This window comes from Dermacentor albipictus, chromosome 1, assembly GCF_038994185.2.
Source record: "Dermacentor albipictus isolate Rhodes 1998 colony chromosome 1, USDA_Dalb.pri_finalv2, whole genome shotgun sequence".
NCBI classification, from domain to species: Eukaryota; Metazoa; Arthropoda; class Arachnida; order Ixodida; family Ixodidae; genus Dermacentor; species Dermacentor albipictus.
The window spans coordinates 198789799-199078156 of NC_091821.1; the positions used below are offsets into that span (position 1 = coordinate 198789799).

Sequence of the window (288358 nt, forward strand, 5' to 3'; positions counted from 1 at the left end):
GGCAAGAGATATCGTATATTTGTCGCGCTTTGAGCGTATACGACTGTGTTGTCTCACTCACATATACTACACAGCAGCACAATATCATGGCTGAGCGCTTCGATGCAAATTGGAGGGCAATAATGACCAATGCTGTGGTGAACGCATTTTTGCAGTCATTATATGATGTACAAAAAAAAAGAAAAAGAAAAGAAAAAGAATAGAAATAACACTCAGTCTAAAACCGAACTGCGCAGCAAAACCGCATTTAAAAATTTAAACATTTGTTCTTCAGACAGATCTGCCACCTATCGCTGCGTAAAGTGTAACTGGTTTGTTTTTAGGCTCTATCTGATGGGGCTTATTCACGTATCGTCTGATAAGCCACTTAACATACTGAAATCACTTGGACGTAAGGGTCGGCAGTACGCAATAAATAAATAAATAAATAAATAAATAAATAAATAAATAAATAAATAAATAAATTTGCACATTCAATGCACATATTGGAATATAGCTAAGTGAAGCCAAGCTTTAGTAAAACGGTTCATTATGTGGTTTATAACTAACAGCGATGCGCGCAGTTTTGTGTACTTTCATCCTATCCAGCGTATAATCTCATGGAATTTTTTTCCTCATCCACCACAAAAGTCACAACTTTATTGTCATTCATTTTTTCTGTTTATGCACTACATCGCTCACAAGCTATGCCGAAGTGCAAACTCCAAATCAGGCCATTGGGAGACGTATACGCAGCGATGTCACAAGGCCTGTACGGCGATGTCTGATGACTGTCGAGGGAAGAATGGCGAGGACAGGCGTATGCACGGAAAAGTATACGACACGTATCAAGTGACGTTTAGAGATTCTGTACTTCTTGTGTCAGAGAGGGACACACTAACTCTGGAGGATTGGCCAAGAAGCGGCACACACCCAGTGGCACATATTAAGCGGCTAAATTAAAGAAAACAGTAAAACAAAAGAACCTGATGAGTGTAATTAACCATTCCATTAACCGATCGGCGTCCTTTCGAGTTGCGTGTGAGCCGACATTATGCTGTCAGGTTTCATGTCTGAAGTCATTGTTTTGTCATGCAGAACAGAGGTGCGCCCACTTGGTCAACTTACAAGGGTTACCTAAGCCAATGTGCTGGTACTTACATTCGGAGAATATATATATCCACAAATATATCAGGCCCGACCCAACTTACGCCAGGCACCCATACCAAATCCAAGAAAATAGGCAAAGAAAGCTTTGCTTTAATAAATAAATAAAAAATAAATAAATAAATAAATAAATAAATAAATAAATAAATAAATAAATAAATAAAATGCCCTCGGAGGTGTGCTAGCTCAAGATATCACAACAGCGACTGCATATCATCATCATCATCATCATCATAATCATCATCATCATCATCGTCGTCGTCGTCGTCGTCGTCGTTGTCATCGTCGTCGTCGTCGTCGTCGTCATCGTCGTCGTCGTCGTCGTCGTCGTCGTCAGCCTATTTTGGTACACTGAAGAACGAAGGCCTCTCCCTGCGATCTCCAATTTGCCCTGTCTTGTGCCAACCGATTCCAACAAGCGCCCGCGAATTTCCTAATTTCATCGCTCCAATTAGTCTTCTGCCGTCATCGACGATCTTTCCCTTCTCTTGGTATCCATTCTGTAACCTTAATGGTCCAATGGTTGTCTAACCTGCGCATCACATGACCTGCCCAGCTCCATTTTTTTCTCCTAATGTCAGTTAGATCAGCTACACCCGTATGCTCTCTGATCCAAACCACTCTCTTTCTGACGGTTTGAGCTGTCCAAATAGGGCATTGACTTCGTCCGGGATGTAGCCTTTCTTTAAGTATAGGCCCACAAGCCTTGCTTCTTGTCTTGTCTTGTCTGATTGCCAAGTTGGTGTTATTTATCAGATTCCCCTGACATGCGGCAAAACTGACATAGGCCAGACGGGCCGTTGTTTGAATGTGCGAATTCGTGAACACGAAAGGTCGATTAAAAACCGGGAGCAACGTCATTTACCCATGCATTGCCTAGATCATAAATGCAGGCTTCTGCTCAATCACGTTAAGATCCTGCGGGAGTGCAGTAATGAAAAAGCACGGGAACTTCTAGAGGCATATTATATAAAAAAGAAGGGACAAGCATGCATCAGTGACACATCGATCATACTTTACAATAGGGGCGCACGTTTCCTAGAAAATATGATTAGCTGAGCCACGCCATTGGTTTTTTCTGATTTTGTGTTTTTTCTCCTCTTATCTGCTGCTGATACCTTGATGCGCCTGCGCTAACATGAACTGATATTTAAGTGTTTCCCTCGAATAAACTGCAGTTGTTAGTTTGCACCTGACCCGTCTTCTTCCTTGTGATCGTTTAAAAGGCGCATCCAATCTTTACAAATACAATGAACCAACTTGCCCAACAACGCATTCTGCTAAAATACATTTCTTCTACATCGGGCCTTTTGTGTTCTCCTTTCATCCTGCCAAGCATCAGCGGTCATGTCGGGTATCATCAGTACTTCCTGCCGTGCAAGACTTCTGGGCCTATACCTCAAGAAAGGCTACATCCCGGACTAAGTCAATGCCCTACTCCTCAAACCTTCAGTAGGACATGTGAAACGCATCTGCAAGAACATGCGATCGGAACTGTGGCGTCAAGTCTGCTTGTATCAGGACACGTTTCGAGCCCTGTGCTTTTCCAGGGACCCTCAATGGTTGGCTACAATCGAATGGCAAGGTATAAGGCGACAGACAGCTCAGACTACAGAATTCTACTGGAGGCAAACGCTCAACCTTGTGCTTTCCCGCTTCGAGAAAAAGAGCAAGCCCCTGCGAGGTAACCTGGTGTGTCTGGGCGTAGCTGTGGTCTCAGACAAGGTGTCGTCACTACTCCGGAAAGGCCCGAAATTTTGCTTCGAACCAACTTTGGAACCCCATGAATGGCTAGCCACGAACCGCCAAATATCAAGGAAAGCAACTACGGAAGACGAGGAAAGGTGCCTATTGGACGGCGTCGACCGCTTTGCAAAATCACTGAACAAGACTGGTAACAAGAAAGACCCAACAAGCTTTGTTTACGGCTTCTTTGTAAGGAACAACCTCCAGCTCATCGAATCTGACAAAGAAGGTGGCTTCGTCGTTCTGCCCTCCGGACTTTTCAACGAAAAAGCAATTGCAGCTGCGCTCAAGAACCTAAAAACGTACCCGTGAAACGTACTCGCAAAAAGCAATCCGCAATCTCTTTATGCGATAACCTAGAACTAGCCAAACTGTCTCATGTTGTTAACAACAGTAAGAACGATAGCCTGTCTGTGTTTTTTACCGCAAAAACGCACAAGGTTGATGTGCCATTCAGAGCCATTGTTAGCGAGAAAGGCACATGGAAGTACGAAATTAGTATCTTTCTGCAGAAGCACTCGAACATGTTGCGAATTGATGATCTCTTTGCCACTAAGAATTCTGAAGATGTTATTTCGCTTCTGCAGACAGTTGACTCAATCGGATTTGGTTTCTCCGTTGAGGTAGAAGATTTATTCTATTCGATACCTCACCAGCCACTTTTTGAATCAGTGCGCAGCTGCATTGAAGCGAACGATGTCATAGCTTTCCAAAACTCAGCCGGCATCTCGGTAGACAGTTTCCTGGCTCTTTTGGAATTTTATCTCAGTGCTACTTTTATCACCTTTTGCAGCGACAGGGAGTGTGCATTAGGTCGTGCTTAGCACCAGTTTTATGCAATATCTTTTTATCGAGTATTGACCGCACCTTGTTTGGTGTACTTGACAAAGACAAAGTAGTACTACTTTGTCTTTGTCTATAGGTATGTTGACGATTTTCTTGTGCTGCTGAAGGAACGAAATGATTCTATGTATGACGATGCCATTGCAGACATACTAAATCTCTTTGAGCATGATGCCTTAGGTCTAACCTTTACACGTGAGCTCCCTGTCAATAACATTCTGCTGTTCCTTGACTTCCAACACTCTCTTTCTGTCTCTTAACACTCTGGCCAGCATTCTTCGTTCGATCGCTCTTCGCGTGGTCCTTACCTTGTTGTGAAGCTTCTTTGTCAGTCTTGAAGTCTCTGCCCCATATGTCAGTACCAGTAAAATGCACTGATTGTACACCTTCCTTTTCAATGATAATGGCAAGCTTCCAGTCAAGAGCTGACCAAGTCTGCCGTAAGCGATCCAACCCATTTTTATTCTTCTATAAATTTCTTTCTCATGATCAGGGTTTCCTGCGATTAATTGACCTAAGTAAACGTACTCCTTCACCTACTCTAGAGGCTGACTGGCGATCCTGAATTCTTGTTCTCTTGCCCGGCTATTCATCATTATCTTTGTCTTCCGCATATTAATCTTCAACCCCACTCTTATGCTCTCTCTGCTAAGGTCCTCCATCATTTGTTGCAACTCGTCTGCAGTGTTGCTGAATAGAACAATGTCATCGGCAAATCGAAGGTTGCTGAGGTATTCACCGTAGATCTTTACTCCTGTGCCTTCCCAGTTTAACAGCTTAAATACTTCTTCCAAGTACGCAGTGAATAGCATTGGAGAGATTCTGTCTCCTTGTCTGACCTCTTCCTTTATAGGTATCTTCCTACTTTTCTTCTAGATAATTAAGGTAGCTGTGGAATCTCTGTAGATATTTTCCAGGATACTTACGTAAGCGGTCTGTAGTCCTTGTTTACGTAATGCCTCTATAACTGCTAATCACTAATCTATAATCACTACGCGTTACCCTACCTATCACTTCTACATCCTGCACTGTGCTAGGATCGGCAGAAAGTATGAAATCAATTTCATTTCTTGTTTCACCATTAGGGCTCTTCCAGGTCCATTTCGGATTGCTATGCTTCCTGAAAAAGGTATTCATTATTCGAAGCTCATTTCTTTCTGCGAATTCTATCAACATCTCTCGTCTAGCATTCCTAGAATCGACGCCGTAGTTGCCAATTGCTTGTTCCCCAGCCTACTTTTTCCCCATTGAAGTCGCCCATTACTACAGTATACTGAGTTTGCACTTTTCTCATCGCTAATTTAACATCTTCATAAAACTGATACAATTCATCATCATCGTGACTGGATGTTGGAGGGTAGCCCTGAACTATCTTTAATCTTTACTTCTTTTTAAGTTTAATTACGACTACTGCTGCCCTCTCATTAATGCTGTAGAATTCGTCAATGTTGCCCGCTATGTCCTTATGGATTAGTAATTCTACCCCGTATTGCTTCTCATCTGGGAGACCTCTACAGCAGGGGACATGGCCGTTAGTCAGCACTGTATAAGCCTCACCACTTCTAATCTCGCTAAGGCCGATAATATCCCAAACAATGCCTGATAGTTCCTGAAGGAGTCCTGCTAAGCTAGCCTGACTCGACAGAGTTCGGGCATTAAAGGTTGACAGGATCAGTTTCTATTGGCGGCCTCTCCGGACGCAGAGATTATTAGCACCTTCTGCTGCGTTACTGATCTGACCGCCGTCTTGGTCAGGTGCTCCGCAGCTGCTGAGGGCTCAGGACGATGGTTTAATTTGGGAGAGGGTGTCCGTGCACTGCACCAGGGAGGCCAATTCCTGTTCTGGTGAGGGAGTGTCCTTGTTGAAGCTTGGTGGGCCTTCCTAATTTGATTGTACCTGAATAAGTATAACCCCACTCGCTCTCCGCATCTTTGGCCGGTGTCAGGCGTCACTCCAAGCCTGCAGATGACTGGATATCTATGATATATTTATTTCGGTACAAGTGCGTCAACCTGCTGGCACCATATCATAGAGAAATTGCTTCGCTGACGGAAACATCGAGCGACATTAGGCTAGAGTATTGGTACCTGATAATCGAAACTACAGCGAATAATATTGTTGAACTGCATTATATTTAAGGAATGTCCAGTCTGTTTTGTAGAAACTAAGCATAAAAACCTGCTAAGATAGTCAAGATTCCTACACCGATGGCCTAAGTAAGATGCATATTGGACACGGTCAGGCATTAGGCGAATCATTACAAATTAATGCGAGCTACTTATCAGAAGACTAACTCGGTCCACTTTTCTCGCTTTCCAAGTCATGTCCGGGCCACTTTCTAGCTCGGCCTTCTCCCAAGAGATGTAATTATGGGATATTTACGCCCTCCACCTGCAATCTTTTTCTAGGTTCGCTCAGGAGAATTTGCATGAGCGCAATACGTTTCGATTAATTTAAATTAGAGCGTCGCTTTTCATAAGTAGCATCTCTTTTGATAGCTTCGAATGAAAAGGGACACACACAAAACGTGCAAGCGAAACAGCGGCTCGAGACAGTGCCGCTCATTAGATGCACGCTTCAACGCTTGAACTTAAAACCTCGCCCTTTTTTTTTTCTGTCGATGTGGGTTTCTTCGCGCTCTGCTAGTCCTTTTTTCTTGAGGCTTGTTTTGCGCCGCGAGAGAAGTAAAGTGAACGCGACTCTCCGCATGAATATAGCTAAAGCATTTTAGCCCCAACCGATTCCTAAGTGACCAGCAGCATGTTCCCCTAAACTTTTAAATTGGTCGTTTGAGCTGTGGACGATGCGAAACTAGCCTATAGTGTTCAGAAACGTTGGTAGTTCTAACGTTCGTCAAATGTAGAACAGAGATTTGCGCTGCTGGCACTTTAAATGTCAAATGGCAGAAAAGAACTTGAGCGAGTAATATGGAATAAAATATTGCTAATTACAGCAGACAACTCCACTAAATTAAAGTGTCTGCTATATTTTGTGTATGTACATGTCGTGATATGCATACCAGCGTGTCTATATACGTATACGTCGTCCACCTTTACCTACAAAACACACCTTTTGAGCATAAGTCCACACCAAAAAATAGCGACGCAGTCGGGTCACTATATTCTGTTCAGTTAGATAATAAAACAATCAATATACAATCAAATTTATAACGTTGTTACGTAGATGTTTACCTGAATATGCTACGAATAGCACATAAACTTGCGTTTTATCATTATTTTTTTCTGCCGACAAGTCAGACGGATAATACGTACAGAAAATATAAGATCTTAATAGTCACCTCGCATTAGCCTAATGACTTGTTTCTATCAATAAAAATATCGAAAACATTTTCCATTTTATCGTATTAATGGGAATTTGTAAAAAAAAAAAAATCCGATACCAGGCGTTACTCCATGCTTGACCCTGACAAGTGCTAAAACTTTCACCTCAATTGGAACCGTATCAAAATTACTTGACACCCAAAGCAATAGTAACGGCTAATTAATAAGAAAGTTAGCTTTTATATTGGTATTTCGAGGCACACATTCAGTAATGATCGTCTTCAGGAACGACAATATATTGCTCGACATTGTGTCAGCCTTTCTGTCAGAAAGTGCGTTTGCGAGGGTATGTGTTAAAAATTTTTTAATTAAATTATGGGGCTTTACGTGCCAAAACCAGGATCTGATTATGAGACAGCCGTAGTGGGGGACTCCGGAAATTTGTACCACCTGAGGTTCCTTAACGTGCACATAAACACAAACACACGGGCGCTTTCGCATTTCGCACCCATCGAAATGCAGCCGCCGTGGCCGCGATGCAATCCCGTGAACCTCATGCTTAGCAGCGCAACACCACAGCTACTAAGCAACCACGGCGGGTATGTGTGTGCGCATATGCGTATATGACTCATACATCCTCGTGCTCGTGAAAATAGAAGGACCAGGTTCAACTCACGTGCACCGTAGGCCTGCCATGCAGTTGCATTGTTAGCCTATAGCCGCTTCCTGGTGGTCATTAATAGCACTGGGCCTTTTCTTCGTAGCGCCATGCGAGGAGCTGATTTACTGCGAACTTCACTGAGCGCTCGCAGTGCACCTTATATAATTTCAGGTACAGTGCTACGCAGAAACGCAAACTCACGTCAATTTTGTATAGTTTTGGTAAGGGGACAGAGTTTCATATTGCACTTGATCTAAAGAAATCTGAAGCTAGCATCTGCGTCAGCCGCCAGTATCGGGAAGCACCATCGCGGGAATCATTGATGCTCAACTCCCTTCGGGCCTCGTACGTCCATGTCAGTTCTAATATATTAATCTTCTTAAAGAGAATCACTCTTCAGAAATATGCTAATGACCGGTAAATTGAATCGGTAAATTGCTACGAATAGAGGTCTTTTAAGACTTCGTAAATAAGTACAATCGTTCAGAATATACGAACTAATACACCTATACATGATTATTGCTGTACGAGCATCGTATATAATTCGTGGTCCACGTGCTTGAATGCGAGCTAAATTATTTGCTTACGTGAAAGCATAATAACATAAATTAGTTCAGAAGCTAAAACGCTTAACAGCTCTGAATAGATGTTTCACTGCAAGTCACAACAGAATTTAGCTTCAGAGCAGATTAATGAAGCCATGATACCATTGGACAACGAAGCTGTGCTAAGTGACAGAAATAGGCACCTCTTAATCATGATTCGCGTTGTGACAGAACAATTATAGCACCAGATATCTGTGTTGGCAAAAGAGACCGACATCGTCACTGAGTGACCCGTGAACTCTAACGTAATTGGCGCAGCTATACGACACACTTTACCGGCGCGAATTTCCTTCAGAGACGTTTGTGCTTGGCGAGAAGTTTTGGAAAGTGTTTAAGGTTATTGTGTTCCTTCAACACGGCGGATGGTGAAGACGAAGCGAATAGTATATAGCGCTGTCGTGTTTGCCTGTGCACGCTTGCTATATATCCAGCAAGGCGTTCTTCTATCCAGTGAGTCGCAGTACACATGCACTTTGTTTACAAGCACTGAAGAGGTCTATAGCTCAAGCCACCGACGACACACGACTAACGATGAGGTCACGGCGAATTATGGCTGCCGACGCTTTGAGTTCATCGATAAATCTGCAAACTGCATGCTAAGTCTCACTGAAATTCAATTCAGCCACCTTATTCAGCAACTTCCCTGTGTACGAGTATTTATGAATACCATCGGCTGCGCTTATGTTGTATTTTGACGATCATTTCAGCGCGCACTTCATCTTTCGCGCTGAGTGTAATTCTCTTTGAAATCCAAGGTAATAGCGAGTGACAGCTATAATTAAGCGTACCCTCCGAATGTCGAAACACTGAAGGCCAAACTACACGTACGCTTGCCGGCGCGCGAAAGCTCGCGCCCGCGCGCCTAAAGACGCGCACATGCATGCGGGACAGAGTGTACGCGTCGAAGGGCGGCGCGAGCACGAACATCTTCTCCAGACAAATATCGGCGCTCTGGCTGCCTCACGAAAATGCGAAACGATGTCTACCAAGGCGGAAATAGTGAGCCAAGTTGGCGCGCGCCGGCGCACGCCTTGTAGGTTCAAACCGCCATTCCTCGCAAGGTGCGGCAAACGCGAGGCGCGCGGGCGCGAGCTTTCGCGCGCCAGCAAGCGTACGTGCAGTTTGGCCATGAAGCTACACGCAGGTAGAGGAAGAAGCATGACGTGACTTCTTGGAAGATAGTGGAAACTTTTGATTGCAAATCTTTTGCATGTTTTCTCGGAAGGCTCGGAACATCAGCCCGCGTTCGGCGCGCTTTATACTGAGCGTTATACTGCTATAATTTCCCGTGTTATAACTTCCGTGTTGCTCATTTTGCTGGTATATATTTAGACGGAGCAGACACCCTATCGCGGGCTTTCTCATTTCTGTACTGAAATGTGAAAAATAAAATAAAAATGTGGCTAGTAATGAACCTACCGATTAATTACTAGCCACATTTACAACTTTTCCGCTGAGTTGCTGTGGGACCTCTTTGCGCTGGTCTTCTGTATGCAAGCAGCATGCTTCACTAGGAAGTCGCAGTGCTGTTGTATCGGCAAACAGGGATGTATCGAGAACCGTTGTGACTTCCTGAAATGCACGCAGACACACGTCGCACCTGAGCGAAAAGAGGCGATGGTCGGAGAGGTTCCCGCTGTTCGCATCATCACGGGCATACCGGAAACGAAGTGGAAATGTTCAGCTGCCTCGCAAGCACCTCGCGTAGCATGCAAACCGTGTCGCATGCAGAGCGCGCTGCGACAAGTGTCTCCGATGTGCTTCTGTCTGGTGGCTACCCTTTCTGGAGTCGTGCCATTCAACCAATAACAGAAAATTAGTATATATATATATATATATATATATATATATATATATATATATATATATATATATATATATATATATATATATATATATATATATATATATATATATATACTTATCTTCAGTCAGGCTAAGATACCACGCACAATCGAGGGTGCTCCGGCGCAGGCACTCGGCGTTTGTTTTGGATTGCCGCGGTGAACATCGACATCAGAAACAATTGCGATAGCTCAAGATTACTCAGTCACAACTTATATCACATCGAGCACATTGCCCGCGCCCCTTTCCACCACCTCGCCGCACTAGTGAAAGACCGGCCCAGTGCCTACTTTTGCCAAGAGATATCGGCGTACCGTGACTGCCTCCCTCGAGATTATACACCTACCAAGAGGCTGCTATCCCCTCTTTGGTGTTTGGTTCGCCCACAAGTTCGACTATCGATACCAGGGATTCGAACGAAAGCAGGACACCCGTCGCCAGCTCTCAAGCAGCTATCTCGACTAATGCTGCACGAGACATACAAGCGGAGTTTGCTGCACTTCGCAATGCACTTCACGGGATTCATGAATATATACCATGAAGATGGAGCACATTTACCTATTCGGAGGCAGCCCTGCATTGTCTGCTATTCGCTCTACGTCGTGGACCACAACCCCAACTAGCAGAAAAAGGATATGACATCCCTTTTCAGTGGTTCCCAGGCCACTGCGGCATCATGGGCAACGAGCATGCCGATGAAGCTGCTAGGAGGGCTCACGAAAGTGCTGGAAAGCAACCCATCCCACTATTAAGAACCGATAGCAACAAAGCTTCGCACAATCGCGCGTTCGTGTGTGTGTGTGTTTTTTCTCCTTTTTTCTGTAATCCCCCTCTCTTTCTATGTATGTGCATTTTTATTTGCCTTTCTGTCTCCCCTTACCTCTTTCTTGCAGTGCAGCGTAGCAAACTGGATACTGGATATTTATCGTCCAGTTAACAGCCCTGCCTTTCGTATCTCATTCATCTCTCTCTCTCTCTCTCTTTCTCTCTCTTGGGGCAATAGTGCCCAAGATCCCCAAAAGATGTAGACGTTACTTGTCAGTTGAGATTTTCTTTTACAAAATGAACGTAGCGAAACCAAGCTAAAGGTGCCTTGTCCACTTCCATTCTTTTATCCAGTTTTCTGCGGCGCTCCTTTATGCTTCTTCGTCGTCATGGAAAGTATGCGGTAGTTTTTTTCTTTTCTTTTCCTTTTCCTTTTTGTCATCGAAAGATAAATCTAACGTTATGAGATAGAAAGAGGGCGTTATGAATAATAGTATAGCTGAGAGTAAGACGAAGAATTGTAGTTAGGTAATTCTGTCATATGCGAGTTAGAAAATCCGGGCTTTTACATGCCGATACCAGGATAGAGATTATGAGGTACGCCGCAGTAGGGTACTCAGGATTAATTTTGACCTCCTGTGGTTCTGTAACGCGGGCCCAATTTACGTAACACGGTGGTTTTTGCACATATAGCGAGAACAGTTTGATTGCCGGCAGCTTGTGCAAGGCTTGGTCCACCTGCAGCTAACACTCCTCCTCCTGTTAAAGGTGCAGACAGTGTATACACTGTCTGCAGCTTGTTACAGTGCATACACTGTAACATTATAATGTTAGAACAGGTGACTGGGGCTTTACTAGAATAGCGGAGTAGCCGAAATCACTTGCCCTGATGAGTACAAGTCCTCTTGTTGAAACGTTGGAATCTCTTGTTCAGCCACTTCTTATCCCTTCTTCTCTCCGCCTTGCTGTGAACACCTCCTCTAGTTTGGCACTTGATGATGGAAGTGTTTGGCACTTGCAGCTGATTTATTATACAATTGTATTCAAGTAAAGAAATCATGACGCTTTAGAGTCCGTTAGCCACAAAATCAATTTAATGGTGGGGAAGTAATCGCCACATATATAGGTGCATTATTTCGTATATTCTTTGTTAAGCTCTATCAAACTTTCTTCAGATCCAGGCTGTGCTAATCTTGCTAATCGTAGTAATCTTGCTAACCATGATATTCGAATTAACCTTGCCAGCTAGCGAAGCACTCAATACTCAAATTTGGCAATATTAGACATTCCGCGTAGCTCAAGAGGGTGAATGGCGAGGTTAGAGGTTGCAGTGTTGTACGGCTTGTACAGGGCGCTTTTTATGATAAACTTACTGAGGCGCAAGGCGTTGTGTGATCTTTTGTCTCCAGTTATATTCAACATTTCCCTTAGCTTCATTCCATCATGGCATGGCGTCAGCACTTAAGATTACGCAAGTGACATCGCGTTCTTTTCTTCTTGATGATATCCAAGCTCTCTAGTTTTTCAAGAGTATCTAGTTGCCCTTGACTTTGGTTATACGGTATTTGAAATTCTCAAAATTAAAAAAAACTTTCATTCCCATGAATTTATCATTTATTTAATTCAATTAGTAAGTACAAGTAATTTCCCCTATGTTTTCCTTGGTGTCCTTGTTTGTTGGCTTCTCATCGTATGATTAATAAAAATCGGGCCCCTCAGTAAACCCCCTTTCTTCAAGTGAGGTTAAAGAAATAGCAAATAAGGATAAGAAATACCTGCAAAGAAATAGCACAGGAACAGTACAAAAATTATAATGGAGAATCTATCCGACGCAATTAAAAGTAATCGCAGGGATAACATTGACCATTCTGAAATGTAGCCACTGCGTGAGTGCATGGAAGCAATAATGCAGTGTTTTAGAAGATAGTTTTAAAAGCTGATCTGCAACCCCAACAAGCGCTATGGAAAGGGAAAATAGGCAGCGCTGAGGTAAGTGTGTGCACTTGCGACTCGAAGGCTCGCGCGGCACTTATTGGCTCATGTTCTTTACATGCAGCCAGTGGCGTAGCAACAGGGGGGGCCGGGGGGCCGTGGGCGCCGGGTGCACGGGGCCAGTAGGGAGGGGGGGGTGTCATATACGTCTGAAGACACCCGAAAATTGGCGATATCCTCGCCTTTCTCGACTACACCCGGAGGGGGGGGGGGGGGTGACAGAAGAGCAAAGGGCCCCGGGTGCTAGACGACCTAGCTACGCCACTGCATGCAGCTTAATCGACCAGTACGAATCACTGATGAAAGTATATCACGGCTGCTAATAATGTAGAGCGACGCCACGCAGTCGGAGTTTTCGAAGCAGAAACCGCGCCATTCGCTTGAATGCAAATAAAGAACGCCGCCTAGCTTACCTAAGAACTACTAGATATCACCGTTACCGAATTCTGCAAGTCATGCGCGAAACCCATGTAGGTAAGCATCATTATGGTATGAAGGTTTCGGTGACGCGTTTCAAACCAGTCTCCAACAGGAATACAAACCCTATTCTGTCCATCACTAAGCAAACATAACGTTGCAGTCACCGAGATGCACGTGGGTAAAAATAGTAACGTAAAACCGCCGCGCACATTGCATGCTGCAAAGGACAGCTGATGTGATTTCTTAAAATACTGGCATGACGAATTTTTCTCGGTGCTGGAGCAGCAGAGATGTCTGGGGAACTCGTGCGCAGTACTCAACGAGCGGGGACTGCGGTGGTGTGGTTGACCAGTAAACTACAACTGAGAAGGTGGCAGTGCTAATTCCTGAAAACCGGTGCATGCACAGATCGGTTGGTGGGATCGGTCTATTAAGAAGTTATACTACTCTATAGGTCAACGAAAAGAACTGAGGAATATTGAAAAACAAGTGATGCGCCAAAAAACTGCAACCAACAAACCACTGACAATAAAACGTATTCTCAACTGTTTACAAATAATCGGTAACAGCTTTTTCAAAAGCTTGTAAATCAGAACATTCTACTATCTCTTGTGGCAAGTTGTTCCTATCGTCTTGATTCGAACCAAGAATGAATGTTTGAATGATTCTGTTCTACAAGTAAGTGGTTTAATATGTTTTGAATGCATTGTTCTGGGGTTAATATGGTTCCGTAATGGGCTTCCTAAAGGTTTACATTATAGTCCCCGCTTAATACGTGAAAAAAAATGTCAGTTTGTACAGCTGAATTTTCTGCTTGATAGTGATGAGGCCAGCTCTGCTCCTAAGTTCGGTGAGGGACTGGGTTCTAGCATATGTGTTAAAAATAAATCTCAAGGCCTTATTCTATCCGCGCTCACATTTTAGTCTGTTTTGTTGAGTGTACGGCTCCCAAACATGACTTGCATAAATCAGTACAAGAGGTACAGTCATTTTGTAAGCCATCGTTTTTACCTCTGGGGTGGCGTCATGAAGTATCATCGTAATAACCAAAGTTTAACGATGACCTTACTACAGATGTCAACATGTACCGATCAGTTCAAATCATGTATTAGATTAATCCCTAGGTATTTAACTTTCTTAACCTAAGTTAATTCTGCTCCGTTGATGTGATAGGGTGAAATTAAGGGATCTTTCTTACGCGTCATACACATAGAAATAGTTTTTTTATGCGTTCAACTCCATTTGCCATTCGTCACACCAGAGACTAATCCTTTGCAAATGGCTACTAAAGAGAGAGAGAGAGAGAGAGAGAGAGAGAGAGAGAGAGCAAAGAAAGGAAAGGCAGGGAGGTCAACCAGACGAGAGTCCGGTTTGCTACCCTACATTGGGGGTGAGGGAAAGGGGCAAGTGAAAGAACGAAAGAGAAAGGAAGCGGTGACTGTGGGCAGTGAAGCACGACACCAAAATGGAGTTCCATAGGTGGTGATCTGCGTTGATCACATCTGGGAGGACCAAAAGGCCAGTGGTCGTTGCGCGAATAGGAGGCTGCGGGTAAGCTATGGGGATTACTCGAGAGTTGCAAGCACTGGATTAAGAGCATCGAGTACTTGCACTGCACTTCGCGCTGACTGAGTGATCAACTTGCTGAAAAGTACACGAAGGGCATTTATGAGGGACTGAAGCATCACAACCACTTGCTGGACAATTTATCGGGAGTCGGCGCTGTGGACTGTACGGCGGTGCGCTGTATCCTTTGATGTAACTGTGGCTCCGGCTGGGGCTAGGGCTGCGGCACCGATCCTGTTAGTCATTAAAGCTGCATATTTTAGCCTACACAATGGTGTCATCGGCATATGTTCGATCATTATTTGTGGTGAAAAACCTGCGCCAATATCGCTGATATAAACGGAGAAAAGTGAAGTGCCTATAACAGATCCTTGCGGCACACCCGATCGAACTGATTTATTGGCACTGCAAACAGAATTTAATGAAACAAATTATTTCCTTTCTGACAAATATGCTTCTATCCATTTTAATAACTGAGTATTACCTAGGAAATGAGACAGCTTCGTAATCAGCTTTCTGTGGGATGTTCTACCAAATATGCTTTGCGGAAATCGATAAAGATATCTATTTGACCCTTTGCATCAATAAATTCACCAATTTCATGTGCAACCTCAGTGAGAATAGCGACTGTCGAGTAGCCTCGTCGAAGACTACGCTTATTTTTACCCAATATGTCATTTTCTGCGTAATCCATGTTTTTTTTTCTGCTAACTTTCTTCAGTGCTTGAGAACAAATAGGTTTGCTGATTTTAATACCACACTTTTAAACTTCTCCCAAGCATCATTTTATGACGTAGTATTTAGCGAAGTAAAATGGCTGAAATCATCATAATCTTCATTTAAATGGTCCAATACTACAACATTATCTGCTTTCAGGGACTAACAAAGTTTTATTCTTTTCTGTTCAGTTATATGTGGTAGAAACATGCGTAATCACCATTTTGTGGTTAGAAATCCCTTCTAAGACTTCACACTAGTACTAGGATTGTGTGACAGATATGCTCTAAAAGGCCAAGTCAGGTAGTGATTCTCCTGATTCGTAGTTTCGCGTGGGTGTAGTTACAATTTGTGTTAAGTCAAGGTAGAAATCCAGATTCAGAAGAAAACGAGACGCGGCCTGCTCATTTTGACCTTCCCGATAGCATACCAGTAAACATGCGGTAAATTAAAATTTCCGGCTATTATAATCTTACAGCGGCTTTTGCCAAACTTGTCAAATAAGGAATCATTAAGCAATAGCACGTATTCTTCGATGGTTCCGGGGGGGGGGGGGAGGGCAATATACTGCAACAATTACCTATCTCAATGGCAATCACAATTGGAGGGGAAAATTTTAAGAAAAATTTCAAATTGAAGTTTTATAAACAATAGCAACGGCGCCTTATCTGGATCGTTGGTCTTTGTGTCAAGCTGTATAGTTCGGAGGAAGGGAATCATCACTCTGACTTGATGCATCTAACCAAGTTTCAGTCCCGATTACGAGATATGGTTCATGTCTCAAGAGCACAGCTTCCAGTAGTGATGATTTGTTGCATATTCTCAGAGCATTGATGTTTAATACAACTGGCCTGTCAGGGACACTCTTCGCTGCAGTCAGATCTGTTTTCTCACTCGTAGGACTTTCCTCAGCCACCTACGCTGCTGTTTTTGTCATAATGACGAGGCTCCTGACAGGCCCTACGTGTAGCAGTGTCATCATCCCAGTAATACGCATTGCCGTCCACATAAAGCCTGTCATAAACTAGGCACATTCGTTCTCGACTCGACTTCTCATCTTTAGCGCTTTCCCAAAGACACCCGGGAAAGCGCTAAAAATGTTCTTTTAAAAATCATAATCGAAACGCTCATGCCTTTCAACTCGGAACAATTGCGCATAATTTTCTGCTTTTCCTTGAAGTCACGTAACTTTTTTTCCCAAATGGTCCATGCGCTCAATGCTGCGGGGGGAAGTACCGATCCCAGAAAATATTTTTTCCTGCATTGCTCTTGCTAAATCTGCCTGTGTTTCATCGTCTTGTTCAGGCAGACCGAAGATAAGGTTATGACGGCGCTGACGATTTTCCATATCGTCAACTTTTCTAGTTAGCACAGTGACTGTTTCTTTGGGCAAGTCACTGTCCGCTGTGTGTCATCAAGTTCTGAAAAAGAAGACTAGTTAAGCGGTCCTCAATATTTTTTTTATGGTGGTACCATTTTCTTTTATTTCTTTTTTTCCCTCTGATCACGATTAATGTCACCTAACATCTTATGTTCTTTCAACGTTTGCAAAATCTGTTCAAATTTTTCATCTGTATCCAAACTCGGGCCCGCATTCAATTAGACATCACCACTTGTGATAAGCTTGAGACACGCAGACCAACAACCACATACAAGCAAAGCTAGACAACAGGGTCACGCCATGGCGATCACTGGCAAATTATTACTTCTAAGTGAGGAAGTGTCTTGTCAAACCTTCAGACAAGCAAACAAGAACAGGTTGGAAACCATGCTTGCATGCGTGCCCTGCCCGCAACTGAGTGCATGGGGGTCCGGTGGCCAGTTTAAGTAGTGATCAGTCCGTGACTTGACCGTCGATGGTTGGTCGATGCTTCCAAAATAAGCTTCGCAGTCGCACGTTCCGAGTAGCTGCGTCGGCCGTATGTCCAGATAATGTGGTAACGGCAGTGGGCTCACCGGCTTGCAGAATGTGGTGATTGTACTTGAATTCGATGCGATGACGAGAAAAGGGACCTCCATGACAGCCAAATACGAACACGTTGGAAACGGTACTTGCATGCGTGCCGTGCTCACAACTTTATTGCTGCCTCGTTTTCAAAGTATCCTCCCTTGAGAGTTAGGAGGGTTAAATTTATTGTTACATATCACAGCAATATTAAATGGTTCATGAAATCTAAAATTATAATCCACCCGAATGTACCACGAAGCTACAAGGAAAGCCATACGGGTTCTTCAGGAAGGATGCATCGCAGTTGAAGAAACATTTGTCCTGGTCTGCGGATTGAACTCGAAACCAATGCCTTTTGGTGTGGTCGTTTTACCATATGCATGAGCTAACCAGGAGGATAGCAGATCGGAGCGCAAGAGCGAATTAATTGACATCTGGAAGTGCAAGCACACTGAATATGGCGAATCAGTTCTGTGGAAGCTCGCAAGGTGGAGGAATGAAAGAGATAATTGTCATCCACCCGATTGTAGCACGAAGCTACAAAGAAAGCTCTTGACGGGCTTCCGCGGTTGCAAACTTAATGCTGGCCGCACATTGAATACGTCCGTGTAGTTAATATTTTGCATAGGATAATGCATCTCCGCTGAGGCATGCGCTTAGACATTTCGTGCGTGCCTCTTCGGTGTATTGGAATTTCAGTGCGCCCTCATCTCCAGTGCTCCTGCGTTCAAGCTACGGTGCCTCAACTTGAACGCGGAGCGCTTTGTATCTGTCCGGGTTTGCCTGAGTATGAAGATAATGCAATATTATACAATTACACAAGGAAATGCGAGTGCTTTCACTGCTCTCAAAGTTCCGTTACAAAAGTGCAGACGTTCCTAAGGATGTCGGAATCTGCTTTCAGATGATCATAGACTGAATTCATAGGACAGCTTCATTTCTTGGTATTCAGTGGCATCATTTTCGCTCTCCGCCGCTATAGTCTCTCTGCAAGCGCTTGTTCCACCTTTAAACGCACACATATGTGACGTAGTAACAGCCACATGAATTCAATAGGGAATGAAGTCAAAGAAATAAATTTATTCTTTCCTTGGCTTCATTATTTGTTGGCTTAATCCGGTTGTTGCTGTTCAAATCAAACCTCTTACTTCTCCTAATTTTTCTCGCTCATATGTTTTAAACCTACAGTGTACAACAAGGGTAACTTGCAATAATAACTGATGATGTATTCTCATCTTATGCTAAGCCTATTTCTTAAATTATTCTGAATTGCTTATTTCCAGAACATTTAATTCATATCCATACGAGAACAACATGTAGTAGCAACGGATGCCCCACAATACGATGTAAAAAACATGAGTGGGCGTCTTCTCTTTTGCTCTGGTTTAGCCATTTTCAATTCGACTCTCAGACTATACTCTAATATATATTGCACTAGTCTTACCGTTCATTCCACGGTGGCAAAAATGTAATAATTGTCTCACGTCAGCTGCAATTCTCACTGATTCTTTATACATGTGTTCGTCCCCTTACTAGAGCCCGTGATTACCGTATATTGAAGGCCTTTTGCTCATTCGTTCCTCTTCATTTGCGCCTTCTCAGTTTATTGTGGGCCCGTCGGCACAATAGGTGAAAGTCACTGGTGAAAATTTTTGTTACAGGTCCCTTTGTTTTAGTTTATCCTGCTTCAACTGCCATCCTTGCGCTTACGTTTCGAAAATGTATCAAAATAACTTTTAAATGCTGGGCGAACCTCGTCATCCGCTTATTACATCTAATCCCGGTAATCTCCATATACAATTCCTCTAGAGCACTTCTAGGGAATGCAGCCGCTTATTAACGCCACCTTCCCGAAGCGGTGCTGCTGTGTTGTCATCCTAAATATTTAGTGGCACAGATATAGTCTGGCAATCTCCCCTTTATGCTCGTTCGGCAATAAATAAGGTACAATTCATTCCTTTTTATTATTCACCCATTGTTGAAGCGATAGCGATTTGATGAAGCTGCACTACTTATTATAAAGCACTATCACAAGTAGGGCATTGAGCAAATAGAGAGATATTTATTATGATAGAAAAGCTGGGAGGTCGGTCTGAAAGTTGGGACTTTGGCTGGACTTCTGTCGTCGGCATGATATTGTAAAGCCTCCAATAAAATTCTTACATGACAGTGGTCGGGATTTGAGACTCTGAAGAGTCTTCGCTGCTCACTTTCTTTCACCACCATTTTCATGACCATCATCACCAATTCTTTCTTTCATTGGGTGCACGTTAAAAAAAACTTCAGGTGGTCTAAATTAATTAGGAGACCCCCACTACGGTGTGTACCATAATGAAATCGTGATTTTGGCGCATGGAACCCCAAAATTTAAGTTTAAAATTTCGCTCTATTTCTCTCTATTTCCCTCCCCAATGCTGAGTAGCTGGTCGGTCAAAGGTAAATTTTTTTATGTGACGCCAGCGAAGAACTTAAGCATTAAGTATGCGCGGCATGTGTGCTATTTCTCGCACCTTAGTGCAAGCCCTATAGGCATTCCAGGCCTAATGAAAGACTTAAAAAAGTATTCTGAAAAACGACGGAATCGCCTCGACGTGAACCGTTTCTTATAACCGCATGTACCGGGGCCCTCAATTCCCTCATGCTAAACAGGCCAGTATCCTAAGTGAATCACTATTTGGATAACTATTTGGGTAACATGAAATTATAATTTACAGAGCAAATCAGCGCGCGCTAGTAACTGACGAATCAGGAATATTTTCCTGTTTGTTAACGGGTGAAACCAGCCTCAAAGATTTCATTTCTGTAGCGCCTACAATGTAAATAGCGTCTGTAGCGTCTACAACGTAATTAAAATATACACATTGTAATTTGAACTTCGAGACAGCCTTACAGGCTCGCGAAGTACTTAACATTCAGCTGTCATCTTCTGCGTAAGAAACTGAACAGAACTGACATGTTCCGACTCGCACCTGACAAAAGTTTGCAGGATAACCGCTGTCAATCCGATCAAGCTACAAATGCAGCAGTGTGGGAACGCAGCAGGAGGCAGTGACGTACCCCTCCATCCGCGTGGTATATCTAGGTCCCGTTAACACGGCTCTTCCTGAGGTTCTGAGCCATCTGCGAACAGATTGAACTGCGTTTGTCAGTATTGTCCTTGTTTCTCTCAGGCATCGAAAAGTGGTCGTAGCGACACCGATTCATCTATTTATTTCGTTACCGAAAAAGATAAATTTCTACTTAATAATATATACGCACGAGACGAGCGCTTGAACCAAATCGCAGCGCTGAAAAGTAACATTGCACCGCTGGTTTCGTGCTGGCGGACCCGAATTTCTGCACTTCACGAATTCGAGGTTCACGTTGAAATTCACGTTGCAGGTGAATATAGCACAACACTCTATAGATATGTTCCACAATCGATGCCACTTTGCTGCCCGTTTGATTTGTCTGCGAAGAATAAGTGTCTAAGCGTTTGAGACACACACACACAAAAAAATGTGACTTGCGCAGTACACTGCATGACCCTCGCGCGTTTTACCGCGGACGCGTTCGCACGAGCAGACGCCCGACACTCACTCGCGCAACGCTGTTGCATCCGCGTGCGCCAAGGCAGTGCCGTGTTCGCTTCGTCCCATTGACGCGCCAGCGCAGTCAGAGGTTGTGTCGCCGAGCATTGGCCACGACTGACGCACCGCTAACGAAACAAGGGCGGCTGATTCCGCGAGGAGAGAGGAGAGCGGTACCGGCTTGAGTGACAAGGCGGACGCGCGGCAGCGGGCCGTCGTCGGCCACCGACGCGCAGGGTCTTTTTGATCGAGCCCCCGGAGCGGTGGGTCGCGGTGACATGCCGAGCCGGGCGTCAGCCGTCCGTTCAGTGTCGCGCTGCAGTAGGCGCCACTTCACTTTTTGCCTGTAAATACATCCGAGACCACTTCTGGCGGAGAGGCGCTCGTCGTGTATGCCCTGCTCTCACAGGGGCGGCAACCTCACCCAGAGCCGCGACGATGGACCGTTTGCCATTGCAGCCTCCCCCCCCCCCCCGCTTTTTTTCTTTCTTTTTCCCGTCTCCCACCAGGGTCGCTCGCGCAACCAAGAGGCGACTGTGTTTTGGCAGGTGCGTCCCACAGAGAGAAGTTCGCTCAGCTACGAGAAACAGCCGAGCGGTCCGGAGGGAGCGGCTGCATCTTGTTTCTGGTTCAGGTGTTGTCTCTCTCGTCGCTTTAGATAAGCGCGAATACAAAAACAGCACCAAATAGGGTCGAATCAATGGCGCTTTAGTCGGACGTGCGGCTCCCGTGCGTTTGCTGAGGCATTAGACGCCACGTGAGAGAATGTCGCCAGGTGGAGATTGGTCTGGAAAGCAACAGACTGTTCTACTCCAACGAACGGTGAAGTGCTGAAAGAGCACGCGCGCAGTCAGATGCACTGCATAGTATAGTGTCCGTTTTATTGGTGGCTCTGTTTTCTACACGCTTTTCGTACATTTCTTTATTGTTTATTAAGTATTTGAGGATGCGTACAGAGCTGCATAAATGAGCACTGGTGTACCGTAGCTGTTGTCTAACAATGTGATAAATGATGAGAAGGGCTATTACACGAAGGAATAGCATTGAGTAGTACACTGCAGCTATCTGCAGGAACAAATCGCAAGGTAAGGCAATGTTGGCGAGGAAAGTAGCTTTAATTTAGCGCTCGCGTATCGGCACAGTTTTGCGAAACATCTTAGTTGGCACCAGCATCCGTGTTGCAAAGAAAAAAAATAAAAAATAAAATAAGCGGTTGCGTTGCGTGATAAACATCTAAGTCTCGCACCCGCGTGGTAATAAGGATTCATTTCGAGCAGAAAAAAAGATTAATGATCTTTCCTGTTATGCGGCTGTAATTATACCCTGCCGCACACACGCGATATACGGTGGGGTGTCGTTTCGGTTTCAACGAACTCGAAAGGCGTTACGAAAATAAAGTCATCACTTGTGTAACCACGCTAGATACTTCGCACGTCAGCTCATGTATATTTATTATATTCTGCATACGCGCAGGTGGCAATGTCTTATCAGAGCACGGGAATACGTGCTCCAGAATTTGAAAATGGAGTCGTATGTTGCTGTCAACATCGATGCATCTGCAGTGGTGGCTCAGTCACTATGAGGCTCTTGGGGTGAGGACGTTATCACTCGATCGATTTGCTATTTTGCCGGCTACATTCATGCGGAAAGACTGCTGAAATGCTTGTGTAATGACATTATCGCGTGCATTATATGACTGTACGTGGTTGAAATTAACGGGAAGCGCATACAGCGCCTCGCTTAGCCCGTGCATAACTCTGGCACGTAAAACGTCAGCTAAGAACGTGAGGCTTACATCACTCCAGCAAGGAAGTTAGTGGCATAAAAGTACTACGTACACATATAAACTTGACAATGGCAAATTAACGAAGCATGTACTAAAGTGCAGCTCTTTGGAAAAGTACTGAAGCCAATGAGCGCATCATCCGAGCTGTCGCCGTTCCGCGTGCCACACACCGGGAGTCCCTGGGAAACGGCCTTTCCACAAAGCTCCAGACACCAAGCGAGAATTTTGTTGATTTTTTTTGAACTCAGGAGTGCCACAGACGCCCGTCCACAGTGCCTGGCGACAGCCCATATCTGCCGCGCAATGACTTGAAAGTTTCGGCAAGGGTCAAAAACCAAACTAAGGAATTTCAATTCACTGTTAATTCACGGGTAATTAATTATTGATTCATTTCTTTTTAATCTAGTTACAGGCGTTCGTGAATGAACCACGCGGAGCCACAGGCGGCAGAGAAGTGTTGCTTCCACTCGCGGTATCCCTGGTGGTAGACGTGGATCCAATCTGTCGAGGCGTGCGCTGGCGAATGGGTTCGTGTTCCACAGGGTCTGTTTCTTACCAATATAGTCATCGTATGTGCGAACTAGAATAAATAAAGAGAACTTTGATGGTTTAAAGTGTGATTTGGAAATCAACAGTAATTAAAACGTGAGGTTCTCGGTAGATCTGCAGCGAGGGAAACATAATCATGATGTTCTAAAATGAAGATTGCATTGTTTCCGCCGCGTATAGAGAATGTAGATGTATGACTGAAAGTAGCGCATCCGCTACGTAAACATGGAATTCTAAACTGCGGGCGTGAGAGGCTTCTGTTCTCACATGAAAGCTAGAGGCCAACACAGTTTGAAACCATACGTGTAGCTATGAAGTGCGTTTCCACTGAGTCATGATAATACTACAAACTATACATCTCTGCCACAGAAAAAAATTAAGGACCCTGGCAAACATGTATTTGCCTTTGCTTCATAGACAACAACAACAACAACAACAACAACAACAATAATAATAATAATGATAATGATAATGATGATGATGGTGATGATGATGATGATGATGGTGGTGATGGTGGTGGTGGTGATGATGATGATGATGATGATGATGATGATGATGATGATGGTGGTGGTGGTGGTGGTGGTGGTGGTGGTGGTGGTGGTGGTGGTGGTGGTGACGATGACGATAGCTTGTTGCGTTATCGTATATAATGTACTGAAATGGCGTTCCTTGCAACATTTCCCTCAGACATTTACTGTGCTGAAGAAGAAGTAGAAGGAGTTTAATGGTTGGAAAATGTAGAGAGGTAAATAAGGAAGTAAAGTAGGTACATTTGCATCATAACAGGAGCTTTCGCGTTTGCACAATGTGGACATTAAAAAAAGCCGCATCATAGAGAATTACATACAGTCATGTCTCGTCAATATGGATGCGTCCATTTACCATGGAAATAGTCCATGATGTGAGTCGCCCATAATATTGAGTGTAGGTAAAAGAAACAGTAAGTTGAAAACGTGTAAGTAAAACGCAACTACCGTTTATTCAGCCAAAAATGGGGAATTCGGGGTTTCTGCTGATGACCCTACTTTTGTGGCGAGTAAGCACAGCACATAAAGTACTTGAAGCGCTTGTTGAGCATGTGTATCTTGTTCAAGCTAAGCAGTCGCTGCTTCCAAGCCACGGTGAGCAGTCTGCCGTGTGACGCTCTCCTTTTCATCATCTGCTTCCGACGGTGTAGAGTTTTCCTCCCGCAGATGTATTGGCTGAGTGGATCCACCGACAAGCACCAGGATCAGCTCGTCGTCCACAAGCTCCCAAGCGTTGGTATCGCTGTCTGCTGGTAAGAAAGCCATGACCACTGAAATAACGTGTTACTATATATATCAGCAAGTATACGTATTTCGTGCCACGTGGGACTTTCTTGGCGTCGACAGTGCTCCTGCATACGTATCTCTCTTCTCCCTCTTGTCCCCACCTATACGCTGCCTCCAGCACAATGTGAAGCAGTATCCACAGTAACGAGGCAAAAATGCATGCATTTTTGTACACACACATACACGTACAAACGCAAACAAGCACAAGACTACAAATGCGCCTGCAAGCAGAAACGAACACATGTAATCACAGTGGAAAAATAAGTTCATGATGTAACGTATACCTCGCAAAAGTGAAACTTCATTATAGACTTAGTTTGGTTCAAATTCAAAGCACCACCATGCATGCAGCTGGCAAGCACCTATCATGCATAAACGTAAACGTGCATATATATATATATATATATATATATATATAGTATAGGGTGTTTCAGGGAACACTTCCACATTTTTTTAAAGATTGCGTGTGGCAGATAGACAGAATTCTAGTTCATAAGCAGCTCTACTTGAAGAGGCGGACATTACTTGCAAAGAAAAAAAAATTGAAATGCATAATCTACTAACTATCTGAAATTCACTACTTAAATTTTTAAATATTTAACTTATGGCACATATTCCAATTTACAAATTCCAGCGGGTGAAACTGCACGGCATATAAACTTGAAAAGAATTATCAGGATGACACCATCTACGAGATACGCGCCGTCTAACTTGCGGTAAAAATGCACTGTCGTTCTACATAATTTCTTAAGAAAATGTCGTTTTATGCATTGAAACACTGAACGTAACTGGAACGCCTATGCATTTCTCCGCAAAGTTCAGGAATGAATATCTCGAAACTGGTGCCATCCTAAGAATTCTTTCCAAGTCGTTCCGCTTTGCCACCTCCCCGGCTCGAATTTGTAAATTGCCGTATGTACCACAAGGTGATTGCACATATATATATATATATATATATATATATATATATATATATATATATATATATATATATATATATATATATATATATATATATATATTTATATATATATATTTATATATATATATATATATATATATATATATATATATATATATTCACATCAGGAGTCTTCATTTTCTTGTCAGTGAGTTCTCGTTTATTCTTTTCTGTTCATCGACATTTTCTAAAAGATACGTTCACAGGCGTTGGAGCGTGCGTTGGACCCCAGCGCCGGTCTCGACGCCATCAAGATGCATCAAGCTGCCTCACGGCGTCGTCGTCTACAAGCCCCTGCAAACGTTCATTGGACAATCGGCCTCTAAAAATTGAGGAGACAACCTTTATCTATCTTTCCAACTGTGCCCGAATGCAGACAGGCACCGTTTAGTAATATTACATAATGTGAAGTGAAGGAGAACGATTGCTTCCGCTTGTTCTACGCGGAGGTGGGCCATCGATCATGTTTAAACGAAAGCGTCGCCCAACGCCGCCGTGCACACAGGGCAGGATGCAAATGGCCGTGCGGGCAGAGGCGGCCGGAGGAGCCTGTCCAGCGAAACGCCTGCACTGGCGCAGCACCACTCGCTGCGCATGTAACCGGCAGCCGCAGCAGGGCGGACGTCGAGGACGCACGCCGCGCTGTCGGTAGCCTCAGCAGGTGAAAGATGTATTTGCTGAGCAGTAAACACGCACCGAGCCGCCGCCTTACGCGCGCGGAGCGGCGTCTCGTGGCCACTGGCCGCCGCCGCCGCAGGCGCCTGGTTCCCGAGCGTAGCGCATGCGTGGCCAAATATGCGGGTCACGTAGCGGCATTCATTGCGCCCCCCGAGTGCGGCGCGAGACGAGAGCGTCTGCGTTGACGGCGGAGCAGGTTGTTTGTCTTATTCGCCGTTCACGCAGCCGCTAAATTAGGCCGCGCTGGCTCGTATACACCCACTCCCTTCGCAAGCCGTACGCATGCCTTGCAGTACATATATATTTTTGTTTCTACTGCCTGTCCCTTACGGTTTTCTTTTTGTCGTTTTCTCGTGCACCGACTGCATCCGACCAGACAGCGAAGTGAACTCGTCAACGACCCCCAGGCGCTCGTTTTCATCAAGCTAAAATTGGCTGGTATAATCTTGTTCTCCCCATATCGGCTTGGCTGTCCATTCGTGGAACCGAACTCCCTTCGGCCGGAACGGAAAATGGCTCGTTAGTGGCCCGCGCAGACGGAACGCGCACCTTTCTTAAGGGCCGTTTATAGTCCGACGTAACGCGCGCGCGCGCGCACGCTACGTCACGTCGGCGAAAACGACACCTCTATTGGCCTCGAGCTCCACCACTGGAAAAGCTGGCGCCACCGTCGGCGTGACGTGCTAGGAGGGATCACGTGGACATAGCGGCCGCGTCGGCTGCTTCGGGCGCGCCGAAGCGAGCTGAAAACGAGCTTAAATTCCCTCGTACGCTGCGGTTTTCATTTAGTGGCGAAATTTTCCCGCTTCGAGTGTCTCCTTTACAACGCTTGAAAGCACTACAATAGGTAGTGGCTGCCTTTGAAGGCGCGCGACATGGTAGGCTACTGCTCGGTGCCGCAGGGCCGGACGCACGTAACTGAGGCCGGTGTCAGCCTTATTCGCACGTAGCCGCAGGACAAGCTGGGTGAAGCTTGGCTCGCGAAACATAAAACCGGTAAACAGTCATCGGCTACAACTCGGGTATGCAGCAAGCCAAGACGCGAGGAAGATTTCTGCTACGGCGCCCGGTCCGCGACGTTCTGAAAACGCGCACTGAGACGCTCGCGCGGGTCCACTGCCCGACTAATGTCATGACGGTTTAGTCTATGAACTTGTGATATTATAGATACTGGCAAGTTCAGTGGAGTGGAAAGGCAGCGGTAAGAAGCACATTTAAAGAAAGCATGGCATATGGTCATGTTTGTGTTATGAATTATAGCACTGGATTACAAAAAAGGAGCATCGAGAAATTGCGCGCTGAGAACGCCGATAAACATACAGTGCGACGCAACTCGAGAAATAGTATTGAAAGGTCAAAGAATTTAGAAGAAAAAAAAGATTGAATCGTCGCGACGGCACATCACAGTCCCGTAGGCGTCAAGTCTCTACAATGAAATTATTTTTGAACAGCTTTGATAGCGCCCACGCAACAATGGTTGCTTGTATACTGTCAAATGCTCATATTCTGCGGCCTTAAGCTCATGGCACGGTGCGAAAACGCGCGCGCGGAGAAAGCGAAACAGTGCGCGGACAAGCATGCAGACGCGCAGTCGGTCGCGGCGAATCTGCGCGATCGCTGCATTGAGGCTTCATTCTATTCAATCACCTATATATGCAATCACCTATATATATGTTCTTCGTTTCAATAAAAATTTAGTTGAGAGTTAGCGCTCGTCTTGTCTGCTGCTTTCTGTGTCCGTGTTTGACTTCGCGCTAGAAGCCAAAATCATGTTCATTCTATTACGCTCCATTTAGTTATACAAACACTATAATAACATATTTCACATAGTTTGCTCTCAGCGTTTACCTACCTTTCACGCAAGAAGCCGGTTCGGGAGACTCCATCGCGGCGACCGCGCGCAGTGGCGTTCACTGTACGTATTCGGTAAAGAGATCGCGGCTGTAAACGATGGTGTGCTTTCAGTTTGCCAAAGATTATTATTTAGACAGTAAGAAACTTCTCTCGTTTCGGAAGCACTCACAGAAATGTCCGGGAGAGCTCGCACGTGGTGTTTTCAGTGAGCGCTGACAGCAAAACCTATGAGGAGCGCGCCACGTGATCCCTCATACTACGCCAGCGAGGCGCTTCCGATAGAGGGCGACTCCGTAACTCCTCGCCGCCAATAGTCGGGCGCACCGGCGTGGCCAACGTAACCGGCGGCTTCCAACGCGCCCCGACGGTCCCGGCGCCGATATGGCTCCGTACCCATTCGCGCGTCGGAGTCGGCGGAACTCTCGCACCACAATGCATTGCGCGCGAAGAAAAAGGCGCCAACACAACTCCGCAGACGGCTTTTGCGGACGGCGCGCGACTTGGCGAACCTTCTGCGCATGCCCCGAAGATAGCAGCCTACGGCGCGCGCGTTGAAGTATAGAGGGTACGGCATCTCGGCTGACGCAGCGCAACCGACGTAGCGTGACTGACCGCGAACGACGCTCGCCCGCGCGCCGATAACGTCGGACTATAAACGGGCCTTTAGGCTTCAAAAGCTGAGCACACAGAACTGATACGAGTCTAATTATCCTGTCAAGCAGCCTACTTGAAGGCAGGAAGTGAAAGGACCAGACCGCTGTAGGCTGCTTCAACGGACTTCAGTATCGCTACAGTGCAGGAACCAAAAGGAAGGTGATGTGCATAAAGCGCTTGTGGATGCTAGCAATATTGTTGGCTGTTACCAACGTCAATATCGCGGCGTCCCACGCCATCGTTTAAGAAAAACCCTTATTTTTATTCCGGTGCTAGAGTGTCTGGACTGTGTCCGTGTCTTTACAGAGAAGGGGTCAGATGAGGTCAAAACTGTGCTGTTTGGGCAAGGTTTGTGCAATTAATTGCAACTTGGGGCAGTTGCTTCAGACTGGTTGCTTCGCCCCTCATTTACGCGCCTAGTCGTATCCCTTTAGCCCCTACGCCATAGTGGGAAAAGTAACTGTACGTGAAGTGTGCAACACACCGCAGTGTGTATGAATAACCCTGTGCTGCGGGCGTGTGCGACAGCCACGCATATCTACATGTTAGCTCCTGCGTCTTGTTTGTATTGTCCTGTGGTACGGAGGACGACGACGAAGTGTCTCTTGGCGGAGTGTTGTTTTTCTACCTCTGGCTATTTCTGTGAAATCTCCAGCGTATCTAACAATCGTCGCGCCTAGTTCGGTGGCGATGGACGTGGACCGTCCAGGATGTCTGCCGCAACCGGTGGCGTCAGCGACGGCCGCTTCCAGGAAACGGATCGGGCTACAGACGGACAGCGACAGCGAGAGCACGCATGTCTACTTGCTCAGCAGCGACGACCCTTCTGATGACGGCGACTTCGAACTTGTGCGGAGCCGCACGGCGAAGGGAAGGAACACCAGCACCTCTTTGTCCTCCAGTACACAAAGTGTTGGGCCCACGCGGAGCCCCGACACCAACACCATCTTGTTTCTGCCTGTGATACCCAACGGTAACAGGAAGCGGCTTAATAGGCAATCTGTCTCGATTCAGCTGGAGACCGCGGCGCCCAACGAAATCACGGACATTAGAGTGAACACTCGCAAAAAAAGTACTGGCGGTTGATGTTCTGCAGGTGCGTGCTCTTAGCGCACTACGCAAAGTTACAGATCTTGATGGCATGCACGTGCGCTATCACATCCCGCTGGGCCCTGATGTTATCACCGTTGTCATATAGGACGTAGACTTGGCCATCCTCAGCAATGATTTGCCGATTCTGGTTAAACCTACGAGTGATCATGACGTCATTGTTGATACCTTGCGCCTGAGCAACTCACGTTGCGTGAAGATTGTGTTCAAGGGCAACTGCCTGCCGTCGCACGTTAAGGTAGGCCACTCTGGTCATCCTGTCCGGCCTTTCATCCCGAAGCCTATGCAGTGCCGCAACTGCATGAAACTAGGCCATGTGAGCAGCGTCTGTGAGAACGGAACAGTGTGCCCTCGCTGCGCTGAGCGCCACACGCCGCGGATAAATGTGCGGCCACTGCCATGAAATGTCCAAACTGCCACGGATCTCATGAGGATTCATCAAAGGACTGCCAAGAAATTAAGAAAGAATGGCTGTCTTAAAAGAAATGGGAAGAGATCATACCTCTCATCGAGAAGCCACCGATAAAATCAGTAAGCGACACTCCCGTCGCCGACGTTCTTCAAGGAAAGCTGCGTCGGTGACGCGTGTGCACGTCCACTGTCACCTCCTCCACTGCCACCCAGGCCACGCACATCACAAAGGTCTACAAAGGACAAGGAGACTGAGAAGACTTGCACACCAAGCCTGGTCTGCGTTGTCAAAGCGGCAGCCACCTGCAGACTCCCTGCACGCCGACGGAAGTAATCTACCCCGAGCATCTCCTGCCGTTGAATTGACTGAACAGGATCGGCAAGTGGTTGTGATGGTGCGCTCAATAATGAATACGATTCGCATGCTACTGAACCAGCTACAGACACCAACAGCTCAAAGCGCATTGCAAATACTGGACGCACTGAATCCAGTACTTGCAAGCCTAATATAAGCACCATGGCTCACCCAAACCTTTCTTTTCACACTGTAGTTAAAAGTGCGACGATTTTTCAATAGAATGCCAAAGGCTTGAAGTCCCGCATCTCGGATTTGCGCCAATTTGTCTTGAAGAACCGGTTTCCTATACTTGTTATTTGCGAACCGAACGTATCAACTCCTTACAGATTATCTGGTTACGAAGGTTTTGCTTCTTCCACATGCGAGGAACGAAGCAACATTCACATTTACATCCGCACGGACTTTGACCTATGTTGCACATACGGTTCAGCCTCATGACTACAACGAATACGTATGCCCCCATGTCATAAAAAAAACAAAGTGTCTTGCACTTTTATTGGTTGCTACATCTCCCCAGCAAGGCAATCTGACTGTTAAAGATTGAAATATATATTAGAGGAAACTGATGGCCCTGGGTCATCACTGGGGACTTCAATGCGCATCACTTGCTTTGGGGAAGCACCATGATCAACTCAAGGGGAAAGAATGTTGTGTCGCTTGCATCTGATTATGACCTCTGCATTATGAACGATGGTAGCCCGACGTATCTTCCCGGTCCAGTGTATAGCAGTTGCCTCGACTTGACCTTAGTGTCACGGAGCTTCACGTCACGTGTTAAATGGTTTTGCGACATCGAGACTCACGGGAGGGATCACATTCCCAGCTACCTAAAGATTAATGGACTCCCTCGGTGTTTCTCGCATAGTGTCTCGAAGGAGCACTGAGTGGACTATGTTCACGTCGCTTATGGAAGAAGCGTGTCGGGGAGATTTGACCGGCAACGTCGACGACATCATCGCAGAAGCAATGAAAGCTGCCAAGTGCTTATTATCAATGTCGTCAAAGCGTATGGATTTCGACATTGAACTTGAGAGACTTCGTGCGATTCGACGGCATGCAGAGCGACGATACAGACGCACTAAATCAATTTATGATCTCAGAGACGCACGATGCAGTCAGAAGAAAATTAAGCGTCGCAAAGACAAACTAGAGAGTGAGCGATGGAAAATATTCTGTGAGTCACTGGACCCTCGGAAGCCGCTTTCACAAATCCGGAGGACAGTCCACGTCTTCGTTCATCCCCGCAACAACGACACCCATTCGCAGCTTTCGCCCTTTATCTTGGCCAAACTGAGCTTGGTGTGGCGGGGGAAGCCTGTCAACACCAACATTCATGTGAGTGACCTCCCTGCGGCTCGGACACCAGAAATGGACGTGTCCTTTACCATGGAAGAACTCAAAGCTGCCCTGGCTATTTCGAAACGATCACCCTCTCCAGGCTCTGACGGTGTCAGCTATGCTTCCCTGGGACACCTTGGACAAGAGGCAAGAAGAGTGCTTCTGAGAAGTTTTAACAACTCATTGCATAGAGGTACAGTTCCCCGGCAATGGAAGTTAAGTCGGCTGGTACCTTTGCTAAAGCCGGGAAAACCTCCGTTGGATTTGGCGGCATATGGCCTTATCGCTCTGGCCAGCTGCATCAGAAAGGTGATAGAAAGGATGGTCCTTGCACGTCTAGAATGTTATCTCGAGCGTTACAATGCCTACGCAGCTTCCATGGCAGGCTTTCGTCGGGGCCGTTGCTGACTTGATAGCGTCATTGATCTGACAACGTTTGTGTAACAGGAGAAAAGACGTAAGCGCATATCAATTGCGCTCTTTCTCGACGTGAGAGGCGCATATGACCACGTTGCACATGACGCCGTCATCAACTCCGCGGAGACTATTGGAATTGGCGGCCGCATGCTTCGCTAGTTATCCGACTATATCACTCGCCGGTCTTTTTGTGTACAAACAGAATATGGCCCCCCAGCTGAATATTACAATTACTGCGGCGTGCCTCAAGGAGGAGCATCGAGTGCCGCGTTGTTCAATGTGACACTCATTCGACTAGCTGAAGTTTTACCTAAAACCATCTATGTCTCGATATGCGCAGATGAACATCAGCCTATTGGACGTCTGCGGTAACTCGCCTTCAGGTTCGCGCGCGATTGAAGCGGGCAGCAAGTTTGACATCAGCATACCTTCATACACAAGGCCTGACTGTATCGACCAAGAAATATGCGTTGATTGCATTCACACGTAAACCTGTGACACCATACCTATTCACCATTAATAGACACACTATCACCTATGGAAAGACCCCTACATTCTTGGGCGTAATAATCGATCGAAATCTTTTCTGGAGCCCTCATTGCACGTACCTGAAGAAAAAACTGTTGCCGATTGTTCAGGTACTGATATACCTGTGCGGGAAAACATGGGGCACATCTGTACGCTCCATGCTTCAGTTGTACAGAGTTCTATTGCTAGGCTATTTACACTACAGCCTTCCAGTGTTGTCCAGTACGTGCAAGTGAAATATTCGCTCATTGGAGAGCTTACAGGGCCAAGCATGGCGCACGTGTTTAGGAATTCCTGGCTGTGCATCAACAGCTGCAACAATGCTACTCGCCAAACGTCATTCCATCCAAACATTGGTTGCTGTGGATTGTCTCAGGGCGCATATCCGTCATCTTTCCCGCGTCCCTGTTCATCACTCGGCGTTCTTGCCATTGCAGAGACTGCGTGCAACGTTTTCTGAAGTTATATTCACCCATACAGATTGTCTTCCATTAGGATACATACCAGCAGCAAGGCCTTCATTACCCTTGTGGTGTCTCCAACAGCCTCAGCTGCGCTTAAGTATTCTGGGTGTAAAGAAGAAGGCCAATCGCCCAACAATAGCTCTGAAATAGATTACGCTGCTATTAATCAATGAGACATACGGGGACCGAATGCACATCTATACCGATGGTTCAGTCTCACCTACCAGCTCTTCAAGTGCCGTTGTCGTTCCCGCTACGAAAACAGCAATCAAATTCAAACTGTCCCACATGACAAGATCAACGGCGGCAGAGCTTTCTGCCCTGCCTGCTGCTGTCAAATATCTCCTGCAAGAGACATCTCAGAAATGGGTCATTTTTTGGGACTCTAAGGCAGCACTTCAGAGTCTACATTTTGCCATATGAGCAGCTGACATATGAAATAAGAGAAGATCACCATCAAGCTATCGCAAAGGGCATGACACTATATTCCAGTGGCTACCTCGACATACCGGTATTGCTGGTAATGACCTCGCCTTCGAAGCCGCCTGGTCTACCCATCTGGATGCCCGACCAGTTCCAATTCTCTTATCAAGAACCGACGCTGCAATATAGCTTCATATTGTGGCTAAGGGTATGACACACACATACTGGTCTTCTCCCAACCTCCCGAAGTGTCATCTTCATAGGCTAAATCCATCCTTAAAGCTGCAAGTGGCATCAAAAATTTCCTGCTCTGAGGCGACAGTATTGTGCCGCCTCTGGCTCGGAGTTGCATTTACGAAGACCTATAGATAGTCGTTCCGCATTGGAATGGGGGATACGCCCATGTGCCACACTTGCAGAACCAAAGAAACGGTTGACCACATCGTATGTATCTGTCCCCAATTGGGCGCGAAGCTTTCCGGACAATACTGAACCAGCTGGACTCTAGACCATCTTCCGCAATGAAGGTCCTTGGACCCTGGCCGTTCGTGTCGATGGCACAGAAGGCCACGAAAGCGCTCTTGAAATACCTCAAGTCGACAGGCCTTGGGAACCGTGTGTAGACTCGGTGTGAACCTTCCACTGTGCGCGAAACTGGGCTCTCTCTCTCTCCCGTCTCTCTTCATCCCCATACCCCCTTCTTCCAGTGTAAGGTAGGAAACCGGACGTGCGTCTGGTTAACCTCAATGCCTTTTCTGTCTTCTATTTCTCTCTTTCTATCTCCTGAGGTACGAAAATGTTCGTGTTCTCCCAATACGAATATGGTAGCCGGGGACACCATTTAGCGGCATCTTAGTGAAACAGCAAGAAAGGCCGCATCGAGTTTACTTTGTTACCGCAGAATGCACGTTTGTACTGAAATGAGATGAAGGCAGCGACTTTCGGCGCTCATTGCATTCGGTGCTTATTGCACGCTAAAGTCATGGCTGAACGAAGCGACCAAATAAAAACAATGCGCTTCATTACGTTAGAAATGCGATCATCAGCAATAGGGCATGCATTATTATAAGAATAGTCGTATTGTTTAGAAAGTGAACATGCAGCAAGAGGATATGCTTTATTATAGTAGTCGTCTTATTCCATCCGGGTATGAGCTAATTAGAGATTAGACAGTATTTATTGCACTCGTATTTTCAGTTTAGAGCCACCGGTTTCCGCATAAACCCTGCTTTCCTGCACGGCGCAGACTTAATGCCAAAGTGCGCATATCAGGCAAAAGAAAAAAAAAAGATGAAAGAGAAAAGAAAAAAAACTAATTCATTGTGTATGCGGACAAGTTACGTTGCTTCCACATTGTCTCACGAAGAATGATTTCTTTTTTCTTTCTTTTTTGCGCGGAAGGAGATTCCTCCACCGGTGTCTCGGTCGTGTCGGAAGACGAGAAAGAGTAAGTTCTGCATTGTAATGATACGCAAACAAAAGTCGCGCTACAATTCTTTTTCTCACTTACCATCACCGTATAAACCATATCATTTTTTAGTACAACCATCATTGGTAGTAATACAAAGGTCTTCTCACTTTTGCCCGTGGGGACATCAAGATAATGTGCCTGAGAGGCACTGAGCACGTCTGCACAACTGCTTCGATTCCATAACAAGTCGGTCGTATACCATGCGTCAGTCAGAACAAAGAAATCTGTGTTTTGATAGCCAATGTTAATATCACCTCTACGGTTACTGAAAATTGCTTGTTTTCTTAAGATTTGGCATTGCCTAAATACGTTCTCACAGTCATAAGAATACGCTTGTAAATGGGCACGTACTCTTGGTGCCAAAAAACGTGCACTCACCAAGAATAAAAGAAAAATAAAGAACAGTCGTTTCGGGCCCCGTACGGGGCCCTTGATCACAATGAAGATGTAAGCATGGGCGCGCGGTACGTACTCTTTCGCGTAGAGGAATCGTAAGGGCGCCCAAGTGGGCGCAATCCCAGATGGCGCAAGCATGTGTGGAATGTACATAGAAAAGAAGAATGAAGAGGTGAATTAAAATAAATACAAACAAACAAAAGACCGCAATCAACGTAGAAAATATGTCCTTAATGATTGTCTAACACTTCTGCTTCCAATATAATCGCATAATTAACATATTACTTTTTAACTATAACAACTTAAATCCGTGATACATCTAGGAATATACGCATTGCAGTTTCTACGTAACGTCGGAATTTTCTATTCCGGTTTCAGTGCATTCATACGCTTGAATACCACGTTCAATACATCGCTCTCTTGTGCAACTCCCTTCACTCAGGCACAGTGAAGTCAACACGCTTTTAAACGCAAGAAAGCAGATGATGGCACCTATCTCGCGCACAACACCATGCTGAAGAAAAGTTTCATTTGCCGGTGCACTGTTCTTTAGGCTCTGTAATGAACTTATATTTGAAAGGCGGCCTCCCTCAACAGTTGTGAGCTTAATTAAGGCTTTAGAGCTACCTGCCTGTTGTGAAAGCTACTTGCATTCACTCTGGCTAGAAACGGGTGGAATTTGAAGCTTTCTATAAAAGTTGAAGGGGTTTAACATGAAAAAACAAACCAAAGAAACAACTGCATCGTGACGGAGGGCTCCGTGTCAATTTTGATGTGAGTGGGCACTTAACATGCACCTAAATCTGAAAGCAGTTTTTGGCGAGAATTCAATGATGCTGCAACATATTGTGGTTGACTGTGGAAGGAGCCCGTTACGGCAAAGCGTTTAACCCTGCTGGAGAGAAGTACAAAAATATTCACCGACGATTACGATGCTCCCTAATGCGAAATTTGAGCGCAGCTGTATACCTGTTTTCATTTCGCGATATATTGTCCGGCGCGGACAATTGTCTCGTGCGGCAGGTCGCAAACGGAGCTAAGCGTGGCGCGACTGCCTCGCTAATAGGGAGAACGCGAGAAAGCGCGTGGGTGACAGGTGAGCGCGATTCACAGCAGCCGCCGCAGAGGACCTCCGCTCATGCAGCACTTTGTTTCCATGGGGACGACGCGCGCGACTCTGGCGCCATCGCGTAGCTATCGTCGCCGCAGAGCCCTTCTTGCGCGGCAATACGCTTTCCTTCTCCCGCTTTCGCCATACCCTCCTGCTCCGCTTTCCTCCTCGCCCTATCTTCAATCTCGTCGCTTTTTTTTTATCCCCCACTGCACTCCGCGTTGCTCGCATCTTTCGCTGTGCTCGTTCACTAGGTTACGAGCTAGGACGCCGACGCCGGCGTTCGCCGCAGGAACGGGCGCCTAGAACCGGCGCTCTAAAAAAACGAAAAAGAAAGAACACACATACACAGATTTCATCCTATAAACGCTCTGCAATGCCTGCACTACGTTTTATCTGCGCTGGCTACAATGCGTACTACAATTACAACAAGTAATGTTAGACTTACGATGTCGACGACGTACACTAGATACAATGGGCAGTAATGATCATTGCTCGCTCCTGACATTAATAAGAGATCACACACTAACACACACACACGCGCGCATATACACACACCCGCACAACATCTGCGCGCAGCCGACCTTTAGTTTTCTTGATTTTTTTTTTGTTTTTAGTTGAGTCGGTGCCATGACACTTGCTCATGGCCACCGTACTGTGCGGCGTCTTTTGCGCGAATTCTGATGCTGCTATATAGTGTCATCATCGAAGTTTCTCTTGCGTGGCACTTTGTTACGAATTCTGTAGAATGAAAAAATGGGGTTGCCTTGCATCTAATAACTTTCACACAGTGTTTCGTAATGAAAAGATTATACTTCTAGCACGATAAAAACAAAGTTTTTGAGCTGATAACAAAATTTTTATATAAATGAAACAAGGTTGGTCGGAGTTAAAAAAAAATTCAGAGCAATAATTTTTGTGCATACGCGTTTGCTGCTACACTATATAGATTTATAACAAGAAATTTGCGAATGTATCAAAGTATCTTAAGATACAAATGGAAAGTATCGTATCGGATATTGTAATTGCGGTAGTATCGTCTATCTATATCTCAAATACTTGTTGCCCGAGTAACTTGTAACGTATCATGATACAAGTGCAAAGTATCTTAGCCCAGCCTTGACACAGACGCACGTACGCACGAACGCACACACACAAAGAAATACAAACGTGCGCGCGTTCATTTTCCTTTTAAAACGAAGCTTTCTTTGCCTTCTGAAGTGAAGGCGCTAAAAAGACGGAGGACAGAGAAGAAACACACACACACAGGGCGCCCTGTGTGTGTGTGTGTGTTTCTTCTTTGTCCTCCGTCTTTTTAGCGCCTTCAGTTCAGAAATCAAGCTTAACCAACACGCCCAACTATCCATCCTAATTTCTTTGCCTCTTCCTTCGAGGTTCCCACTACTGCCGCAGTGGCTGCTGCTGTCTGCCACATCGCGTCGGGCGGTAATTCACAGCGTGTGTATGCATGACAGGAGCGAGTCAGAAAGGAAACGCGACGCGAGAAACTCGCTTGGATTCCACGGCTTCAAATGGGCACAGTGCCCTTTGCAGCTTCCTGGGATTCGCCACATTAGCCTTTTCCGTGACCCCCCTCAAAAGCATGGCAGAAACTGCAGCGCTTCCCTTTCTACTAAAGTGCGGGTCCAGAGGGGACATAAATATAACTATAGAGAGGAGGGAGGAGAAGGAGCAGTTCCAATGCAAGGGGGGTGGGGGTGGGTAACGTGAGAAGGCAAGGAAACCCTGTTACTATACGACAGTGCCTGCGGGGAAACTGGATAAGCTTAAGTTCAAAGTACGGTACAGTACGCTCCTGCTATTTCTGAAAAATAACACAATGAAATAACATAAAAATAATGCAGATATGTATGAAAATATGTCAAGCGGACAAATTACGCAGGGCGTCCAGAAGCAGAGCCGCACTAATTAAAGCGCACCGCAGGGTACAGGCGACACTACGGAAGCGGTTAACCGTCAAACCAACGCTTCTGAGCCCGCCGCGGTAGCTTTTCTGCAATGGCATTGCTAGAGTTCGCGGATTTGATCCCGACCGCGGCAGCCGCATTTCGACGCGGGCGAAGTAGAAAACACGTACACTTAGATTTTGGGACACGTTAAAGAACGTCACGGCGTCAAAATTAATCCGGAGTCCGCTACTACAGTGTGCCTCATAATCTGATTGTGGTTTTGACATGTACAACCGCATAATCCAATTCGTTTAATACTTCTGCCACGATGCGTTGTGCCATGTGAGGCAAGAACATGCTCGTCCTTCTCAGAGGTTATGAAGTATGGCGCGCAACAACGCCTCAAGCAGACACCTCCCCCTGTGTGCTCTGTGGACTACGCAGACAAACAGCCGTGGTGCACGCAAGGTGACGTTTAACATCAACTCACCACTCTCCTATATTGGACTAAACGCTGAAGGAATTACACATTCGCCGTCAACTTCGCCGCTAATTATCGTCAATCAAAGCCACCAGCACAGAAAGCTTCACTTACATCGATTCTCACAGTGCTTGCGATCTGCATAATTTTTTTTTCTTGTCTTTAGTAAGAGCGAGATGGAAGACAAGAAACGAAAAAAAAGAGAAGAGACATGGATTTACTGGTATAGTCTGTATGTGCGTGCGTGCGTTTGTGTGTGGGGGGGGAACTGGTGAGGGGGGTGCCATTGCGTCTTCCCACCAATAGATACGTATTCTATAGGCCTAATATAAAAAAAGAGTTGTTAGGAATATTTTTATATGTATGGAGGAGGCTATTGATACAGTGCCTAGGAGTTGCCAAGGTATTCAGTGTCATAACTATGGTCATGGAAGCTGCGAAACTTTAGAACATATGCCTTTGAAAAGAACAAAGAATCGGTACACAAACAGTTAAATCTGACGAATTAATTGGGGTAGTCGATATCTGTGCTCAGATATCGTCGATTAGTGCCCATGCGAGAAGCTAGTAATTCAAACTGCGAACTGTAAGATGTTTATGTTGTCTTCTTATTTTCTTTTTACTTATTTGAGCGCCAATAAATGGGAGTTTTAAAGGTTTAGGTGCCGTAAGTCGTCATAAACAGTTCATTTTTTTTGCTAGCACAATTTGCACGTCGCAGCTGCCAATAAGCTCCCCGGAGTCTACACTCACAGTAGAATACCACTTGACAGAATTTCAGGGGGCCCCTTGAATGTGTCCGCTTAAGTTAAAATCCGCTCAAGTAAACTGTGTATACTTGTGGAAGCCGTGTAGGAAACCACCTCAAAGTTCGATTTTTGACACCGCTGCAATCGTTGTTGCCCCTTTCTTTCTTGATCGTGAACAACGTTGACGAGCACCTTAATAGGCAGTTTCTGCTGTGTTAAGAATCCATCCATCGGACGTCATGTTTCATTTCTCTAGTGAGAGGCGTTTTCTTTTCGCGCGGATGATTTACTGAGGACAGCACTCTGCAGTCGCACCGCGCGCTCGGTTAGCTTATGATGGCGGTAAATTGACGTCATCACGGCAGCAAGTGATATCATCGGCTGTGGCTGCGCCACATCAGACACTTGTAACCACACTTAATGATAGTTTGTAACCGCCAGTTGCTGCTGTGGTTACAAACTGTGGTTAAGTATCAATTCGGGCCCAAAGGTCTAACGGCGGCTGCCAACGAAAGCGGTAATGGATTGTACAACACGGCGCTATAATTAAAATAAGTGCAGCACTGAGTGTGAAAATTTCGATTCAATAAATGTAAGACGTCTCAATCCAGTTCAATCTGGTAACTCAACAAGCGCTACCTTGAAAACTTATTTCAATGCATTACAATCGCGTATCGGTTACAGATATTGTAGCAGTTCGTTCAAGTTAGCTGCTCCTTTAAGTCACGTCCACTGAAGTGGCTTTCCGCTGTATGGCACATCAGCTGTTAAAACTCCCATATAGGCAAAATTTTTCTTACAGTTTTGCTTTTTCCTCATCCCCTCCTTGGAGACCAATGGATCGACACTTTCCTACCAGATATTGCGGAGTATCAGCTGAATGCCGAACGCTTATGGGCTGCCAATTAAAATTTTGAAAACATTTTGTAAAGAACACCCCTAGCCACGTCTCCTATATAAGTATACAACGTACCGCAGCTCCGATCGTTCGCGTCGCACGCGTTAGCCAGCGCCGTTGTTCGCCTGTCATTAGGTGTACTCCATTCCCCACGCCCCGAACTGCCCTCGGCGCTCTCTGTATTTATTGCCGCGCGCGAGCCCACAACCAACTGGTCTCATGCTTCGTAGGGTACGCTAATTGTAGCGTATATTTCAGGCGCGGTGCAGACGTCGGTGGAGCAATTTCGTCGCCGTGCCCTGCCGTCGGCGGCGGTCGCATGGCGCGCACGACTGCAGGTGGCCAGCGGAAGATGTTACGGCGCATTTGTTTGATTCGTCGGTGCACACGCGGGTCTCCACGTGCGTGCCGGGGAAAGAGGAGAAGCGTTCCACCGAAATTGGTTCAACGTGATTTCGTGGAGGCCGACCAAGCGAGAGGTGGGGTGCACCGCCGCTGGACATGCGGCCAACTTGGAACCGCTCTTCGCAACGCGCAGGGCCCGTACACATGAGTACATAGGTGTCCTGCACTTGTTCACACACATAACCGCCGCTTCCGGTAACACGCCGATGGGACCCCTGGCTCCGCAATGCTTACGTTTCCAGCACACCTTGACCGCTTTCTTTCTTCGCCCGTGTCTTATCTTTTATATTTCGTGTGTAGTTTTTCCAGAGTGTTATAACGTATTTTATTACAACGTTGCTTTTCGTGTGTGTTCTATGTTATAGCGACTACTGTTAAGGCCAAATGCCTGCACGCGACCAATGAAGTTGTTAGAGCAAGGGGGATTCGTGAAAAAAAAAAGAACAGGAAATAAAAGAAAGATCGTAACAGACAGTGCACCTTCCTCAGATGTGAAAAGTGTAGTATGTGCCTATTGCTGGTGTGGTCGCCCACATTGCAGCCTCAAATTGCAGGCCATGTGGAGAAGCCGAAAAAAAAAATATCGTGATTCTGATGTACGCCCACCATAACTGTTGTGGCTGTGTGGGCTCGTGACGTCTGCAAAGCGACATGTAATGTTGCTATACTTTTTAAGTATTGGCGACGAGGAGTTACGGAGTCGCCACCTGTCGGAAGCGTCTCACTTGCGTAGTATGATGGATCACGCGGAGTGCTCCTCACATGTTTCGCTTACGGCGCTCAATAAAGACACCACGCGGCAGCCCTCCTGGACATTTATGTAGGTACTCTCAAAACGAGGGAAGTTTTTGACTGTTGATATAATAATCTTGGGCAAACTGAAATCACAGAATCGTTTACAGACGCTATCTCTTTACCGAATACGTACAGTACGTGAACGCCACTACGCGCGGTTACCGTGATGGAGTCTCCCGGACCGGCTTCTTGCGTGAAAGGTAGGCAAATGCTGAGAGTAAACTATGTGAAATATATTCTCATAGTGAGCTGTCTGTATAACCAAATGGGGCATAACAGAATGGAGCCTCAATCCAGCGATCACACGGGTTCGGAGCGGCCGACTGCGCGTCTGCATGCACGTCCGCGCACAATGTTTTGCTTTCGCTGTGAGCGCGTTTTCGCACCGTGCCGTGAGCTTTAGGCCACAGCATATGAGCATTTGACAGTACACTAGCAACCATTTTTGCGTGGTCGCTATCAGAACTGTTCAAAAATAATTACGTTATAGAGACTTCGACGCCATATAGCTACGGCGACTGTGATGTGCCGTCGCGATGGTTCAATATTTTTTTTTGTCTTCTAAATTCTTGGAAATTTCAATATTATTTCTCAAGTTGCGTCGCACAGTATGTTTATCGGTCTTCTCAGCGTGCGATTTCCCTCTGCTTGATTTTCGTAATCCAGTGCATCAATTCATAACACAAACATGACCATATGCCGTGCCTTTTTTAAATGTGCGTCTTACCGCTCGCTTTCCGTTCCAGTGAACTTGCCAGTATCTAGCATCAGCAAGTTCATAGGCCAAACCGTCATAACATTAGCCGGGCAGCGGGCGCTGGCGAGCGTCTCAGTGGGCGTTTTCTGCCACTCACCGAACATCGCGCAGTACCGGCGCCGTTGCAGAAATGTTCTTCGCGTCTGTGCTTGCTGCATATCCGAGTTGTAGCCGATGGCTGTCTGCCGATTCTAAGCTTCACCAGCCAAGCTTCACGCAGCTCCTTGCCTTGTAGTTACGTGTGCATAAGGCTGACAACGAGCTCCGTTGCGTGCGTCCGGCACCGAGCAGTAGCCTACCATGCTGCACGCCTCCAAAGGTAGCCACTACCTATTATAGTACTTTCAAATGTTGTCAAGCAGACACCAAAGGCGGTAAAGCCTCACCACTTAATCAGAACCGCGGCGCAGGTGGGACTTTAAACTTTCGTCTTCAGCTCGCTTCGGCGCTTCCGAAGCAACCGACGCGGCCGCTGTGTCCACGTGATCCTTCATGACACGTCACGCCGACGGTGGCGCTAGCTTTTTCAGTGCTCGAGCTCGCCGCCAATACTTCGCTGGTGTTGATAGCCATCGCAATTTTTTTTTCGCGAATCGTTCAGGAGTGTAACACGTAAGAAAGTATTTCCTCTCGGTGCACTTATCTTGAATCACCCCGTCGTCTCCATCGTTGTTATGATCACCGATGGGTAGGTATGTGAATAAATAAATGAATGAAATCAGTCATCTTACGCGTCCTTTTCTTCCCCTTTTCCATTCACCCCTCCTTATTACGAGTTCAAGGCCAGCATAAGATTGACTAACACTGGATTAAGGTAGGGTCATAAAGGCGGACCATCTTCACATCTGCTGTACGTGTATTGGTCCTCATTTAGCTTAAATGGAACAGATAATCGGACGAATGAACTTATCGCATCCTTTGGTTCCATGGCGACGTGTGTTATTTGTCTACAGTCCTTAAACAGCATATGTAACTGTGTAAAGTTTGGATAGCAAATGAAAAAAAAAAAGAACAATGAAAGAACTAAAAGAGCAACAAGAACAAAAGTAGGCTCTGGTAATGTGTTCGTCAGTTACTCCGGGCATGCTTACTTCCTAATCAGAGTCGGACGCCGTCCTCTCGCTATTCCTTTCAACAAGTGCGCTCCCTCGCTATATTTCCATAGCTTGCTATTGCTTTATATTCATGCAATAAAGCTGGCATTCTTCATCTGAAAACGGCAGCTATGAGTTAGCAAGCGCTAAAGTTTCGGTTCCCATGAAACTTTTCCGTGGCCCTCATGCACTCTTATTCCGAAGTCACACTTGGGGGATGAGAGACGCCGTGGTGGACTGCGGGTTACTTGTGACCACCTATAGGGTTGTTTAACGTGCACTTAAATCTAAGTACACTAGCGTTCTCCAATTCTGCTGCCATTGGAACGCGGTCGCCACATCTCATGCACTCACCCCCCTCGCCTTGGTTTGAGTCAGAGCTGTTGAAGGCGAGGCGACTTCCATTAACACTCTTAAATTAACACTTGTCAACTTACAAAGATATTTTAAACAGCTAATTGCTAGCTTGCCGCACCTCCCTCCCACCTTTGCAACGGTTCAAGCAGAAATAGTGAGCAATTGGCTTACGACAACAATCCTAAATTTTTATTCACCCCTGGAAGGAACGTTTCAAAGGTTCTCACGAAAATTCTGCATATTTGTTTCTGTGCTCCGCAAGAAACCTACGCTTCGACATTAGAAATTTCTCTATTGTATTTGTAATAATGAACACACTGTTGTTACACAGTTTTTCTCTTGATATCATTGGTAGTTGGCAAGCAGCAAGTATTTCAGCGCTCAGAGAATCATGAGAAGAGCTTCAATTCAATCGAATTTGATAATTTCCTATGGCGCCCCAAAAGCAGCTACAAATTTGAGAGCGAGAGAGAGAAGAAATGTGGAAAATTTCTCCACAATGTTTCTCCTGAAACGCACTTTATCTTTTCCAAATTTTACGCTCACATGCCCGATAGTTCTGAAACAACGCGCTGGTGAACATTACATAACGCTCTAAAGCACAATTAATAGAATTTTGGTATGTCGCACAACGCGCGTAATCAATCATTTTTCCCGTATGCGAAGGCCCCTTTCGTGAAGTACATGCCGACCTCACGGGGAAAACAAAACCAGAAAAGGATATGTCCGGCATCTCCTATAAACTTGGTTGTGCTATAGCTTAAATTGTGTGTCTTAGCACTTTCCTTCAACATTTGAAGGAACGGTTTTGGAGTGGAGATTTATCACCGCAACAGCTCCACTGAAAAAAAAAAAAAAAACATGCGGGAATTTATATGCGCACCAAGAGGATAGAACACAGATGTTCATAAAAAAACGGAGACTTCAATCGACCAGCATTGCTCGAACAAGAGATCTCGCTAGAAACAACATTTCTACAATGGGACATGTCTTCGACTTGTGCATGTGCTCTGACAAAGACAAGTCCCCATTCCGAAGCGTTGGCTTCATAGACGGCTCTTGTTCGACCAACGTTGATCAAGACCGTAAAAGGTAACACGGCGTCATGAACGCTAGCTTGTAATCCTTCGCTTCCTCGCATTTCAAAGTTAGTCGCCATGTGGACCAAGTTCGAACTCCCTCGCATTTCAAAGTTAGTCGCCATGTGGACCAAGTTCGAACTCTCTAGTTATAGTCTCACTCTCTAACACCTCCCACACCTCTGGAAGCGCGCGAGTTCATGAAGTGAATAACATCTTCGTAGTCTGCACGCACAATGTCAGTCCGTTGGCCTAAGTTTTGTAGTTGACGGCACAAACTTTGCGGGAAAGCTAATAAGCATCCTCTATAGTTACGCTTAACACTCTTCGTTTAGGGCACCATAGCAGAGTGGATTAGAGCATTTTTAGTACCCTTAATCCATGGTGTTGTCTTATTCAGAAGCCGCCTTGTAACTCGACTGGGAGAAATTTAGGATCGTAGATTACAAAGATCTTCTTTTTCTAACTCTCTCTCTCTCTTTGTAAGCAATCAAATTACGAACTTCATTTACTCTCTCATCCTGAAAGCTCCGATGAGTTGGAAACCAATTGTGGGCAAGAGGGGATGCCGTAAATTAAGAACGAAGGTGTGTAGCCGGCTATCTCGAGTGGTGTCCTTTTGTATTTGTTCACTGCATTTATGCTTGCATTGCTCGCTGACAAGCGCCCACGGTGTTGCGTCCAGCTCACCTCGTGCAACACACCGCATTGTTGATGGTGTCTGAAATGTTGGCGCAATTGTACTACTTCGCACCACCTTACTTCGTTTTGAGCTCCACCTTATGTGAGTGAGATTCTCGGATTATTCACGCACGCACGCGCACACACACACATACACACATACGCACACACTAACTTGCTAATCGGGCTGTAGCACGTCTTCCTTGCCAATGAATGGCGCTGCGGGTAATGTGAGTCTGCTCTGTAGCATGGAATGTGTGTGCTTATTCAGATTAGATTTCGGGGGATCCTTTTAGCTCATATCAACAACAACAACAGCAATGACGATGACGACGACGACAATACTCGAATCTTTCGTTTGTACCAAGGTCGGCAGTCGTTTTCGTCGTGTTGTATTGATGTGTACATGTACAGTCGACCAAAAAAGTTTACGGACCACGGGATCTCAGTAAATTCAAAATATACGAGCAGCCTTTAAAAGCAGCCAGTAAAATTGTGCATCACAGTGTTGTTCGCATATGCCACAAAAGGCTAAAAATGGGAATACCAGGTTGTGTTTTGAGACTGAGGAGATATTCAGCTTTGTGTCAGATCTCTTGGTCCGTAAACTTTTTTGGTCGACTGTACCTATATACCCGTACGTGTGGTAGCTGTCTAGTGCACGGTAACAATCTGAACTCCCGTCGTTTCAATCTGATTCTTTTTCATTCCCCCTCCACTCCATATGTGTAGGGTAGCATACTGGACAATCTCTAGTTACGGTCGATGCCTTTCTCTTTGGATATGTTGGTTTCAACCGTGTCCTTGAAGGCTATATTTAACTCGGTACTTAGCGGTTTCAGTTACACCACTACACGTTATCTCAAGGTACTAACTTTGCCACCTTGCCCTTAAAGGAACACTAAAGGCATGTTTGTTCCAAGAAAGAACTTAATTTACGAGAAAATTGCACCTGAAAGGTCTGAGTACCTTTATCAAAATTCAGATCTCCCGCCACCCAACCGGGAGAGTGGTGACGTTGCATACGTCATCAGCACCCTTTGCTGCCGTCGGTGAGTAAAACGGCGCCCTACAGACGGTGGCACAGGGCCAAGACAGTGCCGTGGCTTTGCCGCTACAGCTGCTTTTTGATCAAATGGCGTAGACCGTTTGGGCACCCCGGCACATAACATGGAAGTTGAATACTCTGCTACTTGCAGTACGTGCGAGTTTCGCGAGCCAGCAAAACCAGCGCAGCACTACGCGATAACGAAACGGCTGAAACGCAAAAGCTTGGGGGGCGCAGAGTCAAGCGAAAACGAAACCTTTCGACCACCTGCGTCGTTGTCAATGGTAATTTCAATGAGTGCTTTTTCTAAGAATTAAATAGAACTGGATAAGTAGCATTTTATTTCATCTGATAATGCAATACAGTTATGTTTTTTGCAACAAGTGGTTGAGTACTAGTGATAGAATTTAACTGAGTAGTGTTTTCTTCATCGGACAAGTGCTTGAATGTCCCGGGGGAGACTCTAATCATATCCGGCATTTACCTCAGTTTCTCAATTATTAAGGCCCCGTTCGCGATAATATTGACGCCTTAGAGATTTTCAAGCAGTAACCTGTCAATTTAACTTGACTTAACATTTGCTTTAGTGTGCCTTCAATGCTGCAGCCTGTTTATATACCTTTTGGTAGCGTCATGTGTAACAATGCTTTTTTTTCTTTTTTGGTCGACGAACCATGTCATTTTGTGTTCTCTATTATAGCTCATATTTTATATCTAGGAAAGGAGTCTGACTACGCTCATGTTAAAGCGGAAAACGCACCATTCCTTACGTATTTCTATGTTATTTCAAAACGCGTTCAGGGTTGCTTTATTCGGGCGCTCCCATGGCTCGATCCCTCCGACAGAGCCTGTCACCTTAGCTCAGAAGACAGCAAAGCTGAGCCACCCCTCCCGCCGAGATCATGTCGGTGTCCTTATAGTTCGCAGCCTCATTGTGCGTCACCCACCCAAGCGTGCACGTTGGCACAACAAAGCCTGCAGGCATTCTGCGGAAGCGCTCATTGCGCGCGCGAGCGTACATATAGCAAGCGCTAGAGATACGATCTCTCCTAAGCGATGTCTCCCTGCTGTCCATTCTCCACTCCTTCACGATTTCATGAAGATCCCAATCTCCACTAGTCGCAGCCTTCTTTCTGACACAGTTCGCTGCTGGTAGCGACACAGAGCCGTCGACGTTTGAAAGTTACCAGCCCCGACCTTCACGCCACTGTTCAGTTCTGTCTTCCCGAGCCGGGGCGGAGAGGAGACGATGTGTATGCAACTTGGTGGGGAAGAGGGGGACGCAGTCGTTTCCGTACGGACGCGCGGCCGATCCTGCTCACTGCAGGGTGGCCCGGGCAACAGCGGGCTCCGTTCGACCCCACCTGGCGCCCCCTTCAGATGCCTATCTCCGTCACTCTCAGGCGGCTCTCGATTCCAAAGTGCTTCCATTAACAACTTGACTCCTTTATTTCTTGCCGCTTTCTGGAGCTCCGAATACGGTTAGTCCTCGCCCTTACGGCGCGCCCGAAGGTGAAAGGGTGAAAACAGAGCGTCCTCGCGTGTATTCTCGCATCTGATACCCCCCGCATTGCTCTGCCTTTACCGATTGTCGTTCGAGAACTGCTCAGCGCCTTCGTCGTGTTACTACCGTCGCTTACGCACGCACGCAATAAAACTAGCCGTAAGGGCGCCGCCGCTTCTCCTTGACGCATTGTGCCGGCTCCGACAAGCGCAGAGCTGCGTAAAAGGCGCAACAATGGCCGAAGACTCTGCTCCACGTGGGTGGGGAGGCGCGCTTCTCGGCGCTCGGCGAACCCTGCCATCTCGCGTGTAGGCGGTGCCGTCCTCTCGGCTGGCACGCGGAGAAAAGAAGCGGACCGTTTGACAGGCTCACGTGCTTGGCGGCTTGGCCGGTCGCGCAGGAACCGGTGATTTATCTACGCCAGGTTTAACGGACGCTGCGGACGTGCGCTATATTGGAGCGCGTGATCTCACGTGTTTTGCATCGATGGTTTTATGGCCAACCTATATGAGTTTACTTTTACTCTTTATGCAGTTCTCGATACTTGTATGTGCTTTTTTGGTTTATCTTTTGTTTTGCGGTCATTGCGCATCCAACGACAGGGTTAACATTAATAATGTCAAGAAAAGTTCAGGCCTGTATGAACGTGCGCTACCTCGTACTGCCAATTAGGGGCTAGCTCTTAACTTGTTTGTATTGCTGCCTCTTTTCTGTTTCATTGCTTTCATATTGTAGCGAACAAGAGAGGAAGAAAAGGCTCCTCATGAACTCTGAAGATAAGTATTTCAGACGATAACTTTTTACATGTAGTGTAAGTGCTAGTGGTGCGAGCTTATTAAGCCGAGCGGTTTACAATTGGAAAGCTTTAACTGCACAAAAAAGAAACAAAGAAAGAAAAGACAGAGCCATATAGTGAGTGTACACTGGTAATTCAAAATTTTGACGAGCCTCTAGCGACAAGAACGTTGTTATGTATGCCATATGTTCATGGCTATGTAGATCAAGGACGACTACTTAGACGAGTGAAATCTTTGCATCCGCTGTAATTGGGGCGAGTTGACAATTTTATTGGTTAAACACGCCCTTTTGTACAATACCATGGTATACTTTTTCGTAACAGGACAGTTCTGTGTAAAACAGCGCAATATCTTGTCTTCGCATCCATGGTATAACTTTAATTAACATGCGAATGCTGCGGGTCACCGATCTTAACAAAGGGTGAAAGTACTTCATTAGAATATAACATCGAGCGAGTTGGTAAGCGTTCATCATGTATTTTTGCGAAGCACTCACAATTTGACTACGGGTGAAGCAGGAACACACGGGACTTGCGCTCTTCTCAAGTAACATCTATTTTGAAAAAAAAAACATTAAGAATGAGAGCGATCCGTAATCTTTGAACACGTGACGAACCCTCCGCCCCTCCCCCTCGAAGCGTTTCTGTCTTCTTGGCGCATACTCAAATTTGAAGCACATCATCAGCTCCTAGATGACGCTGCAGCACGTGCCAATCAGATGTTCATATTCCTTGTCCCATAGCCTAATTGTCGGTTGACTGACACATTCATTCCGTTTTCTTCTGATGTGAAACACTTTGATTATTTGACGTGCAGACTGGGCTCGGTGCCTCGATAAGACCGTGGTGTCGCTGAATTGTGGGATACAACAACATTCTCGGCAGTGACCTGCTAGGTTATTGCCAGGACAGCGCCTATCCTGTGGTCTTCTGCTTCGTCCTTCGTCGAATTGTGAGCGCTGCATAAAAAGGGATCATGTAAGTACTTCGTCATCAAAAAAAAAAAAAAGACCGTGATCGCACCAGCTTGCAGTCAGGGTGTTCACCTCAGAGGTAAGAAAAAAAAATGATAGCGGAATGTTCGGAAGATTTATATTTGTGTTTGCGTTCTTTTTCACAGATTGGTGACTATACTAAGCCATTAAGTAATTGCGCCTTGCCGATTTTGATGGGATTGAACCACTCTTTTCTATGCGTGCGCCTGTTGGGGGAGGCGGGTCTAGTCACGCTGAGTGTTAAATTTCTTATGTGCCTCTCTTTGTTCGATTGCTAAAAAGAAAATAACACTCTCGTATTTCGTTAGGTTACCATGTGAATGAAAAAAACAGTGCGCAGCTCATACATTTTTGCTAGCAGCTGAATAATTATTTGCCGTTAAAAAAAAAAAAACAATGTGCAGGTTAGCAGTGGTGTAATCTTCGTGACGTCCATTTATTTTTGACTCTGGCCCGTCAACTGACGGCTGCGCTATGCAGATTTGTGTTGTATATATATATATATATATATATATACATATATATATATATATAGCGCCATAGCTTGTTTATTTGTTTAAGCGTACAAATACATATGCGAATTCCTTTCTTTTCTTTGTGTCGGTTTTTGTTGTCAACACTGTAGCACATGAACACGTTCTCCTTTCTCTTGAAAGTAATAAGAAAAGCGCGTTTCTGCAAGCTGCTTACCTTATTGTTTTCCTGACTTATAATATTTTGTAGGGCCGGTAACGCTTGCCGCCGAGGGATGACTTTCAGTGTGCGTGCCACTGTCCTCAGTGTAATACAAAACAACAGTGAGGGGGGGGGGAGGGGGGGGGGCACACTGCTTCGCTCGCCTCGAACCTTGCACACTGAGCGGATGCTTCGGAACGCAGAGTGATCCGTCTCCAGTTAGGAATCGCGACAGGAATTTTGTCGCTCATACTGTCGTCCTCCCACTAATATGAATAACGCGTTGTTTTCTCACCCCCCACTCCGCTTCCCGAGTGAACTGTGTTGTCTGGGTGTCGCTGTCGGACGTGCCGCGTTGTCAGGGCCCTACGGTCGGAGAGGCGTCCTTTCACCAGGTCGCCAGCGCATAAACGGTTATGGGTGCCGCTGGACGGAGGAGCAGGTCACGTGGCTCATCTATTAAGTGCAATTTTGGTGACGCGGTGATCCATAAGCGAGTGACGGCTGATTGTGGCCAGGTCACGGGCAGGGAAAGGGGATCCTAATGCGGTGGTCACTGCGTGATTTACTGTCCGTCCCGCACGCGTTGATGTATGAGCGCACGGATAAAAGCAATACGCGAGGCCAGCCCCGCAGAATTGCACTTTCCTCATCGGGAGACGCCGGTCCGTGGTCTCGCAGACGACGTGCTTGCAGACCTGCGAGGCTCAACTTGCTCCTTGACGGCTCTATTAACGGCGTCGCCCCCGGCTGCGGCGTGCTTCGCCGCACGCAGTAAGAAGGAGTAATCTCGTGTTGCGCAAGTACCCGGCCCCTGAAAGAGTGCCATGCATGTGTGACGTCACATTACACTGAAAGCCTTTTTTTTTTCTTGCAACGTTTTTGTTCGACTACCTAACTGTAAGAGGCTGCTAGGCTAAATGGCACGCATGTTGACGTCACCCACTTGCCGCTCTTTACATATTTAACTCACGCTCTACCGGTTTCGCTACAAGTGCGCAAGCGGCTTTCCCTGTGGCATTTGAGTAACGTGAAAGGGGTCAGAAGTTAACCATCCAATCGAATGTTGATATTATGTCGCTTTATTAGTCCAATAATTGTCATTATCGTCGACATACTTCTTGAAGTGAATGTATCCTGTCGAGGCATATTTGCTAGATGTTTAAAAGGAGCAGGTGCTTATGCCATGGACAATGGGTGAATAAAAAGGAGTTTCAACAGTACGGTGGACATCTGCCGAAATTGCCGCGGTGTGTTTTGGCATCACGCTAGAGCAAGAAATTTCATTTTAAACGTGCAAGCGTGGTGATTTGGGTTTTGTTGTTAACCCATTCTGGGGGCCCACGGCCCGTGCATTGTGTTTTTGCATGTGCTCACACGAAGCACACGGCGCACACGCTGAGAGGTGAACATCTAGGGCTCAACACGGCCGTGATGAAAGCGCCTACAGCAGCACCCGAGAGCTGGATGGCGCGCATGCGTCGCGTGCTCCTCGTGCGGACGGCTCTCGGCACGCGCGATAGCGTGGCGTTAGCACAGAGAAGCGCGGAGGGAGCGTGGCCCCTGAGGAGGCTGGCCACGTTCATCGTGGGGCTTCGTTACGGGCACTGCTGCCCATATATGCTGCCTCCTGTACATCGTGCTCTCGGCGGCTCAAGAGTGGCGCTGACGAACGTACCGAGGCATGTCGAGAAGAGCCACCCGATTGCAACGAGATTCTCTATTTATACAAATGTCCCCTTTGTAATGATTACGCCTCCCTATAACACACCACATGGTCATGCCCCAACGTGAAGGCGGCCCCGCAAATACCCAACCCCACACCGGAGCAGTGGGAGGCCGTGCTGACTAGTTCGGACCCTCGTAACCAGCAGCAACTGGTGCGGCGGGCCCGGGAGACAGCAAGAGCCGCAGGAGCCCTGGACTAAGGGCGCCTCCCGCACAAGCAGAAAGGCACCTGCTTGTCCTTTGTTTTTTTTTTAAATAAATATTTCTCCTCCTCCTCCTCGTAGAAGCACGTGTACAACTGACCGCGCATCGAAGGATTTCTGAGCACGGTAGCGGTCCCCGACGCTCCGTGCTGTGCAGCTTGCCACTAGGCTGTGTCCACCGCAGGCGTCTGCCCTCGAGTCGTGCCGCGTGACCCCTCCTCTTTTTTTTCACTCTCTCGCGATGCAATGGAACGTTTTGGGCATTGACGAATCAACACGTAGACAGATTACAGCGGAGACCTGCTATCTGTGCCTGTCACTCAAAACATTTTCCTTCATCAAGGACGCCAGAACTAGTTGAACGCCGTGTGACATACTGTAATACTTAAGGCGAAGTGTTACTTATGATCGGTCTCTCGCGTGTAGTGCTCTCTAATTTCATGTCTTATTTACACTGTGATGTTTCTCGCCGCCGAAATACTGAGTCATTCATATTCGCTTCCCGTCGCGCCGCCGTTGGGGCTGCGAAGCCTCGAAATTACTCAAAATCGGTGTTGAGCGACACTTCCTGTTAACGCCATCTCACGAGAATGCGCGTAATCTACCGCTCCAGTGCTTCGATATCACAAACGAAACTAATATGTTCTCGATTGCACGCCTCGTTTGCGCACACGTATGCCGCCATAGGCGGCAAGTTTTCATTTTTCCGGAGGGGGCTTGGGCTTTACCAGCTTTCCGAACCCTGCCCATATATATATGTATATATATACATGTACTGGCGTCTCTCGGATGAGCCATGCAGCAAGCGGATTCAGTGAAACACATTAGGGAGATATACAGGGTGATCAAGTTTAAGTTTGCGGTATGCTTTCAAAATAGACTGTTGCAGAAAGCATAGTTCTAGTCCTTGAGCTGGATTATTCAGAGTGCATGGCGGACATTGCTTGCACGAGAATTCAAAGCACCTGTTCAACTAAGCAACGACAAACCACTAATTAACTTCTGAAATAATTACTTTGCGGCACATATTGTAGTTTACAAATTGTAGCCGACGACCTTGCAAGGAGTATCGACTTGGAATGTCCCAGAACGACGCCATGCAGTTTGGAGATATACGCCATCAAACTCGTCGTAAAAATGCCCTGTCTTTCCACTTATTTTTTAAAGGAAACGCGGTTTTATACATTGAAGCAGAAAATTAACTAGAACGCCCATGTATTTCGTCCCACACTTTGGGAAATAATATCTTGAAACTGGTGTCATCTGGAAAATTGATTTCGTGTGGATACGTCCTGCTATCTCAAGGCTACAATTCGTAAATTGCGATATGGGTGTAAAGCAATGATTAAGAAGTTAATCAGTGAACTTTCGTTAATTAGTTGAATATGTGTTGAAATAATGCCCGTCTCTCTGAATAATCTGTCTCAAGGACTGGAATTATGCTGTCTGCAACAGGCTATCATTAAAAATCCGTAAAAATTAAAATTGATCACCGCCGCCGTGCTTTGTGCATATTAAGTTGCACAAATTGACATCAATGAAAACGTCATGTAAGTTCTTGTGAAAGTTTTAATACACAAAGAGCGCGATTGTTTCTCAGTTTTTTTTTTAATTTTATTTGCCATGTTGGAAGTGCGGCGCTTACACGGGTGCGGCCCTTACACGGATTTATACGGTAAGAATATTACTTAGTATAACTGCCTTAAACTTCGCTATCACTAAGGCGACAGAACTGCAGCCTTTTATTTTATTTTATTTCTTTTTTTATCTGTGAGTCGGACTATAAGCGCCGCATGACTGCTATTGATTCTGATTTCAAGTCAATCTGCTTTGGTCTCATTTCGGCTAGTGAGTGAGTTATACAGATTTGTGATCGCTGCGTGCAAGTAGCGATGTTTCCATCCCTAATGAATGTTGTAAATTATTAGAAGAGTTTATTTTTTCATAAGTCGTTAGCATTGCCTACTGGAAAGAGAAACACCAATGGGACACATATCATTCACGTGCATTTCACACGCCGTTGATGAAAGACACTGCCGAAGGGGTCAATAAAGTCAGCAAGTTCTTGTTTTTTTCAGGGTCAAAGAAAGCGCTCAAAGAAATTTGAAGCGAGGTGAACACACAACAGCTATTTATTCTCCAGGCATAGGCTATCCATAACATGACAAATAATGGTTAGTTGGCTACCTCCTTCTATTTAAAAAATATAGTAAGCTTTGTCCTGTGTATATATTTAAATATATTGTGTCTGTGCATAGTGTTCGCTGTGTTCACAGCGAAGTGAAAAAATACGGGTGTAGAAGCCACCGCTGGTGCATCTAATGCGCTTGTCCTCCTAGTGTCAGGATTTGCAGAAATAAAGTGACAGTAGGAATTAAAATCCGTCCACATCCGCGCCGACAATGATAAGGTAACTTTTTAGCCACAATAAAATTTTAAGTGAAAAGTTAGAGGCAACTCAAACGAAACTTCAAAGGTTGTGCCTAACAGAACTCTGATAATGACATTTAAGGGGGGGGGGGGAAGCTCTGCCCCCCCTTCCGAAATACCTTTTTTTTAAATAATCAGTCGCGGAAGAGATTTGCACGTGCATCGTCCCTGGTCACACATGCAATGTGGAGCAACCTCCCTAACTTCGCTATCTTTATCGTCACTTTAACATGTCAGGCTCCGCCTTTCAACGAACCTGGGCTATTTCTGATCGTATATACCCCCACATGGCACTTGTGCAAGCACTTCATCGAGTACCACGAAGTTGAACCACCGAGTGCAGCTTTCAGCGAACGCCTCGCTGCGCCCAACGTCGGGTCGTGCGGCGTTACCGTCGCCCGACCCCTAATGTGTCCCTAATGCTGAGGGAGGCTGGCGGGAGGCGCGCCCGATGCGCGCGGCACGCACCATAAAGTCCCGTGAAAGAAATGCCCGCAAAGGTGCCGCCATATTGATGGGGGCGGCGTTGGGGCGGGCTGGCACGCCGGCTGCCTTCTTCGTCCATCGGAACGGCACGTGACCCACACGCGACCGCGGCCACAATAGAGAACCTCATTAGGGGCGCATTCTCTTGGAAGCAATTTTTCGTTCCTTTTTTGCTCCCCTTGCGGCAGCCGCCCCATAATTTTTATGGGAAATACGGATACTTTACGATTATCGTGCTGAGCTCTGTGGCGTGCCTTTCTTTCTTTCTATCTTGTTTTTTTTTACTGTAGTTTAATGGCGCCTTTTTACTTTTTTTTTAGTGTACTGAAGTTCATGAAAGCTACTCAGGCTTCCTACCCTTTGTGAAATTCAGTATCGCAGCGTTGGGCCTTCTTTCCAACCCTCGCTTTATACATTTCGCGGGAATTTCCTTTAAATGCTTTTATTTCGTTACCATGGCTACAGGCTGGGAATTGGAAAATGTGGAAACGTCTCGGCGCACCAAAGCAGCCAGCCGATCCCTGCGCCCATGCTATTCGAAATCTATTCAGTGTGCCGAAAGCGTAAAATAAAGCTCCACTACGCATAAATATGACGATGCAGCATTGCCTGCGTGTTACGCATATATACCACATGTAGATGTGCAGTGTTGACAACTCTAACATTTAGCTTAACACGTAGGCCCCAGCTGAAGAAAAGTAATGAAATTCTGGAGTATTAGGTGGCACAGCCACTATCTTACTTTGATGCATCACGTAGTGAGGGACATCAGGATTAATTTTGACCACCGTGGGTTTTTGACGTTGCACCCAATGCACGCGATACACGAGCGTTTTTGCATTCCGCCCTCAATGGAATGCAGCCGCCGCGGTATGGATCGAGCCCGCTACCTCGCGTATTCCAGCATCCCCGAGATCTACGGTGCCCGATATCTTTGAGTGGGGCCCTCTCACGTGTGACTTGGCTCTTCAGCCTCCGCGCGTGCGCTCGCTACGTGAATGCAGCCCGAACTGCCCCACCAGAGTTTTTGAAATGTGAGTCTGCAAGTCTGTAGTACGTACATGTACGGAATGTTCCGGACCACTGCTAAATCGAGCAGAGTCAGCGTGGCGACTACGCTTAGTGTGCATTGCTGGTCTGCTAGCCATCCCTGTGTACACGGGTGTGTACGGCGTAGTTTAGAAGAACTTGTTGTTGGGCGAGTTGGTAGATATTGGCGAACATTGTTTAACTGCGCGAACAAACGAACCGCAAAGACAGCAAGGGACAAGGACGGGCGCAGACTTGCAACTCAATTTTATTCCCCAACGTCCACATATAAGTACACCCCCGACATACACCACTGCGCGTGCGCGAAAAAAGGCAAGATAAAAAAAGTAAAACCTTGTATAAGCAAAACGCTACCTACCTACGCTCGTCAATAAACCTCATCTCACTGTTATGTAAATAAACTGAGGTGTCACTGACACTATCTTGTCCCTTCTTTCTAATATGGTACGCCTCGAGTAGCTCTCTGACTCGGCTATCTCGGCAGCGGCACAAAATCTTTACTTCCTTCATGATCGGCTTGCACGTGCACGCCAGGCAGTGGACAGGCAGGTGCCCATTCGTTTTATTTCTAATAGACAATTCATGTTCACGCAAGCGCACATTCACACACCTTCCTGTTTGGCCTATGTAAACTTTGCCGCATGATAGAGGTATCTGATATACTACTCCAACACTGCAATCTACGTGGGAAATGGAGTGCTTTGTTCCGCACCCTTGGAAGTTATTTTTGCGCGAGCATAGGCCATCGAGCTTGCCGGGAGCCGAGAACGCTATCTCAACTCCATACCGTTTCACAACCTTCTTTAAGTTGTGGGAAGTCTTGTGAACATAAGGCACAACTGTACGTTGTGCCTTATGTGGCTTATGTAGTTTCTTGTCATGATTTTTCCGTGGTTGTGACGCACTCACAACAATTTGTCGACCCTCTTTTTTTTTTTAACATGAACTGCCGCATTTGGCCTCCGGCTACAGTGTCTCAGCTGTAATTCAGTGTTTATATGTGCCAAGCGCGCGCGGGCGTTGTCGATCGCCCGCTCCTTTGAGCATGGAAAGTTCAGTTTTGTTGCTGCCCAGAGCTTTAGACATATCGCAAGAGACGTTTGACGCATTTGCCAAGAAATTAAGTGGTCGCTGCGGTGCGTTAATGAATGCAGTGCTTTAGCCGCATTACAGCAAACATGCGATAGTTTGCTACAATGTGGTCTTTCCGCGAAATGTTGCGTTAGGTATACGTAAGTGATGGAGCAGCAGCTTTAAATTATCCATCAAGATGCAAGCCGAACTTGCTCAGAAAGCACGAAGAAAGTGCGAAAACAGCAATTTTGTGGCTGCGTGTCACATTCAAAATTTGCGTGACATTTCGTGCGACTTTCACTTAGCCTAACAACAGGAAGTTCCTATACGCTTATCGCAAAAAAAAAAGGGGGGTGGGGGCGACGATACAGGTTATCTACTCCCCAGGAGAGTATATAATCAATTCATTGAGCTTAGAGGATTGGTTTCAATATCAGACAATTGACCAAACTCGCATAGCAGCGCTGCCATCTACATTTAAATGTGTAGCGCCGACCGCCCATGGACAGGTTTGCAGTAAAATGTCTATGAAATGTCCGGAACGTCTGGTAGAAGGGCGGATAAAATTAATGGGTAAAACAGGCAAAGTTACGCAGTCTTGTGCTGCATTGCTGACCTGCACAAGATAATTGAAGTGCACACGATAGTTTGGTTACCGTGGAACAGCTCGCTCCTGCATGTACGTTAGTCTGCCCAGCGTAACCCTGCTTTTATTTCTTTACTCTCGCCATGGGTATCGGGCACTGTTCACGGCTAGACTCGATAGCACTGGAATTAGTGCTATCACGAAACAAAAACAGGTGACAACCTTTGCTTAGCTTACAGTTTTCAAGGAATTTTATTCTGGAAGTGCGTCATACGTATTTGAAACTAGAACAAGACAATTGAGAAGTTCCGGACTGCTGGTACTTAACCGAATTAATAGCTGGAGGGCTAAATAGACAAGGAAAAAAAAATTGGAACGCAGACGTGCGAAATAAAATGTTGAAAGGTTTTTCTGCGTTTTTTTAAATAATATTTTTATTCTTACGTTGATAAAGTGTTGTTTTTCGAGTGATTTCTGGTCGTCTAAAAATGCGTTTAACTGAAATAGTCTGATCATGCAAACCTAAACAAACATACGATTTTCGCATTAAAATTGGTAATGGAATTTATTTGTAAGAAAATAGTGCAAAGCATGATTGAAGATAGCGAAACATGGTGGAGCGTGATGCAGCTATATAATGTTCGAGATAAACCCCTTGTCACTGAAATTATGAGATTTTTCTTGCCAGTAAAAGTTTTATATACCCAAGACCAAATGACTAGAACTATGAACCACACGTGAAATTTCATTTTAACTACAATCTCGCTTAGTCGACGCGAAGTTTACATTCATACTAAAGAAAAAAAAAATACATGTAGTAATTGAAGAGCCCCGTGCTACGCCAGTACGCAGTCGGAGCTTGAGCAAATGAATGCAAATGCAGCTATTCTAGCTGGAGCGTAGCAGACGACAAAGGCGAGTCCTCTTGTTGACGTCACTGGGGCGCCGTTCAGTGTCACCGTGGGTCGCGCACGAGGCCGTGTACCGCGTTGGGTGCTACAAGTGCACGACTGAACAAAGCGAGTCTGCGCGAAACCTCAGTGGCGTACAATCTCGATCACGCTTTTCTTTTTCTTTCACCTTCAAGGTAAACTCTGGATTTGTTAAAGGGCGCCTAAACTACCTCTGATGTTTCAAAAAAAGACATTCGCCTGTGATCTTGTTCATCCTTTATGGGTCTTTTCATCACACTTCGTGACGCCAACAGGGTCATACAAGGGACGCCACCGGGGCTGTCGATAGGAGGGATATCAGTTCCCCATCCGTCTGCTTTCCCGCCTTCGCCTTGCTCACCCCTCGCGCCCGTTCTTCGTCGTCAGGCTCGCTTGGCCGTCGTGCGCAGCTCATGGACTATAGAATCGTGCTATCTGCCACAGGCAATTAAAAAAAAAAATGTGAAAGTGTTCGCTGAAACACCCGGCCTGTATATCACTATACCCGAATCCCAAACAAGAAATATTGGTGAATGAGTCAGCCAGACCTGTAACGTGTAAATATTACCCTATCAGGTTCTTCGTACCCACAGTGCAACGAAAAAATTAACAGAAAATGGAGATGCTCCTCCGAGTATGACAGTAGAGTCATTTTTACAAGCCGGAATGATCAGTTGTGCCAAGAAATCATCGAGGCACTTTGCAATTTTTGTTATCCGCATTAATGTGTCGGCCATGCATCTTTCTATCAGTTCAAAAGGACGCATGAGAGCTCTTTTATCCCAGCATCAGCCAGATTGAACCACGTGCCTTGTTATAGTTTCTGTGGTTGTGCTTTTGGCGCCGATTTCTGTTTTGCTGTCTTTTTTCTGTACGGTGTGCACAAAAGCGACATGCCGATCAAAGTGTAGAGGAGGAGCAATGGTGCTTACTGCAGGCAGACCTATAGCCTTGCAAAAGCTGCCGGCGATTGTTCCGCCCGTCCGTGCGCCACTTGTCGATTGCGGTAATATGTCTAAAGCCCGTCACGATACATCGGTTACAATTGTACAAGGGCATCTGGTAACATAACCGAAGGCTAATATCGAGGACGAATTTAAGCCGCGGAGCAACAGGTTGCGTGCCATCCATGCCACGTTGTCCTGCTATCCCACCCACACGGCTCACCATTTATACTACAGCTCTGTATACCACAGAGGAACTCGGGGAGGAATAGAAACACTTCTCATTTGCAAATCCAACGTCCTCGCTGGAACAAAATGCCTCTTCCACTTGTGTGTTCGAAGTGTAGTGATTTAGATATGCGCTGAAGATTACGCGATGGGACGAATTACTTTTGACTGTAACTTTATGAAAGTAAATGTCTCTAAGAAGAACGTTGTGAACCTAGCACGCATCATGATTGAACTACAAAAAACAATAAAATAAGCTGCATTGCGCTTTGTCAACAAATCTATTGCCACAACGTTGAGAAAGCCACGGAGTACTAACCGTGAATCACATGATGGCTTGACGATCGCAATATCGTGTTAGCGTCAATACACTTTTCAGTTGATGCACATTCGAAAAGTTATGCTTTCGTTGCAAGTGCAAAGTACGCTCGTCACTTCAGCGAAACCACTGCGCATGCGCTTCCTTGCTCATGTCTAAGTTGCCTTTGGGAACGCGTAGCTTGTCACAGTACCTGTGCAACGAGGAATTTTTTCTAGCCCTGTAAAGAATATTGACATGATTCGATAACACACATGCCTGTCGGGAAATATAGTACATGTTTCTAAGCTTAAAAGAAAAAGAAAAGCCTAAGTATTGCGCCAACCTTAAGATAATGCAGAGGTTAATCATAGGCGCTCTGTAGAGTCCGCATTTTAGATTAAGCAGTCATGCATGCGGTAACTACGCACTTTCTTCCTCAAATGTTGCATAATTGCTTTTCTTACTTTTTCCGCCATCTTAAAATGAAGTGGATACCATGCAATATAACTTATATGTCAGGGTCACCCAGATTAAGTGCACACCAGTATTAAAGCAACTTTCGCTGATCACTGCTATTAGCGGCGAGAATTTGGAGTGACGCCCTCTTGCGAGTGACGTCACGGCCAGGACGGCACTCGCTCCGGCTCGCTCGGCTGCCGCTCGCGCTCGTTCCCTTCGTGCGTGCTTGGGGTATTGGCGGCTCGAGTCGTACTTAGAGAAGGTTATTTGGGATTATTTCTGCTGCCATGCCTGAACCGCAGTTTCTTCTTCAAAACCGCCTGAGTCATGAAAATTTGCGACTTGGATATCGCAAACTATGTAGCACTGAAGGGGTCTACTGGTCTTGCAATGCATATATGCGCCGTGTCTGTTCATAAATTTTGCTTAAAAAGAATGTCTGCAAGTTCAACACGTGAAGTTATTTGTGATGCTCCTCTAAACACTTAACATTCCCTTATTACTTAAGTATGAGAGCCATAGCATATTACATGGAAAAAATACCTTGATGTTTGGTGTCAACATTATAAATCCGTGTTAGAAGGACACTGCCCAGCGAAGCTTTCATCATGATTATTATTACTCTGGTGAGTTGCTTTAGTCTTATGTGGCAACTGTATTAAGGCCCAAAAGGAAGAGATAGGCGTGCATTTTGTGTGAAAAAGTTTGGTACTATACTTTCACCGTTCTCTGAGATAGGCACCCAGAAACGCATTGGCTTTTAACACGACGGCGCATCGTGTATAGTATATATATATACTTCACGAATACCATAAAAGCAATCACATGAAAGAAAATTTCGTGGTTAAGATCTAGAAACAATCAAATGTAATCGATGAAATGTGTCATAGCGGCCCTCAGTAGCTTTTATCGACGACATGGCACACCCCTCCCGCAACGGAAACAACCGACTGTCGTTATGGCAATTGATCAAGATAGATGTTGTAGAAGTCATATATAGCCAGCGTTTAATTGTGACACGCATATTGCACCATGGTGGGTATGGAATCATAACTGGATTCTTAGGTGCTGTGCTTTTGCGTCTATGTTTTTATAATTCACGTGAGCTACCACTGCAAAGTGTAGATCCGCGCATGAAAAACCCGTAAAGGCCGATCCACACGACGGACCAAGTCCGCGGGCCACTCGGTCACGTGATGCGACGTCACGGCCCGCCGTGGTTCGGTCCGGCGCAGAACACATCCACACGGCGGACCACCATAGCAGACGGCAGAGCAGACCAACCAGCTATTATACTCTCGGCCAGAGTGCTATCGTTGTTATCATTCCGGCTCGAGTCCCACAAAGTCGGGAACTGCTCAACGAGGTATACAAAATGAAGAAACCTCCTCGTCACTCCAAGCGGACACGGTGTTTAAAAATATATGTCTGCTGCACGCACGTGTAGGCGGAACGGCGGACATGAAACGGCTGGCTTGACTGGCTTTTGCTGAGCCGAAAACTAGATTGGATTTGGCTGAAGACACTCTGTTGCCGGACAACATTTGTTGGCTAAGCCGAAATCACTGCGGTTTGCATGCGGTCCGCCGCCAAAACTGAAGCGGGAAAAGCCCCTGTGATTTGTTGGACCGCGAGGACCGCGGTCTTGCGCGGGCCAACGGCGGTACGCACGAATTGGTGACGTCCTATTACGTGATGCGCGGACCGCGGTCCAAAAGAGCAATTTGGTCCATCGTGTGGATCGGCCTTAATGGGCTGGTCTGAGCTCCCTCGTGTGGCATTATAGCGTTGCCTTTGAAAAATATATTGTCGTTTAGGAAATAAGCCCCTTGATTACATTTTCGCGAACGAAGACGTCGTAAAATATATATTTGAGAGGCCCATCATAACTATACGAGCATTGTGAACGAGAGCGAACCAGCGGAAACACTGGAGAATGTGCCCGGTCACCGCCCGAACTGCAGCAGACGACAAGCGCGAGTCCGTGCTCTGACGTCACACGAGCAGCGCTCGCAACGCCCCTCTAGGTCGTTCTCGGAGCTAATAGTAATGGCAAATGCAACCGCTGGTGTGCGGAGCACTCCAGTCCCTATAGTCCGCGATAGCCTGAGAATGCGTTGGCAGGTACATCGCTGTGCAATTCAAAGATAATTTGTGTAGCCACTTACGTTCACTAATTTCCGTGACGTCAGCGCTTAGGCGAATATCGGCGTCTCCTGGTATTCGTTGTTTTGGAGTGCAGAAACACAGAAGAGAGATGGAGTGCGGCTTTGTGGGCGGAGCTTGAATACAGTAGATTGTCACTGTGTTTACATCATTAACACATATCACCTTCCTACTGCACTTCAACCAATTATCGAAAACATGAAGAAAACAACGAACAATGGTCCCATAGCCCAAGTCTATTAGAAAATAAAATGCTGTTGGTTAGTGGCTATGTTGTTGGGCTGCTAAGCACGAGGTCGAGGGATCGAATCGCGGCCACGGCGGCCGCATTTCGATGGGGGAGAAATGTGAAAACAGCCTTGCACTTAGATTTAGGCGCACGTTAAAGAACGCCAGGTGGTCGAAATTTCCGGAGTCCCCCACTACAGCGTGCCTCATAATGAGAAAGTGGTTTTGGCACGTAAAACCCCATAATTTTTTTTTTGCATACTACTTCGGACTATTTCTTGTAGATCAGATTTAAAAAATAATGATGTCAGCTGTTATTGCATCAAACGGTATCGCAGGCTCTGCTACTGTTCAATGGCCTGCGCGATTACAAAGTGGGTGTACACTGCGACTTCTCCAGGAGGTTGGCGTTTCGTGAAGTAAAAAAGCAAACTGCAAACAACACACATGCGCAGACCCGTGTCATCCGCAGATAATGGCCACGAATTGTCCAGTTTATCCTTGTATTTCAAAAAACGAGCCATTTCAAGCCTGAACATTTTTTTTCACATTCATCCCCATTCTGAACTGAAAATGGATAGAGAGCAAGCGATGCTCACTTTTGCGGTTCTCGAAAGGCGCACGCGCAGGAGGCACTTGCCGCGGAGGGAAACCACCCATTGTTCACAATAGCGTCATAATTGCCACTCCGGAAACCGGGAAATCGTTTTCCCGATCCAGTTCCGCTTCCTTCAGTTTTTTTGCTATTATTGTGGTTGTTTTCTTTTTCTTTTCGTGCCACTTCGGTGCCTCATCGGCAGCTCGCACGCGCGTCGCCGCCGTCGTCCCCGTCCGGCGCTGTCCATCGGTTGCGGCCATTTCCCCGTCTTTTGGAGCAAAAATGTCTCCCCGGCATCCGTTGTCATCTCAGCGAGCGAGGGTCTCATTTATCACGCGCCGCGGGGTCTCCGCGGTTGAGGGCTGGAGGGAGGGACGCAGGAGGGGCGGACTCCCACGCGCCGCGATGCTCCGGGAGGGCAAAAACACTGGCGCACTGCTGCTCGACTCCCGTGCAGCTGTGCTCGGCCGCACACCCGTGAAGCGCGGGAGCCCCGGCGCGAGCGCGCGGTCTCCCTCCCAGCACGGCGGCCGCGCTCGTTGCCGGCCGCCCGTGGTAACGCGGGGCAAATCGCTGCTTTCCGGGCGTCGGCGGGGCTGAACGGGGTATTACTCAGAGCCGCCATGGGGACCAGTCGTCGACAAAGCGGCGAGGCCGGCGAGTGCCATATTGCTCCCCCCCTCCTCTCCTTGCTCTGGTCACTGAGTCATTTCAGTTAAGGGTTATGGCCCACGCGAGCTCCTCAGAGCGCTGCGTGTGGATGGCGCCAGTGGACAGCGGAAACGGTTGCTTTACGGGCGGAAAAATGGGATTAGGGCGATGGGAGAACTGTTTTCCTTCGCGTGCCCACGTCGGCAGTGTTCTCGCCGAGGGCTCGGACGCGGGAGTGAGCGCAGGATCAATAACCCCGCAATGGTTCGTCCCTTTTGATGGACATGTCACGTCGTTACTGGACTCGTCTCGTATCCTCCTCCCCGATATTTTTGACCGCGGGAAGCGTCTTCTTCTTGTTCCTTCCCGCACCCCTACTGTTTCCGACTATTTATTATTGTGCGCCTGCCTATGCCCGTGTCCCTTTCATCCACTCGTCCTTTGTTTGGTTCGGGAGAGCTGTCGCCACAGCTTGTAACTAATGAACTGATGAACAGCGCCCTTGCTGTTTTCTTTATCCTTTGTTGCGCCGGTGTTCAGTGGAGCAGGCAAACCGATCAGAACACACGCCTACGGACCAGAAAGCACATTTCACATGTTTTGTACGAACGTATCTTCTAATGACACGATGTGCTGAAATAACGGTACAGTGACTGTGCACTGAAGATTTGTTATGCTTTTTCTTGTTTTTTTCTATGTGCAATTCTTGTTTTGGTACGTTAGTATAGCAATCACGCACTTGTAACTAAACGCCTTAATGGAGTCTAACTGCAGTAACAGAATATTTTCGCGACAGGAATATTTGAGACTGGCCGGAAAAGTAAAGATGATAGCATAACTGCAGAACCAAACGCTGGCAGACAGGGTGCACGCATGATGAACGCTTTACATTGAACAAAAAGCGCTCGCCTTTTGAACCGTAATATCGTTCTGTAAGACACTATTAAGACACTACTTTGGGAGGGCATTTATTTAAAGCGAAGTCTTCCTTGCCTCTTATCCCGACTTTCCGGGCGCTGTGATGGTCTTGCAACGTGTGCCGTTGGGTTTTTTGCAACACCACCAGATGGCGCTCGCCTTCGCACATCCCTTCGGTGCCTTGACGCCAGCGAAGACGCTTTGGGCATGAAGCACCCTACACATCCCGGGATTGCGAAGGGATTCACCCAGTGAGAACTGTAGTTAACGTACACCTTCCCGAAGCGCTTGGCTTTAAAGTGGACGGAAGCGTCAGCCGGTCAGCACTAGAGATAAGCGTTTTAAAGAGAATGCCATTACATCATCATCATGAGAATCCCGGCCGGCCGGCCGGCCGGCCGGCCAGCACCGCCGCGGGCCGGGATGCGTAGTTTGTACGTATGGCATGCGCTGTGCTTGCTCTCCTATGCGACAAAAATGCAGGTGCTGGGTTGTGGAGCTCGCGTGCTGGGCTGTGATAGTCTAAACATTACACTCGTCAGCCTGAAGAGAGCGATTGGAGCTGACATCTTAACAGCGTGCTGGTCACGTACGCAAAACGGCTCCAAAGCGTGCATTCAGCGTCGAGAAAACTCACACGCGAAAGAAGCGTCGCGTGGAACAGGAGCGTCCTTGCTACGCAGCGAACCGTGGTGCAGACCGCGAATGTATGTATCAATGTATACGTACAATTTTATAATAATTAATTGAATTACGCACAGCCCCATAATTCAATTAATATTTTACACTTCTGCCACGATGCGATAAGCCCCGTGAGCCAGTGATAGTGCTCAGCCCTCTCAGAGGTTAGGAAATATGGCGCACAACAACGCCTCAAGCAAACACTTCGCGATGTGTGTTCTGTTGACTAAGCAGACAAACAGCAGTGGTGCACGCAAGGTAACGTTTAACATCAACTCACCACTCTCCTATATTGGACTAAACGCTGAAGGAATTACACATTCTCCGCCAACTTCACCACTAATTATCGTCAATCAAAGCAATCGGTATGCTAAGATTCGCTTGCATTGATTCCCACAGTGCGTGGGATCCACAAATTTTTTCAAAACGCATTTGCAGCTTTTCTTTTTTTCTGTCTCCCCCAACCTGTTGAGAATAACAATAACCTTTGAAATTTTAATTTCAAAAAGGCGCTAGTGCTGAGCGTATGCCACGTACCCCATTGGACTATTTACCTTTCAAAGCGCGCAGGCTTCTTAATTGTATCATCATCATCATCATCATCATCATCATCATCATCATGATGTCCACTGTAGGAGGAAGACCTTTCCCTGCGATCTCCAATTACCCCTGTCCTGTGCTTTAATTATTTTGTAGGCATTCGTGCTATTCGCATGTGGATGCGTGACTTATTATCCTCAGGAAAAACACTGCAAAAATGGGACAGATTTTCCGTGCCATGACAGAGATTTTAATAGATGTGTGCGTCCTAACATGACAAAGGTTGATACCACACCACGACTTATGATTCCTCCGGTGAATAGGAAGAAATTGAAGCTGCCCCTTATACAGGTATTTTTCCAGGTTGTATTCGTTGTGCAACCATGCGTAAAGAATGGCCACCAAGTTTCAGCTAGTAAAAATGGAACTCGATCGGTTTACCCCATTCTTTGTCGTCCATACGGGCATGGGGGAATTTTTAGTGCAGTCATTCAACGCTGTTTTTTATTTTTACGGTATTAATGATAATTAACACCTTTAACAATCCAGGTAGAATTTTTTCTTCAGCAAGCAATTCGCTTTGTTTACCTTTGTCGCACATTGATATTTGCTCACTTCAGGGCAACATAAAGGTGCTAAAAGGCTTCAAGAAAAGAAATATTTATTAAACAGCTTTCCTTACGTTGACTCGAGAGGCCTGTTTAGAGTTCGCTTAGAGCTACGGAGCACGAGCCATCGTCTAGCATGTGTGTGCAGAACACGTATCTTCGTGTACGGTTGCATGTTTGTCGGGGATAGTATATCTAAATTACTTGACCTCAGGGGTACATGATATGAACGTCTCGCACGACGTGAAAACTGGTATCTCAGTAGCAGGAGCAGTGCTTCTTTTCATCGATAAACTCCTCCCCGTCGTTTGAAACTTAATCTGCACTAAAATTTGAAACGGGAGGAATTCGAAATACGTGGCCGTTTTAAATCGCAGTTTCACTGGGCTTGTCCGAAATAGGGCTGCTTGCTTCGAGCTGTCTGTACGTTCAGGCAGCTTTCCCAGCTCAAATGGATTTCTGTGTGACCGTGGTGCAACAGTGATATTAAAAGGCGCACTTGAAGTTTTCCCTTCGCCATGCGCCTCCACAGCAGCCTGTGCTAACGGGGCGGGTTGTCGAGTGAAGAATGATTTCAAGAGACCCGCCTTTCCGATGTATGTAGGAGCGCTGGGCGCTACTGCCGAAATATCGGTTGCCGCACGGACGCGCCGCACCGACAGTGGAGCCTGCTCAGGCCAATGGCACCCCGCGAGTGCGGCAGTGGTCTCTCTGGGGCTGCGGTTGATCAAGTCCCGTGATTGCCCTGACGTGCCTCTCCGCACTGAGCTTCGCTTGAAGCTGCTTTTTTGTTTTCGTGCGCGGTGGCCCGCGTCCGTATTTGCGGGTTCATTTTCCAATCCCCAGCGGGAGAATCATGCAAATGAACGCGTCGCAAGCAATAACAGATGGGTCCGAGTCATCTACAGATAATGCGTGCGGCACGATAGCTACTACAGCTTCGGCTTAGGGCTGCCTCGCTGCGTAAGTTCCAGCTAGAGCTTTTTTAATAGCGTTTCGCCGACAGTATTGCCTTTCTGTGCCAAAAAAGGTTCGACTGAAGAGGCAAACAAACACAAAACGTACAGACACATTTACTGTTCTGCTAAGCGTGCAAGCGGCCCACGCGCTCCCGTGTATACGGCTGGCGGCGGCTGCTGGGTTTGCGATATAGTACGCCCTGTGCATGCGCGGCAAAACAGGGACCGTATTCACAAAGCTCTTCGTTCCTAAGTGAGCTTTGCTATTGGCCGGCCGCCTTCGCTAACTATACGTCCAGCATGGGGATTCGACGGAATTCGCTCTTACGAACAATCCTAGCGTAAGAGCTTTTTCTGAATGCAGGCCCAGTTGTCCAGCACTGCGCACGTTGCCTGGCCATGCCCGCGACATTTTGCTTTCCATATTAACTTTTCTTAATTGCAAGAAATTATTGCTATAAATTTCTACTTCGCTCGAGCAGTGACGCTCGATTAGCGCCTTCGCTTTATGCCGGATCTGCTATTGAGCTGAGGGCGGTGTCTCGCGAATTACTCGACTAGGGTGATAACGTACGCTGCATAATTACGCAAGGAATGAAGAACAAATATTGTGCCCACTCACTTAACTCATATGCGGGATCATCGTTAGCCAGGAATAGCCAAAGTACATGCTCATGTAGGCAAACAGTATATATACACTGAGATCTGCCTTGTTTTTTTTCCCTTTTTTTTTTCGCAAATCAGACGACCGCATACACCCGCCGCTGTGGCTTAGCGGCTATGGTGTTGCGCTGCCGAACACGAGGTCCAGAAAAGCGCACTATTTATAGCATTCCACACGTTATCAGTGCTGGTGACTAATTCTGCAACACAGTGAGGCAGCGCCTTCCAGTAAACAGCAGACCTGCCAAAACGAAGGCTTCGATCAAGCGTCGCAGCTCGCGAAGAGCAATTTGCACAGCTGTGTGGTTGCAACCACACCTGAGCGCACTATTTAAAGCACAGCAGCCGCCACCAGGCGTCACCCAATTAGACAAGAGCTAGCTGCTCGTGTGCTCCACAAGTACTCAGAACGGACGGGCTCATAGTATATATGTGTTGCAGTCTATAAAGGCGCTTAGGGTGGGTTATCGAGTACTCACCCACATATACGAGGCGCTTTGATGGTATGTAAAACTTCAGAACATTTAGTGGCATGAAAAATAAACCACCAAAAAGCGTGTTTTCCCGGAAATTTTGGAACGATTAGAAATATATCCTCAGATATGGCATATAGCGAAGCGCAAGGAACTTCAGACAAGGATCCACGCATGGAGATTTTTTTCTTCGGTTATGGCAAGACGTTGAAATTAATGTTTCATCATTTTCATTTCATCGGCGATTCTAATACTGTCTTTAGGAATACTCAAAAGTAGACTTCGACAGCTGCTCTTATGGTTTTTCAGGTAAGGGAGGCTTTTCGGCGTTCCTGTACGCATGCGTTTCCTCAGTTTATTGCAGCAATTCGTATGGAAGTTTACTATCCTACAGGTGGGGAGGGGACGGGGGAGAGAAAGAAAGAGACAGAGAGAGAGAAGACATGAGTCTTGGTCATTACCTCGCACTAAGCAAGGTGCAGCGTGTCTACTGTCGGGCACCCAAGTCTGTCGCCTTCAGCTACTGTCGAAGAAGAGCCCGTGCGGTTTTCTGGGCTGATGAGCTTTAGGGATATAGTGAACACCCCTGCCCCCCCCTACCCTTCCTTCCCTTTCTCTCTCTCCTTCTCTCTCCTTGTATGGAAGTAATGTATGTTGTAGCGCGGAGCATAGGGAACTTCATGTTACGTGTTAGCCATGGCGCAACCGGGTTTATACATACTGTATGGGTGAATTAAGGTGTTTTGAATGGCGGCAACGGGCCAGCCATAAGTATATTGCATTTTGCCGCCTGCTTGTGGCGCCACATCGTAAAACGTTGAAAGCATCCTTCTAGCGTCAAATCTAGCAAACCAAGCAACTTGTAGAAAGCATATACGCGTAAGCTGCAAAATGTCAAGGTAGGAGTTCGTCGTTTCATGTTGCGCAATCAGAACCCTCAATGGGAAAATGACAGCATGAAAGCTTCCATAGAATTTGAACGCTAAAGGTAGCAAGGAACTTCCTTTATAGCCTTCCCTTGATGGAATGAGACCTAAAGTCAAGCTAAGCCGAGCTGCATGATGTCTTCAGAAGGGCGATCTATAGACTGAAGCGAGCTTTTCATTATTATTATTATTATTATTATTATTATTATTATTATTATTATTATTATTATTATTATTATTGCGTAAAAACTGTAAAAGAAGGTTATATAATTTCCGGTGCTTTGTTTTCGCTCGACTTTCACAACAAGATTGCTTATTTGGTGAGCGATGGTCGCATAAAAATATTTGGACTGTCTGTATGAAGACAATCGCTCGCGAGATGCGGTAGCTCGCAATGACGACAGACTATTGTCTGAACAAATTATTTTGGAATATCGGTCTCACAAACCATCGCAGCAGGGGTCGGGCTACGAATGAATTGTTGCAATTCTTAAGTACAACAAACCCACACAAGCTACTTCACCAATGACACGTATTAACTGTTATCCTGAGCTGTGAACGGCTCTGGCCTGAGTGTCTCTCTCTCTCTCTCTCTTTCTCTCTGTGTGTGTGTTTTCTTCTGTTTCCGCAGTCTCCTGCTAGATAGGGCGTGCCTAATAATCACATGGTCATTTTGGCACGTAAAACCCCAGGATTTATACTAACAAGAAAAGAAAACAGACAAAGAAACATTGTTTTAAAATCTTACGTTTTTTTTTCTTTCTCGAGTATTCGCCTCTCTAGTCCCTTGTATATGTACACAGCATTTTCAACAGCTTGATCTGAATGCTCTGTCGATGTCATTTGATGAATTTCAGTGGATAAAGATCAGACGTCTGCACATAAGGTACAGTGAGCACAAGTTATGGGCTTGGCTCGTAAGTGTGAGTATTACGCTTATAATTAGAAGCTGATATGCTTATTTTCTCTAACAAAGCTAGGTGCAGTTTTATAGTGACACGATCATGTATAGGCGGGCCCTCTGGGTGCATAAGTGCACCTAGTTACAGGATAACTTACCACGCAAGCCGCCACAAGAAAACTGAGTTTTTTTCGCTGCCAGGGTACTCTCCAGGTTTGTACGTAACGGATCGCGTGTAATTAATTACGTGTACTAACTGACTTTCTTTGTGGCTTTTGTAATTATTCGATAAACTTTTTTTTTCTCAGTAGCGCTCCTTGTAATCGATTGCTTTCTTTTTTCAGTAAGCAATTACCTGTAACCAGGTGCTTCATTGACGAGATGGTCTGTAACAGCCGACGCAGCTTTCCATGAGCGCTTGATTTTGGCGCACACTACATTAGAACAACCGCGGTCATGCCACGCAGCAGCCTGTTGAGACAAGCAAACCCGGGCGCCCAGTGTTTGTTGCCTTATCCTAACGCTCCGCCAGATGCTGGCCGGCGAATTGCGCCGGCCCTGCTATGGCTCCACAGCGATGGCCACTTCGGACGACGATGCCAGGAAATAACTATAGACGACGCTTTCCGCTTTCCACTGGCCTTACCAGAAGCACCTTCTCCGAGCCCTGGAAACTCTAAAGCGCTGCGCTTCATAGAGGGCCCAAGCGCGAGCGTCGCGGCATATTGAGCAATGGCGATCTTGTGGGCATGGGTGTCGCTACGTTACAACACCACCCTTCCCACCAGCGCTCACATTTCGAGAGTTGTAGATGTCGCTGCTGATGTCTTCAGAAGAAAACGAGTGAAGATGACCAACGAAAATTCTGAAACGCAGTTGTTAGTGAAGATAACGTGTGAAGTGCTGCAGAGCACGCGCTAAAATAGCCAGGTCAGGTTGGTATAATTGCCGTATTGGCGATATGTTACTAAATGTTGGGAGGAGAGTAATGTAAGTGCACTTGATTACTTTTTAGTCATTGCTCAATTACTTTCGTGGTGTAGTAATTGGTTACTGCAGTCAACTGCATTTTTGAATACAGCAATTGTAATTCAATTGGTTGCATTTTTTTTCTGTAGTGGGTACAAATGCAATATCTTCCAACGCTGCGGTGGAAGAACGCCTGCGCGTACTTCTATATTGGTATCTGCAAGTCTATATAGTTGCCTCGCGGCGGCTCTGATTTGCTAACGTTTTCTCTCTGAATACAAGTTTAAGCTGGAATCGATCGCACGCTATAATGTGATACATTTTGTTAAAAGACGAGATATATTGTGAATCTTAATTTTTAAATGTACCTTAAGGCCACATATATTAGCGAGAGCTAGTGTCAGTGGCTCCCAACAATCAATGATTGCGTATGGTTTAGTCGAGAATAAGGCTTTCCTATTTAGGTACTAAAATAGTTTGAAAACATTCTCTCGATGCGGCGCACCCGTCCGTGGTTTCAACATAAACATAAAGTTGCCTTAAGTTAATGGCGAAGCTGCTGCATGTAAGACAAGAAAAAAATATTAACATAAAAACCGTGAAAAAAGAAAACAAAATAAAATAAATGTGCTTTGAGCAGCAATGTATATCTATAAACGCTAAAGCTGCTATAGCGGAGTAATGGCGGGATCATGTTCTCACAACTTTCAGCCACACCATGTGCTGCACCAAACGTGCACGCGTTACAAAATTCTCCATGCAGTGACATCTTATATACCATGATTTTGAAACAGCGCACTTAAAACTGACACATTCGCGTATACATGAAAAAGGACATACACAGGCGCGGTGTACGTACCACACCAGCGCCTGTGCATGTCCTTTTTCATGCGTGCGTGAACGTGTCAGTATTAAGTGCGCTGCTTGAAAATCATGTCTCACCAACTAGCCCATCAGTACCTATTAATGTTATATACCACTGAGCGTTACCGACTGCTTCGCTACATTGCGTACAGTTCGGTGACAGCCCCTCGTAGTATATGCATGCATATGAAACATACGCCAGAGCCACATGAGGTTACTTAAGAGTAATTTATTTCTGTGTTTATTTACTATCGTAAATTTCACACCGTCTGCCTTCTACAGGTGAGCATCGGCCGATGTTTCGTCATCACTGTCAAACCAGCACTGAGGCTGGTGGTGGTGAAGTCCTAAAATCGAAGCATGGGTCTCTCGTGACTAGGAAACCGCAGAGAAAGCGACAGTTTTACAGGAGGCAAGGCAGTGGTTGAGGAACAGAATAAGGCGAAATCCACATATTTTTTTTTTATGGTTGCAATGGATGCAGTGATTATTCCAGTGAAATAGACTTTCCTTGAGCCTTGATGCTGAGTTTTCCTAGACGCGCATCTTTGAGAAGCCTTTGAAGCCTCGCGATAAATATTTTGCAGAGCTAGCTGTCGTTACGCCTGCAGAGGCCACTTTGCCGCAAGGCGGTGAAGCCGTGCAGAAGGTTACTTCACTGCTGTGGACTTCGAAGTGCCTTTATGCTTTCTGGTGCCTTGTCCTATGCAACCATCTTATGAAAACAGGGACGCCTCATGACCCGGTTTCTTTGAAGGAAAAAAAAAACTAACACCGTAAACGTAGCCACTGTAACACGTATAAGCTTCTTTGCGCAAAAAAGAGACCTGAAGACAGTATTCAACAAATTATACCTCAACTATGTGACTATCTTCTGCTTGCCGTGTTGTACTTCAGGAAGACTAAAACAAAAGAAATTGCACAAAAGTGGCAGTAAAGACAATAACTCTGATACTTCAGCCATCATTCTTAGGTACTACATACAAATCAAAGCCTCAATAACGAAACCTATATGTTAGTGATCTGTCGCAAAGTCTCTTGGTTTTCAGCATCAATACTCTCGAGCAGGAACATCTCTAGTGCTAAGCGTAAACCAATGCACGTTTCGATTATTTCGGTTCACAGCACAAGAAGAAGTTGATTGCATTAGTGTTGAGCTCCAGTAAGCTTCCTTTATGGGGAGTGCATAGGGAGGGGTAAACACAGGCGCGTCTGTCAACAATTCTCAGAGCTGCTTGAAGTTGCCGTCACCGGCGTATAGCCAGGGCTACTGAAAATATGCGGGCAAACATCATTCCCTAATGCCCTTGCCTTCGATAATCTGGTTAGAACAATAAAAAGCAACGCTTAAAGTGAGAGCATTGGTGCAGTACATAGCACGTTTGTTTACAGCAACCATCCCTCAAATACATGTATGTACACAAGCGTATTAGGTTTTAATACAGCCCGCAAGTATGTATATTATGTACAAAACGCTAAACCTACACAAAAACACATCAACTTTGAACTCCAGCAGCAACATGTTATACTTAAAAAGCGGTATTATTATTATATATATATATATATATATATATATATACGTTTCTCAATGATCGCCACATGTCGATTGTTCGCGTGCAGATTGAATGTTATGCATGTATATACTTATGAAACAACTCGGTTCGGAGGGCGGAAAGTAAGCTTAAAAATGAACGAAAAACATTAGCTCTTTTATGGATTCTCGTGCAAATTTCCCGCCGCTGTCACAATAAACCTGCTGAAAGTGACGTGTTGTGAATCATAAGAGTGAAGAAATAAACGTACGAAAAAAAAAAATATAGAGACGCTCACAAGAGCTCGAATGAAATTCAAGCAGGCGTTGTATCACACTTGTCTCAAGTCGGCACTAAACGTTCAAGGACTGTCAGTGCATGTAGAATGCTGAACAGAGCCGCCACTGCTACGTCTCCAGCGCGTTCTTGTATCGAGTTCGTGCACTAGAGGTGTGTTTCACTGTTGCCAGTGGAGCACTTTAGTATTTGCGTGGCATCTCGAGCAGTAGAAAAGCCCCGTTCTTCTGCCTGGATGAACATGATGTGTTGCCGGGACGGGCCCTGTGAAAAGAAAGAAATAAGCAGTTGCCACTTTCGACGATGAGCCGATGGGAAACACTACGACCCACTGGCAGTTTTTGCGCACTGTTCCACAGAACTCCGAGCAAGCAGTGGCGTAAGTTCACAGCACAAGTCCGCCGAAGCTTTTCTATCGGAACACTATCTGCGCAACACCAGCTCTCTTCCACTGCAGACACACAAGGGCCACCAGGAGGAGCGTCTAAAGGATGGTGGGGCTACGTTGCGTACGTTGCTTCTAGAAGCTCTCCTGCGGAACGCTCGCCTTGAACTCATCTTGAAGCCAAAAGGTGCTGCCCGTACCACTTTCTTCTTGTCAGATGGACTTGACGTCACTGCGAAGAAAGAAAACATTTCTTTGAGCACACTGTTTATAGCGGCGAAGCAGATGGAGGTAACCTTTATTTGCAACGATGGAACTATTTTTGAGGCATAACGGGCCAGAAAGCAGAGGCAGGCAGAAAAAAAAGAAGATTATTGTTATTTTTCGCGCTGCTTGCCTCAAAAATGGGATACCAACTCATCCAGCAAGTTCGGGGGAACTAAGTGACCATTACATTCTGATTTGGACGAATGAAGATTCCTGGCCGATCATTTTCTTTGCGTACCACCCTATAAGCGCCCATGACACCTTTTCTAGGATTTCGCTTAGCAGCGAGACTTGCTTTATCATCAATCGAACATGGCCATTTCCTTAGCGGCGAGCGAAGCCTTTTCGTGTTGTTTGTTATCTGTGACAGTATAGGGGGCGTTTGGCTACTGAAGAACCTGTTATCCAGAGCTCGTAGCTTAACACATAAAAAAAGAATCACTACACCAGAGAACAATACAGATAGAAAAAATAGGCATTATCAAAACGTTTCACGAGAAACACACACTACACAGTAAAGGTAAGCTTGAACAAGAGGAGGAGGAGGAAAGAAAGAGAGAAGGCTGGGATATCAACCAGAAATACGCCTGGTTGGCTACACTACACTGGGAAACGGGAAGGGGGAATAAAGAGTTGAGATAGACAGAGGGATGGGGAGGAAGGGGGCGTTGCGAAAGAAAGACGCTGTGAGTTCGCGCACACGCCAGTTTGAACAACAGTTGAATGCACAGCATATCAAGGTATAACCAATCCCTGCCTCGATGATATCCATTCAGTCAATATAAACGTAATAGTTAACCACATCGCTGGGCCTTTGTCTCGCATAAGAAATACGATATCTATAACTAGAATATTCCCGGTGCAACTTAATACAGCTAGAATTATTCAGGTATTTAAAATCAGGGACCGTTTAAAAACAGGGGCCGAATTATCCCATCTTAGCAATATTGACATGGTTATTAAGGTAACAGGAAAGTGCACTGAGAAGCGCCAAAACAAATACCTCTCCAACTTCAACACTTTATCAGCTAATCAATTTGGTTTCTGAAAGGCATACTCTACTGACCTTGCCTTACTTTCTTTTACCAATAACATGAAAAGTGCTATCAACAAATAAAATCAGGCTGAACCCGTTTTCGTCGGCCTTTCTAAATCAATCGACTCGATCAGTCAAATTGTCCTAGCTAAATTCTCTGCAGCAGGAGTTGTTGGCCCTGCCTCATCACTTATCCAAAGCTATTTAGCTAACAGACAACAAGCCGTCTACATTAATTCAACGCTTTCCGAATTTATTACAACTAACAAAGGAGTGCCTCGATGCTCCAATACTTGGCCTTCTTGTTATTCTTGCTTTGTTCATACTCAAACTGAAGCTTTCTTATGCGTAGACGACATCACAACCTTTGCTATCGATTAGTATATCTCTTCTCTGGCCAATAAATTAAACACCGATTTACAGAATATTTTGAACTTGCGCCGGTCTAACTCTATCGACATTAACCCTTCCAAAACGTCATTCATGCTGTCCGTACCAGTAAAAAGTCTCCGCCATCCAGTCCATCAATTAATTTCAAGCCCCATGTCATTTATGCTGTTTCTGATTGCTCATTTCTGGCGGTAACATTTGACTCGAACTTAAAATACGCGAAGCATATTGCTAACTTAAAACGTAAGTTAGTCCTTGGTATAAAAATATTACTCAAGACCCGACTGTATTTCGATACATCAACTTTGCTTTTATCTATTAGGTATTTATCCAAAGCCAGAAAAATTACTGCTAACAACATGAGGCAATGCACGCAAGACGCATTTACCACCGCTAACACATTTGCAAAACCAATTCATTAGAATCTTTACATTTAGCCCCTTCCGCAGTAATGCCTCTGGGTTCATTCATAACGACATACTAGTACCGATGAATAACTTCGTTAAATATAATCTTTCGATAACCTTGTTCAGGGCACTTAAAAATCTTCTTCCTGCAAACATTTATTGTAAACCCAATATCTCAGTAACGCAAATCATACCAAAGTGGCCGCCCAAAAATATGTTCTCTTACCTATCATACGACCCAATTACGGAAAACGCACTGCCCACTTCTTGGCATTATTAGTTTGAAATAACTTCCCCTTAGCTATTAAGTTGCCTTCATCGCTACGTGAATTTAAACAAGAACTATTTTCTTTTCTGCTAAATAGCTAGTCCATGTAGCATGGACGTCAAGTCCATGCTACATGCTGTTGCCCTATCTATGCGTTGGAGTGTTGGATTTTTTTGTGTATCAATGCGAGTTGTCTAATCGATGAGATATTCCTTATTTAGTTTGCATTTGCTTGTTATTATTAAAAACATGGCTTTCTTTGGAGACTTCAGATTGATTTGGCATTCATGGGGTCTGGGTATTTGGCTGTTCACTTTCTGACCCCTTTCGACAAAATAAGGCGATTCGAGGCCTTCTGGTGCACGTATAGGAAAAAGAAAAAGGGTGGAAGTGTAGCTTTACACAACGAAAAATATAGGACGATCCCGGAGATAGAGGAGTCCAAAAATGTGGACCGATCCCGAACGCGGTGCAGCCTAAACAATAAACCACCTGGTACACTAATGCGCCCAAGAAAACCTCGTCATTCTTCGGTGTCCACTATACTGCTGACTCGTCTTCTTAAACGCCGTTCTATTTGTTACTACAACAACATACACTTCCGATGCTAGTATCTACTCAAACCTTGTAGAATTTGTTCTTTGCTGCTTTTAAAAGTGTACTACACCATTCCTTTGCGGATAGGACATTTTACGAGCATCTCTACGCTCGAAGACCTTCTCCTGCATATTCCAGCAAGAATGTACACCACTGAATTACATAAATAAGCTATAACTAACACTGAAGTTGCAAATTACCCGCCCTGGGGGCACAGTGGCTTTGTCACGGGATCAAATCCTGGCCGCGGCGGCCGCATTTCGATGGGGGCTAAATGCAAGAATGCCCGTGTACCGTGCATTGGGTGAACGTTAAAGAACCCCAGGTTCTCAAAATTAATCCGGTATCCCCCATTGCGGTGTGTCTCGTAATCATATTGTGGCTCTGGCACGTTAAACATCACAAATATTTTTGAGTTGCAAATATATACATTCTGCTGCTACACAGCGGGGAAGCAAGAAATTCAAAACATCGTAATCAGCGACTGTGGCTTCAAAACGTAGAAATAAGAAAGCTTCCTTGAGAGCTTAACTCGTTATGCGTTTAAACTTATATCGAAAACAACAATACCATTAAACCACTTAACTGCAATGTACTTCACTGCCATGGGCTACGTTATTGTGCGAAATTTCTGATAGGAAGCAAAAAAAAACTGCAAACAAAATTAGTGAGCTTGCCAGCGCATATTTTGCAAGAAAAGAACAGACATTCCATAAATCAATTTGTTTTCACGCATGCATCCACGATGTTACCACCTTTAATACAGGTGAAGGGTCGAGCTATATTATTGCTGAAGTACAAATTCTGCCGACTTGTTATTACAGGCACTCATTATCATGGTCAACCTCACGTTTATATCTCGACGCGCTTCACTTAACCACCGTAAGGTCTCATTACGTTCCAATTGCTGCTGCTCGATAATTTCAACTTCCCAGGTATTAAACGGACCGATTTGGCCTTAAGCACAGCAAAACAAAATGTGTAATTTGTCATCACTACAGGGACGCGCCAAGTAGATCATACCTCTAACATTTTAGGCTTGTTTATAACTTTCCATCGTTATAGCATTTCTTCGCTCATGAACCTAACTGCATTGAGTGATTACGTGATTATTCTAGCGACTTATGATTGTTAGCTGCCAGAACTACGAAAGAAGTAATGCGAAAACGATAACAATTTGCAATAAAGGTAATTAGAATATTGTTAATGCGAATGGCTGCTTTCTGCGACTAGTTCCCGACTGAAAAGACAGCAATTAAGTTCAGCGCTACGCGCTCGAAAAATCAAACGAAAATTCCAACCGCACACCCAATCCTGCATCCTTACCCTCACGGTTACTAACCGGTCAGGATAACCAAAGTTCAGTGAATGATTCAAGCCCCCCAAACAAAACTAAACATGAAAGCGATAGCTTTGCGGAACCAAAATTACTAAACTACCTATCAGGACGGCAGAGATGTTGCGGCATTGAAAAGTGATTCGCTTGCGACCAGCACGAGGCGTTATTTTTTTCCCGTTCTACCTACACTCTATGGTTGTGTAGTGGCTTTGGTGTTGTGCTGCTAAGCCCGAGGGCGCGGGATTAAACCTAGGCCGCGTTGGCCGCATTTCGATGTGGGTAAATTGCAAAAACGCCCGTGGGGGGGGGGGGGGAGGGGGGTACGGCACGTTGGCTTGTCGTTAAAGAACCCCACCTGGTCAAAATTACTTTGGTGTCCCCCACTACGACGTGCCTCATAATCGTCATGGTTTCAGCACGTAAAACCCATAATTAAATTTTCCGTTCGACCTTACCTGACATGAGGCTACATAACCGAAAACAGTTTTTGAAAACTATTAACCTCTGTCCCGTCAAGCGCTTGGATTTGCGAAATGAATTACTATGTAATACCTGAAATGAATTCGTGATATACCTACAAACTAACCTCATCTGCCGGTGTCAATCATCATCATCATCATCATCATCATTATTTTATGTGTCCACTGCAGGACGAAGGCCTCTCCTTGCGATCTCCAATTACCCCTGTCCTGCGCCAACCGATTCCAACTATAGCGCCGGCGAATTTCTTAATTTCATCGCCCACCTAACCTTCTGCCGTCATCGACTGCGCTTCCCTTCTCTTGGCACCCATTCTGTAACCCTAAAGGTCCACCGGTTATCTAACCTGCACATTACACGGCCTGCCTTTCTTTCTCTTAATGACAGTTATAATATCGGCTATTCCCGTTTGCTCTCTGATCCGCACCGCTCTCTTTCTACCTCTTAACGGTACGCCTAACATTCTTCGTTCCATCGCTTTTTGCGTGGTCCGTAACTTGTTCTCAAGCTTCTGTATGACAGATGGTGACACGCCAACATGATATCAATTCTAAGATAGCGAAGAGTGCGAGACATTTTTCTAGGGCTACATGTCTTTCGGCAGTCCTTATAATCTTGAGTGTAAGAAATTGAATGGAAGATGGGATAGACAATCCCCATTAAGAAACTAAATAAAAAAGTATTTCCTCTTTCTTCTACAGTTACTGACCCGTCTCTCTCGTGGATATGCTCGACAGCGATGCAGCATATAATTTACTAACACCTCATCAAATTCCTTCTTTCCCTGAATTTATTTAACCAAATCAACACGGCTTCGAAAAGGTCTTTCTATCAACGCACAATTAGCTCTGTTTTTTAATGACCTTAGCTCTTTTTTATATACAAGTGTGTCCTGCCTTGCTTTTCAGCTTTACGAAGGCTTTCAACTCCTGGATCGGAACAGGACGTTTAAAGAGTCACATTCTGACTTCACGCGTGGTTGTCGAATAAAAACATGTTATCGTGTCACCATCTGTCATACAGAAACGATTGCCTTGCGTACCACCAAGAAAGATAGAGAGATAAATGAAACGAAAAATGCTAGGCGGGAAACCACTCGTTGTTGTTTAAAAACTGTAAGGTGCATATAGCATGCTTTACGTATATAATAGTATTGCTTAAAGTACTGCTTAAGATAATGGTAATGCAAAGATATCACCAGTCCTTTATTACTTTTTTACTGGTCACGAAACTTCTCCGTCACGCTGAGAGCGTCGTACGCTGCCAACCATGACTGCGCGGCGGCACCGCCATTAGTGAGGGGACACTCAGCAATTAAGCAGCGCAGAAGCTGAGAGGTGGTGTTTCCGACGCGAATTTGCGTGCTTTCTGCATTTTACTGTGTGCGGAGAAGCTCAGCTGGTCCTCAGGAGCTGGATAAACGATGCACAAGACCTGTTGTTTACCAAACTGTCGTTCCGATTACAGAAGGACGGACGAAGCGGAAGCGGCGTCCTTGTTCGCTTTGCCCTGTGACACCGAATCGCGAGAGAAGTGGAAACGGGCTATAACACGGCCAGGAACCTGGAGCTTCTCTATCGACTCTCCAAACGTACGCATGCACAGAAGACATGATTCGTATGACCAAGAAAATCGGCGGCATAGTCATATCTGCCCGTGTCCCACACAGTTACATGAAAAATACGTGCATTGTTAGAGGAGTCCCTAAATGGTACTCGGATGAAGAGCTACTCACCTACCTGAGACCTCAGGGCGTGTACCATGCAAGAAGAATCATCCGTCGGGTCCAAACCTCGTCATGTGAGTGGGAGTCAAGGCGCACTAACACGGTGGTTCTCACATTTGCTCCAAATTCTGAACGCCCGGAGAAGATCAACCTTGGTTTCACAAGACACGAGCTTGTCGACTACGTGGAGACACCACCACGCTGTTTTAAGTGTCAGCGCTTCGGACATATCGCTAAGTACTGTCGTGGGGAACAGAGGTGCAAGCGCTGTGGGGGACCTCATGACTTTAAGACGTGTGCTCGTAAAGACAACTTTGTGTGTGCAAATTGCGGCGGTGATCATCCTGCTAGCTACGGTCGATGCCCTGCGCGGACAGCTGCTCAGCGAAGAAATAAGTTGTTTGTTCTGGGTCCAAAGAGTGCAAGCGCATCATCGAACATGAAGAAGACATCCAGAGCGCCACAACTACCTGGTTTGGAAACAGAATATGCATCCCACTTCCCGCGTCTCACACCGATAAATGAAGTTACTGAGCCAACGCAAACGGTCTCAGCGGCTGAGAAACCTGTTCGAAAAGAGCCCGAAAAAACGCACCTATGCGGCCGCAGTAAACCGACCTCAAGTACCACTTGGCAACAGTCAGCAGGAAAACTGCCAGCATGTGATACGCGCTTTGTTCACGGCACTACGTTCCCACGTTGCGAAGATGCCTGCTAGTTCGACGAAGGATATGCTGGAAGCAGTGCTGGCTCTTGAGTCAGTAATACTCTGCTCTACTTCCACATACACTCAGTAGCATAATGGCAATGTCTCGCCCACTTGGTCCATTCCGTCGTCCAAAAGTGCCCTTAATAATGCAATGGAACTGCGCCGGTATTCTACAGCGTCTTTCTGAACTCAGCCTTGTCCTTCGAGACATACCTATACCAATTCTAGCACTCTCGGAGGCCGGTCTCCCAAATGGAAGGACGATCCCAGGGTACATCAGACATGGAAATCCGAGTATACCATCATTTGCGAATGGAAGTGCGATGATATACATCAGGCGAGAAATACCTCACGTCACCTTACCAGTGCAAGACCTTTGTTCTACCTTCTTGGAAGTCGCCGCTGTGCAAGTGTGCCTAGGAAAACGAAAACTCAGTGTGGTGTCGGTGTACATAAGTCCGCGCAGGAAGGTCTCCATGGAGGCGTTCATAAAGGACCTTTGCATTCGTTGCCCCTCTCCTATAATAATCTGTGGCGACTTTAACGCACATCATTCGCTTTGGGGAGATAAGACTGCAGATTCCCGAGGCAAGGAACTTGTCACAGCCTCGGATGCTGCTGACTTATGTATCGCGAACGATGGCAAACCGACTTTCTTCAGGCCACCAGATTCATGGAGTGCCATAGACCTCGTTATCCATTCTCCAGACCTTGTCGTATCGTCAACAACGGCCCCAGACAGGATGGGCAGTGACCACTTTCCGATCTTCACGAACATCACCGGATTTCACACTGCTGGACGACAATTCTGTGCTGTGACCCGCTGGGACACAAACAGAGAAGCATTGGACGAATCCCCTGGTGAGCTGTTCGCAGATATGCTGCGGAGCAAAAGAGTGGCTACCTCAATGTTGAAACTGCCAGATCATTTCCCTACTCCTGATTTGAAACTAAAGAACCTCTGCGCAGCGCGTAGGAGAGCGGAGCGGAAACTAATGAGAAAAACGGGCAATCCATCTGCGAAAACTGAATTCAACAGGATAAACGCTGTCATCCGTCGTCACACCAAAAGGTTAAGACGAGTTCAATGGGCTGCTTTCTGTGAGAGTTTATCGGCGTTTACTCCCATGACAAGGATATGGGGAGTAATGAATAGCCTATCCGGAAAGATTCGCCTGCCCAGGCCATTCGAAGCACTGGCTTTAAAGCAAGGAAAAGATTTGCAAACCCTTGCAGAAGAATCGGGACCCACGCTGTGCTGTGGGTCCCGATTCGATCAGCAATCAGATGCTGACAAATTTGCCATATGAGCGAAAACAAGCACTTCTGGACATATTTAATCACGTCTGGAGCACAGGAGAGATCCCAGAAGCATGGAAGACAGCATGGGTGGTGCCAGTGCTCAAGTCGGGAAAGGATCCTGCAAACCTCACCTCATACCGGCCAGTATCGCTAACATCATGCGCATCAAAGTTGATGGAAAGACTAATATGTACGAGGTTAACATGGTATCTCGAGCAAGGAAATAGACTGCCATCATGTATGATTGGATTTCGTCCACGGCTGAGTGCCCAGGACAGTGTCTTGGATCTACTGAGCCATATCGAGCACCATCGCGCAGACGGCCTTTCCACACTCGCCATCTTTATGGACGTTGCCAAGGCATACGACTGTGTGCTTCATACAGGCATCATCAACGGACTCCGAGCCATGGGCGTCTCGGGAAATGCTCTTCGATTCGTCCATGAATTTCTCAGGGATCGATGTGTCCAAGTTAAGCTCGGAAGTATAATGAGTGACAAGCGACGAATTTCCCTCGGCGTCCCACAAGGAAGTGTCCTATCCCCCTTGCTTTTTAACGTTGCCATGGCCAGCCTTCCAAATGCCCTGAAAGTAGGTCGAACGGCAGTTAAAATGTCCATCTACGCAGATGACATCTGCATTTGGATCTCGGGGTACCAGCACAAACGTTTGGCCCGAATAGCCCAGGCCGCAATCTCCACTATCGATCGCCACTTATCGACGCTTGGCCTATCTTTATCAGCAGAAAAATCGGCCTTCATGCTTTTCCCGGGAGTGAGACGCAAGTCAACACGTCTGACGCTGAATATCAGAGGGCATTCAATTCTTCGTGCAACTCATGTTCGATTCCTGGGCGTCACCATCGACAACAAGCTGCTATGGCGTGGTGCGGTCGAAAGTGTTGTGGCTGCATCAGTGCAAAGAATCAACGCACTTCGTCGATTGGCAGGTATACGTTGGGGTAACAATCCTACATCCATGCTTAAACTGAACGCTGCACTGATAACAAGCCGCATTCTTTATCAGCTCCCTCTGATATCACCGTCATCGAGTCAATTCGAGCGCTTGGAGGCAGTGCACAGAAAGGGACTTCGCTTGGCGATGGGAGTTCCAACGGCGGCTTCAAACAAGAAAGTCACTAATGAGGCAGAGTCTCTTCCACTCCGCCTCTTGGCATCTCAGGCCTTGCTGACGCAGCTATTAAGGCTGGGCGAGTCACGGGCAGGCACGGCGCTTCTCCGGCGGCTAAGAGCAAGAACTCGCTCACATTTCCATGCGGCGCTGAACACCTTCCGATTTTTAGGATTGGAATGGCCTAAACGAAGTCGCCTTGACCCGCCATGGTCTTTTCCGGACGTTACCTGCAGCCTCAATGTACCCCACCTACCGACGAAACGCACCATTTCAACTGCCGAAGCCAAGTTCATTGTGCTGGACCACTTAAGCACTGTGTTTCAAAGCCATCTACAAGTGTACACAGACGGTTCGGTGTGCGCACAAACAGATAGCTGTGCAGCGGCATTCTGCATACCATCCCTTGATGTGTCATGGTCTGGCCGACTGGATCGCGTAGTTTCCTCTACAACAGTCGAAAGTGCCGCAATCACCGCGGCTTTGCGGAAACTACGGGCCTTTTCTGCACGAGATGTCGTGGTGCTGACGGATTCCAAGTCAGCATTGCAGAGATTACATCGGGGCCTACCTCTAGAGAAATTTACAAGGCAGTCTCTGGCACTGATCGACGACCTAACGAGCAAAGGATTTAACATAAGGTTTCAGTGGATTCCATCACACGTAGGAATTGATGGGAACGAGGAAGCTGACGCTCTGGCACGCCTAGCGCTGACATGTGTCCCAAAAGTGAAAGCTCCAAAAGCTTTTCGAAACCCTAAGGGTGCAATCCGCCTTCACTTTAGAGAGATGTTCAAGAATCCACACGAATCCTGTGTGACTCATGGATTTACACGTGAACAAGCGACGCTTTTATACCGCATCAGGACCGACTCCGCGTACACCTCAGCTTGGTTATTCAAGACTGGGCTTCGCGCTTCCCCACTCTGTGTTTTCTGTGGTGACATTGGCGACATCGAACATTTCATTTGGCTGTGCCCTCAGTTTGACACGGAACGAAAAGTAATGGTCGACAACCTACAAAAAAGCGGTCTCACGCACAGGACCTTTGAAGATGTTGTTTTCCCCGGAGGGCCCGCGGCATTGAGAAAGAGAGCGCAACGACTTCTGATAGCCTTCCTGCGAGACACGGGGCTCATCGACACCTGGTGACACACCACTGATTTGAACTCGAAGGAGGATCAGGCGGAACAATTGCCGGCTATGTATGCCAGGCTAACCCCGCCTGCTTCAACATCACCACCACCACCACCACCACCACCATGATTCGTATAGCAATTAACGTGTCGTACAAGGCACTGTTGTGACGTTGCAGCGCCAAAGAACGAAGCTACGGGCGGACACCATTCAGCGAGTGTTTGAGTGCGCTGAACTGGGCTGGTTGGTGCACGTTGAAAGGGATGGAACAGCACAAAAGACGGGACCAAGTATAGGCGACAGCACTATGTCTTTCGTCTACACTTGGTCCCGTCTTTTGCGCTGCTGCATCCCGCGAGTGTTTGAAGGCCTCCCCGCTTCCTCGTTGAAAAAGACACATCGGCCGTTCTCACAAAAGTAAAGGAAAATCGCAACCTGAGCCCGCCCACCCGGCGCTTTTTGAGCTTAGAATTATTATTATTATTATTATTATTATTATTATTATTATTATTATTATTATTATTATTATTATTATTGTTGTTGTTGTTGTTGTTGTTGTTGTTGTTGTTGTTGTTGTTGTTGTTGTTGTTGTTGTTGTTGTTGTTGTTCAGAAAGGGCGTCGAAACAAACAGAGCACCCGCTGGGCGCCTCATGTGCAGTAATCGTGATTAGGTTGTGCTGCGCTTATCCCATTGAACTGTTCAGCCTTCGTGAACAACGTCAAGCTCTCTGTACGTTCAGGAGTAACCTGGTAAAGATAGTTCTGGGCTGCGCTTCAGAGCTGTATTAATAACATAAACGTCATATGAGAGATAGCGACACTATGGTCAGGTAGGTGCACATGGTCATTTTGTAAAACCCAGATGCCTTTGCCGCCAACATCAGCTAAATGGCTGTCATGCGTCATGTAGCGTCAGGTGTAAATCTATAGCGACACTTCTGTGCAAAGGTAAATGGTGAGGGAATCGCAAGACCAGCGCAGTTGCTTCCAACGGCATCTTCTAGCACGGTGGTTGCAGCTCTGAGCTTAGTTGTGAGTACGTTTAATGCCGTAAGGTATGCCGAAAGTAAACGTTTCATATAACATCGGTCAAAAATATTTAGGTGCCACGCAATAAACGTCTTTAACACGAGGATTCCTTTATGCCGCCGACAGTGGCGTAGCCAGAAATTTTGTTCGGGGGGGGCTACGCCACTGGCCCAATATTATATATATATATATATATATATATATATATATATATATATATATATATATATATATATATATGTAGCTGCCCGTTGCAGCTCAGCCTCCTCCTTAAGAGGTAGCTTTAGCTCGGGTGCTCCTATTTAAGTGCATGTAGAAGGTGAATTCGTTTTTCCCAGCAACCACTTTACCAAATTTGAGGAGGTTTCTTGCATTTAAAAGAAAAAGTTTAATTCTAGTGACTACTGGCTTCGAAGGTTTCATTTAGGTGGTCAATTATATATTAAAAATTGGCCAAAATTGAACATTTTCCGAAAACGAAACTATAAAGTTTAAAACTCCGTGACTCAACAATGAAAAATGATATCACAATTCTGTGAATTGCATCTAATAGTACATCTACAGGGGACAAAATAGATATGTTACACATGAATCTAAAAAAAATTTAGTATTGTGGAAGTACGGCTTTTGCAGAACCCTTGTACACAACGTAACCAATTCACGTAAGATACAAATTGACACAGCAAACTTGTCCGCTTTGACTGTTATAATAAATGCCGTTTACAGAACCACAATATATGTTCTTCATGTATTGCTATTAGTTTGTAAACGTCGTGCTTCTATTTTTTCAAACTTTCGAATTTTCCAAGATATTTTAAACAAAATTCAGGCCCTAAATCGAAGTTCTGTTTCCAACAGACACTAGGATTCAACTGTCTTTCTCAAATGCGACCAATTTCAATAAAAGCGATTAGCAGGATTATCTCAGAAAAGCGTTTCTGCGTTTTATAAGTATTTGAATAGGCCGCGTCCGATTGGGCCCGAGCTAAAGCTTCCTCTTAAACAATTTATCGAGGGATCAAATACATGAATAATAACTGCATTGTCATTGCCAAAGATGCTGCAAATGAATTCTTGAAAGCTACGCACTGTAAATACAAGTAAAATATGTATGTTTTCATAAAATATTATACTCGTATGTGCCAAAAATTGTGCCCAACATAATTGACGTCAATGCTTCCATGTTTTTTGTCTATTTATTAAGTAAAGAAAATATCACACGAACTTTAGAACTATATCAGTTCGAAACCAGGAAAGCAGTGCATGCCGCTGATATGAAAAATTAAAAGGCAATGAACTGAACAAGTTGAGGACAAATATGTTAATGAAACTTTGTCATTCAAGAACCGTGCTTACATTCTTGTATATATGCAATGGCCAGTGAGAAATCTCAATTACGCTGTCGTTTGTTCCAATTTATTACGCAGGAGTAGCTGAAAATCTAAAGCACAACTTTGGAAATGTCAATGCACCTTTCACATCAAGAGCTTATGAGATTTATACCCATAAAATTTCGCAATTGATATCCATGCGCTCCATAGAGTCCGTGGCCTCAGTGAGATGCCGCGGCGAGCCCGCTCACCATCAAAGCGCCCTTGAAACTTTGTGCTCGGATGGGACTGCTTGGCGTTATGTGACTCCCGGTGTATGGGCGTTGCCACGAAATCCAGCCCGAGTTCGCAATCTTCGCGGTTAAATGTCTGTTCGAGCGTCAAAAAGACATTCTAGACAAAATCCAGAGTGATTTCCGGCGCCGGGGGTCGCTTTGGTCGGCGGTGCATGGACAGCACGAAAAAATTTCGGGGGGGGCTGAAGCCCCATAAGCCCCCCCCCTGGCTACGCCCCTGGCCGCCGATACGTAGTCACGAGAGAGCATCCTTTCGTCACTGAAGTACTCCACAAGCTGCAATTTCACCGCTAAGCTTTGTTCATATGTTTGTTCCACGCAAGTGAAGGGAATACCAGAATGCGAAATAACCAAAAGATTACTGCGAGACCATGTGAACGGGTCGATCGCTACAATAGAAACTTCCAGAGCAAGCGGACACCGGCGTTGATCGTAGCACTCTTGTCTGCAGTGGGGCATCCAGCGGCAGCTTAGTTTCCTGATCACTAAAGAAAGCATTAAAAAGTATTGAACGACCCTGATATCACCCAATGCATGGAAAGTCTATCTTTGTTTTGGAATATACGCCTCGTTTTACTTCTATCGTTTTGTTTTTTATATCGTTTTTTTTTATTTGATGCTGCGTTCACAAAAGCAGAACTTGCTCGCTTACCTCTTAGGAACAGGCTTGAACGCTGTGCTGTTGGACATGCAGGAGTTTGAATTTCCGCCACCAATGCCTGAAGTTTGCAAGTGCGCAGATCCAACTTTACCTGTTAGGGCATAAGAACAAGAAACAAAGGTTATATTCTCTCATTTCCTTCCCCACGTCAGAGGAAGAAAGAAGAGTGTGTAAAAACAACTAGCGATACTATAACTTCTTGCCCTCAGTCCCCTACTATGTTTAGCGGAAATCCGTGTGCGCGAGGAAGCGTTAATGTAATACCCGCAATTGCAGGCCATTTGCGAGCTGGCGTACAGCGAAAGCTCGCCCAGAAGGTGAATGCACGTGTCCGCGAAGTTCGTTACCTCAGTTACTAAACACGAGTACACTTTGCGTGGATATATCGCCCACATCACGTCACTTGTGAGCTTGTGACTATGCACTCATGGCACATATTTTGCATGATTTATCAAAGGATGAAGTAATAGGGAAGACATAAGGGCAGAGTGGCGCAACACCGGTGAAGTGTGGTCTGAAATTCTAAATACGTTGGGACCACTGGCCAAGTGCTTTGAGAAGGCAATGGCTTTTTCTTCCACAGTTTCCAGCTACTACATGAGCAGATCACACGAGGTGCCACACAAGATGACCAGTGCATTTGCGGACATGTTTCATGCTTGTGAACGACGCGTAATATGTCCACTTGAGTTGCAACCCGTTAAGTGCTATTTACCTTCGGGCATTGCTTTTGGATATGCTTTCACATGTGTCCTAATGACTGTGGTAGAAGGCTGGAAAGGCTACCTTTGTAAATGTCCAGACAAAGCGTACAGTCATAGCCCCGTATTGAGCACCTCTATTATAACATAAAAAAGTATGCCTTAATGTTTTTCTTTGCCAAAAAAGTTTTGTTTCGTAACTTTTTGATAAAATTTGGAGCCTTATTAAGTTCAGCTTCGACGAACATCGCTATCAGCGAAGCAGCGAAGTTGGAGCCGTTGGTAGCAAAGAGTAAACGCAGCTTTCCATTACAGCTGCGTCTCCCTGTTTTAGCGATTGAAAGCAAGGTAAAAGCTGCCCTAGTATATCGTTCCGCAAAACAGCGGAATAAGCGTTTCGCTAAATTCAAACGTACCACAGTAGATGACGCTTAGTGCGATATAGCTGGAAGCTTTTCGTCGAATGGGAAACAGCGGTGACTGTGAAGTGCGCAACAGCAATATACGAAAGGCACGACGCTAGACCATTCGCATCTTGAATATCACCTACTGATTCCAAACGGTGAGTCTGAAATCTTGCTGAAAGGCACTGCGGCACTATAGCTGCAGTAAGTTCTCGCCGGAAGTATTTAGCCGCTTGACCAGTTTCAATTAAGAAAAACTCAAGGCAGTCTCAACCGCCCCCATGCACAAGCCAAGACAGCCACGAAGGTGTACAAGAAAATATTCGTGTGCCTGCAACGATTATCGCATACGTGGCCCCGAGTCAGTCGCGATCTTGATAGAGCTGCTGGGCCAAGTGACCTGACCAACCCATGAGCACTCGGGACTGCGTCTGCGTCCCGAGTGTAATGAAAGCCCGTTGAAAGAGTTTGAACGCGGCGGGCCGGCAAGGCGACCCTAATTGATGCTTTGGGGTTGGCGCGGCGTAGCGTTTCTCTTCGCTGTCATTAGGCGCATAAAAGCCGTATCCCTCCTTTGATGTCAGTCACGCTTATGAGCAGCCCTCTCCCCAGCGCAGCGGTCTTGAATAGCGGCGCGCCAGTAGGACTCGTCGCGATGCACGCGGTGAGGCACTCCCAGAGAACAGAAAGGGGGGAAGCCAGCCGACGTTAATTTGCAGGCTCCGCCCCCATTAATGGAGCCCCATCAGAGGGCTCCTTCTGAATATTTAAATGAAGCTCTCGCGCCGCCACGCGCTCGCGAAAAAGCCGGTGGCGGCGCATGTTTTTGCCGCCCGCGCTCGGTTGGTCCGCCTTCACGGTCTCGCTTTCCCCCACCGGCGTATGGTTTTCCGGGTAACCTGCTTGACGCCTTAATTGAGTGTGCCGGGGAAAACTGCCTGCCGGAAAAAGGCTGGCCTCGGAGACAAAGTTTGTGTTTGGGTCCCCGAGGAGATCACTCCGCAACCGTGGCTTCCTCAGCGCGTGTCGGCGCACATCCGCCGGTCGATTCTGCCTCTCCAGAGGGCTTCGAAAAGCGCCCTCGCTCAACAGTCGCCAGGCAGGCTTTTAGCCGGAACAGCCAAGCGCTTCGCAAACTTTAGCCTGTCCGCAGATTTGGGTGAAAGCGCAGGTACAAAATGGACTGAAGCCTTCCAGGAGCTTCCGATGAGCGAGCTTTCTAGCTGGGTCTGCTATGTCTCGTCATGAACCCTTGATGGAATGATTTATAAAAAATGCATGAAAGCCAATGTAATATCCAACAAAACACATTCGTTAATGAACGTGTTTTACTTGGTGACATTTGTTAGCTTAAAGTGTGGATATTATTCTCTAATACCGTGTTGTACGAAGAAGCTCGAAAACCATGTTCAGCAACTGAGTAGTATAGCTAAGCTGTTTTAGCGGTAAACATAGTCCGCATGACCGATTTAGACTCAATTTAAAGCGCAGACAACCACTGAGTGATGACCGATATACTGTTATTAGTCTTAGGTTGTATGTAGAAACAAACACAAAGAAAAAAATGAGAAGGAATAGGCTGGCCACTGCCAGGCAGAGGCACAACTTATTGCTGCTCTTCAGGCCGTCCAAAGGCAGATCAAAGACAGAGCTGTAATTGTGAGACTTTTCCTTTATTTCGAGAAGTAGTCAAAATCTCATATAGCTACAGGAAAACTGGTTTGCCAGATAGGTCTTGCCTAAGAGATATCTGGACAAAGTAAACAACTTGGTGCATATTTGACTACTTTGGGTAGAGAAAGTTACGCACCTTTCGCTGTGTCGTGTCTTTATATGTTTACATGGTTGTTATTAATAATGTTTCACGTGTGATGAATTTGTTTCCTGATTGAGAGTACAGTTTAAACTGTTATGTTCACATTTTAAACAGGGCCCTTTCAAATATCGATAGAATGCCATTTCTCTCTTTCTAGAATATTGTCTAAAATTCACTAAGTTAGCTTAAGTAATGAACACTTAAGATCAGCCTTCATATTACCTAATATGTGGCAAGTAAATAGTTCTACAACCAGGCAAATGTTGTGGCCTAATGGCTATGGCGTTCATATGCTGAGCACAAGGATGACAATTTTATTCCTAGTCGCTGCGGCCAAATTCCAATAGCAACGGAATGAAAAATGTCCATGTATCGTGTTTCGGCAGCACATTAAAGAATCTCAAGTGATCACACGTAATCCTCACCTCGTCCCTATAGCGTTCCCCATAACCAAATGTGCGGCTGCGGAACGTCAAGGCACACAGTGTAATTTATTTCCCTCGTGATTCATGATTCGAATTATGTCCCCTATCATGAACACTTACTCACAACATCGATGTAAACAAAGCTCTCCAAGCGCATCCTCGCCTGCCCCCTTTGCCATGCATGATATCACGCACACTTCAAATGGGTGAAGAGAGTACATCGAAGGCAATAGAGTTGTGGAATGCGCCAGGTTTGCTGCCTGATTGGTGACGGCAATCGTGTTGTCTCAACTAGCATGGATTGACGTATAAGTATCGCACTTGTATCCTATGCATACCAGAATGTGCGAGCAAAAATGGAAGTGGGGGAGGAGGGGAATGTTTGCACGCATGACTGTAGAAGGTAGGTAAGAGGCCACGCTTCAGGAAGAAACTCTATATGTACAAAACTTTAGCTAGCACTTATGTGTTCAGAAAACGCTGGTGGTATAGTCGCCAAGCCCTAGTTAGTCCCTAAGGTTTCACAATGTGTCCTGCACTCTTTTAGAGTAAGGGGGCGGCGCGTCCGTATCATCTACAATGCCTCTGAGAGTTGTCTGAGGTTCGAACACATTTTCTATCTTGCGCGAGGTACACTTAACGAGTAAATGCCCCGAAAGGAAATGTTGCGGCGCTGAGGCCGCATCTTACCTTTCTCGATCTTCTCTCCAGCAGTCATGTAGGTCGAGTGGACCGGAAGCCGAGAAGCAGCCAGCGCTGCTGAGGTGGCAGCTTCTGTGAGGCAGCTCCCTTGAAGTGTCATCAGAGCCTGTCTCCGGCAAAAGTTCGCCCCCTCTGCGACGGCCATGTCATGCACGTTTGTCTCGTACACGCTGCCTTCCGGTTTCACCAAGCACTGTTCGTGGCGTGCCGCTGCTGATTCTTTCTCCTCCGCCAGGGCAAACCTCCTTCCAACTGTCGATAACGCTGTCTGCGGTGGCTGGGGAGATATGCAGCCCATGCTCGGGCGGCTCAAGACGTAGGAAGTCGGCGACCCTTCGGGGGTCAGGTTCAGGACGTCAGTGTGGCCGGCTGAAGATGCTGATGATGGAGCCATAGGAGAGTGGCCATTGATCCAGGATGCAGACTGCTTAGAACTTTGGTGGCCCAGCTGCGCATGTAGGGGCTGTGTCGTGGACATGAAGCTCGGATCCGTGTGTAAGTCGCGGTAGTAGCCAGATGTTGCCCCTGCCGTTCCAGCGTTGGCTTCGCTGACTAGTCTTTGCTGAAAACCATAGCGATCGTTGAGTGGCGGAGCCGGTGAGCGGCGCATACCGGGTGGGCTGTCTGACGTGGCAGTTTGCGCCAGTGACCATATCTTTGGTCGAGAACCTTCCAGAGGGTCCACAATGACTAGAGAGTTTCCCGATGAGCGGTCATCGTGATAGGCGCCGTGGTGACGCAGAGAGGAACGTTGAATCCTCGGTGAGATGGGCCCGCTGCCATCGTCCGAAGATGTGTCGTGAACGCTGTGGTTACTGCTATTGTTCGCCACAGGGATGTTCTTGCTTGAGTAGGACGAAAAAGTTGGCGTCGACAGTGACCCATGGCCGCCTCCGTGTGGTGTCAAGCTCTGCAAATCCAGGCAGCCAGCATCACCACGCTCCATGACAGGTTTTCTTGCGTCAAGTTCGGCATCTTGTAATTCTGTTAAAAAATGAACAAAACAAAAATCCTCATAACGAGATCTCTTGATCTGAAAAATACACTACCAATTTCAAGAGTGTGCGTGCTAAGGCTACATTTATTCTTTAAAAATAATATGCCGGAGAATCGCGGAATATCCTTGTGATAGGCTCAGGAATGATGCAGCGAGGAACATTTCAGCCCTCAGTCCTAATGTTGCGTAAGTACAGCGCTACTGTAACAACCAACTTACAGTTAGACGTTCTACTGAACATGACATTATTTAGTGAACCTAAAGTTCAATAATAATATGCCCTTAAATATAGTGTACACAGGCGCGGACAAGCGGATTTTCGTTTCACCTAGCCATATAAAGCTTCGCTTTAGGACAATAACACGGACGCGAAAAAGGCACCAGGGTGTTAAATTGGCATGGAAAACTTCACACCGTCCAAAGCACACGAAATGTCATGATGCGAGAGAGTCATCGTTGAAGTGCGATAAAATATGCTCGGTAAATATTGTATACCAGCCTTATTCACAATGGACTATCAGGTCACTGTCAGCAAGGAAATCATGCAAGGCTTTAACAGCTTCTTTGTGTAAAAGGGCAAAACAAAGGCCCAAGCGTCTTCTTTACAAGTAAAGGGCACCTATTCAAGACGCCAAGACGATGATGAGTGTTCCTCAACGCTGGCCAGATATTGAGCATTCGATGACTATGTACTCTACCGAAGCTCCCGAGGTGCCACAATTAGCGCAGTCATTACTGCTGTTTGACTTTTACTACTCTTTTCTTTCTATTGCCAAGCTTTCCGTCCAGTTTAGAGTAAATTTTAAATTAAACAAGGAAAGCCATTTTCCTAGATGAAGTGAAACGGGATCCGGTACATACGATTATTTGTCCACATATATATATATATATATATATATATATATATATATATATATATATATATATATATATATATATATATATATATAGAGAGAGAGAGAGAGAGAGAGAGAGAGAGAGAAATAGTAATAATAAACTTTATTGATTAGTAGAGGAGGGCATGAAAAACAAGTAACTCGGTCCAGAGCCTCACTGACAACGTTCTCCATAGCTTCACTGATGAAGTCCGCCAGGTGCCGTTGGCCATCCAAAGTGGCTACTTCAGTCAGCCTCTCAGTGTTGGGATCGGCTCGGTGGCTAATGGTAATGGTAGTGGTGGTGGCGTTTTTCTTTCTTCTTTTTTTGCGATTAATTGCGAGGAGTGAACGTAGCACGTTGCAGACAAGGATAAAATAGGGCACAGGACACACTTAAGCGTTAAGCGTGTCCTGTCATTTCTTCGTTTGTCAATGTTTACTGCTTGCGAGAATAAATTGTACATTTATATTAAGCCGCGCTGTTGTAAAAGTGGAGAATATATTATAACACAAGTATGACGTAGTTAGAATGGCTCTAGATCAATGCGGGAAATGCAAAAAATTATTGTGCCACGGGCAAGATTTGTATGAAATCATCACTATAACTCGCTTTCATCACGATGACAGATGGCTCATCGCCGCAATGAGTATAGAACATAAAACATAGCCAAGTTAAAATATTCACTAGGATTTAACTGCGTAATCTTACAAATAATAATTCGAATACGCTCTTTGCACATTATCGTGTTAAATAAGAAGTACCGAACCTAGGCAGGGAGTGTGGGACCTGCAGCTGAGCGAGGAAAAGCGGCCAAGAGAGCATTATTACTTATCTGTCGCTAACTGACGCGTGTTCTTTAGCGAAGACCAGGAACAAGGGACTGATCTTGGATTCACTGGAGGTGTCTGCAAGAGGGGTCAACCATCCCACGCGATCCCCCAAAGAGCTCGCAAAAGGAATCCCTGCAGGAAAGGCAAGGGACTCTCCAGGGCCCTCTAATTAAGTCATATGAGGGTCGGATCCCAGGGCACTCGCTTCACACTGATGGCTCGAATTTCGACTTCTGCTCTGCCCACCGCCCTCGCGGGGCTTCAGTCCGCGTAATGGTTCCCAGGGTCCTCGCCAGTACGCCGAGTTAATGATAATAAACCTGCCATTATGGCTCTCCTGCTAACCTGGCCCGGTTGCACCTGACAGTAGGGAGAGGTTAATGCGGAAGCAAGCGACTAATGAAGCGATCAAGGTAACGGTGTTCGGTTCGAAGTTCGCTCTTCTTATCGCTTTTGCACTCGCTTTTGAAGCCGTCTGCCGTAGGTAAGAGCAGAAAAAAATTGGCACTGTAAGAGCACAGTGAAATTTGGGGCAATGCAGCCCTCAGAGGGCCGGCATTTCGAAGCCTATAGCTTTCTAGGATATGTCACGGATACCATATGCGACGTGCCTAGCTGCGGTTTTCCATAATATGTACATTTTAACTGTGTACATTTTTTCATTGTGCACATTTTGATATCGGAACCGCACTGATTTGCAGCCACTGAACGGTATAGGCTACTATGAGGTCCCATTAAATTTTGTAAAGCGTACAAAACGACAGACACTTAAGGCCATATTGTCTGGTTTGGACGACAAACCGCTTTCGGAGCCGAACGTACTAGCGCTATGGAACAGCATCAAAGTGCACTGCGAGCAACAAGAGCCCTCATGACATTTTTAACGGAGAGCGGCCTTACCTGCGTGCTCTAGAACTACATGACAGACGTCTGCGCATTGCGACGTGGATGAGGTGTAAGCTCAGAATATGTGTGCATATCGCACGTACACAAAGTTCCATGTACAATGCCATCGTCCTCCCCAGTAACTCTCTCTGCTTCTTCTTCGCTCTTTCCCCAACACATATAGCAGGTCAGAGACGAATCTGCTCCCGCCGAACCCTCTGTTTTTCTCAAATTAAAATGTTATCTCTCTCTACCTGTGTCGTCTCCTGAACTCTGGCGATGGACATTTATTTAATAGCATTGGCAAATCTTTATTGGTGTTCACGCGAATGGTCAAATTAAATGGTTTGGGGACCCGCCGTGGTGGCTTAGCGGCCGCGGTATCAAATCCCGGCCACGGCGGCCGCATTTCGATGGGGGCTTAATCCGAAAACACCTGTGTCCCGTGCATTGGGGGGCACGTTAAAGGGCCCCTGGGGATCAAAATTAATCTGGCGTCTCACATTACGGCGCACCTCATAATCATATCGTGGTTCTGGCATGTAAAACCTCAGAATTCATTCATTTAATTGTTCGGGAGCTACATAGTTTATTATTCACTCTGGCCCCTGTTGCCACGAATTTGGCGAAAATCGCATTTGAGAAATTCTTGGCCTTGATGCTGTGAACCGTTGCACAAATTTTCTAGCGTACTGTATGGACTTTTGTAATAGCAACATTTTTTTCACGACCTTGTGGAATGTTCAGGTTGCATCTTTTACAGGCACACAAATGCGAACTTTCTTTTCCTTTTCTAGTTTTGAGCCGCAGCCTTCATGGATTTTAACCTTTTTGTTTTCAAACAATGATGTAGCTAGAGTATGGCTATGATAACACTGGCAAAAGCACAAAAGGCAGTGGCGTACTACACTGGCTGCCACTTGACAAGGACTGTCTGTGTCTACTGCTTTCCTTCCAGGAAGATGAGGGGCCGGGTGTATGCAGGATAGTAGGAGGTCTTCCTGCCGTCTTTCTTTTTCTGATAAGCTGTGCGGCTTGCGCATGCGTAAAATTTAAATATTTGCCTCGTGAGAGAGAGATAGAGGCTACGATAAATGAAAGGCAGGAACGTTAACCAGGGGACTGATGTCGGTTGGCTGCCTATCATTGGGGAAATTGTAAAGTCGTGGAAATTTAGCAAGAGCAGGAGGGAAGCGTTGATGTCTCCAACACAATTAAAATTATCTGCTCTTTATCGCAAACGGTCGCGCATTTCGGCAGCCTTCACAAATCACGGCAGCGCTTTTGTGACCCTTTGCAGCTGTGGTGTGCGAGACAGGAGCACCGACTCTCCTATCTTGCATGGCTTTTGGCGCGGCCAACTAATCTTCCAGCGATAAAAGGCGTCCAGTATTGCACCGCGCTCACAGCCTCCGCACTGTAAAAAAAATTTACACCCTTTGGGGCTTATCTTGTCCCACAACAATAATCGTCATCTGTCTTGCCCCCGTTTCCTTCCTTTAACGCTGCGAGCCCGGTACTTCCCAGTCACGAACGGCATGCGCGTTATCAGTGTGACGCAGCATTCTCGACAGGAAAGTAGCGAACACCTAGTTTTCAAGAAAGGAAACGCAAGCGAGGCAGATGACGATTATTGTTGTGGGACAAATGTACACCCAAAAGGGTGCAACCGTTTTAAGAGTGCGCTCATTCCTTTTCGTCTTCATAGCCTTTCAAAGGCACAATCCCAATTTTATTCCTTCCTTAGTTTTTGGCGCCAAATGTTCCCGTCGTGCGGCGGACACGTCGAGAAGCGAGCGTAACGAAAACCCTTTGATCTGTCAAAATAATAAGTGACCGTATGGCATACTTTCGCTCTTGTCACCGCTTGAAGCAGTATATCATTGCGGCGCGTTTTAAAGCGGTGGCGTTAAGGGCCCCGTGTCGCAGAAAACCCGACGTTGCCGTCCGCCGTCGGCGGTGTTGTCCATCAAAAAAAAAAAAAAAACATTCCGAACCACAACCACGCAGGCACTCCGCGTGGCGCAGAGGCGTTGCTCAACTGATCGAATTTCTCAAAGTAAAATGCGTCAGAAAATTCATAAAGTCCGACTTAACCACAACCTACAGACAAGATAGTGTCGGATTGTAATTTGAATATGCGAGAAAATAATTACAATACATGAGGAAACATAATTCAGTTACGCGTAAACTCAAACATAAACCCCTTTATCCTTGCTTACGGAGGTTTATAAGCCATTGATGAATCACTGCTTGTAGCTTCTGCCTTATGGGGGTATGAGCCATTGCTCATTCCTGCACTGCTGTCGGGATCGGTGCGCCACTGTTTTCTATCAGGCCCCATGTCGCAGAATATTGTGTGTCGGCGTCAATGGGGCCTGATAATGCAGTCGCGTACCACTCTCAAAGGTGAAGCTTAAGCATCCTCCAAGTTTTTTTTTTTTGTATTGCGACTGCAACCGTTAAAGATACGAGGAGTTTATTTACAAGAAGAAGAAGAAGAAACTTTATTAAGGAATGGTCCGGCAGTTTTTGTTGGGGTGGCCTCAGGTAACGGCTCGAAGTCCTTGAGTGAAAAATCTTGTGTCACCGAAGTTAGCCGTCGCTGTTCAACTAGCACATATAAAGACGATGACAGAGTGCTATTTAAGCGGAGCAGCATCGGCATATTGGTCTGCGATACCACTTGTGGACGCTAAGCTAATCTAAGTTGAAAAATATGAAATAGTTTGTGCCCGTGTGTGCCTGTGTGCTACTATATTTGCGACCATCACTTGAATAAAACTGCAGTTGATTTATGTGAGTTTCAGCACAGAAGAAAAGTGGGCTGATGTTCCTGGGGGCCCGCGGTGTGCCGTTACGAATATTAGGGTCGAATTAGTCAGATTTAAGAGGTGTAGTGTGTGGTAAACATACCTGAATGCTTTAATTTTTAACTGGACAAGTTAGCCTTGTCGCAGGACCCATATGATGTATAACATGCCGGCTGAAGCATGCCACGACACAGGCGGAAACGTGCCGTACAGTGAAGCTCGCAGAATGCCTTCGTGCCTTCGCAAAATAATATGTCCAACATCACTATTGGCTGGTACGAATGCTTTTAGCGTAAGAACTCTGCAATAAGCTGTTGGAAATGCAAATGGGCGTTCGCTAAGACACTGTGCTCCATTCATGCTGCAAAATGTGGCGCGGTAGAGGGAAGACGTGTGCTCTAGTTGGCTGCAAAAATAATGACTGGCATATTAACAATGGAATGAATCTGTTACGGACTGGATTCCAAGGGAAGGGAAGCGTAGCAGGGGGCGGCAGAAAGTTGGGTGGGCGGATGAGATTAAGAAGTTTGCAGGGACGGCATGGCCACAATTAGTACATGACCGGGGTTGTTGGAGAAATATGGGAGAGGCCTTTGCCCTGCAGTGGGCGTGACCAGGCTGCTGCTGCTGCTGCTGATGATGATGATGAATCTGTGTGACCAAGATCACGGATCGCTGCTACATTAGGGCTGCCTGTGTTGCCGGCCCTTCGCGATGCACGGATTTCCCCGCGGATAAAAATAAAATCATCGCTGTGCCTGAAGCATTGTATCATTAACCTCCAAAGAAGTGACTTCTACCCTGGAATGTCGGCAAAAGTATCACTCGTCACACAATAACAAAGTGAGTAGCCGCTTCCTGGCAGCGAATGTTTTTCGCACCTTAGTTACAAGCATCTACCCCAACTCACACGCAAACTTACGCCCACTCTATCGCCAACGTGTCAAGAATAAGTGAATGGGCGCGCACTTGAACCATTCGCCGAAGCATGCATGCGTGACGGTCCACAGAGTAAGTCCACAGAGTAACTAAGACGCAATCTGCTATAGATGTACAGATATATATATATATATATATATATATATATATATAAGCACATAAACGAAACGTGTGCGCAACTTTCGAACACTCTGTAGCTCTCTGAAAAGTGGCTGCGCATTCGAGTGGTCGAAATCGAGTGCATCATGAATGTTCGGATGGTTCTCGTAGAGCGTCAGCCTTCGATTTTGAGGCTTCTATGACCGACGGCTGACTCTATGCCGACTTCGAAGTGACAGCCTGACAGCGCAAGCGTGACTCCTGCGGCTGCGTCTGGCGAGCGGGGAGGGGAGCCACCGCGACCGCAGCGAAGTCTAACCACCGGTGTGCCGGGACAGTGTTTTGCAAGACGCAAAACCCTGTCACAGCACCGCAGTGTTATCCCGAGGTGCTGTGAGCTATTTACGTTCTGCAAGTATTCCGTCATAAAAGTCGTATCATGAAGAAACGGAGGCGGCCAATGACACCAAGGGAACCGTCCATATTGCTGCTTTACTTCGGAATCAATGTTCACGGGAGCAGGTCCGACGACGACTGTGACACATGCTATGCTAGCGTTCTCGTCAAGGGGCTTTGTCTACGAACCGAAGCGTCAGAGATTAATGCCGCCATTTGTTGAAGTGAGGTGTGAATGTTTACGTTGCTGGTGCCGTAAGCGCCGCGGCACCATGGACGCACACTTCTTCGAGATCAGGTTTAGGAGTCATTTCTGCGGCTAGGATTTACAAGTGGATTTATTGTTCAAAATTTATTGTGAAAAAAGAAACAAACAGAAAAAGTATGGACATTTTTGTAACGTATATGTTCTTCTCTCTTCTGTTAGCCCGTTTTTTTTTATTTCACCAGAATATTCTGTACATTGTTTTCCTGTAAGCTTACAGAAAAAACTGTTCATAGTTTTTTTAATTAAGGGAGTAACTTTTGCTGCCCTTATTATTGCAGCTTTCATGTAGTACGAGAGAGTCAAGTGCTGGGATGTGGTTGTAGCAGATCATACATGTGCAGAAAAGCACGCTACGTAGAACATGTGAGATATGACCACTGACAAGACAAGTGGCACCAAAACATCTGGCTGTACGCGACACATACAGGCATCCACTCTACGAGTTGATATAGTCATGATCTGACCCGCATAACTCGCCCTGGTTGCAGCTGTATCTATCTGCCTATACTCGCGTGGCTCGTGAAGGTGCACTCGAATGTTAACGAGACGCGTCTCGTTAACATTCGTAAAGAGACGAACAAATATCATTTCGCTCGCAGTACTGATGACAACTTTTTCGCTTTGTTCTATAGGGAAGAATTCTGTTAAAATAAGGAAAATTCTGCCTGACTATAAACAGAACAAAAAATTGTTATGAAAATCAAATAACCTCTGCTTCTTCGACTGAAAGAATTTTTCTTTAGCAAAATAGAGATTTTCGGTTTTTCTTTTTTTTCACATTGATTTTTTACAGTGTACGCATCTGCTAACTCTAAACCTGAGGATCAGAGTAATCGTTTGAATACACAGTTAGAGAACACGGAGTTTCAAACAAGGATCTGCGCGCCAACTCTGGTGCACAAATTACAGCCGTCATCTTTTGAAACCGACTGATTTGCAGGCAGCTACAAGTTGCGACGCGGTTCTCCTTCGAAGTCAGGGAACATGCAATCTGAAAAAGTGAGCATTTAAAGACATTCTTTCGGTTTAAACGATCGTTTCGTTTTATGGAAACGAGCCGTCAAATTTCACTGCGATGCAGCAGACGTAGTGAAACTAATTCTATAGGTCCTGCTCTCATATAGAAGGACGTTTCGCCGCAATTCAAATGTTTTTGCCAGGTAAAAAATTAATGAAATAACAGGTGCAATAACCTCCGTTTTATTACGACTGTAAACGCGTGTGCAAGCACAGGGGCCTATATAGCTTGGGCTGCATGGTAAACTGGCGCAAAGGAGTCACGACATATGACGCACCTTTCGCATCCGTTCCTACGCATTTCCACTGCCTGCAGCAATGACCCTTGAGCTACGACGCACACCATGAAGTAGCTCGCACCATGACAACTCTTCTGAAAAAAGCATTCTCTAAACTGCTTTTATTGGCAGCAACCGTTATTAGTTAGAAAGTAGCTCGATCCGGCTCGTTCGTTCTTTCGTCCAGCTTTGGTTCATGCACGGCACGTGTAAAAGAGACATCTAACTATGCCTACCAAACGGCGATCATTAGTTTTCAAACAAACCGTTAAAATCCCTACGCCACAGCCGCTTCGCACAAGTGAACAGATAATAACCGCATAGGTCCCTGACAAACCCCGTCGGTTTTCCGTGTAGGTCATGTCGTGCTCAATCCACAGCGTTGATCCACACGCGGCGCGTACACAGTATTGGAGCCGAAGCAGGGTGACCAAAAATAGACACCTCGCCTGCTTGAGCACATCGGGTTTTACTATGTGTGTTGCAGTTTAGCACTTTGCTTATCCCTACTTTATCATGTAAGCTTACGTATGCCTTTAACGACCGCGGCCCCGTCTCTGCCCTGCATTTTTTCTTTACCAATACTTTAAGCTTATCTCAACCACTACCCTTTTCATGGTCCCATCAGGTTTCTTTTCTTTTTTTTTTTTAATGCCGCCGCAGCCACAATCGAACCCGCGACCTCGAGCTGAGCAGCGCATCGCCATAGCCACTCGGCTACCGCCGCGGGTAGCTTTGAACACTAGTGGAAGGTGGACATAGCCGACGGTTCCGGCTTGAGATAATATCTTAACATTCTATCACAATGTGCGGAGTCACCTCCGTATTTTTTTCTGCAGCAGACACATGTCTGGCCCAGTTGCTCCTGCGTGCTTCCAGATCAGGCCTCAAATTGTGACACCCGAGCCTTGCTTTTGCAGAAAAAATTTGTCGCAAAAACTCTCTTTCCCGATTTCTTGCCTGGCATCTTTGTAAAACCCTATGGACTTCCTTATTTCGATCCTTTTCGTCCAATTGACCGTCTCTATTTCCCTCACTTTCTGTTTGAGGACTCCAGGTTGTCTACTTGACAAATGAGAACTTTCCAAAGAACTTAGTAAAGGCCTTCTCGCGGAAGTCTCACTAAGTTGGAGTGTCTCGCATGCACTGCTTGCCAATGACGTGTGCTGCGGACAGCGTGCGTCTGATGCTGCATGCAAGCTGCACGCTTCTGCTCATTACGGGGAGCTTTTTTAAGGTTGCCCGAGAGTATGTAGGACCTCTTCAGGCAGCAGTGAAGTGCTGTCATATTTTTTCATGACTAACGGAAGGTTCTCATGATAACACGGGAATCTTTAAACGTACCGAGGAGTATTGGGCTCATAACCGATGTCCACAGCAACTGTGTCGAGGGAATGAAGGTCACTGGACTGCGTGTATCTACATATCGTCACAAGCGGAGGTGACGACATGTAAATATATATTTTTTATATATATTAACTCGACCTAAACCCAATAGCATTAAAACTATAAAGGACTAACGGTAGGGGTCTGGTTGGTTGCAGGGTGAGTTGTCTATGAACGCCACTTGCTAAAAGGTGGTTGCAGCCGTTCACAGACCATCTGTTATTGGAACGTATGCCCTATAGTGCTTATAGATGCAGATCAAGAGGACGATAAATTATTTATTGATCACAATCTTTAGTGTAGTTGTCATGCGCTGTGACTTGCCTCCTAGCTTCTTAACAACCTAAATGAGTTGAGCCTCCTATAGATATTACTTCAATATTCACTTCTAGACCGACTTTCCAAAGAGTATCCGACATGAGAGTCAAGGATTTCCTTCTGGTGCTGATGTCCTCCTCTTGGTACAGGCCACTCCTCCGATCTAGCCTTGAGTTCTCCAATAAACGAAGAAAATAAATGTTCTTGTTGTCTCTGCGTGCCAGCTAGGAATTAACGGGGCCATCCCCAGGTTGCACTTAAATATTCTAAACTTGTTGCCAAGCTCACGAAGTCTGTGTGCGTTTGTGTGTATGTGTGCGTGCGTACGTGCGTGAGGCGCGGGCGCGCAGCGAGAAATGCCATGCAGTAGGCACTTATTTCTAGCAACTTTCAACATGTTTTTAATGTTCATGCATATTGCGACTCCGTTCCGAGAGTAAAAAGATCCTCGTCACGAGCACAAGACAGAAATGTCCCGTAAACGGTATGCGAGTTCGCGTTTCGCATGTAACTATAAAAGAGACAGCTTGTGCACGAGGCATTCTTGGCTGCAGTGCCATTCGCCGAAAGTAGATGTACTGAAGTTCTGAGAAATATATGGTCCTAATTGCTTTCTGAATTTATTAGGAAGCTCGACTGCTTATACTTTCCAAATAAGTTCTGAGCCCGTATCAGAACTGCTGCGATGACAACGAATGGAGTGGGCGCCTGGTTACTGTCTATTCTTGTTATGTCTTGTAATGCTATGCTAGCTAAAAAAAAAATACGCCTTTCACAACCCGACTCTTGATACAGGGGTAACGTAATATTTTGCAATTACTCGGGGCCGGCAGCGTGAACCGTGAAACTCGCAAGCACGCATGTCATCAAGCGTGAAGGCAAAGTGCGCCGGCTAGTTATCTTGCCCTGTAGGCTTTGCTTTTACTCGCTTGTCCGTGCGTGCGTGCCCTGCGGCCCCGCTGCAGCGACCATATTACGCGGACCTGCCTTCTCGCAACGCTCTATGCAACGCCTCATTTTATCTGAGACTGGCCACGCAAAACGTTGCGCTTGTGATCGGTTATTGAGCGTTCGGAATATACAGCTTGAATGTGCGTGGAAGCTCGTACCCTATTGACGTCATCTTTTAAATTTTTTTTTTCCTTTTACCAAGCCACACAGAGAAGTCCGAATGTCCGTTGCGATCGCATCATCCAAGATTGAAAGCTTCATCTGCATTCTATCCTGCATTAAGTCACTCGGTGCAACGCCTCTGTTATGTCAGCTGAGATCTCAGTAATGCTGTGACATATGCACGGATGCGTGCAAGGTATAAAGAGTCGTCTCCTGCTGCACAGACGAGGTCCATGAAGGCGAAGGAAGCTTTGAGGAACTGTTTTGTATGGAAAGGAGGTCGTTGGGTTGAATGGAGCCGCGAACAGAAGAAAGGGAGCCTCGTTTTGAACCGTAGCGGAAGTGGCGCTGTCGGCTGGCCTCCGTAGACGTCCGCGACCGACACGCGGAGGGGACGCTCGTGATAATGGTCTGCTATTTATATGCACGTGATTAAAGTCTCAATACGAGATGCACAGTGCGTACATGAGTCGTCGTCGCATTTGTCGTGTGTGACGAGTCTGACGCTGCAATTGGCACAGTTGCGTCGGAACCCTTGTTAAACGTCTTCGCCATAAGGAAACCGTCGGTCGTTGTCATGCTTCGTCGCGCGGACCAGATAAGAACGCTTTCCTAAGACAGCGGGGCCATTGGAAAACCCCTTGTACGAATCGTGCGGTGCGAAGAGATGAAGGCGTGCGGCAAGTTGTAGAACCATGTGATCATTGTGTTACCTGTAGCGACAATGAAGGGAGGCAGAGCGAGAAGTTCGTGCTTCCTTGTTTTTGTTTGCAAAGTCGCAAAAACTTTCTTTCTTTTTTTTTTCAGGACAGGAAGTTGATCTGTGCGTCCTGTATCAGAGACTGAACCCGTAAACCATTCAGGCTTTTTTCTTGGCTAGAGTTGCTTGCTGCAACCGTTCGCTTTCATCACTGCCCGTTTAGCTCTTGTGATATGGCTATGACGATATGAACGCGTGATGCAAATAAATAAACTAAACTTGTGCAGTGACTTGTTTGGTGTACAGCTTTTTAAAAAAAATTATCAATGCATCCACTGTATACGTTTGTCTGCCCTATTATTTACGTGTATTTTCTTGCGCCTTGTTTCCATCTGTTAGATGCATTAGGTGGTCGTTGGTGATTTAAGTTAGGACGCAAAAGATCACAATTTCAGTTCGCAAAGGTAATTTCCAAAATATTGCGGTATCAGCTTCTTTGATCATTTAAGAATGTGTGCGTAAATTTCGCGTCGCTGCCTTAGAGAAAAAAACCCAGCATCCCTCTTTCACACGATGCCGACATTGCACACCTCAGAAAATGGTTTAGTTTGTCTGAGTCAAAAAGCCGCCTATTTCCCGTGTGAGGCTTCGTCACTCACTTCTGAAATTGCTAAAACACTAACTCTTGCGGCATTTTCTTGTTGTGAGATTTATTTTTAGTAAACTCGAACTATTGGCTCAGTACAAAAAAAAAAGTAGCGGATGAACTTGTGGCTGCAGCAGATACTCTAGAGATATAACGACACCTGTTGCCTTGTCATCTGATGTGAAGCGACTCCTTTGTGCTCTGCAATTCAAATTACCAGGCAGCGGGGTTTGAGGAGCTTGCGATGTCCCCTTTATATTACAGCATTGCCGCTTTGCTTCGGTTTTTCGAAATCCTCTAAGAGACCGTATATTAGACAAGCTCCTACGACGCTTACGCCAGGAGGGGTCGTACACGCCATAATTCCTGCATCGTATAAGGGAAACGACACCATCTTATTTGTTGTTGTGCGCACGTCCTAATTTTTGCTCTGTTTCGCTACCATTACGTCATCTGAGTACACGCAAATCAGGGAAGCTTCTGTGGAGCACTGTCCCATTGAGTACCGAAAATGTGACCACCTGCAAGAGTTCCTCCGTGGTAACTTCAGCGCTGTAGATTTTCACACTGGTCACACGCAATAAAATAGAGATTAACTCTTAAAGCTCTAGGATTTTTTTCGTGGGCAGTGACATTAATTCTTTTCTCAACAATAGCGTATGCGCGCTTTTCTTTCTTCTTCAGTGCCACGACCTGCTCATATATTTTTGTACTCTTTTAATTATTGAGCAGGAGTTCTAGTTAACTATTCGGATTGCATATTGTGTCATATTGCATGTTAGCGTCTTGCACGTTTACGCTTGCAATTTCTCATTCTTTTTCGTTCTGTCCAATTTTCTTCGTAGTCCGTAGACTTAATTGTTTCGGTTGTGTTTTGTTATACAGTTTCTTCTCTGTGTTTTTTCTTTTGTTGTTTTTATTGCTTTAGATTTCAAGATAGCTGCCCTCTCAGCGGTAAAACTTCTAATATTTTACAGTTAATAAGGAAACCCACGTGGTCGTGTGATCATATTTGACCAATGTGCATGTCACCACAACCTAACAACCCCGATTGTACGTGTTGAAATGTTTATCAGAAAGCTTTCACTGAATATTTGGTGTTTTCCCAGCACATTAGACACGGACAACATAATAGACACAGACAGCACTGCACAGGTAGCATCACTTTACGATATCAATAGTTCCCGATTGCAACTTAAGAATTGCCCTCTCCCCCTCTTTATCTACTTATTTATTTTAGCTTGTACAGTGATATATGATATGTACTCATGTAGGTCGGTTTGGGAAATATATGTCAATTGGGCTTGACGATGGGTTCCAGTAAGTCAAGAATCATTATCTTTTGGTCTCTTAAGATGAAGGCTCATTATTCGCAGGTACTGGCGCACCATCCACTTGACGCCAGGGTACGACCACAAGAGTTGCCTAGTGGTAGCTGCCGACGGGTAAGCCGATCAATATGGACACGCATCATGAAACAGTGAGCTCAAGTTCTGTGGCCAGGCGTATGTGATCGATGGAGCCAGTGCTATCTCCACACGGAGCCTCCACAACACCTCCTTCTCCTGGCTGCCGCCACGTAGGTTTCAACCAGTTAGCGGAATAATATCATCTGTGCTGCGGCGGAGATTCTCATTGTGGTCGAGCGAATCCTTTTGGGGAACACTTGGGAAGGGTTGTCGGTAGCAGAGTCAGCTTGTGTATGGGTGGAAATAATGCCACGAGGAATCCACTGTGCCCGGTGCAGGCCGGGCGCCTGCGGAGTCACGAGGCGAACTTCTTCTGCCAAATAGTGGACATTGTATATTGTTCAGGTCCTCTAACGGCCGAGTTGAGGCCTGGCGTATTATCGTAACCACTGTCGGCGACGGTTCGCGGCTGTCACCCAGTGTGTTGCATGTCGGATGGCCAGAAGTTCAGCACCGATAGAAGCGGCGTTGATAGGCGGTGCCGGAGCACCGCACTGTACTTAAAGGGCAACTCCGGCAATTTTTCGATGTCCACTGATGTTAATAAAATTTCGAATATACGTTCTCTTTTGCACTCTGATTACCTGTGCCAAGCAAAATGGCTGCAAGTCATTTAGTTTTCCTGAAAATGAATTTTAAAGATTGGCTGCGTGTTCCCGAATCATTACTTTTTACTGACCACCCTGTGTTTGTGACGTCCGAGACTACACCGCCATTGTTGCTGAAATCGTCACTGAAATTGCCGCTGTCTAGTTCGGAAGATCTGTAAAAGCTCCCCGTGTCGTCAGCAGTCATTACCAGCTTCGCTTCTTTGGCGTTAGCGCCACGTGTACTGCGTGTTTACATTATGGTAGTGTACGATCCGAGGTCATTGACTCATCGTGACGTCACACGACAGCAAGTACCCGTTTCAGTTTCGGTATGTCGTTTATTGGTTATGTAATATTACTGATGAATTTCTAAGCAAATTGAACCCCCCTACCGGTGACAGGACTGTGGATGCCATTTGAAAATAACATTATTTGCGGCCACAGTCTACAAGCGCTAAGTAGCTGTTCTGCTTTGTTATAGGTGGGCGACGCTTTCCTCGTGCGCACCTCGTCGACTTGTCTTACCAGACGCCATCAAGTTACGAAGACAAGCTACATACATCGTGTGAACTGCCAAGCCACGGTCGCGGCCGGTGGCGATGCCTTCGCTCATTGCTGACGTCAGCGTTGATGCCGAGGCCACATCGGTAGAAAAACAGCGGAACGACACGGAATCTCCGGGATTTGCGGCCACAGGCTACAAGCGCTAAGTTGCTGTTCTGTAGTGTGGTTGTACTTGAGTGGCCGTTGATCCCCTTTGGCTGCTTGAAGAGTTTTGTTAATGCGAATGAAACCTGCGCCATGGCCATTGATCTCAGCATGTATCATGCTCGTATTGGCACATTCTCCCCATGCTCAAAACGCCGAAGTTTAGCTACCAGCCCTGTAAATGGTATCAGTGTACTTTTGCCGAGGCCTTCTCTTGCGCTTGCTTCCTTGTGCTTTGCCTTGCTCCTCCTTTGTGCTGGTGATGTCAAGGCCAACCCTAGGCCTAAGACTGAGGACGTTCTTATCCTCCTCAGAGAGTTCATGGATGACAATCAGGGAAAATTTGAGAAAACGACGACTACCCTAACAGAAAAAGAAAGATATCAGATATTTAAGATCGCAACTTAGTAGCATCGAGCAGGACATTGGTGGCATCCGCGAAATTAGGGATGATGCTGGTTCTGTCCATGACACAATAAATGAAGGCAATCCATATCAAATACAAACGAGGAGTTGGGCGACGTTGTAGATGATCTTAATAACAAATCGACACGTAACAACTTGTGGATAAAGGGACTACCAGAGAAAGAAAAAGAGGACTACGCAATCACTGAAAGGAAAATAAGATATTTTATTTCAGCTCACTTAGGTTTGCACTTACAGGATAACGACATTAAACGAGCTCACCGCATTGGTATACGTCGAACCGCACAAAATCGCCCCATTATCATAAAGTTCTTAAACTTCAAGTTGAAGAAAGAAGTACTGCGCAATGCCAGCAAACTAAAGAATGTCGAGCCCAAGGTATTGCTAGACGACGAGTTTAAGGAAAACGAACGTTCAAGGAAAACGGAAACGAACGCATTCTACGTCTAACGAATGCAAGGAAAACGAACGTTTCACACTCAAGTTTAACAAACTTCAGCTACATGGTAAGACGTTCAAAATACAACGCAGTCTTTGGTAGGGTAATCGAGACAGCCGTACAGGAGGCGCGTCTTCTTAAATAACAAAGGTCATTGCGCAAGTCAAAGCCACACGGAAATCGTCCTCTTTCTGTGCTGCTCACAAATTTCCGCAGTATTCTCGCTAAACTAGACGCAGTGATAAGTATGATACGCACATGTACTGCGGAGATTATCCGCACCGAAACATGACTAACCGCTTATATTCCGAACGGTGAACTATTCCTCCCGAGTAACTTGAAAGTTTTTCGCAATGATAGGAGCGATTGCAGGGGAAGAGGTCTAATGATCGCTATGCGGGCCTATTATCAGCCGTCACCTATGCATTGACGCGCCGCTTAAACTACTGTATGTTATGTTTAGACATAAAGGCATCACGTTCGTCCTAGGTGCGTGTTGCCGCCCCCCCAGCAGCCAGTCGGACTTCATTGATCATTTGCATGACTCATTAGAGCACGTGTTCAGCGTGCATCCACAGTGCATTCTAATATGAAGCGGCGATTTTAATTACCCGGTATAAATTGGACAACGTCCTTTATGAACTATTCGACCAATCGTCCCGAGTATTCCCACTTTCTTCACCCAATACGCATGTTCGATTTGGTCCAACTGGTACACGAGCTGGCTAGAGGCGAACGTATTCTTGGTTTGCTATTCATAAACACTCCAGGCAAAGCTCATACAAATGTACTTCAGGGAATTGGCGACCACAGACTCGTTCACTGTACACTTCTACTGTCCCTCGTAGCAAAATCTACTGTCACAAAGAAGATACTAAACTATTCCAGGGCTGACACTACTAAAATGAAACGAATGTTGGATGAGTTCACCCCGTGTTCGAAGTCACGTTCAATACCCAGACAAAAAATGAGAACTGGATCGTCTTCCGTGTTAAAATGGAAGAAATTGAACTTGCTTGTATCCCTAAATTACCCATTAAAACCAGAACAGATGGGCCGTAGTTCACACGAGATGTTAAAAAACTTCTTTATTGGAAAAAGAGAGCATGCCAAACAGCGAACAAAACAAACGCTGACAGTGATTGGCAAAAGTACAAAGAGGCGCACGCTACGGCTGACACAGCAATTAATGGGGCTAAAGACACTTTCTTTAATTATACGTTACCTAAATAATTAAAGCTAACCGTACAAAATTTTGGCGAGTGATCAATCCTAAAGATGAACATGCAGTTCCTTTAATCACCAATGAAAGCGGTAACGCTGTCCCCGCGGAAGCCACAGCCGATGTCTTTAATAATTACTTTTCTGAAAATTTCACTAATGAGTCACCTTTACAGGCTATTCTTGAGGGCACTAATTCAGCTCTTCGTCACCCATGTGCAGAAGTAACCATAAGAGCATCAGGCGTAGCCCATTCTATTGAGCGGTTGCCACTTAATTCAAACCCTGGTCCTAACGGGATCAGCACTAAACTTCTGAAAATGACAGTGCATGTTTCATCCATTTTACTGTCGCTCATCTTTCAACAGTCCTTAGACTGCGGGAGCATTCCCGATGACTGGAAAATTGCTCATGTCATACCCATATTCAAATCCGGTAATAGCACAAGCAAAATAATTACCGACCAATATCACTGACCTGTATTTGCAGAAAACTTTTAGAATACATAATTTTTTCACACATTATGACGAATTTAAATACAAATAGCTTTCAGACAGCCAACATGGCTTCAAGCAAAAAAAATATTGCCAAACACAATCGTTCGAACTAGTTACTGACCTCCACGACTGACCATACACAGACGCAATATTAATTGATTTTAGAAAAGCTTTTGATCGTATTGCGCATAACCGATTGATCAAGTATGTCGATAACCTAGGATTAGATTCTAACGCAACCCGTTAGATTGCCGAATCCTTAACTTATCGACATCAACGAGTTGTTCTTAAGTAACATGCATCTGGAACCATGCATGTCATCTCAGGAGTGCCACAAGGGCCAGTACTGGGACTATTGCTTTTTCTAATTAACATTAACGATATAACTGATAATGTAGGTTCTTCGATTAGACTTTTTGCTGGCGGATGTGTCATTTACAGGCAAACATTAACTACCAAGGATGTCACCAGCTTACAAACAGACTTAGTGCAACTCAGCCAGTGGTGTAAGGTCTGGTATATGGAGATAAACGTAGAAAAAACAAAGCTTGTTACATTTTCTACACTTACTAGTACTCCTCTAAATGTTTACACAATAAACAATACAGGTACATAGAGAGTGCAATGTTTCAAGTACCTGGACGTACAGATCTAACTTGGCACACACACATAGAATATATAACCAAGAAGACATTTAAGAAATTAGGATTAATCAAATATCTTTTTTATCCTGCCAACTCAGAAACGAAGCTTCACCCTTAGACATCTGTCATCCGGTCTTTGTTAGAATACGCATCGATAACATGGCGCCCAAGTACTGTTACATTGCAGAACCGCATCGAGTCAGTACAGAATTAGGTGGTGAGATTCATGCTTTCCTCATATTCACCCTATACGAGCGTATTATTCTTAAAACGAAGCATCAACATTCCCGCTCCGAACACCCAACGCAAGTATTCGCGTTTAACATTCTTTTATTCTTTAAATTATGACGAGTCAACATTTGCAAGCAATCGCATTAAACCGGCACATCACATTTCATCTGGACTCGCTCTTGGCTTTCGCCAAGGACGCGCAGCTCCTAGGACGGCTCTGAATACGCCTCCCCCTCCTCTTCCTATTCTCCTTTATAGGCCATCGAGCCATCCCTTAATAAATATATCTTGTCATCATCATCATCCATGCGGGATCATGAACACAAAGTGCAACCCATATTTGCTCGTACACTATAAAGTAACAACGTTCACCTCTAGTGCAATCCATGAACGACTGGAACGCGTCACCAGAAAATATTGTCACTTGCCCTGATGCAGCTAGTTTTTAAAGGGAACTTCTGGAGCATCTCCCTAAATAACGGCCATTTTGTGTGTATGCGTCTCTTAGAATTATATCATGTCTTTTTTTGTTCTGTTTACTCGTGCACATTTAAATGTGTCACTCAACCTTTATATTATACTACAGTACTTACCAATTTCAGTGTTCCTGCTATTTATGCGCATTTTAAATTGTGTAATATAACACTACCACTCTTTGCGCCTGATTTAGGTATGAATAGCATCCTGAAAGTGTCGTTAAACTTCCTTTATACCACGGTGTTTTCCTTTTACCCAACTCCTATCTTTGTTTTTCTTCTTGTATGTTCAGGTGTTTCTATATCTGACACAATAATTTTGTATTGCACCCCCCCCCCCCCGCCCCTATGTAATGCCCCGCAGGGCCTTTAGGGTACCTAAATAAATAAACTAAATAAATATATATCCTAATATGGCTAAAAAGAAACGCCGGAGTTGCCCTTTAACAACCATTGTCTGTCGGTGCAGGCTCAGCGGATTACATTTATAGTCGCCGTCTTTCTTCTTCTTCTTTATTAATACTGTTAACCCTCGCTTGAGGGTTGTTACAGGGAGGGAAAATAGTACAACACAAGCAAATTTGACATTTCATAGCATCAGGTTGGGTGTTTCCGATACAATATATCAATAAAGCATTCAAATTTGTGCACATCCGTCTGATCGACAACAACATCAGGTAAGGCATTCCACATTTCAATTACACCCGGGAAAAAAGAATAACGAAAAACATCAACACGTGTGTTATAAGGCTTGACGGCTCTGCTGTGGTTTATTCTTTCACTACGATTTGCAGGGAACTGGACATATATTTCCTTTTTTATCTTCAGAACCCTCTTAAGTATCTGAAAACAATTAATCTTAAGTCTGGCTTTCTTCCTTCGGGTTTCCAGCAACTCAAGCCCACACGAACGCAGAATTGTTGTTACCGAATCAGTCCTTCGACTGCCAATAGCATCAGCGATTGAACCACCATTCACGCAGTACATTACTTCTAAAACTCGTGCACCGTGGTCACGTTCACGTCTTCGTCTTTCAGGATGACGATGTCGATGACTAGGCTTTTAGACTCCACGTTAATGTGTCCATTCAACTGGACTCCCTACCACTACCGAGGACTCAGACGGACTTAGATGGACTTAGCACCGCATCGTTGGGTACCACAACCGGGAACCACAACAACGACTCGGATTAGGGCGTCTGTCCTGCTTTGAGTTCCACGTGCAGGTGGTTTGCTTTTGTTGCGCTTGTTCATCGGAATCTTTTTAGAGGAACGGTATGGTGAGAACATTTGTTACACATCTACGATGCGCTGTAAAGCAATACTGATGTCGTCTACAAAAAAGTGCACGTGTTATTAGTCTCCACTCAGTGCTTAAAGTCAGGGAGTGCCCGGGGGGCCCGGCCCCCCTTCCATTTTTTAAGGAGGGGCTCGACACTCATTCGACAAGCGCCGGAAGTTTTATTTATCACCACGAGTGCCTTTTGCGGGGCACTTCAGTTACTTCAATGTTTAGAATAATGATGTAATCGCACGTAATTGGTTGATATATATATATATATATATATATATATATATATATATATATATATATATATATATATATATATATTGAATGTATGAGTGTGGTGCGCGCGCTATATGAGTAGACTTTAGGCCCTGTTTGCATATGTTATTATCTGCACACTGTTCTTGTGCCAATATACCACGTTCTGGCTCCAGTAGGCATTCAGGTTTGTGTTAAAGCCGGCAGGTTCGATCTCGACTGACCCAAGCGGTGGCTATTTTTTGTTATGGACCATTGCTGAAGGAAAATTTTGAGCGGATTCGGTAAGAACTCGGCTAAACGTGGCTGCATCTTCAATATAGTGAGCAGGATAATACGACATGTCAGGCGCAGAGGACAAAAACATAAAATGGAAAAGAAGTAAGCATACTTGCATGCTTATAGAGGGCTCGCCTTTATATACCAAGCTTTACGTGATGTACGAGAGTACAGTACAAGACAGAAATAAGAAAGATGGTGCTCAATATGGGCAGGTGCTACTTATCTATCAAACGAATCGCGTAAGACGAGAGTGCGATCACAAGGTCCTGGACTCCATCAGTACCAGTCCACACATTTTAAGACATGAATGTTTCAGTGCTTTAAATATGGAAGACTTCTGCGATTCCTGACTGAGCATCACTAGTTTCTTTTTGCAGTTCAGTCTCAACTATGGTGCGCCCAGATATACACGTAGGGTGCGTTTTCTTCTCTATATATTTTTTTTTCTGGGAACTAAGATAACTATAAAAAATCTCCAGTGGCATATAGCGCAATTCTGTTTTCCGGTGTGTTACTCTTGGAGGCCGGCATTACGTGCACGAGAAATCGAAATCCATAGTCGATGAAGCATCAAAACATCACTAATTAACACATAAACTAATTGCTTTACGGTACACATTACAATTTACGAATTGTAGCCGATGGGTTCGCAGGACATATTCAATTGGCAAAAAATCCGAGGATGATTCCAAGGTGTTGAGATAATAATTCCCAAAATGTGCGACGAGATACATTAGTTATTTTTGTGCTTCAATAGATAAAATGGTATTTTCTTAAAAAATAAAATGGAAAGACATCGTTTTTTTACCTGAAATTTGACAGTGCTTATTTCGAAAGCGTGTTACTTTGGGCGAGTTGGGCGAGGTTTCTAGCTCAGCTACAGTTGTGTAGCGCAGCTAAAAATTGTGCTGCAGTTTCGAAATTCATTCCAAGTGGCTATACCTTGAGAACTCACTGGGTTGAATTCAGAAATGGCAATATATGCCCTAAAGTAGTCAAAAAATTAGTAAATTTTTTACAGTTGTAAATTATGCGTCTTTATTTCTTGTTCAAGTAATGTCCGCCTCGAGCTTCAAGTAGTCCTGCTTAATGAGTAGACTTATTCTAAATGCCACCGGCTTTTTTTTTTTAATTCTGTCCAACTCTAAAAAAATACACCTGGCATATCCTGCATCGCGGGAGGAAAATGTATTGATAACATATTGTATAGTAACACAATGGCAGGGTAGTTCACAAGAACAGCTTCTTAACTTCATATCTTATCGTCGTTCGAAATATTTGCTGTACTTCGGCACTTAGTCACAATAATGTTTTTCGTACCTTTCTTTTTTTAATTTTCAACGGCTAAAGCAAGCGGGCCTATGCCATGTTTTGCCAGCCATCAACCTTATCGCCGTTACCGGGATGGGCTATTCGCTGGTTTCATTCACGTTTAACACGGCTACAGGATTCTCTGTAGCGTTCCGGTTCATGCAGCCGATGGTTGCACGCTTCGGAAACGAGCGTTCCTGGGCTGCCACTGCATCCACGAGTAATGGGTGGCGTTCGTTACAAATGCTAATTAGTCACGGCACGTCACAACGTACGAAAGGGGCTCGTTTTCGAACCAGCGCACGGAAATGGCGTAGACAGCAGCTAGCTGCTGGGTGGTGCGATGCAACTGGCGAATCACCGCTCCCCCCCCCCCTCTCCTGCGCTTTTTTTTTGTTCTATTACTTTTTTTTTTGTACTTAGGTTCTTCGCCCTCTTCTTTGGCGAAACACAAAGCGGAAAACAGCCATTAGGCATGATAGCCTTCGTGATCGCCTGCAATTGTTCTTCCAAGTAACCGCCACTTGCGATGGTTTTTATTTTTCTCGCGAGACGGGAACAATTACGCGCCGGGAAATTCACGCGTGTTGGGACAGTGACAACCTCCTTGGCGGTGATATATCTCCTGGAATGGGTGGCAAACATTTGCCGAAACCGACGCTCTCGCTTTCACTTCTTTAGGTAGAAGCTGCGATGGAGCCGGGGCAAGATCTATATACTACTTGAGACCAGACGCTGGAAGAAGTGCGCTACTCTTTCTCAGTCACTGGATCCACCAATTTTATTTTGACGTAATGCTGTATAAAGCAAGTAGACTGTTCCGCAATCTTTTTATACGCTAGCTTTGCTAACGACGCTGTGGTTTGAATGTCGCGAGAAATCAATAACCGTTATTTATCGAGATTTTTGTCACGGTATATTTATTACATATTGAAGAACATTTTTTTTTTTACTCGTTAAAGTTCGTCTATGAAGTCTCTCCACCTGTATCCTCGCTGTAATATTTTTATCGTGAGTTAGAAAGCAGCGCTAACGGCGAGTAATTAGAAACAGCGGCCCCAAAGTTAGCCGGTTCCAATCGTCAGGTGTACGTACGTAACAACCGAAAAGGGATCGATTTTTGGGAATGCGCACTTCCACATACGGTATTGCATAAGTGCGCTGAGCCGCTTGCGTCAGCTATTTCTAAATCTTTTGAACGGAAAGCCAAGATCATCAGCATGACAATCGTCGCATTAGGGTGCCAGTTACGGCGGCGTATTGATGATTATTATGATGATTATGTTGTTCGGTCCCCGCCCGCTCCTTTTCCGTTCTTTGCACAGATATCAGTGCGGTTATAAGGAGCAAACCTCGTATTTAGAGCATGACTGTATGAATTGGGAAGAAAGTGCTTAGCACTATAAATTCACATGCTTCACATAACGAAAAAGACGTCAGTCATTCCACTGCATTCTTACAGTACAGTTTTTAAGTTTGGCGCCACCTTTTCTTTGGATATGGTATTTTTGTTTTGTTTTTATTTGGTATATGGCACACCGGTTGCACTTACATTGTGCAACCGAAGGGTGCGGCCCTTGCTTTTACCCGCTAGGCGATGCACCGCTACCAGATTACGATTAACGGCGCAGCCATACCGTACGTAACGCACCACAGATTTCTAGGAGTGATGGTTGACCGAACCTTGTCCTGGTCTAAATAAGTGTCGATGGTTAAGTCCAAATTAAGCAGCTTCATACGCATGCTTAAATATATAGCAGGCATGAAGTGGGGCCCATCAGAGAGATCATTGCTCCATCTATATGAATCACTTTTCCGTGACTACTTACGATACAGTTTACCAATTATTACAAGCAGTCGCCCCTCCTGCCTACGTACACTGGACAGCTTACAAGCTCAGGCCCTGAGAACATGTCTTGGTCTGCCACGCCGCACTTCGACAAAGGGCGTGATTGCAGAAGCACGTGTACCTCCTATAGACGCTTATCTCTCATGCGAACCTTTAAGGGTATATCTTCGACTATTGACCCACCATGAATGTCACCCTTAATCGACCATTCGCATTCTACGTCCAGACAGCCCTGTCTCGCAATCTCTTTCGCGTCATGAGAGCGTCCTTCGCTCAGGCTTTACTGCGGAAAAAGCAGCGTCCGTACCAGCGTGGAGTTTGTCAAGACGTGTGGTGATATATCCATTCCCGGAGTCAGGAAGAAATCACGTATACTTTCATGTGAACTTAAACAACTCACTTTAACCCATATATTTGAAAAATATGCCACTTCTGTACCTATATTTACTGACGGGTCGGTGTCAGCAACCACTTCAACCGCGGCATTCGTAATACCGAATATGCAGAAAGCGCTTCCATCTCGACCACCGAACTACCTCAACGGCCGCAAAGATTGTTGCCATTCGGTAGGCAATTCGTTATATATCGATGTAACCGCATCAGACTTGGACTATATTTTGCGATTCCAAGCCGGCACTTCCGGTGATCGATTGTGCTCTTAGACGAGGACCTTACTATGTATTTGCTCAAGAGGTGATCGAATCACACGATGCCACCCTAAGAGCTGGCCATTGCATAAGTTTCAGTGGATTCCGGGACACTGTGGCTTACATGGAAATGAGCTCGCCGACGCGGAGGCAAAGATGGCCCGCATTAATGCCACGCCGGTGTCCATCCCATTTTCACGACCAGACACTATAATGCCCTGGTATACAGACACCTACGCAATAATACCGCAGTACAGTGGGCCTCGCTAGGTCATCGTCATCACTGCCTTCCCTAACTGTACCCAGAGATGAAAATACGGATACCACCGAACATGAAAAGGTGTAACGCAAGCTTGCTGCACAGATTACGACTAGGTGTGGCCTTCACCTGGCGCTACCTACATCTGATCGGCTGGGCGGACATAAATTATTTAGGGGCTAAAAGAAAAATATAAATGAAAAGTGCAGTCCGAATTGTGAGGAATTCGGTATTCCTGCGACGACAGAACACCTCTTGTGCATCTGCCCGTGATTTGATGTACAGAGGAAATCGCTGACAGACATCTTGTCAAAATTTGTCGTTAGACCATTAACTGAAAAGGTTCTATTGGGACCTTCGCCTGATCCTCGTCATCAGCCTGATAGTCTGAAGGCTCTCAACAAATTTTTCTGTGAGGGCGGACTGGACAAGAGACTTGGAAGAGTCTTGGAGCGTGCAAGATTTTCACCACCATCTTCATCGTCATAATCAACGTCTCCTCTATGCTTTTTTTCTACACCATTTCCCCTTCTCCCAACGCCGAGTAGCACGTCAGAATATTGATTCAGGCCGGCCTCTCAGCTTTTCTATCATAATAAATACCGTTCTATCTCTTATACGTATATGATTCCTTTTTTTTTTCTTCCTGCGGTCCGAACTATAGTTAGCTGGAGCCAGTTGACCACCAATGTGACCATTAGGTTCCCCAGATATACGTCTCCTACATGCATTGGCGCTGTAAAATATATTTAGAAATAAGCTCCCGCTAATATTTCAAGCACCATCTGTGTAAACGTTAAATGCAGATCACCCGCATGTGCTTTACCGTATGAATGCGCCGCTCTGTTAGCTATATAGCGTATATGCTTTTCGTATTCCATAGCTGCGTCACACATGAACGCATGCGCCGTCGGACTTGCTGGAATCTGCCGACGTCGAATAAACCCGCCGCAGCAACCACATATTAAAGAGCTGTCAAGGATTTCTTCACAAGTCAAGCAAGTAAGTCTGTTCAGCAGGGATTCTTTTCTATCTCCATGAACGATCATGGCAAATTTAAAGAAGAAAAAAAGAGAGATAGGTTACAGTGACTGTTGAGACATTGGCATGGAGTCCGATCCTTGTTAGGCGCATTTTACTAGAGTTGTGCTGTAACACTTCGAGGCAAGCAAGAAAGTTCTGAGCTCAACGGGCTGTTATCTGCACTTTCGCTTTCATAGAGTGCTGAACTGACAACAAAGTAGGCCTTTAATGGCGAAACTTCATGTGGCGAGTAGAGAGTATGTGCGCAGTGATATTGTGCACATACTCTATAATGCAACATTATTCCAATATATTATTACTGCAATCTCCTGACATCAAATTTACGTAACCACCGACGCAAATATCGGACGGTAACTCGCGGCGTTGTTTGAAAAGCCCAATCAAACAGGCTCCTCGTTTATAGGAGCTCATTTTTGTTGCTTTCAAAGCGAGTAGCATTGCCTACGTTGAGAAAATTTTCTTATCTGGTCGGCTGACAAGAGGCGAGGAGCATGCTGAAGTGGAGAGGGCTTCGATGGAGCCGAGCCGGCACAGTGAAAGTAGATAACCGGATGAAGAGGGTGCTGCTGGCGTCTGCAATGTGTCCGCTTCCTCTCATTTAACTCGCGGTGACTGGTCGAAAATCGCGACGGCGTGCAACGGAAGGTTAAGAATGCTACTAAAACAGATCCTCAACAAAGAAGAGTTGGCAGAGCGATGTCGTATACGTGTCGAAAGGGGTCGATAACGTTATATTGCCACACAAAATATTTTATTATACGCAAATAAAGATTATGCCATCTGTTTGCGGTTGTAATTTTTTAACACTGAAAGATATGTTTTCTTTAAATCACAGAACTGTCCTTTTCACATTTTTTTGTTAAACTAAGCACAAGGGAAAACAGCATAACGTATAACTCCGGCGCGTTCGTTTTTTGCTATTCTCTTATATGTTGCGTTTCTCCACGCCCTGCACCTTAAATGGCGCATGCTTCTATGGCAACGACTGTGTAATTTACCTGCGTCATACGATGTAGTCCATAATTTATACAACTGTTCAGAAGAAAGGGAAACAGTATACTCTGTCCTATATAAACAGGTGTACATGGACGGATTTGGGAAAATAAATAAATGTCCACGAATAACGTATGAAGAGGCACACGTATACAAACAGCTTCACAATAACAGAATATGTGGCCCTTGAAGCGGCCCCGAGAAGGAAAGTTCGATGTGACTATACTGCCACGTTGTGCTTTCCGAAAACTCTACGAGTGTTTGTTCGCTGGCGGCTGACATCTTTAATACATCTACGCGCAGGAGATATAGGCATCATTGGTGATGTCGGCTGCCTGCTTTCGCTATGCTAAACAAAAATCGACAAACGTGTGCCACCAGCGCGCGCACACACACACACACCAAAAACAAAGAAATTGCAAAATGTCACGAATTCGCGAAAACACAACCTTAACAAGTCATCCCCATTCGCCTTCTATGCGCACTGGGTGCAGGGACATGGTCAGAACAGGTATACTGATCTATAGTGGACATAAATGGCCCGCTATAATTCCGCACCCACAATCCCGTTTGGTACTTTCCCCTCAGATCGGCTTTCTATCCTTGTAGCTCCAAAATTACTTCTCCGTAGGGACACACATGTCTTAATCACCAGTCTGTCCGCTCCCTTCCCTGTGATATTTCTCGAATGAGAAAGTCTCTCTTCGTAGAATATAGGCGGGGGCACCCCTTACACCTCCCATCACCTGGGCCTAGGGACAAGTGGACATTCACTACCTGATGTAGCTCTGCCTAGAAACGAGGGGTACTCGAGAAAGGGTGCTGACAGGTACCAATCTCTGAGCGCATCAGGCTGACAGTTGCAGGAATTGGCTCATGGACGACAACTTGAACAAGAGAGAGAGAGAGATAGCAAAGAGGGGAAAGGCAGGGAGGTCAACCAGACGAGCGTCCGGTTTGCTACCCTACACTGGGGGAAGGGAAAGGGGAACAGAAAGAAAGAAAGCGGGATAGAGGGAACACTGTCTGCGCACGCAGCAAAGTGCTTGGAAATCAGTCGATCAAAGCAAGTGCTCCATCGATACGTTAGGCCACCGTCAATATTGGTGGTTCATAGCTGGTGATGCACGTTGAAGTTACTAGTGAAGACCAAGGATCTGGTGGGCGTCAGCAGTACGTTGCAGTACGTGGCAGTATATTTTTAAGCTAAATCCCAGCCGTTCTGACTTCAGTGCGAATATAATGATGCGGGTGAGCCATGATGACAACTTGAATGAAATGAGCAGTTGTGCCGCAGGGCTAGCTTTAAAAAAAAGTCACGTCGTGAAAGCTTGTTGCCATCAGAAAATATTATATTCTCGTATTCTCACTTTTTGTCCATCACACTTCGGTAAGGATATGGTACATTTATTATTCCCCAGAAGTAATAAAGCCATGTGCTACTTGAGCATGACCAATGAGCATGACATAATACGCACAGGCATGGCGTACACTTGCGCCGGTGTCACCACAACCAACCGCTTGGACCATGCATGCAATTCGTTTTTATCAAATCGCAATATTCACTCGCACGCGCTTGACAGCGCCCTCACTGAAGCAAAACTGTTAGCAATCTTTTTTTTTTTCGAACACACAGATCGACTGAGACATAATCATTTATGGGCGCTTCGTGGTTTATTCAACGTATGATAACCCGCCGTGGTTGCTCAGTGGCTATGGAGTTGGGCTACTGAGCACGAGGTCGCGGGATCGAATCCCGGCCACGGCAGCCGCATTTCGATGGGGGCGAAATGCGAAAACACCCGTGTTAGATTTAGGTGCACGTTAAAGAACCCCAGGTGGTCGAAATTTCCGGAGTCCCCCACTACGACATGCCTCATAATCAGAAAGTGGTTTTGGCACGTAAAACCCCATAATTTAATTTTTTTTCAACGTATGATACTCATTATAAGTAAATGCTTAGCTCGGTTTAATGTGAAACGAGATCACCGACCTGGTTTGATGTCCCTTTGAGCTTCGCTTTCCACCTTGTCACCGCAGTCGTTGTCCGTATCGGACGCCCCACCATCCGCCTTGTCGTCTCCAGATTCATTGTTCTTGTTACGCGGCTCCCACGTCATTTTATTCTCTTTCTTGAGTCGCCGCCGAGCGTTCGCAAACCACGTGGACACCTGCAGCATAAAGTAGCCACACATTTTAGCACCCTGTCTACCGTTTCCGCTTGACAGTGGTTCATGACCAGTGCAATTCATCGCACTCTCAGTAGGCAAGATTCCCGAGCCAAATTCTTACCTGCGTTAGAGTCATCTTTGTGATTATTGCCAGCATAATTTTCTCTCCTTTCGTTGGGTACGGGTTCTTGCGGTGTTCATACAGCCAGGCTTTCAGCGTGTTGGTTGTCTCTCGTGTAGCGTTTTTTCGCCGTGCTGCACTATCCATTGCCCCATACCTAAAAAGTAGAGAAAAATGTTCGCATTTATGCATGATGTGTAGATAGTCAGGACCACGACTAGAGTTCATACGGCTATTCACAGACGTTTAAGCGACACGCAAACCACGAAAAGGCTTTTCCTTTTCTTATTTATTTATTTATTTATTTATTTATTTATTTATTTATTTATTTATTTATTTATTTATTTATTTATTTATTGCGGTAAGGCACATAATGTGAAGAGAAGCGAACGGGTGCACTGTGTATATAACGCACGCGAACGGAATGGATCCTTGGCTGCATAATCAAGGGCCTACTGTATATCCATCTCAGGTCTGCAACCATGTATACGGGCTTGGGAACGGAGCAGCGTCATCTCGTCCATGCGGTCAAGTGCACCACGCTTCACGAATAGTTATGCGTTAGAGGTTGCCAGAAAACTCATGATTACTGTGGCTTCTGGGTTCCCAAAACTTCTGTGAACAGTTGCACAGACGTTTATGTCCTCTGAACTGACGACGCAAGACCCCCTTTTTTGCCCTTTTTCCAATTCAACAATATTGCTTTAATAGTCTGGTATAGATAGTGCAATGTGGTGCAGACCTCTGGTTTATACGGAGAAGTGCACACAACTTTCACGACAAACGACATCATTATCATTATAGCGATGTCGGGCCATTTTACTAGTCTTCACGGGGTGCTTGCAAGGGAAGTCGCAGAGAACGAAATTATTTTTCGTGCCCTACCAATGTTGCAATCGGCGATACAGTGCCGAGTGTTTCAATGAATGAATTCAGAGCATAACAGACCAATACTTCATTTACTTGCGCAGCAATTTTTATCGACCTAAAATAATGGACTGGCAGAGAAAAAGTCGATGCTTTTCAACCACAGCACTAAGTATACGAACTTTCATCTATCTTGAAGTTCTTTTAGAGCACAAGCGGTATTTGACGTTGACTACACTACTGACCTGTCGCCATAGGGGCTGTAGGCAGCCAGAGCAGGGTCATATGGATAGCAAGCAGCCGCCGCTTGAGGAATAGTTCCCCAGGTTGCCCGGTTGTCCTGTTGACAAAAAAGAAGGTCATTATAAGCCGCTTGTTTTGTTAAATAAACTAAAGGAACACTACCTTTATTGTTCTTATTCAAGAACGCTTTCTTCCTTCCCTACTGAACGCTTTTCATATACGCCGTTCACAAATTACGACCTGGCACGCAATCGCTATGCCGCAGAATACGTTGCTGATGATGAACCGTTTCATCGTGTAATTAACCACTCCACAAAATTTTCGCTTGGCATAGATTCCAAAATGTGCCTTTGATCTGCTTTTTTTTATTATTTTTATTGCCAAATTATCATGTGGCGCTCAAGCACATCACTCGGAATGATAAACGGTGGTATAATTCACTTCAATTCGCTCACCACTGATAATGGCGTCTACAGATGCTTTCTAAGATTACACGTCACATACTACTACGTCTAGCTTCATGATGGTTGCGTATACCATGGGTTTTCATCATGCGTAAGATTAATCTCGAATGTTGTTAAAATGAATGCTGTGTGCACATATAGAAGAACACACAAAAAAGCGACTATCCTTGTCACGTTTTCCAGAAAGCTTACATGTATCCTGCATTTAATATATACTTACTTTCAAGAACACGCATTTAAAAACACTGCACTGGCGTGATCGCTAAATATGAGAGCCTTGGAAGCATTTCTGATTTAGACATTGGTAATTTTTCTCTGAAGATAAACGACATACAGAATATTAAAATTTTGCCTCTATAGCAGTTAGCAATTGTTCTAATTATTTCGAATAAGCTAATCCGAAGGCACAGTCTCTGTTTTCTTGCACTGGGGGCGTCGTGTCGTCAGCAGCTGTGCAGGAAAATTGCGACAACGCAAGCCTTTGAGTCATTTGCCTTAAAACAAACGAAAGCTGTCAATTATATTGCAAAGGACTGTGGAAGTGTAGTTCTTCAGTACATCAGCTGGAGCATTCTTCTGTTCCCTGTCATCTTCCTTGAAGGGAGAATGCCCTCACTCTAAAGCGGGACACTATGGCACGATACTAAACCGGTTGTAGGCTATGCAGTGGTTCTTGTGTACCATGGTATTCATGGAGCTTTAGTGGGCCTGTCAGAAGGCACTGCTTTTCTATGTCTAAACGCCTTTGCAGTAATGGAGGTGCCACAGAAAGCTCACAAAACGTTCCAACAACACCTCGGCCTGTACAAAGCTGGCTTTTGAGCTTTCCACATGCGCGGTGTACATTTCACTCATGGAGAACTACAAATTACTAACTATGAGCTGCCTATAGAGCACTGTGCACTTCGCATGATCAGATGGAAAAGGGCCAATAGGCGAATAGCAGCCTCAGAATAAGACCAAATAAGCGGTGAGGCGTGTGCAAAATTTAGCACGAAAGACACGAAAATGTCACGTAAGAAGTTCAAATGGAAATTTAGTTTTCTCCGCATAATAGTGATGTTCGTACCCGAAATATTCATTCATCTGTAAAAATATCGCTCAGCTTAATAAAAACAACGTCGAAAAAGGCTCAGAATCTTCTTGTTCAGTATCATTCTCTACAGCGCGGTACCGTATCCTCGGAGTAAGCAGCGATGCATGGTGATCGCCTCTATAGAGATTCTAACGAGGGTGTACATATATGTCAGCTATAGGTGTGCTGCCCCGCGGGGAACATGAAAAAGCTATTCAACGTAGAGACTTGTGAGGCCAAGAATTGAAATTCGTTTTTAAAAACTAAACAATAGAAATGTGCTAAGGACCTCCCTTTCGCATGAAGAAATATTGCGGCTACACCGAAGAAGATCCTCGTTTCTAATAGCATTGAAAATGATTGTGAGCACACAAGGTGTGCCCTTCGACGAGTGCTCTTGCTCGAAGTAAAGGCGTGCCCTGCTATGTGCCTCATGTGACGAGGCGTGGACCCGTCGAAAACCTCATGTGGCCATCATAATGTTATCTGACCGAAAGACAAAAGCGTCTTGAGACGTTGAGAAATAGAGGTATTAACGCGCGTGTGTGTGATATCGACAGCCAGGGTTTCTAAAAGGAGAAATTCGTAGCTTGTAACGAAACATCGCTACCGCCATAGCACACATTTTGAGAAATAACAGTACAATCCTCCAAAACGCCGGCTCGTCGGCTCGCGGTCACCGCGAACAGCTGCTGTATGAAAAGCTCGAATCGGAGCGCACTTGCGACAGTCACGAACCACCGCCGCTCGGGACGCGTGGATGCGCCGCGAGACGTGCAGGTCACAAGGTTGTTCCATGCGCACCCGAATGTCTCACCGCTCGGCTCGGCCGAGGAGCGTTTCCACGCGTTTGCCAGCATACTTGCGGCGACGAGAAACTCTTGCGCATGGCCTTAAGTACAGGCACGAGAAGTTCGCAAGGAGAGGCGGGGAAGAGAAAAGATTTACGACTTTGTGATGGAGGCTGCGACTGCTAATTGCTCTCCGTCAGTCGCTGCAGATCTTGTTGAAATGGCTACCGCACATGTGCTGCGAGCACGCTGTCATCCCGCACAGAAGGCGGCGGCGTAGCCGAACGGACGCTAATAGCCGAAGGTCTTAAATTGCGCTCCTAGTAGCTCTGTTTTGCCGGTGCTTCCGCTCGCCATCGCGGCTCCGTATAACGACGTCTCACTCAACGGCCTCCGCGGCCGACCGGCTGCTCTCTCCTGACCATCGAAGATTTTCCGAAAGAGCGTGTTTGCTTGGTTGTTTTACGAATTACTCTAACGTTCTTCTTTAGGAACTAGTGTGCGTGCCGGTCGGTGGGCATGTCTCGTGCCCCCGTAATGGGTTTAATGATGGCCCATTTTCCGCTTTCTTCAGCTGCGAGAAGCAATGCAATTAGTGAAGATTAATCTAAATCTTGACGTCACTGTGGGTAACTGTGTACGCAGAAAACGAAAACAACGCGTTTCAAAAAGCACCCAGTGAGTCCAGGCAGCGTTTCGCGCGATTCTTCATCAGCAGACGACCACCGTCAGTTAGGGAACATAACTGCGTTAGTGCAAAATACAAATCGTGATGTCGCCTGAAGTGTACAAGTGGCTCACATCGCTCCTCGCTCTATTGAAGCTCCATTGTTTAGCCTTTTGATGTCTTTGCAAAACTCCTGTCAACACGCTAAGGCGGGCGTCTGTCTTATCTTATTTCAGATAAATATTAAAGAAGACAGAAAAGAGGACGGGTTTTAGTTCTAGGTGAAGAGAACTTTTGAACAGTCTCACCTCCTGTGGCAGTCTAACCTGCTCACGTATACTAGTTGGTTTAGAATAAGCAAGTGGAGAATGCCTGAGATACAACATCTTAAATTGTCTGAAGAAACAAAATATGAAGCTAAAGCCTGAGCCAGCGTTAATAACATGACAGCCCAAAATTTCTTTTGTTCTGTCAGTACCCAGACAAGTTCATCGTGTGAAACATGCCGTGGCCACGAAGATGAGACAATAGGGACTCAGCAGTGGCGTAGCTGATTACACTGAATACCTCCTTTGGGTGCTTTCTTTTTTTCTTGTAATTTTTCTTCACCTTGTTTTCTTTTCTTTTTTTTTCAGCACTCCTTGTTAGTAAGAACAATAGATGCGCAGCTGCAACAAGTGACCAGGGTGACTGAGCTTGCGAAATTATGCGCTTAACTTCCACTCTATCTAGATCACCCAGAAGCTGCTTCAGAATACGTGTTCACAACATGCTGCAGTTTTGAGCAGTGCTCAGTATTTTTGTGCAGGAAAAAGCGAGGCTGTAGGCCTGTCGTGTTTGTTTTTGCCTGCATACTCTTTCTCTGCACCTTAATCATGCAATTTTTCAGCCGTGTGTCATTAGCTAACAATCAACATTTTACGCTGTTTAAGTGCAACAACACTGCAGCATCTTGAAATAACCGAAAATATACTCTTCCGCAATTGACTGGCAAAAATTGTAATGTACAAATCACAAATTCAGGAAGGCTCATGGACTAGAGTACTTGATAAAGGTTGGAACCAGTGTGGTGCCGGCTAATGAACCATGTAATTTCACATGTTCCTTCTCATTCATCTTCTATAGTCAATTTTTCTGTCCACCCTTCTTTGGTATGTATTTCGGTATGTTTACTGGCAATGTAGTCAGTAAGTGAGTCTACTCGACTTCTTGTCGATTACCGTCTAGTAAAAGAAAAAAAAAAGAAAAAAGAAAGAAACTGAGCGCATAGCTGTCGACGTTAGAGTACAAGGGAATGTACTGCCTGCTGGAGTGGCCCTGTGAAGTAACGTTATTTATCGTTGCATAAACCTGCGAAATGACACACACATTACCACGAGGTAATGATTAAAGACGCATTATTCTTGCTGAAATGTGCACATAGAGTTGTTATACATGGTTGAATGAACCAGCAGAATTTCGCCTACTCGTGTAGCGAAAAGGACAGCATGCATGAGCTGAGGCAGAGTTACTAGCGTTAACAAGACTAACGAACAAAAAAAGTTTGGACAGGACAGAGCTGCTAGCGTTCTGTCCTGTCCAAACTTCTTTTTCGTTAGTCTCCTTAGCGCTAGTAACTATGTCTCAGCAAATGCATCTACACCAACTAGCCCAACTTTCTGCCCTCTGACCAGTAGTGAGCGTACCTGTTGTCGTGGACAAGATTTCCAAAGATTAAAAAAGAAAAGAATTGCCATGCGCACAGCGCCTTCGCACTTGGCCGAACACCAGGCTTTTTCGTTCGCGTCAACGATGCGAAAAATATAATAAATTTTTCTCATCGTATTGGCCGGCTCGCCCTGATCAGTTGGCTGTGCGGCGTTCTCTTTTCTAAAAACTACCCGATGAAACTAACAACCGCCTCACAAAACTACAGGACAGTGAAATTCGTGAAAAAGGTAAGAACAGGTAACCGATAGTCGGATCCTCATTCAGAGGAAATGTTGTTCACGCTACAGTGACCTGTGTGCCGCAAGGCTGCGTTTGCCTCGACGAGGCGGCTAGTTTCCTCGCAGAGCGTACAGTAGGGCTCACAGAATAATAACCGAGATTCGGACGGACAGCTTTGCTCCGCGCAGGCCGGGAAGTGCGTGTGTGTGTGGGGGGGGAGTCACTTGTGCAGCAGTCCAGGACTATCCCTTCAGCCTTGCGCAAGAGAAAGCGCGAGCTGTCGGTAAAGTGTAACCTGATTCCACTCCGCGTTCATGTTTAATGTATGCTATCCTGTCAGCGCGCACACGCCGCCTGCTTATCAACGCCGCGGTTCCGTTGCGCTTCGCGGAGGGCGCGTGCCTTATTCAGAGGTAGCGTGGCGTGTCTGCGCTTGCATATCGCTATGTCGGGGAATACACTGGGCCACGGATTGCATTGTGGCCGCATAAATTATGCTTTCGGTGCGCACGCAGGCGCTATCCGCACGTAGCCCTCGAATCCGTGCGCTCCTGTGGCGACCGTCGTCGATGCGTGCGGCGCACGGATCGCGCTGGTGGCTGTTCGGATGAATGTGCACTCCCGATGGCCACGCAGAGCTGTCGTCGTTGGCCGTGGAAATGCTGCGCGAGCGCGCCGCAACCATTTCTCGCATCCAGCTGACACCTCTTGCACTTTGGCTTTTGGAGAAGAGATGGCTTCACAATCGTATTCACAATCGCACTTAAGTGTCATCCATAAAGGCGCGCTTCTTGTCCCTCTCTTCCATTAGGTTTTCACGCCATCGCATGGACCAGTTTCGCGGCAGGCTCGTCGTCGGATGTGCCTTAAGACACGGAAATTCCCACTTTGAAGCCTTGCGGAAGTGGTCTTATCTCGTCTTCAATGGCCATTTTTAGAACCACAAATGCAGTAAAAAATGTCAGAAAAAAAAGAAACACTAGCGCATCGCGTGTTCCACGCCTTCTAATTCGTCACTGTAGTGACACCGTCGCACTTAGTGGTGAGCGAATAGAACATTGCTCCACTAAAGGCGCTATGAAAACGTACCAGGTTGAGTGCGGTTTGCGACAAGAAAGGACGGGCAAAACGGTAGAAAAGTGTCACCAGAACATACTCTTTCACATAATAAATATCAGCTATGGTAGTTAACAACACAAATAATGTAGAGCTTTCCGCACTTAGTGTGGGCGACGATAGTGCGATACTTGGTGCTCCCGTTTGTATCAATTATTGTTCTCATTTCCACAACCGTTTCTGTTTTTGACTTCCGCACGATATTGAAGATATCGGATGCTATCCAAAGGCACCAATAAAGCATTGTCTCAAACAAGAAAGTGTATAATATAGAAGGCTCATCATTAGCTATAGATTGTCTCCCGTAGAGGACGGTAACGTAGCCACGCAAAATAAAAACACTGAGCCTACTCAGTGTTTTTGTTTTCTGTGGCGCAGTTTAATTCTTCTCTAAGAATTTAAAAAACAATCTACTAATACTACTACTACTAATAATAATAATAATAAGAAGAAGAAGAAGAAGAAGAAGAAGAACAAGAACAACAAGAACAAGAAAGACAACAACGAGAAGAAGTAATAAGGCGCCGTGTTTCATACGTACGTAATTGATGATGCGAACAGTACCTATCGTTTTCGTCTACTGGCCGGTACAGCGACTCAAAAAGCAAAATGGGTGAGAGAACGGCATTATTTTCAGCTGTTTGATTATTTCTTGCTATTGTATTTTTCTTCCCAATATCGACATGAAAAGAGTAGCCGTCGTTGTCACCTCGTGCCAGAACCTTATAAAATTCTTTTCACTGCCCTGGGACCACGTGTTTATATCATTGCTTGCATATCTCTAGGAAACTAGTTTTAGTGGCCGTATTTTATGACGATTCTTTTCATTATCTATTGTTTTTGGCCTTCGTCACTCACTCGAACTAAACCACGCCGTCGCTATCAGCGGGATCAGTCACTCAATGTGAAAGATAAACCCGAATGAAAATAATTATTGCACGATACGGGCTGGGACATCCATGCTTAGTAGCCTGACATTATGGGTCATGTTTGAGTTTCATGGTGGTAAATACCACAACTAACATGAGTCTATGCTATAGGCATGTATGTTGTTTATCGTGTGACTAAATATCCTGGGAAAATTATAGTTAAGGATGTCAGGCCGCGCAGGTCGTTGAGATTGTACAACACAGTAAATATACAACCCTACCTACTAGTTAGCCCCCGCTTGTGTATGGCTTCGTAGTGGCACTAAATATTTGGGTGCGTTTCAAAGCAAGAAACTTGGTTATCATTGTAATGAGTAGTCTGATACCCTCACAGGATGTACATGGCCTCATGTTGGTGTATTACTTCGTAGTTAACTTCTGTTTTAAGTTTCAATATCCTCTTTACCTCACATATACCCGCGTTTCAGCGCGCCTGCGTAATAAAACGTGAGAAGGCTATCTGAATATCTTTATTAAGCTCGTAAAATGTGGTATTCCAAGATTCTTCCAACTTTTTCTGAGGCTGTCAAGAATGTGCACATAGATTCAGTGAACAAAATTCATTCGTTATTTTTGCCTAATTTATGAAAAATGAAAAAGCGTTGGTATTTGCGGCATCCTTATTAACGCTGTCATTCGTGTACACGAACACTCGCGAAATCTAGCAAAAGTGATGGCATTCCCAAAAGCTACTCAACGAGAAAATGGCCTATGATCTTGTTCCTTTATGAGCAAAATAAAAATTGACATGTTCGTGGTGATTACAAACCGTTGGGTTCCCACCCTGAGCAGTGCAATTTCGTCAGCATTGCTTGAAAAAAAAAAAGAAAAGAGAACGAACTATGAGGTCCGTATTAATGTCACTGGCGCAATGTGTTGGCTTTGACCGAGATGAAGGCAGCTCTTACAATAATGCTGACACCGCCTTAGTTGACATAGTGTTAAATGACACCATGTCAATTGTGTTTATGTGTTTAACCACCGGGCATCGACTCCACAACTAAGTGATAAAGCGAGAGAAACTGACAGAGGAAAGGCAGGGAGGTTAACTAGGACTGAGCCCGGTTCAGGCGGCACGTCGTTGCAACGATTGCGCTCACCAGGGAAGGGTAGAAAGCTGCTGAGCTGGTGCCCAGTGCTGCCACGTATCCCGACTGGTCGGCGTACGAGGGCGGGTAGAGGCCGTTGACGGCGAGGCCCGTGGCCAGCCGCGGATACAAGAACCGGGATGGTTCGTAGCAAACGGGCTGCTCGGATGCCATGGGGCTTTCGGGCGCGCCGCCGCCAGCGCCGCCGCTCCCGCTTGACGTCGAAGAGGCGCCCGAGGACGGCTCGGCGCAGCTGGGCGAGGACGCGCCGCCGGACACCAGCAACTGCGAACACCACAAGACACATCAGCCGCGGCTTACTACCCCTTGGCCAGTCATTAACTGAAGAGAAGAAATGCCACTGTCAAGAAACGCTTTCCGACGTGCTCGCGAGAGGACATCTCCACGTGATGCATGCGTCCTGATTTCACTGCACGTACAGTAGAATCTGTTCGCAATCTGTCTAGTTCACTTCTAACGAATAAAAGTGTTTTAACTGACTTTTTTGTTAATGGAAACATGGACTGTTACAGCTACAAATGAGCATGATGTCTTGACATCATATGACAGTGGACATATAGAAAGGGTGCGCTTGCAGCTACCCGTGTTCCTTCCGCTCCTGCATGCAGTAGGCTGAGGAACACGCGCCATCGGTGGGCCTACTGGCAATATCAACAAATTGTGACCGAAAGTCGTGTTCTCCTGTTGTTACCCATGTAGGCGGTGAAGGGATAGACAGAGATGACGGGAATAACAGCTGGACGACTGTATTGCTGACATTTACCGTGTGTTTTCCGTGGGGTGCAATCGACACTATAGAGAACTTTGTAATGACATCGTTGACTTATACAGCCAGATATTATACAAGCAGCTGTTCAAATCGGGATTATCTTATTGCTGGGATATAACGATCCCAAAGCTGCATACGGACTATGAGAGAGAAGTTAGAGAGCTGGGCCAGTTGGTCCATGAATGAATTGGAAAAAACCAGTGGTGAACACGGGGCACGCAGAAACAGAAATACGACGATCCAAGCCGGAGTGCGCAACTACACGTTTACTGTGTCAAAATGACCTAAATGCACAAAAGTTTACCTGTATACACCTGTCACTTTGGCAGGTGTATCAACGGTCGCCTCAGAGAACACAAGGATTCATAACTTAGGGCGCACACTTTCCAAGTCACAGTGCGGATTCGCCTGATTGATTAAAAGTATACAAATGTCCTTTCAAACAATATCGCGGTAACACTAGGACAGAGAGGGGCATTTTTGATGATTTTCATGTCATTAGCCAGGGCAACATGTGCGTCAGTGCTCCATCCCAAAGCCCCATTTATAAAGAGATGGCATTTCATAGTGTTGTGTATATGAAGTGCGAGTATGAAAGCGTCGCTTCGTACTTTCTAGCGATACATTTTTTGCACGTATTCCTGGAACCTTGTACCATTGGACATGTTCTATGCATGAAAAATAGAACAAGCGCAGTGAGTGTCTATCTTTTTTTTTTTGCATATAACACAACATTGTATTTCTATCAACCTCGGCTTCGAAGTATTCATCAGCACTTATGATATGAACATATCCTAATCCAAGATTGTAATTATTCGTTTCGTCACTTGACTCGAACTTCAAGAGAGTTTGAAAAAAATTAAATTATGGGATTTTATCTGCCAAAACCACTTTCTGATTGTGAGGCACGCCGTTATGGGGGACTCCGGAAAATTGGACCACCTGGGGTACTTTAACGTGCTCCTAAAGCTAAGACGAGCGTTTTCGCATTTCGCTCCCAACGAAGTGCGGCGGCCGTGGCCAGGATTCAAGAGAGTTTAAGGTTGTGCGAGTTGGTACAATCTATTTAAAATAGCAGCAGGGCAAACTATAGCGAAGTCATCTAGAAATTAAGCACAACAATGAAATGGCGACGTCCAGCGGCATCATGCCACTGCACTTGTCGTGCAGAAACCGTGCGAATGCGATTTCCCTCTTGTTGGATGTGAAGAGCATGAGATAATCTGTCGAAAGCGCACGAACTTTCAATTCTAACGCTGAGACACTGCAGCAGAACCTCAGGCGTGTCTCGAACCTTTCGGATTCAAGCAATTTAGTTGAGTTCTTTGGTGAAGGCAGGTTCGAGTTGGCCGAACGAGACAATTGTAGTGATAAAATGCCGGTTTATTGAACAACCTTATGGTGATAGGCTGAACAATCACGTTCGACCGGCAAGAAACTTAGGCCGGGATTATGTAACGTTTATATTTCGATTCTTTTCTTTTTCGCACTACGTCCTAGGATGTCATAGGATGGGCGAGCCACGAGCGGTGGAGAAGTAAGAAACAGATCAAGCGAGACGACTTTTTACATTAAACGGGAGCTAAGGTACCGAAAGCTCTAAAATACAGGAAGTTTGCGTTCAGTGGCAATGTAAGAATGGCGGACAATCAATTAAAACTGTGAGACGCATTGCGATAGCCACTCACAACACACAGTCGACAGGCTTTATTCGATACTCTATAGTTCACTGCAGTATGGTCACTTGAAGGGGTCAACCCCGCTTACACACCTGCTTATACAAAGCTATTAGCGCAACGCATTATTGTAGTTGCTTGACTTGGAGGAAAAGATGACTTGTCGCCGCCGATGGGAGGTAAGCCCAAGTTCAGGTGTCACGTGACGCTATCGTGAAAAAAAAAAGCATGTTCTTCATCCGCCCGACATGGCCCTGAGTGGCAATGGCAAACACTCACAGGGCTAGATCAAGTACAAATAAATGACCAAGATAGCGCCCGCATTGATAGCCGTCGTAGTAGCACAATTAGTAGTGCAACGCACGCGTATTGCGGAGGTTGTGGGTTCGGCTCCCACCAGCGACGAGCTATCGTTTCTTCCACTTTCATTGCCCTTTCCCCCTCATTATTGTCTACATTCCAATTTCAATCCCAGCGAATGACCCCTATGCCTTCCTTGGATATATATATATATATATATATATATATATATATATATATATATATATTTATATATATATATATCCCTTGATGCAAGCGGTCTACAAACTTCGAATTGCTCTGGCCTGCACAATGTTCTGGCCTGGGAGTACAATGATGATGGTGATGATGATTCATTAGCATCCCCTTTGAAACGGGGCGGGGACAAATCGTCACCTAGCCTACTTGAGTCTTCATTTAATGTAAAGCGGCACCTTATGGCGGCATCATTCAGAATCATGATCGATGTGATCAGAAAATATGGCCGTCAACATTAAGGAACTACAGCAAAGAGCGTATATATAAATATATACCAAATGGAATAGTGTGCAGTTACTCTGCGTAACCTGCCTATGTGTCTTGCAGGTAGTTTGGGTAGACTGTGGTAAACAAATCGACCAATAAATACTTTGCTCGACAGATGGAACGAAGGGCTTAGAATGCATTCGGGTGATACTCAGGCTGTAGATGACATTTCCGAACGTACCGCCGGACCCAAAAGGTTTCAGAGAACAAGATTTGAGAAACGCCACTTGTTTGAGAAGTGGCGTTTGAGAAACGCCACTTCTTTGAGATTTGAGAAATGCCACAATCTTCGCCACTTAACCTAGAATTGAGAGGTGCAGTGTCACAAGTGGAAGTAAGCATTCAAATTTTCATTTCTGCTTAGGATATACTGTCTGTGACGAAATGTTTTTTTCCCGGATACCATGCTCCGAAAACTGTCGCATGCAGGTTCATCCGTTGTTTCTTGCCTGTGTAGCGTAAGCCTTATGGAACGCGATAATAGGACGAATATTTATGATTGTCGGGCAGGGCCGAGTATAGTACTAGGAGCTAACTCAACGGAGCCTGAGGCGCCAAATGGCGGAGTGTTTGTGATTCAGCGTTATCCAGAACTTTCTTGTTCAAAACTTGTCTGAGGACGTCCAATAACATGCAGACACAGTTCCTATGCACTATTTCCTAGCTTACATGCACTGCATCCTAACTTACATGAATGCCCGTGGGTATTCATGTAAGTTAGGATGGAAGTTCATGGAAGTTAACAACTGCATTTAGGCGGGAAGTAAAACTGAACTGCTCCTTTCTACGAGAACTTTCTAACCTTGAGATTAATGACAAATTTTATGTTACCCGTCATAAAGAGATATGGCGGGTGGTCACACCCAGAACAAATTATCTAAGGGAGAAGCTGTCACACACAATGCCAATGCTTCTAAATAAATATAATAATCTAGGCGTTGATATCACCCAAATAACGGCCCAACAACTGAGAGACTTGTATATGCATAATTTTTAAATTACTGGTTGAGTGTACATCCTCTCGGCTAGTATGTATATAAAGTGTGTATATATGCTTCTGTATATATGTGTGTGTGTGTAGGTATGCATACGAGTGTGTATGCATATACGGGTATATGAATGCATGTGTATGTATATATTTGTGTGTATATAATGTTCAGCGGCGTATTCTTGCCTCATTTGTATCACCACGAGAACCACACAAGCTATCCTAAGTATTGTTGGTTTAGTCACCAGTGGCTCTGTATAGATATGGGTGTGCATGTGTAAATGCGAGTATGTGGGTTCATGAGAGTATTTACGAGTATGTGTATATATATGTATGTATACAATGTATGTGTATATATGTATGTATGATGCATATGTGCTTGCATGTATGCTGTTGCCGAATATTCTGTAGAGGGGGCTGCGGGCCTCGTCAAGCTGCCTACTGGAGCAGCTTTTACTTGCAGCCTCCTCCATCAAGTAGATGGAAATAAAGCTATTCTATTCTGATTTCAGTGGGAGTCGATACAGCGTCCGACCCCCCCGCCCCTCTTGTTTTCTCCACCATCTGCACTAGCACTCCCGTAATACTCCCATTCGTTCGTTCGTGAGCGCTGAAGGCAGCCATTTAGGACAGAGTAGCATACACTGGAGCGGCCGCTTCAGTGTATGCCCCGGGTGCAAAAATGGGGAACATTCGACACGATCATCATCACAGTGCTACGTGGTCTGAAGTGTCCCGTTACTGTTGCGTACTCCAGGGTAGCGTATCGTACTGCTGCCGAGAAGTAGCGGCGCCTGCCTATCGAAGCTCGACCGACGTTACTTAATGGGTAGCGTGGCGTTGTCGGCGGGCTGCAGGCATGCGGTAGACCATGGCGACCAAGCAAGGGCGAGACGATTTTCTAGTGCGAAACTTGCACGGTTTATTCAAAGGTAGATGAAAGAAAATGAGAAGAGCATGAAGTATCTCAAAGTACATTTCGGAGCCCCTTAAATAGGCTCTCTACAAGTGTGGGCGGGATCTTGCTTCCGTCGATATCACGTGACAGGCACAGAGAGAGGGCCCCTCCTCCTCTGGCATTACCGAGCAAGGAAAGGAAAAGTCACGCCTCATTTCGACGAAGCCTGGTAGAAGGCCGGGTGGTAGAAGGCCCTTTGTGCGCAAGGTGCGTGACGTTAACCATCGCAGGAGAAGTCAGGCCTCATTTCGACGAATCCTGGTAGAAGGTCGGGTGAAATTCCTGTCGCCACGTGGTGTCAGACGCCAACCCTAACCCCACACCAGTCACTCCCGAACAGAGCGTCGGCAACTGCTCGAGTTCGATTGTATCCCGTAGTTCCGTCCATGAAAGAGCAAGGACAATTTCTCCCTAATAGCAAGGGCCAAGCCCTGACTAGTGGTCTTGGATAGCAAGGGTGTTACGCAGGACACTGCCTGGTATGCAGTGACCCTGATACCGATGTCATCTGTGTAGACAAATGTTTTCACTCCGGTTCTTCTGCCCGAGTTAGTGGGATGCTAGGCATACGTTTAGACAGACTGGAGTTAATACTCTAGATCGTGCTAGATTGCGATCACGAGTACACATATTATCTAGTGCCTCACGTAGGAGCAAGGATGCGTCCATCACTGAGAAACATGTGGGCAAAGTGGAGTACACACTCCGTGACTCCAATTCTATGTATTTGGATTATCAGGACTTCCCATAACACACAACCACTCGCCTAGCAGCCGGTATTCTCGTAGGCAATCTCATTGCTAGGAAGCGAATGTCGATCGAGAGCTGCTGGCGCGAAGAATCGTATTGCTGTGCTAGCTTGTCGCTAACGTTTAGCAATAAATCATCTTTAACATATACACCCCACCTATTTTACTTATTCCGGACAGATTTTTTTTAATTGCCTGTGTCAGATAGCGCTTTTTCGCTTTTCCAGGTTAATTACCCGAAGAGGCGGACATTACTTCCTCGACATATCGCCATGTCATACAGCTAATTAAGAAGATTCAGTAATTAATTTCTTACATATTCACTTGAGTACCGATATTTAAACTATAGGCGGGTAGCAGTCTTCCTAACATAACTATGTCTATCTGCGCAGCTCGAGCTTACGCAGGTAATTGTCGGAACGGGCTGTTGCGGCCAATTAGCTAGAGGCCAGAACTGAGAGCCGAGGATGGCGCGTGCTAATATTTTTGTGGCACGCTTTCATCTGTCATCTCAAAGTGCATTGCGCAGTTTTAGTGCATAATTGCAGTGGGCGTGCGCTGTTGTAGAAGCCAGTAACATTACTGCTGTGCTGCGAACTTCTGCTTGATGTCTGATAGGCTGAGTTTCTCTATGCGAGCAATGGCGTGATTTTTCATACTCGTCATGACACTCTGTTGGGTGGTAGCAGAGAGAAGTGTGGTGTTCGTCTCTGACAACCGTCAAGTTTGTCAGTGATGAGTTTTGAGCACTTCTGTCGCTCTTATTCTTTCCTAGTTTGAGCTTTCTCTCGTTCATGTGGCTGCGGATGATTTTTTTTTCCTATGCTTTTCAGGTTGTAATCTTCGATGCGAGATGAAACAATGCAAAAAAAGATCGCCTAGACCTTTCTAGTTATCAAAGACTGTTCCTGCTGTGCATTTCTTTGTCGTCTTCCGCATTGTTAGCCTCAGAGTTCTATTATATTGCTCATAGTTTCAATTCAGCATCAAGTCAAAGCGACGTAGTGTGTCAGCAAACGATGTTGCTCATCCTGTGGCCCACGGTGTGAGTGAACATATGCGTACGACGGACTGCAATTATGTCTATGATATAAAACGGGACGTCCACACGATTACATATAAAGAAAGCAATGGCGAATAAGATCACGTATCGCCATTGGTACGAAAATCATGCGGACTGCTTGAGCAAGATTGATGCTATGAAATAAAATTCACCTCACGAACGCAACGAATAATCGTAGAAAGAATCCTTATGTGGCCAATCACGTTAAAGGAAAGTGACAAATGCTCTTCTCCGTGTGTAACAACTTTTGGGCGAACAACACCTGTCAGATTGGCCTATGCCTCTGAATTCTAATGAACTACAAAGGTCCATGCCGCCATGAAGATTCATGTATAATAGGTGACCAGGGCGTCGTCTTAAAGCGGCCTGCAATCCAGTATACAGAATGTTACATGACGCCATCCTTCCATTCCTCTAAATGGTTAACGTGCGTTCGTTGTGAAAAAACTACACCCTGATGTGCGCCACCTCATATCAAGGCTCTTATGCGTCTTTGTCAGTGACCTATAATAGCACGATGTGTTTAAATTGCTATTTATTAAGCAATGCACTAAATGTGTGCACTAACGGTATTTAAGAATTTCGAGATACATCCTTGAATTTAGTGAGGGTCTGGTTATGTCGATCGAGTCCAGAGGCTCGAGGAAAACACGCACACACACGCATATATATATATATATATATATATATATATATATATATATATATATATATATATATATATATATATATATATATATATATATATATATATATATATATATATATATATAACCACAGTGACGCGTGTCACTGGAGACATTTCGTTTTTGTTTTGCATACGCAACGCCAGTAACGAGGCATAAGGCCATAGGAAGATCAGGCGACAAAGACAAGTGACAGCAGACGACAGCCATCGTCTTCTTATGATTGGCTGGAATTGCTTATTCTAAACTCCAGGCTAACACTAGTCCTGGGCGAAATGACGTCAGTCACGCGTTTCATTCACTTCGTGCGTTGTTCTTTCTATTTTTTCCTTATCTAACTTAAGAAACATTTCATAGGCGTTTTTTAATTAAGCGCAAGAATTTTATTCCAGCTGGCGGTGGTCTTAAGGTGCTCCGCACCTGCTTCGCAGTAATACAGTCCACATGGCGTCAGAAAGCCGGCCAGCGTGGCTTGGCATCGCGATGTGAACAATTAGAAACGTGCGCAACGCTTAGGGCGGTCACTAAAACGTTTGGATAAGCATTTGAGTCGCTCGAATTATGCTGTCTTTTGTGCTCCCCCGCCGGCGCACAGTTCGATCCCTTAATTCAGTACGTTTGGACGAAGCTACGGCATTTGTGCGTATTCTGTGGTGTAAGTGCATATCGTATGGATTGTGCCAAATGACTTGACGAACTTCACATCAATACCATGCTGCTTGCAGCATACGGCCTGACTACTAAAAAGATTCTTTCATTTGTGTGGAACTGTCATATTTACGTTCAGTCGCAGCGCACGTATCCGCAACTCCTGAGGCTTCGACTCTGCCGCAGTGATAGTTCCGGCTTCACATACTTTAATTATCTGCAGGAAAAGTGGAAAAATACTTATCGAGAAAGCAGTCACGCAAGGCGACACAATCTCTCCATGACATTCACTGCATCTTAGAAGTATTCAAGGTATTAGACGGGGAAGGATTAGGAGCGACCATCAATGGCTAATATCTCAACAAGCTTCAGCTTGTCGATGACATTGTCCTCTTCAGCAAAGCTGGGGACACATTACGACAATTGATTGAGGACCTTAAACGAGAAAGTCTAAGAGTAGGTTGAAGAATAGTATGCGAAAGACAAGGGTAATGTTGAATAACCTCTCACGCAACAAGAATTCATGATCGCCTGTCAGCCTCTAGAGTCTGTACAGGAGTATGTTTATCTAGGTTGATTACCCATAGGTAAACCTGATACCGCGAGGGAAATTTCCAGAAGAAGGAAAATGGGTCGGAGGGCATACGGGCGGCATTACAATATCGTGACCAGGAGCTCACCGCTGTCGCTGAAAAGAAAACCGTATAATCATTCCATTCTTCAAGTACTATCATATGGCACAGAAACTTGGAGGCTAACAATGAAACTTCGGAATAAGTTAAGGAGCGCTCAAACAAGCGATGGAACGAAATCTCTTGTTCCTAACGCTAAGACACAGGTAGAGAGTGGTGTGAATCAGAAAGCTAATGGGGGTAGTGATAGTTGAAATTAAGAGGAAAAACTGGAGCTTGGCTTGCCGCCTAATTCATAGTGCAGGAAACGCTGGGGAAAAGGAAGCGCTGTCGAGGATGGCAGAAAATTAGGTGGGGTAATGAAATAAGGAAATTTGCAGGCTTAACTTGTAATCAGCTAGCGCAGGTCAGGGGTAATTAGAGATCACCGGGAAACGCCTTCGTTCTGCAGTGAACACAAAAATACGCTGAGAACGTCTTACAACATCGCAAATTCGTCCGGAATTTTAAAGGACTGTTGTTCTTCGTACAACTTCGTACAACTTCATACTGCGAGACCGCATTCGCATGTTTGGAAAACAGCGTTGGGTACCACTTAGATGCCATCACTCCTACCTTGGCCTCATCCTATATGTGCAGTGACTGTTTTGAACAAAGTGCGTCAGTGTCGCGAGATTGACGACTTGAACCCATTTGATCCGGAACCAGCTAGAATGTTGAACCTCAATGTGCTTCGTGTATGGTGCTGTACAGTATTCTGACGTGCACTTTAACGTGTGTCCTGTGAGACTGGTAAATTTATGGAAACGGTAGTGCTGATCATTGTGATTATGTTTAATGATTAGCCTTGACTTGTGTGAGGTACCACTTGGGTTATGACCGACAGCGTAGTTATAGGCTCCAGTCCCTGACATCGCCAACCTATGATTTATTATCGGTCTTCAAAGGTGATATGTACAGGCGCCCAAATCTTTAACTGGCGTGCGCGAGCGGCGACTTTTCGGTGTGTCAGCGCCGTGTGACGGGGCGAGGCTGGAAACAGTCTGAAGCTAAGCGCATGCGGACAAAGCCCGCTCAGCTGGGCCAATCGTCTGCTAGGCTGTTTCCAGCCTCGCCCCGTCATACGGCGCTGATGCCCGGAAAAGTCCCCGCTCGCGCACGCCAGTTAAAGATTTGGGCGCCTGTACGTGCCTTTGTGCAATTCGCCTATGTCAGAATGCGGCTGTGCGGACTTGCAAAACAAACTCGACCTGCTGCGAGGGATCATCGGGTTTTATCAGTTGAGGAGAAGCCAAGAAGAAACGATGAACGCTGATACGATGCCAAAGTGTGATAGGCAGCGAAACTTGCACGTGTGTATGTTCTGTAGTGACGTTTTCTGTCATAATTCGTGAGTATCGGTAGCCACGAATTCTTTCCGCACTATTTAGGGCCGCATTCATAGCTTTCCGTGCCCTTGACAGAGATCCTAGGTGAATGAAGCGTGCGTTTCATCGTTGGTTGGCGGTCGACTGCTTCGTCGGTCGACCAGCATATTATAGACGGTACCGGCAGCCGAGGGAGCTGATACTGAGCGTATGCAAGGCATTAGAATTGCACCTGCAACCGTGTGCAGCGCGACCACATATCATACCGATGAAAGTACGAATGCAGGGCACTTTGTCTTGAGGCATATGAGCTATATATTATGGAGCTTTATTTTACAGTGAAGCTGTATATAGCTAGGGTTCCATGTATTTTTCGTGTTTGTGCGTCAACAATAAAAAAAGTGAGCGTCGGCCGATAGATGGTGCAATGCCGGGCCGACCCGTGGTGGAGGTGAAGTCGGCTTCAAGCCCTCCGCCAATAATAATAATAATAATAATAATAATAATAATAATAATAATAATAATAATAATAATAATAATAATAATAATAATAATAATAATAATACATGAAATAAATCAATGATAGTGTATTGATTCAAGTCGATGGGTAAACTGGAATAGTGAACAGCACATGGACATGGCAGAAGGCATTGCCATATACACCGAGGGCAAAATGTAAGTACAACCATACACCCTTGACTGCCCGCCGTGGTTGCGCAGTGGCTATGCTGTTAGGCTGCTGAGCACGAGGTCGCGGGATCAAATCCCGGCCACGGCGGCCACGTTTCGATGGGGGCGAAATGCGAAAACACCCGTGTACTTAGATTTAGGTGCACGTTAAAGAACCCCAGGTGGTCGAAATTTCCGGAGTCCTCCACTACGGCGTGCCTCATAATCAGAAAGTGGTTTTGGCACGTAAAACCCCATAATTTAATTTTTAATTTATTTTTAACACCCTTGACTCGCGAGAGGACAATGCCACCGACTGTGGGGATGTCTGTGCCCTACAAACGAAAGACAAAATTGTGTTTTCCACTGTGTATGTCCAGGCACACCCAAGTGTGATGTCGAGAAGTTCATGATCGCGGACTTTGCATGGATTAGCCCTGATGACACTAGCCCTGTGATCATCGTTGGAGACGTTCAAAACCAGACAAGAAATGGTTCACGGGATGTGTGCTAGAAGAGTTTAGTTTGAAGTGCCACACCAATCCAAGTAACTCAACGACGGCCGTGTGTAGATTTAACTTTGGCCAAGAATCTGCCTAAGGTTGTAACCTAATCAATCAGTGTATATCACAGTAATCACAAAGCTATCGTTAATACCACTACCGTATGATAATATAATAATACCCATACCTGTGGACTGTGGTTCCGCACAGGGTCAGCACGAATCTAGCTTGGCGGTGCAACGCAGCACTTAGGGCGCCATTGTCGTGTGAGCATTGTCAAGCTCCCGGTGACATCGACCATAATTTATCAGAGGGTCCCGAGTTTGACGCAGAACGTCAATTATTAATACATGGCCCGAAGCGCGAGATGGCCGCCCACTAAAGCGCAACTGACATTTTGTTCCCGTGAGCATACTGGATATTTAACAGAGGTGTGCTTTGGCTCCTCCTTATGTTTCTCCGCGTTGCACAGTTGGAGATTATCGGTGAGCCGTGTGGTTCGACGTGGAATGGATGGAGCGTAGCCTGTTGCGCTCTGTTTTAGGTTCCTTGTGCTATCAGGTGCTGTTATGTTGCCAGATAGAATGCGACGGGCCTCAAGCACTACCGAGCTTGAGAGGTTACAACTTTCTCCGCCTGCAGCAAGCAACCCTCCTCCTTCTCTTACTACACGGCTGTGTGTGTGTGTTCTCTTTATTCAAATGCCTGTAGAACCTTCAACTTTTATGCTTGTTGTAGTGAATTACTCTTTTATTTTGCATACATGTTTTGAATATTGATTTCCTAGTCGTGGTTGAAGATTAGGTAATAATGACTTTCTGCTATGCATTGAGCGGGATTTAGAGCTATTATGGTCCTGTGACCTGTTTTGATGAATTCGTTGCTGTGTTTTCTATCAATGTAGGATAAAGAAACCCCATGAGTATTTATATCACTTAATAGCAAAACCCCTGGGTTTTCTGCCATGCTTTAGTTTTAGTTTCCGTTCATGTACAGAATGTACGGGTTGGTGCGGCTCGAGATGCGAGGCCTAATCAGGTGCCGTACGACGCCTTATGTTCACGGTCATCTATTTTCCTCGATGTAAGCAAATAAGAATGATAAAGAAAACTGCGAAAAGCCTATCAACTTTAGTAAAAGAGAATGAATGTGAAAAAAAGTGAAGGAAAATACAATATGCCACCGCTGAGAGTCGAACGCACGACCTCTGCATGACGCATGATGCTGTGATTCTGGGTTTATTTGCAAAATAGACACACCCTTTCTATGTCCGCTCTTTATTTTTTATTTTATTTATTTATTTTGTAATCGCGGGCGTTTTAAAGCATATAATTCGGCCCAGGAACTTACAGTATGCATCTGCTTTTATGAACAAAAAGTGAAGTGCCGTAAATTTCATTATACGAAATGACCTTCCGAGTAGCATTACTAACAGTTGTCACGTAAGCCAACGTTCTGTCACGTTTGGTCAACACAAGTGAGCGTCTATGACTGAATGAATTAGGCTATTATGTGCGCTCCCAAAATACACTAACACGGATTGGAAAAGTAATTACAAATACTCTGCGCTACTGCTACCTTGAGCTTCAGATGTTCAAGAGAAAAACTCAGCACATACTGTGACAACAAATGTCTCATTAGCACGCTTCATTGTACCAGAGAAAATGCTCAAAATACAACGAAGTCAAAACAAAATTGGACCAAAAGAAACAAACAGCGATGAGGCTGCGAGTAGTGTGCAATAGCCTACTTTATGCCCACATATATGCGCATGTCCTCATTCTGTTTCCGTGCTCGTGTAAAAGGCACAGAAGACAAAAGCTGAAGTGATGACACCCACTAGGCGGTGCCATCAGCTTCCCGTACATCTGCTCTTTCTGAATGGAATGGTGTAACGGACCGTGACAATGGGACACGACACAAGTTAATCAGCCATGTCACGTTTGTCTGTGCCGTACTGTGTAATTTTTCCTTTTATGTTTCTGCATAGGGCTTTCAGATAATAAAACTATGAGAAGAGCCCTGTAACGACACGTAATGTGTCTGTGTAATCACTTAAGCAGCAAACCCCTACGTGGGTTTTCTAATGCTCAAAACTGAACTAAGCATTCATAGTTCTTCACATGCAAAAGAGCTTTGGAATACGAATAATCCTATCTTTAAACAAGAAATAGTACTTCTGAGTTTGTGCTATCACTCCATCTATGTTGTCGGTGTTTTGCTACCTATTTAATTGCGTTAGCGCTTTGCGATGTCGATCGGCTTGGGATGATTTCTCCATTATAGTAAAAGTGAACAGCCCATGAGCGTTTGTTTCCCAGCACTTTCGATAACGCGGTCAGCTGTAACTTTTTGCTGTTAGTACTCACTCATTCACGTTTTATTGTGCTACAGCTGTCAGTAAACATCACAAATCACAGAAATAATCTAAATGTTACATTATTAGAATAACATTTCAGCCTAGATCACAAGTTTCACAGAAATGAATGAATCAGTACAGTCAGCTTCAGTACACATGAACTGCAGATATTACTAAACGACCAATTGATTATGTCAGATACCTCTGTAATCACATCTTACCTATTATTCTTGTTTGTTTTTCTAACGTTTACTTAGCCCTCCCACCTGCCACGGTGAGGCAGTGGCTAAGGCGTTACTCTAGAATAGCAGCTTGGGCTTGTTGGTTTTTCACCCTGGTGTTAACAACGCAAAACAGCGTTTGTGGTGTCATGTTCTCGTCTCGTGTGTCGTCTACGTTTTGCGCTGTTAACACCAGGTAAGGCGTTACGCTGCTGAGCAAGAGTCCGGGCGTTGGATCCCGGCCGTGGCGGCCGCATTGCGATGGGGGCGCAATGCAAAAACGCTCGTGTACCGGTGCTTCGGATGGTGCCATGTGGTCAACATTATTTCCAAGCACTACCCCTCCACCGCCTGGTTTCACATAACCCACTGACCAGTTTCGGGGTGTTAATCCCAACACTTCAATTTAAATTTACTCCGCCCTCCCACCCTTTCTACTTCCTTTTATTTTTGATGCAATATAAGTCGATAGTCATTCATGTACGGACTGTTGGCATTCCTCGAAAAATCCCACTTGGATTTCTGTTTTCCAATCGTATTCCAACTACGTATTTAGTTTATTGTCATGATTCCAACTAAATTATTTACTTATGCGCACTTTGATGAGCGTCGGTTCAATGTATAAGTAAAGGAAACTATAGATCCATGTTCCCAGCTGATCACGAGAACAAAATTTTCCCAGGCAGTTTTTTATGCTCTAATGAACCGTGTTAGTGAAAAAGCGCATGTAATGGCTAGTAACAAGGAGTATTGATACCATTAGGTCAAAACTAAAAGCGCATGCTAACACTGAAAAGCCGTATAGTGTTTCTTCACTCAAATGCCAGCAGTATAAAGACATCATAATTCTGTACGGATTATGTCCGCGTCAGTGGCACTGAGTGGCCTTAAAGCGGAGTCATCCATTCTTGAGCCTGTGGCATCCTATTTTTCTCGCATCAGCGCGCACTCCACTCTCCGTGAGAGGCGCGACACATTGCCTCAATTTCCGCACTTAGTCAGCCCCTCCCTACGGTTACTCCGCCCACATTCTGCTTGCTTATCCTTTAGTTCTGGCTAAGCCGAGCGTAACTGAATTATAAGTGACGAGGTTTTAACGACGCAGCTTTACTATAAAAGGCCAGCACCCCTCCCCACTCGGTGGGCGCCCTCCAGCTTCCAGCACGCTCGCCTGCACGCGAGCGCACCGACCACGCCGGGGTCAACCAGGCATCGCGAGTTTAAAATACTATACAAGCGTTCGGGATTAAAACGAAATAAGGTGCCAGAGCTCTGACAGACTAGCGCTGCTGTGTTCGCCCAGAACGTGGCGGCGTGTGTTGTCGTTTCGTTGAGAGAACAGTCTCTTGGTTCACAAGTATAAGACGACCTGCAGGGTTGGCTCGCCATATTCATAGCGCTATTTTGTTCGCAGCCGCGAACTTTCTCGTGTGCTTAGCTGGAGAAGGAAACTACGCATATTATGTGTAAAAGGGACCGGACCTTTGAGATTTTAGCTGTGTGCGCTAAAACGGGTGTCGTCAATAATGTGCATGTGTTGTCACTGGGGTGTAATCAAACCGCCATTTTTGCATATTCACAGTTCGGAAGCTGTCGTTCCTTTTGTGCCAGAAACACCGCACGATGTGATGACTATATGCAAGAAGACCATGTGTAGCCGACTATGGCCCATTAATTTTGTACTGACAGTCTCGTAATGTATATCAACACGTCCGCGATGTTATAAACACATCGTCCACAATTTCCGCACGTCGTGTGCGATGCTCTACGAATAGAGCTGACCACTTCCCCCTTGTCTTTGACGCTGAGTGTTAACCTTTTAAATATTATATACCGCACGGTTGAAACCTACACACATACACACGTCGCCGCAATCACAATAAAGACGAAAAAAAAGCAATACCGTACAAGACATTATCAAAGCTGCAACAATAATATTAGTGTTGAGCATTTCAAGCGACTTGCTAACGGGCCGTAATGTGTATACAAAGAATGTATATACATAGAATGGCTATGCTTCGGTCCACTTTCTTGTGTAACAGTGTACATATGTACGAAATCTAGCCCTGGGAGTGAGCAGCCCCAACTTGTCTTTTCTTTCACTTTTATTTCCCTTTTCTTTTGTTGAAAATATAAAGTTTAATATTATGGCACATTTAACCAACATTTAAATAAACTCTACTTTAAAGAATACCGTCAATTTCCTCTATGTTTGTTTCGCTGTACGAGGGAGATTCCGAAAGTAAGTTTTGTCATTTTTTTGGAAAAGAAGAAAAGACATAAAAGAAAGTGGGGGCAAGCCCGCTCCTACTTGAATCAATAACGGGCATGAAAGCCAATCAAAAATAAATGAAAAGGGGTGTGAAACAACCCAAAGCAATAATTTAAGAGAAAAAGTCAATCGGAAAAATAACAGTTGGAGACAGTAACTCAAGGTGTCCTAATGGTCTGGTCAGCGAGCGCAGAAAGCACCGGGTGAAACAAACAATCACCATAAGAATCCATGGCCATTGCTGGTTCAACGACGGAAGGTGCGTCATCGGAGAAGGAATGACGCATGCGCAAAGCGCCGAAGAAGAGAGAGTAGCAGCAGACCGGCGTGCCCGAGGTTATTCGAGAACAAATCACAATGGCAGACAGTTGTGTGCTGACAACATGGTCGGCAATGGAAGTACCGGCTGTTATCCGGTATGAATGGGCACGTGGGACTAGTGTGTCCGTCATCCATGAACGCCTACAGATCGTGCATGGTGAAGAGGTCATGTCTCAGGCCTTGCATCGCTCGGCACCCAGTTTTACCAGAGCGGTTTCTTCAAACTGATCGCATGCTACGACAAATGTCTTAATGTAGGTGGCGACTATGTGGAAAAATAGTGCAAGGTGTATAGTTGATGATGCCATGGTGTTCTCTTTTTTTTGGAATACAGTTTCCTCGAGGAAATAAATGGCGAAAGTTACTTTTGGAACGCCCTTCGAATGTTAGTTTCGTATTGCTTTTAATAAGCCCCCACTGAATCTCCTCGGTTCTCCAGATTTTTCTCGGTCTAACCACATACTTACACGATATGCGAAGTGAGCTCTTCCTTATGTCAAACACACCCACCGCGATAGCTCAGTTTCTATGGTGTTGCGCTGCTGATTCCGCCCGTGTACCATGTGTTGGGTGCATGTTAAAGAACCCCAGGCGGTCAAAACGAATGCGGAGTGACACTGCGGCGTGACTCATAATCAAATCACCGTTTTGGCACGCAAAACCCTAGAATTTAATTCTTCTTTTTTGTGTACAAACACAAAAGGCAAGGCGTACAAATAGGGGTGGGCGAGCATTTGAAGTTTGGAATATAAATTAAACAGTCTTTGCTATTCGACTTGTACTGCATTCGAGAAACCTCCATTCGAAGTAGTCGAATATTCGCTCCTGATTGAGTACTTTAAATGATATCATCATCGTTATCATTTATTGTACCCTTAATGAACCTTTGCGGTGTAATACGTGAGGAGAGGAGGGGGGGGGCAATGTTCGAAAATATTGACATTCATAGGTACAATGTATGAATACGTAAAATGTTACGTTGGATAACCAAGCTCTGGTGCAGAAAACAATGAAAAAGAATTGATAAGAAAGAAAAAATAACGGGACAGCCGGAAATACGCGTAAGTTCAACCAAATAACATAATGAATGAAAAGTAAGGTATCAGGCGTTAGTACATTACATGTTTCATGAACAAGTTTATAAATTGTTTAGGTTCACGTTCACTGACGACGTTGTCAGCCAAACAATTGTATTATTGCATGATAACAACAATTATTACAGCCTGTGGGGAGAGAGAATGATTCAAGAGGAGCATTTTACGTATGTTTCCGCTGCAGGAAACCCACGGTTGTTGCGCAGACGCACCAGTTCCTGTGAGAACGCATCACTTCTCCCCAATAGTTAAGAGTAGTAAATAATGCCCACCTCGCATTAGGCAGCCTACGAGTTTTTTTCTCGATTTGAGCAAAGCAATTTATTATTTGGCCAATCTCAAAATTTCTGAATTCTTTTCAAATGATGTGCGGTGCTCTAACATTACATTCAGCTATTTCAAAGAAAACAACGCTGCAATGTCTGGTGACGTTCTGTTCCTTTGATTCATTGCCGTCATTGTCATCATGTATCGAGTTATTATCCCTTGCTTCTCATTTACTGTCTTCTGAGTTTACATGATGTGCAGTCATTAAAGCCATTATATGAATCAAATAGCGAGCTTCTTCTTGGCAAATGGACAGCACGCAAGCTTTATATTTAACTTTGTTTAGAAACAACAAGTATTCGGCATTCGTTCTTATATTCGGTCGTCGCTTTTCTCGAATATTTGTATTTGATTCGATTGAAAACGTTCGTTATTTGGACCCCCTTACGTACAAAATATTGCTGATTTCATGCACAAAAGTGTCTAAATATATATCTACAATGTACAGGGGGATATTTTATTATGAAATTTTTAAAAAGCGCCTGTGGCAGATAACATAATTATTGTCCTTGAGCTGGATTGTTCGAAGAGGCGGACATTACTGTAATACAAGAAATATGAATACATATTCAAGTAAGTAACAAAAATCCACTAATTAACGTCTTAATTACTTACCTTACGGCATATATTGCAATTTACTAATTGTAGACGGTGAGCTTGCAAGACGTATCTACTTGAAATGAATTTCCAGGATGACATCAATTTCGAGATATTAGTTCCCAAACTGTGGAACGAAATACATGGGCGTTCCAGTTACTTTTGTGCTTCAATGCGGATGAGATAGTTTCCTTTAAAAATTAAGTGGAACAGTACATTTTTACGACAAGTTTGATGGCGCATATCTTCAAACTGGTGTCATTCTAGAAATTCATTCCAAGTGGATGCGCCTTGCAAGCTCACCGGCTACGATTCGTAAATGGCAATTTGTGCCTTAAAGTAATTAATTATGAAGGTGATTAGTGTTCCTTTTTAATCAGTTGAATATATCTTCTGATTTCTTGTACACGTAATGTCCGCCTCTCTAAATAATCCAGCTCAAAGAGTAGAATGATGTTATCTAGAACAGGCTATTTTTAAAAACTCCATAAAACTTAAAAATGACCACCCTGTATAATACATTAATCAGATTCAAATTTATTGGTTAAAAAAGTGATTACAACATCACAAGTGTACAGTCGAGGGCCCCAAAATGAAAAAACTGTAATGGGACACTCTGTTAATAATAACAACATTGATGTTGATATCTATAGACAACAAATGAACGTTATTATCAAATAACGTCGACAGATCAAATACATTATTATACATTTCATTTAAAATCGAACAAACACAAAAAAGCACGTTATGAAAGAAAGTCGGGTAAAAACATGGATGAAACACAAAAAATGACGTGTGAGACAGAAGTCAAAGAAACACAGCCAGATCGTAGTACAGTTATCCCAGGCAATGATGCTTAAGGTAATTTTTAAAGATTTCAAGAGAAGTACAGGGTTTTATAGTTGATGCTAATTCATTCCAAAGAGAAATTGCAGTGAACTTCGGCAAGATATTGAACGCGCGAAGTAACACAGAGGCATTTGATTGCATGGAGCTAGAAGTGATAATGCGTATTGACTGATTTTGGATATGTTGAATTGATAAGCGACAAGCGTACGTGTTGCCCCATGAAACAACGCCGCAGTTAATGTGACTATGAATGAAAGCATAATACAACGGTAGCAGTGGCTCACGCGAAAAAGAATAAAGGGGGCGAGCTTTGAATGATGCCCGGATATAAAACGCACTCTTCTGCTTGATACGTTGGAAGTGATAGCGAAATGTAATGTCAGGGTTAAGATGAATGCCAAGAAAAGTAGCATCGTTGCAAACGGGAATCACCGCCATTGTTCTCATGTAAAAAGACAGTTTGCAAAAATTGTTAGGATTATTGGCTTGTACGATTACTGCTGAAGTAGCTTCTGCAGTCTGACTGCATCCGGTGTCTTCCGCAAAGACGGAATTTCGCATTACGTGTCGTACCTGCTGCGCCACGGTCTGCAAACAGCCATGTCGTTTCACGCTCACAACGCTTATCAAGTCAAAGAACTCAAAACAAATGTACACGCAGCACCTGCAGAGCATGCGTGTGCGCTTACACATGTGTATGCGTTCCTTTTTGGAAGGAAATGCAGCTGGTTGTGTCAATAAAAAAGCGTCTCCTACACACAGCCAGTGCACATAGTAAGCGAGTGTAGCAAAAGTAAGACCGAAACCTGACTGTATTAGAGGATAGAAAAGATTAACCTGGCTGTGCGGCGTTTCGTTTTTTCTTTCTCATTTTTTTAGTAACGTTAAGACCGCCTTATTTTTATTTCTTTTTTGTGTGTGCAACAAAATTACTGCTCTCATGGCGCTTTTGTGGCATACGGCAACATATATTTTGGTCTCTCTCTCTCTCTCTCTCTCTCTCTCTCTCTCTCTCTCTCTGTCAATATATATATACGCATTACGTTGCCTAAATTGAACGCATAACTATCTCTCCAGCTGAAAGAATGTATCCAGCTTTCAGACAGACTTGATTAAATTCATGCATGATACGTGAATTCACGTGAATCAGCAGCATTTAAGTATGTATACGTCGGTACGCCAGTACAGCCTGACAGGAGTTCATATTCCAGTTGAGTAGGGTGCAGGCGTCAGCAACTTCTTTAAAAAATTATGAGGTTTTACGTGCCACAACCACGATCTGATCATGAGGCACGCCGTAATGGGGGACTCCGGAAGAATATGGACCGCCTGGGGTTCGTTAACGTGCAGCTAAATCTATGTACACGGATGCTTTCGATCAACTTCTTATTTCTCGTTTCTAAATTCTGAAGTTTCAAAGAGTCGGCAGTTGTAAGTGGCAAAAAAAAACGTCCCATTAATCTGCACTGGCCCCATCGCGTATCTTATTTTGTTATAGCGCAAGCTTGACAAAAACAACAACAACGTACCAACAAGCCCCTATTGCTATCCCCATCGCGTAGTCAGTGAAATATGCCTACTTTCTGCAAGGAAAGGGCCAAAAAGCACACTTAGCCGTATGTATAGGGGAGCAGAAAAGAAGTTATCAAGAATTCCGTAAAATACGGCCACCTCTGGTTATATCGGAATTTACCACTTCCCACTTGCCCCAGCGCCAGCTAACAAACCAGAATCTTTTCCAGTTAGTCTCCCCGCCTTCCCGACCCTGTTTTTTTTACCTCTCTGGGCGACGGACGCGAAGACGGTGGAGAGCTGTTGTGTGTACCATTACGCGCATAAGCCTAAGCATAACACATACATGCATAAGCTGTACCAAAATACGTGTTGGAAGCAGCCTCGTCTCTTCTCACAGTATTTAAAGCATGAGAGAGAGACAGAGAGAGATAGTATGTGGATAGGCACTCAGTTTGAGCACAGGTAATTCTGGTCGGCTGCCCTGAACGGTGGAAAGAGAAATGGTATAGAGAAAGAGAGAGGAAAAAAAACACATACGACCTACAGACCCTACACAAACCAGTGGTGGCAGGCTACATTCTCCTAGTCTATTACGTAGTAGCCCTCCGAGATTATTGTTGATTTGAATTTTATTAATCGAGGTAAAGCAAATACAAGAAATACATGGCGACCATGCGGATCCGTAATGTTCTGCTAGTACCGATCCATACATAAGCTACACTAACAGGTACTGCATTTATAGGTACGTCTATGACCAAAAAATATATCACCATTTTCTCATTCATTCAAGCAAGGGAAGTGTTGTATTCTATGTTACTTTTCAGCATAAAAATGCGGCTTTTCAGGATTTAATGACGTTCTGTGTAATAAAATTTGAGCATAACAGGAAAAGCTTCATTTTGTTTGACCTGAACTGAAACAGTTGGGGGTGTGCGAATATTCGAAACTTTCGAATAACAAATCGAATGCTACCCTATTGGTTCGGTCCGCGAATCGAATAGTAGCTATTCGTAAACCCGAAAGTTTTTAATAGTATTCGAATATTTCACGTTGTCGACTGCGCATGATCAGACGTGAAAGTGAAGCACAAATACGATAACTTTTAGTCCTTGCACAGTGGAGATACTGCAGCAGAGAACGCTGTCATTCAAGGCACTGGGCAAATACAGCATGCTTTTTAACTGGCACTCTAATGACAGAAACTACCCAGTGTATTCAATACCATGCACGACGTGAAAATAGTTTGATATTGCTAATGAGGAGGCTGTATGTTATCCGCAAGTTATTCGAAAAATATTCGATATCCGATTGGAATCGCTTCTCGCACCATTCGATTCGTATTTGATCCGGTCTCAAGAAACTACTATTTGCACACCCCTAGAAAGATTGTTAGAGAAAGAGCAACCAACACTATAGATAGCCGCCTTTTCTCGTATACATATTGCCCGCCGTTGTGGTGACAGCGTGTGTGTTCCAGTGCACCAAGACAGTTCTAGTACCAGACTCACAGCCATAGTAGACATCAAAGCTCCTGATCAGAGTTCCCGAGCGGCAAATTCACAAGCAGCAACAACTTCACTGAAAGTCGCCAATCTGATGAACAGAGCAGAAAAAGTAGCCAAGAAGGCGCTGAGACTAATGGCAATTTCAATCACCGACACTTGGCACGACTCAGTGCGTATGTACATGGGTATAATACTCCGGCTTACGATTCACTAGCTGAGTCGCTGCATTCCATACTAGCACTGGAGAACGGAATGCATTGCACGCCTAGGGATAAAGCTACTAACGCTAAATTGAAAACGTGACGGTTTATGCAAATGCTTTTTTTTTACTACCGCAGTGCGTGATAAATGTGTCAAAAGTTGTACCCATGAAAAATGCAGACAGTTTGCAGCTAATATGGGCTTCGAAACTATACCCAGTGTGGCTCGTATTGGTAAAATAGCAGGTGATCATTTTCTTTTTCATGTTTACGGAATTCCTAAATATAGTCTGTGGCAGATGGCATCACTCTAGTCATTGAGCTGGATTATTCAAAGAGGCTGACATTAGTTGCACGAGCAATCGAAGCACATATACAACTAATTATCAAAAGATCACAAATTAACTTCCTAATAACATTACAGTAGATATATTGTAATTTACAAATTGGAGCAGGTAAGCTTCCAAGGCGTATGCACTTAGAAGGAATTTTCAGGGCGACACCGTTCTATACCGACATGGGCGCGGCCCGATACGTGATCACGCGCGTTCCGAAGGACCAGAATAAAGTTTCACCATACCATACCAGTTTCGAAATATGCATTGCCAAAGTGTCCGATGAAATACACATGGGCATTTCATTTATTACGCACAATTTCCCCTATGTTGTCCTTGGTGTCAGTTTTTGTTGGCTTCTTATGATATGACATAGGCATTTCAGTTACTTTTGCGGTTCAATTCATCAACTAGCGTTATAAAAAAAGTACTGGAACAAAAGTGCTTTTCTGCCGCTAATTTGATGGCGAATATTTCATAACCTGTGTCATTCTCAAAGTTCATTCTAAGTAGATATGCCTTCCAAGCTCACCGGCTACCATTCGTAAGTTGAAATAGTGCCGTAGAGTAATTAATTAGAAGGCTAATTAATAAATTTTCGTTAATTAATTGAATATGTGCTTCTACTTATGTTGCAAGTAATGTCTGTCTGTGAATAATACAGCTAAAGGCCTAGAATTATGCTATTGGCCACAGGCAATTTTTCAATTTTCTCTAAAACTTAAGTATTATCACCTCGTGTAGTTAACTCTGCTTTGGGATCACCTCGCAGCAATTGTTTGAATTTTACAGCGTAGTACCGTCATGAATAACCAACGATCATGAGTAACCAACTAGCCCGAATTTCAGCTTTAAATTATGGGGTTTGACGTGCCAAAACCACTTTCTATTTATGAGGCACGCCGTAGTAGGGAACTCCAGAAATTTAGACCCCCTGGGGTTCTTTAACGTGCACCTAAATCTAAGTACGTGGGTGTTCGCACCTAAATCTAAGTACGTGGGTTTCGCCCCCATCTAAATGCGGCCGCCGTGGCCGGGATTCGATCCCGCGACCTCGTGCTCAGTAAAATTTCAACTTTAGTACACCATTCCGTACGCACACTGTTGCCATCTCTTACTACTTCATTTGACGTACTCAAATATCTCAATGAACGAGAAGAACGCAAACCAACGGCTCCATTTTTAATAGACATACCATAATAAGCGAACAAATACACCAAGGAAAGCATAGGGAAATTACGTGTACTTATTGATTGAATTAAAGAAATTATAAATTAATGGAAATAAAAGTTGATGAAGACCAACTGGCCGCAGACGGGGCATGAACCCACGTCTTCGTATTACGCGTGCGATGAGCACTGTTTGTTCCCTCAGAGGACGATCATCTATTTTCCTGAATGCGTTGGACATAGATTGTCTTTGCGCTTCAAATTAAGGACAGTGGCGCAATAAGTGGTCAGTGTTCTCCTCGCATGCGCAGACATCCTATGCACGGCTGTCTGCCATTCCAATTAGTGCTGAATAAGCTTTCGTGAAGGCAACTCCCAGCCACAGCCAACACAGAAGAGACGCTTCGCGTCTGTGCAGTACAGCCGGGGGTCCGAGTTGTAGCGAAGGCTTTAGTCTGTGCATTCTGGTGCGCCTTGTATGTGAGATATTCCACTCAGCTAAGGAGAGCGTGCGTACTAGAATGTGAAGTCTCGCAGCGTCGGTCCTTGAGAGAGGAATGGGGACGCAGCGGTCTCCTTTGTTTGATGTCCGAGCTGCCTTGTCATCGTCCTTTCCAGTGATACCGCAATGACCTGGTATCTGTTGAAAAGAGATATCATGGCCTTTTTCTCTAAAGTGATGGATAAGTTCCACGATTTCACACGTCAGCTGATCGTGAGCTCTGCTGCGGCGCTAGGATATGTCTCGAACCCGGCTCCATATGGTAGCGTGGCGGAGGCTTTGGGTTGAAGAAATCAGAAGCTCGGAAGTTGAGTAAACGAAAACCAACAGGTTTACTGGCACTTAAACAAAACGTGTTTAGATCGTCGAATAGGAAAAGCAGAAAGTCAAGTGTTTAGCAACGAGCGTCTCGATAAGCCTAATTTCCATGGCTCAGAGCAGCCTGTTTTCTTTACGCACCGTGATTATTACTGCGCTGTTCTAACCCTCCCTCCTGATGGTAGCCAGTCACACACAGGTCAAAAGCCACCAGGACAACATCCAATCAAAAAGCACAAACAACACTGCCGCAGACGGAATATCGGACCGGCGACCCCACCAAGTTCTAGCGAGCGCAAAGGCAGAGAGGGGGGTCTGGCCGCGGATATGGGAGAGATCTTTTACTATCAACTGGTCTTCGCTGTTTTTCAGCATAGGGCAAGCACCATTTCGGGGCTGCTTTCTTCCGGGAAAGTCCACGAGCCCTTCTCGTAGCCTCTGCATCCCCCACAGTGGCAACTATTTCTTCCCTTTGTGGCGCTTCTTCTATGACGAGGGTAGCTCATTATGGGAAAGATTAGCAACGGCCAGCATCGCGTGGGAACTGTCCTCCGACTATCTTCCCAGCGTAGTTCTCGCATTCTATTCTTACGCATGACAAACAACATGTTCTCTACTGCAGTCATAACAGCTCCATGTCAGAGAAACGACTGTACACATTGTAAGGCCGGCGTTGAATCGCAGGAGACTGCCCATTTTCGAGGACTTTCTGTATTTATTACATGAAGGGCACCGCGTAGAATCGCGAGCTCTGCAGCTACAGACGTAGTCATATGGGGAGTCCTTAACTGCTGGGTTATTCACATTGTTGTTATAACTACAGCGCCACCGGAACTGGTTGATGCAGTTGAGCCATTAGTATAGACGCCTGTGTAGTCACTGTTGTTCTCGTACAAGAGGAGTAAACTAAGTTGCTTGAGTGCAGATGGTGCTAAGACCGAGTTTTTCTGACTTCGTGGGATCGTTAGGTTTACTTGAGTACGGCTCACACACGATAGAAGAATCGAAGGTCTTCCCCAGGTGCGTAACCTGACCTGAGAGAGGCACGGAAAGACAGTTACACTGAATGTCGTGTGGGGCCTTTTATATGCGCACGCATTGTTTCAATGGTAATGTGCGTTCTAATAATGTAATATTGAGTGACTGCAGCAACTGCTGTCATTGACGTGCTCCGCGGTAGACTAGGCATATCTTGAGGGCTTGACATTGTATGCCTTGGATTGTATTTAGGTTAGTTCTGGAGGTGTTGGGGATGACCGGTAGTCTGTACCGCAGGAATCCAATAAAGAGGACCCTGAAGAGTTGCAGCAGAGATTATATTGACACTCATCAGGTCTTTCCTGCTAGGAACTTGGCTAATTCCCGTCAGAAATTTTCTCACATAGTTCACATGAGGTGTCCAGGAGAGATTTCGGTCAACGACCACCCCGAAAAATCTGTTACTTTTGCTGTACGATTTTAACTGTCCATCGACAGATATCACATATGGAGACACTGGTTTCCTGGTAAATGCCACCACTGCACACTTTTCACATGATATTTGAAGTTCTTGTTCTCGAAGGTAGGATGATGTTGAAGTGCCTGCCTTCTGAAGCTGCGGGCGAAGCTGAAGTTGCGTCACACCGGACGTCCAAATACAATGTCGTCGGCATAGATGGAGAGCCTAACAGTGTATGGAAGGATGTCGGCGCGTCCAATGAGTGTTAGATTGAAGAGCGTAGGGCTCAGTACTCCGCCCTGAGGGACCCCACGGTTACTGTAATGCCGGAAGGTTGGACCATCCATTTCTTTTGTAGGTAGCTACTAATCCCGAAATAGATCTTGCCACTAAGTCCTACTATCTCTAAAGTGCTGAACATCGCTTCGGGTGTTACGTTATCGTACGATCCTTTAGCACCCAGAAATAAGGCAGCAGATAATCATTTGCAAAACTTCTGGTGCTCGACGTACGTCACCAAGTCGATAACGTTGCCTATGGAAGAACGACCATGCCTGAAACCGGCCATTGCGTCTGGATATAACTGGTAATGTTCGAAGTACCATTCTCGCCGTGCTAGAACCATCCTCTCCATTAGTTTTCTGACGCCACTGGCAAACGAATTCGCTCTGTATGATGCAATGTCTGCAGGCGACTTGCCAGGCTTGAGCAGTGGAATTTGACGACTGGTCTTCCATTCCTGGGGAACCGTACATGTCTGCCAGAAGCTGTTGAACAAGAGCAGGAACACTTTCCGAGCCTCATCACCAAGTATACATAGGGCACGGTAAGTTAAACCGTCGGGACCTGGCGATGACAAACGCTTGCACAAGGCAAGTGCAGCTTCGAGTTCATCGATAGTGAAAGGACTTCCCATGTGGGGGTCGCGTGAAATCGGTGCGTGGTCGAGCGTCGATGTTCCAGTTGATCTAGTTTCGCCAGCAATCCTCCTGCAGAAATCGTCAGCGACATCAATCTCTTTGCATTGTTAGTGAAGGGCCAACGACTTGAAAGGGTCGTGCTGCTGAGGGGTTCCACAGAGGCCACTTACAGTTCTCCATTTGTGAGACAAAGGTTTTCTTGGATCCAAAGACTTGCAGAACGACATCCATTTTTGCGATAGAAGTTTGTCCATGCGATGCTGAATTTTACTTTGAGTTCTTGAGGCCAATTTTAAGTCATGTACAGAATTTGTACGCCTGTATCTTCACGGACGAATACGACATGCATAGCTTTCGGAGGTGCCCATATGGGATCCGTCGTTTTTTCTTTCTGTGCGCGGCCTTTTGATACATATGAGCTCAAAAGCACTTCTAAAGTATTTGTGAGTGTCTAAGGACCGGAACCGCTACCAATTTTTGGGACGGAGTGTACTTTTTAGCCCTATTTTTTGGTCTTTTTTGTGCCGAACCCGTCCGAGAAGTCCTAGCAGGCCTACGGCAGCCGTGGGCTGGTCTACCACTTGAATACGCCACAGGCGGGTTGGAGATCCCACTGGAATAGTATCACGACGCCAGCCAATGGATCACTGCCATTCAAACGCAGAAGAAGGCCCGCCGCCGCAGAAAAAAGTGGGTCTTTGTTACTTTCCTCATCAGCCACGTTGATTGCCACGTCGACAGCGAACACTAAGCCACCACCGCCGTCTAAAAAGCCCGCCGTGCGGACCCGCGTGATCCACAGCGGATGCTTTTGCCCTCATTATCTCCCGCCTGCTTCAAAATTGTGTTCAGGCCGAAAGGCGGAATGAATTTGAAGAAATTTACTGTCATCGAACTCCTCCGGTGCAATGGTTAACGTCGCGAATGCGAAGAGAGAAGACAAGGCCCGTGTTAACCATGGAAATAACTCCTACACCGTCGCAACTCCATCAGAACAGAGACCGCAGCAATACGTTGCTATCAGGAACATGCAACTCGTAGGCGAAACCTTCGAATTGAATGCCTACACTGCAACCCCAGACGAGTCTGTGCGTGGTATCTGTTCTAACATATACTCAGGTCACAGCAACGACGAAATTTGGCAGGACCTCGAACAGCGTAACAATGACATGGACTTCGAAATCGCTGGAGCTAGAAGATTGGGACAGACTAAATCTATTCTGATCATCTGCGTCAACACCATAAGAGTGCCGGAGAGCATCAACCTCTTCGGTGGTGTCGTGAGATGCTACGCCTGTGAAGCGTGCTTCAACTGCCGGAAACCAGGACATCTAGCGGATGTGTGCCCGCAAGAGAAGAAAGAGCTCTGCTACCGATGCGGACAAAACCATCCGAAGAAAGAAAAACCCGATTGCACACCGAAATGCATCGTCGGCAAGGAAGATGACGTCACTGGATCCCGAAGATGCAAAGTTCGCTAGGAAAAACCAAAGGAACCTGCTACCCTACTTTCACCCCCGAGTAAGAAGAATGACGGACACGTCTGAAGGAACCAGTCCAGTTCAGCCCCACACGGCCCTGGAGTGGGAAGTCGAAGCAGGTCAAGGTCCCTGCTGCTAGAAGCATCTCCAAAGACCGGTCAAAACAAGTAAACTGTGGTCTGCCTACCTCCATGTCCAAAGCTGATGAGGAAAGAATACAACACCTGCAAAGACAAAATGCACGCCTAATCTGCGTAGTCCCTCAATTACATGAGGAAAATAACAAACTGATAACAGAGAGAGAGAGCAAACTCATAGCTCTGTAATTCAATACTACCCCACGAAAACAGCACCAAAACAAATAGTTAACACCGCCGCTGCATCCGCAGCCTTTTCGCAATCATCCTTCCCACAGTGCCACCCGCAAAAAAGCCACCTCCACTGACTGAAAAAGACCCAGTGGGTGAACTTAAATCTATGCTGGAGCAAAATTTATCGCACAATTTGTCGCACAAATTGCCAGCAGAATCGAAGCACTTGAGGCCAGACAAAGTAAACAAGAAGCAGCCTTTGCTAGCTTCACATCCACCTTCGAGCAGGGTGCAACGACTTCACGTGCCAGGCAGCGTCCAAAAACCCCCCATGTACTTCAGCATGGCGGGACTGCATAATGACATAATAATGCGGCAATGGAACTGTAGAAGCTTCGGAAGAAAACGAAGTAACCTGCAATTCTACATACAAAACCTTAAAAGAAAGCCCCCGACATTATTACTTTGCAGTAGACACTTGGAAATAGTAAACTCCGGAACTATAAAACCTACGAAAACAAAATTTCAAAGAAATACCAAATCGCCTCATTAGTCCAGAGAAATCTAATGGCCATAGAACATGACCTAGAAATGTCTGACTTGGAATGTCTCCTATAGTAGAACTAATTCCACATACGGTAAACATACCCGCCACATTCATACCTAATGTGTACAGCAAACGAGAGGGACGACACCCCACCATTATCGAAGCAATAAATAGGACACTTAAAATTTCTAAACACAATCCACTAGTTATAGTGGGGGAGTATAATGCGCAAACCATGGACTGGGGATACAAAGCAGTAGTAAGAAAGGCATGGACCTCTTGAATTGCATCCAGGATGCTCGCCTTATGCTACACCCAAACCCAGTCCCCCCAACCAGAATTGGCAGGAGCACACAGATTAACACATCTCCGGACCTGACGCTCACAAAGTGTATAGGTCAAGTGACATGGTGGAACACCATGAACCTAGGTAGCAACCAGTACATAGCGGCAACTACTATAACTGCCAAAAGCCTCAGAGGTAGAGGCAGGAAACCTGTCCAAATTACGGACTGGCACAAATTCAAACGACTCAGAGATCAAAACGCAGTGAATGGATAATCAACCTAGAGGAATGGGTCAAAGATCTCATCAATAATGTTAAAACAGTAACCAAATCAAACCCATCCTCAGAGACACCACAGACTGCGGACAGTAGGCTGCTACATATGTGGCAAGCATACGACAGTCTGCAAAGAAGGTGCAAACGCAGAAACTCAATCGGCCATTTCACTTTAAAATTGCAAAGCTATCCAAAGAGATTGAAGACTGTGCACAACAACTTGCCAGGCAACAATGGGGCCAAGTTTGCGACTAAATGAGTGGCAAACTTGGCCTCAAGGATACTTGATACCTCCTCGGGCACTTGCTGGATCCGGAGACCAGCAAAACAGCGCAAAGTAAAAACATCATTAGACTAGTACATAATCAAGCACTCACAGATAAAATAAACTCGTCGAGGAACTCAGCAGAGATAAGTAGACACATCAAACACAGTCTCTTTGTCCGCTACTCAGGAACCCCGAACCACAAACTGGACGAGGAGATCCAAGGATCAGAAGTGCGAGTTGCGCTTCAAAGACTCAGGACCTCCTCGGCTGCAGGCGCGGACGGGGTTACAAACAAATAACTAAGAAAATTTGATAATACCTTGGTAGAAACCATTACTAAATACTTTAACGAATATTGGGAAAGAGGGAAACTCCCCTCATCCTGGAGGCATTCAAAGATCGTCTTCATCCCGAAACCGGGAAAGACGCTTGACTTGCAGAATCTCAGGCCCGTATCTCTTAGTTCCTGCTTAGGCAAAGTGTTAAAGCACGTAATTCTAAGCAGGCTGCAGAGCCACATGGATGAGAGGGATTACTTCCCGCACACTATGATAGGCTTTAGAGCAAATCTATCAACACAAGACATCATGCTAAGACTCTCAGAAGACGTTTTACACCCTATTCACAGGAAAAAAACTAGACCTGTCCTAGCCCTAGATCTAACAAAAGCCTTTGACGACATTAAGCATGAAGCAATACATGCTTGCACTGGAGGAACTCAATATCTGGGACAAAACTTACAACTAAATCAAAGCCTTCCTCTCCGACAGGACTGCCGAACTCCAGTTAGCCTTTATCGCATCTTCTACATTGCAACTTGGCAGCAAAGGAACTCGACAGGGAACTCCACCGCTAGCTACCGCACTTAGCACAATCACTGGTTAAATCTACTCACTATACGCTGACGATATCACGATCTGGGCTAGTACGAGAAGCGATAATGAGACAGAGGAAACACATATCACGTAACACGTATCAAATAGGTATCTCATGTTCCCCCAAAAGCCAGAACTTATTATAAGGGCTCAACCACAAGCAAAAACACCTCACCTGGACATCAAGGTGATGGTAGATGGCACAGATGTACAAGAAGTGCAGATCCTTAGAATCTTGGGGATGCACGTACAAAACAACGGAAAGAATTCAGTCACCCTGAACAAAATCATAGGGTGCGTTAGTCAAACAAACAGGCTAATTAAGAGAGTAGCAAACAAACATAAAATCATGAAGAAAGCGGATCTCAGGCAACTTGTCGAAGCCTTCGTCCTGAGCCAGATGGTAGATTCCCTTCTTTACCTGCACCCCTACCCGGCTGAAAAGAAGAAAATCGACTGCCTAATTAGACAATCATACAAATCAGCCCTTCACCTCCTTAGATACACGGCTTATGAGTAGCTCCTAGAACTGGGAATCCACAATACCATAGAGGAGCTGGCCGAGGCACACAAACTAGCCCAGCTGGAGAGGCTATCCCAAACTGAAGTAGGAAGACACATAGTGGAGGATCTGAGGATCCGATATGGATCCACGCGCACCTCCATATGTAAACTTCCACTAATAGACCACATAATTTAAGGATGGACCCAATACCAAAATACGTGCATCCTGAGCATCGTAGGGACAGAAGGAGAGCAAGAGATGAAGTTCTGCTAAACGCTACTCGGGTCTGCAGGATACCATCCACGTTGACGTTGCGGAATACCTAAGTCAAGATGCCTTCTCTATAAGCATAGTCAACAATCGAGACCAGGACCCCTCTGTAGCAACAGTTAGTTGTCTGCATGCAGAGGAAGCAAAAGAGGCAGCTATAGCTCTCGCTATCAATGGCACCACCGTGAAAATCATTTTTAGCGATTCTAAAACTGCAGTTTGAAACTTTGCCAGTAGCAAACTCCACAAACCGGCCCTGCAAATTCTAAACAAATATCCACCGCCTGATCACCAGATCCAAATCAATGTGGGTCCCTGCACATTCCTCGCACCCCGGAAACGAGGCTGCACACAAATATGCCCGAGGTTTCGTCAGCCGGGCGGCGGGAGGCCTCGACCGGCGTTCAGTGAGGGATCGCATGGTGAGGTTCCACGAAATTACTATGCACTACCATGAATGTAGACGAAAATACCCCTCTACGTAAATCACTGGATAAACTGCAACAGGTTACCTGGAGACAGTTGCAGACTGGCTCATTTGCCAAACCTTACAAGTACTCACTAATATATCCGGCTGCTTCTCACTTAAATGCAAAAACTGTGACGCCCATAAGGCGGACCTGAGCAACTGCCCCGGGCTAAATGTTAGGGCGGAACTTCAACTTAGTAACACTTCGGAATGGGAGGTAGCGGTGTCCAGCTCGGATCCCGCATTTCAACTGCGGACCGTCAACTGGGCTTAGAAGATCGCCGAAAGTCAAGGGCTTACGGCCACCTCATGCCGCCTGGCAGAAAAAAAATAGCACAATAATTCACGTAATTCGAAGCTATGTCGAAATTAAAGCTTTTTCTTTTTCTCGTGTATCTTCGCTGTGCACGGCGACGAACTGCACGCAGCTTCCCCAGCTCAATGTCGTATTCGGTGCTTGTAGAAGTTCTCGGAAGCGAATGCGTAGCAGCTTATAGGGCACCCTTTGTATTGTCATCTAGGCTAGGTCATTAAATCAATCAATCAACTTTATTTCCCTTGGAATAGGAGGAGTACGGGACTAAAAGCTTGAGCAGCTTGACTAGGTCCCGACCCCTTTACAGTTGCAAAACAGCAGGATGGCGGTCAGTCAAGCACGAAGAGTTCAAATAAATCAGCAAATATTACATAACATCGAGCAACAAAAAAAAAGAAGTTTTGTTAATGACAAGCCATCCCGACAGCTGTCTTCGACAATTGATTTGAATATCGGCCAGTCGATACACTGGGTGACGCCGGCTAACTTGGAGCCCCTCAGCTCTTCAATCCTAAGATAAGTGGGGAGGTAGTCGCTTCCCCACGTTTCTATACCCGAAAACCACCTGACCTCTCTAGTGAAGGGGCGTGAAACAAAGGTTCAGGCCCAGGGACCTACTAAAGATAGTTCCACGAAGAAAGGTGGGGCTTCCATCATCTGACAAACACAGTTCTTGTTCGGAGGCAAATGACACTAATCTTCTGCCCCTCGAGTTTATCTTAGAGCTTCCCCAGAGATAGCGGTGGGCATTAGAATCCCCAAGGCTCCAAGGCTGTGGTATCTCCAAGGCTGTGCAGTCGCTGTCGTGGTTCGCCGTAACCGCTCGCAATCCAGCCGACTTGAGCGATATGTAGGCCCCAACTGTTGTGAAAGTGGGCTTGCATTTCTTCACTGTCAGACACACGTACCGGTTTTCATGGTCAGGCGGCACTGGATGATGTACCACGTAAGATCACGTCGTATGAAAACGATGATTTTGCTGCATTCTCCGTGTGTGGCGGACATGGAGCACTCATACCCCGATAGTTTGACGTAAGCTGATAAATCCCGCAGGTTACGATGATTTGTAACTGGTTCATGAACACAAACTGTCGAAAGTTTGACATGCGTGACTTAAGTCCTCTGGCGTTCGAGTGAAATATCGACGTGTTCTGGACCTCGTCAAGAAACGACGGCTTGTGGCGAGCCATGATTTCAGCCAAGGGCTACAAGCACTGCACTCAAATTACCCAGCACCTGTAGTGCGCTTTGGGCAGACAGAGTTTTCATGTTTCTCAGTATACCGGGAATGGCATTTATGAGACACCGCCAATTGTTGATGACCTAGATCAGCCAACGTCCCTTCAAGAGTTGCCGAAGCCATCTAGGTTGGTGCGTTTTGAGGTAGCTCAGCAGTGCGTTGTGCCCTCGTTAACTCGCGCCATTCTTCAGGACGTGCGAATCTGCGCTTTCTTTGTGTTCCTAGTATTCGTCTTGGTGACGCTATGCGTTCATGCGGCAACCCTCCTGACGAAAGGGTTGCCAGCTGCGGTTTTCGTGAGCGTTTTCGGTGTCAATGACGACGTCGCCGAAGAGCAGCAGCAGCCTCTCGATGCATTGAATTGTCCCACACTATTCGTTTGAGGATCGAGAATTCCTTCCGCACCCACGGGCAATCCTTCGATCAGGCCTTGTCAGTACCACTGCAGTTAGGGCACTTTAGAACATCTGTGCTGCAGGTGTCTTCTGAATGGGACTCAGAGCACCGCGGGCACACGACGCTGTTCGCACAGACATATCCTTCACGTGGACAACGTGCGGTTGAAGCACTGGAGGGGCTTCGGCACGAATGGTCGTACTAGATAGCGCACATGTCCTACTATGACGTGGGAAATAAGGCTGTCTCCTTCAACCAAGATCTTCACAAAGAGTGTGTTTCCCAGTATCGAAATCTTCGTAATGAACATGCCTTCTGTCATTGGTTTGATCAGTATTGGCAAGTCGTCATTCGGGATGGCAACGTCGACGTCATAAATGACGCCCCCAGTACCATCACTGCCTATAGGTATCATTGATCGCACCTTTGCATTGCCGATCTCAATTATATAACGCAGGCCTTGCAGAGCGCTTCAGTGTAACACGTCAACTGCCTGGACATTTTTGCGCGAGTTTATTCTAAAGTCTTTCATCTCAGTTGGTGCGATTTTCTCGAGCAACGAAGAGAGGACCTGCCTGCTTAGGAGGCGCAAATTGTTCGTTGGGTCCAGGGCATGAAGAGCACAGTGTGCGGCAAGCGCTGCGGTGCACTCTTCATGATAGAAGCACTTGCCAATGAAGATGCCTGCAGTAGTCTTCTTTTTGATGTTCTACTCATCACGACTTTGGAGTCATCATCCGAGGAGTCGTAGCTGTCCGAGCATAACTCGGTGGCCTCGATGTCTGTATCGCTTGACGTGCTTCCTCGTTTCCTGGACGTTATGTGACCTGACAGCTGCGCACCAGGACGGTCCTCGGAGTTCTCTTCATGCATTGCTCCAAGGAGGGAGTGGCAGCTCCAAAAAGTGCAGAGAAACAAATAGAAAAAGCAGAGATCAAAGTACAAGCGTTCTATCAAAGAATCACTTCGTCTTCCACCCTACAGAGTATGCGCATCTCAGTCCTTACGATCAGCTGGTTTATGAAATTACAGAAACTTATCACCACGCTGTAAAAACTGGTCACACCATTATATTTCACTAGTTGCCGGTTCATTGTAGCATAATCGGCAACCACAGTGCCAACGAAGCAGCGCGATCCACCCATCAAGAAGCTTAGTTGGTGTAAATATGGCGTTCAGGACAAATTCAATTAGTTCCTTATCGCATTGCATTAAACCAGTGAAATTGTGCGCAGTTATCCCGCTGCCATGTCCACTACTTTGACTTTTTGGTGCGTCTTCGACGACCGCATGTCACCAGTCTCATTGCGAAGTGACTTTAGTATGTCGTTTGTGCTGAGGCGTCGCGCCGAATGTTTTCGTATCGGCATGATGAACGGCGCATCGTAGAACGTTTGGGGTTGTGACAAGACTATCCAGCATACTCTCCGCCATTGCCTTACCTTTGGTGACCGACACAGTGCTTGCTACCATAAGCTGATTGGACAACAGACCGCCCACAGAAGATAATGAGACTCTGCTGTCGAGAATCACCCATGCAGAAAGCTACGAAAAATTATGGAGTTTTACGTGCCAAACCCACGATCTAAATATAAGGCACGCCATAGTGGGGGACTCCGGAATGAGTTGCACCATCTGGGCTTGTTTAATGCGCACCTAAATCTAAGTACACGGGTGTCTTCGCATCTCGCTCCCATTGAAATGGGGCCGTCGTCGCCGGCATTTGATCCTATGACCTCGTGCTTAGCAGCCTAACACCATAGCCATTAAGCAACCACGGCGGCTGCAAATTTACTATAGCAATCAGCTGTAAAACCGCCTTTGTATGCGCTCTGAACACTTGCACCTTCTCATCACTTCTTGTCACTTTCTTTTACCCACTGAATTTACCTTTCGCCTTCCCTCACTGTTGAGTACCAAACCAGAACCAACCATGTCAACTTCCCTGCCTCTCCCTGTCTCTCTCTCTGACTCGATTAACAGTCACTAATGAAAATCGTAATAGCAATGCTCTTTCCCTTCGTTCAGGTGAGGTAGAAAAGTCAACCCCTGATTTTATCTACGCACGAGGAAGTATTCCCGAAAGTTCACCTACAGCAGCTTTCTGCTTCGATACAGCTTCAAGAAGAAATACAAAGCCATTATTTGCGGTTTTCTGTTTCGAAAATATGCAGTGAGATATTGTTTGCAGTTCTTTGGTAGTTGTTACTTTCGTGTATTTATCATTTGACTAGAAACATCACTAATAGCGTCTCATTAATTTATTGCAGCGGGTACGGTGTTTCGGAGAGCCCGGATCCATAACATCGCCATTTATTCCCGGGCCCGAACGCCGGCTAACTGGTCCACGACCCGTCCTGTAGTCCACTTATGCTTCTCTTTGCGTCCAGCGTCGCAGTTACTGTTGAATGTGCGGGTTCTCAGAAATGTCATTGTCATGTCGTTGTGGTCGTTACAATCTCGGCTTTCTAGCGCAGTAGCCATTCTCAACGTTGTTCGTGCAAGGGCAGTGCTTCACTGTTTTAGATGTCAGCTAACGTAGTGTGTTCGTCATCGTCGCGGTCGTCGTAATCCTTGTCATGGTTGGGGTCGATGTTAATCGCCATCGTCGTGGCCATCACTGCCGTGCTATATTGGCTGTGTTCCTGCCGTAGACGGCAAATTCGACAGCTAAGCGGACTCCGGACATCTCAAGTCTCGTTCCAACTCTCACGACGACGTCAAAGTAGACAGCCTCGCAAAGACAGTATCAAAGTCAAAAACTATGCAGGCTACTTCCCAGTCCAAACAAAATGGCGGCTGAGCAGGAGGCATGGAAAATCGACGGGAAGGTTGTCTGCGCGTAGACACATTATCCGTAGACACATTATCCTACGCCATTAACGTAAGCTACATCGTCCTTTTCATAGGTTTGCAGGCACAAAGACTTAAAATACAGAAATAATTTATGCTTTTCTCAACTTTTTTTTATAGCCGCAAGGTAGCGTCACGCTGCAGAAGCGTCTTCCATGCGTCTTCCAAACGGCTAGAAACGCGTTCCATTACATGGCCTCGAAGCTGTATCGGCTATCTCCTTAGCTGTATAGGTAGACTGTCTCCGATGCTGACCAGAATTGGAACACACCCATTGTTATCACGCCGCTGCAGTCGTCATTACAGTTGTGGCTGCGCCATCGTCGCCATCATGTCATTATCATTCCACCGTCGTCGTCTCTGCCATCGCGACGTCGTTGTCGTGCCGTTGCGCAATATAATAAAGTGTAATTTTGTTTGCTCCTTTACGGTGACCGTTTCTCACCGGATCGTCACTGATATACGACGTTTGAGTAACAATGTCAAAAGTGTCTGTGTCTTTGTGCCTAATCGCTTCCATTTTGTTTCTTCTGTCCTCAACCGATACAGTTGAGGGCAGAGAGGCTTTCGTGGTATTTTTAATACGAAGCATTCTTTGCCTCTTACCAGGCACTTTGTAGTAGGTAGGCTCCTCTCACGCTTCGTTTGGTGTTTCCTCAATAATACCAGTTTCATGGCGCGTAACAGTTTAGCGTCAGTATACAAGGAAAGAAAGCAGACGTAAGCGCCACAACACGCTTATGCGCTACGCTTATTGTGCTATACGCTTCTATGTGCTATGTTATTGTGAGCTACGCTTTCATGCAGTAGGCTTCTTGTCCTACGCTTTTATACACCACGATTTTATACTGTGCGCTTTTACGCGCTACGCTTTTCGTGCTTGAAGCAAAAATGAGGCAAAAAATCCGCCAGCTTCTCTCAATCATCGAAAAAATATAAAATTGCAGAAGATGGGCCTCCTCCTTACAGAATTTGTCGAGGGATCAAATACATTAATAATAACTGCATTGCCATTGCCAAAGGTGCGGCGAACGAATTCTTGAATGCTACGCACTGTCAAGACAAGTAAAATATGCATTTTTAAATAAAAGAATGTACTCGTATGTCTCAGAAATTGTGCCCGAAATAACTGATATCGATGCTTCCATGTTTTCTGTCGATTTAATAAGTAAAGAAAATATCACACGAACTTTAGAACTATATCAGTTCGAATCCAGCAAAGCAGTGTCTGCCTCTATGAAAAATATGAAGCCCATAAACAAGTTGAGGACAAATATTTTAATGAAACTTTGTCATTCAAGAACCTTGTTTACATTTTTGTACACATTCTGTTTCTTAGAACGACGGGTTTGTGCGACCATCTGTGAATATTAATGCAATTTTTATTAGACCACACGCGTCAGCAAACTCACCGCTAATTTCTTTCTTTCCTACGCTCCTCTCTCTCCCTGTGATCTTTGTTTTCCCCTTTCCCATTCCCCCGGTGTAGGGTAGCCAACCGGACGTTATTCTGGTTAACCTTCCTGCTTTCTACTTATCTCTTTCCTCCTTCAACGGGCAGGGAAAATCTCAATGACGCTGTCCTTTGTTACTATGTATTGCGCAGGAGCAGCTGTCAGCGGTCGTGTATTGTGAGTAATAGCACCAAAATTATAGTCGCAACAGAGAGCACATATAAAAACTAGGAGTTCTGCAAAATATACGAGAGTGAGTCAAATGAAAGTGAGCCAATGCTAATATATGACAAACGGGGCACGTTATTTAGAAGTATACTATATATAGTCTCCATAAGCATTTCAACATTTGTCCCACTGACTCTTTCACTGTAACTGACTCTTTCACGTCATCGTCCGACACGCATCTTGTTCCTTTGAGCTGTTTTTTCATATGCTACAAAATGTGAAAGTCGCCAGGCGACAGAAAAGTCACTGTCAACATGTTGCGCCACCACAGATTAGGCCTACTCCACCCCCCCACCCCCCCCATTCCCTGGCTACGCCCCTGCTCGACATGTGATCGCCATCTCCGTCTTTGTCAAGCCGTCGTTGTCGCCATTGCCGCTGTCGTCACACACATAATTCCTCGCCTTACACGGGCATGTTGCACCATGTGGTAGCACTTTGCGGTAACCCGAGCGACACTAAGTGGTAAGATTGCCGAAAATTTTTTCGCAAAACGTTAATTTCCACAGTGTGTGAAATCAGCATGTCCCACACGTAGGACTTCAGGTATTAGCGCACAGCGGAGCCACGACTTCCTGGGCACGTGAAACTCCGCATAAAAAGTGCAACATCGTTTTCCTCTGCTGTATATATATACGAGACACACTCTCTATTTTAAATATTTGTCCCTGCTCCCTTTACAAAGCGCAGTTTAGAGTGTGTTCATAATTCTTTCTTATACAGAGAAGATTCAATGAAGGAAATCAGAGGGAAAGCGAAAAGTGTAAGCGTGCACACTATGGTGGAGCTCATGCTGTCAGTTCTAAAAGAATAGAAGAAACCTGTCATTCTTTGTTGAGCCAAAAAAAAAAAGAAAACGAGCTGGGTTAAAAGTACAATTTCGCTGCGTCATGACCCTCATTGCTTTTGTAGATTTTGAAGACATCCGCTTGCACTCGCCGTGCTGGCCCAGATGGCCACGGCATTTGGTTTCTGTGAAAGAGGTACCGGGTTCAATTCCCAGTCATGGACGCCGCATTTCTACGGCCAAGAAACGCATTAACCCTGGTGTATTAAAAATTTAGGTGCACATTAAAGAATCCCCGGTTGTCAAATTTATTGTAGAACCCTCCACTCTGGCGTCTTTCATAGCCCCCACGTGTTGCTTTGGGGCGTTAAACACCATGAAGCAGGACATCGGCTATGCTGTGCTACTGAGATAGTTGCAAAGCCAAACTGCAATGTCCGTAGCATAAGCCGGCATCTCTAGCAAAATAAAGCAACATTTTTAATGGAATAAGAATAACACATCAAACTAAATCATAAGACATAGATATTATCTAAAAGCCCTACGGAATTTTCTCGTGCTCAGTTACTCGATGGGCAGTGACGCCTTTCGTTTATATGCATTTCTAAATTTCTCTACGTTGCTACGTGCTGTTCATACTTGTGTTGTTCTTGTAGCGTTATAGTGTCTCTTCTACTTTTTTCAGTGGTCCACGGGCTTGCTCTGTTATTGTTTTTCTATTGCACTGTAGCCTTCCGAGAATGTTCTGAATTTTCGGTATCTTCGTTTTATTTTTGTTGTTTTTCCTAGCTAAGATTTTGGGATACCTGCCTATTCCTGTGGTCAAATTTTCCATGCTTCAGATCTAAAGAAGAAGCACGAGAGATATGCTAAACGGGTCCATCAAGAAGTATTTCGATGGCTAATACCAAACCGACGAACCGTGGCTGGTCGGTTTGCTGTTTCTGTAACTTTTCTTTATACTTCACGCCTGGTCGGGAAAGCGATCGGGAGTCTAATTTATCGAAGCAGCTGCTTTGGGCTACGATCTACAATCTTTAGGCTGTCAATAACGGAGGGGAGAACCCGACGGCTTTTGTACTTCATTCTTGCTTCAAGCGCCAAGAAGGGACGTACACAAAACAAAAAACACTCAGGACAAGCACTGACCGTTCAAAGCGTCTTGTCCTGCGTACTACTCTTCATGCGTTTATGTCCTCTTTCGCTTTTGAGGTGCAAGAGAAATTAATATTAATGAACTCGCGCCATCCACTTCGTGCACAGTGTGCCACCTGTTGCTGTTTTTTTTTAGGTGTGTGCATAGGGAATGTAAACTAACATTGTTTGATTTAGGTTTCAAAATAGTGACCACATTCTGGAGATCTGCGGGCTTTTGTACACTCTTGAGCTTCTTGCTTACAACACGTTCGCCGCCAGTACCTACGAATGACAACAGACGCTCCGTGGTCGGAGCTCACTTTACGAGGTTGTGAACGCTGCATCGGGCCGACAGGTGATACATTTATCCATTGCATGGCTTTGCACAGTCCATTGCACGGTTTACGGAGCGCACAATCGGCCTGTGCAGCCACGCGGCAAGTCTGCTTATAGGCGCGACGCGTGTTATATTTTACACATATGCAGGCTATCATGTCATGTAGCCCTGAGGCATTGAGGTTCAACTCTGGTATTATTCATGTCGGACGAACAGCTACATAACATCAGATGGTTATCGGTGAGAAAGAATAAATGCGCTTCATTAGCGAATGACGTCTCCGAGCTCATTAATGCTCCGTTTAATTGCAAGTCCCTGCTTATCTGGCTACAATCTTCAGCGACCGTGCAAGGATGCAGAGTTAATTACGAGCTGCATAGTGGATCCAGTGCGGCTTTCTTCTCTCTTTCTCGAGACAGCTACCTGCATCGATGGCATATGTTACGTGCGGGGGCATCTAGAAGGAAGAAGTGAGAACGAAAAAGACAGGGATGTTAACCAGGTTGAGCCAGGTCGGCTGTCGTGCACTAGGGAAGATGGACATAGGACTAAAAAATGAGTAAAAGGATGGAAAAAATTCAGTGCCTCACAAGCGGTCATATATAGGCTGTCGCATCTCAAAAAACGTAACATCGCTTTTGTGACTGCAAATCACAGACACAGGAAGCCACGGTGCCAGGATCTTGTCTTCTGCAAAAAGCTTGTCATCCAATTTCCCTAAAGTTGTTCGTGGGCAAGCTCTGATATTCATATGATGGACAATCACACAATATAGCTATAAGTGCTTTAAGGTTTCTTCTACGCCACGGGTGTTAAAATTGTCACTGTCCAATATTTCAATTAGGAATAAACAGGCGTCATTAAAGCAACGCCTAACCGCAGGTGATGTTTCCAAGACATTCTTTAACTTGATCGCGAGCAGGCCCTACCACTCGTGGCACAAGCGTTGAGACTTCCCGACTGCCGACAACAACAGCAACATGTCCGATATTTTCAGCGCCTTCCCATGATAACCATTCGCGCTGTCTGGAGGGCTATAGCGCAGATGCGGTCTCGTGCATTTAACACCGTGCAAGCACTTGACTTAATCAAAAGCACCACCACTTTTCACTTGAATGTGTTGAGTGCAGCTCTTATTGACAGTTGTGACATCTATGCGTATTAATCGCGGACCAGCACGCAACTGTTCCCATTTTCGCAGCGCAGAATTCTTGTCCCTTGTGGGGATTTGGGAATTCGACGCGCCATTGCGCGGGCGCATTCACCTGTTCTGCCATTCCTACGCCTCACCCCCTTCTCACTCCGAACCGGTTGTCAGCGGTGGCGCTCCACTCGCGATGGTTCGCGGTGAGGGCGCTGACGTCACGAAACGCCTGGTGGCGCCACGAAACGCCTAGCTTGGTGGCACAACCCACCGCCCCGTTCCAAAGGGGACGCTCATAACATCCATCCATCCAGCCTTTGGTTCCCCGCCGCCCCGGGACCGGCACTTGTGCAGTGTGGCGTGCCGACAATAAACGGTTTCCGTTAACTCAGGGGGCAATACTGGGTTCTTGCGTGCGTCGCTCCGTAGCCCCTTGCGGCCTGAGCTCGCGTACAGTGGTGCGCCAGAGGCTGACGGCTGACGCGGCCCTGTGACTTGCTAAGCTCGAACCCGCGGTCGTCGGTACTCCTGCGAGACCCAAAGACCCCCCAGCCTCGAAGTATTCAAATGTACTCGGCATTACGTTAAGTTTCAGCCTTCGAACGAGGATTTACACTGAACATCACCAACACAGATATATATATATATATATATATATATATATATATATATATATATATATACAGTAGGTCTGTATATATATATATATATATACAGTAGGTCTTCGTTCTTTAATCCCCTATACCGCGTTAATGCGAACCTAAGTCACCGTGCTATATGTATAATAATATTTGGGGTTTTACGTGCCAAAACCACTTTCTGATTATGAGGCACGCCGTAGTGGAGGACTCCGGAAATTTTGACCACCTGGGGTTCTTTAACGTGCACCTAAATCTAAGCACACGGGTGTTTTCGCATTTCGCCCCCATCGAAATGCGGCCGCCGTGGCCGGGATTCGATCCCGCGACCTCGTGCTCAGCAGCCCAACACCATAGCCACTGAGCAACCACGGCGGGTCGTGCTATATGTATAGCACGGCAACTATAGCACGACTATATATATATATATATATATATATATATATATATATATATATATATATATAGTCGTGCTATAGTTGCCGTGCTATACATATAGCACGACCCGCCGTGGTTGCTCAGTGGCTATGGTGTTGGGCTGCTGAGCACGAGGTCGCGGGATCGAATCCCGGCCACGGCGGCCGCATTTCGATGGGGGCGAAATGCGAAAACACCCGTGTGCTTAGATTTAGGTGCACGTTAAAGAACCCCAGGTGGTCAAAATTTCCGGAGTCCTCCACTACGGCGTGCCTCATAATCAGAAAGTGGTTTTGGCACGTAAAACCCCAAATATTATTATACATATAGCACGGTGACTTAGGTTCGCATTAACGCGGTATAGGGGATTAAAGAACGAAGACCTACTGTCCGGTTTCAATTACACGATTGCAATATGTGCCCCAGCATGAATAACTAGAATAGCTGTCAATGAAATTAGGCTAATTATATGATTAAACATTGATATTTGGTTTGCAAGTAATCCACCTGAATAGGAATAATTGCTGTATCTGCCACATACATATCGTATTGTCGTTCGAAAGCAATAAAAGAAAGATCTATATGGTAAACAGTCACCGCGAACAGCGTTTGTGAACAAGGAAACGAGTGAAATGCATATTACAAGTGTCAGGGCTGCTACGCAGTTTTATGCTAGGGGTGAGTCATAGTGTTTGCTCCTTCCTCTAACTTTAACAAATGGTAGATAGGGCTTTTAGCTGATAGTCGCAGGTATCGTTTTGCGTTCAGAGGAGAAGCACCTTAGCAGATGGCAATCACGCAGGCGTGCTCTCTCAGCCGCACGCGTACGCAATGTTTTCTTTTTTTTCTTTTTTTTTTACTTACAACACTTTAGATAAAAAGGCCTACAAGATGTACTCGAATCACGTCACTATATGCATTGGACTAATAACTTAACATCAATTATTTCGGTTTACATTCCCATAATAAACCGTAGGGACACGGAACTAGACTTTTACGACAATTCTTTTCAACTTCCCAATATAAGCATTTCCAATAAAATTTGTAGTGGAGAACCTAATTGACGCAAATAGTTTAATTAGCAAATTGAAATATTTCGTCTTTTCCTTTAAACAACGTCCGTCTGGGCACATGATTGATTTGTAGTTACGTGATTCCAGTAAATTTTTCTAGTTTTTTTTTTTCTTTTGATGTTTGAAGTAAAAGAAAACACTACATACTAAAGGCGTCTTTGGTACTACACGGTACAGATGCATCCCAAGGCGTTGACTGATCATCTTCAGTGGTTCACTTACTGTCTCTTCAGAGAAGATATCGCTAATATTCTGTACATAATAAAGAATTTTAGGTTAGAGGACGCAATCCGCACCCAAGCGTTTGGGGACGCAACCCGCCTGGCGTACAATATAATCCAAAGCGAGCACAAAAGAGCGCAGAGCCCACAATGGGATTTGCGTCTCCCCAACGCTTGGGTACGGCTTTGCGTCCCCCAACTTAAAGCTCTCGAATAAAAATAAATTGTACATTCGTCACCACGTGCAAACTTTAACAGCGTTGGATAATACTTTTTAAAACAAGGTCTGGGATTTTACGTGCCAAAAACGCCATCTGAGTATGAGGAACGCTGTAGTGGGAACTCTGGCAATAATTTTGACTACCTTGGTTTCTTTAAGGTGCACCTAAATCTAAGTACACGAGCGTTCTTTATTTTTCTTTTTTTTTCAGCCCCTATCAGAATGTGGCCGCCGCGGCCGTGATGGAACACACGACATCTAGCTCAGCAGCGCAACATCATAGCCATTAAGCTATACTGTGACAAGTTGCACAATGCTTGTTGCTGGCTATAAAATAAATGGCTACCTTCAACAGGCGATTCGAGGTAGTCGAACACATCGTCTTATGCAGAATGGGTGGAACACATAACCGATCAGACGGCGGAGCCCACTTAATAAATCAAAGGCAGCCATTCATATATACCTACACTCTGTACAAGTCAGCGTAGTAAACCAGCTTAGAAGAGTGGAAAGCGTACTACCGGATGTCAGAAGACATGCAGTTGGCGAATTTAGTGACGACGATGACGGTCAGAAACAAGCAAATGAACCGTCGCGAGTTACTTTTGTAGAATGTATAAGATACACAAAAGTGGGCACAATCAATGTCGCCGTTAAGCCCATTTTAATTAAGTAAAAACACTGCTAAGTAAGTTCAAATTTAGCAAGACGACCAATGACATGCTGGCTGCTTTATTCTTTAAATGATCGTTATTCCACTGAAAACAGTATGCCGTTCTCTTTGTTCTGCAAGAGCCAAGTAATATACATCTCAAGTAAACTGCAGAATAGATTACTGCCAAAGTGAGGCGCACACAATCGAGGAAACGTACAGCGACTGGAAGCTGACTGATCATTGATCCGGTGGAGCTTTGGCGAGCTATCTCAACCTCAGTGCTTGGGCTGCTGAGCACGAGGTCGCGGGATCGAATCCCGGCCACGGCGGCCGCATTTCGATGGGGGCGAAATGCGAAAACACCCGTGTGCTTAGATTTAGATGCACGTTAAAGAACCCCAGGTGGTCTAAATTTCCGGAGTCCTCCACTACGGTGTTTCTCATAATCCGAAAGTGGTTTCGGCACGTTAAACGCCATAATCTAATTTATTTTTCAACCTCAGCGCGGTGGTCAGCGCGTCGCAGCAGATGCACCACCTGATCTTGCTCCCAGTAGAGAAACTGCGCATGCCGCCTAGCTATAGTGTTGACGCCACAGGGTGTATCGGTACAACCACGCGCTCCGCCTCTCGCGCGTTCGTTCTATCCAGCTATCTGAAACGCAGACGCCCCCAGAGTGCACCGCAGCGTTGCGCATTGCGTGGTGGCGGGAGCGCGCAAGCGAAGGAGCGTGCAGCACAGATGTCGCCCGCAGCCGATTCGGAGGTTTATGCGCGGATACCTTCTGCCTGCCCAGTTTAACCTCGCAGCTGTCAGAAAGTGATCGATCGCAAGCTGAAATTATACGTGTAGAATGCTATAGCCGCGCGATACGGAAAGGAGGCGATGTATGCAGAGCCCGCGAATACAGAAGCGTATAGCGTAGCGGAAACGTGATAAGCTACGAAACTTGGATAACGGTTGGCTGAACATACATAAAGTGCATGCTTGTGCACACCAAACACCCCTTACAGTGTTCCGAACAAATTATGACTCACGTAAGTGAAGGAAAAATCACATTACTTTTACTTTATCCGTTCTGACGTTTTAAATTAAAGCCGTATATTGCTTTTTTTTTCCTTATCCTTGTTACGGTAACCAATGATAGCAACAGCAACAACAACGACGACAAAAATACGCCTATCAAGGGGATAAACTACAACGACGATAAATATGTCCTGACACTATGTTCATTATAGCGAAGTCGTGTAGTCTCTTACAGCTTACTTGCAGAGAATATGGTGCCGAAGTCGTTCATCACAAGTGCTACGCAACGAGAACAGCTTCAGAATGGCATTTCTAGAATCGCGCATTGCACCATGGACGGAATTCTGCGGTTCTGTGAGCTTAGTCTTCTGGATGGCTTCGGCTTTGCATGTTGTCGTGGTTTGGTATTATTTTTAGCTTTTGCTATGAAGTTGCAAAGGATTTTATTCGCTATAAAGTTTTGATTTATCGTTAAACATGAAAACCTCATAACAATGTGGTAGCATCGCTATAGTTTGTGGCGTGGCGCGGGCAGACGAAGAGAGTTTACGAGCGAGAGCTGTAGCTCCAACTTTTCACTTCCTGCGTGCTTCACATGATTTGCAACGCTTTAATAGTGATACATTTTGATTTTTTACACACAGGGCAAAATACAAAGCCTTAACACTCTATCGTACCGGCTTTGTAACAGAAAAGCGCATTTATGCAGCTGTAGTCACATCATGCGCTAAGTCATATGCCAATATGAGCCAGCGCTTGTGTTTCTCAACATTCGAATGCTGTCCCAATTGTGACGCTGCTGAAAGCCACGTATAAACCACACACACCACATTACCCACTATGTATACGCTTTAATAACTATTACGCTTCAGGTTTCGGCCATATAGCAGCTATGTGTTTTGTGATCTGTATACTTGGTGTTAGATTGGCCGATTCATTTTCTTAGAACAATTCAAACACATGGATGTACAGGTCAAAAAGAAAGAAGCAAAGGGCGGATCTGATCACCCTTCTTTTATCGAAAAACAAGCTAACAATGATACCCTTGTCCAGCATGAGCTCGCACTACATCACCGATGGGACAAACGGACCTATACACTAAATAATATTACTCTCTTTGAAGAGAACCACCAGGTATTGCTGCCGGTGGCCCTTCCCACCTAATTGTGTATATGTTTATTTCTTTATGTTTATCGTTAAATATTTCGTCATTTGTACTTGCATTTCCCTCAACCGATTGTGCTTGTTTACACAAATGAGGACGCCGCAAAATTAGCCACGTTGTTTAGTATGAAAACAACTAGAAGACAACAGAGGTGAAGTCGTATAATCTGACTCCACTGATCTATTGTTTTCGGTATTGTTGATGCTTTTGGGAGAAAGTCCAACCTGGAACATGACCGGAATATCTGAATTCCGTCGTTCTTTCTTTCCCCGCTGTATGTTGTTTGTTTGTCTGTTTTTGCGTGTTCTATTCAGCAAATTATCAGCTGTTATAGTCCTACGTCATGTGTTCATGAGAATGCGTCCTATAATCCCGTAAGTATTAAAGTAAAAGGAAGCAACCCGAACATGTAACATAGATGTAGCATACATGTTGCATACAGAAAAAAAATGGTGATCCCATGCACTGTGGGACTCGATGTAAGCGAAGCTTTGTATGCTTTTTGCTTTGGTTCACGATAAGTAGAGGTGATGTTGGTGGCGAATGTGTAATTTCCTCAGTGTTCTGTCCAATACGAGAGTGGTGAGCTCACGTTACACTTTACCTAGCGTGCACCACTGCTGTTTCCACAGGGAGACGCGTTTGTTTGACGCGTTGTTGTGCGTAATTGTTCACTATGTTTCAGAGGGTTGAACATTATCATTGCCTCACGCGGCACATCACAACGTGGCAGAAGTGTTAAAATTTAATTTAATTATGGGGCTGTACGTAATTCAATTAATATAATTGTATGTATTATAGTATACATACATTCGCGGTCTGCACCACGTTTCGCTGTGTAGCGAAGACGCTCCTGTTCCGCGCGACGCTTCTTAAGGCCTGGGTGTCCTCGAGGCTGCGTGCACGCTTTGGAGCCATTTTGCTGGCGCGTGTTTACGTTGTCCTTCTGCATATACCTGGCCAGCACGCTGTTTAGACGCCAGCTCCAAGCGCTCTCTTCAGGCTTGGGTGACTGTAATGTTTACACTATCACAGCCCAGCACGCGACCTCCACAGCCCAGTATACCTGCGTTTTTGTCGCATAGGAAAGCAAGCACAGCACGTGCCATACGCACAAACTGCGCAACGTTCCGCGGCGATGCTCGCCGGCGTGCAACGCGCGGAAAGATCCTCACAGCAGCGCCCGGAAAGTCGAAAGAAGGGGCAAAGAAAGCTTCGCTTTAAAGTATAAACCCCATGCAAGCGATCTTGCACGCGACAGCGACAAGCGACGCGATGGAGATGGCTGTCGCGTTCGCTCGTCGCCTACAAGTTGCACCCCATGCGAGCGACGACTTCGAGTGACGTCTCCCCAGTGTTGCCGGTATGAGGGCAGCAATATAGGCGCCGAAACTAGCGTGACGCGTGCTTTGTTGATGTATTTACTGTAAAAAGCAGCATAAAATATTTCTGAAAGTCTTGCAGTAGGTTCTTATCCTTGCACCTAAAAAAATTCAATCTTTTGCTCGTTCCGTGCGACAATCGAAAGTACTGGAGTTTTGTACATCCAGTTCCGGCTTTGCGCTATTGGCTAGTCGCTCATAGCACTTCCGGGCGACGAGCGACGAATTCTAGATTTGCAAAACCGAGCGATCGCGCGACAAGACCGAGCGATCTGTTCAAGCGACGGCCCGATCCGTCGCGCGAACCCGTCACTCGTCGCTGTCGCGCACAAAATCGCGCTAATGGGGTTTAGCCTTAAAACTGTTCGCACCATGCGACGCCATTCATTCTGTCTTCGTTTATCCGCGAGAGTACCCAACACGTCCGCGCATCCGTGATGCCAAAAAAAAAACCGCAAAACAAATTTATAGAGGACTTTGTTCTCTCCACAAGCGGCATATTTCTTTAATTTTTTTTTTCTCTAGTCACACTCCAGTTTCGTGCGCATTGACACCTTGACCTCACGCACAAGTTATGAGCAACGAATGAGGGGGCACATTATCGGTGCCACAATCTGAGGAACACCACAGCCACTCGGAGGATGTGAGCGCGTGCTCTGCGAGCGTCTCTCACGCTGACACGCGAGCTCGTCGCTGTCGTGTACTCGGCTCAAATTGCGCTTTTCCGGGGTGAGAGGATGCAGTGGCGAAGGAGCGCCCAACGAGGGGCTCATTAACGCTGCATGGTATTAGACGGGCGTCGAGGGGTTCCCGCCTGATAGCGGACACGATATACGCCGCTGCCCACAGCGAGCGGCGCCTCAAGGGAGGCCGAAGAAGCGGCTTCGCGCGCGCAAGCTTATCGGCCGATCGCTACCGGCGTCCCGGCCAGAGCCCACGGAGTCCCCGCGGTGGTAATGAAATTGAGAGGAGCGCGAGAGCCGTCCTCCCGACCGGCGGCTGCGGGCGCCCGCTACTTCCTGTCACGGCGCGGCGAAGGTAACCGCTGAGGGGGGAAATCCAACGCTCATTTTTCGCGAGCAAGCCTAGGCAGCCGTGCGACGCGCAGTGCTGGAACGCGCGCCATTATAAACTCGGCTGGGCATCTGCTCAGCAGGACTGCTCGAAGACGCACCGCGCTCGACTTCGCTTGGGTGGCAGTCACTTAACGCTCTTTTCGGTCCCTTTTGTTTCGCCCTCGCGACGTAGGCACGCCGCCCGAGGGCTGTCCGTGACGTGACTAGGGAATGAGCTTCCCGTTTTTATCACCAGGTGTTTGGTCCACTCCTGGCACGGCGGAGAGTCGAGGGTTCGCTTTGGTACGCGATCGCGCCAGGTCTTAGTGGCTGCTTCGTTGCTCGCCGGCTGCTGCCTTCCCGCCCGCCAGCTTCGACGCCTGCCGCCGCGTTTTGTTTCGCGTTGATGACTGTGCGCCGTGAGACCGGGTCGCCTCGCAGCTACCGGCACTATCACGGTTCACAAACGAGGAGGTAATTATGTGGCGAAGTTAATTGTCTTGTATAAACATCTGCTTCGCTTGCCTCGGCGTCTCCAGACGTGCTATGATTAGACTCTGCACCTCTAAGCAGCCTTGAATATGACACTGACACCTTACGTCAGCGGCGCAAGAACAAAGCCGCGTGCTGTGTGCTTCAGAGAGAGACCCCAACGCGAGCGTTATTCAACGCCATTCCGAGCAGCGCAAGTTCGCGATGCTCGCAGCTCATTTTTCTCTCATGTGGCAGTGTCGTTCCGAGCAACCCTTTTTTTAGACGACTGATTATCAAGCCCACCGTTCTTGAGCACAGCTGCCCGTATCAGGTATATCTGTATTTCCTACTTGACTTATACATAAATAAAAGGTGTGTCCCCCTATCAGGTTCGGCAAGCCCTGTCTGATGCACTTTACCCCTGGCTTGAGCCTATTTATTCACAGTGCGTTTCCATCTATCGGCCTCTGCATCTCTGCTTTGTTGATGTAGTTTAACTCTTCCGAAGCAACACCTGCGCTTTGAGAGTCGCCGTACTGGATGGTTGCTGGTTAGTTTTGACCACCTGGCAATATTTAAACGTGCACGTAACCTAAGTGCACGAGCGTTCTTGCAATGGGGGGGGCACCTCTGTGAGGCCGCTGAACATCACAACGCCATCGCCAGACAGTCACCGTGGCAGGTATCTAATACCTCAATTAAACTTTAACTGCTCCGTCCGTAGCATCAAACTGATTTCTTTCGCGTCGGTGTGGAAACGGGACGTGGAATCACGCATACCCGTTGCCGTCTGCGATGAAACAAAATTAATGAAATTAGTTGTCCATAAAACGTATATCTGTCTTGTCCTTGAATATGCTAAAGCAGTTCGGAGTCCCTAGGAAAAAGTATTAAAACAGCTCTTATACAGCGAACTTGAAAGCTGTATATGTGCTTGAAGCACTGGCGCTCAAGCCCGGCTGCGTAAATGTTGCGATGATATAACTGAGAAGAACTTGAAGCGCGAAGACAAAAGCGTCAATTGCAAGTTTTTCCTCTCATACACTACAGAGACATAGTCCAAGGTTCGACGGAACACCGTCTGGCGAGTGGTGTACATTTTCTTCTTAACAGCAAACAAACACTCGCCATATAGTTTGAACAAAAACTGTGTTTATGACGTTTGGAGTCCCCTACGGGTCTCTTCACATAATACCGAGACAAGTTGGGCCGTGCCTTACATTCATAGTAGATGGCGCAATGACCTGACGTATATCTCTGGTAGGTTTCCACGTGTCCGATTAAGTGTAAGAGGCGCCGACTGGATTGATAAGAATACCAAAAGAAGGCGGGATGATAGTGATTTTTCCGTGTCGGTGACAGACGCAGAATTCCAATCAGTGTTGTGACCCGTGTTAAGGTGATGCTCAGCTACACTCTTAAGCAAAATAACACCCTTTTGCCACACAACGATAACCGTCATCTGTCTTGTCCGCATTTCCTTTATTTAACACTGCGAGCCCGGTACTTCCCAGTAACGAACGGCATGCGCGTTATCAGCATGACATATAGCATTCGCGACAGGAAAGTAGTAGGCGCGGCGTTTACTAGAAAGGAAACGCCAACAAGGCAGATGACGATTATCATTGTGTGGCAGATATACACCCCAAAGGGTGTACCTTTGTCTAAGAGTGTAGCGCGTTGTCTGCGGTGTGTCCCTTAGGTATACGTCATTTTGGTGCTGCTTGGTACGCCGTTTGAAGTTGCCTGTTTGTCCGATGTACGATGCGCTGCAGTATTGACCAGGTATCTTATATATAACTCCATGGTGGCGTTCTTGTGCCAATGGATCTTTCACGCGGATCAGTTGGCTTCTTCATTTGTATGATGGCACGTGTGCGATTTGCATGTCATCATTCTTTAAAATTCTTGTCAGTGTTTCGCTTATGCCGGGAGCATGGGGAATGGATGCAGTTTTCATATGATGAGTCGGTTTGGTTCTGGAAGATTTTGTGGAGAGATGTTCCTGCTGACGTAGCAGTTGGCGAGGATAGCCATTACCTGCGAGATCATGTTTTACTTTTTTGGATTCCCGCCTTCGTGCGAATTCGTCTGAGCCATTTCGTCACTTGAACAAGGAAGCCGCCACAGAGCATTTGTGTCCCATGGGATGCATGAGGCAAAGCTGAGGTACTTCGCCGAATGTGTGGGCTTCCATACATGGTCGTAGAGCAGCCTCCGGAAGAGCGTTGAACAAGGACGTCGAGGAAGGCAATTCGTCCGTTGCGTTCTTCTTCAATCGTGAATTCGACAGACCGAAACGTCATAAACTCTGCTTCTGTTAAAACTTTGGCAAGTGTTTGTTTGTTGTCAAGTAGAAAAGAAATACACAGATATACATTCGACAAAAAGGTGCTTACGTAAAAATAATTCAACTCTGTTCCCCACCAACAACTGCAACAACAAAACTCGCACGCACATTTCGTACTGCCTTTTCTTTTCTTTTTTTCAGATGCACAGAAACTTAGTATACTTCCCTAAATGATTTGACTGGAAAGAGCGATGTTAATGACTTCATTCTTTGCCTTGTTTTTGTTGTTGTTGCCTATTACAGATCCGTGCCGAAGCGTACGTGCTTCTCAGAGTTGAAGTAACATTACAGTACGCGCTGTAACATTACAGTACGCGCTGTAACATTACAGTACGCGTGCTCCCTATCATGCCGAGGAACTGAGGCACCCATATCTTAAGCGTGACATGCGCTGGCTGATATTTGCGCTGAAGATATGTATTGTCATGGTCCTATTCATCTAGAGGAGGCGCCGACGAAGAAGACGCTTTTGATCTGGCGCGTGCTCTCGATCATGTCGTTCAGCGCTTGATCGCCTTGTAAATAGATTGCAAATACGATTTCCTTTTGTGTCTGCCTCCTCGTAACATCTTTGTGGGGGTGCGGGTACGTATGTCGAAGGCACAGATGCAGTTCTGAGTGTTCTTAATTATCAAAAAACAAGTACTAACATTCCGTGGTGTGATAGATATGCTTGCTAGTAGCGCTTAAATTGGTGACTTCTCCGCGCAGGCGCTAATATGCACCGCCAAATTTGCTTGGCAATAACAGTGTTCAGAATTGAAGAAGGTATACCCTAACTTCGGTTCTTCAGGCCGCAGACAACGTTCGTCGATATCAGCCCGGCGGTAGCAAGAAAAACATTCACCTGTTTTGCCGGAAGGGTGAAGTATTGACAGTGAAAGCAAAGTTAGGGTTGCGCTTCAACTTATCCGGCTGTATTCTAAATATACGTGGGTGCGAGATGTTGGCGCGACGCAGCACGCAAGGCAACTCTTGCGTGCGTCTGCGTGCTTGCGTGTGCGTGTGAAATTTCGTCGTTGCTAACGGAAAAGGATAGAAAAAAAGTACATACATACATACATACATACATACATACATACATACATACATACATACATACATACATACATACATACATACATACATACATACATACATACATACATACATACATACATACATACATACATACATACATACATACATACATACATACATACATACATACATACATACATACATACATACATACATACATACATAGATAGATACATACATAGATAGATAGATAGATAGATAGATAGATAGATAGATAGATAGATAGATAGATAGATAGATAGATAGATAGATAGATAGATAGATAGATAGATAGATAGATAGATAGATAGATAGATAGATAGATAGATAGATAGATAGATAGATAGATAGATAGATAGATAGATAGATAGATAGATAGATAGATAGATAGATAGATAGATAGATGTGTCCACAATGAAAGCCATGTATTCATTGAAATCCCTGCGTGCCTCAGATACGGCTTTACTTATAGTATACTGGCACGCCTAGGAAGCCTAATTTTCTGGCCCCCCGCCTATACGTCCTACAGGAAAGCTTGCGTATTTCTGTTTACCTATTCAGGGATCTGTGCGAGCATCGTAGCTTGTAAGATGCAGTTCCCGCGGGCTATAGCAGTGCGTAGAGCAGGAACTTATCGATTTTTTCCTACCCTGCAGGGAGATCCACCGCGTGCCACTCGGCGCTGCTTAACCACGTAACGAGGAAACGGTGTGCAGAGCGGGGGGATATCACTTACAATAATGTTCGTTGACCGCCACCGAGCCGGCACTACACGTGTGCGCGAACCGTTGTGGCTGCGGAAGCCGCTGTGCAGGTCGCCTCCGCCAGCCAGCTTGAAGCCATCCGTCGTGCAGGACGCCGCTGACGTTTTTACAGCGGCCCACTTGGTCCTCAAATTACGTTATTGCCGAGTAAAGACGACAACGCTACACCGGCCGCCCTCTCTACACGGGCTGCCCTCTCCCACAGGACGCGCCACAACCAAGAAAGAAAACTAACATAGAAAAAACATAATAATACGAAAGACAAAAGCTAGAGAGAGGGGTGAGGCGAGCGCGGCGGGGCGTGGTGCGCGGTCTTCCCCTCTGCGCGTCGGCGACACGCTTGGCGCTGCTTGATTCAGCAAACAACAAGGCGACGCGATCGAAGCCGCTTCCAGCCGTGCGCGACACCGCGGACGCGGTAACGCTACGCTATACGCTCCACGCGCGCGCAACGCCGGCGCGAGATAATGCGCCGCGGCGAGCCGACGCCTGCGGTATACACCGACGCTGAGCGCAGCTTTATTGGCGAGAAGCCTGTGTCCGCGGCTTGCTCGTGTTCCTGGCCCGCTGCCGGCGCGAACAGCGCCGTATTATTAATAGTCCGCGCCCGGGAGCACTTCTGCGAATGGAGCCTGCGATCCGTTTTGCTAGCGCTTGTTTTCTGCGCTGAGCCGACCGCATCTGCATGCCCGAACGGACAACGCTGCTGCCCAAGTACTAGCAACTGCCCACAGGCGACGTAACGAAGGCGTTGGGCTTTCAAAAACATTTCTGTGCTTGAAGGACTCGTATCACTCCCTGTTCTTTTTTATTTCGTATAATTTTATATCCTGGCTTGGCAATGTCGGAATAATGTCTATAGCCATGTTCGCGCAGCCATTCAAGTTCGCATCATCTTGCACACTGCTGCGTGCGCCCTGCACTGACGCCCGAGTAGTCAGGCTTGCTCGTATGGAGATAGCAAAGTTCGCTCAGCGGTATGCGATGCCTCTAATCTAGGGGAGGTATACACGCTCCAGTCGCAGTTGATTAAGGACGACATGGCGTATTTACTAAACGGGAGGAATTCTGACGTCTGCACGCGTACTCGGCGTGACAGACGTGTTCTCTCGTCCAACTGCATGTCAGACGCATGATACCTTTATGCATACACTCGTAAGTATGCAACGCAGCCACCAGTGCACCGACCTTCACGGTATATGTACAGCGAGCGCCACCAAACAGCACAAACGTTCGCGCGCCGTATAGGTTCGCACGCAATGAGCGACTGTGACGGTGCGTGCGTGCCGCCCCTGTGACAGATTGTATTCTGTGCACTCGCTTCCTGTGTTACTGCCTGACGCCGCATATGCTTAAGGTTGATTGTGTCTGGAGGCTCTGTGAGTGTACGACAGAATTATCCTTTATTTCCTTATATACGCTTCACATTGCGTGTTTCGAGAAAGCGCATTGCCTCTCCTTTTGCTTACAGTCTCATGCGTTATTTATATAAGATACACGATTCATTATGATCGTGCGATGCTGAACAATCCTGCTCGCATGTTTTACCTCGTGTGAAAAAGAAAATACTGCTTTTTTTTCTGCACCTATACATACGTTGTGCTGGAAAATATGTCAGGGACCCGGGACTAAAATTGCCACGATTATTAGTCAAGTGCGTTATTTTGAATGTTGCTGCTGTGTATTTGCGTGTCGGCGCGAGGGTCTAAGCGTTCAGGTTGACGTCCGGTGATTGTTCCGCTCGATGCATAAGTGCCTCGACCTGATGCACGTACTGGTGCAAGCATTCCCAAAGGAAGCTACTTGCGGTTTCCATATTTTACACTTTGATGTAGTCATATCGCTATCGCGTTGTCCTTATCTTTTCAGGTGCATCTGTATTCGAAAGTAACGGAACTTAGCTGCTTTCATATTTTTCCAACCTAAGGACCCAGCGCACGCAAGGACAAGAACATGAAGACTAACACCGAAAAGCAGGACCCGTGCATCTGTTCTTTTAAAAGAACGAAGCAAACAAAAGACACGGACTAGCCAGAAGACGGCACAAGCGCTGTGTCGCTTGCACTGGATCTCTCTTGCTCTGGATTTTTAGTTCGTGATAAACCAAGCAGCCTACTCCAAGATTACGTTGCCCTCCGTTACGCTCGACTCAGAAAAACGGTGTTTCGCCCTTATTATGTTTCTGTGGCAGTCATATTGCTTCAAATGACTGTGTTGACCGCCTTGCAGCGAATGCTTGAATAATATGAATATAGGTAGCATTGAAGACTTTTCTATCAGCCTTTAAAGAAGGATAGATAGGGTTGTTCTTTTTGTGTAATTTCATATGTGATCGCGTGCATCCGGATATGCGCGTGTATACAAACAGATTTATACAAAAAGACACACAATAGTGGAGTATACCAACGATATAAGGTAACAGTCAAGTGTCATTGAGGAGCAAGCTTTCGATCTGACTAATATGCTTTTTTCTACTATTCATTCCGGCAAGGGCACTAAATATTACATCCTCTCATTTTGGTCGATCCAACAAAAGCATTCACGAAAGGCTTTCTTACTACAGGTGTGGCCACTTTTACCTACAATGCTCGAATATGATGGAGTTTATGTCTTTTGAATGCGGGCCTGCGGCTAGCATCTGAGACTGCAGCACACCGGCCTCTTTTTGAACGTGCGTGACACTGTCCTATCACTCGTGCTCGTTTAGCGCTGCGTCGCTATTAGTATCTCGGGTAACCCAAAAAACAATCAGCAGCAGACAATGAAAGGTTCGCGAGAAAAATAACTGACGCGGCTGGCTTGCAAATTTGGCAGTGCGCGGGGAGGCAGATAAACGGTTGCGTTGTGCGGAGCCCATAAGTCCCGCGTTGTGCGCCACGCGTCGCGGCTGTACGTCAACACGAAGGGCGGCGCACGACGTAATCGCCTACTGTCACGCGCGTTTGCCGAGCTGTGAGTGCTAAGCCAGCTGTCAGTCAGCAAGGTTGCCCGACTCACCTCTGCTTCCCACTTCGTTGCCACGCCGGGTGTCAGCGTGAAAATTTACCAAGTTCAGTCGGCGCGCGCAAAAGCTCTGCTCGACAAACGTGCTGGCGTGCAGTATGCCTGCCACCGTCAGTAGGGTCAACAGGGGAACAAATTCTCCTGCCCAGAAGCCTGCGCGTTCTCATGGTGTCTGCTCGGACTAGCGTCAGCAAAACCTTTTCAGTGCTTGTATTCAACCTCATACCGGTGCAGTCTGAGTTTTATTTGCCGTTTCCATGTAATAATTGTGGTATACACTGAAGCCTGGGTATTGAAGTGCTCCTTCTCAGTAATAAACCCTAAGGTGGGCGTTTTCCCTTGAGTTTGTATTTAGAACGCTTCTCTATAAAGCGCCCGTGAAGAAAGCTCCCTTAGTACGTTCTTTACTGTAGCTGTAGCACGTTACGCCTTGTGTCCTCCTAACCTCGCTCTGGAAGTGCGCCTCTTTGCGCCTGTTTTATATGTGCACATTCTACAGGATGTTTCAGTGAACCCTTTCAAAAATTCTTAAAGGTTGCCTGTGACAGACAGCACAATTCTAGTTGATGAGGTGATCTACTCGAAGCTGCGGGCACTACTTACTCAAAAGATATTAAATGCATAATCGCTCACCCGCTAGAATCTGTAAATTTCAATATGTGGCATAATGTAATTAGTTGAGAACTTCATTAGTGGATTTTTGTTAATTAGTCGATTATTAGTTAATGATTAGTTATTAGTTATTAGATTAGTTAATTAGTCGATTAGTTCTGTGGGTATTTAAGTAAGTAGTTCTTGAAAAATAAAACCAGTTGTTAGAAAGCGCTCGTCCTTGTGTTGCCCCTATTCTTCGTCCCTGTTTGTTTGCGCACAACAAATATCAATATGATTATACATCTCATTTTTTTGCAAGTAGTGTCTGCCGCTTAGAGTAGACCACCTCATGAACAAGAATTGTGTTATCTGCCACAGGCAACCTTTAAGAATTTTTGAAAGGGTTTGCTGAAACACCCTGTATATGCGTATTTATGCGCACAGAACGGTACCGAAAACAGATGGAATGCCCGAAACACATGCGCCCTGAGGGCGTTGTTTCGTCCCACCTCCTGCATGGCTGCATTTTTGTCGTTTGTATATATGCACCCTTTACATCTTATTTTAAGCTCGTCATTAAGCACGGCAGTTATTCACTGATTAGCCATCTGCTTGGTTCGATCTGTGAAAAACTCCATCTTATTTAAGTTATATACCAGCGACGCCATTGCGGTCGTGGTTTTCAGTGACTTTCTTCCGCAATAAAACCATCGGCTACTGGCTCCATCCTCAGCATCCAGTTGAAATCTTGCCTTGCCACCTCGATCGGCCAGCATTGCTCCCTCTTGCGACCAAAGTAAACAATTATTGGCTTCTAGCCAGCGTAAACTTCTGCATTATCTTCGCATCACGTCACCAGAGGAAAGTGTAGTAACATTTTTGTTATGCCTAATGCATACTAGATGTTGTATCGACGCCTGTAGCTAAATATTCCAGAAAAAAAATAATATTTGAATGAAATTGCTCGGTAATGTGCAGTGCACGGCCAGTATGTATACACATTGATTGAAATTGAAGGGTGCGAAACGCCATAGCATTTTAATGCCATTTTGAGAGCGGTTCATAGCCTCAAGACTTGTGCTATAGTCTCGGTATATCATTGTATGTATACTAAATAGCATGCCTTGAGCAGTTAATGGATTATTTCTATAATATTATTTGTGTTCAAGGAGGATTTATTGGCTTCAATAGCGCAATTTTAACTTGCACCTGTGCCTAAGAGTTATAAATCTAATAGGTAATTAACATTAGTTTGATAATTTATAGTATTGCCAATCATCACCCAAACTTTGATATCCACCGCTGCTGGGAATCTTGAGTCGCAGAAATTACAATTTTATCTGTAATCGCCTGTTTTCACTTGGGCATGTCTGCAGTGAAGCATACCGTATATTCCACATTTATTTAGTAATGCTGATATCATGCTGGTCCACCGCATTACTACCATTTCCGACGATGTAGAGTTCTGGTTCTGGAAGACAGTGTTATAATGAGCTGCTGCCCTCCAAGGCAGCCCCTATTAAGGAGACGTTTAAAGGACAAATAGGTAAGCTGACTAAGCTAATGGTTATAGGCAAGGAAAATTTCAACAAGTGAGCGTAATTTTTGTTTGTACAATATGTATCTGTCGTCACCGCATCGCGAGTTTGCTGACCTACAGCATTCACGTCTAAATGATAGGTTGTCCCATTCCAATGGAAGAATAACTTCATGCTCATTCGGTTCAAATCGGCTGTCGTGTCAAGGCGCATCAAAATCGTCTGAGCTTTCCCCAAAGAATGTCGGCAAAATTACCGTGTGTATCGTAAGCGACCACCTCTGGTTGAGTATGCACCTTGGCCGATTGCTCTCCCGACGCGCGTCCGGGCAGTCTCGCGGACAGCGCGTACATCAAACTGTAAACTTAGTTACATTCATTTTGGAATACAGATGTAATAAGCCGTCACAGCAGAGGGCTATGGATGCGTTGTTGCCATTCTTAAGGACAATCAACCTGCATAATCGACTTCAGCACCGAGTACAGTGTTAACTGTTATCCATATGGATAATAGGTAATACTCTCTTCTTCTTCTTCTTTTTCTAAAACATTCTCCTCCTCTCCTCCCCCCCCCCCCTCAATGTAAGGTAGCACACCAGATTTTCTGTTCTGGTTAACCTTCGTGCCTTGCTCATTTCGTCTCTCTCAGTAGTTACATTCATTAGCGGTTGGTAGAAACATGACAGGGTCATTCCTGGGCATCGTTAGCAGTGAACGATATCACCTTCCAACGGCCTATCGTGTACGGCCTCTTTCAGATCAATGAATCAACAAGTCAGATGGAGAGGTTACTTGGAATAAAACTGTGGAGGGGTCGGCCCGATGCGTTAAGCTCTAACCTGGATGGTTTGACGGATAAAGGAAACGAGAGGAGGGAGAATACTGATGATGAGAGTGATGATTAGAGCTGAGCAGCATAAGATGATGCAAGTTATACATACACAGTATTTGGGGTCTTCCCTATGAAGTCGCGCGTCCAGTTCATTCGTCAAGAGCACAAAGGCACAGCCGTGTTCAAAGTCAGGGGAGAATATCGCCAGTCTGGCAGAGTGCCTAAAATAACACATTTTTATAGTTGCCGATGGTCAATCATGTCACAGGACGCGCACCGTTCTCACTTGGCATATTGAGCCGCACTGCAATAGCTGTGACGCAAAAAACCTTCTGTTGTACGCGTTCACACAACTGAATAGTATAGTTTTCTGTTCTCTCCTTTCGTTTGCATGCACTGGCACTATAGCATGAGAATGGACGCTTGCTAAATGTAAGCTTGCAAGTTTTTCTCTCAGATCGGCGTTTCAGTATCATCTCGTCGGCCCCCCGTTTGGTAGGCCTAATAGTCTCTTTGCTGCAGCTGTGCTCCGGGCAACTGATAACGTTCTGTTCTTTTGTGGCCTTGAACGATTTACTAAGAGACAGCAAACTTTCCGAGTAAGCAGTGTAGTATAAATGCTTCATTCATCTCGAGGTTCTATAATTCCGTGATAAGCACACGTGGGTCATTGCGAATAGACGCTCAAAATAGGCAAGTAATGTTTCAAATGCCGTGACATGACTATATCGTTATCCAAGGTATGGCCTCTTGCAGTACGTGTACTTTGTAACCTTGTCAAAAAATACGGAAGTCGCCGTTAGCTCATCCTGAAAAAAAAGTTCAGCTGTATTAGCACGGCCAAAGATGTAATTAAGAAAAGCGAACTGTACAGACGTTGCCGTTCCGTTCTTGCTATAGGTTAGTTTATTATGGCATCGGTAATATTTGTAAAACAACGCTGATTTCACGTAGGATAACACGGCTCCCCGACGGCGCGCCTCGACAGTTACGACCAGCATGCGTACAAAATTTTAGTGAGCGGACAGATAAGTGGGTGGGCGCGGCGTTTCCCGTGTGCGGCGTGCGTAACGATGCGGCGCGCGCGCTTATCTTCGAGGAGAACCAGGTATAGGGTGCGCCACTACGCAACGGAAAAGCGTCACCCCGATCGAGAACTCTTATCGGGCAGTTGCGCGGGTATATAGACACACAATTAACGCGTACTTTACCAGGTGTGGGCCAAGTCCGCTAAGAGCCTTCCTCGGTCTGCTGCGCGGTCTCCTTCTCGCACCTTTCTCCCCTCAGCCCGCGCCTCCGGCAGGCGGGCTACCGGCCGCGCTCGGACGCCTCTGGCTGTTGCTCGCCTCTCAACGGCGCGCTCGCCACTATACATCCGGGCCGACGTGCGCTGCATGCGAGATGCGCGCGCGTTCCGAGGAGCGACCCGCAGGCCCGGCCGATGAGCTCTAATCTCGCTCGCGAAAGCAATGCCCCCGATCAAGATGTGCGCGGCGCACTTTCTTCCTGTCGCGGAACCCCCCCGCTCACCTCCATTCCCCCGTACTTCGCGCTAGTGACGTATACTCAAGCAGACGAAAAGCGATAACAAACATCTACCTGCGTGTCTCTCCTTAATGGAGTTTAACAGCTTGGCAGGCGCTTATATGCAAAGGTTGGCGTGAACCTTTCATTTGCCTTGTGGGCGCATCGTATGGCATTTCCGTTTTACAGCGTGGCGTCGGACGGTGTGCTGCATAAATGAGGAATGGCTAATATCGAAGCCTGTGTGACTTTTTTCTCCTATGTCACCGTCTTTTCCTGAATTCGTTTCTTTAAATTTCCCCTTTCGTTTTCGTCGTTTCATTTGATGCATAAATAATGAATAGGTTGAACTATACGTATACAAAATTAACCGACGGAGCCCGTCGCTCACGGGATCGACTCGGCGCAGTACGCATAGACAATCCTGTAAGACATGGCTTCATTTATCCGTCGAGTTAAATTGCCTGCACGTGAATGTGCAAGATCATACGCTCTGTTCTCTTCCTAACTGCTTGCATGCACGCACCACTCCCAATTTTAGTGTCGCATATTGTCATTGTCCTATGATGTCGTTGAGTATATGTGGCAGAGTGTTTAACTTTGGCAATAAAATTTACTGCTTTGAGGCGGGAAGATGCTGACTGGAGGATCGTCAGATCTTCTTAAAATTGATGGGTTTTTTTACCCCTTTCGAATGTAAATCCTACTTTTTTCTCGATGGGTGCTGCAGGTGTCAGTGCGAGCTCTCTCCTTTTCTTTTTTTTTTTCTTCTTTTTTTGCGGGCGGGGATGCAAGTTAACTCGTGCTTCTGCGCAGATTCCCTCAAGTTGTCCTGTGTTCATTTTGTACTCAGGACCGTTTCATAAAATGAAGTACAATTTGAGAACGAAGGTTCGTAATGCAGCAAAGCTGTTTCGGTTGGGGCTGGATGCTTTGGGGATGTTAGCGCGTCATCTGTTTCACTGACGGAATAAAGATAAAATCGATTTCTTACGCTGAAGATTGGGCACGACGCATGTAGTTGTTATTCTAAATTGTTCTTCTTGCATGCTTGAGGTTGCCTTCCATTTTTCGTCTTGTTTTGAATCATTTTGTGCTTGGCGCGCAGTGTTTTATCGCCATGTGCTTTCATGGCTTTGGAAATTATTGACGCTGGCCTTACATATGTGCCGCGGTCCACTGGGGCGGAGAGAATTCACCAGGTTATCAGATGTAAGTTTGTGTTCGTGTATCTTTTCGTATTCTTTCAGTACTGTGTGTATCGCTCTATTTTAACATTTAAATGATGTACCAACTGGCCAAAACATCTACCCTTTCGAATTCATTTGCGACTAACGTATATACTTATTACAAAAATAATGTACAGCGCAAAGGACAAGGACAGTGAAAGACGACATACACAGCGCTGCCAACAATATTTTATTGCGTCGCCACATCGTGTGTATATATACAAGAAGAGGCATGCGCAGAAAATATACGACAGTCACAGGGGGTGTCCTAACAGCAACCACCCTAGTTTACTTATTACATTTTCACAGCATTAAAAAAAATAAGCACATCAAACAACATGTGCAACAATAACGGACAAGCACGACTTATGTTTTATCTGACTTACAGCGAGCGGGTATGGCAACAATATCGAATACTAGCTTAACATTGTCGAGGGGATTTTTGCAACAGAAGTGTCACTGTACGGTAGATGTGGCTGTTAGATGCGTGTCGCTTACTGTCGCACATCCAAACGTTGCGAAATTAGGAATTGAAATATGAGTATTTGGCTGTTCATGTATCAAATTATGCAGATACAGTGCCAGTTGTGCGTTTCTTCAGAAGCGAATGATTATTGCCGAGCAAGAAGCAACGAGCTGAGCGGTTGTACAAAATTAAATCCGCACGTTGTGTGACTGAAAATTGCACCTGCATGCCACTAAAACCGTAATTTCTGCACTGCCACTGCTTGAACCAGTCTCAACGCGCAATCTGCAGTTAAAGATCAAGGAAACATTGAAATCTGCGAGACATCGGCACACGTGCTAGGTCAGATGTTTCATGTTTCTCGCCCTTGTGTCTTGTGTCCTCCGTGTTATCATGTTTCCGATAAGACGTGAAACGTGAAAACCAGCGAAGTGAAAACCGGCGAAAGAAACGCTTACACACGAGACAAGGAGTACGCAGAACGAATGCTGTTAATATTCCTTGTTTTTCACTGGTTTTCGTGGCATTTTACCATGTAGTAGTAGCTCTCCCAGCGCGTAGCCTTGTTAGCGTTAACGTATATATTTTGGGAAAATGTGTTTTTTTTTAACTCCTCCTTTGTGCGAAATTGATTCTAAATACCACGGTCAAATGATTTCATAAACTATGAGGACGATGACGACTATGTATTATACGTTTTTCTTCGTTATATCGATTACGGCAGTGAAAGTTTGAGAACTCTGTCTACTTTCAGTTATTAAAATATACACCTCGCTCTCGCCACAGATATAGGTTCTGGACAATAAATGTAATTTATATTACAATCCCGTCTTCCCTCGAAGTGGGCTAGTTACAACTCTAATGTTTTTACATTTGCCGCTCTTTCAAAGTGATCCCATGCTGGCTGAGTTCCTTTCTTTTTTTTTTCATTACTGTTCTTTTCGAAAGAACGTGATAAGGGAAGTGAAGGCGAGAGAGAAAATTATCGTGGGTAATTCCTCTGAAAAAAAATCAATTGTAATGGAGCCGAAGTCGCTACTGGCAAGTATTTAAATTGTTATGGTATTATAACTTTACACGCTCAAATTACACTAACAATTCTTTAATTCACTCATCAGGGCCCATCTCTGCAATGCAGTTCGTATACAGGAAACATTTTAACAACCTTAAGGCTTTCTTCGAGTGTGCTACCGTCCTTACACCTACATAGCACCCATATTACTCATAACACCACATAGTAAAGGTGTGTGCAAGACTATCACCATACGTTAGTTTCGTAAAACTAACAATTTATGTTTTGACGAAATCTCCAACTAATAAATGCAATTGATTTTTGATTGTTGTCTTTTTCTTTTTTTCTTTTTTTTTAACATGCGAGCGCGTCTATCTATGTTTGCGGAATTCATCGACAGATAATATACATGAAGGTGTTTTTTCGGAACCTTTACTGTTCTCGCTAGCCCTCGTGGGCGATCTTCCTCGGCTACATGCTTGCCAGCAGTGCCAAGCTAGGAAGACACCTTTTCCCTCTTTCTATGATACATATACTGCATGCGCTTAGATACGCGTACACTCATTGTCGTTCCTAGTTGTATGCAGCAAGGACCAAACGATTTAAGTCCTCTTTCTGGAATCGTCTAACTGGGGGCTTGCAGGGCCTCGCCCGTCTAGAAAAGAAGATTATGAACAACAATGCCGACATGGGACTAGAACACACAATCTCTCGCGTTAGAGAATGACGCTCAGTCATCGTTAATCACCTTCAGCTTGCTCTCGGAGCAGTTGATGCTGCTTGTAAATTATCACGACGACGAAAACGAAGTGGTGAAACGTGAGGTATAACGATTACACTATATCGCTGCCATCAGGACAGGCGCAGTAATGGAAGACGTTAGGGCAGCATTTAAACGTGTAGTCGCAGTGGAAAAGATGACGACAATCAAGGTGATAGCGATGACAACGCAAAGGATCTCAATAAGCAGAAAACACGATATCGAGGAGGTCACGCCACGATAACACATGCTGTACACAGGAGCATCGGAGAGGCAAATTAAATTATGGGGTTTTACGTGCCAAAACCACTTTCTGAATATGAGGCACGCCGCAGTGGAGGACTCTGGAAATTTCGACCACCTGGGGTTCTTTAACGCGCACCTAAATATAAGTAGACGGGTGTTTTCGCCCCCATCGAAATGCAGCTGCCGTGGCCGAGATTCGATCCCGCGACCTTGTGCTCACCAGCCCAGCACCATAGCCACTGAGCAACCACGGCAGGTAGAGGCAAATCAGCTAGGGACATGTGCCAGAGTCTATGGCAGGGTAGCATCCAAATCCTATGGGACTCGTGTTTCACCACCATGAACACTTTCGCTTGAGATTGCGATTACACGCGAATGTTTGCCTCCGACCGGTCGACACGATACTGAATAAAATGGCAAGTATAAATAGCGTGTTGATAATACAAAAAAATGCATTTCAAGCCTACCTTCGAGTACGCCGCATCCAAACATATCTTTCCTTTCCATCGTTTCACCACTTCTTATTTTTCGTAATTAGTTCACGCGTGCAAGCTTACAGCGTGAAGCTACCGTGAGCCTTATAATACTGGAACTTTCGCGAAGTGCGAGTGCGTCCCGGTTGCTATTTTGCGGCTATATTTCCACAACCGTGGCAAGAGGTCAAACGTGGGTCGCTTGCACATTAACCCACAGCCTTTGTTGCCGGCTTTCTCTTTTTTAATGGGGGAAAGCACGGCCGGTTAGTTTGACAGAAACAGCAATAATAGATCGTCAGTGGCACACACACAAAAATAACACTAAAAGGCGACGCTTGTAAGACGCGAGTGAGTGCGAAGCGCGAACTTCATACGAACACATTACAAGCGCAGCGCATTAACTGCGTGCATATACCGGTACATTGTTGCAGGAAGAGCGATAAACTTCGTAATAATAGTGGTTGTCCGAACTTAAGGCATTCGTCAGAGCAGAATTCTAACTTTTTTGCCACCCAGAGATTTACAGGCGCGGCATTGAGAATGGCGCACGTGTGCACAAAAACGAAACCTTCATGTGCTTTCAGATGATTGCCTGTAAAGTATTATTCTTCCGGTCTGTTAGTGAAGAGCCGTTATTAAGGCAAAACCAAATATTTTCAATTGGAAATACATATGTATATAGCTGGACGAATATCAGTTTTTTTCGAATATGAATTGAATAGGAATAGTAAGTATGCAATATCGTATTGTCCAACGCAGACACACGTATATATAATATACACAGTAGGAATATTTATTTCGGACATTCAAACGCCTTGATAACGAAGTGCCTGGGACCATCAAATTCTTACGTTATACCGGTCACTTCATTCGATAGAGCAGGTAAGCACGTTCAACAACAACAAAAAAGTTATGATATTTAACACAAATTTAAGTGATATATTCTGAAGTAAGTTGCTAATATTTTTTGTGCACACTGATAGAATGTGCGACTGCAGCAAAATGTGCGCCTGCAGCCAACCTTATTGCATAGAGATTCACGCAGGAGGTAGGTATGCAAAGTAAAGCTGCTGAGGGGGGGTATCGCCCCATGCCGCTGTCGCCTCCCTTACAGTCAACATTTTTGGTTAGTTTGCAGCACGTTCCTCACAGTTCACTTCGTTGATATTCGCGTCCTTTTCGCGCTTAAAAGTATGAAAGTATTAAGAGTATTAAAGACGTCGTCGGTCGTCAGTTACGGTCACAACATCACGTCGTCATCAACGGCGACGTATTCGTCAGCTGTCGCATCAGCTGATGCGTTATAACAAGCTGCGTACGAGTTGACCGATCTCTGAATCATTGTATCAGGACTACTGACATGGGCACGCTTGTGCGTCGCTAGCGCTGCCGTGAGCGCTATAGCGCAGAGCGCACATCGCTGATACATGCCAGCGTGGAGGGCAGTGGCGGCACCAGTACGCGGCCGTTCTTTGTAAAGCAACAAATCAGCCATCAGGGACCCCTGAATTCCTTTGTCGTGCAGACAAATTCGTTGTAGTGGTCTTCGTTGTAGACGCGTCCACAATACCAAGGAAAGTAGGAATTCGGCCTGGACAAAATCACTCCTTCGTTATACAAGCCATTTCGCTGTAAAAGCGTTTGTTATAGAGGCGTTCGACTGTAATTCGGCACTACGCCTGTACTGACTAATTGTAAAGATCACTAATTGTCATAAAAGCAAAACCGCAGAGATACCCTCTCTAAATATTTAGAGCCCGTTTGCAACCAGGCTTTCCAAGAATGAATGACTGCTGTATAACTTTCCAAAAATGTTAAATAAATGGTAGCCGCAAAACGATCACAAGTTGTGGAACAAGAAATAAACAAAATAAAAAAGTGCTGAAGGACTTGTGTACTTAGACACATGAAAAAAGGCCTATTGCAAGGAAAAAAGTTATGGTTGTAGCGTAAAATACACAACAGCTACATGACTACAGCGCCAAAAATACTAAATGAGAGACTACAAGCAAAAATCACAGGTTGTCACGTAGACTTTCGCCGCAAAACCGAAAACAAAGTTTAATTGCCTTACCGATTTTGTTTATGCATTGCTTCGAAACCTTTTGTCGTTGTTTCACTTCTGATTATTTGCGATACCTTGTTTAACATACTGAAAGCATTAGCTCGAATTTAGCAGTCGGTTATTGCGAAGTGCTTGGTTTGTTTCGAATATTAAAAAAATACCGAATATCTTCTTTTTGAGCATTAATATGAAAAGTTAGTTTGTAATGTACAATTCTTGTTCGAGTATTCACCCATCTTTTATGCACTGCTTCTTGGCATCCTCCTTTTGCTCATTTCGCAACGAGAGCAGCGTATGCGCTGAAAAGCCGCGCAAGAAAAATGTAATACGGAGTTTCTACCCCGGGACGCAAATGCGCGTTTGTAAAAGAAAATGTTAAGCACGATAAAAAAGGCACCAGACCTCAGCTATTCCTCCGCGCACAAACTCAATTACTGCGGCAGCAAGAGCTTTTCACAACGGATAGATTGCCGTCATCTCAAGAACGACATCTTGCGATGCGCGCGCAACGTCGTCTTCGTGCACTACAGTATTGCACGCTGCGGCCTTCGAAATGCATGCCCCGACGGAACCACTCGAAGAGCCTGCATGGCGCGCAAAATAGCAAGCCTCAAAGATGCGCGTTGGCTAGAGTGTCCGGCGGACGACACGAATTGTCCCAGGAGCAGAAAGAAGTTCGATGTCACAGGGCCGTGATGGGCGAAATCTTGTTTTTGTTCGCGATACGCTGAGGCTGAAATCTGAAGCTGACGAGATGGCTTGACGGCAGATGGCGTACACAGTGGGAAGGACGGAGGCACGAACTCGACTGATGGACACAGCGAATTGCGTTTCCAGCTTTTAACAGTGCAAAGCCGAAAGATCATCGGGCCAAGGCACACACATCTCTGTAGTACGCACAACAAAGTTTAGTGGGACATTTCAGCCGTGGCCGCGGCCTGTGTCCGATTAAACGTTATTGTTCGTGCTCGTATGCGTATGCCCTATAGCTCCACTTCTTATACTCAGTTATAGATTCCAGAGAAGAAAACCTGCATAGTCGGGCTGAACGCGTGTTCACTTTAAAGATGGAAAAGTGCAACGATGGGGGATTCTAAATTTTGCTTGTGGGTACATGGTACCGATGCCGAAACACAGTGCAGGGAACGCGCTGTTGTTTCTACATCTGTTCTTTTTTTTTTTTTTGGCACTGACGAAGTGCAATCAAGATCAATTTGTTCGAGTGTCCCGTCGCAACCATAGTCAGTGCAGGAAAACTTTTAGCTTAGAACATGACTTCTCGAAGTTCAATTAAAAGGAGTTTATTACAAAGTTTTGACGTGCTTAACTGCTATATAGTCTTGTGGTAGCACATATATCAGTTATTTTACCTTTTCGTTAGGGGGGTGGGGAGGGGGGCGCGTTCGTTTACCGCTATCACAAGCCAAATAGGGATTCACGCACTGAGCGTTGGGTTCAATTTGCCACGAAACTCTGTCGCAAGCTCTATGAATGTGTATGGGCCTCATACAATTGCTCGGGATGGTCGGTGGCACCTCGGCATTCTCAAAAATTGGGAAAAGTTGAATCCTGGGCTAAAACAAGAAATGCCGTTGCTGAAGCCTAATTTTACTTTAGTCCGATGAGGACGGCCGTACTTGTTTCAGAAAGTCCACCGATAGTATACTCGTACAATAGTTTTCACGCCTCGGCATGGAGCTTTGCCATTTCTCAAGGACGTCCATCCCTCTCTCTGACTTTTTTGGCTTTTTCTTTCTTTTGTTACAGGTTTTAAGCCTCGCAAACATTTTCGCATTGAATCGCCACCGTTATGGGAAGTTAGAACGAATCATCATGAGTCAGAAGATTTGTTCGTATATGCGCGACCGGGATTCCTGTCAGTGTCGCATGCATATGTCTCGCACAGTTCTCTTGCTTCGCCCGGCTTGCTTCTTGCCTATATAGCATGTGCCGATTTAAAACTTCGTTCACTGCGCGAGTTGCAGCTTCCTTTATGTTCGATAGCTTTAGCCCTGCATATTCGTTTTCGAGACCGTATCAGGTATACCATGTGTATACTGATTCGCATACAGCATTAACAGCTCCTTTCGTGTGCTTCGCGAAACCATACCCATGCGATTAAAATGCGTCTTTTTTTTTTTTTTTTTTTTGCTATCTGGAGAAATAGGAGCATGTGGGAGTTGTGCACAGGCCTTCTTCACCCGTAGTTACGTACCGTTCAGGGGTGTAAAAGCATGGGTGATTCTAAAATAAACCACGCGTCTATACTTGGGTTACCTTCCACATTGCCGTCTGCACTTTGTTTCAAATGATATGAACAGATCCGTAAGCTCCTCATGATACCGGTATCGCCTGAAAAGTATGCATTCTTTTCTGCATGCGTGGTGAAACTATTCATAATTTTGTGCAAGTGGTTTACATTTGAGTATGGAGTTTTCAAATATTCTTTACGATAAAGTAAAAAGGAACACGAAAGGCAGTGACAACATTGCCAGACTTTCAATATTGTAGATCGGGGTTCTTCAATGCAAATACGAAACGTTAGTCCTGCTTGTATTTGATGGAAGTTTTCTTTTTCCCTGCCGATTCGTCTTTCTCAACAATCACAGAAACATTCCGTTTAACGTTTTGTCGTTTTTAAAGACACATGTTAAAATTGTATAAAAGAAAATTTTCAGCATTGGAGGTTACTGTGCGTGCCTTAACTATGCAAATGTCCGTGATAACAGACAAGCAGACGCGCATTTTTAGCTCGACCCTCTGCAAAAGCGGGCAAACTATGGTGCTTACGTCGCGTCGGATAGTTATAGAATGAGCAGGTGTGTTAGAATTTGCAAACAGCGTGCAAGGAGCAAGGCAGTGCACCATTCCCTTCATTCAGTTCAGCAAGACGCTGCTTGACTTGCCGTTCAATGTTCTGCATTCATTTTACCTCGCGTCTGTCTTCATGAATGTTCCTTCATGAATGGACGTTCGGAAATGAACTGCACTGCTAAGCGTGGTTCGGCTAGCCCTGGGCTACCTCGAGCGACTTGCACATTGTAGCATTCAAACTGCACCAGAAGCATATAGCGTGCATACCCTTAAGACTTAGATAGCGCAAATCCGTAGACGCAAGTCCGTTAACAGTTTTTGGGGAAAAGGTGAGAAAACAGGGTTCCCAAAGAGGCACGAAATCGCTGTATCGACATATTAGGCGGAAAACAAGTGTTTCGACAGGAAGTCAGACTGTAACGACAAGCGCAGCTCTGTCTCTGTACCAGCTTCATTCGCAACATGCGCACCGGGATAATTTCGCAGGGCACACTCATTCATTTTTACCGCGTCGGCTATCAACCTTCGACGTGCCGGCGCGAGCATTGCTGGGGAGAGCAATCGTGTTGAAAACCGGTCTTGCGACACGTCGGTTGTGGTCAAGAGGCGCGGCGTGGAGAGATTGCGATCACCGGCGACACGTGTTTGGAATGGCCGAGCACCGGCGGCGTGCGCCGCGCGCAGCGCAGAGAAGCACTGCGCGCGAGTGATTCTCCGGCTGCGGCACTCGCGCAACGCGGCCAGGGGCGCTGCGCCGACGGTAGGACGCGGCCTGGACGCTGTCACTCACCTGTGACGATGCGGGGTAGGAGTATCCGAATTGGCCGTAGGACATCTACGTGCCGGCCGTTATCTAGAAGCTGCCGGGAGCCCCAACTTGGGCTCGTCAGACTCGCTTGCTGCGCGGTCGGCGGCCGAGTTCTCTCGGCAACACCTGGCGCATGGACCGGCCAGCCAGAGGCGCGAGGCGGGCAGAAAGAGCGGCCTAAGAGGGAGGCAGCAATATAAAAAGAAGGCCCGGTCACTGAGGCTCTTGACGAGCAGCAGATGCACTCGGAGCTGAGTCGGGACACCGACGCGACATGTGGATAAAACTCTGGCCGCCAACTAAACCGGGAACCAAGTTGCCGTGTCGCGCGGTGTTGTTCCTCCGAGAGGGGGGTAGCGAGGGGGGAAAGCAGGAGGCGGGGCGTCGCCTCGAGCGCTCCTTGATTGACGCCGCACGAGGCAAAGCCACGCCTCGGGCGCGCTTGACTGACGGCCGGCAAACCGCAGACTCCGCCTGCGCCTGTCGCCTGAGACCGCCCACGCAGCAGCGCCGGCGCGGCCGTGTTTGTGCGTTCGGCGGGCTCTGCGGCGGCAACGCGAGGTCTCGGCGCTTGTGCCACGGGCGCAGGAGGGAAGCGAGTCTCGCGCGAACGGCGTGTTGGGAGAGGGAACAAGAAAATGAAAAGTTGGGATTTGCGGTTCTTTGCTGAGGATTGCGCTGCCGCCCGCCTGGCGTACAATGCGTACAAGGTGTCAAGGGCATGGCTGATAGAGTACAGAGCTTAGGCTTTCGGTGCGGCTGCTTCGCTGTTTCGTCTCACGTAGCCTGGGACACGGAGTTGATGGTTCAGCAGTGGGGCTACGATGCCCTCTCGCTTGGCTCCCCTGCTGTTCATTTTTCTTTCCAGAGGTTCCTGTGCCCTCAAGTGGTACAAGCTCGGGTTTTTGTAGGGCAAAAGAGATCAAGTGCGAAAGCAGAGCTGCCCGCACTTGTATGTAGGATATAGAAAGCATGTCCCGTGTTGGATATGGCGTCCCCGTTGTATCCCTGCGAATGCTGCGGTCGGGTCGAAATCACAGCCTTCTCTACAAATAGTGCCAACGCATACTGGGGCGTTTTGTACTACGGGTGACAAAAGAGCAAGGGTCTTTTTGGTATCCATATTCGCTCTTCTGTACCAATGTTCTCGATCCTTCGGTCATTGCTCCTTTGGGTTACTTCAAGTATGTTTATGTTGTTGCTACATCATACACTATATTTCAAAATATGAGCCTGTAGTTATATATTATTATATTCCATTAGCAAGGCAGGGAATCACCTGTCGTCTTTTACAGGGAATAATTTCATAGTTCATAGGAGGACACTGATGGTGAGCAGCTTTTGATTCACCGTCCGCCATATGAGACTTTGGAGTTTCTGTACGGTTGTGCGAACAATCGAAATTTTGAATACGAATAGAACATTTCTGTCTAGAATTGAAGTCTTTAATACGAAATTTTGATATTTCATTTCTTCGAATACTCCATCATGCATACATGTCTGCTATAATTATTGCAGGAGGGTGGATGCATATGTCACCCCGGCCTCCTGAAGTTGCCATTGTAAGCTAAACTGGAAGTATCGCGACTTTTTCAAACTACCACGCTGTCCAACTGAGCAGACTTAGAAGCATAGAAATACGTGCGTTGAAAGAAAATAAAACGTTTGACAGTTTTATCCTCTTTGTTTTATTTTATTATTATTATTATTATTATTTATTTTTCCCCGTATCGAGAAGGAAGAAACTAAACGGTATTCGATTCCATATTCGAATCTGGTATTTTTCGAATATTGGTATTCAATTCCATTCGAAAATTTCACTATTCGAACATCTTTAAGTTTCAGAGGTGATAGCAGGGCCAGGATATTGTGATGATTCCATTCCAATGCCATTCCTTGTCGCGCTTCGTCAATGGTCAGAGCGGCGCTTCACCCTTGTTATCAACGGGATCAGCCGGCCACCAATGGTGCGTGATACGAGTGGCATAGAATCGAGCGGAAAGAATCGCTGCATCAAGGTAAGATCTCTAACCGAGTACACGAATCATTCTTAAGGGCGTACTTCACGAATTAAAGTGTACTGGGTAATTAATAACACTGTTTCGTTTGTTAACGTAATAAAGCAAACGTTACATGTGCATAGTGATCGTATTGAGGCAAAATCCGTTACTCAGCGATCGCCACCTCCCTTATTGGAATTTAATTAGAGTATTTCACAAATATTAGAGGTACGTGTAAGCATACTGTAAATATTGATGGAATGTTTCTAACAATAAAAACAAACGTTGTAGTTCACTCTTAACACGGCGTGCAGACATCTGCGAAGAAATATGTTGTGCATTCATTCATAACAGTGGTGTGACTTTTTTTTTCTGTACTGAGCCGATTTCAAGACTCCGCCGTTAAGAAACAGTCAGTCGCTAACGCAGTGACATTTATTTTTAAGGGGCCTATACATTGACTGCCGCGATTATTATAGAAGCACGCTGCATGCACATCGTTTGACATGTGTGGCACAGCCGTGTTATCCAAAATAAACGGGCTTTCTTCCTGATTATATGCTCCGTGCGGACCCAATTCCTTGCAAAAAACCTGGCCATTGTTCAATTGGAGCACATCATAAATCCAACTAAAAGCATCAGAAGGTTAATAAAAATGCAACACAATTGCTGTCTTTACTTCTGTGAGGAATGGTCACCTCACTCTCCCCTTTATAGGTGATTCTGTGAGAGGGGCAAATAGATGTTGTCTAATGAAAGCTGGACCGCAATTTTGTAGCGATACATTTCGCTTGATTCTATGCCTTATCATCCACCGTTCACGGCCGGCAAATACGATCAATAACGCGGCCGTTGGTCTGACCATTGAGGAAGCACGAAAAAGAACAGTTTCGAAGAAGGCAACTCTACAAAATCGAGGTGTTGGGTGGAAAATTTTATATACACGGTGATCAAACATGCAAACGGCATATACTTATACAGACACGCACCAACACCAGCTCACAAAGTTTCAAGACCCTTCATTAAAAAAAAAGTTCTAGTCTCTTTTCGTCCCTGTCCCCTTCTCTAAGTGGAGGGTAGCAAACCCGACGTGCCTGTGGTTAACCTCCCTGCCTTTCCTCTCTTCTATTTCTTTCTCTCTCTCTCTCCCTCTAGAAGCGCTTTCGCTACACGTAATGTGCAAGCCGTGTCTCTCCACCGGTCAAGAATGCCTCGCAATTTCAAGCTAGAGTCGCACTATAGTCGGATACAACTTTAGAAAAAAGGGGAGGCCCCGCCTAGATGACCGAAGCGCCGAAGTCACCGGCCGTCCGGCGCATGACGTCGGTCCAGAGTGCGCGCCCATTGGTGGATGCTCCTGTGCATCTGCCTCGGAGGAGTAAACGCCCCCTTTTTTCTAAAGTTGTATCCGACTATACTTATATTCAACGCAGCCTGAGGAGATCGAATGCTGCATTCGAGGTTATAGTATGGCATGCTCATGGTGAAGTTCTAGCAAAAAAGAAACAAAGTAACACTTCTCTCAAGCTGAATGAGCGGACAAGAAGGAAGCGAGAGAAAGACGTCAGAGGATGAGGGCACATTGTACTGAAAGTTCCTTTCGCTATCGCTTGGAGCATGCATGCAGGAAGTGAAGTTTCATCACATCGCAAATATAAGTAACCGTAATAGCATGTAGCCAGTTATTACTATCGTTTTGCTTATTGAAGTGACTCAACAATTTATGGGATTTTGCATATAGCGGATTTACGCAAGAATAATGAACTTGTAACCGGAGATACGGCCAGCCACAGTCGTAGACTTGATTCCCATCTTCGCTAAAGCGACGTCAACGCTACAGAGAACCATGGGTCACTGCCTTACAACGTGGCAGCGGCGGATGCGAATGTACTGCACTTCCTATTCGAGAAGCTTCAGTTGATTACAAGCCGACGTGGTGTGATACTTCGCCTTAAGGATTCCATGAGAACTGTCGTCAATGAAGGTTCCTGGTTCCGCATGTACAGCTGGTTCCTCCTTTTCCCTCAGCAACCATATGTAGTTGTTCCGGGAATCGGCCGAGGAAACCGCAGACAGACAGACAGACAGACAGACAGACAGACAGACAGACAGACAGACAGACAGACAGACAGACAGACAGACAGACAGACAGACAGACAGACAGACAGACAGACAGACAGACAGACAGACAGACAGACAGACAGACAGACAGACAGACAGACAGACAGACAGACAGACAGACAGACAGACAGACAGACAGACAGACAGACAGACAGACAGACAGACAGACAGACAGACAGACAGACAGACAGACAGACAGACAGACAGACAGACAGACAGACAGACAGACAGACAGACAGACAGACAGACAGACAGACAGACAGACAGACAGACAGACAGACAGACAGACAGACAGACAGACAGACAGACAGACAGACAGACAGACAGACAGACAGACAGACAGACAGACAGACAGACAGACAGACAGACAGACAGACAGACAGACAGACAGACAGACAGACAGACAGACAGACAGACAGACAGACAGACAGACAGACAGACAGACAGACAGACAGACAGACAGACAGACAGACAGACAGACAGACAGACAGACAGACAGACAGACAGACAGACAGACAGACAGACAGACAGACAGACAGACAGACAGACAGACAGACAGACAGACAGACAGACAGACAGACAGACAGACAGACAGACAGACAGACAGACAGACAGACAGACAGACAGACAGACAGACAGACAGACAGACAGACAGACAGACAGACAGACAGACAGACAGACAGACAGACAGACAGACAGACAGACAGACAGACAGACAGACAGACAGACAGACAGACAGACAGACAGACAGACAGACAGACAGACAGACAGACAGACAGACAGACAGACAGACAGACAGACAGACAGACAGACAGACAGACAGACAGACAGACAGACAGACAGACAGACAGACAGACAGACAGACAGACAGACAGACAGACAGACAGACAGACAGACAGACAGACAGACAGACAGACAGACAGACAGACAGACAGACAGACAGACAGACAGACAGACAGACAGACAGACAGACAGACAGACAGACAGACAGACAGACAGACAGACAGACAGACAGACAGACAGACAGACAGACAGACAGACAGACAGACAGACAGACAGACAGACAGACAGACAGACAGACAGACAGACAGACAGACAGACAGACAGACAGACAGACAGACAGACAGACAGACAGACAGACAGACAGACAGACAGACAGACAGACAGACAGACAGACAGACAGACAGACAGACAGACAGACAGACAGACAGACAGACAGACAGACAGACAGACAGACAGACAGACAGACAGACAGACAGACAGACAGACAGACAGACAGACAGACAGACAGACAGACAGACAGACAGACAGACAGACAGACAGACAGACAGACAGACAGACAGACAGACAGACAGACAGACAGACAGACAGACAGACAGACAGACAGACAGACAGACAGACAGACAGACAGACAGACAGACAGACAGACAGACAGACAGACAGACAGACAGACAGACAGACAGACAGACAGACAGACAGACAGACAGACAGACAGACAGACAGACAGACAGACAGACAGACAGACAGACAGACAGACGGACGGACGGACGGACGGACGGACGGACGGACGGACGGACGGACGGACGGACGGACGGACGGACGGACGGACGGACGGACGGACGGACGGACGGACGGACGGACGGACGGACGGACAGAGAGAGAGAGAGAGCTTTAATTACAAGGTCCTGAGAAGCTTTGCCCTAGGATAGAGCTGCGGGCCGCTTCCACGTGGGGACTGGTAGGCCGAGCCTCCGCCGCATCGTGGGCTCTCTGGACAGCCCAAGTTTGACGTGAAAGTTCTGAGCTCTGGATGGCAGAGCTCCATTCTTCTTCCGTGATGCGATTGGGTCCCTGTAACGAGGGGCATCGCCAGAGCATATCTGCGAGATTGCTAACAGCCCCAGAATCGGGGCAAGTAGAGCTAAAAGCCTCTGGAGTGATCGTATAAAAGGGCCAGGTTTGAATAGCACTTAGTCTGAAGCACGCGTAAAGTGGACGCCAGAGGTTTAGCCAGTTTGCTGAGATGGGGAGGATAAGTCATCCTACCCAGGTGATAGTGCGTAGTGATTTCGCTGAGAGTAGTGAGTGTCCCAAAAATCGAGAACCCCGGAGTCTGAGCTCGATCCTGCTCCCGCGCAGTGGGTTACTGCGCGCGTTGGGAGTGGGCGATGTCATTGAGATTGGGAAAGGAGTCAAGGTGGGGGTCGAGGTGAGCCGGAAACCACGTGATTGTGTGCGGAGAGATGATCTTGTTCTTGAGAATCTTGTGAGCCTCCTCAGCGATGGATCCTGAAGTGAAAGCCCTGACCGCCGATCTCGAATCAGTGAAGATTTGTGATCTGCTGTTGTCTAGGAGTGCCATAACAACTGCGACCTGCTCCGCTCTGGTTGATGTTGAGCACTTCAAAGAAGCCGCATTCACTATCTGTCCATTGTGCTCAATGAGGGCAATGGCGAAGTTAGACAAGTGTCCATATTGGACTGCATCGACAAAACATGCTGAGTAGGGATCGTCCTTGGTACGCTTGAGGCGGGCTCTTACCCTGCGCCTGCCTACGTTGTGTTGAGGATGAACATTACGGGGAAATGTTGCAACTCGTATATTGTTCCTTTAATATTCTGAAATTTCCTATTTCAGCTCTTCCACGAGTATAGGGTTGATACCAAGGCAGGATATTCTTTCCAGCCGGGGTACAGGATAAACGGGAGCAGGATATTCTTTCCAGCCGGGGTACAGGATAAACGGGATAGTCGGGCTGACTCTTGGGCCTCGATTATCTCGTCGAATGTGTTGTGCACTCCTATCATAAGAAGCCAACAAACAAACAAACAAGCACTCCTAGTGGCATAAGGAGGTCCGTGCTCGCCCGTAACGGAATGACTAGTACTTCTTTGATACTTTTTTGATGAGCGTGTTTAATCGTTCCTTCTCGGAGTTATAGCAGTTGTGCATGGCTGCCACATCAACTATATGACTCATGAGGAAGGCGTGGAACAACCTGAGGAGGTTGTCTTCCTTTAAACCTCCTCGCCTATTCGAGACTCTGTTGATGACTCTCATCATGTTCTCAGTCTTGACTGTGAGCTTGTTGAACTTCGTATGTTTACTGCAATTGGATGCGATGAACATGTCGAGGTCCCGAATGTTGTCCCGAGGTCCCGAATGCCACTTTTAGTGTGGAGTTTGATGTTTATTTCATACAACGGTTTTCAGCCTCTATGTTTGGGACCTCTCCTTACTGGCCTGTAGAGGAGGAGCTCAGACTTGCTCGGGGAGCATCTCAGCCCCGTATTTTTCAGGTACATCTCCGTTTGGTCTACAGCCTCCTGTGAGCCTACTTCAACAGCTCCTTCGCTTCCTCCGGTGCACCAGATTGTGATGCCATCAGCGTAGAGCGTATGATTGATCCCTTCTATGTTGGAGAGCCTTTGCGATAGTTTCTTCCTGGCGATGTTAAAAAGCAATGGTGAGACTACCGCTCCTTGTGGCGTGCCTCTGGGGCCCAAACTGGAATTGTTGGACTTGAGGTCACCGATTTTGAGCGTGGCCTTGCGATCCCGGAGGAACGAGCTTATGTATCTGTGGAAGGCGTCTCCCAGATTGAGCTCCTAGTTGGAGTTCAGAATGTGAGCATGGGATACATTGTCAAAGGCCTTCTCCAGGTCTATGCCTAGGATGCCTCTTATATCTCTTGTCGTGTTGTCAATGATTTGACACTTGATGAGCTTCATCACGTCTTGCGTTGACAGGGCCGGACGAAAGCCAGTCATGTTGCACGGAAACAATCCGTGTTTCTCGATGTGCTTGGAAATTCGATTGTGTATGACATGTTCCGCTACTTTCCCCACGCAGGACGTAAGGGAAATGGGTCTGAGGTTTGAGAGACTCGGGGGTCTTCCAGGCTTTGGAATGAGGATGACCGAGGTCATTTTCCAGGACTCCGGGACAACCCCTCGTTCCCGTATTTCATTAATCTCCTCTGTCAACCATTCTATAGAGCAGTCGTCCAGGTTTCTGAGGGCCCGGTTGGGGATGCCATCAGGACCAGGCGCCGACCTGCCATTTAGATTCTGGAGAGGTTCCCTTACTTCGCATGCCTTGAGGGGGTTTCTAGCTCGGGGCAAGATTAGTTTTGTAGGGGGGATAGTCTTCGTAACTCGAGTTGCCCAGTGGCAGATGCTTGCGAGCGAGTCTGTCGATTGGGGTCTGCAATGTCTCTGATTGTGATGCCTGGGGTAGAACCTTCGCTATCACTTGTCTTTGGTTTGACTTGGTATTGGTATCATCGAGCAGATGCTTGAGTAGGTTCCATTTAGCTGCAACTCTCATCTGGCCATTCACGGAATTGCAGACCTCATGCCACTGTTGTCTGCTCAAGGTTTGGCAGTGATCTTCTATAGTTTTGTTGAGATCCGCGATCTTTTTTCGGGGCCTTCGGTTGAGTTTCTGCCCTTTCCATCTGTTCAACAGTGACGTTTTAGCTTCTAGAAGATGAGCGAGGCGGCTATCCATCCTGTCGACCTCCAGTTCAGTCTGGACTTTCTTTGTCGCCACACTGATATCCTCTTTTAACTGTTCAGCCCACTGCTCTAGGCTAAGTGCTGAGTCATGTGTTTGTGCTCGCTCTTCCCTAATCTTGCTAAAGTAATCCCAATCTGTAAGGGTGAAATCTTTGAGGTCACCGCTTCTCCCGTTGACGGAGGTGGCCAGGATAATGTGATCACTGCGAAGGTCCACTTGGAGGTTGGACGAAGATGCCGATTCTACATTCCGTATGAAAAACAGGTCAGGTGTGGTATCCCTAGAGCAGGAGTTGCCGATCCTGGTCGGAAAAGCCGGATCTGTTATAAGCGTGAGGTTATTATTGCCTGTAGTTTGCCATAGGTCAAACGCCCTTGCAATTTCTGCTGTGAGCTCCTCCATTGCGTGTTTTAACGAAGCATTTTCTCTTTCCAATTGTGCAATCCTATTGCACTCTGGCGATTGACCCCCCGTTACCTTTTTGATGCTTCCTTGACCCGGTCAGCCCATGTGGTACCACGATCAGCAGGCTCCTGGATCTGAACTTCAGGTCCCCTGGAACGAGAGTGGCCCCTGGAGCCGGAGCAGGTCCTGGGGGCCTTGCGGCCCCTGGAAGGAGAGCGTTCCGTCGAGCGATCCCTAGAAGGGGCACGGTCCTGGTAGCGCCATCCTCGCCGCCGGGGTCTCGGGATCGGCTCCAGGATCTGTGCGAGCTGCCTAGGGCCGGCTTGAGAGGGCTTGGCGACCCAGTTGGTAGGTTGGATTGTTCGCGGTTGCACCGTTCTCTCCTCCGCTGTCTAACTACAAACGGAATTTGGAGCCTTTGCTTGCAGGTTCTGTCAGCCGTGGGATGAGGGCCTCCGCAGAGGGTGCACTTCGGTGTACATTCGTGCTTATCGTCCGGGTTGCTCGCATCACAGTCGCGGCAGATTGCATTTTCAGGGGCTGGGCAAACGTCAGCTCTGTGGCCAAGCCTTCCACATACCTAGCAAACGTCAGTTTGTCTGCGATAGAGTGAGCATTTAACCAAACTGGGACCACATTTTACGTAGTCCGGGACATTGAGTCCATCAAACAGGATGACTACCGTGCTTGTGTTCTTGATTCTTCTTACCTCGAGGGCGCTTCGATTCTTAGGTTGAATGATGAGGCGTTTGAGCTCCTCTAGATCGATGGTGGGATCAATGTCACGAATAACTCCCTTGCATGAGTTTTCGGGGGCTGCGATATATGCACTAACTTCGTAGCTTGCTTGTCCAATAAGTATCGCTTTCACATCGGCGTATACCATGGCGTTGCGCTTTGATGGTGTGCTTGCCACCAATATGTTTTGCGCCATGTTCGTACATATGATATCCTCCGCCGTATACGCCTCCGTAAGTCCAGCAGCGGTAGTGAGGGCTTGGGCAACTCTGAAGTGGCCCATCTTCTTGATGTCCAGTACTCCACGGGGAACCGTAGCAAACTCCCTTTATGCAAAAATTGAGCGAAGCTTTCTTGTTTGTGCAAGCAAGCTTAAATCATATTTCTTATTTAATAAGAAGAAAAAATTGCACTGCACGCATCTGAAAATCAGTAAAAACTCAAGATAACATCAATTTCAGAGTTTTCCAGTAAAAAAATAAGAATAAGAATAATTAGAACGAGCAAAACGAACCACCAAGTGCTTACCGTCTGAACCATCACACTACCGTCTGAGATTCCGCAGCTCTGGCCTGCAATAAAAAATGTAGCGCATAAATTCTTTTTTTTTCTTATGTATAAAGCCAACTTTCTTACCCGATTAAATGCCGAGTTCCGAAAGAGTAACAAAAAGTTATTCGCCCTTTATCGTTCTGTATGATTTTTTTTGAAATAGCACTCTAAAGACATGTTACATAAGTTTTTAATGGTACCACACCAGTTCAAAATTCTGTTATCAATTTCTTGACGGAAGGCTTTCAATTTTAGGGAAGAAAATTAAGACCGAACTTCGCCTTCTTTCCATTTTTTTTCACCCAAATCACGGCATTGATTGCACCAATATGACAGCAACAATTACATTGTATTACTGCGATAAGTACTGTGGGCTCATTGCATCTTCAACGGGTCTCGAACTGGGAACTTAGGCACATTCTCGGGGGGCACACGGCAAAGCACCCTTTATGCGGTACGCGCCACGAAAGCGCTGCTGACATTCTTGCAGGCCGCGATCGAGCCTTAACGCAGCGTTGTAAATATCTCTACAGTATTTATATATATATATATATATATATATATATATATATATATATATATATATATATATATTGTAGCGGGTAATATGCATGTGGCACTGTGCGGACTGCCACCGCTGCGGCGCGAGACACGAGCGCGGGTTGTTGGTGCGAAGCGCTAGGACTCGTATCTAGAGCTACTTGCGATCCCTCGAACGAGCTACATAAACCCCACTTCATTTGGTGGAGCTGCGGGGTAACCTCAAAAACTGGAACTCCGAAGCAGGACGCTACCGACTGCTGCGACCATGCCTGACGAAACCACCCAGGAAGATGCACCCCAGCCTCCGACGGTCATCGTTTCCGGTGCATTGCGCCAGCGTGATCCTGCCATCTTTAGCGGCACCGATGATCATGACGTGGAGGATTGGTTGTCATCTTACGAAAGGGTGAGCCAGCATAACAAGTGGGACGACGTCACAAAGTTGCACAATGTGCTGTTTTACTTAACCGGCGTCGCGAACCTCTGGTTCCGAAACCACGAACACGATTTCACAACGTGGAGCAGATTCAAGACAAGTTTCACAGAAGTGTTCGGGCGCCCCGCTGTGCGCAAGCTTCGCGCAGAACAACGCTTACGGGGGTGCGCGCAACATCACGGTGAAACGTTCACAAGTTACATCGAAGATGTCATTGACCTGTGTAAGCGCGTGAATCCGTCAATGGCGGAACAGGACAAGATAAAACACATTATGAAAGGCATTGATGAGGACGCATTTCAAATGTTGCTAGCGAAGGATCCGCGTACGGTGGCCGAAGTTATCAACTTGTGCCAAAGTTTTGACGAGCTACGGAAACAACGCATCTTAGCTCGGCGCCCACCACCTACGGAAGATTCGTTAGCAGCATTGGTTATTGGCGACAACCACGCAACTTTGCTGACGCAAATAAAAGAATTTGTGCGCGAGGAGGTCGCGCGACAGCTCTCGATTTTGCCGACCACGGAGAAGCCTTCTCAATATTTGGCTCCAGCGATCCGACAGGTAATTCAAGAGCAAGTGACCGAAGCTCTTCCACCTCCGTGTCAGCCGGCTCCCGTGGCCGCGCCTCTGACGTATGCTGAAGCCGCTGCACGGGCGCCTCGTCTGCCGGGATTCTCTCCTCCGCCTTCAGCGCCTCTCCAGCCGGTGTTCTCTCATCCGCCCTCGCCTCGCCAGCAGGTCGCTCCCTTTTTCAGCGCACAGCAGCAAGGCACAAATCCTTGGCGTACTCCTGACAACCGCCCAATATGCTATGCCTGCGGTACACCGGGGCATGTAGCGCGCTTCTGCCGCCGGCGCTTGCCGGCCTTCGTGGGCACCGCGCGACCACCCAGCTCCGGATTCCGACCATACCGTATGCCTCAGCGACCACCATCGGAAGTCTACGCTGCTGATGACATACCAGCACCGCAGTCACAGCTCTACAATACTCGTCGCTCGCCTTCCCCTCGTCGGCGCTCACTCTCACCCATGCGTCGTAGGCCCAGTGCCAGTACTACTGAGGCGGAAAACTGATTTCCGCAGTTCCTGAGGCACGAACTGCGTCATCGTCAGAACATCAAAGTCCTCGTTTTTCCCCCGCTAACGTTATTGAAGTGTCTGTTGATAGCATCAAATGTCTTGCCCTCGTCGATACAGGTGCTGCTGTATCTGTGATTAGTGAGAAACTTTGCCGTAAATTACGGAAAGTGACCATGATGCCTTCGGTATTATTGCTTAGAACAGCCAGTGCACAGCAAGTTCAGCCAGTCGCTATGTGCACTGCCAGGGTGTTGATTCGAGACATTTTGTATCCGATTGATTTCTTTGTGCTAACTTGTTGCTCCCCCGATGTGATTCTCGGTTGGGATTTTCTGTCGCGCCATCACGCCGTCATTGACTGTGCACGTGCTGAGGTTCAGTTCTCCGTTCTGTGCGATATGCCATCTCACGACGTTAAAGTTCATGATGTTACCAGGATCTGTGTAGCTTCCGATACTGACCTTCCCCCTCACAGCGCGGTATTTGTCCCTCTTTCATGCGCATCGCTTGCCGAAGCGACGGTCATGTTTTCACCCGCTGCCGTCTTCATTCGCCGCCAGCCTATATTGTTGCCTTTCGCTCTCCTCACGGTGCACCATGGGGCTGCAGAAATACTGATTTCTAACCCAAATTCGTACACTTTGGCTTTGCACTGTGGCGAGACTATTGGTACCATCCAGACTGTGGACGCTGACGTTATTGTGCATTTCCCTGTTCCCGACGACGTGGATACTGCCAACGTAACAGCACTGGCACCCCATGTGCCATCTAACCGAGTACCACCGGATGTTTTTTGTCGCTCTATTGCCGCTGACCTCGAGCCGACACAACGTGAGCGGCTTATTACTCTTTTAAATGATTTTCACGCCTCTTTTGACTGCAACCAAGCATCATTAGGCCGCACAAGTACCGTCTCTCACCACATTGATACGGGACATCACGCACCATTACGCCAGCGTCCGTACCGCGTGTCATCCACCGAGCGTCGTGTCATCGCCGAGCAAGTTGAAGACATGCTTGAACGTGGTGTTATCAAGCCATCCTGCAGCCCTTGGTCATCTCCTGTAGTACTCATTAAGAAAAAAGATGGCTCGATTCGTTTCTGTGTGGACTATCGTCGCCTCAACAAGATTACACGAAAAGATGTCTATCCTCTACCGCGCATAGATGACGCCTTAGATTGTCTTCATGGTGCCGAATTCTTTTCTTCTTTGGACTTGCGATCGGGCTATTGGCAAGTGCCAGTGGATGAATCCGACCGCTCCAAGACAGCTTTTATTACGCCTGATGGCCTGTATGAGTTTACCGTAATGCCATTCGGCCTCTGCAATGCACCCGCGACATTCGAAAGGATGATGGACAATCTTCTACGAGGCCTCAAATGGAAGACATGCTTATGTTATTTAGACGACGTGGTAGTTTTCTCCCCTGATTTCACCACTCACCTCTCTCGTCTACGCGAAGTCCTTACTTGCCTTACCACCGCCGGCCTTCAACTTAACTTGAAAAAGTGCCGCTTCGGAGCCCGCCAGCTGACCATACTTGGCCATGTCGTGTCCAAAGACGGCGTCCTTCCCGACCCTGACAAACTTCGTGCTGTCGCAGAATTTCCGCGGCCGACTACAGTGAAAGAGCTCCGCAGTTTCGTCGGTCTTTGCTCTTATTTTCGCCGCTTTGTGCGCAATTTTGCCTGCATCATCGCTCCCCTGACGAAGCTCCTGGCTGGCTCTGGTGACCTTCGCGACTGGACTCCGGCGTGTGACCAAGCCTTCACCACTTTGCGTCGTCGGCTTACCTCACCGCCTGTTCTACGCCACTACGACCCGAGTGCACCGACTGAAGTTCATACCGACGCCAGCGGCGTTGGTCTTGGGGCCGTCCTTGCACAACGGAAGCCTGGCTTTGCAGAATATGTGGTTGCATATGCGAGTCGTGCTCTCACGAAGGCAGAATCCAATTATTCTGTCACGGAAAAAGAATGTTTAGCTATTGTTTGGGCCTTAAACAAATTTCGCCCTTACTTGTATGGCCGTCCGTTCGACGTTGTGACAGACCACCACGCGCTCTGCTGGCTTGCGTCACTGAAAGACCCGTCGGGGCGTCTTGGACGTTGGGCTCTTCGGATCCAAGAATTTGACATTCGCGTCATTTATCGATCCGGGCGCCAACATTCTGATGCAGATGCGCTCTCCCGTGCGCCCATGCGATCCGACGAAAGGCCACCTTCATCCACAGAGTGCCCGGTTGCTACGCTTGCTGTTACTGACATGCCGTCTGAACAGAGAAAAGATCCGTGGATTGTTTCTCTTATTGACATTCTTAGCAGTTCTTCAACGTCTACATGCCCTCGAGCCATTCGTCGCCAAGCCACCCACTTCGTGCTACGGGACGCCATCTTGTACCGCCGAAACTATCAGCCCGACGGTCGCAAATGGCTACTAGTCATCCCTCGCCATTTGCGTTCCGACGTATGCACGTATTTCCATGCAGACCCACAACAAGCTCATGCTGGCGTCCTGAAAACCTACGAGCGGCTCCGCCAGCGGTACTACTGGCGCGGCATGTATTCTTATGTCCGCAAATACATTCGGTCATGTGCAGCCTGTCAGCGACGCAAGACATCTTCTCATACGACAGGCCCTCTGCAACCTTTACCGTGTCCTGCACGTCCTTTTGATCGGGTTGACATCGACCTTTATGGGCCTCTTCCATGCAGCGCTACCGGAAATCGTTGGATAATTGTCGCAGTAGACCACCTGACAAGATATGCTGAGACTGCTGCACTTGCTTCGGCTGCTGCTCGCGACGTCGCCGCATTCATCTTACGGCATTTCGTCTTACGGCACGGCGCACCGCGAGAACTGCTCAGTGACCGAGGCCGCGTCTTCTTGTCCGAAGTTATTAATGAGCTACTCGCCGCGTGCCGCACTATTCACCGCACCGCTACGGCGTATCACCCACAAACTAACGGTCTAACGGAACGATTCAACCGCACCCTTGGGGACATGCTCACCATGTATGTTGCGTCGGATCATTGCAATTGGGACGATGTCCTCCCTTTTGTGACGTACGCATACAATACCGCCGTTCAGGCTACCACAGGCTTCTCACCATTTTTCCTTCTTTATGGGCGTGAACCATCCACTACCCTCGACACCGTACTACCATATCACCCGGATGCCTCTGAATTCACCCCTCTTTCCGAAGTTGCTCGCCATGCTGAAGAGTGCCGCCAACTGGCTCGCTCGTTCACGTCGGATACCCAAGGAATCCGCAAAGATCGCCACGACAACGATCAGCCCACACAGTCCTTCGCCGTGGACTCTCACGTCTGGCTTCGGCTGCCCTTCCAAGCTCCAGGCCTTAGCCCAAAGCTTGCCCCGAAATATCAAGGTCCGTACCGGATCGTCGCGTGTACTTCGCCTGTGAATTATGTGGTCGAACCGGTGACGCCATCTTCGGACAAACGCCGCCGTGGCCGCGAGACTGTTCACGTCAGCCGCCTGAAGCCGTACCACGACCCCCTTATCGTATCATCGCCTTAGGTCGCCAGGATGGCTCCTCTTCGCCCCGGGGGAAGTTGTAGCGGGTAATATGCATGTGGCACTGTAGTTGTAGTGGGTAATATGCATGTGGCACTGTGCGGACTGCCACCGCTGCGGCGCGAGACACGAGCGCGGGTTGTTGGTGCGAAGCGCTAGGACTCGTATCTAGAGCTACTTGCGATCCCTCGAACGAGCTACATAAACCCCACTTCAATATATATATATATATATATATATATATATATATATATATATATATATATATATATATATATATATATATATATATATATATATCATAAGAAGCCAGCAAACACTGACACCAAGGAGAACATAGGGGACATTGTGCTTAATAAATGAAATAAAGAAACGATAAATTAATGAAAATTAAAGTGGATGAAAAAACAGCTTGCCGCAGGTGGGTACCGACCGCACAACCTTTGTTGGATTCTTATGATGTGACAAATAAAAATCGGGCCCCTCGGTTAACCCCGTTTCTTCTCATTGATTACATAACGAGGGTCTAGAATCCGGCAACATTGATGCCTTCAGGTAGCATATGTGGGTTTATTGACCAGTTGCCTTCACCCAAAAAGGTCACGTTCTCGTGACGCCTGCGGCAAAAAGGACGTTCCACGTCCGCCGCCAAGGTCTGTGAGTGGTGGCGCTGGCTAACACTCCCAGGGTTCTACTAGGACACATAAATATCCAAGAAAGTGGATGGGAAAACAGTGCCGCGGTAGCTCAACTGGTAGAGCATCGCACGCGAAATGCGAAGGTTGTGGGTTCGGTTCCCACCTGCGGCAAGTTGTTCTCCTTGGTGTCAGTGTTTGTTGGCTTCTTACGATATGACTAATAACAATCGGTCCCCTCGGTTAACCCCCTTTCTTCTTATATATATATATATATATATATATATATATATATATATATATATATATATATATATATATATATATATATATATATATTTATATATATATATATATATATATATATATATATGCGTGTGTGTGATTCTATGTGCTGTTAAGTGTTTCTCACTGTATATACAGTAAAATACCACTTGAACGAACTTCATTTAAATGAAGTATTCAGTTGTACGAACTTTCTTTAAAACCCCCACCGTCGCGCCATTGAACCCTATGCAAACGCCCTTCAGTTTAACGAAATTCAGTGCAGTGCGCATTTCACTTCTACGAACAGTTTCTGAAGCGCCATGCCATGTCTCCTAGGTCATACGGAGCACTTCAACAAGTATAAACCGCCCTTTTTGCCACACTTTTTTTACGTTGAGAACCACGCCGACCGCGCTCCATTACTGCGTTACCGCTTACCGCCACCATTTAGCGGTTTAGCTTTGAACTGGATTGTCTACCTAAGCCGAAGCCAGCCGAAAAAATTGCTGTTTTTTCACGTTTAGTGCGTTTAGTTGGCTCCACAGCCATAGCTAGCCAGAGCCAGAGCCAGCCACAGCTTCAGCCGTTCTAGGCCTATTCTTCCTGGCCTCAAGGAAGTGTGCGCGTGCTAGTTAACCATGAGCGGCAAACGCTCACTACGGAAGATAAACGCACTTACTACGGAAGCTATTGTAGCAAGTGCATTACCTGAAGAAGTCGAAGACAAGGAAGATTCTACCCGTGATGACGAAGCGCCAAATATATCTGCCAAAGAGGCACTAATCACCCTGGAAAAAGTTAAAGCCTTTGCTGCCCAGCAGCCCGCTGTGCCAGAGAAGGTTCTCGAGTGCTTAGACACAGTGACTCAGTTCACAACTGCTGCAGTGCTAAGTGCTAAAGTGCAGCAGAAGATCACAGTGTTCTTTGCAAAGTGCTAAATTAGCGGAACTTGAGCAGAGTGGCAAATAAATGCGTTGATAAACAATTTGACCACCAGTTCTTTTGTTTTTACACAACGGCAACAAGCTGTCGCACGCTTGCTTATGTCAGTTTAGTGAACTTTAACTTTAACAAACTTTTCCCTGCGGTCCCTCGGAGTTCGTTCAAGTGAAGTTTCACTGTATAATCATCACCGACCAGTTAGGTTACGATTATGTCAGACGAAGCGCCAGTTTAACATTTCCAGTGTCTGATTAAAACTTCTTTCTTTCTTTCTCACTTGGTTGTTTTGATGTGCACCGGTGTCCGCGCCATCCGTTGTGGGAATTCCAAAGTCTTTGCAAGAAAATTATTTTTAAATAAACTATTCGCTGTGCTCCCAACATTCCTTTTATCGGCAGAAAGACTTCCAAAAAATTACCAGCTTCAGCGTTTCTGTATTTTCGAGCGAAATGCAATCATTCTTTATTGATGCACAGTTAACCAGCACCGAGCACACCCTGTCGAAATCAGTGTTACGGGTGGCTGCATGGTGCGAGAACTTCGTTGCGGCGTCATGACCCGACTTTGATTTTAGCGTCCTTTCTGGTTGATCAAGTTTCTGATCACGTTGACTGATCCATTTATTATTATCATTATCATCATCAGCCTGCTTACGCCCACTGCAGGGCAAAGGCCTCTCCCATACTTCTCCGACTACCCCGGTCATGTACTAATTGTGGCCACGTCGTCCCTGCAAACTTCTTAATCTCATCCGCCCACCTAACTCTCTGCCGCCCCCTGCTACGCTTCCCTTCCCTTGGAATCCAGTCCGTAAACCTTAATGACCATCGGTTATCTCACCTCCTCATTACATGTCCTGCCCATGCCCATTTTTTTTTCTTGATTTTGTGGGGATGCGCGACCCTCGCGCCTCCGCTGATGTTTTCCCGCATAGCGCGTCTCCTGTGGTCCCGCTTCGCCGCGTGGCCTGCGTGACCTCAGCGCGGTCGATGTGGTTGAAGCGCAGTCCGAGAGATGGCGCGAGCGTCGCGCCGCTGCGCGGTTACTTGGGCGCCGAAAGGAAGGCGCTTGCTCTCTTGGGTTCGAGACAGCGAGCGGGACAGACGTGCTGCACGTGCAGCAACGCTCTTCCCCGGCGGGTCGCCGAACAGCGCGGACATCCCGCGCGCGCGGCGAGCGATGCATCTGCGAGACCGCCTCGCGTGGCCGCCTTCGAACGCGCCACGATTCGCGTGACTATACACGCGAACGACTAGGCGTTGGGATCCAGCATGGAGCGAACATATTCGCTCGCGAGGACGCGGTGAGTCGGACTTCTAGATTTGTCGCGCGCCCATCGGCATGTTTTGTGGATAGCAACTCGGCTAGCAGGCATTGATGTATGAAAGGTGCAATAAATGCCCTTGTGATTGTATGCACTACTGTGTTGTCGTTCCTTTGTCCCAAGAGTGCGGTGGGAGAATCCCACATCAGACCCCACATCTGGCTGCCCAACGTGGGGCTCTTGGGGCATCGGACGATAATTTTAAGTGTTGCTTCGTTCGAGACCTTTGTTTGAACCGAAGCGTAGGCCTAGCGTGAATTTTGATCGCTAGCGTCGGCGGCGTGCTTTCTTGAGCGAGGTGATGGTGGCTGTAGTGTGTTTGAACATGTCAACATGCTAAGCCTTTTCGCAAGTGTTTTTTTTAATGGCATTCGTCGGTACGAGAGCCACGTGGTCTGCATCCTGGAAGAGCGAGGCTCAGCGCCCGCGGAGCATTGGCAAGCCTGAAGCGAGTGAGTACGGAAGCCTCGTGGGTTGTCCGAATTTCTTATGTAAATAGCTTCTTCTATCTCTTTGACTCGGATGAAGTCGCGGCTCTGGGAGCCGGGTGGCCGCGGGCCACGGGTGCCACTACGGGCTGGCTGGTATTGCGGCCTGGCACCGGACGATGACTTGATGGTGATGACGGTGGCCACCAGCTTGACTAACATTAGCGCAGTTTCGCACTTATGATTGCTGTCGCAGAGTCTCAGTAAGATGTGGCACCTACCCACCCCTGGATACGGAGGGGGTAGATCGAGAAATCGGGCACGAAGACAATGATGCATCAAGGTAGCCTTGAACACAGACAAAACTGGAATATCTGCTTCGTGGCTGAAAAAAAAAAGAGAAAGAGAGAGAGATGTAGAACTTTTGCGATGTAAAAAAGACGCTCGTAAATTTTATAGAATCATCGCACTTGATATAGGCGCTTACACGTTCAAAGAAGCCCGACCAGTCCTCCACCTCAGCACCACTGATGACGCCAGTACAGATGACCGTCGAGCGCATTGACTGCTCAAAAACGTCGGTGGACATGGTAGCAACAGCAGTAGTCGGTGGTAATGTTCGACTTGGAAGCTCCAATCTGAAGCTTATAGCAGTACAGCGAACCTCCAGCAAAATGTAACATTGCCTATTTACAGAGGGCAACAGTTTGACGGGTTGGGGTAGCCGCAATTAAGGCAGTTCGCCCCTGGTTCGTGGCGAGCAATATCATAGATGAAGTTCTCGTCACCTCAGCCATTAAAAATCTTATTAAATTATTAAAATAATTTAAAAGTTATTTCGGGCCAAGAAGTACCAAATGTGTTACACTGTATTTAACAGTCCAAGTTTTTAGAACTAGGTGGTGCGATAGAGAACCTGTATGCTCGATCAGCACATACCGCACGCCTGCCGTGTGTTCCAAACTCTCAGCTAAAAGAGATTCCTCTGCTGTTGCTCCCGTGCAGCTGAGTGGATCACGTGAGCGGTGTTGAGCGCAAGAAAGATTCGGATAGAAACATTCGAACGAAAGACTACGTGTGTTCTCTCCTACGGCCTCATCACTCGCTGCCGGTAACGTGAGGACAGAGGTCGTGACATCGTAGTGGGAGCGCGTTCCAAAGCCGCAATAGCTGCGCAAAAGTTAGCGATGTCGGCGGTTTTATAGCCAACTACCAGTGACAATCGGATTTATAATCGTTACGTTACAAATGCAGAAAGCAAGGAAACTCAGCTGCAAACGGGACACCGACGATGGTTCACATCACATCTTCAGTTAAAACATCTTCAGTTAATCACATCACCACTTCAGACACATTAGTAACAGTATCTAATCAATGATTACCTTACGTGCCCGTGTCTTCGACTCCCGGCTCATCCACTACCTGACCTCGTTCTGGCCATCTCGATAACCTCATCGTTTTGAACATTAACGCTCGCAGTACTGTTAAAACCTTCCAGACTTACTTTCTCCTATTTCTATTTATTTCCTTCATGTTATTGGCATCACTGAGTCATGACTACATAAGAATGTTTAGGACTCCGAGTTCACTCCAACCGGTTTTATTGACATGCGCCTAGACACGATTCAAGGCACTGCCGGCGGCGTCGCACTGCTTATCCATTCGGACCTTCGTTTCTCAGTTTTGCCTTCATCCTCGGATACAAAATCCGTGTGGCGTAAAGTTTTCCTGAATAGTGAGTATATTGTAATTAGCGTTATATATCACCTCCCGGTTCTTCCCTTGATGTCCTTCATGCTATTGCAAAGCAGCAGGCCAGATGCTCCGTTTTCCGGCCGACATCTCTACATTTTCCAATCATTAAACTACTTCTTCTTAATGTGCAAGACTAACATTGCTTCATGCCGATTTACCTGCATGGGTGATTTCAACACCCCTGCCATCCACCGGCCATCAAGTAATGCAACAGGTCATGACGTAGCAATTTCTAATGGATTAATAAATATTTTCTTGTCCTTTTTGGCTCACTGAAGTTGTTTCATTAACCTACTTCTTCTTAATGTGCAAGACTAACATTGCTTCATGACGATTTATCTGCATGGGTGATTTCAACACCCCTGCCATCCACTGGCCATCAAGTAATACAACAGGTCATGACGTAGCGATTTCTAATGGATTAATAAATATTTTCTTGTCCTTTTTGGCTCATTGAAGTTGTTTCTAGTGCAACTAGGTTAAATTCTATCCTTTACTTAGTTTTCTTAATCACTGGTCTAGCCGAAAATAACTTTTCTTGCGAGGTAATTGAGGGACTCTAAGATCATCAACGCGTTTTGCTATCGCTTTCTCCTCCAACCTCCAAATCACCCTATACGTTTGCTAGTTTCCCTGACTTCCCTCGTGTCGACGACAATACCATTACTGATCTCTTAGCTGATCCGTTCAATACGTTTTTGTACTCTAACAGGCAGGCAGGATATGAAGTGTCTTGTTCATTACTCTGGGGATCTTGTCAACTCATCTATCCAAATATTTGTTCCTGTTACAACTAAGAAAAGGAATGCTAAGGCTTCCCTGGATCATTCCTGACATTTTGCATTTGTCTCGTCGTGTCCATAAACTCAGGCTTCCTAAACGAACCAACGATCTCATAATCCTGGACAGATTTCGCAAGGCAAGGAATGAACTCAAATTTAAGCTGCAAATGTCCTAAGGTTTATTTTTTCGCGTTCAACTGCATGATCTGTTAAGAACCTCGTAAATTGTAGTAATAACAATAACAATAATAACAATTATTATTATTATTATTATTATTATTATTATTATTATTATTATTATTATTATTATTATTATTATTATTATTATTATTATTATTATTATTATTATTATTATTATTATTATTATTATTATTATTATTATTTCCCATCAATACAGGGGTTGATGGAAAGTATGAGACTAAAAGCGAGAAACGCTTGACGAAGGTCTCACACCTTTTAAAGCAGGCAAAAGCATGGAACATCATACATTTACATTCGTATTGACTGATAACTTATCCAAAATAGAAACAATTACGGAAATACATTTCAAGGCGTTTCATTTAGCCTCGTAGATATTGTACAAACCTTTAAAAAAACATACAAATTGGGTTCGCAAGCGTTCGGCTTGCGAATTCAATTCAAGTCATTTTAGTCTTCTATTTGGCCTCACGATGCTTCACCCACTTCATTCAAAATTGATAATGACGACATCAGTGATCCATCAGTACTATCAGATCCTTTCAACAAGCATTTCCAATGCGTATTTGTTCCCGACAACAACTTCATTCCTTCTCTAAGCAATATAGTTTATTCTGAAGCAATCAGTGACATTGACATAAACAATCAAGGTATTCTTAACCTTATGTTAAACTTAATGAATTCTGGAGTTTTACGTGCCAAAGCCACGCCTTGATTATGAGGCACGACGTAGTGGAGGACTCCGGATTAATCTTGACCACCTGGAGGTCCTTAACGTGCCCCCACTGCACGGGACATGGATGTTTTTGCCTTTCGCCCCCATTTAAATGCGGCCGCCGCAGCCGAGATTTGATCCCACCACCTCGTGCTTAGCAGTGCTACGCCATAGCCGGTAAGCAACCACGCGAGTGATTTTAGTACGACAACACAGTTAGTTGAGTTTACGCATTACATATTCCATAATCTTGATGTTGGCAACCAGGTTGACGCTATTTTTCTATATTTCTTGAAAGCATTCGACACAGTATTACATTCTAAACTTCTCGCTAAACTCAATGCTGTACTAAGGAACCCTCAAGTATAGTTAAATGTATTTCAAGTTTTCTTTCGCTTCGCTCCCACTTCGTCTCTTAAATGATGACCGACTCTAATGGTATTGATGTGACATCTGGAGGGTCCCAAAGCTCCGTTCTTGGGCCACTGCTTTTCTTAATCTACATAAATAATTTTCTTGTTATCATCACTTCTAACATTTGTCTTCATGCCAATGACTAGGTTTTATATGAAGTGATTAAGTGTTCTAATGACCATTTCCGCCTCCAGGAGTCATTTCCTAGGTTTTGCAGTTTGTGCAACTCCTGGCAAATGAACATTATTTTGATGAAACAGTCCTTATGTCCTGCTGTAACAAATGTTCTTTTTTTTTTATCACTCCTTCAATAACCGTGCTGTGGGTAGGGTATCTGAGTGTAAGTATATTGGTGTCATATTTGCGCATAACATATCATGGTCTAAGCACATTGATTACTCATATAACAAAGCACTACAAAATTAGGTTACCTACGTCGTACACTATCCAACTCTCCGAAAGATACTGAGCTACTATTATAGAAATCGCTAATCTGTCCTGTTGTTGATGCATCTATCGTTTGGAACCCTTATACGCAGTGTGGGATTAGCAGGCTAGAAGCAAATCAGAAAAAAATATGTAAAATTTATATGTCACCATTATGATCGGGACTTTTCACCCTACTCTGTACATCGTTCCTTGAAATTACCTTCGCTCTATTCACGTCGCCGCACAGCATCATTAGATTTCTTGCACATTGTCTGCAACTCTGCGGTGACACTTCGAAAGAACAACTTTACTAACCTCGCGCCAGAGTCATGGATGAGATGACAACACAACTTAAACTTGATGCCCTACTTTGCATGTTAGTAATACGGTCAAATACAGCTTTTTCCCTCGTTCCATAAAAGAGTGGAATTCCTTACCAGGCTCTATTCCCTCATGCCCGTCCCGAAGTTTTGTATCTGTAATCTAAGATGCACGGTCTCAGCCATGAAACTTATAGGTGCACCATTAAACACTAAGCATGAGGACAAAGCCAGTGAAAATGTCGATGTAGACATGGCGAAAGCTTTCAGTGCGTATGCAAGTCATCCAGCTTTCTCTACGCCGTTGGTCAGCCCGCAAGGCTGTCGAACGCTAACAAATCATGACAATGATCATTACCACACTCTACTAAATCGACATCTGTGAGGAGCTTATGCAAGAGCTGAGACCTCCCTCCTAAATAAGCTGGTTCCTTCTGGGGGAAAATAATGAAGCAGAATGTCGAGTTGGGCACTTATACCAGAGTCCTTGAATACTCTTTTTTCATACTTTTTTTAAGCATGAAAGGACTCTACTTCTACGATGCAAAAAGTTATGCCTACGCTACTACTCTACTGTTCTTCATTATGTTAAAGTCTGCCAAGGAGACACCTGCACTCAGCAGCAAATCCAGGACATTCTGAAAGGAGCTATATATGACTTCAGCCTGCCAGAATGTGCAGAACCAGTGACAGGGTCAGTCACATATACGAGGGCGAATCACAAAGTCATTGCCCCTATTTTTGATTGGCCAAAATAAGGTAGATGCAGGTAGTTACAAATATACGTACAATTCTACGTACCTTGCACTATTTTTCCACATAGTCCCCACACCGGTTCAGGCATTTGACCCATCACAGCACTAAATTTGAGATGCCTCTGTGCCGTCAGTCAGCGACGCCCGCGGCCTCCCCGAACGCTCATTGTCATGCAAGTCTTCACGGCCTTTTGCGAACTCACAACACTACCACCTTATTATGCCGCTCAAAGCGAGACACTTTTCCCATACGTGGGCTGCATTTCCCTGTGGATTTCGATGCGCGTTCGTTCCTTGCTCCATAGAAAACTAATCACACTTTGTTGCTCGAACGCCGTGGACGTGTGAAGCACAACCGCCATCTTTAACAATATTCAACAACGCACAGCAGCGCCGTGCCTCGGAGCTACCTGCAGATAAGGCCAGGCCGGTCCAAGAAGGTCCACCACTGGGAATGGATGTGTTGACTTCGCATTTACAGCCGTAATTCGGCTAAAAGAAATAGGGGCAAATACTTTTTGATTTGGTCTCGTACATGTACTGCACGGCCACACCCGAATGAACAAAAATGATTGTATTCCTTAACTTTTTTGTAGTGATGAGAAGGATAAGTTATTGGCGGGGAGTCTGGATATAAGAGGAAGGTTATATTGAGGAGTGCCGCTGATTTGGTGCGCGCGTCTGCTAGTGTGCGTGCGTGCCTCCGAGCGCGGACACGTGCAAACACTTTCACTGGAAGCTGGGTGAACTGGTTAATGCGATAATGAAACATAGTTACAGCGCCAAGACAGACGAAAGACAAAAAACGAAAGACACAGGACGTGTTTTGGGCATCAGCTGGCTTTACTAAACACATGATCTCATCGATTACAAAAACAATTATTACGTTCATGAAAGGTTCGCATTGGTGGCAAAACTCGAGAATAGATTATTTGTCGCTTAAATCGCTGATAATTCGCGCGCTCCACAGATCATCATGCTCAAATAATCAATTCCTATAAGGATCTCGAATAAAGAAATTGATTTCAAGCCCTCCAAGCTAGCTCTCAGAGCCTGCTGTCAAGCCTACATCACATTACATATACGACCAGTCCTCCTGGGCCGAGGTCCGAGAGGATCACCATCGTGCTCTTAAAAATGGCCACAACGTGCATCATTTCTCAGTGGGGCCGGTTTATTGCGGCATCGTCGACTACGAAATCGCTGACATCGTTCCACCCACGACACTGCCCAGACACATCGGATACCTCTGTCTAGAACGGATGATGCCACAAAATTTGTATCACTTGCCTGTAACGCCACTCAATCTGACTGGGACTTCCCATGTGACTGTAACTGTCGCCTGAGAAACATCAACCATTCATTGAAGCTCTAGCCACAACATGGCCTCTTCCTCTACGATGCAACTTTGTTGTGTAACTCGTGGCAGAGTGTGGCATTCGCAATATAAGGCCTATTCATTCCTCATCGGGATGGGCTGCAGTTGCGGCTATGAATTATCTATTGGACATCTCTGCATTTGTCCTCGCTGTGGCGACCAGTGCTTTCTATCCGTACCGGGTTAGAGCACTCGGACTCGAGATCATTCCCGGTAAAATAACTACTAGGACTGTGGCCACATGCGTCGCAAGCCCAGAGAGCGATACGTGCAAAGTCGACATGCCTCACTGATCGACTGTAGTTTCGATGAGCACCTACGGATAAAGCAACAGCCTCGCTGTTTCCTCTTATTCTTTCTTTTCAACCCTCAACTCCCTTCCCCGTGCTTATTGTAGGAAACCCGATCTGCGTCTCGTTGAGCTCCATGCCTTTGCTTCTGTGGCACTGGCCATCATTATACGCTCAACGACGTGCTCTGCGAACTATTATCAGCCGCTTGAATGACAGACTGTTCTGGGAGGAAAAGGTCCTGGGACCTTGGCCTAAGCACTCTTGCGTGCGCGAGGCGACAAAAGACCAATTGGGCTTCTCGAAGACAACTGGAGTGTACGAACGCTTATTACTCTCAGTGAACGTGTGTTCAGACTGATTGCCGGTCTATTATTTTTCTTGTCTCTACTTTCTCTCATCTCTCTCTCCCTTTTCCCATTCCCCAACCACGTCCTTGGTTAACCTCCCTGGATTTCCTTCTTAATTATTCGTCTCTCTCTGCCTGTAAAGGAAAACTGAAAAAGCGACTGGCTGCATACATATAGCCATTGGCGCAACTCTTGTGCATATTTCGTGGCATATCTCGTGACATATTTCGTGGAATATTAAGGCGAAAGCCCTAAGTGGCTCATTGCAATGGCTCATACCCAAAAAACCAGAAGACGCGTCGTCCTGTCCAATGGTACAAAATCTATGGCTCACACCCAAAAAACGCGTCGTTCCCTCCAACAGTAGAAAACTATCATTCTCATACACCCTAAGCATGAAAAAAATGCAAGGCTCATCCCTCTCGTAACGCAGAGGCTACAAGCTCTCAGCAAAGTGAAGCGTAAAGTGCCTACATTCACTAGAATGACGCATACAACGTATACAGAAATGCTGCGTCTAGACGGGGAATAAATAGAAGCTCCCTCGCACAATTATGTTCCATCGCCGTTCCGAACGTCTCAGAAGCAAAAGTAAGTCACTTCCTGACATGCATCCTTCTGCTTACGCTTAGACAGCGACTCATGTTCCTAGTTGGTGATTCCAACCAGAACGCTCACACTAACACGGCGTTTCTAACCGAAGTGGAGCGAGAGCTAGGATTTGACTTCGTCACTCCCAAGAAGACTGTCAATACAAACAGGGGAACGGGCATAGATTTGGTGTTCCAAAACTACAATGCCATTAAAGTGTTGCAGTACATGTCCTGCTACTTTACAGACCATAAGACCATGATTATGCCTGTGAACGTCGAGAAGCCACTGCGGAGCCCCAGTAACGGTGCGTGGTTAGTGGATCGCTTACCACCGGACGATACTAAAAATTGACTGTGACAGGTAAACACTCATGCGGTACAACAATCATATGTGTCTTTAATTGTGTTCAGGTTGTGTCACACATTCGTAACACTTACTGGCGACAAGCATGCTGCAACTATACTTGGTGCATTAGGTGCTCGCAAGTGTCGTTGAGGAGGTCGACCCAAAGCTCAGTAGGTGGGCTTCACACTGCGGTTCGTTATGACTTGCATGAAGTCTGACCCCTGGGATTTACCAAGTGTGCTGCAGGCTTTCACCTTCACATGTTACAGGAATGTAACAAGTGGCCGAACTGGTTTTGTGGATATTTCTCTTACCATGTATCTATGTGCACTTTCTTATGTATATTTCATATTGGATACATTTTCGCAAAATCTGTATCCTGAAAAGAAGTACAAGTAACATGCAGCGAGAAAATTTAGTGTTAGTTCTTTGGTGTTACGATTTTTTCCAGCGACGCTGTCACTCACTTCGGACTGTAATAAATAAATAAATAAATAAATAAATAAGCTCAATCGCATGTGCTTTTTTCTAATCATCGGTTGCTAGAGTGACGCTGTACAAATTTGCTACGTATTTCCACAGGCGGTGAAGTGTAAGCGATTAGTTTTCGACTCGCTGGGCATTTCTGGACCAACACTGACCGCGGCTTACTCTTCGGTAATTCAACGATGCATATCCTATGTACACATGAATATAGATACCGCTTTCACGGCTGCCTTGTCGAATGAGTTCCGTTTCAGGCGATAACGATCAATAATCGTGAAGAAAAGTGCGTTTCACGTGTGGCAGGTTCCGCTCGCTCGTCTTCGAACGACGCGCAGCTGTACTTGCACCCGTCGAGCGCGTAAGCTCCGGCAGCGAGCGACCAGCGCGCCGCAAGCGGCGTGTAGTGTCCGGCAGCAACATCTCTACCCAGCCCACCCAACTTTTCAAGCGCGCCAAAGCCGCTGTCCAGGCCGGCCGGGGAGGCCGCGGAGTCCCAAAGCATAGCCTTTCTGCACGAGCGCACTCTCATTCTGCCCTTATTGAAAGATCAAAAGCGCACAACAGCTACGGTCCGAGCGCTGAGTGACAGTGTCTAACCAACCGTGCTAGGAGCGCCGGGTGGCGGATCACCATCTGTGACGGAGCACAAAAGGAAGCCTAAGCCCTGAGCGCTAATCCTAATCCCGCTAACCCTTTGCATTGGTGGACGCCAGCCCCCTGGCAAGGCAAGGACCGCGGGTCGGCCGTGCGGGGAAAGCGTGGCTCTCTCCTTCCGAGGCGGAAATTGACCATTTGTGATCGACCGCACGCACCCCCGTCTTGACCGGCCGCGCGTCGGGGGTACCGGACCGAGGGCCGCTTTAATTCCGCCCCCAGCGTGGCGGCTGCGCACGCGACCTTTTCGTTGCGGTTTGCGGTGCTTGGATTGGATGTGTTTCGTGTCTGCTGCCTTTGCTGCGCATGTGGCGCCCGTAAACTGTCCGTGAAGTGCGGCGAAAACGTGAAGGTCAGAGTTGAATGCTGCGATAAAAAGTAGACTTGTTTGTGGAATCACGCATTACAACACTCCGTATATGAGCTCAATCTTAAATTATGGGGTTTAAAGTGACACACCCACGATCTCATTATGAGGCACGCCGTAGCGGGAAGCTCCGGTAATTGGGGCCACCTGGGGTTCTTTTACCTGCGCCTAAATCTAAATACACGGATGTTTCCGCATTTCGCCCCCATCGAAATGCGGCCGCCGTGGGTAGGATGAGCTAAATTTTGGAAATTGTAAAACCTGTGCCGCTCTCACCCTCTCAGATGGCTGCTTCCAAGCAAGTTGCCGACCTAACTTTCTTAATGCGTAAGCATTCTTTGACTTGTACCCAGCATAATCGGTCCGTCCCGTGGGGACTTATATATGCAAAATAAATGCATAACTGGTCAAGCTAACACATATAATCCTTATAATAGTGTAATGGTAGATGATTCGTAGCGTTAAAAAAGAAACAAAAGAATAGAATAAGAAACTGCTTACGCCGCCGTCGCCCCGTCAAGTTCGTAACAAAAAAGGAAAATAAAGAACTTAACGCATGTAATCGTTATAATAGTGTAATAGTAGATGATTGGTAGCGATGGGTAGACATGCATAAGCTAAACAAAAACGCTTACGCATTAGTAAACGATTCTCAGAATTACTGCACCATTTTTCGTTTCCTCCAACCGTTGTACTTCATTATTATTAAAGCAAAAATTCCCTCATTACTTTTCCAAAGAACTGAAAACGGCACTAAAGCTGAAAGACCACGCACACAGAAAAGCGATTCAAACATGCCTAGATAAGTGGAAACTATAATTTAGGTGCCTTTGCAATTTGGTGTCTTGCAAGTTTTGTTATAACAATGATCACTACAACCACATTGAGCGTGTTGAAGCCAGCATGACACGTAATTCAAAATATTTTTGTAGCTACGTGCTCTCTCACTCTTGTACAAAGAGCGTCAAAGATGTATGTTCTGTTGATGAAAATGGCGATGTTGTCTCGAACACTGCTGATGCCTTTGCAGGACATTTCTGTCCTGTATTTGGTGTAAAAGACGCTTCTACCTAAAGTAACGTTCCTTCTCAGTCTGGTACAGTGTGTACGCCATCAGTCAAGGAAAACCTTGTTTTCAAGTACATGAAGCGCCGCAAGCGTTCTCTTTCTTCTGGTGTTGATGGTATCGCTTCGCACTGCTTAAAACGTATGTAAGCATAGTTGTCCCTATTCTCACAAGCATCTCCAACAATTCCCTAAAATTTGGACCTTTCTTATAGCTCTTGGAAGGTAGCACGGGTAGTGCCCGTGCACACATCTGGTGTTAAAACTGCAGTTAATAACTACCGGCCTATATTCAGCCTCTGCGCCTTCATCAAAAGGTTTGAATCTGTGTTGCATTCCCTGCTTTCTGTTAGTGCTAAGAACAGTTTAATCGATGAATAGCATGCCTTTGGATCAAGGCGTTCAACAACAACGAATTTGGTAACATTTATGACCCATGCTTCCAGTTTGGTACGTTGTAATTAAACGCTGTTTACTTTGAACTCAGTAGAACATTTTATGTAGTTTACATTGAGCTCCTTATTACAAAGCTCAGGCAAATGGGCATACTTTCTTCCTGCCCTCGTATGTAATTACATAAGCAATAGATCGTGCTTCATTGGCATTATTGGACTCAGCTCTGTTAGCTATGAGGTCCCTGGCGGAGTTCTTCAAGGATCCGTTCTTGGCCCTCTTGTCTTCCTAGTGTTCATTAATGACATTTAGTCAGCAATTCAACACTTCTTTCCTTCACTATACTGATGGCCTAAAGCTATTTAAGAGTGTCAACAGCGTACACGACTGCACTGAACTCCAAAAAAAAGTTTTCTCGCTCTCAAACAGGTGCCGAGACAATAAGCGACTCTCAAATTATTGCAAAACGGGAGTATTAGGTTATACACGGAAAACACACCCTCTGCAATTTTCACGCACCTTTCGGAATGCTCCAATGTCTAGGGTGGATGAAATGAAAGATTTTGGTGTGTGCCACGACAAAACGCCAAGCTTCGCTTCCCGTGCTAAATATGCGATGCAACGTGCCCTTCGCGCCTTTGATATATTTGTTTGTCACATATCGCTTGACTACCCATCCCCTGTTGCCTCGTTTAAATGGTATACTGTGCGCTTTCCACTTCTAGAGTAGGCCTCTGCAGTTGGGGGCATAACGTGCAAATCTTATTCGGACCTCATTGAATGCGCCCAGAATAAATTTATATCTATTTTAAGCGCTGCTTTTGCCGTTTTCATGACAATAGTGCAGGCCTCCCAAATATGCCTCAACACACACCCCTAACATTGGGGCGTATTAAATCAGACGTTTCGTTCCTCTAGCAGGTGGTCCATGGCATTATACATTGTCCAAAGCTTCTTAATCATGTGCAATTTTTCTTGCCACAAAAATATACCAAGCAGCATTCCTCGTTTCCGGCGCGGCCTTGTTGCTTTAGAGACGGTCCCATGGCTCGACTCAGAAAAAAAACGTAATAATTATTCTGCCTGTATTGACAAATTTCAGAGTTCATTTCCTGTGTTTTGTATACATATGTTCATAATGATGTTGCATGATTAGCTCCCTTCTGCGCCACCTCCTCGTTTTCTGCTTCCTTATTTTGTTCCTCTATCTCACATTGTTTTATCTACTCCATTTGTCTTCTCTGCAAATTCCATCTTGCATATTACTTTTTAGGGACACCAGTACGAAGGCTCCGTAGATATTCCTGGGCACTATAATCAATGTTTGGTTGATTGCTTAATTGATTATTATTATTATTATTATTATTATTATTATTATTATTATTATTCCGGCTACAGAGACGTGAGTCTGGCTTTGATGACTTCACATATGCATTGAGAGAAGCGGTCAAGCAGCTGCTCATGACTAGCGAGAGCTAGCCTTTACTCATGTTAACATGTGCCACGTAGCGTTTGGTGAGCTTCTTTAGATGCTCTGGTGTGGCCCATTAACTGTGGTTCTGAGAGAGACTGAACAGGGTCCAATTGAAAGGGTATATATTATTATAGCACTGGGAGGGCAGAACGCACATTTTGAAGTGGTCTTCGTCAAATTGATTTTCGTAAAGAAAAGTGAAACGTACTCAGTAATACTTTTTGCTAGGCTCGTTGGTTGATACTGTACTACGAACCACAGCAACTATGGCCACTTAGCGCAGATCGACAAAAATAAGGGGAGGATGGTACCGAGGTGAGCGCTAACTCTCGAGTGTTTATTGGGCACACAGGTACTTCGAATTTGTACAAAAAAATCCTCCAAACCCTGCATAAAAAACGAGCATTACAGCACCCACAACATTATTTGAATAAAACGACTCCTAGAGGGAAAGGGGGCAACTGACGTGTTACTGATACAAGAGACCCAAAGTTTCCTAATGTGATAGCCTTCTAATAATTCACGTGCATCTGCATCCTTACTTCTGCCCAGAATCGCACATTCTTCTCCCCAGAAATGGGAGAAGAATGCGCTGCACGCCCTTGCGCCCACTATCCGCGGTCCTTCCTGAAAGAATTGTTCTACGCGTTCATGAAGAAACCCTCTTCTTCCCATGGCTGTCTAGAAGCTTCGAGGAGAAAAGAGCTTGCAGGACCAGATTAAGTGCTCTGTATCACCACCTTCATTGCACTCAGTGCAATATGGACAAGCAGCACTGCTGACTTTGAGCATCCATGCAGGAGTGTAAGCTGCGCCTGTTCTTACTATGTACAGGAAGGTGGCTTCCATGCGGCTAAGTCCCTTTAAGACACAGGGCTGATGCGGTGGTTTCCAAAGCGAACGAAAGTGGCAGGGAAGTTGGTGATTCACCGGAGCTTTCACTCTTAGTTGCCTTGAAAACGCTTCATTGACGAAGGCATCTGCTCTTGCGTTACCAGTGATGCCAAAATGCGAAGTTATCTACAGAAACTTCATCTTGATCGCCTTTTGGGGGGGGTGGGGATTTCTTTAGGTGATGCTAGTGAATGACGGCAGTAGTTGTTTGGACGCATGCCACGAGACAGTTGCTGAATCGATTACTTCGAGTCCCAGAGTATGACAGCTTCCTGTGCGAGTCCGTTCTTCAGTTTACGAAGAGCAGCAGCAATAGCGGCGCTCTCTCTTATAGACGGAGAGACTAGGTGGTGCAAACGGCCAGATCATGCAGTAATGCGAAACGGGATCCATTAAACAGTGGCCTAGGGTGTGGTGCTGTCTTCTAAGAAGTGCTTTTCCTGCGAAAGGCTCACCGATCCGGAGGAGATGGGTCAGCAGCGCTTGGTGGTCAGCAGACGTAGTGGTAGAGACTGAGCCTCGTATATAACTTTCCTGTGTGAGGATGCCCGCGGAATGCCCAGAGATAAGCGGAGACCTTTCCTATGTATGATATTTATAGGCGTCCAAATTTCGTCTCTGTTGGGCACGTCAGCGGCAATTCATGAAGCATCCGTTTGGCCACTTGAGCCCACATGCAGTCTGTTGTAGCCACGTGCGGCTAAGTCTGTCAGTTTATGCGAACGACATATGCGGTCTCTGCATAGAGTCACAAGCCTCTTGCACATATTACCAAAACAGCAATCTTTTCTATCCCGACCCATTTGTTTGCGCTTGGTTTGTCAAGAGCAGCAGAGAAATCGTCTTTTAAGCTCCTTCCTGGGCTAAGACGGAAGGCTGGGTCATCTAATCAGACATGCTTCCAGTGTGTCTTTTTCATGGGCGTCATCTTGGACAGCAGATTTTTATGCCGACGAGCTGTGGATTATGTATCAGAAACATAACCGCCGGGGCTTCATGCACTCCAGCGAATTGCTGACATGCTCTGGGGCAACGTGCACCCAAGCTTGACGTTCAAGTACTAGACAAGATATAGCTACAAAAGTTCAATCGATGACCACTGTCTTCGATTCATTTCCTTTGCTTAAGGCCTATTCACGTGTTCAGTCTGCCTACAGAATTGTTCATCCGCTGGTAGCGTGTTTGAGGTTACTAATGTCACTGTACGCTAGCGCTTACTCACGAATTACTTTTTCAAATCTCGCTTGATCACTCTACAGCGCGGAAAAATTAAAGCCACAGCAGCTATCACCACAGAAAGAAATAATTAGGATGTTTCTAATAGACTCTACAACTTATTTGGTTGAAGATATCGTGCTTAAATCAATACTTTAAAAGTGTGCTCATTATTTATTGTTAATTATTCGTCTAGCTCATAGTATATAAATGCTTGCAGTTGCTCAAGGGAGCGTTGAACAATCCTGAGTTGTTTGCACTCTTCTAGCGGAGAGGTGGGTTGCTTTAAATACTTTGCACAAGCTAGCTGTAACTCCGTATGTATGTGAGGTTGGTCCCAAAATTTCATTCAGCACGTTTAAAAAAAGATTATTTCACTATCTTTCAGATATATCAACGCCGCGACCTTCAAAATACTCCCCATTAGACATGATTACTGGTTCCACCTCTTCCACTTTTGCAAGCACCCCTGGAAGTCCTCTTCTGTTAAGCGCTTCAGCAACGATGTCGTTTCTTTTTGAATTATTGTCACGTCTCCGAAATGCCGCCTCTAGAGCACCAAGTTGCATTTGAGAAGCAAGAAAAAAATTAATCCAGTAAGCAGGGCGGCTGTTGTTCAAGCTCAGTGATGGAACAGCGTGCCCTGGCGTTCAATCGTGGTGCAGAACCCAGTGCCCCTTTATCGACAAAGTTGGTCGCACATGGCGCGCACGTTCCTTCAGACGATTCAGAACCTCCCCGTATAGAAAGTTGCGATGACAGTTTGACCTTCATACAGTTACAAACTCGTGGTGGACAACTCCATGGACGTCACAAAAACACCCTGATTTTTGCTTTGTTCTTCCGCGCTTTTCTTGACCTTGCCTCATGCTTCATTTTCCACTCCTTCCTCTGCGAGTTCGGCTAGATGCCGTATTCGTAAATCCAAGTTCCGTCACTGGCAAAAATTCTTTGCAAGAATTCATCGCTGTCGTCTGAAGTTTTCCTACCAATGCAGCATTCTTTTTGTCGCAACTCATTGCTCAGGAGTCCTTTGTTGCCGATTCTGGTATTTGTTGCTATTTCGCATTATTTTGTGGAGTATGTTATTTGTTCATTTTCGCTCAGCATTGAGTCAGGAGTTTCGACACCATGTTGGCGCAAATTTTTCTCATTATTTATTCTTTATCCAGAGAGTGCTGCAGCTTCACTAAGGTATAGTTCTGGGGGACAAACTGTTCATGAAACAAGTCAACATTCTTGCAGTCCGCCCAATCCAGCTAACTAATTAGTCCACTCTTCGATGGTCGAAAAAACTATAAATACTTAAACAGGTCTGCCCTGGAGTGATATGACCTAACCTTACAAGCATGATATTTGCGTAATTAAACATAATGCAGGGTGTAAACGTTCGTTTTGAGAAAAAAAGATCCCGATTTATTGGGGTATATTGAATGTAAGAGCTCAAAAGGGTGCTGACATGATGTTTTCGATTATTCATTTATTGCGGCAAATCGAAGTCCTAGAATTCTAAACTATACAAACTCTAGTGACAAGCCTTAGAGCACCGTTAATAATTTAATATAATATCTTTTCTAGAGCGAGTTTCGGTTTCATTTCCAGGAAGATACTATGTAGTGAAGTCACTACACAGTATGGGGGAGCAGGGCATTGCGACATTTTCACGCTCTCTACATTCCTTCACAACGTCTATAGCAGCATATATGCGAGGCGACCGACCAAGCCGGAGCGAATGTCTAAAACTTGGAGGACGCTTAAGCTTCGCCTTTAAAAGCGGCACGCGATAGCCTTTTCAGCCAGTGCATGTCTCCAACATGCTTCATTACGTTAAAAACATCAACCCACTCACTAGGTCCCCCTAGTAGCCACACCTAGCGTCCGCGGCCACTGAGACAGACCTCAAACGACCGCTGAAAAAAAGGGGTTTGTGCTCGAGTTTCTTCGTAAGAAAATTAGGTTTTCTCGTATATTCAAATTACATTCCGACGCTATCATGTCTGTAGGTCGCGTGTAAATCGTACTTTACGAATTTTCTCACGCATGTTTCCTTGAGAAATTCAGTTAGTTCAGTAACGCCTCTGCGCGACGCGGAGAGACTTCGTGGTTGGGGTTGCATGATTTGGGGTAATTTTTCTCTAACAACGCCGCCGAGGCCGACGCCGACGCGGACATCGGATTTGCTGCGACACAGAACCATTAACGCTTATCGCGTTAAATACATCACAATGCCCTGTTGCCACGCGACTCCATACTGTGTCGTGACGTCACGACGTCACGACACAGGAAACGAAAGTGACACCGTCTCTAGAAAAGCTATTAAATCGTTTACGGTTATCCGAGGTTTGTCATTATTCTTTATAGGGTTCAGAGGTCTGGGACCTTCAGTTAACGCAAGATAAATTTAATAGTCGAAAATACCATCTCAGTACTCATTTAAGGCGCAGGTTCTTACGCCGGTGCGCCAGAGAAACCTGGCCGAGATCATCCTACATTTTCGTAACGCTTGAATACAGGTCGTATTTCTCCAGGACAAACCTTTCAGTGACAGATTGTGTAAGTTCAAGAGCATTAAAATGTATACACTCTGAAAAAGATCCCTCACAGGACTTACGTATTCTTTTATGCCCTACTTGATTTACCTCGTTACTTAAATGTTTTAAATTACACTTTGAAAAAGTTCAGTGCCCTTCCACTCTGTGATGAAGGATGACCAGCGAAGCTATGAATTGACCAGTGAGGCTGTGAATGTGGGCCCCTTAATGGCGAACTGCACCTCCGCCGCGGTTCGGCCCGGTATTGCACTGTCTTCGGAATCGGCCCATGTATGGGGAGGGCTTAACGCCTGCTCCACGTCCGCCATGGGTCGGCCCAGAATTGCACTATCTTCGATATGGGCCCACGTATACGGGGAGTACTTAACGCCTGCTTCACCTCCACCGCGGGTCGGCCCGGAATTGCACTACCTTCGAGATCAGCCCACGTATGGGGAGTGATTAACGCCGGCTTCACTCTCCACCGTGGGTCCGCCCTGCATTGCACTATCTTCAGTATCGTCCCACGCATGAAAAATTGTCTATGTCCACGGAGACGAGATCCGCCAGAATCTAGCCGTAAACAGCTTCGCTGTAAAAACTAAGAGAGCGTAGCCCTTCGAACTAAATTATTAATGTGTTCTGACTATGGGCCAAGTTTCCAAGTTCAATTCCAAAGTTTTCAGTCAAAATCCTTGAACCGACGGCTTTCCCAAACCAAGTGCTTCTGCTATCCTTCTAACAGTCATTCGCTGCGTCACTGAGCAGAAGAGAGACAAAAGGGAAGGAAAGACAGGGAGGTTAGCCACTGAGCACAAGGGAACGCACGCGATCGACGTTTTCGTCTTCACACGAGGTGGAGGGGCGTCCTGGCCTTGCATCATCCCTCAGATCTTCAAGGCGTTCCTAAGAACGCTGGACCCACTTGAACACGGTTCTTTCCTTTAGGCCATCATTTCCATTGAGCTTTTGTAACATTTGCTGAATTTCTGCTCCATTCTTGTCCAATTTCACAAAATTTTTATATTGCTCATTTTTTCCCTTGTTCATCGATCTACATTCCGATAGACTAAAAACATGATGATGATAATATTATGCCTTGCCATACAAACAACCAGCTCATACTAGAGGTTAACCGGGCCCATTCGAGTGGAGAAAGCGAGATAGCGGCGCTTGTACAGCCGCTTTTACTTTTTTGCAGAATCACTGCGTGTGGGAACCTTTGGCACAGACCTTACACAGGGTGTCCCACGTAACTTGAGCCAAGAATTTCAAAATAAAAGGCGCGTCGGAAGCGAATTGAACCGAATACATACTGTTCGCCATAGCCTACAGTAAACCAGAAAATTTTACCCCGTAACTCACTAATAAAGTTTAATTATCTGCTATTTAATTATTGGCTGAGGACTCCAAGTATTATAGGCAGATTTGTAGAGCACCTCCAGAAACCACCGATCCAGTTGTTTCCTGTACAATACGTCTCACGTAGTCCTTTTTTCTGGGTTGCAAAGAAAGCCTGCGAGGTATGAAAAAATCCATTGACTGAGCGATTGCGCAGTTGTATCGGGCTGCCCTCAAGCGTACGTCCGGTGAACAAGGTCGGCTCCCGTTGAATGACCGCACAAGTGCATGCTGCTGGCCGAGCGCTGCCGAGAAGATAAAGGACGCCTTGCGGCTTCCCCGTCGCCAATCACGATGCAGCCGACTTTGTTCGCCGAATGCACGCGGAAGAAGTCACCCTGAACTACCACGAGTCCGATTTTACGACGTGGTCCTCGTTCAAGACCTATTTAGTGGCTGTGTTTGGCCACCTTGCTATGCGCAAGCTGGCGTGCAGAATCGCGTTAGTGGTAGAGGCAGTGGCGTAGCTAGGTCGTCTGGCACCCGGGGCCCATAGGTCTTCTGTCACCCCCCCTCCCCGGGTGTAGCTGGCGGAAACAGGGGTGTCTTCAGACGCATATGACACCCCCCCCCCCCTTCTCACTGGCCCCTTGCACCCGGGGCCCACGGCCCCCCGGCCCCCCCTGTTGCTACGCCACTGGGTAGAGGACGATGCTTTTAACATGCTACTTGCAAAGAATGCTCAGTCCGTGACTGACATCGTCACCCTATACCAAAGCTACGAGGAGCTACGCAGGCAGCGCTCGCTGACACGTCGCCATTCATCGCGCGCCGAACACATTGCTGGCTTGGCTACCATTGCTACCATGTCCGACCAGTCAGAGCGGCTTGCAGAAATAAAAGCGTTCTTCCGGACGTAAGTTGCATGCCACCTCTTCTTGATGACCATTGCTCAGCCGCCGCATGTACAACAGCCTGCCTTGAATTTTATGTCTCCACTCCATCGCGCGACCAAGCAGGATATCGTCGAAGTCTTGACAGACCAGCGCCAACATCTTCCTGCATGCGGCTGCACCATTCAGCTACGCTGAATTCCTTGCGCCGGTACAGCTACGCTCAGAAGTTCGTTCGCTCTTGCCCCGATTCTCAGCACCAGAAATCTTCACCCCACCTCTCGCCAGCCATTCTGCAACCTTTACCTTACCCTGCTCGGCAGTTTGGGCGCGTCGGCATCGATTTGTATGGGCCCCTTCCCCTGACATCGGCTGGAAACCGCTGGGCCACTGTGGCAGTCGACCACCTCACGCGATACGCCGAAAATGCCGCCCTCCCGGAAAATACAGCGCATGATGTTGTCTCCTTCATGCTTCGTCGATTAATCCTGCATCATGGGATACATCAGGAACTGCTCAGTGATCGAATACGTGTCTTCTTGTCGGAAGTAGTTCAAGCCAATCTTGAAAAGTACCATGTTAGTCATCGTACCACTATGGCGTACCATCCCCAAACCAGTGGCCTTACAGAACGCTTCAGCCATACGCTCAGCGACATGCTTGTCACGTACGTCGCCTTTGACCACAGAAATTGGGACGTCATTCTGCTGTTCATAACATACGCGTACAACACGGCTACTCGAAGCACCACCAGCTTTTCACTCTTTTTCTTACTGTATGGCAGGAACCCGTCGCACGCCATCGATACAATTGTACCATATACCGGCCGGATACATCTGAATGTGCGCCGATTCCTGCTACGGCAAGACATGCTGAAGAGTTTTTCGATCACGCATGAGCCTTTACCTCCAATGACCAAGAGCGCCAGAAGAGCACTCGCGGTGACATCACTTCTGCGCCCACCTTCCTTTCTGGAACGCTTGTGTGGCTCTCAGTTCCTTCTGCTGCACCTGGTCTCTCTTGAAAACTACTGTTCAAGTATAAAGGGCCCTACCATACCGTCCAACGCGCATCACCCGTCAACTACGTGACCGAACCCGATGAACCGTTTTCGGACAAGCGCCGTCGTGGACAAGACATGTCAACGTCGAGCGCCTCAAGCCGTACTATTATCTACTCATAGTGAGGAGCTGTTAGGTCGCCGGACGGCTCGCTTTTCGTTCCCGGAGGTAATTGTTGCGAAGAGGAACGTTAGAGTAGGCTATCCTCTCCAGCGCTTTTTGCTCGGGGTACGCTGCTCGTGCTGAGAGTCGGTGCCCTGCTCGGTCAGCGGTGGCGGTCAGCCCAAACGCTGGTGACTAATAAACACCTTTGCACTGTGTGTGTGTGTGTGTGTGTGTGCGCGCGTGCGTGCGTGTGTGCGTGCGTGCGTGCGTGTGTGTGTGTGTTTGTGTGTGTGTGTGTGTGTGTGTGTGTGTGTGTGTGTGTGTGTGTGTGTGTGCGTGTGCGTGTGCGTGGGCGTGGGCGTGTGCGTGCAAGTGTGTGTGAACATTTTTTTTTAATCTTCTGTTGCAAATAACATCCTTTTAGTCTTTGAGCTTGCTTATTCAGAGGCAGACATTATTTACATGAGAAATCGAAACACATTTTCATGTAATTAACAAAATTTCACATGTTAACGCCTTAATTACGTACTTTATGGCACATATCGAAATTCATGAATTGTAGTCGGGGAGTTGGCAAGGCATATCCACTTAGAATGCATTTCCAGAATGAAACCAGTTTGGAGATATGTGCCATCGGACTCACCGCAAAAATGCACTGTTGTGCCATTTCATTTTTTAACGAAATGCTCTTTTATGCATTGAAACTCAAAAGTAACTGGAACGCCCAAGTATTTTGTTCCACACTTTGGAAAATGATACCTGCAGAATGGTTTAACCCTGGAAATTCGTTTCAAGTGGATACGTCTTGCAAGCTCAACGGCAGGAATTCGTAAATTGCAATAATGGGCCGTAAAATAATTAATTAAGAAGTTAATTAGTGAACTTTCTTTAACTTGTTCAACATGTGTTTCGATTTCTCGTGCTAGTAATGTCCGCCTCTTAGAATAACACAGCTAAACGACAAGAATTACACTATCTGCCACAGGCGATTTATAAAGATTTCATAAAACTTTGAAATGATCACTGATGAATTGTACGATGTAAAGCATAGCTTTATTATTATGTTATATATATATATATATATATATATATATATATATATATATATATATATATATGTATATGTATATATATATATATATATATATATATATATATATATATATATATATATATATATATATATATACATTTCACAGGAAAGGAAGGGAAAGAGAGCAGCTGGCTCTCTACTGCCACCAGAGGGAGCACAACCCCTGCCTACTCCTCAAAAAGAAGGAGACGGAAACATATATACGGTAGATAGGAAGCAATGAAACAAGGAGGAAAGAAAGAACTAAAAGACAGATCTCAAAGACGAAGGCAGATCAATGACAAAAACAAAACAGATACGGCCGGTCACTGCAGGTCACACTGCTAAGACAATGTTACAAATAGAAGAAATAATGTCTGAGCTCGTGTCATTCAAAGACACGAAGAAATACGGTCCTCTTAAGCTTTTTTAAATGCGTAAGCATTTCTATTGTTACCCGACGAGAAAACTATCCGTCCGTGCCTCTTTCACGTAAGACATGCGCTTTCACGATAGAGCCAGCCCGCTGTGGAAGAATACGACGACGATCGCGCGAGCGGTGGGCACGAGCGCGTCTGTGTGACCACGTGGCGTGTACAATGAGCCACGCGCCAGAATTGTGGAGCAGCCGTGGCTTCTGATCGGAAGGCCATCAGCGCACCTGGCGCCGCCACCTGCAGTAGTTTGCTTGCCTCATCAGTTCACGTTGCGCCGCCTGCCGCAGCAGTTCGTGTCGCCCGAGCGCTGTCGCATATAATGGCGCCAAGGCGACCGTAGCCGCATAGTGAAAAAGAACGTAAACGTAGGAATGCAGAGTGTCCGCGTCAATAGATTACGCCAGAAACAAATGAACGACGCTGCGCTGAGCGGGGAACTACAGCAACACGCTGCCGAACGCAATAAACAAGAGGACCGACGCTGTGCTGACGCCGCCCGATACCGACTTTCCAGGGAAAGCTGCATACATTTACTTGATTTCGTACATCTCCGTCGTCATTTCACCCCACGCCCACATCCGCTGCGGGCTCTCTATAACACGAGTGAATATTGCTTCTACTCACCTCTTCTACGTCATCTCGTGCAGGTCGCACTTAACAGTTCGGTATTGAAACCGCTCTTCTCCGTTTCACGATTTTTTTTTCAAGATTGTTCTCGCGATTATATCAAACACACCAGCATACTACCGCGAAATACCACGTCAGTACTACGAAATGCTTACGCATCATTCAGATAATTCTCTGATGAGTTCCTACGTACAACTCTTTGAGCAATTGTTGCTCGTCAGTACTGTGCGAAATCGTGCGCTGTCACAAAAAGCTGAAAATTCTGAAGTTACGCTGTACTGAGTCCACTTTATCACATCTTCTGTGGGTTTCTTGATGACCGATGCTGGAATTCTACGGCAGACATATGTTATCCTTGCCTTGGGCTCATCTGACGTCGTCGTCTCGATCATGTAAGCAGGATCTTTCACATAACCCCAAAGAAATAAATCGAGTGAAGAGAGGTCAGGTGGCCTAGCCGGCCAATTTACAGGTCCGTGCCTTCCAATCTATTGCGCATGAGAGGTCGCATCCAGCCAATTTCGTGCTCGGTTGCTGCTGTGTGTTGGCGCCCATCTTGGTGATAGCACAGAAGTGCAAGACGTGACAACGGAACTTCGCTGAGAAACCCATCCACCACTCCGTCAAGGATTTCGTCCACGTATAACGCTGTCCAGCCAGTGTGTGATCGAAGAAGATGGGACCAATCATAGCACCGGTGTAAATTCCGAACCACACCTTGAACGACCATTGGTACTGGTGCCGAGTGCGCTTTACCCAGTGTCCATTGTAGTCACTCCGATAATGTGCATTTTGCAAATTTACTTGGCTGTTTCTTCAAAAATTAGCTTCATCTGTGCACGTGATGCTGCTCAGACATGACGGCGATTCATCGACTTTTGTGAGGACCTAGTTTGAGAAATCTGGACGCTTTTGCAGGTCCACCATAACCTGCAGGCATTGCGTCTCTCAGGCATTGTTGCAGGTTATGGTGGTACGGGTGAAAGGCCGAGTCATTTAGAATCCTCCAAACTGATGATTTGGAAATTGGTACCTGGGCGGCCACGTCCCGCACGCTAGCATGAGGGTTTGAGGCCATAAAAACTAGAACAACCGTGCGTACTATAGGCTAGGAATCAAATATGGAGTCCACCGCCGCTGTTTCTGGAAGCTGCCGGTTTGTCTCACGTTTTCATAATTTCTGTAGATAGTCGATGCGTTTGGCCTACTGCCACACTTCCTCGACTGATACATATTTGCAGCCTTCCTCTTGTTGCCATTTGCAGCTCCCAAGGCAACGATCATGTTTTCCTTCTGCTCATTAAGGAAAGACATACCAACGGATATGTGACACGGATAGCAACAAAATTACTAAAGAAGGTCAACAGTGAGGGGATTGAAATCCGCTGGCTTCCTGCCCATCTGGGGGTGGTGGACGGAGCTCGGAGAAACCTCAATGAGGTGGTAAATGAAGCAGCACGAGGACTTTCTAGCCGTGCTCTTCAAGGCCGAGCAACTTACACTTCACCCGGGGAACACAGGGATTGATTATTAACATATAACGAAATCACGAAGCATTTTTATTTAAGCAGACGGGAATACCCATTGCCGCACGGTAAGCTTTTCAGAGCCCAAGCGGTCACATTACGTTTGCTACAGACAAGGACATACCCAAGTCCAGATTTTATTAACAGGATCTATCCGGAGAGGGAAACTCAAACCAACTGTAGTAAGTGCAATGGCATCATTACTCTTGACCCCATGCTTTGGCAGTGCCCCGCGGTCTTCACAGACTGTGACAAGGAACAAGAATGGTGGCGGCAAATGCTACACAGCGAATCACACTCTGACCAATTACGGCCAGTCCAGAAGGCCCGCGATGTGGCTGAAGGGCTCGGCCTGACAGTCCCAACGTGGGAGCGGCCCGCGTCAACCTAGGGTTGACCTTCAGGACTCAATAAAGTTCTTCATACCATACCATATGGCGACTAGGACGGAACAAAACGCGCCTTTACACCTTTGCACTGACGTTGCCAATTCTCAAAAAAAAGAAAAAAAAAACATCCGTGAATTTGATCTACACTAAGACGACAGCGATCACAGCTTGTTTCCATCTAACACCGAATGTGAGGTGGTACTTCAACCGGGGTGCGGCAAATACGGAACTAACTCGATCACGATGTTTGTTTTTTTTAATCTCCTTTATTTCGTTCTGGCTAACTCTGAGGGAGTTTGTTCGAGGGCGCTGCTTTATAATGCGGGTGGGAGCAAAGTCACGCGGTATCGTTCATATTTCGAGGGGTTTGTTTATCAGTCGGCAAAAATTTGTACACAATTAGTGCTCGCTGAAAATACCGCAATTAATTGTCCCTTGGCTGTGCCTACAAATGCGTCTTTGATGCTCTGATAATTAGGATAGTACGTTCGAGTTAGATAATATCAATTACCTCATTAAATCTCAGTAATGGAAAAACTACTCGCAGCTACTCCACTGTAATGGAAAAAATGTGCACTAGGTTTTCATCAAGTAACGCAATCGCTCCTCTTTTTTTTTATCTGGGTGCATGATAGTTAATTGGGACACACTATATATATTTATGACCTAGCTCTGCGTGCAAGTGACGATGTTTCCATCCCTAATAAATGCTGTAAATTATTCGAATAGTTTTTTCTTTCATGAGTCTTTAGCATTGCTTACTGGAAAGAGAAGCAATACTGAAGCACATATCATTCACGTGCATTTCACACGACATTGACAAAAGACTCTGCCGAAGGGGTCATTGAAGCGTGCAGGTTTGTTTTGGAGGTGAAAAAAGCACGCAAACAAATTTGAAACGAGGTGAACATGCAGCAATATATTCATTATCTAGTCATGGCTATCCATACCTTCGCGTTTTAATTGGCTACCTCCTTCTCTTTCAAAAATGTAATAAGCTTTGTCTTGTGTGCATATGTAAATATATTGTGCATGGACATGGTGCTTACAATGAAAATTTAAAACAATATTGCAATGAGGAAATGCGCATGAGGCAGCCGCCGCTAGTGCTTCTAATGCGCTTGTCCTCCTATTGTCGAGATTTGCAGAAATAAAGAGAAGTATGAATTAAAAGCAATTAAAAGCCGTGCGCGTCCGCGCCAACAATGATGCAATAAGCTATTAGCCACAATAAAATTTTAAGTGAGAACGTTGAGGCAAGTCATAAGATATTCCAAATGATGTTAGTGACTAAACTTTGGTAATGACATGTATGCGTGTGTGGGTAGGGGGGGGGGGGGGGGTTGGCTTCAGAATCGCCGAGGGGGGGGGGAGGCTCTGCCCCCTCCGGAATTTTCTGGAGGGCGCTCAGGTCCCGGATTACTCCCCCCCATAGTCGGCGCATATGTATTGCATAATCAGGCCTAGTCTTTGTACGCAGCTTGTTAGAATTCTGTTATTGATTCGGAATGGCAAGGAAACACTGTCAAACCAACGCAATCAGACGAACAAGGCTCAATTTATTATTATTATGTTCTCCTCGTGCTGTTGGGCTTCTTAAAACTGTGGCTTGCTTCATCTTCTGCCTCGATACTCGAATACCTTACGCTAATCAGTGGTCTTTATCACACGTCCGGAAACCGGTTCATATCGCGCGCGTTTCTAAACTTTCAAGAACCCTCCAGTCTCCTGCCATCTAGCGGCAACAGTTCAAGAAATTCTCGGGCTGTTTCTAAAACAAGTTGCCAGATGGCGCACCGTGTCCTGCGCGCCGTTGTTGGGTTTGTTCGCCACTTTCGCTGCAAACCTCAGAATTTCGATAAGCTTTCTCGATTTTCCTCTCACGTCGTGGGCTCAGCGTTTCTAGTGCTACTAATCTGTCAGGATATTAGATTTTCGAAAAGTCTTTCGACTCCGCTTCAACGTTTCAAGTATAGTGGTTCTAGCTTGGTTTGTCAGAATGAAATCAAGAACTGTTACTCTTAAGCCGGAAAGTCTTATTTTTCATTTCAAGTTTGCTTTTGTTCGCATGATGAGAAACTGAGTTTTGAAACTTGTTACGGTGTTTATTGCAATGAGGGCGATGTCGCTGTTGGGCAGACTCTCTAATTCCTCTTTTAATTTCGCCGATTCACCGCGATATCGCAGTTATTCAGTTAGGCAAGCGTAGCAGGCAAAAACAAGCCATGTCATTGAAGTGTGAAAACAGACTGTATGTTGTTAAATTCGGCTAAGAATATTGCAGAGACCTTCAGCCGCTCAATTCCTGAGGCGGGATCAGGCGACCATACTGTTTGCTGTATTATAGGGAGTCGCAGCAAGTAGTTAACACAAGAGCTGGGCGGGATTACGATACACAAAACATAAGCTCGCACATGTGTTAGCGTTACCTAGGAAGCCTTTCATATATGCGTATCAGCGGAGATAAGTGCGTCAGTCAGAGTTCCGTCCGCTTCTCTGATAAGGAGTTTCGGTTCTTGGCCAACTAAATCGGGTGCACGGGGTAACACGTGATGTTCAAGATGATAGACTTGTTTTGTTCTGTTTCGATTTTCCTATTTATTCGCCCATGTGCTTGGAATAAACTTCAGTTGTGAGTTAGCGCTCGTCCTTCTTATTTCTCGGCTTGTCCTCGTGCCTCCGAGCCAACTTTTCAGTATGCATTTCAACCGACTAGCCGAACTATCTGCTCTCCTATCACCATCATAGAAAAGGAAACTACACGCAGCAGTTGGTGCGGAATGCTGCGGTATGCGTGTGTGAGCGCGCTCCCAATGTACTCGTGATGCAGTTCTCTTCGTTTTATTAAACGTTGTTTTGTTCGACAACTTTACACATCAGAATAACTACGGGCTGTTGTATGGGTCGTGGGAAGGATAGATGGATACCGGAGTTGTGCATGCCAAAACCACTGTTTGATTGTGAGGCACGCCGTAATGGGGGGACTCCGGATTAATCTTGACCACCAGAGTATATTTAATGTGCCCCCCTGCACGGGACACGGGCGTTTTTGCATTTCGCCCTCATCGAAATGTGGCCGCCGCGGCTGAAATTTGATTCGGCGACCTCGTGCTTAGCAGCGCAACACCATAGCCGCTAAGCCACCGTGGGGGGGGGGGGGGGGGGGGGGATGGGATGCTTTCTGTTCGGATCGAAGTTCACGATAGTGACAGGCTGCAGTGCTACAGTTCATCTGGACAAGTGCAATTCTGTGAAACCACAAGTTACGATGTGGTTCGAACAACTAAATGAGTATGACTACACAATTAAGCATCGATCAGGTGCAAAAATGATGCATGTGGATGCTCTGAGTCGTGGATCAATCTAAGAGTTTCAGCCTGCGGGGCACCCCGAGTTGTGTAGTGCCCTAGTCCATTGCACTGTGCTTGTAGAAGAAAAAGTTGCCATGATCCAGATGTAAGACTCTGAATGGCGCCAGAAGATTGGCATACTACGAAAGCCACAAGCTGAACGATCACCGATAGAATAATGTAACTAGAAAACTTCAAGCTAACGAATTAACTCCTCTACTATGGCTATCAAGATGGTGACGCAAAGAAAGCTATTTATAGGTGGTGGTGATGATGTTGCAGCAGGCGGGGTTAGCCTGGCCTACAAAGCCGACAATTGTTCCGCCTGAGCCTCCTATGAGTTGAGGTCGGAGGTGTGGCACCAGGCGTCGATGATCCCCGTGCCTAGCAGGAAGGTAATGAGGGGTCGTACTCTCTTCCTGATTGCCGCCGGCCCTCCGGGGAAAACAACGTCCTCAAAGGTCCTGTGCGTAAGACCACACTTTTGCATAATGTCGACCATCGCTTTCCATTGGGCCGAACTGCGGGCATAGCCAAATGAAATGTTCTATGAGCTGTTAACCCTGTGCGGGCGAATCTTTTCGGTGTGGGGATTTGGGGAATTCCATGCGCCATTGCGCGGGCGCATTCACCTGTTCTGCCATCGCTACGCCTCACTCCCTCCTCGCTCCGAACCAGTTGTCAGTGCTGGCGCTCCACTCGCGATGGTTCGCGGCGAGGGCAGGGCTAAAATGTCATGAGGCGGCCCCTGGTGGCTACTCTTGTGGCGGTAGCGTGTCTCTTCTCCCTTGGGTCTGCGCCGAGTACGTACATGCTTCCTCTCGTCCGCCGACAACGTTGTGACGAGGGCTCGAGCTCACGCACGCTGCCTTTTCCCGTGCGGGGAGCGCGTACCTTGTGTTAATCCTGTCCCGACGCTGAGCCGAAGAACGGGTGCCTGGTGCTCGCGCGAGGTCGTACCACGCCCAGCCGCACTTATCGGAGGCCCAAACCGAAGGGATTGCCCGAGCTCTCGCGAGTTGGCCCATTGGTTATTGCGAGAGCAAGTAGCATAGCCGCCGGGACTTTTCCTAGCGGCATGTCCCAGCTTGAGCCTGTGCTCTCGCAGCGACGTGCTACAGGCGCGCCTGGCTGTATTTTTCGCCCTTGGTGCGGGATCCCTTTGGTTCCCCGCCGCCCCGGGACCGGGCGTTTGTGCAGTGTCAGGTGCCACCGGATACAATGAACGGTTTCCGTCAACTCAGGGCAATAGTGCGTTCTTGCGTGCGTCGCTCGGTAGCCCCTTGCGGCCTGAGCTCGCGCGCAGCGGCGCTAGAGGCTGACGGCTGACGCGGCCCTGTGGCTCGCTAAGCTCGAACCCGCGGTGGTCGGTAAAACCTGTGAGACCGAAGACCCCACACCGGAAAGGTAATTGATTACTCCCCATATCCTTCTCATGGGAGTAAACGCCGATAAGCTCTCAGAAAAAGCAGCCTATTGAACCCTTCTTAATCTCTTTTTGTGGCGACGCATGACAACTTTTATCCAGTTATATTCACTTTTCGCAGAGGAATTTCCCGTTTTTCTCATTAGTTTACGCTACGCTCGCCCGCGAGCTGCGCAGGGGTTCTTTATTTTCAAGTCAGGAGTAGGAAGATTACCTGGCAGTTTCAACACTGAAGGAGCCCCTCTCTTGCTCCACGATATATCTGCGTACAGCCCACCAGGGGATTCATCCAATGCTTCTCTGTATGTGTCCCAGCGTGTGACAGTACAGAGCTGTCGACCAGCAGGCTGAAATCATGTGATGTTCGTGAAGATCTGGAAATAGTCCCTGTCCATCCTGTCCGAGGCCGTACTCTATGATACCAAAAGGTCTGTGTTAAGGTAACACGAGGTCTGTGCCACTCCGTGAATCTGGTGAACTGAAGAAAGTCGGTTTGCTATCGATCGCCACACATAAATCAGCAGCAGCCGTGGTGCTACAAGGCAAGAGTTATTTGTACTGTCAAAAAGCATGAGGAAGTTCATGGCGGTAAAGTATCACGAGTTTGGGGGACATTTCACTACGGACAAGACTGTCGCACGGATCAGACAGAAGTTTTGGTTCCCAGGAAATGACCACCGATGTGAAGCAACATGTACGACAGTGTGTATAATGCTTATCCCTCAAGACTCCAAGTTGCAAGGGTCAGGGACATCTTAACCGAATCCCGCCAAGGAATAAGCCATTCGAGATAATTCCCCTGGACTATCTAGGGCGATTCATCAAGAGCTTACTCAGGAATCAGGTGTTGTTAGTTCTCGTTGACAACCTAAGTTTGTGCGCTTACGGGCTTACCCAGCAGCCAAGCAGAGTATGTGGTGAAGTTCATCGAACAATTTATTGACGCGTATAGAGCTCCTCGCAGAATAATCTCCGACCATTCGTAATGCTTCGCCTTGAAACTCTTTCAAGAGTTCTGTGCCTCGCGAGGAATTAAGAACACATTCACATCAACGCAAGGCCCACAGGCAAATGGGCAGGTGGAACGCATCAACAGAGTTTTATATAGTGCCTGCGATATCGAGTACTTTGGAGTATGCGACCCATCAGTACTGCGATGCACACTTGCGCAAGGTTCAGTTTAATCCGAGTTCGTCAGTCAGCAATACAACAGGAAAATCAGCATTTGAACTACTCTACGTATATGTGTCAGAGCAAGATAGTCGACTAGTTGACTAGTTGACCTGATCACTTCCATGGCATATGAGCCATCAAACTTCCAGCTTCTACGAGAAGCCAAGAAAGCTATCGAACAAGCACAGCGTAAGGCAGTGAGCGAATATGATAGAAAGAAGTGTCCAGAATTAAGGTAAGCGGTGGGTTATGTGGTATTGGTGAGATGTCCACCAGTGCACGCTCACTGGGGAGCCTACTAAGTAAAATATCGCGACCGTTTTGTTGTGTCTCAGGTACTTCCTGCTGATACATACGGACTCACTGACATGAACTTATGTGCTGAGAACGCAGGGTTGTATTCCACGACAGCACATTCAAGTTGGTTGAAGCCATTCCACAAAGTGTCCGTCGACAAAGTTGACAGTGATGAGGGTAACACAGATTCACCTGCTTTGGAACTACTTGGGCCAAGACAACGTGAGCGACGACGAACGAGACCGCCACATCTTCAAGATGACTGAGGATCAGTGGCTCAGAATGACCTAGTGTTAGGTAGCGCTGCCGAATCTATCACCATCATGGAAAAATAAACTATGCGCAGCAGTTGGCGCGGAATGCTGCGGTGTGCGCGTGTGCGCGCGCTCCGACTGTACTCGTGATGTACTTTGTTTATTAAACCCTTTGATGTACTTTGTTATTAAACCCTTTGTTTTATTAAACGTTGTTTTGTTCGACATCTTTACACATGCGTCTAATTAAACATATCACAATTCCTCAAGCAAAGTTTGCTTTCGATTTATGCAAGCAGGAGGCGAAAGCATTTGTTTCGTTTTATTTTTTTGCATGTATTGAACAAATTCTATGCTTGAACAGTTTGACAGACCTAACTGTAAATATATGTCTGAGCATTGAGCCCTGTCATTTTTAAGATCAAGTTTAGCATGATTGCGCTCTTCATTAAGTTAAACTTTTAGATGCTTGAAAAGAGAGTTACAGTGAATATCGCTTGTGTCAGAACTTCGTGTACATATCTACTTTTATCCCGTGCATTGAGGGCATGCTAAAGATCCCCTGGCGGTCATAATTATGCCGGATTCCCCCACTACGGCGTGCCTCATAATCAAAGCGTGGTTTTGGCACGTAGAACCCCATAATTCAATACAATTCAATTATATGATATTATTTCTTGTTTCGCGAAACACCACTTTTTAACTAAATTGGCATCGACCTTTCAATCAAGAATAGTGGTAAGAGTTGCAAAAGTAAAGATCAAATAAATAAGTTTTTTATTATTTTACAACAATAGAGAGATTTAGAATAGGGGCCCCAAAGAGCTTTGCGGGTGTTAGCGTTTGGGCACGCAGGAGTGAAGAGCTTTAGAATAGGGCTTTGCGTTTGCGCATAGCGTCTTGCGCTGACAGCGCCACTACGGCGTCTAAGAAAAGCTATTAGAAATAATTAAATAAAATGTACCATTTTATGATAGGAATAGTAATTTTGACTTGCGTGTATTCCAGGTTAATTACAATTTAGAGGTTATTCTTCAAGCAGCAAACAATTAGTTGCGCTTAGTTTTGAGCAACAAACCCAACTTTACGTGCATTCACCAGCCAAGCTTAGCCGTGTTAGGCCTACGAGCCATAAAATCCGCACTCGAATTCGAAATCAGCGGCGTCTAATGGATCAATCTTCATAACACACACTAGTTGAGAGAAAGCGATAACCGCAGTCACTTCTCCTAGCTTGCAAACTGCACGCGTTACCGCGAATCAAACCCAGTTTGGTGCTAGGTTAGAGCCGTCGCTTCGATGGGTGCCGCCATGTTTGTTGACGCAAAGCTTTTGGGACCGCTATTTGGGCTCCCGCTACATCGGTGAAATAGCGTTCCCAACGCAAAACGCAAAGGCAGTTTGCCTCTCGCGCATGCGCAGTGGCTTCGACGCTATTTCTTTGGGGCCCCAAAACATTTGGGGCCCCTATTCTAAAACGCTCTAATAGCTGCAGCCCAACTACAAGTATTTTTCCCGAATACCGTGACAACACGGCGAGGGCGCTGGAATTTTCATTAATTCATTTCATTAGGTCAGCGTAGGGTTTCTTATATATATATATATATATATATATATATATATATATATATATATATATATATATATATATATATATATAGATATATATATATATATATATATATATATATATCCAGGAAGCGCCGGCGCTTGCCCGTCAAGCGGGAGTGGGACCCTGGCGGCACGGGAGGCTTATCACGTTAATACTCCAAAGCGGGGAACGGCTTCCCTTTGGCTGATGTGCGCCGTCGCGCGCTTTCTGCAGCCTGCACATTCTGTTGCGCAGTGACAGCCGGCAAACACCACGTTTTGTACAACTCGTAATGAACAGTTGTTTCGTTACGAAGGTCTGCTAGTTTCCCCCACATTACATGTTAGGGGAAGAGGCTAAGCCAGAAAGGACTGCCTGGCAATTGGCGATGGCCCTACCACCCATGCATAGTTCAGCGTTGGTGTGAACGTTCTACAAAAAATGATAGCGGATGCACAGCAAATAAGCGAAGATTAATAGCACAACACACCCACAAAAAAAGTTTTTTTTTTTTCATATATCGTAGACAATACGGTGAATCAGGGCAAACGTGTTTTATTCAGGTGTACAAGACAGCAGGAAAGGTTTAACAACATTTTGAAGCGAGACGTTGACACACCTCTTTGCACATTAGTTAGAACATGCATTCCCCTAAAAAATGCCGCAACATCTTTCCTACCCCCCCCCTTTTTTTTTTTTTTTTTGATGTGCGACAGCTCGTGTTCAATAAAAATGGCGGTCATATCGCTAGGTCGCTGGGACAGTGTTTGGGGCTAAAATGTCCATCTGCAGTCTGCCGAATGATCAAATGTATGTAACAAATAAGTTCATTTTGCAGTCTGTGCTGCATTGAGAAATCCAGGTATCAAGAGAGCAGATCTATTTTCAGAAAAGAATTGAAGAAACGGTTAAGAAATTTACTATAAAGTGCCTGCTCACCACTAGTTCCAAGTTGGGCAATGGGCTGGGAATCGTATTAACTGACATCGGTATCGCTCACTTTTCAGTGCCTTCGCTTTTAAGCAGCGATTCTATTCTGGACACTTACTAGCAATGATACGAAGAGCATGTCGAGACGTCCTGTGAACCATGGACTTTCGGTTACAGAACGGTTACGCGGCAAAGAAACCTCATCGTCAATACACTAGAGCTGGGATATCCGGGACATGTGACCCCACTTTGTGAATTGTTCCGATAATAGCTTCAGCTACCATTAGAGACCTACAAAGCGATTACTGGCTCGTTTAGTCCGCGAATAGGTGCGGACTAATGTCTAGCCTCCAGGATATCACCGATTCTATCGGTTGTTCAGATTGCCCTTCCTGTGTCCCGTTTGACAGCGCGTTTCGACAGCTATGACGGGTGAGTTAGTTGAGCCAATTTTAGTTTTATAGCTCTATTGGACATTTGGATCGAGTAGCTAGCCTCAGTCGAACCCCTTTCCGGGACGGCTACGCTCAGCACGAGCACAACACGAGCTTGAACGGCGAACGAAAACTCGGTAACGACGGATGAAAACAAAGGAGGGGAATCAAAGGAAGAGAACAGTTACGATATATAGACCTCCCCCATTTGCCAAGCTGGAGAGTGCAGGGATCAAATAAACGCGAGCGTGCGCTAGCATGCGTCTGTTGCATCCGGTCCGATCTGTGGGCTCATATCTACCGATGCGGAGAAACAGCGCAAAAATAGCGAAGGTCCACTTTAAACCCTTTACCCTCTTCCTTGCTGGCCGATGTTCATTTGGCAGCCGTCGGATATGGTGCAGCCCGGTTGAATTGTTACATTCCCTTCATTAGTCTTACAACACACGTAAAAAAAAGAAAGAACAAAAAAAATCGACTGTTTGCGCACGGCTGCGTTGAGCATGCATGTAGATAGAAAGCTGTGAAGCTTATTTCGCGTGATATGTGGCAAGCCGGTGGCAAGCCCGCCTTTTTCCCGCCTCTCGTGTGATCTGCAATCAAAAGATGTTCTGCCGTTTCCTTTTTGACGTACGTAATGATTAAAAGGACACTAAAGCGAAATATTAAGTTAATCTAGATTGGTAACTTACACTCCTAGAACAACAGTAAGGTCCATCTGACAATGTGTAGACGTCTGGTAAGACCGAACAGACGCAAATGCAAAATACGAGTAGCGACATTCGCTCCTTGAAATTGCCTCACTAGCATGCGGTGGCGCCATGGATTTTTATGTCTTCAAGTAATACACTCTAAAAAAAAATAACGGCATGTTTTTACAACGTAGAGCGTGTTGTCGTGGCTGTATGAGTGTTTTGGGGAGCCAGGCGCTTTGTAATTGGCGCGCCAGAGAAGCATTTCAAAATTTCTCTCAGCACTTTCTAGTAGTTTTATCTTCCTTACATAGATGGCGCTATAATAACAGTAAGTTTGTATTTTAGTTTCTAGATGGCGCCACCACTTTATGCGCTGCGTAAGTGCGCAGGTTTTCGACGAGCAGAGACGCATCAAAGTACCCGAGCTGTTCTGAGGGTGCATCGGTTGGGCTTTACTAGATGACATCATTGACATGCTTACAAGTTATTTGTCACATGTCTAGGTTGAAGAATAAAAAGACTTCGCATTTTATTTTTCTAAACTGATTTTCGCCAGACAGAACAGTCATAAAAAGGGATGAAGAAAGTCGATGAAACGAATCAAAGTTCCTTTCGTGGACATGAATACGGCAAATGCAAGCTAACCTGAGTGGGAAAAAAAAGCAGAAAAAGAGGGAGAGAAAATGAAACCACGTAGAAAATTATTTATTGCGAGTTATCTAATTAGCCAGGCGCTGCGCTGTTTAAGACAGCGGCGCGTGCTGTATTCACGCGCGCGCATGTATGTGTGTTACGCGCGCACGTGTGTGTGTCTGTGTGTGTGTGTGTGTGTGTGTGGGCCATCTTTTGCCATTGAGGCTGCAAGATGACAAGTCTGAATTTTTATATTTAAAGGAGTTAAAGTTGTCATTACGCAGTTCTGGAGAAGTTAATTTAATTAACTGATTCATTGGGTTTAATGTCGCAAAGCAACACAGAGAGAAGAGAGATAATACATTTTTATTTGGCAAACAAGTAGGAAATATTTCTCGATGAGTGGGGCCCTCAGTCCAGGGCTCCATTGCCACGCGCTACTTCGCGAGCCCGCTGGATCAGCCGCTGCTGTTCCTGCCGGCTTGTGCTGAGCAGCGCAGACTCCTAAAAAGGAAAGGGTAGGGTTGGTACAGGAGGAACCCCTTCATGTGGAGGGTACACCGTGGGTTTGGCCCCACAGTAGGGGCAATAGGAATAGCTGGGATGAAAGATATGTAGCACGTGGAGACAAGGAAAGGAGTTGGTCTGCAGTTGCCGCCAGGCAGCGGCATCTGCCCTATTAGGCGAAGGATGAGGGGGACAGTTATGACGGCCTTGTCGGTAGTACTCAGAAGCTATGAGAAACGGTGAAGTGGAAGGTACCAGAAAAATTTTTGACCGCTTAGGTTTCTTCGACGTGTATCTAAATGGAATAAAACTGGCATTTTCTTTCTTTCTATTCTTTTTGTTTTTTTCCTTACTTTTCTTTCTTATTATATTTAATGCTATTATTCCCACATCCAAACGTGCCCGCCACCGCCGGACCTATATAGAATCCGTGGCCTGAAGAAATACTTGTTTGAGGGGTGCATCAAGCTAAGTTATTGGCCCGTTTGCGTGAAAGCAATCGGGAAGACTGCGAACATCCATTCGTGAAGTACGCGAACGTCCATTTTCGAAATCTGAGCCCCCCCCCCCCCCCCTCAAAAAAAAGTTATTAAATTGAATAAAAACGAACCGTTGGGGTTTTATCAATATATTATTTAATGAAAATAAAACGACTGCGCTAAAACAGCATGAAAGTTGTGCCATACTATTGGTTGCAGCTTCTGTAAATTAAACCGTGCTAGAAACAGTTTAGTGCCGTTTGATAAGCAGTCGCTTATCCGTTGTATTTCCCGTACCATGGGAACATGCTATGCGAAGGGTCTAAGTTTGCATACTGCCTACATCGCAGACCTTGAAATTGTTGCGATTTTGCTCTATTAGCATCATCTTCTATAGCAATGCTTGCAACTCTTGCCATTCGCAACTTTTTAAGGCTCGTGCCGCAATAACAATGATAGTGAAAATGTGCGGCTTTTTTTTTTATCTCATGGCGTTACATTGAAAGCAAACGTGTCTAGCAAAGCAGCCTCAGCAACTTCCCGATGATGTGCATCGATCACCTAAGAAAGCATAAGCTTCAGACAAGTGCTGTCAGTGCAACAATAATATAACAAAATAAGTAAATTAATACATAAATAAAGAAATGAAAGGAAACAAGCGAATCTCAAGGCTGCACGTGTGCGGGGGGCAAGATTTCTGCTTTTTCTTACTTCTTTTCTTTTTGTGTGTGTCAGGCGCGTCAGTGTGTACCTCATGCGTATGACTCGTTCGCAGAAAAAAAAAAAAACCTTTTAATTTTCGTACCCGCTGCTACTCGATGTAGTCGAGGGCCTGATAATGGTTAAAAAAAGGTGAACGTTTAAGACTCTTTGTTTGGCCCCTGTACTATGACAGTGTTTGATGGACATGTCCTGGCGTCCTTGGCGTGCATGGTCGGTCACTGTCTGAAGGCGCCATAATGCATTGGCCAAAATTTCGGTTGTAAAATGCAGGATCCGAATTCACAAAGCTTTTCGTCCGTAAGTGTTTTTTTTTCATTGGTTGATCGCCTTCACTAATGATATGTCCTACATCACTATTGGCTGCACAAACGCTTTCAGCGTAAGAAGACTTTGTGAACTCGGGCCTAGGTGATCAATAACCTGCTCGCCCTTTCGCAGGGCATTCGTCAGACTCTAAACTGTTGATTTGCTTGATTGCGATTACTTAAGTCCACCTCTTCTAGTTTATATATATATATATATATATATATATATATATATATATATATATATATATATATATATATATATATATATATATATATATATATATATATATATATATATATAGATATCAAAGGAACGAAATATATACCTGTGATGATGGTCGCACTGTGGAAAGAAATATCCGTTATTCTGGATTCAGCTGTTTTTTTCTTCTTTTTGTCTTATTCTTGGCTCCTTATTGTCACTTCTTGCAGTGCGCCGATAAAACTAATTCGAATGAGATGCCGTGTCTTCTGGTGAAGCTGGCGAAGGGCCCGAGAAACGGGCGGTTTTCGACGTGGCGGACTGGAATCTCCGACGGAAGCGGCGCGATACAGCGTCTCCCGGCGGCGGCGGTCGCGTGAAAAGGGTGCAAAGCGGCGCCCGAGCCACGTCCCGACACCCCGTCCCGGTTTGTCTTTAGGAGCACTGATTGAGCCCTTGTCGACCTTCACGGGAGCGGTAATTCGATCCGTGCTTGAGCCGCGCGGTAAGGAGGCTCCCGTGGGTGCGAGCCCGGCTCCGTTGTCACCACCGCCTTTGTTGACCCCGGGCGCCTGACTCGGCGGCGTCTCATTTTCTTCTTGTTTGCCCGCGGCCATGTTGAGCACCGATCATTGCGCCGAACCCCCGGTGACGTTGACGAAGAGGCGTCCTTTATTAAATCAAATATGCCCGCGTGCCACGGCCGGCTATTACGCTTGACGGGCAGGTGTTCTACTGGCACGAAATAAAAAAAATAGAGAAATAGAAGGAAACGCCGCCTTCTCCTCTGTCTGAGCCCGCCGCTTGGCGATGCCTCGTGCGCATGTTGGCCTGCTGTGTTTCCGGCGTCGCAGGAGCACCGGCTGTTCGGCGCAATCAGTGCCCCGTGCCCGTGGGCACTAAGCAGTCATTGTGGCAGGATAATTGTAACTTTCGTCACGGCACCTTCCGCGTGGTGATTAGCTCCCTCGCGTCGCTGGAGCCTTGGTAAATGTTTACGATAAGGCCGATTTGCTCGGACGCGGTCTCCGTCGAAGACGCCTGTTCAGCCGCTTCCTTTCTCTCCTCCTTGTCTACACGTAGCTTGCGTCTTTATTTGATTATGTCTGAGGGTCACGTAGATTCACGTGTTCGCTCTATTCACGCATCGATGGCCACAAATTGAACTCTGTTAGATCATTTGCTCAACGTTGAAAGGCAGCTCAGTTGAAAAAAAAATTGCAAGCGCCTAATGATTCCTACTCATTATCGTACGCTCTAGACCAGCAGCGTAACGACAATTTTCAATAAATAGCACGTGACAGCGCAGGCATACGTGGTGACGGTGATTTCCTGCCTTTCTATTTCTTTTTCTTTTCTTTTTTTCTTTTTTTAGTATAAGGCAGATAGAGGTTTGACAGTTCACTGACCGCGCAGGTGACGCGCACTTCTGTTTATAATGCGGGAATCTGCCTTGCAATACATGCAATAAGCTTTTTCTTTGATTTGGTTTGAATGCACGGTTATCCGTCAATGCTTCTATTGGCGTTGACGCCTCCAGCGCTGCAGCCTGCATTTACATTAATTGTGAAGCCTGACAGATGGCAAGGGTTGCAGTAACGCAACCTCACGTTGAGGGCCGTATTTGTGTGTATATGTACTATGAGCTTAAGTTGAAACATGAGGAGTAAAAAAAAAGTGGGGACGCGTCTTTCGCATGACTGCAATGCGGCATCGTTGATCAGACCGTCACCTCGATTCCACAAGCAATAGTGAACTTGGAAGAGTATAATAATTACTATTCACTTATTTACATTCGCATTATAAATTAAATTCAGGGAATTTAAATGCCAAAACCACGATATGATTGTGAGACATGCTGTAGTTGGAAACCTCCGAATTAGTTTTGACCGCCTGGGATTCTTTAACGTGCACCCATTGCACGGTACACGCAGGTGCTTTTCCATTTCGTCCCCATCGAAATGTGGCCGCCGCGACCGGGATTTGATCCCGCACCCTCGGGCTTCATTTGTATTAACGTTCATAGTACAAGCTTACGAGCGAACAGATTGCTCTGCGTAAGCCAGTTCTATATACAGAGAATTCCTGCACATCTTCCTTGTAGTGCGCTGTGCCATCGTGGAATAACTTTTGCAGCTTCCATATGGACTTTGTGGGGCTTGTCAGTGTCTCTTGTGGATTTGTTGCAGTTTACGTTTGAGGATAAACACACGCAACCCGCGGAACGCAAGCCACTGTGAAATCGGTGGTTGTGATGGTGCTGCAGTCGGCCGGGGTCAGCCTGGCAGGCTTTGGGAGCAATTGATCCGGCATATAGCGTCTCTTTCCATGTCGTGAATATGTCACCGTAAGTCGATCAATTCGGTCTCTCTCAGCAGCAACATTATTATCACGATACGTGCCGAGTATCGTCAATGTGTATGGCCATCTTCTTAGGTTAGTCGTGAGGCGCTAGCCGACGTTTATTTTCGAAGATATTCTGGCTTAAACACATGTGATATAACTGGCCCTCGGGAAAGCGGCGTTTTCCTAATGCATTTACCTTCAGGCAAAATGATTTCCTTTTATTATTTTTTTTTTCAAAAACGGACAGCACATTCACTCACTATATTGCCTTCTTGGTTAAAGCGCTGGCGCTTCTCTGAGCAACCGGAGTGAAGCCACGTAACTGTGCTCTGCACACTTCGCGGCCCCTTTATGGAAAGATACCCTGGTGCGGTCTGGAGAAACTGCGTAGCGCGGGTCGCACAATGGCGCAAACCGCATAGGCGGAAATAAAGTTGTAAACATTCCCGTCCCTTGTCGGTCCCCGTTGCCCTTTTCACGGGGCGGGCGCCTTTGTCGCACACTGTGCGTGTTTGCTCATGATTGGCGCACAGTTGCCACACGGCGTATGCTTCGTTGCGCCGCGCGTGAATTCATCAAACTTTACCTTTCGCTTCAAGTGAGCCGGCCCGGACCCACGAGACCGTCGTCTGGCGTAAGTGGCACAAAAGCCCTAGGCAGCGGAATAGAAAAGGCGATCGTTTTATTTATTCCCGCTGGCATCCTTGACCGAGGCATTATCGGTCGCAGGCCTTGGCCCCAGGCCACAATAAACCACCAGTTTCTTTCGAAAGACTCTCCTTACTTCCCGGTGCCTCCTCCCACAACCGCGGTCAGCGTGCTCTTCCCGCGCTCTCCAAAGCCAAAGGCGTGTCACGGCTCGGTCGTAAGTGTTCCTTCTTTTTAGCACTGCTGGATTCACGCTGAAAAGCGAACCGTGAAGAGGCGGAGCCGAAGGGGGAAGGGGGAGGGGATAGAAAGGATCTTAGTAAAAAATAAAAGACGGTGGTGGCTCGCAGGGACTGCAATGGTACCTATACCTCGAGGGTCAGCCACCACATGAGCGCATTCATCGCCGGGCTTCTCAGTGTCGCGCATGCCGAGTTTTATGTCAGCAGCGTTTCGTTCGCTGCCATGCTGTTGTGGTCGTGGCGGTGAAAGGGAAGCGTCCATTTGTGACGCCTGGACGGGTACTTTTGAGCAGAGCAATTGCGCGCCGTTCAATATTTTGTCAACATGAATTCGCCACGGTGGCCGCGGATAAAGGGACTTGCCGGAGAGTCCACCCGCGCTGGAACGCCGGGGCTTCGCTCATTCCGCGACTCGGGAAATTTACGATGCGACGTGCTAACCCGAGAATTGCCGGGGCGTGTCCGCAGCGGCTGCTCAATATGCCAGATACCTCTGGAACCGGCTACCTGTTCCTCTTTTCGGGCTAAATCGCGGAGGTCGAAGTAATTCCTTTCTGCGCGGACTATGCGGCCTCGGGTGCACAGTGTATAGCACCTGGTATGTTTTGCTGCTATTTGGCCATTTTCGCCCAAGTTTGTTGTGGGATAGCTGTGCACCGCACATTTATGTCACGGTTATGTAACCTTTCAACTTGTATTAGAGCGTATTTGTGTCAGAAGGCTCGGTTTGTTCAGGATTTTACTATTTTCATCCTATTGCTGCAATACGTATAACAGTTGCACTTCGTTTTGTGGCTGCAATACCTAACCTATAACCTTGCATCGTGCCTGCCCTAACTGCCTGAAGGATTCTTTCGTTCGCGATACGCGTCCACCTAATTTTGCGCCTTTATACAACAATGTCCATGACGTCAAAAGCTAACCTTAGTTTCTCCATCATATTAAACAATGAGTGCGCGCTGCTTGTTCTTGTGTCTGTAATATATACATATATATATATATATATATATATATATATATATATATATATATATATATATATATATATATATATATATATATATATATATATATATATATATATATATATATTTATATATTGGCGGGATGGGGGGCGCCTGGGCACCCCTCTCCCGAGAATAAGCGGCATACCCCCCTCTTCCCACCCGCGCCACCACTCCTCACACACATTCCTAAAGCGCCGCCAAATCTCTTGAGACTTGACAGCATTCGGTGGTCAACACTTTACTGCCTTTTTCACTCCTTTTGGATGGCGGTAGTTATCGGCATCTCCTGGGGTGTGAAGGCCAGTTTTCTCATCGATTCGGTGCCCGCGTGCTTAACTCGAGTTGCGTTCAGTTGTCACCATGTATTGAAACGGTCGGTCACGCGCATCGCTATTGCTTCGTTAGTTCAACCTTCTTTGTTTAGACTGATACAGGGACCAGGAAAGGGATTCAGTTTGTAATAAGCTTGTCTGTATGCTCGTAGAACGAGTCGCGGCCGGAGAAAACGCCAGTTGCGTTTCTAAGTTTTCCTTTTCCTTCATTGTTTCCTCGAGTGAGGGCTTACCATGACGCTAGCATACCCTCGGAACCATATACCCATGATAGAGGTCAGATAAGGTGGAACATAAAATCATGCGAAACAGCGTCGATCATCAAACCCTGCGATAACCAGTAAACACATAAGCAATATAAATGTCACCCATTACATCGCCTGGTTTTTCTCTAATTGTACAGCACTTTTCATGCAAAATTGGCAACTGGAAACAAGAGCCACAAGGAGTTGAGAATTCAACTGATCTGCTAAGGGACAGAGGCTAGGCAACAGCCAAACAGGAAGGAAAAACGAAAATTAACAAGTGTAAGCATTTTTTTTGTCAAGATATTTATGGATCAACATCTTTTTCTTTAAGAAGGAGGTTGAGAAAACGCCGCTGGAAGTGCAGAAAAATTCCGTGTAATTTCAATGACGCTTCTACCGTAATCAGTCTAAGCCACTTCAGTCTAAGCCACTTCTTTGTTATGCTTATGTGAGTGTTTTCCTAACCTTCCGCAGTGGGCGCAGTACGTCTAGAACCTCAGCGTCCTACGCTCTAGGCGGTAGTGCGGGACTGGCGCCCACGCATCGTTACGCAACTTCCCAAATAACAATACTAGTCGGCTTTGGCCCTTAACTTGGTAGAGCAGTAAACGAGGGATCCAGAAGAACTGTGATTGTTGCGCACATATGTATTTCTCTATATTTCTTCCAGAGCTGATTAAAAAAAAGAACGCTACTAGATATCTTCATTTTACACTTTAGCTTGTTTGCTTGTGAGATACACCTTATTTTTTTTTTTTGCGGGTTAGCGTGTCTTTATATACATATATAGAAGCGAACGGTGGGCACTATACACGTTTGTACTAGTAAACACACACACACACACACACACACACACACACATATATATATATATATATATATATATATATATATATATATATATATATATATATGCATGTACGTATGTATGTGTGTAATAATAATAATAATATTTGGGGTTTTACGTGCCAAAACCACTTTCTGATTATGAGGCACGCCGTAGTGGAGGACTCCGGAAATTTTGACCACCTGGGGTTCTTTAACGTGCACCTAAATCTAAGCACACGGGTGTTTTCGCATTTCGCCCCCATCGAAATGCGGCCGCCGTGGCCGGGATTCGATCCCGCGACCTCGTGCTCAGCAGCCCAACACCATAGCCACTGAGCAACCACGGCGGGTGTATGTATGTGTGTGTATGTATGTATGTATGTATGTATGTATGTATGTATGTATCATAAGAAGCCAACAAAGATGCCAAGGACAACACAGGGGAACTTACTTGTACATACTAATTGAATTAAAGAAATAATAAATAAATAGAAATGAAAGTGGATGACGAAACAATTACCGCAGGTGGGGAACGATCACGCACACGCACGCCCACACACACACGCACGCACACACACGCACGCACACACACGCACTAGCACACACAAAGGCACACTACTCACGCGCGCTCACCTTCGCCAACCCATAAATGCAAATCTGGGGGTCGCAGGTACGCCAGTAAAAAAATGGTATGAACTGTTGTGAATGAATCAAAATAGTGGCTATAAGCATCATTAAAGGGTGTTTATTGAGCCCACTGTCTGTACAAGAAGGCCGAGAAGAGCTATTGGGTCGAACATGTGGTCGCGCAGTGCCCGGTATGGGTAGCTTAGCAATAAGTCATCGCAGCGATTGATTGAGGACACTACATATTCTCTAGGCAATCGAGTACAACGCAGATTCACGAGGGTCATTTAAGCCCTTAGCTATCGGTTGTTTCTGAGCATCAGCTTCATATGAGCGGGTGCGCAGACTGAGAAAATGAGAAGTTCTACCACTACCTGCGAACAATGTGCCTTCACAAAAATACTCACACAACCGCGGACCGTAAAGCTTCTCCATTGGGAGGCTGTGTTACATTTATTAAAGATGTTATATCGTAAAAGCATCCACATATATCTTATAGATATATGACATGGTCGTCTCAATGCTTGCTCTCAGTATCCGTCAGGCGCAGTGGTCTACTGCGCAAAGGACCCGTTTCGAAAACGGTAGAGTTCAAAGTATCGAAATTTAAAGAACACTGACTTTCTTGTTGTAAGGGCACTTTTTTTTTCTCCTTTGTGAGCCTGATTTTCCTGTTTTAAGCGAGAATGATGAGCTTTGCGGCAGCGGAGATAGCGGGCCATTACGGGCGGACACTCGGATGTGCGCCCCGGAACTATGCTAAGTGCACCGCCAGCTCCCGCACGTACGTCGTGGTACTGACCACACGGTGGCGTTTGTCCCCGGCGCAACGCTATATATGCATACGAGTCGTCGTGCTCCCTGAAATGGCTATTACAAAGTTACCCCGTGTCTCGCAAATGGGGTTAGGTGTTCGTACTCTGTACTTCGGGGGAACTGGCTCCCTCGTGGCACTTCGTGCTACATACCTCTTCTTCGCTTTTTTTGCAGAACATGGGAGCGTGGTATAGATTTTTCTGACTGGACGTGTTGGCTGCATGTGTTCTAATGGGTCCCAGGCCCCTCGGCGACAGGCTGCCGCCACGGTTTTCCGCGACCCCTGGGAGGCCCCAGCACGGTGGGGCTGTCGGGACACATTGACACCGGGGGCCGTATCCGGTGCTCCTCGTGAGCACTTCGGGTGGGGAGTCGGGCCGTGACGTCATGGCAGCCCAGGTCTTGACTGCGCGCCTTCTGTCGGCTTAGTCGAGCCCGCTCAGGATCGATAAGCGCGCGCTTGTCTGGACGTTGTTTCAGCTCGTCTTGCCCCTTCTCGTTTCTCTCCTGCGGCCACAGGCGCCAACGTGGTCTGCGTCGGGAAGAGTCACCCCCCTCCCCCTGGAGAACTGCCGCGGCGCCCGCAGTCGCAGCGTCACCTCATGGGCGCTGTCCTGCTTGCATAGAAGCAGGGAGCGATTCGGTGTGGCTTGTTATACGATGTTCGCCGCACACAGTGTAACCCTGAACTTTCCAGATGGCGTTTCATCTGTGACAACTCGCAAAAGGCAACGTGAAGCTCACAGCGTTATCATTCTTTAACACTCATTGCGCTTCAGATTCGCCTTCTCAAGGGACATGAAACGATAACGCACGCCTTCTTTCTGTCGAGTTGACATGGACGTTTGCAGTGCGTGGTAGCTTGTTGCTGCATCTTAACAGGGCTCCAAACCCTTGTCGGCGATAAGCGTCGTAACCCAAGCTGGTCGCAAAAGGACTTGTGCGAACACGTCTCTAATCGCAGCTTTTATATTGAGTATGATATTTACGAGCCGGGCATTCTGCAATCTTAGTGTACACTTTTGCGGAAGCAGGCCTTTGAGTTCGAGTCTGTGATTTACCTAGAGCTTTCATTCATTGGAGGGTCTCCATGACATCGCCAAAGACTCTTTTCGCCATACACTGTATAACGCATGTTACGTATTACTGCCTCTGAAAGGGCGTAGTTTGCCAAATGTTGCCCTGTGTCAAACTCTCCGATGTCCATAAAGGGCACTGGAGAGGGGCACACCAGTGAGCGGAGCAATCGTCTGTTGCAAGTTTTATTTTTCAAAAACGTTGGGGGGGGGGGGGGGGGGGTCATCCCATTACACTAAGACTGGTTAAAGCGCACCACTACCCACATTGGGGAAGAAGGGGCGTGTAATATTACGCAGATAAGTTATATGTCCTCTTCAGAGAGCTGGAAAATTGTCTTTGTATTTTGCTTTCTTAGAAGGCGCTGTGCGCTTTGCATGCAATGTGTGTGCAAGTTGGTTTCTTCAGCCATCACTATCTAAGTTCGTATGCCATTGGTCATCACAATTTCTTTCGCGCTTCACGCGGAAGCAGTACATGGAGTATCCATTGCATTAAAAGAATTCTAGGGCGTTACGTGCCAAAACCGCGATATGATTATGAGGCAAACCGTAGTGGAGAACTCCGGAATTCAGGGTGTCGAACCGAAACATTTCGGGTACGGTTCGGGTTCACGCTTTTACATTAGATTGGTATGCGGTTGAAATATGTGTGGTGCTTTCGAGACACCAATTTACTTGGCTGCTAGCCGCCTAAAGCAATTGCAGCCCGTTTCCTTTTGCACCGACATTAACTACAAAAAGACAGACATTGCAGAGAATGATGTCGGCCATTCCAATGCGAAATTAGTAATATTTCGTGAATGCACATCATCAATCAGGACAGTCGCACATTCTGCGCGACTGTCCTGAATATAATGTTCAGCGACAGTCCCTGGCGTCCATAGCGCACTTTGACAATAGACCATTCTCACTTGAAACGATTTTCACATGTCTCCGACAGAAGACATCGCAGCTGAAGGCGACGAAGGGACTACTTCGGTTTTTGAGAGACGGGATTGGACAAGCGCCTGTGAGGGATATCACGTACCACGCAAGATGAATGGACTCTAACTGACGATCTGTGTGCTGTGTTATGTGCTCTCTCTCTCCCTTCCCCATCTTTCCTCTCCCCATCCCGCTGCCATGTGTAGGGTAGCAAACCGGTTGAGCTAAACTGGTTAACCTCACTGCCTTTCCTTCTCCACTTTTTCCTTCCTTCCTTCCTTCCTTAACTACAAAAACTAAGTTAAGTGGGCTTCGTGGTGCCCTGTGCGCCTGCGCAATAATTTACCGCTTTACCCCTCCTCAATATGTTCTCCTTCATTGGATTCTTGATATGCCAGCGCCCTTTGTCCATACTGTACAAAACGAAGTAAAATGCCTAACCTGTTGTTAACTACAAATGCAAGACATACTCATTTGAGTTTAATAAAAAAGGCGCCTAATCCTGTATTGAAGAGTACCATAATATCTACAGAAAAACAGACTACTCGGCTGATTGGTAAATACCCATAGCTAAATACCGAGCATGACAACAAAACAGGTCGATAAAGGCGTCTGGATAGCTGCTCGCCTCACAACTATATAGGTGATCCGCACCAGTTGTGCGGAATGAACCTGTGATAGTGAGTAGGACTTTGAATTGCATGGTTCTCATCTCATTGCATGGGTTTCGTCTCAACCTGCCAATTTTTTTTCTCCAAGATGGTTTGTTATGTTCGTATGTGCTCGTGGCGGGTGGCTGCGTGCGCGGTCGCGTGGCACGAGTACGGCGCGAGACGGCATGCCAGGGAAGGCGCCTGCAGTGGTGCTCCAGATCTGATGGCTCTTCTGATAATCGGCGGCAGATCACGACTGATACGGCAATGGAATTCAGCCGCGGTGTCGGGTTCCTGACGGCACAAAAACTGTAGAGTATAGTGCTGTGCGATCGGGCGTGGTCGGTGCGGTTGCCACGCGGGCTTTGTTCGAATAAATAATTCTTATTTATTAACGTCACAAAGTTATGAGTTTTGAGTTGGTGAAATACTGTCGGTTGCCGCAAACACATTTGGAATCAAAAGAGATGAGTAGAGCTTGGAGTTCTTATCTTAAATTTGATACATTGATCGAAAGCAGATGGCCGAGCCGGTTCGTAACTATTCCTCCAAAATATTCCGGTTCGGGTTTCGTTCCAAGATGGCGAAAAACATTTCGGCTTGGTTTTGTTCCGGTTTTGCTGAAAATGACGGTTCGGCTCCGGTTTTCCGTTTTGTCCCCTGCTAAGGATTAAATTTGACCACCTGGGGTTCTTTACTCGGCTCCTGAATCTAAGCACACGAGCGTTCTCGCATTTCGCCCACATGAAAATGCGGCTGCCGTGGACGGGATCGAAGCCGTGACCTCGAGTTCAGCAGCGCAACGCAACAGCCCCTAATTAAGCTACCGCGGCGGCTCAGCCAACGCCTTCCCCAACAACTGAAGAGGCTGCTGCTCCTTTACTAATCTTTTATGCTGGTGTCTCTCGCCCGCAAATACGCTGCAACCAATTTCATAGCTTCGCTTACAGTGTGGACGTAATGCTCTCGACGTTCAACTAAATTTAGTGTAGGCGACGTGCTACGCGCCTCTTTGGTAGCATCATGACAGTTGTGGACTCCCACTTTATCTATACTGAGCTTAGTACCGTGAATGTCGTTAATAAAATTCTTTCCTCAAATTCATTCAGAAATGCACCAAAATATACACAGGATCAATTCGGGAGAAATTGAGAACAAGAACGCTGAGAGATATATAGAAACAGATGAAAGGCAGGAAATGTTAACCAGGATAAAGTCCAGTTATACTGCCCTGTATAAGGGTGAAGGTGAGAATGAAGAGATGAGTATAGCGAAATATGTATGAGCTTGGAAAGGGAAATAGGGCACATGAGGATCAGAAGTTGTACACGTCACTGCCACAGTCTACCTCGCAGGCTCGTAGACCGCAAAATGCAAACTAGCGCTCTAGCTCCTTTTAGCGCATACGTCCGTTGTGACCACTGGAAATGTTACGTCATATTACGTTTTATTCGTACCTTTAAAAACTCTCAATTTCTTCACAGCCTATTGCTTGCTAACTGGAAAAAATACATCGGCCCATGAACTCTATGTATCGTTCTGCATGCATATTAATAATCCTTACAAAACGTTGCCTAACGCGAACTACCTAAAGAATTTCCCAGCTCGCTTAATTCAATTTCGATAATTGAGCATGATGAAACATGACCGAGATACTCGCTAAGGGAATTACTGAAGCCTGAAAATTGCCTCCCCCCCCCCCCCCCCCAAAGATTTCTTTCTATTGGCACACAAGCTTTATGTAAACTCAATATAACCTAAATATAATGCACTATAATTAATTCGATGGAGGCAAAAAGCAAAAACGTTCGTTTACGTAGATTTAGGCTAACGTTAAAGAACTCCAATGGAAACTGACTCTGTCAACCTTTAATTGCCGAACTCTGTCGAGTGAGGCTAGCTTAGCAGGACTCGTTGATGGACTATCAGACATTGTTTGGGATATTATCGGCCTTAGTGAGATTATAACTGGTGAGGCTTATACATTGCTGAATAACGGCCGTGTCCTCTGCTATAGAGGTCTGCCAGATAGGAAGCAAAACGGTATAGGATTCCTGATCTATAAGGATATAGCGGGCAACACTGACGAATTCTACACCATTAACGGGAGGGTAGCTGTAGTCGTAATCAAACTTAATAAGAGCTATAGATTAAAGGTAATACAAGCCTACGCTCCAACATCCAGTCAAGATGAGGAGGAAATAGATCAGTTTTATGAAGATGTTGAATTAGCGATGAGACAAGTGCTAGCTCAGTATACTGTAGTAATGGGCGTGTTCAATGCAAAAGTGGGGGAAAAGCAGGCTGGTGAACAAGCAATTGGCAACTACGGCGTCGATTCTAGGAACGCTAGAGGCGAGATACTGGTAGAATTCGCAGAAAGGAATAAGTTCTAAATAATGAACACCTTTTTCAGGAAGCATAACAAGAAAAAGTGGACCTGCAAAAGCCTTAATGGTGAAACGAGAAATGAAATTGACCTCAAACTTTCTGCTGATCCCAGCATAGTGCAGGATGTAGACGTGATAGGTACGGTAAAGTGCAGTGACAATAGGTTAGTGAGGCCTATGATTCACCTCAATTTGAAGAGAGAAACAGTGAAATTGGTGAAGAATAAACAGGTCAACCTAGAGGCAGTAAGGGTAAAAGCAGACAAATACAAGCTGGTACTTGCAAGCACATATGCAGCCTTAGAACAGAGAGATGAAGATGACATAGAGATAATGAATGGAAACCGTAACTAGACTGGCTTCAGAGGCAGCAATTGAAGTGGGAGGCAAAGCACCAAGGCAGCCAGTAGGCAAGCTCGTCCCAAGTAACAAAGGACCTAATAAAGAAACAACAAAGAATGAAAGTGTACAACTCAAGAGACAAGATAGAGTTCGAGAAACTGTCAAAACTGATCAACGAGGCGAAAATAAGGGGCATAAAGTCTGGAATCACAGCGTGGAAACACAGCCTGGAACAATCTGGAAACAATCTGGAAACACAGCCTGGAATCAGTGAGAAAGAAACTTGGCATAGGACAAATCAAGATGTATGCACTGAAAGATAAGCAGGGTAATATCATCAGCAATCTCGTAGATATAGTAAAAGAAGCGGAAGAATTCTATACTGGCCTGTAAAGTACCCAGAGGAGTCAGGATACCTGTATTAGAAACAGTAATGAACAGGATACAGAAACTCCTCCTATAACTAGCGATGAGATCAAAAGGGCCTTGCAGGACATGAAACGAGGAAGAGCGGCAGGAGAAGATGGAATAACCGTCGATTTAATCAAAGATGAAGGAGACATAATGCTTGGAAAACTGGTGGCTCTTTATACGAATTGTCTATCGACTGTAAGAGTCCAAGAAAAATGGAAGAAGGCAGACATTATACTAATCCACGAAAAGGGAGACGTTAAAGAATTGAAAAATTATAGGCTCATTAGCTTACTCCCAGTATTATGTAAAATATTCACCAAAATAACCTCCAATTGAATAAGGGCAACACTGGACTTTAGTCAACCAAGGAAACAGGCTGGCTATTCACTGCGTGCTTGGAAGAAGTATTCAAGCTATTAAACTGGGAATCCTTAGGAGTAAGGATCGACGGCGTATATCTCAGCGACCTTCGGTTTGCCGATGACATTATTCTATTCAGCATCAATGTAGACGAGTTACAACAAATGATTGAGGACCTTAACAGAGAGAGTGTAAGAGTGAGGTTGAATATTAATATGCAGAAGGACAAAGATAAGGATGAATAGCTGGGCAAGGGAACAAGAATTCAAGATCACCAGTCAACCTCTAGAGTCTGTGAAAAAGTACGTTTACCTAGGTCAATTAATCACAGGGAACCCTGATCATGAGAAGGAAATTAATAGAAGAATAAAAAATGGGCTGGATCGCATACGGCAGACATTGTCAGCTCCTGACTGGAAGCTCACCATTATCATTGATATGGAAGGTGTACAATCAGTGCATTTTACCAGCGCTGACATATGGGGCAGAGACTTGGAGACTGACAAAGAAGCTTGAGAACAAGTTAAGGACCGCGCAAAGAGCGATGGAACGAAGATCGCTTGGCATAACGTTAAGATACAGAAAGAGAGCGGTTTGGATCAGAGAGCAAATGGGTATAAACGACATTCTAATTCACATCAAGAGAAAAAAATGAAGCTGGGCTGGTCATGTAATGCACCGGTTAGATAACCGTTGGACCATAATAATAATATTTGGGGTTTTACGTGCCAAAACCACTTTCTGATTATGAGGCACGCCGTAGTGGAGGACTCCGGAAATTTTGACCACCTGGGGTTCTTTAACGTGCACCTAAATCTAAGCACACGGGTGTTTTCGCATTTCGCCCCCATCGAAATGCGGCCGCCGTGGCCGGGATTCGATCCCGCGACCTCGTGCTCAGCAGCCCAACACCATAGCCACTGAGCAACCACGGCGGGTCCGTTGGACCATTAGAGTTACAGAATGGGCACCAAGAGAAGGGAAGCGCCGTCGAGGACGGCAGAAAACTTGGTGGAGCGATGAAATTAGGAAATTCGCGGGCGCTAGTTGGAATCGGTTGGCACAGGACAGGGGTAATTGTAGAGTGCAGGGAAGAGGCCTCCGTCCTGCAGTGGACATAAACCAGGCTGATGATGATGAACTCCACATGTTGTAAACTGAGCCTTCTACAATCTTCTACGGTATCTCAAACGTTATTATATGCTCATCATCTCTCATTACACCAATTTTGCTTTGAAACGTTAACGCACATAAGTCAACGCTTTCTTGTCTCTTGCTCTAAGATGTCCTTATTCCAGCGCAGTAAGGCAGAACTAATCGGGAAAACAGTTAAATAACACTGCATCGGCGCTGAAGGTGCCTTGAAAGTTTTTCAAGTACATTCTTTTGTATCTACATGCTCTGTCGTCTTGTTTGGGCCGAAACTGGACTTTGATAGCGGTACACGCCACTGAAGCACTGAGGACTGTGCCCACTTCTTTTGCACTCGCTCCGAAATAAAGCATTCGCGTTCCGGCGCCAAATGCTTGCCAAACTGCACAGATCTCAGAGGTCGCGCAGCAGTCATGCGACAGCGGGGAGGAATAGGTGTAGATAAACATAATGAAGAAAACGCGTTTAAAATGCAAGGGTTTCTTCAAACGAAATAGGCATGCACGATAATGTAATAGCATTCGACCACCGCAACCACACACGGTGCGACGGGTCACACGTATACGTATACTTGTGCTTGTTGCACAGCGTCGACCGCTTAGCTTAATTTGTCTCTGTCGAGACAAAGTTAAAATTTTTGGTTTAACCGTCAATAGTAAGTTCAGTTCAGCGAATGCATAGCAGGGACCGTATTCACAAAGCTTTCTTTTCTTTTAGTTCTTTTTTTTCTATTTTCAGATCTCCTTTATGGTCATTGACGGGCGCCCGCGCTTTCATCTGGTTCGCAATCACGATTGGCAGCTGTATACAAGCTAACGGATCTCTGTACCGGTACTCAAATGTTATTATATGCGCCGCAACTTCCACAGGTGTGCTGGCCAGTTGCAAGTTACCTTAAAAAATTAGGGTGGCACAATTTTTGAATTTCATGGCAATGAATTTCTTCAACCGCACCATGCATGCGGCATGCGAGAGCGCAAAACTATGGTTGCATTTTGCATCATTACCCCTCGGAAAGGGCAAACTACTATTCCTTTTTTGTATAGAACAATGTCGCATCCCACCTTCCAGCATCAAGCACAGTGACAGTGACAAGAACTTTATTAAGCAACAAGCACACTTTTCGGGAAAACCCGTCCCATGCATGACCTTTGTAGCTTTCATATGTTATCTTTCTTTTTGCTGAATAAGATTTGAATAGACTTGTATGTTTGCAAAAAAAAAGGGGGGGGGGGGCTGAGAAAAGAACACCATCTGGAGCTAGTAGTTGCAAGTATAACTAAGTGAAAACAGATTGCAGTGAATTTAAGAGGAAGCGTTAGCTCGGGGGTTCCTATTTATAAATACATGGGAAAGGGGAAATTGGTTTTCTCGGCAACCATTACACCAAATTTGATGAGATCTGTTGCATTTAAAATAAGAAGCCAGAACCTAGTGAATGTTGGAAGTAGATTTTTCACTTCGGCCGTTGTATTTTTTATAAAAATTGACAAAAATCACTAATTTCCAGAACACGAAACTATCAAGTTTACAACTCTGTAACTCAACAACAAAAAACGATATCGCAATTTTATAAATTGAATATAATAGCACATCTAAAGCGGATAAATTTAATATATTGTACATGGTTGTCAACTTCACCACTAATATGTGAGTATCACTTTTGCAACACCTTTTGTAAAAATTGTAACAAATCCACGTAAGAAAGAAATGAATAAATCAGATTTGTACGCTTTAGATGTTTTGATGGATGCAATTTATAAAACAGCGATATCTGTTTTTGATGAGGCAGATAAATTTGTAAACTTCGAGATTCCATTGTTTTAAACACACAGTTATATAAAAATATTTGTAAAACGTTTCAGGCCATAAATCAAAATTACGTTTCAAACAGTCACTAGAATTTAACTGCTTTCTCTCAAATGTCGCAGATTTCATTAAAATCGGCCCAGCAGTTCTCTCAGAAAAGCATTTCTGCTTTTTACGTGTATTTGAATATGCGGCGTCGGAGTTTGGGCCGAGCTAAAACTTCCTCTTAAGGAGCGTGCAAGTTCCTCGAGAATAATTTGGGTCCTGCTGCAGGACATAAATTTTTGTCGCTCTTCACCACACCACAGGAAATTAAAGAAAAAAACTAAATAATTCTTATGAAGCATTTCCCGTAAAATGAGGCGTAAGATTTTTCGAACACCATGATAACTTGCCTGACCATGAATAAATTAAGCCAAATTTTATATTTTCTGTTATTTTGTTTAGAAATGGGGTATGAGGCGCAATCGAGTCACTCATTGAGTTGTGGGTCTGTAAAAGAACATAGAGGTATACTAACTAACTGTGGGCCGTTGTTTTCATAACTCTGAGATGGTGCCTCTTGCGCGCACATTTCGTGCTATTGGTAAATATAAGAAATACAAGAAAGGTCATATTCTTATATCTAATTCCAGTCTGTCAGGGTAGTTGTATGAGCAGAAACCTGTTTGGAAGTATAGCAACAGACGAAGAGGCCGATTACCCAGCCATTTTTTTCAGCGACCCTTGTTGTCACATGAAAAATCTTATCACGTGAACCTCGTGAACCACCTGGTCGTATACGGTTGCAAGCCCCAGCTTAACTTTCACAAGCACACCCCGATCCATTCCACGCCCCCCCCCCCCCCCCCGAAGAGGCTAGTAGCGGATATTTTAGTTCGTGCACCCCGACGCACATTTTCGCGCTTCTCATCATCATCATCATCATCATCATCATCAGCCTGGTTACGCCCACTGCAGGGCAAAGGCCTCTCCCATATTTCTCCAACAACCCCGGTCATGTACTAATTGTGGCCATGACGTCCCTGCAAACTTCTTAATCTCATCCGCCCACCTAACTTTCTGCCGCCCTCTGCTACGCTTCCCTTCCCTTGGAATCCATTCTGTAACTCTTAATGACCATCGGTTATCTTCCCTCCTCATTACGTGTCCGGCCCATGCCCATTTCTTTTTCTTGATTTCAACTAAGATGTCATCAACTCGCGTTTGTTCCCTCACCCAATCAGCTCTTTTCTTATCCCTTAACGTTACACCTATCATTCTTCTTTCCATAGCTCGTTGCGTCGTCCTTAATTTAAGTAGAACCCTTTTCGTAAGCCTCCAGGTTTCTGCCCCCTAGGTGAGTACTGGTAAGACACAGCTATTATACACTTTTCTCTTGAGGGATAATGGCAACCTGCTGTTCATGATCTGAGAATGCCTGCCAAACGCACCCCAGCCCATTCTTATTCTTCTGATTATTTCCGTCTCATGATCCGGATCCGCAGTCACTACCTGCCCTAAGTAGATGTATTCCCTTGCGACTTCCAGTGCCACGCTGCCTATTGTAAATTGCTGTTCTCTTCCGAGACTGTTAAACATTACTTTAGTTTTCTGCATATTAATTTTTAGACCCACTCTTCTGCTTTGCCTCTCCAGGTCAGTGAGCATGCATTGCAGCTGGTCCCCTGAGTTACTAAGCAAGGCAATATCATCAGCGAATCGCAAGTTACTAAGGTATTCTCCATTAACTTTTATCCCCATTTCTTCCCAATCCAGGTCTCTGAATACCTCCTGTAAACACGCTGTGAATAGCATTGGAGAGATCGTATCTCCCTGCCTGACGCCTTTTATATTCATAAAGATGGCCTCCTTAATGCACCAACCGTTTCGAGTTTCTTATGCGTTCTGTCACAGTGTTGGAATAAAAATGAAGTTAAGGCAGCTCTGTTTGCTAGTGCATTGAGCGTAATTATACATCTTACAACCTATGTTTCATTATACGCATATGTAGCATGAGGCCACTTTAGATTATTTTAGAGGTTATTTAGCATATATAGACAGTACAGGGTGTACCAGCAAGTGCAGACACGAGCACAAGAAAAAGGAACGCACAGGAAAACGCTGCACTTACAACTGAAGTTTATTGCTAATACATTCCACAAATCTCCACCACACATGCGTAGAAAACAATGAACAGCAACAGGGTTTATAGTCGAAGAGAGAAAAAAAAAAAGCTAGGCACACCCCCTCCCCACAAGGGCCACAGCACTTGGATTACCGTGGTAAATTTAGAAATTGAAGTTCATCCTCAGCGAGATGGACCGAAGGTTCACTCACACATTTAATATGCGCGCCCAACTTTCTGATGAGGAACGCTTCGTTTACTTCTCATTGCAGTTTACTGCGCTCTCTCCCCGCAATCGGAACACTATCAAAGACTGGTCGGCATTCGTATTTTTTACAATGCAAGGTGCAAGTTCCCTGTATTCGCAATAAACTTCAGTTGTGAGTCCAGCGTTGTCCCGTTCGTTCCTTTTTCTTGTGCTCGAGCCTGCACTTGCTGGAACCCCATGTACTGCCAGCATGCGCCAACTGGCCCAGCAACCCACACTACTAAATAGTATATGTAGATTTACGCATTGGTAGTAAACGTAATAAGCTATTTGTCTGCCTCTGGATTGCCCCAGACTGCGAACAAAAGACTGAACACACGCAATCAACTGCCGTCCTTTTACGCCACGAAATCTGGCTCAAGTAAGCACGTTGTGTATTATGATCCATTTCTTCTGTCCTCCTCCCCTCTCACTCACCCCTCCCTCAACAAACACACGCACACGCGCTTGTTTCTCTTTCTTTTTTCTTTCTTTTTCTTTCTTCGTAGGTCACTCTTCGTAAGCAGTATGACCGCGAAGGTATCGGAAATGGGAAGTTCCGAGGATAAACGGAATCATGCGCGCCGCCATCCTCATTGTAAGGTGTTTTGTCGCGTCAGTCTAATCATGGTCGAGCTACAATTTTTTTAATTACTCTTTATCCCTGGTTTGAATCACTTATACGAATACAGGCGTTGCTAACACGCCAGCGAAGACAACGCGCGTTTATCGCGTTTTTCGCTGCGGCGCATATATGCACCAAGAAGTTCTCGCGCGCCCGAGAGTCAGTGCGGGCAGGTGTCGCCGCTCAGGCGTCAGCCTGTGTACGCGAGGTGCCCATAGAGAAGGGGGGGGGGGGGAGGCGCACTGAGGTCTGCACCCGAGTAAGCCGCGAGACGGCGGTGATTAAACGCGAGCTCCTCGGCTGCCGGGCCCTGTTAATTTGTCAGCCAGCGTGGCGCCGCATTTCCGTCGTTCGGGGTGGCAGCCCATCAGTCACGGGCGGCTGCCGTGCGGCGCCCGTCTGACACCGGCGCTCGGCGACGGGGGCTCACGGGTCACTGCCACGGGTCGAGTTGACGCCGCGGCGCGAGCTCCTGCGCGACGCCTCCTGAGCACCGGGGACCGGATTGTGTCACAGTGTCGCCTCCCAGGCACGACCCTGTTTACACGACAGCGCGCAGCTCTGGAGGGACGGCTGCGCGCACGCGCGCTTCGCCGAGGCTCGTTGTTGTTGACGGAACGCTTTGGCGACCTGCTGTTAAGTAAACTGCGCCGCTCGTGGCGCAGGGTGCGGGGCCGGCATGCAACGCGGGCGGCAGGGGGCGCCGCCCTTTTCGGCCGCACTCAGCCCGTGCTGAGGTGGCTTCTCACTTTTGAAGAGAGCCGCTCTAATCAAGAATTTTCGAACACATTTCAAGTGCGGCTAACACAGAAGAGGTGCCGGAAAATAGGAAGTTAAAGAGAGTGAAGCAGAAAACACACACATACACACACACAAGGAAACGCGCATGGTAGTAAGCGGAACTATATGAATGACCATCGGACATCCTTCGCCGACACTTCGAGACTACATCTTCACACGGCCTTGTATATTGTGCCAGTATAGTTCTCCGTTATGTTGTTGCTCCAAATGTTAATGTGCTCAATATAGATTTAATACGGGGGGACTTGTGCATATGGCCTTGCGTCAAAAAATTATCTTGGAGCACGTGTGTTGTGCTTACTAAATGTAGTTGAAGAACACTTTTAAAGCTTGCTATAAACACATTGGAAAACTTTAGATTAGGGCACGTGAGTGCCTTGCGTATGGAAGAACCCAAACTCAGTTTTGATCTTGCCTGTCCGATCCTGTCCGATTTCCGTACACAAGCGAAACGCACAGCGCATGCGTCCCCATGGTATGAAATTCTCTGTTTTCGTTCCTCCGTTCTATTACCAAGAATTCATAAGGACTGAGATGGGGATGGATTTATGAAGGTCACTATTGCAGCTCACCTCACCAGCCCCGCTACGCTTCAATATCGTATATTCAGTGGCGTAGCAATAGGGGGGGCCGGGGGGCCGTGGGCCCCGGGTGCAAGGGGCCTGTGGAGGGGGGGGGGTGTCATATACGTCTGAAGACACCCCTCTTTCCGCCGGTTATACCCGGGGGGGGGGGGGGAGGGTTGACAGAAGACCTATGGGCCCCGGGTGCCAGACGACCTAGCTATGCCACTGCGTATATTAGCATGAGTATTAAAGACATATGAGGTGGAAAATGAAATCAGTAATTGTGAAAATTTTTCACTCACAAATTGCCGTCCGTAAGAAACGGGAGAAGAAGAAAATGGATCTGGGTGTCCTTGTACATGCAGAATTTCAAGCTTACGCGCTACCTAAAATTAACATAGGCGGATAGTAAACGGAATCGGACGGCTCCGTTCAACCCCTGGTACTTCTTTTCCAAGTCCGTGATACGTTCCATTTTTGAAATGATTTAAGTGTAGACCTGCGCGTATACAGTAAATAAATAGCGATACTTTATAGATTTTTATCACCTCGCGCTTTTCTCCTATTTGTTCGCGTAATCTTGCATCTCAGATGCTTTCTTTCTTTTCTTCTTGTTCGTCCAAAATTGCAAAATGATCGATTCAATCATTGAATGAAATTGCTGCTTCTTTCTTTCAACTTATTAATTTATTTACCGAAAGTATCATGAGTGCCTGGAGCCAGGTGATTACATCTGGAAGACTTGCGAGATTTGTATCATGCTCCTCGCGTTCCCAGAAACTCGTCACGGAGCACGAACTCTTGCCTGTGCGCCGTTGCTGCCTCCGCGGGCCGCCCTGCCCCCTCGACCCACGATTTCGGCAAAGACGGCCGGCGACGCACAAACCGACGCGGTGCCACATTACGGCGCCCCGTCGCGCTTCGACGCTGCGGAGCTCGCTCCGGGTTGGGTTGCGCAAAGCGAGATGTCGCGGGCACTGGCGCCAGGGGGTCTCCTCACCCCGGGTTCCGCGGGTCACGGGCAGCGCGGTTAAACGATCGCTCGCCGCCGGCTGTCTTATTCCCAGCCAGGTTGACGCCTTGAGAGACGCCCCCTCCTAACGAGAGGAAAACCGCGCCGGGAAGCGAGGGATTGAGCCGTGCAGGCGTCCAGATTACTTGTCAAGACGGGCGCCGACATGCGCGGCACGACCGCGAGGCCCGTGCCGCGACGGCTGCAGCCAGGAGGCGCCAGCGCGTCCGTTCTTTATCGGGTCCCTCGCGAAGGGGCCCTGCAACAGCCGCCGCTTCACACGCGAACATGACCTGCTCAGCTGCCCCGGCTGACTCTGACAGTATCGCAACGGAAACGCATGCTTTAAGGTGACTGGCATCGTGCCCGACGAGCTAAATGTGTGTTCGACGCGGTGTTGTCGGATGCATGCAGAAGCCGAGAAAGTCGCTGCTGGGGCTTAATTTCACTATCAGCCACATCCTGGCGCGCAGACGGCCACCGATGCGCGCTGAGGGGGGCGAGAACGAAAAACAGGCGCCAAGTGCGCGAAATGAACGCTCGCGTTGTCTTGAGCATTCAGACTAAAACGGCGACAGGCACGCAGGTTGTGTGCGGTCGCGTGACTCTTCCCGTGCTGTTCGTAGACCTATAAGCGTGTCACATTCATGACCTAATTGGCTGGCTGCAGGTGGCCATTCCAGGCAGATTTTGTTTTATGAGGCTGACTATGTCGGAGGCCATAGAACTGTGCTTGACTTCCCGCTCGCTAAACGGCGTTCGAACGCACAACTGGCGTTGATTAAGATTTAATTGTTAAGGATAAAAAGAGCGCTGTATAGAAGGAATCAAGAGCAGCTTTCATCTCGTACAAACAGACGGACACGACCATAGAGCAGCAGCTCCCAGATTTCTTTTAGGCGGACGACATTGTTGCCTGCTAACAGGCAAAGTGATATACACCGTTTGGCTAATATTTGTGGATAAGAAGGTGAGAATTTAAGATTGAAATTTAACGTTGAAGAACAGGTCGTATGGTTTTCGAAGAAAACAGTTGGCAGTGTCAGTACAAGGTCAGGAAATACCTCGGGTAAAAGAACACGAATATCTCAGAATATGGATAAACGAGGGCAATATATATATTTAAACACAGGATAACACAATAATAGCAAAGAGGAAGGGAAATGCCGCCATAATGAATCACAGAGCGCTATTAGGATACAATAGATATGAAGTGCATTGGGGTTTGTGGAAAGGTGTAATGGTTCCAGGACTTGCATCTAGAAATGCGGTTGTTTGCTTGGAGTCCGAGGTAGAATCAGGGCTCGATGGTAACCAAAGGTCAGTGGGACGCCTCGCATTGGGTGCTGATGCACGGGAAGACTACAAATCAAGTCGTACATGCAGGGTGATATGGACTGGGCAAGTTTTGAAGTGAGAGAAACTCATAGTAAAATTGATTTCGAAGAGCGACTGAGGAATATGAAAAGAAGAAGTAAATGGATTGCGAGAGGCTTCAGTACTTGTACTGGGAAAATATCTACTCAGAGTAGACGAAAAGAACGAAGAAGCTTACCAACAAGTATGCGACCGGTATGGTGAGCAACATGGCACCAAAGAAGGTCAAGCGGAAAGTCGGAGAGGCTGAGACAATCTCATGGGTGGTGGCAATGGAAAAGAAATCTGCTGCGAGTAACTACTTAAGAGGAAAACATGAAATCAGGGAAGAAGCCCTTTACTTTTCGAAGCGAGATCAGGATTGCTTAGAACGCGCAATTATAAAGAGAGATACACCAAAGAAGAAGCATGTGCTTGCTGCCGTAAGGCTAGAGAAACGATGGAACCGTTTTTATTAGAATGGGATGATATCTACCAGGTTGTCGGTATAGGCTCTGCTGGCCTCCTTGTAGCCCTTGGGTTCAGGAATAGCAGGAGGAAAGCAAACACGTTGGCAACATGAATTAGTAAAAGGTGATTGGAGGTTTGTTGGCAGAAAAATGACGGAAGCGTACATAAATGTTTCCAATAGTGGTTCAGAAAGTCTTATAGTGAGAATATTTTGTCTGTAAAGAAATAGCATTGGTAAGACATTAGGCAAAATAAGAAAAAGAGCTTGGTGGCGCAAACCACCAACCCGTTTCAAAGGGGACGCTTATAACATCCATCCATCCATCCATCCATCCATCCATCCATCCATCCATCCATCCATCCATCCATCCATCCATCCATCCATCCATCCATCCATCCATCCATCCATGAAGTATAACCCGACATGTCTTACGTCATCGAAGGTCATCAAACGACATAAAAGCAAGAAAAAAATACGACTGATACTCGGTGTTAGCACGCGAAAAAATGTCCACGTGTTAGGTCGCATCTAGAAAATATATTTGAGTGTCATGAAGCGCCATAGAAACATAACTGACACATCCTGCGCCCCCCCTTTTTTTTATCTAGTGGGCTTCTAAAACTTTTTTGTTGTTACATCTTAGTGCGTATAAGGGACTGTTGTATTTTGAAACTTGGGTGTGCATTTACCTTCTGAATTGTAGTCTCTTACGTGCATTGCAAGATGTGTGCGCACTCCCTCTAGTGGAATTCGAATACTCCTTCAGCCTAGCTTTAAGACATTGGCCAGTTTGGCCCGCAAATCTTTTACCGCACGAGAAAGGCGCAGAATGCACTACTGAAGTCTATATTCTTCGCAGTAAGTTTAACATTTTTACCCATTGGGCATGTTTCAACATTTCCATTCTGTATTCCGCAGCACTTCTTAAAGTAATTATTTCGAAAAACTTTACGTGTTTAAGTTTCGCGCCCATGTTGTTTAATTATCGTGTTTACATTGCGCCCAGTTTCATTGCAGTCATTGACATTGATGTATGCTATGCAACGTATGTGGACATACGTATAAAAGTATGCAAACGCACCAAGCAGCGATACATTATGAATAAGGAAATGCAGAAGGTGCGTCCGGAGAAAAGCAATTAAAAAAATACTCGACAGAAGTTAAAGAACTGAATAAAAAACTAATTACTTACACCTTCTGCTTCTCATAGGGTGCGCCACACAACCTTAATTTTTGCCAAAAACGGTTTTCTCTAAATGCAAACATGTAGAGCAGAA

General features: G+C 46.0%; 1 protein-coding gene and 1 long non-coding RNA gene across 2 annotated transcripts; one reads left to right on the forward strand and one right to left on the reverse strand.

Annotated features, from left to right (window-relative positions):
- The first annotated feature begins 50231 nt into the window (after positions 1 to 50231).
- On the forward strand, positions 50232 to 111930 carry LOC135903137 (uncharacterized). The gene is made up of 3 exons (XR_010564733.1): positions 50232 to 50459; positions 109027 to 109229; positions 110191 to 111930. It is a non-coding gene; the product is annotated as an uncharacterized lncRNA (long non-coding RNA).
- LOC135903136 (iroquois-class homeodomain protein IRX-4-like) lies at positions 74000 to 206560 on the reverse strand. Its single transcript, XM_065433532.1, has 8 exons — positions 206266 to 206560; positions 133755 to 134027; positions 125686 to 125780; positions 124574 to 124730; positions 124275 to 124452; positions 94075 to 95070; positions 90030 to 90129; positions 74000 to 76163 (listed from the first exon to the last, which is right to left on the reverse strand). The coding sequence occupies exons 1-8, from the start codon at positions 206308 to 206310 to the stop codon at positions 76145 to 76147; spliced, it is 1863 nt and encodes a 620-aa protein (XP_065289604.1). The 5' UTR covers positions 206311 to 206560; the 3' UTR covers positions 74000 to 76144.
- Between the last annotated feature and the right edge of the window lie 81798 nt (positions 206561 to 288358).

What these genes read in the sequence shown, in the direction of transcription:
- LOC135903136 (XM_065433532.1), bottom strand. Translation starts at nt 206,310, where the DNA reads ATGTCCTACGGCCAATTCGGATACTCCTACCCCGCATCGTCACAG. An exon ending in CCTACCCCGCATCGTCACAG is followed by an intron (nt 134,028 to 206,265) that starts GTGAGTGACAGC and finishes TGGTGTTCGCAG; the next exon opens with TTGCTGGTGTCCGGCGGCGC. An exon ending in TACAGCCCCTATGGCGACAG is followed by an intron (nt 124,731 to 125,685) that starts GTCAGTAGTGTA and finishes TCTACTTTTTAG; the next exon opens with GTATGGGGCAATGGATAGTG.